Source organism: Cryptomeria japonica, chromosome 7, assembly GCF_030272615.1.
Source record: "Cryptomeria japonica chromosome 7, Sugi_1.0, whole genome shotgun sequence".
Classification (NCBI taxonomy): Eukaryota; Viridiplantae; Streptophyta; class Pinopsida; order Cupressales; family Cupressaceae; genus Cryptomeria; species Cryptomeria japonica.
Window position 1 is genome coordinate 517446238 of NC_081411.1, and position 288358 is coordinate 517734595.

The window sequence follows — 288358 nt, forward strand, 5'->3', positions numbered from 1 at the left end:
AATACTGGAGGTATTAAACCTCTTACACAAACCCAATTCAATCACCTATGATTTACCAAAACCTCTACATATGATTACAACTTTATTTGCAAATAGATAATCCCATAATCCACGACCATGATCTACAAAAGAGATCTTACATCATATTTATACCAACCCGAGACCTAAACAATTAGGTCAACCACCTAAAAGATAATACAATAAATACATTACATAAACCCACAAACCAATGATAATCCAAGCTGGCCTAAGACTAAAACAACATTAACCAAACAATAAATCTAATCAGTAACGCATCGGGAGTATCCACCAACACGTTACATAAACCGGTCCATAACCTAGGAGAATAACACATAATAGCACCAGACCTAAAGTAGGTTTCCATAAGCCAAATGCAACACCATCAATCAACTGGAACACGGACGTGATAACCATCAGCATCCCAAAAACCTTCTAGAAGCCGCACCAACACCACTTGTCAAATCCATCAAAAGATCTTCAACAAAGATCTATCGGTAAAACCCTTACCGGTAACCAAAAGGCTTACTACAACATATGATAGCTTCTAGATTACCAAATCCCAAACCAACTGAATGTGACATGTACATGAATGACCGAACCAAACCAATTCCACCAATCTGAACGTACTGGAGAATACCGGAGATGATCTCCAAATCAACATCACAATCCAAGCCGAGGATATCATGAAAAGTATTTAGGTCTCTGTCTCTATTTCTGCAGGGGTTCTAGGTTTTGTCTTTTTGTTGTCGTTGTGTTGTCCTTTCGTTGTCTGTTTCTGGTTTTTTATGTTATGTAAGCTGATCCCTTTTTGTTCGGGTGGGATCTTTCTATTTATTGAAGTGATCAGGCACGTTTCTTTCATGTTCTTTTGATCTCCTGGCTTGTACAAGGTTCGGGTACCTTTCAAATACCTGCTTTTACTTAATCAAAACATCACAATCCAAGCACTCTATCGAAACTCGGTAGCCAGCCAAACAAGCTAGTGTTGACATCAATGCAACACATAATCAATTACTCCAATTTTCCATCACACTACACTTCAATTTAATTTAGATGATGACTTCATTAAGTCTTCGAAGTTCAAATTTTTTTTTCTACAATTAAATTGAAAGATTTTTCTAAAGAGGAAGTAGCAAATTTTGATGCAAAGCACATTAATATAATTCTCGACGAAGCCAAGAGGATGGTTAAAGAACATGTTATACTACTTGTCCCAGGATGGGACATAGAGAATTTTTTATGTTGGACCAAATAATAAAGCAAGAGGATCATTCCTTTGTCAAGGAATTTGACACTACGAAGGGTGTTAGGGGAACAAGGTATAATACTAGCATAAAAGGATTAGCTTAGTGGTAGAAGGCTCCCTGGACAAATAGGCCTAAATTATTGTTTGGGGTAGAAGAGAAAGTAGAGGGCGGAATTGTGAGGACATTGAGAGACACCTCTACATTGGTGGCAGCCACAATTGTAGCTCATTCAACCCTTTTTGCTAGAGGTGTCACAAAAGAAGAAGAGAAAAGCCATTAGGCCCTAAAGAGAAGGCATGTTGCCTTGAACGCAACTTATAATCAACTCTACGTGGAGAATATAAATGTAATGATCACCAAGAATACCCTAGAGAAACCAAACACTTAACTAGAAAACTTGAGTTATTTTTTTAAGTTATAACAACACATAAAACTTAAGAGAAATACATGCATTAAATTAATGTGATCACATAATCCTAAATGCACAAGTAGAAAATATTTATAACATTTATATTTCGTTCCCTAGGTTAACTTAGTGACATCACTTAGAAAAAATAATAGTTTAGACATGTGCAACATTAATAAGTATTGATACATGATCCTCCCATACTTAAACTAATGTTCATTTCATTACACTTACATATGAAAGTAATCATTTAAAACCATAGAACATTAATCATGAATTATGACACATATAACACTTCTAACACATTAAGTACATTTTAATACACCAATGCAAAATGTTCCTAAGTCAATATTTCTAACATACTAGTTAAGCCACACACTCCGAAAATATATTTGATAATATATCTATATAGAAGAAATCACATAAATTTTCATTACATTCCATATTGCATCTCATATAAGGTATACATTACAATTTGCATTATCTATTACATATAGAAGATCATATGATACACTAATCACATGAATATTATCTAAGTTGCATATTACAATGATATATCATGAACATAGGGAATAGATCACAATTGCTCCATAAATCCATAGTACAAGAATATGAAAGTAGTAACATCCTTCATGCATACGAACAACCAATGAATAAATACCAATGGAAGAAGGCATCAAACCACCCGACCATGTGGAACCAAAAAGGTCCACCCCCCATGTTCTAGAGAATGACATAAGGCCCCACACACACTCTAGACCTAGGCTGGCACCTAAACAACCATGGGAACAACAACAAATGCAATAATAACAACAAACTAAATAGTAGAACAATATAAGGCATAGGGTTAATCACAAGAATCACACACATTAGAGGCTTCTCACTTCATAAAGGATGAGGTCCTAGGACACACATTGGGGAAAGTGTCAGCATGTGCCATCAAAAGGATTATCCTAGAATTCTCTCACTAGACCTCGATGCCCAAGTGACACCCATGTCAAACCAACTCAACCCTTCATGAAGACAAGGGAGTAGAGTTATGCCAACAAGGCCTTCCCAAACTCACCCTGAGCCTGAACTAGCGCTCTAGGATGTGAGTAGGGCACACAATTATCTTGATAATATGAAAGCTACCCAAACCCCTAGATTAATTCATTAGGATTATCACTTGCTCAAAAAAACTTACAATGAGATCTCCTAGCAGCCACTTAGGGCCTCGACACCCACTTGAAAGCCACTCCCCCTATCATGCTCCTAAAACCTAGTAATTAAACATAAATATAAAAAACTCATGAAATTCACATGATACATCATCACATAGGTTCCACATCAAAAATATGAACCATATTAATATTTTTTATCCTTAACACATTATTCCAATCGAATAAGTCTTATACAACATCAAGAATGCAAAACCGACATCTCAAAATACATACATACAAGAAAGATAAATTAACATATAAAATTCCTCAAAATCAATTAACTTGCCTCTAGAAAAGCTACCACAGAAAAACACAAACCTTAAAAAAAGCCTCTAATCTTATGTCACCTAACTCGGACCTCAAAACTAATCCAAAAATATAAATAGAGTAAAGAATTGACATCTTTCACGTACATATTCTCAATGAGAAGCTTTGACTCTGCTACCTTCAAGATAATGGTCTATAACACTTGATCAATTGTGGATCCCACATCTACTCTCAACTTCTGAGCATTGACAAAATATTTCAAAGTTGTTTATATGGATTCAATAGCTATTTTTTTATTCTCCCAATATGAAGTATATAATTGTTGGAGCATTGGGAGGAAACTTGGTCATCGAGTAGGAGCTGCTAGTTTGTTTTGTAGATTTTGAATATGTGAATCCTTATCCTTGATGTCATCCCTTAGCCTAATTGCCTTTGTAGAGAGTGAGGTATTTTCTTGGATGGCTTCAACTAATTCTTTGCTTCTTATTTCGAGAGAAACTTCTACTCTCTGCCTACCCCATTCTGCCTCATTCATTTTAGACTAGCTAGTTTGCAACTCTTGTTTCAACATTGGCAACTTTTGGCTCAGTTCTTCTTTTTATTTTTTCTTGGAAGCAAAAATATTTTTACATTAACTAATTCAGTGTTTATCCTACCCTTTATACTCCCATCTCTCGCATGGATGCCACCATTTTCCTCAATTCATCATTTTCTCAATCTTTGGCTCTAAGCTCAGCCTCTTTCACTTTTCCAATCTACACGACATTGTTCAATTTTTCTTCTAATTTGGCATGATTTCTACTCAACTTGAGATAGTCAAAGTTGACTACCTTTTAGTTTTCCTTCATAAATTCAACTCTATCCTATGGGCGGGTTGAATGCATGCCAATTCAATCTGCCTAGACTGTATAATTTTCTGGGCGCATCTATGTCTCAGCCTTAATTACTTTGGGAATCTTAAATGCAATCAAGGCTAGACACAAGTCCTCATAAAATACAATTTTCATTTTTAAAGTGGCGAGCTTATTGATTTCTTGGTTCCTTCTTATTGTTGGTCTTGACAATAGTACCCTTTTGGTTGCACATAAATGATTATCCACCTTAGTTGATGAACTTATCAATTTTCCTATAAAAGGAGATTCATAGGGAAAGGAAAATGGAGCTTGGACTATTAGTGCTTTAGATTGAGCCTTAGAAGATGTATCTCTTGGCAAGCTTAGAGTCCTTGGGGAGAAAGTTAGGATATATGGTGATGTGGATATCAACATGGAAGAACTTGTTGCAACTAATGGGGTTGATGGGTAGATTTTCAAGATAAAGAGCTCAGACATTATGGGTGGTGCAACTATAGGGATTATTATAGGGGATTAGAGTTTGTAAATAGGGGCTTGTGGAAAAATTTCGGTCATAAACCCAATTGAATCAAACATTGGATTAACATTAGGTATTATGAGAGATTGTGTCTTGGGTTTAATAATCAAGAATGGTTGCATTCTCTTACTGACTAGAGGAGTAGGAGAACTATACATTGGAAACCAATTGGGAGTGGCTAGGATGGAAATTATGGGCACAAAAGACAAAGAAAGTGTCAATGGGAGACCAAAGATTGAGATGGAGAAAGAAGAGGGGGACAAAAATATACTTGCACTGTAGAAGATTAGGAAGCTTGTGGGGTCCCTACTGCTTGCTTCTAATTTTTAGGATGCCCAAGATTTTCACTCCTCTTTATTTTCTTTATTTTGAGGAGTATTTCTATCAAGGGGCGCTCAAATTGAAGAATTTCCTTCTTAACCCTCAGAGGATTTTGAATCACAACTACAGGACTACTCCAGGTTGTTGCAGGTGCTTCAACTATTTGTACTTGTTGCTCTCTGGCCTCTTATCTTGGTGCAGTCGCCTCTTATCTTGGTGCAGCCACCTCTTCTCTGACCCTCTGTTGGTATTCAAGAAAAATTTCTTCTATCTCTTGGTCCTCATATAAATCAGGGTACTCCTCATCCCACTTCTTATCAAATACATAATCTTCTTTAATGTCATCTACCCGAGAAATTGTATCCCCAATCTCCTGACAATAGATCTAGAAGTTTGCAATTTTATCATCATTACATCTATTATATTTTAATCTCATTTTTATTGTTGGAAGGATATTATAGGAAGGCCTAGCACTATCTATAATAGTATAAAAGCTATGCCAACAGGTTGTTTGCTATTTGCTCAAGAAGGACAAGTCTACAAGTGTTCACTCATTTAGCTCCATGGGATTCCTTCTCTCCTCCCAATATTTCCTTTGGTGATTAGGTGGGGCATAGTGTTTTCCTCTCAAATCATTATCAGGATCATATCCCCACATATCATAGATAACATCTAGTCTAAGAAAGGTTAATTTGGTAGCTAGCAGGGACACTACTTTTATTTTGTCCAAAGTAACAACCCCAAATGTGACTGGAGTTTTGTAAAGCATAGTCTTTTATATATCTACTCCAATATAGGTATCAACTATTGAAATTTCCCTAGATAAATTTAGGGCAGGGGTTCTATCTATTACATACACGAGGAACCTAAAGGGTTTATCAGATAACCCATGCATATGAATCATTGTAAAATTCATTCCATAGAACTAGTCAAAGGGTGGGAATATTCAGGTCATCCACTGCATTTCCAATCTGAAAGCCTAGAAGGGAGTTGTTGAAATTCTTGGAGGACAAAAATAAGAAAAAACTGAGAAGGTATAATAATATTTTTTAATTGATAGTATTGGGGTCCATATGGTCACAAGGCTACTTTCTCCACAAGTGTTCATAGTATCTAATTGGATGAGACCATATCTCTGAAAGAAAGCAATGTTTTGATAAAGTATCATTTGGGCCAATAAAGAGGATTACTTGAAGACAAACCATGTTCCCAATTCTTGTAATTGTTCTACCATGTTATTTGCCATAATTTTTGAAAAGTCCATCTAGAATCTAGCCTTGTAAGTTCAAAGCTTATACCCTAAGGCCACATAGGACTCTTCTACTTGTTCATCAATCTCCTTGTCATAGATGAATGCCATCTTAGAAGAGGAATCTTGTATTCCTATAGGAAAGACTCTCTCGGTATAGAAAATTCAATAATCTCCATCACATTGTTGTCCTTATGAAATTCTCTATTGAAGAAATTGAGCTTTTCATTTCTATGCTCAAAGAAGTACTCCAGATCATTTGGGTCATATTTATCAATTCCAACTATATTAGAGGGATTGCATAACATTTCTCTGATGAATTCTACATTAATGATGATATGGAGCTATCCTACTTGAATATTATTCATTTGTGGGACAAAATTTGCTACATAAGCTCATATCAATTTTGGGCAAGGATAGAAAAAGGGAACCATAAACTGCGAAAGGCTTAAAACCCATATCCATATCCCTGTTGAAATAGATTTCTCATCTCTTTCCCTCTTAAACCTTCTTTGTGGAGCACCTTCATAGAGATTCTTGGGATTACTTTGTAGTTTTGGGTCTACAAAGTGATCTATATAATCCTTGACTAGAGAAAAATTAACGGTGTCTTTATACTTCACATTACTTAAGGACTTAGTTCCCTCCAACTGGACCTTTGCAAGAGTAGGAACCACAGTGTATGAGGAGTCTATAAAAATGTTCACCTAAGGAGGTGAAACCATTTTAAAACTTAGAGCCTAAGATTGTGACGACAAGGAAAAGAGGAACCTCAAGGTGGCTATTGTGATGCTAAAAATGTGGTTAGTACAAGAGGCATACACATATAATGAGACAAATAGAAGCATAATTGAAAAGCTTAATTGAAAATTTAAACCAAAGATGCAAACCATAAGCCTTCCTTGAAATGTCCCATTTTCCTCTATTCTTGAGGACCTTGAAGGTGTTGGATTGATGGGCTCTCAGTGGAGCAATGACCTACAAAGTGACAACTCAAGAGTTGAGTAGCTAATTGATCATGATTGACTATGGAGATGATATGAAATACATGATTTAAGAACCTAGATGAACATACTATGATAAATCCAAAGCTAATTAGTAGATAATTGAAATGCAAATTGCCTATAGTAATGATGCCTAAATCGATATGAGATGGGATGCTTATTGCTCCAAAATGAGGGGCATTTATAGGAATTCCAAGGCCAAAGCTGAGGTGGCAGGAATCGACAGTCCAGATTTGATCTGAAGATATCAAGGGCCAAGATTGAAGAAGTTGGAGAAGAGGTTGGAGGAAGGGACACTTGTCATCTCTATGGTGACAAGTGTTAAGGAGCCTTGCTCATGAGAGGGCAAGTGTCCAAGGGAGGAGACATGTGGCAAAAGTGCCATGTGTCTCAAGGAGAGAATATCCACACCATGAGAGGTTAGGATAAGGAGGTTAGAATGTGCAAGATAGGATAGGTTTAGTTAGACCCAAGATTAGATAGAATGGGTTAAGTTAGGGGATGGTTAGGTTGGTTGGTTAAAGTTAGGAGCCATGTGCTCATTTGAATTTAGAAATTCAAATAATTGGAAAATGGTAATTAATCTCAACAAACTTGAGTTTGTTAACCTTAATTAGGGATTATAAGAATTGATTATTATGGGGAGACATTAATTAATTTAGAATTAATTAATCAAAGGGGGATGTGAGATGAACTATATAAATAAATCATTTAGATTTATTTACTAGTAGATGAATAGAGAAATTAATTAAATTGCTTGTGAATTCAATTAATTGGGAAGGGGAATTAATCAAATAATTGCGTATTTAATTAACTATCTTCAGACCATTTTTAGGTGTATACATTTTGCCCCTCTTTGAAGCGATGTGTGACGACGTGTTGGTTCAAAGAAAGCTCGATTGATGATGTTGTTGATTCGATAGAATGCAGATTTGATCTTGATTTGATGCAGATTTGGTTTTTGATGTGATACTGATTTGATTTGGAGATGATGAATCTCGATATGATGTCGATTCCATTTTGGAGATGATAAATCACGATATGATGCGGTTTCGATTTTGGAGATGATAAATCTCGATATGATGTTGATTCGATTTTGGAGATGATAAATCTCGATATGATGTCCCAGACTCTGATTGATAAAAATTGATGCGAGGATGCCCCCTCAGGAGATGAATCGGATAATTTTCGAATGTTTTTGAATTTTTCGTGATTTTTTTATTTTTTTGAAATTTTTGAAATTTTTGAAATTTTTAGATTTTTTATGATTTTCCGATGTTTAGAGAGTTGTAGAGTCAATCCGATTCATTTCCCGATAACAAATTTGAAAATGTCGTCCTGCCAAACTGATTAGTTGATTAGATGATTAACAATAAGTGGAATAAAAATCCCACTTAAATGCCCCATTATGAGTTTAAAAAGGTGAAATCCTTTTTTTTCACTCCTCATTTGTGCACTACAGTTGTTGGAGAAAAATTGCTCTGGAGGAAGGAAATGGCGATCCCGTATCACCAGCGTAGGTTCGAGCGAGTTCAATGATATGAGCATCCTCCGGCATATGGTCCACCAATACGTACTTCGAGAAAACCCAACTTTGTTGATTTTTAAAAAAAAATTTAGCTGTTAGCATAAAAAATCATTTTTTAGAATTTTCGTCAGATGGGTTGGAAAAAAAATGGCATTTTTGAGATGGGTTTTTCGAATAGTGAAATGGGTTTTTCGGATTTTTTTTTTTTTTAAAATCACTTGAAACCCCCCAAAAAAATTATTCATTCATTTTTTTTTTCAATTTTTGAAAATTGGGCGGGAGAAGGAAAAGGTGGGCAGTAGAGGCCGGACGATGGCCACCACCAGCGCCGTGGGCACCACCACGGGCACCACAGGCGCTGCGGGCGGCGCTGTCGGTGCCACTGTGGGCGCTGCGGGCGGTGCTGCCGGTGCCACTGCGGGCGCTGCGGGAGGCGCCGTCGGCGCCGCTTGCGCCAGCGCAGGGCTTAAAATTTTTTAATTTTTATTTTTGTTTTTCGATGAGTTTTTAGTTTTTTTTTTCGAGTTTTTCGATTGTTTGATTTTTGAGAGAATGATTTGGAAATTTTTTGATGATTTGTTGTGATTTTTCAAATTTGCTGTCAATTGGATTTGATTTTTGAAAGGGTAAGATTTGATTTGATTTTTCAATTTTTGATAGGGTAAGATTTGATTAGCCATCTAATTGATAAAATTTGACGCTCCTGATTGTTAAATTTGCTGATCAGTTCTTATTATCTCAATGCATGCATGAGATGAGATAAGATTGATAATGACCTCATGATAGATGAACGCCATTGATAGGGGCCCAATGAGATTTGATAAAAATCTCAATTGAGCAAAATAGCCTGATAGATAGATTGATTTGATAGATAGATAAATCAAGAAACTGATATGATGAAGTGATTTGATTGCAAGAGCACTTTAGCGTTCTTCAGTCTCAGGAGCATTTCCCGAAGACACGGATGCTAATACCCTGCCTTAGTCAGGCGGAGCGAGATCACATTAGCAGATATGGTCTATCTTCCCTTCTTGACATGCCCCGGCCTCTGATAAACCAGGGACTACTGACAGCTTTAGCAAAGTGCTAGCATAGTGAACATAACACGTTTCACTTACTGACTGGAGAGATGATGGTGACACCCGAGGATGTCTACCAAATTTTGCAGATCCCTCTGATGGGCGATTTAGTATATTATGATCTCAGCAAGTGGGGTGGGACAAAGGCACTTTGTCGTCTGTTTGAGGATGACGAGATCGGCGGGTATGATATTACGTGATAGGAGATGTTAGAGCTAGGGTATGCCACGTTACCGACTGTGCTTGCTGGATTCATTGGAGGCTTCCTTTGTCCTGATCATAGGTCAAAGGGATTATCCATTGGATGGGGTCATCTGGTTGAGTAGATGGTGACAGAGGGGACCAGATTTTCATGGGGATCATATATGTGAGTGCACTTGTATCATGACTTGCACTGAGTTGTATACCAGGGATCAGCTGCGTTATCAGCAGGGGTGACTTTGCTTCAGATATGGGCCTGGGAACATTTACCTATCACACGACCATTGGCAGACAGAGAGAGACCTGTAGGCAGACCTTATGCTGACGGGTATCCTGGTGTCATTGTCCAGTGGAAGCTAGGCAAATTAGAGTACTGGAGATGGACTTTGGATGACCTAGATACTGTGATATGGAGGCCATACAGGGACTGCGAGATTTGGCCCAAGGATGCAGCGGAGATGCCATATGTATTCATGACTCGATATCTGATTGGCTCGACAACTTACATCATCAAGCGATTCCCTTGTATGAGGGTGCTGAGACAGTATGGCAGGATACAGGGGATACCACAGGGTATAGCTCATTACGCTCATTGGAGATTGGATGTGGCTACTTGGGGGCCTTCTATTTCATATGACCATGCCTGCGTAGAGTATCAATCATTGGGGCCTATGGATTGGGATTATCTTCCAGGTGTGATGGATAGCAAGATGACACATGAGTATGCCATGTATTGTATTGCACACAAGTTTTCGAGGTTGACATGTCCGGATGAGCTAGAGCCAGTGTTAGATGAGGATGATGAGAGGCCATGATGCAGAGCTCCTAGATGACGGAGGGATGGTAGAGACAGAGATGATAGTGGAGATGGAGATGGATATGGAGGAGATGCAGGAGATCAGGGTGCTGGGGATGATGATGGAGGAGATGATGATGGGGGGATCGAGGAGATGATGATGAGGGACATGGTTGAGCAGTGATAGCGATAGACACACCAGGAGCGAGCAGTTCCAGATCGGCTAGGGATGTATATACAGATTGGATGGCCCGGGTGGTCAGACGCAGGAGATCAGGTCCAGGGGATCAAGGGCATCAAGTTCTAGAGCATGAGGTTCCCCCGGTTGAGCAGGTACCTATGACAGTATCACAGGCTGAGCAGCCACAAGCAGAGGCACCTCGACGGATCCTTATTAGGATGCCATCGCATCAGCAACAGGCTCAAATTACAGACTTATAGGCTCAGGTTCAGCAACTAGAGAGTCGACTAGCAGAGAGGGACTCTCAGATGGCCCAGCTAGAGACTCGGATGGCTTCTCTCCTAGTCGAGAGAGATGCAGCTATGGATAGGTGTCGATAGGCTGAGACATAGGTACAGTTGTCAGGATGGTCTACTTCAGGGAAGAATGCCCTGAAGATGATGCGCCAGGGGATCCAAGAGGCTAAGTGTTACAGGACATTATATTTTACTGTTGTTCCTCCTGAGCGGAGGGCTCCAAGATTTTCACAGCTGAGTAGGAGATCGGGAAAAAGCCAGACTGAGAGTCGAGGAGTGACAGGGCCACTTCAGAGAGCTCCCCCAGGTGGGGACTCAAGTACAGGGGTACTAGCTGGTGCTACTCTACCTGCCACATCAGGACAGAGTTCTGCTCCACGTCTGAGTGGTCACACTGATATGGGACATTGATCTATTTATGTACACACCTTTTTGTGATGAGATATTGATGATTCCTGCGATGTATATTTGTGATGTATCTCATATATTTTGTGATATCATTGTACCTTGGACATTGGTCTTGTTTTGATGATATAATATGCAGTCGATCCTATTCGCTCTACACGACCTATGAGATGATGGATGCATTCTATCTGGTATATTATTATGATGTGCAGTTACTTTCATGATGTATGCTTGATGTATGCTTTAATTTCTATATGCCTATGAATTCTAGATGATGGATATATGATGATGTAGTATTTACATGATGTATGCAAATGCAAATATGTATGGTGATGCTTATAATTTCTATGCGATGTTTGTGCGATTGCAATGCTTTCTATGTTTATATATATATATATATATATGATTTTCTCATGCATGTTAATATGAGATGGATGTAATGCAATGAAATGGTGTTATTTTATATGATTTGAGATTTGATGAATGTCATGCAATGATTCTATTAAATGAATGAATGATTTGATGCTTTATATGAATGATGCCTTGGTATGCAATGATTACATGAGATGAACTAACTTATCATGCAGGATGAATGAATTGATTATTTTTGTTATTGTCCAATGTACTTAATCACGTAATAAGAGAGATAACACCATGTTAGTTTTGACCTTGGAAAAGATGAGCATTGTGATCCCATGCAGAATGAAATACAAATCTATCTTAAAATGCAATGCAATGTAGTGATCGGACCGGTCATGGAGTCATTGCTTTGTTTCATCATTGAGCCTCTAAAATGTGGGAAGTGAGTGCAAACATCAATGGTATAATTGAACCGTGATGACCTGAGCACTACTTCCTAGGTTTTGATATTGCAAGTTAGCACAAGCATCGAGGTATAATTGAACCAAGATGACCAGAGTGTTGCTTGCGTAAAACAGGCAATATTAACCATTTCTATATGCAAGTCCGAAATGTCTTCCATGATATTCTGATGATCATTTCCTTAGACAACTTTGCACATATTAATGATTAATTTACAGACAGTAGACAAGAAAAATATCATGTTCCTTCCTTGTTCCTCTAGTCAAAGACATCTTGGAGTTACTCAGAAATCATGATAGCGAAAATCCAAATAAAATAGTTGAACCATCATTGCCAAAGTGTTAAAATCATGAGTCAAGATATATCATCCATTGATATGTGTTTTGTCATGTTTAGATTGATATGTGATAGTTAATGGTTGATAATGTGATCTTATGTTCAATGTTGGATGTGTCTTAGTTTTTTGCTTGACAAGCATTGTCTAACTGTTGTTCTACCTGCTTTGATTAAGCTCAAAAATGATCAAAACTTTTTGCCCCCAGCTAGGTTCAGGATTTTTCCCCCAGCCTAGAAACAAGCCTTATTATGATATAGTCAATGATCCAAACCATGATGAGAAATCACCTGGGATGCCTACGTATGTACAAAGGCTTTATGATGAGTATGAACAGTGCTGATGGAAAACAATGCAAGCGGAAGAAAGCGTGAACCAATAGATGGCAAAGCTAGCCGACAGATAGCGCCTGTTTGCCAGGTTTTCACCATCTGTTTTTATTGCACTTTTTCTCTTATTTGATTTTTTTTTTGTTTTTGCTTTTTCACTGTTTTTTGGATTTTTCTGCTTTTTCACTATTTTTGGATTTTTCTGCTTTTTCACTATTTTTGGATTTTTCTGCTTTTTCATTGTTTTCGGATTTTTCAGACATAAACTTCTTCAGATGCATGCTATTGATGGGTTCCTCGAGCTGATCTTTGTCTTGTGTTGATAGCTGATATGCCCTTGACCCAAATACTGCTGTGACCACAAATGGACCTAACCAATTGGGTTCAAATTTTCCTTTCTTTTCTTGATCTGACTGATTTCGTGGATTTTCCTTTAGTTCTAGTTCTCCCACTTGAAAAATTCATGGTTTGACCTTGTGATTATAACTTCGGCACATTCTTTGCTGATATACCTTTAAATGGTCAAAGGCATTTTGTCTTCATTCCTGGATCAGTTCTAACTCTTGTAGTCTAAACACTCTTTGTTCTTCATCTGGGATGAGCCCTTTTATTGATACACGTAGAGAGGGAATCTCTACTTCGATAGGTAATATGGCTTCTGATCCGTATACAAGAGAGAAACGTGTGGCACCTGTTGGTGTGCGGATACTGGTGTGATAGGCCCAGAGAGCAGGGTTTAGTTGAATATGCCAATCTTTCCCAGCATTGTTCACTGTCTTTTTGAGGATTTTCAGAATAGTTTTGTTAGATGCTTGTGCCTGCCCATTCCCTTGTGGATAATAGGGTGTGGAGAATCTGTGTTGGATCTTAAACTTCTCACATAGCTCTTGTACATCCTGATTCTTGAATGGTCGACCATTATCAGTGATAATGGTCATTAGTATTCCATAGCGACAGATGATGTAATTCAAGATGAATGCAGCAATTTGTTTTCCTATGATATTTGTGAGAGGTACTACCTCGATCCATTTTGTAAAATATTCTGTAGCTACAAGGATGAATTTGTGACCATTTGATGAAGAAGGATTTATTTTTCCTACTAGATCAAGACCCCATTAACAGAAAGGCCAAGATGTTGCCAATTTATGAAGTTCTTGTGCTAGTGCATGGATCAAGTTTCCATGGATCTGACATTGTTTGCACGTTCTGGCTACCTGAAAAGACTCTCATTCCATAGTCGGCCAATAATAGCCCAAGCGTATGAGTTTTTTCGAAAGGGTAAGACCACTTGAATGAGTGCCACAAATGTCGTTATGGACTTCCTTTAAGGCCTTCTTAGATTCTTCTTGTTCGAGACATCTTAAAAGAGTACCGTCTAGACCTCATTTAAATAGGGTATCTGCAACAAGAGTATAATGGGAGGATTGGTGAATAAAGTTTTTCTTTTGATTTTTCAATAACTTAGGAGGTAAGATGGTATCTTTTAGGTATGTATAAGTTTGGCCAAAATGGGAGGAATCATGTCCTATAAGTTGACAAATGGTTTGGGAATCAGGACAATTATGAGACAGGTAAAACAACTCTTCAACCAGGAATTCATAACGCTCTTGATTTTCTTGTGTTTGTCATAGAGAAGCAAGTGTTGCCATCGCATCTGCTGCTTTGTTATCATTTCTTGGAATTTGTTCAAAAGTGATTTCAATAATTTGAAGTCATCCACCATCTTTTTGTAAGGTATGAGTTTGTCGTCTTTTGTTTGATAGTCATCATTGATTTGATTGATGATGAGCTGAGAGTCTCCAAAGACCTCAAGTTGTGTAATGTTCCATTCTACAACCATTTTGATTCCTGTAACCAAAGCTTCATACTCTGTAGTGTTGTTGGTGCATGGAAAGCTTAATTTGTATGCTTTCGGGATGGTATGACCTTGTGGTGTGATAAATAAAATTCTGGCTCCTGATCCGTGTTGTGTATATGAACCATCAAAGTATAGTTGCCATGCTTTTGTTGTGACTATTAGGATATCAGCGTCAAGAAACTCAATTTGTAGAGGATGATCATCTTGAAGTGGTGCCTCTGCTAGTTGGTCTGCGATGACTTGTCCCTTGATAGCTTTTCTATCTACATACTCAATATCAAACTCACTTAGGATCATGATCCATTTTGTTAGTCATCCTATCAATGTTGCCTTACTGAGCAAATATTTCAATGGATCGATTTTAGCTATCAACTTGATGGAGTGAGAGAGTAGATAGTGTCTTAATTTTTGAGAAGCAAAAACTACCACCAAGCATGCTTTTTCTATTGGGGAATAGTTGAGCTCGTATCCCACTAGTGTTCTGTTGATGTAGTAGATGGCTTGCTCTTTTCCTTCATTATTTTGTTGTGCAAGCGAAAATCCTAATGATACTTCAGTGGTCGATACATAGAGCAATAACAGCTTATCTGGAATTGGTGACATTAGAACGGGTGGTTGCATGAGATATGCCTTGATCTTGTTGAATGCATCCTCACATTGATGGTCCCATTTGAAATGAACATTTTTATGTAATAGAGAATGGTTGACATTTATCTGCTAGTTGAGCCACAAATCTTCTGATTGACTGCAATCTTCCTTGTAGTGATTTGAGTTGACTTATATTCTTGGGAGATGCCATTTCCATGATTTCTTTGACCTTAGCTGGATCTACTTCGATACCTCTAGTTGAAACAATGTATCCCAATAGCTTTCCTAAAGTGACACCAAAGACACATTTCTTAGGATTTAGTCGTAGCTTGTACTATTCTAACCGATCAAAGATCTTTTCCAGTATTTCAATATGTTCTTCTCTGTTGTATGATTTTGCCAAGATGCCATCCACATAGTCTTCCATGAATGTATGCATCATGTCATGGAATATCATTGTCATAGCTCTCTGATATGTGGCACCTGCGTTCTTTAATCCAAAAGGCATGACATTCCAGCAGAAAGTACCCCACGGACATGTGAAAGCTGTCTTTTCTTGGTCTTCAGGTGCTATTTTAATCTGATTGTATCCAGAGAAACCATCCATTAGAGAAAACATGGAGTGTCCAGCTGTTAAATCTACAATGATGTCAATGTTAGGCAAAGGAAAGTCATCCTTTGGACATGCATTATTAAGATCTTTGAAGTCTGTGCATACTCTGATACTTTTATCTAGCTTTGAAACAGGTTCAATGTTTGATACCCATTGAGGATATGCTATAGGTCTGATGAATTCGACATCTAGTTATTTTTTTAGTTCTGCTTTAACCAAGAGAGCAATATGTGGATGCATCTTTCTTAATTTTTGTTTGACTAGTTTGGCTCCTAGATTGACATTCAAGTGATGCATAATAAGCTCTGGATCCAACCCTGGCATGTCTACATATGACCAGGTGAAATTGATTTGTCTTCGTGTAAACAATTCCATATATTCTTTCCTTTCCTTTTCTATCAGAGAAGTTGTTGGATGTAGGATCTTGGGTTGCTCTGATGTCCCAATGTTAACTGCTTCTGTTGGTTCAATCAAAATTGATGACCTTTCTTGATAGTACTCACGTAAAGTATCAAATCTCCCATCTTTCGGCACCTCAAGGAGGTTTTCACCGTTAGATATGTCCTTTCTTTTCACTTTTTCCTGATCTAATGTTGCCAAGAAATGGTTTTCAACATTAGACCTGATATTGTTTTCTTTATTTTCGCTTTTTTGACTAGGAGATTTGGCACCCACTTGACTAGAAGATGCATTGCTGAAATTCCTAGTTGAAGTTGTTGCGGGTTCGATTGCATTAAGATATACGGATATGGCATAGTCATTTGGAAAGGTATCAATGGCAACATGTCCTTCATTTTCCCATTCAATAAGTTTGGGGTGGAGTAGAGGTAAAGGATCATCTAGTTGAGATGTTTCGAGAGTATTTAGGGTCATGATTGAGTTATCAAAGTTTTTGATATGTATGTCAATGTCTAGAATGGTACCCTCATCAGAATGACCTTGCCTAGGAAGTTCTTGATCGTCCTCAATTAATTCCAAGTCAGCCGAATGTGATTCTAATTCAAGTGAACTAGTTCCTAACGTTTGTCCTGCATACATGTGAACTACATCAATTCCTACATCTTCTTTAAAGCAATTTTCTTCAGCTGATTCTTCAGAATGATAGGAATCCCATTCCCATTTGTCAGAATCTGTCTCACTTGCAGCTTGCAATCTACAAATTTGTTCATATAGCTTTTGATGTGTTTCTTCTATTTGTCTTGCTATATCTTTCCTTCTCTCATATTCAACTTCTTCTGGACTAAGATTGAGTTATGTCAACTTTACTATCAGTTCTCCTTGATTAGTACTAGGTTCATGCTTGTTTTGATTGAGAGTTAATGCTGCTTAGGAGGTATTATTGGTTTGTTTCTCTTGTTGATTTGAGGATTGTTTCTTTTTCCATTTCATGTTTGGTTGTGATTGTTGCTTTGCAGATGCTTCTTCCCTTTCAATTGCAAGTTGTTCTTGTCTATTTTCATATTCTTCTTTTTGTTGGTTAGAAGATGTGTCTTCTGGTAGAGTAACTTGTCCATACCCTAAGCCTGCTTTGTATGTAGCTTTCTGATTATGAGGTTGGATAGGTTCTGAGATACCTTCTTTTCTTTTTCCTATAGGACCTGTTCTAGTGTATCCCATCTTTTGAAGAATGTTGAATCCTTTTCCATATTTTTCTGTAGGTATTCTGACATTGTTGACCTTTTGTTAAATTTCTTCATCTTTGTATAGCCACTATAGCACATCTTTGTCTTTTGTCTCCTCTGACAAGGTTACAACACTAATGAATGCTCCATCAAATATCGAAAGATGTTTCACAATTGGTTGTTTTCTAGAGTTTGATGGTTTTCCAAAGGATTTAGGAGAGAGTGGTAATTGTGATATTGAATATTCTCCATTTCCTCGATCTCTTAACTGCATTTGTTTTTCCATACTTGATAAAATAGAGGCAAAGGATTGTTCTTTCGATTGTGTGTTCAAAGATGATGCCTCCCTGTTATGAGGAACAATGACTTCTTGAGCCATTTTTAGATTGCTACAATACTGGAATGGATTTGAATCTGCAGATATTGTGATTTCTTGTCCATCATAGGGAAATTTGACACATTGATGATAAGTTGATGGGACAGCTTGCAAGTCATGTATCCATGGTCTCCCCAGGAGTATATTATATGATAAGTCCAAGTCCAGAACTTGGCATGCTGTGTTTTTCTATAAAGGTCCCACTCTGATGGGTAGTATCACAATTCCCTTGGAGGAACATTCTTCTTCATCATAGGCTGTTATGGTGATCTTTTTGCAGGGATCAACTGCATCTTCTGAATATCCTAAGGCACAAACAAGACTCAATGAACAAATATTTAGGCTAGCTCCACCATCTATTAGAACACGTTTAACTCGCGTTTTGTGAATGAGGACTTCAATATGCAAAGGAGCATTGTGGGGGTGTTGCAAGGACATGTCGTCTTCTTCGATAAATGGTAAGTAGTGAGGAGTTGTGAGGTGTCCCACCATGGTTTGGAATTGATCTATATCAAGATCTTTGGACACTGTGGTATCTACTAATGCTCGTTCAAGAATTTCTTTGTGTGCAGGTGAAAGCTTTAATAGTTCTCAGATGGATATTTGTGCGGGTGTTATCTGTAATTGATCTACTAGATTGTATTGTTTGGTAGTGGATGATGTGTTTGTTGTAGGACCCGAAAAAACCACTTTGGCTTTACTTCGTGTGATAACATGAGCAGGTTCATGATGTTGTTGCTCTTTAACCATGATTACATTTACCACATTGTCATATGCATGAGCATAGTTTACCTTTGCTTTACCTTTGCCATTTTGCCCTATTGATGATTCACCCTTCTCATAATTAGGAAGTGGAGTTTTGAAATCTGTGTGAGATTCGTTTGTTGTATGTCCATCCACAGTTATTATTCCATTATCAATCAAATCTTGGATGACATGTTTTAATCATTGACAAGCATCTGTTTGGTGTCCTTTGTTTTGATGGAAATCACAGTAATGGTTGTCATTCCACCAAGCAGGTTTTACCTTGGATTCAAAGTTTCTTTCTTCTAGTAACGTAATCAATTTGTTTGCGATGAGTGTTTTTAATGTGGACCCAAGGGGTTCACCAATGTTTGTAAATTGTCTTTGAAAGAAATTTTTGATAGTTTCTTTTTGGTGATTGTTGTTTTGTTGAGTTGCTGCTGAGTGATTGGATAAGTTGAAAACTGATTGCTTTGGTTTTACATTGTTGTTATCCACTATCCCATCATTGACGACATTACGATTCTATTCCAAAATTTTGGTTTATCATTGTGATTATTGTTGTTAGTGTTGTTAGGAGTTTGAACTCCTTCTTTGAATATTTTCAACTCACCTTTCTTTATCATGGCTTCTTCCATTCTGATTCCATTATCAATCATTTTTGCAAAACTTTGATTTCCTTGCATTTTCAAGTAATAACTCATTTGATCGTTTAAGTTGTCTATGAAAATGTCCATTTTTTCATACTCTGGCACTGTACGAGGATACCTCGAAGCTAACCGCCTCCATCGTTGTAAGAATGTCATGAAGGGTTCTCCGCTTTTTTGTTTTGTGTTACACAAGTCTAGCATGGTTATTTCGTGTTGAATGCTATAAGCGTATTGGGATACAAACTTATCCACCAACTCTGAAAGTGATCTGATTCCTGGTGGAAGTTTTGAGAACCATTCCATGGCTAATCCAGTAAAAATTTTTGGAAATAGTCTCATTAAGTATGTATCTTCATGTGCAAACTCCATGCTCATTGTGCAAAATTCTCTTATGTGATCTTGAGGGTCAGTGCTTCCGTCATATTTTTCATACCTCGGAGTCTCAAAACCTATAGGAAAAGGTATCATGTTGAGGTCTCTATCAAACGGATAAGGACATATTTCTTGAAGCGAGTATCGCCTAACATTTACTCTTTGCATATCTTGGATCTGTGTTTGCAATGTTTGTAGTTGTTGTGTGAGAGTCATGATAGGATTATCAACATGATTTGTTCTTGTATGACCATGATTTTGCATTCTAGGAATATATTGATCTCTTCTTGTATCTTCATTGGATTGAGCGTTATTTAGAATTTCTACTTCCTCCCTTGTGGGAATGTAAGTTTCCTCATTGTTTCTGGTGTTGCTAGGAATTGACGTGTTATTCATTTTGAGACCAAAGATGTCCTCATATTGTTTGTCATTAGGAGGAGAACCACTTTTCTTTTGTTTCAATTTGTTTACATCAAAATCTTGGGGGAGTGTAGCACCAAATTTGGCTAACATTAGGAAATATTTTTCTTTTTCTCCCTCTAATAATGTCTTCATAAATTTGTCGAATTAAGGATCTTTCTTGATGTCTCTAATATTTTGTTCTATTATTTCCTCTTCAACTTGTATTTCATCTTCAATTTATATTTCATCTTCGTGTTCCATGGTTATATAGTCTTTAGTTATCTCAAACGTTTCTATTTCTGTTTCCGCAATTTTCCGTCTCTGAGCCCTAGTTAGAACGAGCATACACGTGTTTTGAATGTTTTTTGGGGTTTAAATCTTGAGTAATGTGTTGTTATAAGTGATAAATTGTTGAGGTGAAAGTTGTAGATGTATAGACACGAAATGATCTTTTCAAGTATTTTCTTGTTTACAAGTTTTTCGGTCTTAGTTTTTGGAGTGCAAATTTTGTGATTTTTGATATGACCAAGTTGAAATAGGAACGATATATCCTATGATAAAGAATGAGGTTATTTTGATCAAGCGTTGTAGTTTCATGATTAAAGGATGATAGATCCTGAAGAGAAACTATGTTTGAACAATCAGTTTATCAAAGACAATGTGTTGTTGCACTTTAAGGTGTTTGATCTTTAACTTGTTTGAGGTGAATACTTGAGACTTTTTGTGTGTCTTGTTCTTGAATCTGTTTTTGATAGAAGATAACTTGATTAAATGACCCAACAAGATGACCTATTCTCTATGTTTGATTGTTTGAGAAATGGGTTGTTTTTGTTTTCTGATTTTGATGTATTTTACCAAAAACACTGACAAAATGACCATGAACTCTATTGTTTAGACTTGAAACACTACTGTTTAGACCAGGAACTCTATTGTTTAGACCATAAACGCTATAGTTTAGACTAGAAACGTTGTTGTTTGGACCAAAAACTCTGACAGACTTACCAAAAATGCTACTATACGTACCAAAAATGCTGACATACAGACCAGAAACGCTGATTGACAAACCAGGAACTTTGTTTTGCTATACAGTGACTCTAAAGTTCAAATAATGATATGTAGGTTTAGCAAATTGAGTGTTTGAACTTAAGAGATTGCAATTTTGACCCAACTCTGTAATATGCTCAACCTTTGAGAGTTAATGTTGAAATATGAGAAATTTGACATTAACACCAAGAGAGCTAACCTTTGGATTGAAAATGCAACTGTTTGGACTAAAAGAGATAATGGTTGAACTGTAAATGCTAATGTTTGGACTGAAAGAGAAACTGTTTGGACTAAAAACGCTAGTGTTTGGATTGTCAATGCGACCGTTTGGACTGAAAACGCTAGTGTTTGGACTGTTAATGCGACTGTTTGGACTGCAGATGCGACTGTTTGGTCTGTAGGTGCGACTATTTGGATTGAAAGAGCTAATTTGCTGCAAAACTTGTGAATTTGACAGTTTGAAGTTTGAGTTTTCAATGTTTGTTGTATTTTAATGGATGATATCTTGACTTGACTTACAAACACAGAAATCAGATTATATTTTTGTTTCAAAGGTTTTTAATTGTTAAAAAGACATCAATCAGTCTATCCTAAGGAGATTGGCTGAGAATGAAAACCTTTGCTTGGTGACTTAGGTACACACCCAATAGCTAATCAGAATACGGCCACTGAGTCTCACGTAATGGATTCTCAATGCCGTATTATCCAACTCCAAACGCTAATGGGGGCACGATATGGCAAGTGTCTTGGGAGAGTTACTATCTCTCTTGCACAAATATTATCACCCTTTCGGAGGTGAATTGGGTAGCTTCTATTTTTAAAGTTCTTAGTTAGGAATTCCCTTTGAAATTACCCCTTGAAGTCACACAAGCATGATTGAGGCCTATAGCCCAACAAGGTACCGAAACAAGCTGTAGTCACGTAAATGTGATTGAGACTGTGAGGCCCTACAAAATGCCCGATATGAGAGATCTCAAAGAGAAAACTCAAATAATCCCATTCTCTGAGACTTTAATCATCAGAGACCTATTTATTATAGTGAGTTGGAATGCTCAGGTCCAGTTGTACTCACTTGGGTCGTTCTCATAGGGTGATTACTTTTTCCCACTATGACAAGCCCTCTAAAGATATGCAATTGAAAGCAAAGGATGAGTCTAGCTTTTTGATCACCTAAGAAAGGTGAGAGCATACTCGCCTATCATCAAGACACGTAAGACATGTTTGTTCATTTCCATTGTAATTAGTCCATGTGCCTAATTTAACAAATATAAGTGCAAAATCCCACAACTGCAAACAAAGTTAGTAGTTTATATTGCATTATTTGGCGGTGAAATAGTTTATGACTCTAGTCTTTCACAGCGAAATAAGTACCTACAAAACCAACAATCTGCCAATTAGGTTCGGAAAAATGACAGTCCAGAAGAAGAAATGAGGAATGCAACATACAATATTTGCAAAATTAATAAAAAACTGAAAACGCCATCAAATTGACCAAGAACGCCATCATATGTGCCAAGAACGCTGCTCTGCACACTAAAAACATTGTTCTACAAACCAGAAATGTTGTTAAATAGACTGAAAACGCTGATAAATTTGCCAAAAATGCCACCATACATACCAAAAATGCTAAAGTACAGACTAAAAGCGCTAAAGTACAAAAAAACTTAAAAACAGAGTTGAGGAATCTCCCATAAATGTCATTTGAGGTGTCGGAATGCCACAAAAGATGCCAAAAACGCGATTTGGGAGCCCAAGAGAGCTAATCTACACTCCGAAAGAGCTAATCAACCTGTCAATGAAATTTCCTACAAGCAAACTTGTTAAAGATCAAAGGGGCTAGGCCCCACAGTGGGCGCCAATTAATGTGATGCTAAAAATGTGGTTAGTATAAGAGGCATACACATATAATGAGACAAATAGAAGCATAATTGAAAAGCTTAATTGAAAATTTAAACCAAAGATGCAAACCAGAAGCCTTCCTTGAAATGTCCCATTTTCCTCTATTCTTGAGGACCTTGAAGGTGTTGGATTGATGGGCTCTCAGCGGAGCAATGACCTCCAAAGTGACAACTCAAGAGTTGAGTAGCTAATTGATCATGATTGACTATGAAGATGATATGAAATGCATGATTTAAGAACCTAGATGAACATACTATGATAAATCCAAAGCTAATTAGTAGATAATTGAAATGCAAATTTCCTATAGTAATGATGCCTAAATCGATATGAGATGGGATGCTTATTGCTCCAAAATGAGGGGTATTTATAGGAATTCCAAGGCCAAAGCTGAGGTGGCAGGAATCGACAATCCAAATTTGATCTGAAGATATCAAGGGCCAAGATTGAAGAAGTTGGAGAAGAGGTTGGAGGAAGGGACACTTGTCATCTCTGTGGTGACAAGTGTCAAGGAGCCTTGCTCATGAGAGGGCAAGTGTCCAAGGGAGGAGACATGTGGCAAAAGTGCCATGTGTCTCAAGGAGAGAATATCCACACCATGAGAGGTTAGGATAAGGAGGTTAGAATGTGCAAGATAGGATAGGTTTAGTTAGACCCAAGATTAGATAGAATGGGTTAAGTTAGGGGATGGTTAGGTTGGTTGGTTAAAGTTAGGAGCCATGTGCTCATTTGAATTTAGAAATTCAAATAATTGGAAAATGGTAATTAATCTCAACAAACTTGAGTTTGTTAACCTTAATTAGGGATTAGAAGAATTGATTAGTATGGGGAGACATTAATTAATTTAGAATTAATTAATCAAAGGGGGATGTGAGATGAACTATATAAATAAATCATTTAGATTTGTTTACTAGTAGATGAATAGAGAAATTAATTAGATTGCTTGTGAATTCAATTAATTGGGAAGGGGAATTAATCAAATAACTGCATATTTAATTAACTATCTTCATACCATTTTTAGGTGTATACAACTATTATTTAGTTGTGATATTTTGATGCACTCTGCTTCTTCAATCTGCAATTTTGGGTACTAGTGTATTTATCAACTTTGTGCATGCAAGAGATAAAAGGCAAGATATAATATTGCCTCTTGTGTGAATAATTCTAAGTAGCCACCACCTTTTTGGGAAAACACCTCAATTAAATACGTTTATACAACCAACCCACTACTCCACCAAATAAGAAAGTGGAATGCCTTGGGAAATGGTATGAGAACCTAAAAAGAATGAGAAACTAAAACTTGATTCAAAGACAACTTATAACGGTCACTTCACTTAATCATGTGAATAAAGGGGATGAGTTTTGGGCAAAATTTCAGACAAACACCTAGCAAGATGTACCATTTGGTACTTACTGAAAAGGTAAACAAACACAACCTAAAGCAACCCTAAATAATATTTACAAACACAATCGGATGGAGCCTTTAATGAAAATGATTGAGGTGGATTCCATTGATGGGAATATTGAGGGTGTTACCCTCCATGTCTTCTAATTCAAAATAATTAGTTTATTTGCATTTAATAAAGTAGAAAGGACCCCCCCCCCCATAATGCACTTAGAGTGTTGACCTATCTTGGCAACATGCTCATCATATTTTAATATTAGGTCTCCCTCCTTGTAACCTGGGTCTGATGATTTTTTATCAAAACAGGATTTGACAACTTGTTGGTGGTTTACCAAGGCATCAAATGCCTTTTATTTTTTTTCTTAAACATTCATCAACTCAACAAGTCTAACTCTAATACCATCATCTTCTTTTATTTCCGGAGATTTTAACTATAATGTGGGGACCTAAATTGAAATAGGCATTACCGCTTTCTTTCTGTATACAAGCTCATATGGAGATATTTTCAATACATGCTTGGGAGTAACTTGATCAACACATAGGGTTGTTCTTAGAACCCATCCTTATGATGATCTGAGCACATCCTTTTGATAAATCTTATCAATTTTTTGTTTGTTGATTTGACCAATTTGTTTCCCTATGGCTAATGATTTGAAGAAGTTTTGAGAAATATCCCATGTGACATCCCAAATTTTGTCACCTTAGAGCCCACAAATTCTCTTGCATTATTTGAAATAATTGTTTTGAGTGTGCCAAATCTTGTCACAAACTCTTCAAGGAAGTTTGTGATCTCATATTATATAGCATTCTTTAGTTGGACAACCTCTGACCATCTGGTGAAATAATCAGTCACAATTGATATCCATATTTTTCCTAAGCTAGATGCAGGATTGATCATTCTAATTAAGTCCAATCCCTATTGGGTGAAAGGTTCATCTATCAAAATTAGATTTAGAGGCATGACAAAATTCTTTCGTTTTCCTATAAAATATTGAAATTTCTGACAAGTCCTAACTAACTGGTGGTAATCAGTGAACATGGTAGGCCAAAAATACCCAGATCACATGATTTTAAAGATGAATTTGTAGAATTATTGTCATGAAGGATTGTGCCATGTTACTAATTCAAGAGCTCGACAATCTCGTACATGGTAACACCTTAGAGCTTATGGGTTGCTTGTAATGAAGGTGAATCTCTAGAGAAAGTTGGTTCTCCTGACGGACCTCCTGCAAAATATTTTTTTTATGGGAAAAAGGATTGAAGGAAAATTTGAAATGAAACCTATCCTACTATGAGGTGATGCACCAAATTCTTGAGAAACCTAATCAGCTACACTAACTCACAATATACTCCATCAAAAGAAACCTTGTTTATCACAACTCAATTCAAATCAAGTAATACATAAATATTTCACAAGAAGGTCCTGAATACTATGATTGTTTGAAGGAAAATGAGAATATTCACAACTTCAATCCATTAAGATTTAACAAAATCAATGTATGACTTGTACTAATCATAAAATTTCCCTCTCTAACTTTGCTTGAATGAGATAGAATCAAGGATTTAAAAAATAAAAATAAAAAATTGCATCAAATATCATCCTTTCATTGTATAAGACAATAAAGATTTGAGAAGGAAAAGTTGTTATCTTTTATTGAAAATAAAGGAGTTGCATACAAACTGAAAATGCTTCTAATGAGCTACAATACAAGCTGAAAGAAAGAAACAACTCTAAGAAAAGAGAAGAAAATGAAGCTTTATAGAAAAGAAGCTTCTTTCCTCACTGAAAGAAGAGGTTGGTGTTGAACTCCCGCTTTAATCTTTGAACTTAACTCCATTTAGTATTCTCCAACCTTAATTCCATCTCCGATTCTAATATTTGAAGTTTCTTGGGTCGAAATTGGTGAAGAAGCGCGTAAAAAGGCTTGCAGAATTGTTGCAAGCTGAGGTTGAACTGCTCTAAACCTTATCGCAACTTATATTGTACTTGTGTGGGGCCTTAAACTGATGTGGAGCTTTTGATTGACCTCTAAAAAACCTTCTCTTGAATTGTAAGAACTCCTAAAAATCTGAAAGATGTGATTGTCCTTATCCTTATAATCATCTCCAACTTGCATGACAAAGCTTTCCTTGATTGTACATCTTATAAAATCCTCCAAAAAAGGGGTCAAAAATGAAGTAATCCAACTGACTAGTCTCTTAAAAATATCCATGATTGATACTTAACCCATTTGGAGTCTCTAAGTGCAGTCTAACCACCACATCTGTCTCTAAAATTTCTCAACTAGGCTTCAAAGTATTGCATGAATTAAAATTGACTCTTTGCCTCTAAATGCTACATCTCTTCTTTCTCAAAAGGAGTAAAAAGCATATTGTATAACCTATTTTTCTTTCTACTATATTTGCAAATGATGTCATTGTCTTCTATGATTGCATTCACTATCTCAAGGGTTTGAAAGGAAATCTTACACCTTGCAACTATCACAAACTATCCAATTGTCAGCCTTTCCATGGACTAGATATAAAATTAAAAACGAACAAGACTGTTGTTGCTAACCATGTTGAAGGGTTTATTTACTTTTATTTGTCCTCTCATGAAATTTTACCTTAGGCCATCAACTCACTGGTTCATTATGCTTTTGACCAGATCATGTTCCTTTATCACAAGGATTGGCATATTGATGAATAAACCCTCATTTTTTGCGAGTCCATTCAAATTTTGAATCAATGATAAAGATAGTATCCAATTATTGAATCACTTTTTTTTCCTATGATATAATTGTACTTTTCTGATCCTCGAAGTTTACCATACTTCTTGCTTTTGTCATCCTCACTGCTTACAAAAATTATGACTGTTTTTTTTACTACATTAAGGCTCTATGTTGCTTGTCGTTTAGCTCAGTATGAGACTAACATTGTTAAGGCAACTTTGGTCTGTACTTTACTAGGTCACATATTTTGATCATACCTCTATCTTCATTATTTAATATGCATCTATCACTATTATGGTGGCAATGTCCAACCCTTCATACATTCGATGACACTATTATTCTCATAATTTTATGTTGCTCTTCATCTTTTTGAAGGATAGTCATTCTCTCTGCATTTATTGATAGGGGTTTCCTTTCCATGGTCACTATCATTAATCCCTTTAACTGTTGCATGCTAATTGTATTTGTTATCCTCTATTGCTTGACCATACTGTCTTTTTTTTAAGGCTTTCATTGTTTCTCAGCTCCTTGAACTGTTCGTGTTCACTATCTTTAATGACTTCATAACCATATCACAAAAAACTAATTGTGTTTATGTCTTGTTCTCATATCTATCTGGTCTAACAATACCCATGACAATACTTTGATTGATGCTCATGACCATCACTAGTTAAGTTTATAATATGTGCTCTAAGTGCTTTGTGACTTGCAACTTTTGTTTTCCCCTTGATTTTGAGTTACCATCTTCATGACTTCTATAACACATTCCTCAAGGTGATCTAACCATGTTAGGCCAGCAACAATATTGATCATTTCCATCAAAACAGTGCTTACTGTTCCTTAAATGTGCACTAGTGAATTCTTGAATGTTTATTCCCGTCATTATCTATTATTCATTATCTTTGTGATTAGAAGATATGACAATAAGACCTTTTGTGCATGTATTGTTTAAGATGGCTGCCCATTGAGTCTCATGTTTTTTTGTCTTTGATGACCTTGTTTAATACCTAACCCCTCAAGACTATTACCATTTCATTATTTTACTATTAGTAAAGCCTTTCTCAATGGTGACTATCTTGATGTTTTCAACAATGCCATCATTCACTGTCATTATTTTAATTGTCCATCATTGTTGCAGCGTTAACGATCTTTGCCATTGCATCTTTGTGCTTCACTGTTATATGGGCTAATGGATGATCTTGTGTAAATGACAATCTTTCCTTTAATGTATAGGTTGGAACTAGAGATTACTTTAGTGGCGAATATTCGGCAATAGCAAATTTTTCACATCGGCGACCTGGGAAATGACGAATATTTTGTACCGACTGGGGGTGGCCATGTCGCCAGAACATTATCAATTTCCATCAACTTCATGGCCTAATCGCCATATGTTTTATGTAATTAAATATTTTTATACGAAGATTCCACCAATACATTATACAGTGGACACACGATAAATTTAATTTTTTCGCCTACACTCTCCGCAGTTGCCTTAATAGATGACCATAATTCGCCTATAGGCATGTAAAGATTTGTTAGCTAGGAGGACCCCATTCGCTCAGCATTTTTTTGACACGTGTCTCCATTCACCCCAACTTTCACCAACTATATTGTATTTGCCAATTATTTGGATGACCCATAATCGCCTCAAAAATTACGTAAGTCGTGTTATAGTTACGTGGGATTTGCCAAATATTTGTATACCATATAAAATTCCCATGGAATCCGCGATATAAGGATTGGTATAAATACATGCAAAGATCAGATCTATCTCTACACAATATGGTGGGTTCTAGGCTCTGAATTTTGATCAATAGCGAAGTTTTAGACTAAGGAAAATCATTGTTGTTGACTGCATTGGTAACTGCTAGTGACCTAAAGGTGAGCCATCATATTTTTGAATTGTTATAATGTTATTTTGAATTTATCTATATTTGTTTGCACTGTTGAGTTCATTTTTATTCAGTGGCGACCCATCAGTGCCAAGTGGTCAGTCGGGACATTTAGACCTTAGACATCTAGATTGTAGGTCGTAGGGCCAATGAAATATATATTATACTTTATAGTCTATTATTGCTTCTTCAACAAACTGATATTTTTCTGGCAGTCTTTATTTCATTGGAGATGTCGAATAGGAAGAAGGGTAGGAAACCTGAATGTGGGGAAGGCCATGAGAGGCCAACAAAAAGCAGAACGTTGTCTTCGTACTTTGGCTTTGGAAAAGATTGTGGTGAAAATCAGGAAGGTACATCATCACAAGTACAAGTACAAAATTCACAACCTACACCTCATGTTGAAGATGACGATGAACCTGATATCTCAGATTAGGATGATCTTGAAGAAGATTATCTGGTAGATGGCCAAGTTAGTCAGAATGATATAATCGACTTGGGTGATAATGCCATTGAAGATAATGCACGAAAGGGGAAAAGAAAAGCTAGATCAAAAAAGGATGAGAACCACAATCCAAAAAGGATCAGGAGTGGGATATGTTAGTGGGGAATTTTCAAATTAATTGGGCATCAAAGTATCCATTCATTAAACCAGTGGAGAATCCAATTGAAGGTGAGCCTCCAATAGAGTGCAGGTGTAAGATTTGCACTTGGAAACATAACAAGGAAATTAGGTTGCAGCTAAAATTTGACACCATAGAAAAGCATATGGGTAAAGTTTTTGAAAAACAAATGATAGACGGGGTTGAAAAATCAGTGATAAGATGGAAAACAAAGGAGGAATGTAAGCATGTGAGGAATGCCGAAGAGTATTATTTTCAAGAGAAAATACAGACGAAACTTGTTGAAGTTAAAGGTTCTATTGAAGCTAGTTTTGGAAAAGCAATACAAATAGAATAACTGGGAAAAGTTGTTCAGTTAACCGTTGTTTTTTATATTTTGAGCAGAGGGCGTGCTATGACAAATTTCCCATCAATTAGTGGTTTATTACACTTTTTTAAAGTTCCTAACTATCCTAATAGATACTGGTCAATAAACAGTGGATGGGAATGGGCAAGTTGTCTTACTGAGGTTGAAAAAGAAGATGTAAAGGAAAAAATAAGAGAGTCAAACTTTATTGCATTTTATTTAGACGAAGTTATGACAGTAGACAATACTTCATGGGTATGCATGCATGTTTATACTGTAGAGAATCATACCCGCCAACCTCATCTACTATCTGTTGCTAAAATGAAGGAAAGTGCAACAACGGAAAATTTATTTCAACTAGTAAAGAGAAGTTCAATTGAATATGGAGGTATGGATGGCATGACGGTAGCCAAAAAATTTGTTTGTGTTCGAGCAGATGGAGCTTTAGTAATGCAAGGTCACAGGAATGGTCTTTATACAAAGATTGAAACTTCATTTGCACCGTACATTACTAAAATTCACTGCATCACCCACATAATGAATCTAGCTTTTGAAATTGTGAGCAAGTTTGCTTCAGTAAAAAAAATTGAACTTTTAATCAGAGAGCTCTACTCACACTTTTGTCAAAGTCCCAAGTGATTGATGGAATTTCAACACTTTGTTGATGGAATAACTAATGGGAACAAGCTTCTCAAGGATAATGATACCAGATGGATCTCTTTGGATGGTCCAGTGCATCAAGTTTTTTCAGAATATCCATCCTTGATTGGACTATTTCACACAACTCGCAATGAATCAAATCAACCAAAATTTCCTGACCTTCTTCGGAGGTTAAGTAATATAGAGACACTCTTAACTTTAGCAGCTCTCCTGCCCATGCTAGAGGAAATGCAGAATATTATGAAGGTTGACCAAAAAAGAGCTATGTATATTGTAGAATATGCTACGCTGTGTAAGATGACATGCATGACCCTCGACAATCTCTATCGAAATCAACCAACACTATCTAATGAAAAATTTGTTAAGTGGCAGACACTCACAGATTTGAACAATCCTGATAAATTTTTACAAGTTGGTGCAAATGGGGAGGTATGTGCCAGTGTACGGGGAGTTGAGATACCAATGCACTTCTATACCATGGTCGACCCCGAGGAACCAGGAAAGCGCCCCAGGAAGCAACTAGCAAGAGTTACAAGGGAAGATTTTGACAATATTGTTGAGACTATAACTACTTCTATGAAGAAAACTATGTATGATCTTTCCTCACAAATTAGAAGTAGATCTCCTCCTGACAACCTACTCGAAGCCATGTCTATTGTGTTTGCTCATTATTGGATCTTCAACAGTGCAACTAATTTTCAAAGTAACCTACTGACTTTGATAAAACAATTTTGCATGTCCAGAGAATTGAATGGAGTAACTATAAATTGAATATTAGATGAAACTCATCTTCAAGAGAAATCATCTCATTTTTCATACACTATGAGAAAACAACATGGAAAATTGAGAACCCCTACGAAGAGGGATCAATAACAAGGCTTTGGAAATATATAGCTGAGAAGGCAACGTTGCATGATTCAATGCCAGAATATTTGAAGCTTGTTGATTTATGTTTTACCATGATATTGGGTTCGGTGGAAGATGAGAGAGTTTTTAGTGCTTTGGGGTTCCTAAAATCAAAGCTAAGAAACAAACTAGACAAAAATTTGGAAAATTGATTGAGGCTCTATACATCTAGGTATGATGTCCACACTTTTCCTTACGATAGGGCACTGTAAATATGGAGGTCCAAATGTGAAAGAAGAGGTTTGGGCAACACTTCAAACCAAAGTGCCAGTGGGACTATTGACTCATGTCCTGGACCTACCGGTAGCATTGAGATGTAGTTCAATGAAGGTATGCAGACTCAAAGTGAAGAAACCACAAACAAGAATCATGAAAGCTCTGAATTTGATGAGGATGAATGGTAACTGTAAGAGATTGGTATTTATTAATCTTATTACTATATCTCATCATTCATATTACAAAAGCATATTACTTTTTGCAATTAGAATTTAATATTAATTTGTAATTATATTTTTCAACTTTCTATTTCCAGATTTAAAATAGCATAATAAAAGACCATAATGTGTTTATTGATACAAAGATGTTTATTGTTTATTTAGACATGTTTGAGAACTTAGATTTTTATGAATTCTTTCAAAATATAGCCATATGATACAATTCATTCAATAGTAATACACCAATCTATGTGATTCTCCATGCAAAAGTCAATACAAAGTTTCAGAACCCTTTGCAAGTGACCTTGAATTCCCTTTTATAGAAACAAGGGAGCAACAACAGCTTCAAGTCAAATTGCAACATGTGAAGACTCAACATCAAAATCACAAACTCAGCACAGATTTACATGGCCATCACAAGCCAAATTAGCAAGTTAACAACTACTACATGTCTGATGTCTCCTATTCAAAAAATAGAGTTCAAAATTAAATATCAATTCATGCCATGACAAATTAAATATAGATAATAGAAGTGCCCAAAACCTAGTAATTAGAAATAGAGAAATGCAGAAATGTTAAATCTTGGGAGAATTTGAGAATACAAATTTACAGGCTGAAGTCTTGCATTGTGCATCATAGATTCATAGGCTGGATTATCAATTTAGCAATAGTAAGTGCTAGTTTTTTCCTATTCATAAAATAGAGTTATTTCAAGCGATGCCAAATTCCAAACAGAAAAAATGTATAAAACCTTGAAACTAAGAGTAAAAGAAGAAAAGTGTGCAATACATACTATGATTCTTAAGATTTTTATGCCATTTTTTGTAGGGTGCTCCACTCTTCGTTTGATGGAAGGTCAATATTTTGTAAACTATGGAAAGTCAACTGCAACTTCATCAACATTCCATATTTAGAAGAGTGACTTGACATCACTGTTTCAACCAATACCGAATTGAGAGTTGTAAATGGTTGGATGAATTCCAGAAAGCTTTATGGAGTTGTGTCCTTAGGAAGCAAGTCTAAATCATACTTCATTTTTATCTCCATGCTTTTTTTGTAAGCTTCTTTTCCAATGAATTTATTTGATGGGTCAACGGTCTTAGGCAAACCAATTTTAATCAAATTAGTTTTCTTTTCTTGTAGCTTCAATATCTTTTTGCCAAATTTATCCATAACTTCTGATGTTTCCCTTAGTTTCTAGCATTTTTGAATGATAGATGATGTCTTAACTGTGACATCAATGCGTCTCTTAATTCTCTTGGATTCCAAGTAGTTGTCACTGGTACTCTAGACTACTTGCAGAATCTGTTTTGCCATATCCTCTTTTGAATAAACATGTACGCTCTTCTCAAAGTGCCCTTTGATTTTCATATAAATTACTCTCAAACTTTCATTAAATTCAAACCATTCACACAACTTGTCACTCCTCTGCATTATTTGCCGCCAAATGTTTTCTTGTATATACTTCATTGTATTTTTCATATTATCTTTCAATCTATCCTCCAAAGTTTTAATTTTATCATTTGCATTGTGCAGGTCTTCTTTTATTTGTGCACGTTTTTTTCTTTCTTCCTCTACTTCCTCTTGCAAATGTGTTTCTTTTTCCTTCTCATGATCCAATAGGTCCTGTGTTTTTCTTATTTTGGCAGCAGCAGACTCATAACTTTTGTATAATTTTTGAAAACTGGCTCTTTCCTCATCAATTTATTTACTGCTTTTAGCCAGTTTTTCTCTCAGGTCCTTCAATTTTGAATCCATCTTCTCCTTCTCTGCAATTTCTACTGCAGAGCCCTAATTTTTTATCCTTTTCTGTAAATCATTGCACTTGTTATCTGTTGCTTTCCTCTTTGATTTTTTTTTTGCCCGGTCTGCCTATAACTTTTCTATTTGTTTCTCCAGTTTATTTTTTTCTCTCTCCACCTTTAGCAGTGAAGTGTAGACCACTTCATTAGTCCTTTTTGACACACTAATTTTTTCCACATTATGTACTTTGGAAAAATCCATTTGGAGGGTGCTAACTTGAAATTCAGAGGGATCTATCTGACTCTGTGGTGGATTTTTATCTTTAGTTGGGGGCATAACAACCATAAACTCCATCATATCTTTGTGTGGGTCAAATGTTGGAAATACCCTGTTCCTTGCAGGTTGTTCATCTAAAACTTCAATCAGGGCAACCCTATGAAATGCTCTCTTTTTTTCTTTATTTGCATTTGTTGTGTGTTCAAGTTTTTCATAGTAATCACGAAATTGAAAATCTGGGCTTGTTGAAGCAATTGAATGTTTGAAAGGTGACATAGGAATAACAGAGGCTCCAGTTCCACTTATGCATGTGGTTCTAACTATTGCATTACGAGGATTACCAACGACCTTTCCTGATCCTATCCCACTGACACTTTCATGTGTAGTTTTCATAATCTTTAGAGGTTTGTGATTTGAAGCTACAAATGATTGATTTGTAGTGTCAGTGGCACTTGATATAGGATTCTCAATAGTATGAGATTGAGTATCTACCACTAGTGGCCTCTTGCGAGAGATATTTTGGTGTAGCCCTTGTCCAACACCAATACAACTAGTATCAGTAGTAGTACCCATGCCAACCCCACCAATCACAATGGAACTTGATTGAACAATAATAGGAATACTATCCCTAGATTCCCCACCAGTGGCAATGGCACTTGATTCACCACCAATGATAATACCATGATGTGGTGGTGGTTGTGGATTTGAACCTGAAACAAATGTAGGTGGACCTTGAGGGTAATGAGTAGTACCTTTCCATGATGAATCTGAAGAATCAAGTCCAATGACTGGTTTAACAGGAGCTTTTGATTTTAAATCTAATGGAAGTTGTACCTCAAGTGGATACCAAATGCCTTCTCCTCTGGGACCTAGACCACCACCTTCAAAACCCATTTTTTTCCACAATGTTTGCCCCTTTGCTATATTTTTCTTTCATGGACTCATTGACTCCACCTAATATTTTAGGGACTGTAGTAGTTGTTGGAGTGGGATACTCATCATCATCTTCACTCTTTTCATATTATGTTGTGGGATGCTCCATATTCCACAATTTGCTAAACTCTTCATCCTCGTCAATGGTCTCAAATTCTGCACTGGTCTTTGGTTCACCGAGATTCTTCCTCATAGTCCAAAAGTCATTTATTTTGGTTTGAGTCCAATAACTCTCTTTACATTCTTGCAAAATTGATTTGGGAATAGATTTATTAGATGGATTAGCAGATTTTTGGTAGAAATTGTAGGACCTCCTATTTTGGATGCCTTGGCCCTCCTCTGTTGTCCTCTATGTGTGCAATGCCATAATTTGTGATGACATTTCTACTGTTGAAATGTTATTGTTAGTGGAAATTTTCTCCATCTCTTTTTTACCTCATCCCAAGAGTCCATGTTTCTAAGCTTTTCTAGCAATGGTTTACTTTCATGTTGGCATAACGTTGAAGAGTTCCCATTTTTCTTAAGCCTTGCTTGAACTACACCGATTGGATCATACTGCAAGGAAGGAAATGTGCTCTTCTTTTGCTGACCATGGAAGTGCCTAAATGTGCTCTCCAACTGTCATACATATTCCAATGCAAATACCCTCTCTGTCACATGTATTGGAAGTCTGTATGGTTTTACTGCTGATCCATAAAACCTTAACACAGTGAATTCTTCCATGAAGAACCAATCAGCCAATTGTATTTGACTTCTGAATTGAATGCAATCTCTACAAGACATAGGCAATCTAGGCATTGGAGTGCTTGTATTTTCATTATACATTGGTGCCAAAAAGAAGTCTACAAAATGGTTGTAGTTCTTTCTGTTATCATGCATCCTTATCTTTGGTGTCCATTCATATATTGGACACTCTATTCTGTTTCGAGTCTTCTCATCAATCTTATAGTTCAAAATTTGAAGATTGTTGGTCTCGAATATTGCACGATACTTGGATAGAAGGAGATAACACAAGTAGGATGAGAACCTAAATGTTTTACAGGAACCTTTTTTGATCATTAGTAATTGTTTTTGCATGGATTGAACAATGTGCTCAATAAAATTATATCTTATTGGCTGACCTACACAATGGATCCTAAAAATCATTTCAAGAAGGCTTGCACCCACTTCCCTATGATTTTCCAATCCCAGGCAAAACGACAGCAAGGAAATAGTATCCCCAGCCCATGGAACAAAAATGTTAGAATCATAAGGAGGCTTATGATTCTGATCCAACTGAGTACCACTCTTTATTAGAGCTTTGATAAATGAATCTCTGCGACTTGGATCGAGACTCTCATAATTATCTCCCCGCTTTCCTAGGTTAATTTGGACATTTGAGTTTTGTGCTTCAAACCCTAGGTTCAACAAACGAGCAAATTCTCCCACGTTTATGGATATAATTTCCTCTTTTGTATTTTTATTGAACATTGCTTTTTTATTTTCATCATAATTTTTGGCACAAAGCATGACAAAATCAGGGCAAGGGAATACTTTAGGTAACACCATGCTTCCCAATCCAGCATCCCACGATGCGATTTTATTTGTTCTTAGTTTTAACATTGCATTGAAAATAGTAAATTTTGCCCTGGATGGATCTGCCGCCTTATTAGACAATGCATATCTAATATCTATGATATGCTTTTCACCATGGATAGAAGGGTCATAAATATCATGGTATTCATCAGTGAAACCTGATGTTTTAACCAGTTTGGTTAGGTACATTTTTTTTCACTTGGCTTCCTGTTGAACTACTACTTCCCGTTTTCCCCATTGCTGTTATTGTTAATAATTCAAAATAATGCTAGATACAAACCTGAAAATGCTAACCCTCAAATTGGACCATGAGAATAAAAAAATTTAAAAAAGGTGGGATGTGTTCTAGATTTTACCCAAATTTCTATTTCACTAGATTGGTGCAGACAATCTCTGTTGCAACTTGCATTCCTCAATCTAGTAGTTGTCTCAGAATCTCCCTCGATTTATTGGTTTGTCCATGAAATGAAATACGATTATGATTTATGAGTCACTTATTTTGAAAACTCTGAAAAGTAAAAAAGTAATACTTAGGGAGAAATATCTAGAATCATGTTGTAATTTTATTAATTATTATTAATATCTATTCACCACCGAAGGAAAAAACATTCATTACTTCATTCTAAACTCTGAGGATATTAAATGTAAAACATTTAATTCTGAGTGAAGTTCTCACAAATGTGTTCACTTCCCACATTCGGGCTGAAATCCACCCTAAGCCATTGATCTTTGCTCATCCAACAGACAATGGTACCTATTGTCAGCTATCGTGGGTCCCATGACTTCTGCCATATTTTGGGCACGTCACCACACTCGAGTCACTTTTTGGGACTATTTTTTAAGTCTGTTTAATCATTTTAAACTTCTGCCCAAAAAAGAGCTTTATAGACTTAATTATATTTAATTAAATTTAAAATGTTCAATTCTTGGCGAAGTTCTCACAAATGTGTTCACTTCCCACATTCGGGCTGAAATCCACCCTAAGCCGTTGATCTTTGCTCATCCAATGGATGATGTTGTCAGATGTCATGGGTCCCATGACTTCTGCCCTTTTTTGGGCACGTCACCACACTCGAGTCACTTTTCGGGAGTCAAGACTATTTTTTAAGTCTGTTTAATCATTTTAAACTTCCACCCGAAAAAGAGCTTTATAGACTTAATTATATTTAATTAAATTTAAAACATTCAATTCCAGGTGAAGTTATCACAAATGTGTTCACTTCCCACATTCGGGCTGAAATCCACTTTAAGCCGTTGATCTTTTCTCATCCAACGGACGATGGTACATGTTGTCAGATGTCGTGGGTCCCACGACTTCTGCCATTTTTCGGGCACGTCACCATACTCGTGTCACTTTTTGTGACTGCTTTTAATTTTTTTTAATCATTTTAAACTTCCGCCCAAAAAACAGCTTTATAGACTTAATTATATTTAATTAAATTTAAAACGTTTAATTTTGAGCGAAGTTCTCACAAATGTGTTCACTTCCCACATTCGGGCTGAAATCCACCCTAAGCCATTGATCTTTGCTCATCCAATGGATGATGGTAACTGTTGTCAGATGCCATGGGTCTCATAATAACAGACATTTAAAGATGTGCAATAGTTTGAGATAACTATTAAATATAGTGTTGATATTATTTGTAAAAATATGAAATTCAAAAATAGTATAGAACATGAAACTTAGTTTCTAGAATAAAAAAAATAACTAAATAAAAATATAAATTTTGATATACAATTTGAAAGGTAAAAGTTTAATATAAAAAAGAAAACATTCAATATTCAATCTAAAATATTAATTTAAAGTTTAACAAAATTCTTTAAAAATATGTTTACGATATATAATTTTAAAAAATAGTTTAAAAATATATATAAAAGTTCAACATAAATTTAGTGTAATATAAATTTTAATTTAATTTAATTTAATAAATAAATAAAGACTAAAAATATATATAAAAGTTCAACATAAATTTAGTTTAATATAAATTTTAATTTAATATAATTTTATTGATAAATAATGCGGTGAATCTTATTGATAAACCTGCACCTCCTAAGGACCTATGCAATATGGATTACCTTTGATCCTAGATTCCTAGTGAAACTATTGAAATTTGAAACACCTAATGGCCCACTATAAGTCTATATATCACCTGCAAAGATCAAAGACATACTCTCATGAGGGGTTCTCATTGATGATTGATCCAACATGTATGGTGAATGTAATAAGTTAAGAATATCTTTATACTTTACAATTGCATGAAGTAACATATTGATATGATAAATTTGATTTAGTGGTTAAGATCTTAGATGGTTTCTCTTGTCCTACTATAGGTTCTATTACTCTTCCCGTTAAGGTAGGTACTAAGTGCTTAGATGTCATTTTTGGTATCATTCCTAAATCCTACTTCAGATCAATTTTGTGTGAAGTTGGGACATCCTTGCCCTTGGTTCTTTTCCATGAAAGCGATCCCATCTACCCTTCATAAATGTCTCAAATTTCTTCATTATGACAAAATCTTAACTATAAATCATAGCATGTGCCCAGTACCAACCCACGCATGCACTAGTTCAAAACTTCAACAACAAGTAAGTTGGACTTTTAGTTTTAATTCACTTGTTTTTTGCGAGATAAACTTCTTTTTTATATATATTTATAAAATTATAATCTACCTAATCAATGTACAAATAATTAATGGAACGAACTGAATTTTTTTTATATATATTAAATATAGAGGAAGAAGCATTACATAAAAAAGATCACAGTATTAAATTTATTTCCATTATTTAACAAAATATTGAAATAACGTAGCTCATAGACAAAAAGCATTTGAAAAACTTTCATTAATAAAAATGAAATAGAATTATAGAAAGCATTTTTATATCCATAAGACTCTAAGAGGCAAACTGACACAAACTGGAATTTGAAAAATTATCATTAATATTTATGCTTTGGAAATTTATAATTTTTACGTCTGAGACTTGAGTCCCTCAAAAACTTAAAAGCCAAAATGAGTGAGTCACTAAGCCTATAAGGTTTCAAGGACATAGGCAAAAAAAAACTACTAGGGGGTCAGGGCTAGGGCACAGGTAGTGGATGGTTTACAACTTTTCCCTAAGAATCTGGCTCTCCTTCCATGTAGAGTTCTCCAGACAGTATAAGCTGAGAGAATTCTTCAGGCCACATGTAGTTTGGAAAGTCATTTAGGAGCAACCATTTGTGGAGGAAGTCCCTGCCAATCCGCGCCCATTTCCTATGACGTGTCAAGTACTCTGCATTCAGGTTCAGAAGAAACAGTTGCCTAACCACTGGCACTGTTTGGTCAGGGAGGAGAATCTTGGATAATTCACTCGCCCAAGGGATCCCCACCCCTACTTCTGCAAGGATGACAACAGTAATGTCGTCTCCAAGGAAGTCTTCCTTAAAAAGCTTCCTCAATAGCATCGACATATCCACCTTGTCTCCTCCGAGGTCTAGAAGAGACGCCAAGAATCAGGATGTAATGTTCGTGTTAACACCGTATCTATTTTTTGTTTTGTAGAAACTCTCTGCCCAACACCATCCGCACAGCCTCATTGGTGAATGACCCAACCTCCTTGCAGACTGATTGGAGGGTTGGGTCTGTAACGAAGCCCAGAAAGGCTCTCTGGACCTCTGCAGAAATCCTTCTCAAGCGGATGGGAGTGTCCATCTTGAGAAATCAGATTAACAAATTAAACAACCTGATCCTATAAACCTAAACTAGAGGAAGAATTTAAATATTGTGAGCTCCGACGATTTATCTACCAAATGGCAAAGGCTAATTGAAGATGAAAGAAGCAGAGATCGTATATAAATAGTTGAAGCTCTTGATTGTAATAATTAATTCTCTAACCATATTAATTGCTTTAATTTTTTTAAAATATTTTGTATCTCTACAAATCTTTCCCATAAATGCACTAGTGTGCGAAATGGGAAACAACTATAAACCAGTACCAAGTTGGCAAGTACCACATTAGAAGTCATGGGGATAGAGTGGATTGTAGTTAGTGAATAGATATATATTAAATGACCAAAATTATTGATCGTGATTCATGACATTTGATACATGTCTATTGAATCCAATTCCATTCCGGGCACTTCTAGTGAACAATGTTCTCTTCAGAAAATTGGGCCAGAATAAAACTTCAGCCATTGATCTACGATCATTGAACGGTTTAAAATCATTGATGGATTTTAGGTATGTGTCACCCTTCACGTGTCAAAGAGGCCACGCTTATTGATACATCGTGTAGAGTCCGGACTCAATGTGATGTGATGTGCCTTGTCTATTAATGGCAATGAATTCATGAAATCGCCAATAAATTATATATTTTTCCATAAATAACAAAATATTCACCAAAACAAATTAAATAGTTTTCAAGCGGTGGATAAAAATCACCAATACTTTTAAATAATTTTTCCTTTGGAGTAAAATTTTTCGCCTATACAATTATATATTTGTTCCTTTTAAGAAAAATTATTTGCCTCCTACAATATATATTTTCCCCATAGAAAAAGGTACTATTTGCCAGAAATTTATGGAATTTTTGTACCCTAGAAAAAAATTGCCAATACAAAATAATTTTTTTTCCTATTTTGAAAAAAATAAATCGCCATCAATATGAAAATTTGCCCCCGAAAATAATGTCTGATTCACCAGGATTTTACAAAGTTGCCCGAGGGGTGGTTTCTTAAAGTTATCCTTGCTTGGAACCTCTTCTATATGTTCCTTTGGTTCTATTGACTACATTCTTTTGTGTAGCTTTTAGGGTATGTCTCCAAGGGTTTTAGGCTGTCTTTTTCTTTTTACTCACTACAAACTAATTGCCTTCTTGGCACATGACTGTGTCTTTTTGAATTTGGATGAGGACCTCCTTTTATGAATTTAAGTAATAGGGTTTTGTTTTGATGACTACTATATTCAAAGGAATCTCTACAAGAAAATAATGGGATCTCTTCATGAAAGAAGATCTTTGCACACTATATACATGGCTCATGCCCTAAGGACATCTCTTCATTACTGAGATCTATCATATTGATTGGTGCCTTTGAAGACTGTTGCTTTGAATTTTTCTTAAGGGTTGTCATTACTATTTTCTTTGTTCTACACCATTATGTTCACAATGTTGGCTTGATGATGATTGTAATGAATGACTTCACGTGTTGTCATTGATGGAACATGTACACACATGTATGTTCACATTGTCATTGTAATCTTAGACAAACTGGTATTGCTTCTAATAGTTACTTGTAATGCAACCGATATTTGATGCTTAGTTTATGATGGTTTAGAGAGTGTCAACCGGTACATGTAGACAACCGATATATGCAAGAATGACTTGACACCAATTGAAGATTCAACAGAGACCATCAAAGAAGCAAATGGAGGACAATCAATTTACATGTTGACAGTGGTTAACTCTAATCGGTATTCATTGATTTTGTGATGAGTTACCCTAACCAAAAAAATTTGGCAGTAATTTATGATGAGTTATGTTTGATTGTCTAGATACACTGCACCTAGGAAATTGTGATATAATTTCTAATCCGACATGAAATCTAAATGTCTATATAATGACATTATGATGATCTATTTCATATGAGATGATTTGATGCGAAGATAGTAGTGTTAAGTTGTTGAAGGCATTACAGAATATGTTGGTGATGCAATTTTGAGTGCGCAGAAGAGGATCTATTCAAGCAAGCTGTGCTACTTCTAGATCACAACACCTGTTGTTTTCTAATCACTACAATAGTCAAATCCCCTAAGTGGGTAAGCTCTAACAAGCTTCATTGTATAAATCCTTTAACAAGGTGATCCATTAGTTTGGATTTTGAAATCCTCTACTGAGATTACTCCTAACAGGGTACTACCTTTAACAAGGTATAGCTCCTAACAAAGCTTTGGGATCTTTAACAACATTCATTCCTAGCAGAACACTTTTGTAGACCTTAACCGGTCAGTTACCTATTACTGCAGATAATTAACTTGTGAGTCCCATCTCACCATGGTTTTTCCAATTTGGGTTTTCCACATATAAACACTTGTGTTATGGTGGATGTTTTACTTATTGTGGATGCTTTAATATCATTTTGGATTGCATGCATAGTATTGAGTAAACTTATTAATTATATCTATTGGTCAGTGTTTATAGTAGTATCATTTTTGGTGTCACTGATTCACCCCCCCCCCCTCTCAGTGCCTTATAAGTCTATCAATTGGTATCAGAGCCTAACTTCTTTAAAGCTTAATCACTTGGAAGGAAACCCTAAAGCCACTAGGGGGGATATGAGATACTTTGAGATGGCCAGAGTGCTTGAAGCTACCAAGGAAGAGCTTGAAACCCTAAGGGTTAGATTTAAAGCTTCAGAAGTCAAAAGGAGAGAGCTGGCTGAACAACTATTGGAAATATCTGATAATAGTTCTTCAGATGAAGCTAACATTGATGCATTAGATGAAGAAGTTGAAAAACTAAATGGTGAAAAGTTAAATTTGAGAAGAGAGTGAGAAGCCCTAACTATCTACATGAGTCAAGAGCTCGAAGCTAGGAGTGTAGCTGAAGACCTTGTTAAAGAAAGAGATCGTGATATTGCTAAGATCAAACAAGAGAATGCAACCTTGCATTAACATTGGCATGAAGAGAAAGAAGAAAAAGAGGCTTTGCAGCTAGATCTTGAAATGGCATCATCCCTAGAAGAGACTCTTACAAAACACAATGAAGATCTTACAAGAGAGCTCACTAAGGCTAATGGAAAGCTAGAAAAGTTCAATAAAAGTTCTTCTATGTTGGATGAGCAAATCCAATCATAGAGGATGAAAGGTGATACATCTGGACTAGGCTTTAACACATCTAAGAAAGGAGAGTCTTCTGGAACAAAGAGCAACATTCACAAGGACAAAACTACTCCTAAGGCTAACAAGCCTACCAGTAAGAAACTTTTTAAACCTGTTCGCTTTGTCTGTCATAAACCTGGACATACTGCAAATGTGTGTAGAAACATACCCAATGAGAATATAGGCTACAATGCAAATACTAGGTATGTATCTAGGAGATTTGAAGGTCATTGTTTTACATGCAACATGTATGGACATAGATTAGTTGAATGCAGAGATGTTGCAAATAATCTAGTACCTCACATGAATCCAAGACCTAATGGTAACTAGAGGAGAACCTATGACAACCGAGGTGACATGAACTGGCAGAAACCCTATGTCAACCGATTTAGTCCATTTGAGATGGAAAAGGTAACTGTAGACGTATAAATCTAACCACTTTCCTAAGTGAATATTTAATATTCATTTTAAACCTCATTCCCCTTATTAATTAGATTCTATTTAATTAATTTCTCCGCATTCATCTATTTGATTAAATAAGTTACTCAATTTATTTCATTAAGTTCACCTAAGCATTTTCTAACCTTTAATTAAATAAATCACTTTATTTAATTAATTCCCCATTCTCCCTTTTTAATTAAATTTACATTTAATTAAATTGATCCTTGCAAATAAATAAATCTAATTTATTTATTTAAATACCCCACTTGTATTTATGCAAGTTGCATCTTTTTGATTGAAATAAAGTAATTTTATTTTAATTAAATTCCTTTTCCCTCCACTTGCATTCTCCTACATCTCACACTTGCCTCCTTAACCCCCTTCTAGATTCTTCTAATCAATTCTAATTTAGACTAATCCATCTCCTAAATATTGTCACATCCCTAAGCAAAGAGAAGTCACTTCTCAAAGCCTTCAAAGTCTTTGAAAACCATTATAGGCTTTATATCATCAACAAGTTAACCCTCAAAGTCTTCCAAACCATTAAAGGCTCTTACATAACCATTAATGGTTAACTCAACCTTATTGCATGATTAGATACTTTCTCCCTAACTCAACCCTCATCTAATACAAGGGTCTCATCAAGCATTCATGGCTTTAACCTTGGTTATCCCTTTAACCCTTGCACAAGAGTTTACCCCTTGGGTAAAAGCTTTATCCAATGGATAACCCTAGTCTAACCTTAACCCTTACCTTCTAAGGTAACCATCATGTCTTCTCAAGCATTTAATGCTTCTTTCATCTCCTCTCAAGTAACCTTTTGTTGACAATTGTCACCATTTCATTGGTGAGAATTGTGAACATGGATTGATAACTTTCAATCTTGTCCCTTGTTGAGATTATTCAATCTTGACCATCCATTGCCCTATTTTTCCTATAAATAGAGCTCTCATCCTTTCATTTCAAATCCAATTCTTTGTGCATCAAACCTATAGTCATTTTACTAAGCATCTAGCCTCTCTTTGATAAATCATCTTAATAGAATTTAGAAGCATTTTCAATATTATAACATATCCATGTTAGATTAGTATATCATTGCTAGGATAATTAGCTAATCTTATCATCATCTTTATGCTAGATTAATCATCATAGCTTCAATATCATACATGTTAGGAATTCATTCATGTTTATAATAAAAGATCACTCATTCTTGGAGTTGTCATTCCAAAGTCACTTTGCTCAGTGATTTGAAAGCAAAGGCATTGACTTCAGGGATCCTGTGAGATAGAGAACAATGGGACACCCCTTGGGAAGTTGAGATATTCAATATAGCTCCTATAACTTGCACCAAGAGTCTCATTGGTGTGTGGACACTTTGAAACTAGACTTTTACGTTTATGTTGCCCACATTTCCCGCACACAGTAACTAATGTCATTTGCACCATTTGCAACAATTATGGTGATGTGGCTATGAATTGTAGAAGGAGAACTAGAAGAGGCAATGTAGGACCTTGGAGATCATCTGGAATGGCCTGCTATCATTATCATAAACTGGGACACATGGTGAAGTTATGTAGAACTAGAAAGAACAAACCAGTTAATCATTATGTAGATTACAAACGTAGACAAAAGGTAAATATTGAGGAAACTAGAGAAGAAATGAAATGAAATGAATATAGAAAAATAAGAGGGATGATATACCTACAGAAGAACCTAATCCTTCACCCAGTATGGAGAATCTTGCATCGGTGAATTGAGCCTTTCAACAAGGCAAAGGGGAGCATAGCGGTAAATCTACTTCTGGACCCCTTGAAAGATGAGTGGTAAGAAAGCTTGCATTTTTGAGTTATTATGTGTGAAATCTTGATATATTTGTCAATCAGTTTTTTGAAAGTTTATCAACCGGTTTTACACCTATTAATATTGAATGTATCATCAAGCGGTGTATTAGGGTTTGTAACCCTAGCATTCGAGAAATTAATGCAGTAGGTAAAAAGGATAAAGCAAGATTTACTATGTTGTTTTTACCCTAAATGCATTCGAAAGAGAATTATTGAACACTTGCAGAGCGAAGAGAGATTTGCTAGTTGATCTTAGATGAATTTGTGTCATAAACTACGTGATTGAAGTTGATTAGTGAAGGTGGAACTGGTGTGCATTTGAGTAAACAACTAGTAATCATGGCAATGCGCAAGAATTAAGGTATTTCCTTGTAAATCCCTTTTCAAATCATTTTTATCTAAATGGCTTCGTCATCTAAGCAAGTAGAGAGATTAATGATCAAATCAAAATCTATGGAGGTTGTGGAATCAGAACGAATAGTGTCTTACAATTCTTTATCTCAAGTTCCTGACGGTGTCATTGTAAAAGGTGATTTGTCTAGCTATATTGATTGTAAAATCAAAGATTTAGGATCACTATCAATTTATTCTAAATTGAAATCCCTTTGCGATAAGAGCAGACAGATTCAACCCAAGTATATTAGGGTTTATGAGAAGGGTTTTCATAATGCAACTTATTTTCTTGAGGATTTTGAAGAGGAACACATCAGAATCATTCTAATTTGTGTTCATGGCAAAAACATGTATCTGGAAAGGACACACACTATAACCAAGGAAGCTATCCATTTTGTGACTGGTTTTTGATCAACCGGTGAAGTTCCCAAGCCGAGGCAAATTTCTAAAGAGACTGTAACCACTTTAACCTCGTCTACCTCTGATGGGTTTGCGTTTTCTATTAACAACATTAAGGACCCATCGGTTAAACTGGCTACTATGGTTATAGGCTATAGGAGATTCTATTCCAGTAGATTGAACAGTGTGCCATCTGCAGCAGTGCATACAACCTATAAAATGATTGTTGAGAATGTAGATTATGACCTATGTGAGGCCATAAGAATTCAATTGATGTTGAATCTATAGTCAATTAAGCAGGACAACAGTCAAAAGTTCAAATTTGGTCAGTTATTGATTGGCTTATTCTTTTACTTTCAGAATTTCCTACCAGGAATTGGTGATATTGAATGGTCTAAAGACCTACCGGTGCTTAGATCAAGAATAGCATTAAGGCTATTAAGAACACTTTCTCTACTACAATGAACAAGTACTTCAATGAATTTTAGAAGAAAATGAGAATGAGGGTGAGGCTACCTGAAGATGTGGTGAAAAACTTTGCTAAGAAAATCATTTTCACAGTCACCAATGATTTTTGTCTGATGGAAGCTATTGAACCAAGAGAAGATGAAATGGAAGACATGAGATATGAAGTCAGTTATGACTTATTGATTGGTTATGCCAATAACCTGTTGGCATCTCCAGTGGACAAGAAGAAGAAAAGACTGGATATTGTTGAGGAGAAAACTACAAAAGATGAAACCAGTAGTGCTCCACTCAGTGGTGGTAAAGGGAAAAAGAAAAAGGTTGAGAAATTGCCTTCGGTGTCAACAAGTACTAGAGTGACATGAAGTGTCCAAGTTAAAGAGGAACTGACACCTAAGGTATACATAAAGAAGCAGACTGCAACAAAGAAAAGAGGCTGACAATTTATTCTTCAAGAAGAATCTGATGATACCGACACTAAGGAGGAGCCAAAGAAGGTAAAGGCAAGTGGCAAGAAGGCCAAACTAGTTGAAGCCACCTCTCAGCAGAGTATTCCCATTAAATCTTTGTCTTACAAGCCTATGACTGATTTTGAGTGAATGGTAAAGACATTGGGAAGGAATAGATTTGATAATGTTAAAGAATATTTTGATTCATTCAATGAAGATTAGAAGGAACAAATTCTTCAACAGGTAATCAGCTATTTGCGTCATTACAATTGATTACCTCATGATCTTAAGAAGGATATTTTTGATTCTTTATTCTATTCTTTTGAATAAATGGGAAGAAGCTGTGAAGAAAGAAAAAGAAATTATTGATAATGTGTTTATTCAATATTTTCTTGATTTGTCTAAAGATGAGTTAATTGCATTGCTTGATAAACATAAAACATAATTTCCTTTTAATTCAAGGAGATTAAAGCTAATAAGTGGAAAGATGCAATCTGTTGAAGTTGAGACTCATCAGATAGAAAGGGACATTCAGACAATGCATAAACTGATAAAGTCCCAACGGGCTAATGAGAAAGATACTGTGGAAGGACCTGAAATGGATGAGGAAGAAATATTACAAGCCGATATTGTCTATTTTATCAAGAAGAAGGATGACACTGCTTCCCAACCAGTAAATTTTGTTGATGACATACATGATACCATTGACCTATCTGGGAATATTATTGAACTAGATAAGCAGCCACCTGTTATTACTGATTCACATGTTAATGCAGTGGATATACTAGCAACTCAACCAAGTGTGGATATTCCACCCCCACCGGTAAAATATCAACCAGTGAAATCACAACTCCCACCGGTTTCGCAGGCACCCAGGAGAAACCTACAGAAAAAGTTGCAGAGGAGTCCTCTGAACAGGAAAAGGAGAAAGAACAAGAGGAAGAGAAAACTGAGAAGGATAAATCTACTGAACTAGAAAAGACATTAGTCAAGCAACAAAATAATGATGATGATCACGACTCATTTGGCATCAAAGGGCCTATAGATGTTGATAATATAAGTGCGTCGGAATTATTGGAGATTGCAATTGTGATGCAATCCAGATCACAGAAGAAGAGGCTTAAGGAACAGAGAAAGGAAGTAGAAACCATCCAAATTGCTATAAAATTTTTGTCAAGTCTTCTACCAAAGACTGTTATAGGGAACTTGTCAACTCCTATTGACAAGCTTGGCCAATTGGTTGTTGATGCTTCTAACCAACTCAAGTCCCTTAAGGAAGCAGATCAGACTATGGCTGATAAAAACTACAAGAAGAAAAGAGGAGAACAAATAATGAAAGATATTAATACAGGGAAGATTTCTTTATCCTTGAACAAAGATCTTTTGAGAAAAGCTATTGAGTTAGGAGGCAGAATTCTAGCCTACACATCTAATGTTTCATTTTTCTTTGCTGATTTAGTTAAGAAGTAGACAAAGATAGAAGTGGAATGGCAAAAGATATGTAATGCCTACATACCTTTACAGGATTCAATCTTAGCTTTTGGAAAATCTGTTGATGATTTGCAAACTCAGTTAGATTCGTATGATTTTGAACAGGCCAAGAGACTCCGATCCTTGAAAGAACTAAAGAACTAGTTAAGACCTGAAGTAGACATCTTACAATGAGTATACAAGGATGCAGAAGCGGTTTTGGTGACTCCGGAGATGAGTACAATTGATGCAATGGAAAAAATCTATGCACAGATTATGACAACTATTGAGATCACTAAAACTTTACTGGAAACATGGGAAATAGATTTTTCTCAAATGAAGATTACTTTCAGTGACATTTTCTTGCAAATTGAAGTGAACACTCCTTAATACAGACTTTTAAGTTTTTGTATATGTAAACTTTTGATGCATATTTTTCTATATATATATGTATTTTACTTTTCAATTTGGCATTGTTGTCAAAGGGGGAGTAGAAATATGTATGTGTTGTGAAAATTTTGTATGTATTATTAAGGGGGATTAGAAATATGTTTGTACAATTTTTGTAAGCACACTTAGTTGTAACATTGTAAAATTTTCTAAGTGTTGCCATCAATACCAAAGAGGGAGATTGTTGGCTTGATGATGATTGTAATGAATGACTTCATGTGTTTTCATTGAAGGAACATGTACACACACATATGTTCAAATTTTCATTGTAATCTTAGACAAACCGGTATTGCTTTTAAGAGTTAATTGTATTGCAACCGGTATTTGATGCTTAGTTTATGATGGTTTAGAGAGTGTCAACCGGTACATGTAGACAATCGGTATATGCAGGAATGACTTGACACCAACTTGAAGATTCAACGGAGAACATCAAAGAAGCAAATGAAGGACAATCAATTTACATGTTGACAATGGTTAACTCTAACCGGTATCGGTGTTCCAACCAATATTCATTGATTGTGTGATGACTTATCACCAGTCATGATAAGTTACCCTAACCAAAAAAAATTGGCGATAATTTATGATGAGTTATGTTTGATTGTCCAGATACACTGCACCTAGGAAATTGTGATATAATTTCTAAGCCGACATGAAATCTAAATGTCTATATAATGACATTATGATGATCTATTTCATATGAGATGATTTGATGTGAAGATAGTAGTGTTAAGTTGTTGAAGGCATTGCAGAATATGTTGGTGATGCATTTTTGAGTGCACAGAAGAGGATCTATTCAAGCAAGTTGTGATACTTCTAGATCACACCACCTGTTGTTTTCCAATCACTACAACAGTCAAATCCCCTAACCGGGTAAGCTCTAACAAGCTTCATTGTATAAATCCTTTAACAAGGTGATCCATTAGTTTGGATTCTAAAATCCTCTACTGAGGCTACTCCTAACAGGGTACTACCTTTAACAGGGTATAGCTCCTAATAGAGCTTTGGGATCTTTCACAGGATTCGCTCCTAGCAGAGCACTTTTGCAGACATTAACCGGTCAGTTACCTATTACTGCAGATAGTTAACTTGTGAGTCCCATCTCACTATGGTTTTTTCCATTTGGGTTTTCCACGTATAAACACTTGTGTTTGGTGGATGTTTTACTTATTGTGGATGCTTTAATATCATTTTGGATTGCATGCATAGTATTGAGTAAACTTATTAAGTATATCTACCGGTCAGTGTTTATAGTAGTATTATTTTTAGTGTCATTGATTCACCCCCCCCACCCCTGGCCTCTCAGTGCTTTATAAGTATATCACACAAAAGACTGTCATTTTTGTATTGTCATTATTTTGCTCAAGGGTTTTCAAAGAACTAATCAATATTCATTCATATTTATTGCATTTTAGACATCTGACTATAGTTCATCATCTTTCTTGAATCTTCCCTATACCCTATGCCATTCTTGTTAATTATGGATACCTCTCCTATGCCTTAAAACAAATTTTCTTTCTTGTATAACACCATCTTTATGATGGTTTTGGAAAAGGTCTCCTATGAAGAAATAAACAAAATTGTTCTCCCTATTGTTGATTACCATAAATTTAAAACTTGAGAAAGAATAACAAAATATATTCCACATTGTATGATATTCTTTCAAGCTATAGGAACAAAATAAAATGAGAGAAACAAACCCTTTCACATATGTGTAAACATGACTTTATCTTGTAAATGACAATAAGAGGTGGTTTCATTGAAATAAGGCAGACATGCCCTTGCATGGCTTTGTTACGATGATCTCTTGTATATGTAGAACTAGTAATAATGCTAAAGGATGCCTTGATATATGTTTCTTAAGTTGTCATTTCAGGGAAAACTACCATCAGGAGCTTGTAGAAAGAGATGAATGCAACAAAACTAAAAGTATTTTTCCATTCGTTTAAGTACTAAATCTCCTCAAAAACCCTAAGTTTCTTCCTTTACTACATGGATAATTGTCTTGACCTTCATATGTAACTATTAATCCTATGAGGATCCAATTAATACTAAGAGGGGGGTAATTCAGTATTAATACCAATTTACAAGATTAAGCCAAAATCAAACTTATATCAGATCTGAAATCATTTATCAAATATCTCAACTTCTTTTATCAGATCTAACAACCTCTTTATTAGATTTGCTAACACATTAATTAGATCATTTACCACATCTATCAATTCTTTCACCACTTAAGCAATCATATAAATTTGATCATTTACCAACTCATTATCCTCATCTAGTAGATCAAACAATTTTTCTACCAACTTTTGTCGGTACCGGTAACCTTTGATAAACCTCTAATAAAACATCATAACCGATGTACTCAGAAATAGTGCATGAAATGTAACATAAACAAGAACATCACATGAAAAGCATTCCACACATGAACACCATAATTTTTTGACGTGGAAACCCAAATACGGAAAAACCACGGTGGGAGTTGGTATGCACAAATATTTGTACTCTTTTGAAGTATTCCCCGTTAGGAGCTTAGCCATGTTAGGAGCTTACAATATGCCCTGTTAGGAGCAGATCATGTTAGGAGTCACCCGATTAATAGATTTGCCTAGAAACCCGGTTAGGAGCTTGATGATCTATTAGGATCAACCTTGTGAGAGGATTTAAGACTCTTTTTGAGAGCTTCCCTGTTAGAGGACTTAAATGTTTAAGGCTTGTTAGGACATACCCGGTTAAGGGATTTAACCTATTGCAATTGTTAGGGAACAACAGTGAAAAACTGATTCGTTAATTGCACTTCTCAGCTTGCTAGATCAGATCTAGTTATGCTCAACACTCTACAACTCCCGGGAAGATCTCACACTACTCTTGGATGGCTCAACACATTCTCTTAAGACCACCGGCATAATAAATATCAACTGTACCATCCTAAATAGCCATCTCAACTAGGTCGATCACTAAACCCTAATTACATCATGAAATTACAATAAAAATTATAAGAGATCATCTCATATCAATATACCGATCATTACATCAAATTACAATGCAATATCAACCATTAGTTGATCGAAACCCATCACACAAATCTGATCTATATCAAAGTCAAAACCTCAAAACACTCCACTAAGCGTTTCATTGTTTCCCAAGAAATTCTTCCTTGAATCACGCCAAAAGAGCAATCAAACATTTCACGTAGGTTGTGTCATGTTACCACCTTCATGTAGACTTGTTGTCGATCACCACCATAACAAAAATCATTACCGATTTGATGATTTCTTCACCGGTCCTTAAACCCTAGCAAAACTTCATCAGAAATTTGAAACAAGCCTTCTGGTAGTCATCACAAGTTCCAGTTCTGGTCAGATACTCCTTTCCATGATACAAGCTCACATTCCAAACTGCAAAACACCAATCATTGTTGATCGTCCAATTCAACCAAAGCATCTCTGCTTTATCGGTTAAAGTCCTAATTCACAATCTTTTGTTCTTTGCTAGTAAACCCCATCTTTCGATAGACCAAATCACTTAGATGACAAAACAAAACATCGGGAACATCAGTAATCATCATTTGGCATCAATTCCCATCAATGACAATACAAATAACAAATCAAGTCATCTAATCACAAAATATCAGTCTTCTATCCTCTACTAGTTTAGTCATCCATCTTCAACTGCATCACCTACATCATCTCATTCTGCATCAGTTATGTCAAATGCCAACATTCTCCCTCTTTGAAATTAATGGAAACACCAATCAGATATATAATTAGAGTAACATCATCATTTGCAACTTGCTTGTCGGTAGGACATCATCTATCAGTTCTCCTCCTTTTGTCTTCTCCCCCTTAACCAATACTTCTCTCAATCTAATCTTCAACTTCTCCCATATCTGATTTCTTTTCTTCTCCCCCTTTGACAACAATGAGAAAGGTATAAATGCACCACTTGTCTTCAATTGTGCTGCTGCCTCTTCCATAATCTCTGCTAATCAAATCAGAAAATTATATCAGAGCATTAAATCAGAGCTTTACATTAGACTTGCTCCCCCAAAGGAGTAGCTTGCACCTTCATCAATCCTTAGTGAAAGATAAACATGAAATCCACAAGATTGATGCATCTCCATCATTCTAGTTCTTCTGGTGTAGGGGTCTAACCCCTAGTTTACCTCTAAGAAATTCAAAGGTAGCTTTCGGTAAGGACTTAGTAAAGATATCAGGTAACTGATCTTTACTCTTCACATATTCCATTTTCATTTTTTTTTCTTGAACTCTTTCCCTTAGGAAATGATACTTCAATTCACTGTGCTTGGTTCTAGCATGAAGTACATGATTCTTAGAAATATTTATTGCAGTTGTATTGTCACAATTGATAGTAACCAGTTTAGACATATCTATCTTGAATCCTTCTAGCACATGTCTCATACATATTGCCTATGTGCAATTCGTGGATGCAGCTACATACTTTTCTTCAAATATAGATTGAGAAACACATGTTTTTTTCTTTCTCATCCATGTCACTAATCTTCCACCAAGTAGAAAATCTCCACCGATTGTGATTTTCCCATCATCCACATTACCTGCCCAATCAATATCAGTAAAGACATCCAAAGTAAAATCTCCTTTATAGGGATACCATAAACCATAGTCTATTGTGCCTTTGAGATACTGAAAAATTATCTTCATAGCCACCATGTGACTCTCCTTAGGATCTTTTTGAAATCTAGCCACTAATCCAACAACATGAGCAATGTCTGGTCTGCTATAAACAACATAGTGTAGCTTTCCAATCATAGATTTGTACTCTTTTTCACTAACAGCAGGGGAATCATCTTGCTTTGATTACTTGTAGCCTATTACCATCAGTGTTCCTATTAGTTTGCAGTCTTCCATATTGAAAGTCTTCAACACCTTTTTGATATACTTGGTCTGACAAATAAAAATACCACCATCCAGTTGTTGGACCTGTAAGCCAATAAAGAACTTTATTTTACTGATTAGAGACATTTCAAATTCCTTTTTCATTATATCAACAAAATCCATACACATATCATCATTTCCACCAAAAAATTATGTCATCTACAAACACTTCTACTATCAACATCTTGTCTCCATTAGTCTTCAAATAAATGTTGTTGTCCTCACTGGTACGTTGGAATCGAATTTTGATAAAATTTTCATGTAATCTCTCATACCATGCTCTCGGTGCCTGCTTTAGACCATAAAGGCTTTATGCAATTTACACACCATGTCCTTATCACCAATCAAGGAAAATCCATCTGGTTGTTCAATGTATACTTCTTCTTCTAGATTTCCATTCAAAAAGGTTGGTTTGACATTCATTTGATAAACTTTGTATCTCTTATATGCAAAAAATGCCAACAACATCCTTACTCCTAATCTAGCAATCGGTGCAAATGTTTCACCATAATCCTCACCTTCTTCTTGAGCATAGCCTTTGCATAATAACCTCGCTTTGTTTCTTGAGCATACCCATTTTGTTCCAATTACATTCTTATCCTCCGGTCTAGGAACAAGTGACCAGGTCTGATTCTTCTCAATTTGATCTAATTCTTCATTCATTGCATTCACCCAATCATCATCCTTTAGTGCTTCCTTAACTGTCTTGGATTTTATTGTAGAAATCAAACAAAAGTTCTCTCGGATCTTTCTCTTGGTTTGCACACCTGCATTCTTATCACCAATTATCTTCTCTTGTGAATGGTTCAATCTGACATATCTAGGTATTTCCTATGCTGGTTGTGCATCTTCTGCACCAGGTTCTTCATTTTCTTCCTCACTATCATTTCTTACCGGTTCAATGATCACAAGTCTTTCCTCATTATAATCCTTTTTAGGTTCTGATCTGCTTGTACCTTCAGACTTATCAAATAGATCATCAACTTTTACATTAGCACTTTCAACAATTTTCTTAGTTCTCTTATTGTAACATTTATATGCCTTACTCTTAGAAGAGTAACCAAGAAAAATTCCTTCATTAGATTTTGCATCAAATTTCTCAGTGTAGTTATCTCTCTTAATAAAACATTGACTCCCAAAACTTTTGAAATAACTTACACAAGGATTTTTCCATACCATAGCTCATAGGGTGTCTTATTGTTACCTCTCTTCACTAGTACCCGGTTTAAAGTGTATACAGTAGTACTGCTCGCTTCTCTCCAAAACATTTTGGATACATCACCCTGTAATAACATGGTTCTAGCCGCATCAATTATAATTTTGTTCATCCTTTCTGCTATGCCATTCTATTATGGTGTCCTCAGGGCATACATCTGTCTCTTGATACCCTGTTCATCACAATACCTAACAAATTCATCAGATGTGAATTCACCTCCCTGGTCTGATCTTAAACACTTCAGGTTCTTACTAGTCTCATTCTCAACTAGAACTTTAAATGATTTAAATTTACTAAATTCTTCTGATTTCTCCTTCAAAAATGACACCCAAATTATTCTAGAATAGTCATCAGTGAAAATCATGAAATACCTATCACCGTAATAACTCTTTATTCTCATAGAAACACAGAGATCAATATGTACCAAATCTAAAATATTCTTAGAAGTACAATTCTTGCTCTTGAAAGAAATAAGGTCATCTTACCGATTTAACAATATTTACATATCACATTATTCGGTTTGACAATTTGTGGCAATCCTCTTACAACACTTGAGTTACTTTAACTAGATTATCAAAAGTAAAATGACAACATCTTTTATGCCACAACCATCTATCTTCCATTCTTGCAACTAAACAACTATTAATATTACTATTCAAATGGAATAAGTTACCTCTAGTTTGCTTCCCGGTAGCAATCAGTTCACCATTACCTCCAAGAATTTTGCAGACTTCACTTTTAAACTCAAGCAAATAACCTTTATCATTGAGCTGAACAACACTTAAAAGATTATGCTTTAGACCATCAACCCAAAAGACATCATCAACATTACTCTTCCCATTTAGAGAAATTGAACCTTTACCTTTCACCATGCAAGGAGAGTTATTTCCAAATCTAACAACACCTCCATCAAATTCATCAAGGGTTATGAACTTAATTTTGTCTCCGATCATGTGGTGTGAGCAGCCACTGTCTATAATTCATTCATCACTATTCTCCATATGAGATACCAATGCCTTTTCATCTGTCAGTTCCTCCTTCACGGATACAAACATAATTTCCTCATTGTCATGTTCATCTTCAGACTTCATTGGTCACACCTTCATCTACTGCAACATAACAATGTTTCTTGCCCTTTCCTTTGAATCTCCTAAGCTTCTCTTTCTTATCAGTGTTAGGGTAGTTAGTAGCAATATTACCAATTTTACTACAAGAGAAACACTTCAAAGGTAGCTTTCCTTTATACTTACCGGTGCCTCTTGGAAATATTTTTGCTAACAGTGCCTCAAATTCCTTCACTTGATCTTCATTGTCTTCATTTCCCTAGTTACTTCCATGACTTGACTTGCACTCATGATTTTGACATATATCTTTTCCTTTTCTAGCAGATGAACTAGTAACAGAAGCTTTAAAGGCAGATTCAGTAGATTTTGTCACACTATTGTCAAAACTATTTAACTCAAAAGTTGTAAGCTTACCAATCAATGAATCAACAATTACCTTATCCTTTGAAATAGATCTAAGTTCTTGGATTTCAAATACTGTTAGGATAATCGGTGAACAACCAAGAGGGGGGGGGGGTGAATCAGTTGTTAGCAAATTATAACTTTTAATCTACAATATAACCTTAAACAAATCAAGTACCGATAAAGGACATATAGATGTTGGTAGGTACAGATACCGGTAAACAATACAACTTAACAATTAACCAGATAATCAATGCAAAGCAACCATACCACATAACACCATGATTTGTATGTGGAAAACCCAGAAAGGGAAAAACCACAGTGGGAAGCCTACCCAAAGTCAGATGATACTTCTACAGAAAGTATGTGTTACAATGAGGGCCTTGCACTTGCAAGAAGGCACACTACCTAGAGTGTACTGTTCATTACAAAAGAGTCTCACTCACTACAGAGAGACTCCAACCATCTCAAGATAAATGGACAACAATCCAATAGAGTGAACTGTCAGAAATAGCATCTACCATGCCTGATTACAGTCCCAATTAAGCTCAATATCGAAGGACTAAATCCTCTTCTGAATCCAATTCAATCACCAATAATCAATCAACTCCTCTGCCTGAATGATATTACAATATTCTCACATTACATTCATTTACCATGACCTTTCCAATAACCATGTTTCTTTACAAAGATTTTCTACCTCTTATTTATACAAACACTAAGGCCTAAACCAATTAGGTCGGCAACCTAAAAGATATTACAATAAGATCATTACAAAAATCCTTATTACAATTATATGCCATGTCGTCTTAAGACCAAAACAATAATAAAAAATCCATAAATCCTCTCGAAACATCCCGGTAACGTGTAGAGTACATGTTAGTATGATACCGGTTCATAACCTAGATAGGTACCAAACTTATTTTGGTTCCACCACACCAAATCAATGTCTTCAAGCGGTTGAAGCATGATCAAAGAACATCTTCAACATCTTGAAATCCATGAAGAAGCTGCACCAACACCAATTATGCATCATGTCATGATTCTTTAATGAAAGCTCTTCCGGTAAAGCCGTAAACCAGTGTCGGTAAGGGTTTACCAGAGTGTATGATAGCATCTGATTACCAAGCCAATACCAACTGACCAAAACATGCTCATGGAGCATATAATAATGAAATCACATATACTTCATTGATCCAAACATGTCGGAAGTGTCCAACAGATAGTCTCTTCTACCGATAACACTAGATCTTCTACTGGTAACCAAAACTTGTCTGCCGGTAACCAACCATAACAGCTGGTGCTAACATCAATGACAAAATATCAATGCAACACATAATCAATTCATCCATTATGCCAACAATCTCCCCCTTTGGCATTGATAGAAACACTAGATGTGAAAAACATCTAAGTACGAAGAAATGCCAAACAAGTCTCCCCTTGTGGAAGACAGCCAATAGCTCACCCCCTATGAATGATATCTCTATAAGGTTTTGAATGATTTTTCACATTACTATCACTCCCCCTTTGACATCAATGCCAAAAATATGACAAAAATATGAAAGGAAAAATGTAAACCTCTAAATCTCAAAGCTGACTACTCCCCCTGAGTAGTAGCACCACTCATCAGTGCCAGAATGAATAATGTCTTTGATAATGCATGTTGGACTGATGATAAAATTCATCAATCAATTTTCTGTCAAAGGGGCAGAAACCCCTAATCTATCTCTCAAATACTCAAATGATTCCTTAGACAATGGTTTAGGAAATATGTCTGCAATATGTTCTTTATTTTTCACATAAACCAATTTGACTTCCTTTGCTTCTACCTTGTCCTTTAGAAAGTTATACTTTATTGAAATATGTTTAGTCTTAGAGTGAAATACTAGATTCTTAGACATGTCAATAGTTGCAGAGTTATCACAGTAGATAACCTCCAGTTCACTACAATTTACCCTGATATCCTCCAACATTTGCTTCATCCACAAGACTTGAGTGCAATTAGTTGTTGTTGCAACATACTCAGCTTCTGCAATAGATAAATAAATGCATGATTGTTTTTTGCTAATCCATGAAACCAGTTTCTTTCCAAGAAAGAAAGCTCCACCAGAAGTGCTCTTCCTATCATCAGTATCTCCTGCCCAATCTGAGTTAGTATATGCACATAAAATGAAATCATCATTTCTGGAATACCATAAACCATATTCTGTTGTTCCTTGCAAATAGCAAAATATCCTCTTTACTGCACATTCATGATTTTCTTTAGGATTACTTTGATATCTTGAAATAATACTTACTGCATTCATAATATCAGGTCTAGTCTGAGTTAGATATAACAGACCACAAATCATAGACTTATACCTTGTCGGATTTACTGGTGAAGAAGTATCTTTGATAGATAATTTCTCACTTGTTGCCATAGGAGTACTTACCGGTTTGGAATTTTCCATACCAAACTTCTTCAACAATTCCCTCAGATACTTAGTTTGATAGATAAAAATGCCTTTGTCAGTTTGAGTAATTGGCAAACCTAAGAAAAAATTCATCTCACCAATCATGGACATTTCAAATTTATTCTTCATGTTGTTAACAAAATCCATGCACAATTTATCTTCACCTCCAAAAATGATATCATCAACAAATACTCCAATAATTAAAATATCATTATCATTGATCTTATAATATAAATTACTATTAGCCCTGCCTTTAGTAAAACCAAGCTTCAGAAGATATTTATCCATCCTTGCATACCAAGCTCTAGAAGCCTATTTCAAACCATATAAAGCTTTGTTCAATCTGCAAACCATATCTTTATCATCTTTTAGTGAAAATCCATGAGCTTTCTCAATGTAAACTTCTTCCTCGAGTTCACCATTCAAAAATGCACATTTAACATTCATTTGATAAACCTTATAGTTCTTATAAGCTGCATAGGCAAGAAATAGTCTAACAGCTTCAATTCTAGCCACAGGTGCAAATGTCTCATGATTATCAATTCCTTCCATTTGAGAATATCCGTTACAAACCAATATAGCCTTGTTCCTTACAAATTGACCATCCTCATTCAGTTTATTCCTAAAAACTCATTTAGTTCCAATAACATTCTTATTTTTAGGCTAGGGAACTAAAGACCAAGTTTCATTCTTCTCTATTTGATCTAATTCATCTTCCATAGCCTTTAACCAATGTTTATCCTTACAAGCTTCAATAATAGTTGCCGGTTAAACTTGAGAAATAAGACATACCTCTTCATTTGCTAGTTTTCTTCTTGTCATAACTCCCTTGTTTCTATCTCCAATAATTTGATCTTCAGAATAATTTAATCTTACATACCTTGGTGTCTTGTGAGCTTCAAGTTCACTACTCTGATCATCAGTCACAGTTGAATTTTATGATTGTGCCGGTGTAACTATCTTAGCTTCTTGTACCGGTTGAGGCATTGTCGGTTCAGTAATGATCATTTCCACTATGGTTCCTTGTCATATGATCTAGAATGATTTATGTATTGTTCATCCCCTTTCACATTGGCACTCTCCACAATTTTTTGCAATCTTTTGTTATAACATCTATATGCTTTTCTCTTAATTGAATAACCAAGAAATATCTCTTCATCACATCTAGGATCAAACTTTCCAATTGAATCATCTCTTTTGATATAGCATTTACTTCCAAATATTCTAAAATTTTTAATAGTAGGTGTATGTCCAAACCATAGTTCATACCTTTGATGTGAACCTTATTGAATGTGTAGACTATTGTACTCACTGCTTCTCTCCAATAGATATGAGGAAATTTGGCTTCCATCATCATAGATCTTGTTACATCCAAAATGGTTTTGTTCTTCCTTTCCACTACTCCATTTTGCTGAGGAGTTCTAGGTGCAGATAGTTGTCTCCTGATTCCATTTGCCTCACAATAACTGTTAAATTCATGAGAAGTGAACTCACTGCCATGATCTGATCTTAGACATGTGATTTTCAATCCAGTTTCAGTTTCAACCTTCGCTTTAAAGATCTTGAATTTCTCAAAAGCTTTAGACTTCTCCCTTAGAAAAGTCACCCACATCATTCTAGAATAGTCATCAATAATCAACATGAAATACCTATCACCTTGAAAGCTTCTAGTCCTTGCAAGACCACATAAGTTAGTATGAATCAAATCAAGTACATAATTAGATTTATCATGTATTCTCTTAAAACAACTTTTGACTTGCTTACCCAATTGACATTCCTTACCTACCAGATTATGAGGCTTCATAATCTTAGGTATATCTCTAACTGCCTTAGTTGAACTAATCTTAACAATACAGTCAAAATTAACATGACACAACCTCTTATGCGATATCCAACTCTCATCAACATGAGCAATCAAGCATGTCTTATTACCAGTGTTCAAGTGAAAGATATTACTTCCTGCCTGAATACCGGTTGCAATCCCCAAACTAGTCTTGTTAATGATTTTGAATTTTCTATCTTTAAACTGAAGTTGAAAACCCTTATCAACCAATTGACCAACACTCAAAAGATTATTCTTTAAACCTTCTACATAATAGACATTATCAGTATTATGTTTTCCATCCAAAGAAATAATACCTCTACCTTTGATCATACATGCCTTGTCATCTCCAAATCTAACTTGACCACCATTGTATTCTTGCAGGGATAGAAATTTCCCTTTATCTCTAGTCATATGATGTGAGCATCCACAACCAATTACCCATTCATCCTTAACTTCAACTTTTGGTGCCAGGGCCTTTTCTTCATTTTTAATAACAGGTTCTAGTTCATCTTATTTTAAAGCATAGAACACCCATTCTTTTCCATTTCTAGATCCACTAGCAGAGTCTTCTGCTAGTTCATCTCTAGTGTCATCAGTTACTCCTTCCTCATCTTCTATGTAGCATTGTTTACTTTTCTTGAATCTATATATGTCATGGTTAGGCTTAAAAGATTTATTGACTCTTTCCTCAAACCTTGCATTCCTTTTAGGACATCTAGATACAAAATGACCAATATTATTACATGCAAAACATTTAAAAGGTGCTTTTCCTTCATACTTACTTCCAGTTGGTCCTTTAGTTATTCTTCTAGCAAACAAGGCTTCAAGTTGCTCAAGTTCTTCATCGTCTTTCCTCATGTCTTCCAATTATTTTGAATATGGGGCTTTCCAATCACTTTTGTTAGTAGATGATGATGATGATGCATGAAAGGCATGTTCAGATTTTACAGCACCAGAAGATCCAAATTCTTCTAGCTCAAAAGCAGATAATTTCCCAATCAGAATGTCTTTGTTAACTGAAGTGTTTGCCATTGTTCTTAACTCATTAATTGTAGTTGCCTTCATCTTGTAAGCCAGTGGAAGGGCTCTCAAGACTTTGAAAATTATTTCAACTTCACTTGGAAATCCCCCACAACATTAAATTCCCATAACAATATCATTTACTCTTTCCATAAACACAACAATTCTTTTATTATCTTCCATTTTCAAGTTTTCATATCTTACCTGGTAAACATCAAGTTTAGCAATTTTGACAGTAGGATCACCTTCATTCAAATTTTGCAATTTGTCTGACATAACCTTAGCTGATGATTTATCAGTCAATCCCATGATCTGTTGATCAGTAAGTGCACACAAGAGGGCTTCTCTAGCTCTGCAATCATTTTCAATATTCTTATCCAAGTCTGCAGGAGAAGGATTGCTAGATGCCGGATCATAAGGTGTGTATCCTTTTTCAATTATCTCCCAAATATCTTTTCCAAGACATCTAAGATGAGTCTCCATTCAAATTTTCCATATCCCATAATTTGTTCCATCAGGCTTAGGGATTTCTCTTCTGAAAATATTTGTCGGTGGATTAGAAGTGTTAGTTGCCATAGGATCTACCTCAAGTGGTTAAGCTTCTGCAAAAGAGGACCAAAGATTTGATACCAATTGTTAGGATAACCAGTGAACAACTGAGAGGGGGGGTGAACCAGTTGTTAACAGATTATAACTTTTAATCTACAATATAACCTTAAACAAATCAAGTACCGGTAAAGCACATACAGATGCTAGTAGGTACAGATACTGGTAAACAATACAACTTAACAATTAACTAGATAATCAATGCAAAGCAACCATACCACATAACACCATGATTTGTACGTGGAAAACCCAAAAAGGGAAAAACCACGGTGGGAAGCCTGCCCACAGTCAGATGATACTTCTGCAGAAAGTATGTGTTACAATGAGGGGCCTGCACTTGCAATAAGGCACACTTCTTAGAGTGTATTGCTCATTACAAAAGAATCTTACTGACTACATAGAGGCTACAACCATCTTAAGATAAATGGACAACAGTCCAATAGAGTGAACTGCCAAAAATAGCATCTACCATGCCTGATTATAGTCCCAGTTAAGCTCAGTGTCAGAGGACTAAATCCTCTTTTGAATCCAATTCGATCACCAATGATCGATCGACTCCTCTGCTTGAATGATATTACAATATTTGCACATTATATTCCTTGACTTGACCATGACCTTTCCAATAACCATGATTCTTTACAAAGAGTTTCTACCTCTTATTTATACAAACCCTAAGGCCTAAACCGATTAGATTGGCCACGTAAAAGATATTAAAATAATATCATTACATAATTCCTTATTACAATGATATGCCATGTCAGTTTAAGACCAAAACAATAATAACAAATCATTAAATCATTTCAAAACATCTCGGTAACGTGTAGAGTACATGTTAGCATGATACCGATCCATAACCTAGATAGGTACCGGACCTATTCTAGGTCCACCACACCAAAGCAATGTCTTGAATTAGTTGAAGCACAACCAAAGAACATCTTCAACATCCTAAAATCCATGAAGAAGCTGCACCAACACCAATTATGCATCCTGTCATGATTCCTTAATGAAAGCTCTACTAGTGAAGCCTTAAACGAGTGTCGGTTAGGGTTTACTAGAGTGTATGATAGCATCTGATTACCAAGCCAATACCAACTGACCAAAACATGATCATGGAGCATATGACACATGAAATAAAATATACTTCACTGATCCAAACATGCCAGAAGTGTCCAACAGATAGTCTACCGGTCTTCTACCGGTAACCAAAACTTGTCTATCAGTAACCAACCATAACAGCTAGTGTTGACATCAATGCAACACATAATCAATTCATCCATTATGCCAACAGATACTCTTATAGCATACTGAGGTTGAAGAGTTCTAAGCATTTTACTTACTATTGCATCATCATCCATTTTACCTCCAGCACTCTTTATGTCATCAATAACTTCTTTGATTCTCTAACCATGCTGTGCAATATTTTCTCCTTCAAGCATTCTCATGTCATCGAACTTTCCTCTCAAGCTTTCCTCTTTGGCTCTTTGAACATGCTCATCTCCTCCATAGATTATATCTAACTTTTCCCAAAGCTCTCTTGCAGTTTCCAATCCTTGAACATCGATATATTTTGAATCAGAAAAAGTACTAACAATAGCTTCTAAGTCTTGCATGTTATCTTGTTTCTCTTTGATTTCATCCAGTGTCAAGGGAGTAGTAGTAGGAGTAACATATTTTGTTTCAAATTTCTTCCAATATTGTGCACCAAGACCTTTGATGTAGATATTCATTCTATCTTTCTAGATCTTGTAGTTATCCTTGTTGAACTTAGGACCCTCTTTCTTCATCATCTTGACTTCCTCAGAATCTTTCCCTTAAGTGGTTAGGCTTTCTGCACACAGAGGACCAAAGCTCTAATACGAATTGTTAATCCTATGAGAATCTGGTTAATACTGAGAGGGAGGGTGAATCAATATTAATACCAATTTACAAGATTAAGCCAAAATCAAACTTATATTAGATCTGGAATCATTTATCAAATTTCTCAACTTCTTTTATCAGATCTAACAACCTCTTTATCAAATTTGCTAACACATTAATCAAATCATTTACAACATCTATCAATTATTTCACCACTTAAGTAGTCATATAAATTTGATCATTTACCAACTCATTATTCTCATATAACAGATCAAACACTTTCTCTACCAACCCTTATTAGTACTGGTAAACTTTGATAAACCTCTGAGAAAACATCATAACCGGTGTACTCAATAATAGTGCATGAAATGTAACATAAACAAGAACATCACATGAAAAGCATTCCACACATAAACACCATAACATTTTGACGTGGAAACCCAAATAGGGAAAAACCACGGTGGGAGTTGGTACCCACAAATATTTGTACTCTTTTGAAGTACACCCTGTTAGGAGCTTAGCCCTATTAGGAGCTTAAAATACGCCCTGTTAGGAGTCACCCGGTTAAGGGATTTTCCTAGCAACCCAGTTAGGAGCTTGATGATCTATTACGATCAACCTCATGAGAGGATTTACCACTCTTTTTGAGAGCTTCCCTATTAGGGGAATTAAATTTTTAAGGCATGTTAGGACCTACATGGTTAAGGGATTTAACCTACTACAACTGTTAGGGAACAATAATGAAAAAGTGATATGTTACTTGCACTTCTCAGCTTGCTAGATCAGATCCAGTTATTCTCAACACTTTGCAACTCTCATGAAGATCTCATACTACTCTTGGATGACTCAACACATTCTCTCAAGACCACTGACACAATAAACATCAACTGTGCCATCCTAAATAGCCATTTTAACTAGGTTGGCTACAAAACCCTAATTACATCATGAAATTACAATATAAATCATAAGAGATTATCTCATATCAATATAAAGATCATTACATCAAATTACAATGCAATATCAACCATTGGTTGATTGAAACCCATCACACAAATCCAATCTATATCAAAGTCGAAACCAAAACACTCTACTAACCATTTCGTTGTTTCCTAAGAAATTCTTCCTTGAATCGCACCAAAATAGCAATCAAACATTTCATGTGGGTTGTGTTGTGTTACCAAATTCATGTAGACATGTCGTCAATCATCGTCATAATAAAAATCATTATCGGTTTGATGATTTCTTCACCGGTTCTTAAACCCTACTAAAACCCTAGCAAAACTTCATCAGAAATTTGAAACAAGCCTTTTGGTAGTCATCACAAGTTTTGGTTCTGGTTAGGTACTCCTTTCCATGATACAATCTCACATTCCAAACTACAAAACACTAATCATTATCAATCGTCCAATTGAACCAAAACATCTCTACTTTACCAATTAAAGTCCTAATTCATAATCTCTTGTTCTTTGCCAATAAACCCAATCTTCCAGTAGACCAAATCACTTATATGGAAAAACAAAACATCAGGAACATCAGTAATGATTATTTGACATCAGTTGCCATCAATGACAATGCAAATAACTGATCAAGTCATCTAATCACAAAATCTCAGTCTTCTATCCTCTACCGATTCAATCATCCATCTTCAACTGCATCATCTCATTCTGCATTAGTTATGATGCCAACAGTAACGTGGATAAATCTTTGTTTTAAATGACTTTGGTTGATCCACGTGGAATGGGGTTTGAAAAATATTCCCTCCAAAAGATCTTATAATGCACCAACAAGTAACCTTCAGAATTTGAAATACAAAACCAACCCATCTTGAAATCTAAAATAATATAAACAAACCTTAAATGAATATTTATGACTGGAATTAAAAAATGTATAACATTCTAGAGACCTCTCAAGGGTTTTCTCTTACTAAACATGTGCATGAACACTTAGAGGAAAGGAAAGAACTAAATTGAAAAAAACTTTGTGCCAAAGCACTTGGAAGGATGTGTAATGCCCCGCCAGGAAACCCCGAAGGGATAAAGCTAAAAACACTCAAATGGAGTGTAAATATTTTATTTTGTAATATTAATATAATAATAATAAGAGTGTTAATAATAAGACACAACATTAAGATACATTGGAGTTATCTAATGCTTAGATAACACAGCGGAAGACTAAATGAACCTAAGGAGTTTCCCAACGTGATTACGTAACCTTACACCTAACTCGACTCGGGACATTTGAACCATTTAAGCTAGATTTCATTATTAAAAGTTAATACTTAAGACATGGATATGGTATGTTCGATGAATAGGCATTTTAGGATTTAGGAAGCGTTCATCTATTATGATTGGAGATGAGGCTAACATGAGGATATTTACTTAATGAATTTTAAACATAGGCAACTTAAGAATTCACCCATTAAGGTTTAAGTATGGTTAACTTGGCGAGTCCATCCATTTTTGATACAATGAAACTAATATAACGAAGTTTGCTCATTTAGGTTTAAAAGAAACCAACCAAATGAGATCATCCTTTATAGTTAAAATGTGACTATTAAGTTGAAATTTATTCATTAGGGATAAAAATGTAAACAATAAAACGAGGTTCCTTCATTTGGGTCTTAAACATATCCAACTAATAAATTGTAGTTCATTTATAGAGGATAAAATGTAAATAGTCAAATGAAGATTATCCATTAGGGTTAAGATATAGGTAGCTTAACGAATTCACTCATTTTAGTTTAAATAAAGTTAATATGAAGAAATACATTTGCTAAGATTAAGATATAAACAACTAAATGAGTTCTCCCATTTTAGTTCAATTACAGCTATTATGATGAAGTTCATTTATAGAGGTTAAAATGTGGGTAACCAATTGAGTTCATCCAATTATTCAACTAATTTGGTGAGGATTATTTGTTTAGAATAAAACGTAAATAACTAAATGAATTCATCCAATTTATAGAAATATAGCTAACATGACGATGATCATTTACTAAGTAAAAAGGTAAATACCCAAATGAGGTTCTTCCATTAGAATTCAATTTAGATGTTGTGACAGTTAATCCAGTATTTGTTATATATTTATTACGTACTAATTACAAGCTTTTTGACAAGTTAATTCATTAATTGTAACCTAGTGAGTTTCTTTCCATATTTACTTCTTTTCATTAACATTAACAAAATACTTTTCCATAATCATATTTTCAATCTTTTATGACCCTAAATTCTACATTTAACAAGACGACTAGATTCATGCATTTGAAAATTAACTTCATTAAATCCCCATTATACAATTACAAAATGCATCCATACATGCTAGCACTACGAATAAAACGGGTGGAACAAAAGCATCGCAAAACACAGATATGATCTCGGAGTTCACCCTAAAGGGCTACATCTCCGAGTCTGCTCAACTGCAAGACCCCTCTGGCATTTAATATAGTTAGGATTACATAAGTTTCATGACTTTTACATCTTTGCCATTTCGGCGAACTCATCCACTATACAACAACCACCTCGGTCAATAATTACATAGTGATCCCTTTTTAGAAGCGGATCCAATTGAACACATCGAAAAAAAAACAAATATAGATTCTCTTGTCTGACAGTACCCTAACTAGGGACTTGACCGACCTATGACCAAACACAAGCAACCAGTCGACAGGATCCTAACAACCTATCGGGGTCATGTTCCTAATTTAAACATTGTGATTACAACAATTTTAAACCATGCACAAGCATTAACCGGAAATTACATTATCTTCTCATGTTGATTTAAGCATCTAAATAGGTTATTTAGTCCTCAAATAAAATTATTGACATGCTGGTTTGGAAAACATACTCTAGTCCCCTTTCTAGCAACACAAACATTTACCCTTTTAAAAGAGGCACTAATTACATCAAAAAATAAGGATGTGGAAAAACATCTCCCAACGAATTAAAAGATTCTTTAACATCCATTTTAAAATAATTTCACCATTCGATTTTATCAATTGGCATTTATATATGAGTCCCAGTATTTACTAACTTAAATAAATCAATAAAAGAAAATACCACATTAACAATTGTTAAATCCATAGAAATCTTTACTTTATTGATTCCAATGATTAATATATAATTATTAAAATATGCTAAATAGATATTATCTAATTTAACATATATTTTAATAAATATATTAATTTCCTCTTCTTCTTTTTTAATTTAATACTTGCTTTGTTATTTAAATCCCAGCCCAACTTAAATAGTAACAAAATATATTACTTATAATATATTCATATTATTACTATTTCTTTATTTTAAAATATGCTAGAAAAATCATTTTTAAATTTTATTTAAAAAAAAAGTATCAACATTAGGGCGGCCCAAACCCTAGGGCAGGCGTGCCCTAGCCAAAGGGAACTGTGGCCTCCACGGAGGATGCAGGCCCTCGGCCTACACCCACAGTGGAGTCGGGGTTACCGCGGCCACCGTGGGGGTCGTAGCCCCTTCGGCCTCCACATAGTGGAACCGGGTGTTGCTACAGCCTCCACGGAGGACGCAGTCCCCTTTGGCCCCCACTGTGTGGAACTAGGGGTGGTGCGGATGGTGCCATGGAGAGGGGCGGGTTGAGCTTCGGCTCCCCCCCCGGAAAACCCCCAAATATTATAGTATTTTTTTTTTTTTTTAAATTTTTTATTTACTGTGTTATCATTTTCCAGTTTCAACAGTATTTGTTTTTTTTTTGTTTTTGAAATAAGCATAAATGATGCAACCAAAAGCAAAACGTAAAACCCCCATTATCCATTTATCACAGTCACAGACATTTTTTTTTTTTTTTCCAGAATTTTCAAAACAATATAATGGGAAAATATTCTCAACTAGATCATGATTCTCAAATACCCAAATGGATTTAATCCCATTTATCTACTCTCTTTTTTTTCTCTTTCAATCTTGACCTGAAACAAGCAATCTTCCCAAAACCAAAACTTAAATCTAAGAGTATTCCTCGGTATATAAAAAAAACCAGCATTTCATGAAGATCCCCCAAATACCATTTTTATTTTGATTTAGCAAAGAAACAAAAGGGAAAAACCGAGATCCTACCTCTTTAGCATTCCTGGTAAGATTCGAAGAAGAGCCCCCCAAACCTGTAGCTGTAGAAATTCATCCTTGCCAAAATCCCCAAATCTCCATCCCAATATTTTTCTTTTCCAAAAATTCAACAACCCCCCAAAAATATTTTTCAACCTAGGTTAAATGGGCACCAATTTTGACCTAATTTCTAATTTCGAAATTTAAGCCCTTTTAAAATAAAAAGAAATAATAATTCTTTTCAAGTATTAAATTAATTCAACTTGATTTTCTAATTAATATACTTCTTTCTTATTTAATCTTAATTTTAATTTCTCAATATTAAATAAGCCAACATTTATATTTCGAACTATTGACAAGGGTAAAGTATTTAAATTAAATTAATTTCCAAAATCAATCTTTTACGCTATATCAAACTTTACAAATTAAAAATGATTTTCTTTAAATAATAAAATTTACCCTTTCTTTTCCAAAATGCAAAAGTGGTTAAATTAATTATATTTCAAATAACTTTAAATATTTCCTTTTTTTTAAAAAACGCATAAACTAATTAAATTCATTATTTAAAACTAACCATTAAATTAAATTCGCTACAACATAAATAAAGCGATCCTTTTAATTAATGATTAATCACCTAAAAGAAACCTTTTTTATTTTATTTCTCAACTACTAATGCGTAAATGAACACATTAATTCAAATTACATACTTAAGCTTGCTACAAATATAAATAAAGTGATCTCTTAAATTAATGATTAATCATATAAAAGAAAACTATATATTTTAAATTTCTCAATTAATAATGCGTACATCCACACATTAATTGGAATTAAATAATTAGGATAACACACTCCATTTACCACACGCAAGGCACACAAACCAAGAAAGTCCACCAATCACACGACACGCAACCCAAACAACAAAGGAACCCTACAGACCACACACGACGCTCACCTGATCATGGCTAAGGCAAGACGAGAGTTTTATGACCACCTAATCCAAATCCTAAGGATGAAGAAGGTATACTCAACCCTGCGAATCCTGATAGAGACGAACCTCGCACCTAGGCGATATAGTACCTGCAACCTCCTGCAACCATGAGTTACGCAAGCATACATATATATACATATTCAATGAAGGTGTTAGCTCGAGATTTATAACAAGAATTAGGGAAACAATTACATTTACACAAGAATAGATGCAAAAGCACAATAATAGGTATGCACAATTATTTATATTATCTAATCTACAACATTTCATCACAGCTAATCAACCATTCAAGAATGCCACATAGGAAGTCTACCAAGGTCAAACGGATTTTCCAAGGTTGACTAGGGTAGGGGCATTACAGGATGAGAGGCTGATCTACTCCTAAACTAAAGACAAGATGACACTTGCTCAAACAAAACCATTCACTAGTTTATAAAAATATATTCCTTTTCTTCCCAACTTGAAATGGTTAAAAATATTATGGACAACTGAGAAGAGATGAAGAATTAAGAGATGTTTTACAAGCAATTGCACTACTACTTCAAGAATGAAAATACAGTCGCATACCTCTTTGTGTTGACTATTCATGCAAACTTCTTGTGGATAGGTGAGTGAAGGTTCATGTTCTTCATCTACTTATTGATATTCAGGTGAATCTATGATAGGTACTACCTTGTTGACTTTTTTTGGCAACAATGCAACAAACTGAGAGGGGGGGGGGGGGGGGGGGAATCAATTTGCACAAAAATTTTACTTAACACAAACTCAAATTCAGATCTAATAATTAACAATGAAATCATAAATCAACACCACATCAATAACATACATAACACCAATATTTTTGACATGGAAAACTTGGTTAAGGAAAAAACCACGATGGGAACCTACCCACAATGAGATGATACCTTGTTAGAAATATATGAAATATTACAATGGGGAATGTGCATGCATTCAGGAACACTACCTAGAGCTCATTTCTCAAACACAATAACAAAGAGGGATACAACCCTTAGGAAGACTCATTGTCTTACAAAAAGATTTGGATAACATCCAGAAGATCATGAACTGATAGAATAGCATCTCTTCATGCCTGGTTACAGTTCTTGTTAAGCTCAAATACTGCTTTTCTACACTTCTACATACTTCTCTACTACCAAAAGATTAAAGCTCATTATTCGCTCATTACACACACTCTTTGATATCACAGATACAATGGATACATCCACAAAAATATATTACATCAATTTATACATATCATCAACCTATATTTCAAGGTTGGCTCAAACCATACCACAAATTATAAAATATAACCACAAACGATACAATAACACATGCAGACCAAAACAATGTTGGCTAAGACATAGTCTGGACCCAAATCAACTCCTCGAACATGCAACATCTCCAATAATTATGCCTCAAATATCCGCAACACGCTAGAATCAACAAGTAAGCCAAGAACATGAAGAACACCACTAGAATAAGGAAACTCATCAATAATGCACATAACGATCAATGCAAACCAACAACACAAATAGGACACGATCTAGAAACATCCACAAGCAATGTGAATTACTACAAAAACAAACATAACATCACCACTTACTAGAATCAACATCACCATTATACCAAACCTTAACAACACTAACTGAATTGACTTTCAAACTGAAAGATTCACTTAGGGACCTCCAAATCATGAACCACCTGAATTGAGGGCACACCAAAATATCCCAAACATTCTGCCAAATCCAAAAACTAAGATATTGTAATTCTACAGCAATGCTAAGAAAAATCCAGAACACTGAACAACTGAAAACCAACCTCAATATCGGACCTCATAACTCAACCAAATTACCATGCAGACCATAAAAAATTATGTTGAATCAACTAGAGATACTTATCACAAAACCCTTTAATCTGCAACAACTCATTTACAACACACTGGCCAAACCAACTTACTTAATCTGACTACATCATTGTAACACATAGAGGAATATGTTGACATCAATAACAAAACATTGTTCCAGCAAACTTCTTGGCAATATCCAACAATCTCCCCCCTTGGCATTGATGGCAACATATGAATGTGAAAAACAATCAATGCAAAGAAAGAAAACAACAACCAAAAATCTTCACATATAAATACATATATACTCTCTCCCCCCTTGAGATCAGCACATGATATGACATCTTTTCACATGACTCTCTCCCCCTTTGACATCAATACTAAAGGCACATACTTCATAAAACTCTCAACAACTTTGAACCTCTGAACCACAACACTAACTACTCCCCCTAAGTAGCAGCCACCACATCAATCCGAAGCACAAGATATCTCTGTGAAATCCACCAGACCAATGTAACTTAATGCATCTTAGTTCTCATTGGGACGGACAATGACCCCTAGCTTCTCTCTAAGATACTCAAAGATATCTTTATTCAAAGGCTTCACAAAGATATCTACAATTTGTTCCTTTGTAGACACATACTCCAATCTGACTTCCTTCGCATTCACCTTCTCTCTTAAGAAATGAAACTTGATTGATATACTAGTCTTGGAATGCCATACCAGATTCTTAGAAATATTGATAGCACCTAAATTATCATAATATACAACAATAGGTAAATCATAAATAAATCTGATATCCTTAAACATCTGCATCACCCAAATTACCTGAGCATAATTTCTAGTAGCAACAATGTATTCAACCTCTATAGTAGGTAAAGAAATGACATTTTGCTTCTTACTCATCCATGAAACCAATCTCTTTCCCAAGAAAAATGCACCACCACTAGTACTCTTTTGATCATCAACATCATTTGCCTAATCAGCATCAGTAAAAGAACTCAAACTAAATTCATCATCTTTAGGATACCACAAACCAAAATCAAATGTCCCTTTCAAATATCCAAATATCCTCTTCATAGCTACAACATTAGATTCCTTAGGATCGACTTCAAATCTAGCAACAAGGTACACAACATTCATTATTTCCTACCTAGTCTGAGTTAAATATAGAAATCCCCCAATCATAGACCTGTATCTAGTCTGATTTTCTTTTGGAGAATCAACATCCTTAGTCAACTTACATCCAGTCACCATAGGAGTAACAACAGGCTTAGCATCATCCAAACCAAACTTCTTCAACAATTCCTTCATATACTTAGATGGAGATATAAAAATACCTTTACCTGACTGAGTAATTTGGAATCCCAAAAAAAATTCATCTCACCAATCATGGACATCTCAAACTCATTTTGCATATCATCAGCAAAATTCTTGCACAAACTATCATTTCCACTGAAAATAATATCATCAACATATACTTCAACAATTAAAATGTTATCATGATCAATCTTGAAATACAAATTATCATCATCAGTACCTTAATTGAATTCAAGCTTCATCAAATACCTATATAATCTGGCATACCAAGCTCTTGGGGATTTCTTGAGTCGCTATAGAGCTTTCTTCAATCTACAAACCATGTCTTTTTCATCTATCAACTAAAATCCATTTGGTTGCTCAATATAAACTTCTTCTTTTAATCTCACCATTAAGAAAGGATAACTTGACATCCATCTAATAAACTTTGAAATCTATGTAAGCAACATAAGCAAGAAGTAATCTAACAACTTCAATTCTAGCTACTGGAGCAAAAGTCTCCTCAAAATAAATACCTTCCATATGAGAGTATCCCTTACAAACAAGTCTAGCTTTATTCCTAACCATTTCACCTTGTTCATTCAATTTATTCTGGAAGACCCATTTAGTTCCAATTAGATTCTTATCCTTAGGTCTAGGAACAAGAATCCATGCATTATTTTTTTCAATCTGATTCAATTCTTCTTCCATTGCTTTAACTCAATTTTCATCTTTACAAGCTTCATCAACATCCTTAGGTTCAATCTCATAAATCAAATAATACTCTTCAGAAATTCTTCTTCTAGTCATCACACCTTTATTCTTATCACCTATGATCTGATTCTCTGAATGATTCAATCTTACATACCTGGGAATCTTAGGATTTTCTTGAATATAGGACTCTTGCACTCTTTCATCTCCACTACCACTTGCACCTTCTCCTTCATTTAAAAGATTTTCTGGAACACTCTGAGTTTGATTTTAGGTCTGCACTTTCTTTCCTTTATTTGAACTGGCATCTTGATCATCTGAATCATATTTGCAAGATCTGATATGTCTTTCATTGCATTCATCAACTTTCACATTAGCACTCTCAACTGTCTTCCTCAATCTCTTGTTATTTTTAGACAACTTAGATAACCTGTGGACAACTAAGAGGGGGGGTGAATCAGTTGTCAACGGATTATAGAACTTTAAGCATTAAAACCTTATTACTGGAATACAGATATAACAGTTAAGCACAAATATAAACCACAAAATATTTACCAACCATCCATAAAAGATAACACCAAGATTTGTACGTGGAAAACCTGGTAAAGGGAAAAACCATTGTGGGAAGCCTACCCATAGCCAGATAATACTTTTGTAGTAAGTATGTAATTAAAAAAAGAGGGGCTTTCACATGCAGGAAGGCCAACAGCCTAGAGTGCACTGCTCATCACAAAAGGAGCCTCACTATCTACAAAATAAATCCAGACTACAATCCAGAAAGAAGAGTGAACTGCAAGAATAGAATCTCCTATGCCTAAATACAGTTCTAGTTAATCTCAATACTGGAGGTCTTAAACCTCTTCCACCAACCCAATTCATTCACCTATGATTGACCAAAACCTCTGCATATGATTACAACTTTGTTCGCACACAGATAATCCTATGTCCCATAAACCCGCGATCTACAAAAAGATCTTACATCATATTTATACCAACCCAGGACCTAAAAAATTAGGTTGGCCACCTAAAAGATAATACAATAAATTCATAACATAAACCCGCAATCCAATGATCAACCAAGTCGGCCTAAGACCAAAACAACATAATCCAATCAATAGATCCAACCAGAAATGCATTAGGTGTTAATCTTAGAGGATCTAATTAATATTGAGAGGGGGGTGAATCAGTATTAACAATAATTTGAAATCGGAAACTTAGAAACATAAAACTTTCACCAAATCAAATTTAGATCAACTCTAGAGTCATTTATCAGTATCGGTATCTATTGATAGATATCTGGTAAACTGATATATCAATGTTGCACTTTAAGTTTTCATTAACCATGCATAAACTGAAAGTAAAGCATACCATCACATCAAAAAGATTCAAAATATGAACACCATGATTTTCACATGGAAACCCAAATAGGGAAAAACCATGGTCACAATTATTTTGTACTCTTTCAGAATGCGCCCTGTTAGGAGCCAAGCCCAGTTAGAAGCTTACAATGATGCCCTGCTAGGAGCAGACCCTATTAGGAGTCACCCAGTTAAGGGATTTACGTAAGCCCTAATAAGAGCTTTGATCTGTTAGGATCAACCTCGCAAGAGGATTTAGAACTCAAATATTGAGTCACCCTATTAGGGGATTTTACAATGTGAGGCATGTTAGGACCTACCCGGTTAAGGGATTTCAGTTGTTGTAATTGTTAGAGAACAACAATGAATGATCTGTGTATAGCACTCAACTGATTGCTTGATCATATCAAATTAAATTCTATGTTTGCATCACTCTGGCAACCCAATGAAAAATTTAATTTCACCAATAAGAGACATCTCAAATTCCTTTTTCATCTCCTCAGAAAAATCCATGCATAAGTCATCATTACCACCAAAAATGATGTCATCCACAAATACTTCAGCTATCAATACTTTATCTCCATCAGTCTTTAGATATATGTTACAGTCCTCATTGGTATGCTAGAATGCTATCTTGATCAGGTGTGCATGCAACCTTTGAAACCATGCTCTCGGTGCCTGCTTCAATCCATACAAAGTCTTGTGTAGTTTGCAAACCATATCTTTGTCTTCAAATAAAGAAAATACATCCAGTTGTTCTATGTATAATTCTTCTTCAAGGATTCCATTAAGAAAAGTAGATTTAACATCCATCTGATAGACTTTAAATCCTTTAAATGCAGCATAAGCAAGTAGCATTCTTACTCCTTCCAATCTTGCAACAAGTGCAAAGGTTTCACCATAGTCTTCTCCTTATTCTTGTGCATAGCCTTTGCATTCTTGTGCATAGCCTTTGCATTCTTGTGCATAGCCTTTGCAACCCAATCTTGTTTTATTTCTCACAAGCTTACCTTCTTCACTTAACTTGTTTCTAAAGACCCATTTAGTGCCAATCACATTCTTGTCTTTTGTTCTGGGAACAAGTGTCCACGTCTTGTTCTTCTAAGTGATTTAGCCTAACATACCTTGGAATAACTAGTTTTGTTGTTGTGCTTCCTACTTCATGTTCTTCATCTTCTTCATCGCTCTTTACATTTACTGGTTGAGCACCTATTTCTACAACATTTTTCTCATCAGTCTTCTACACTTTTGGTTCTATAAATGCAAGTCTTACTTCATCTTTCTCAGGCTTAGATCTACTAGTCTCTCTAGATTTCTCAGAGAGTTTATCTATCTTCACATTAGCACTCTCAATGATCTTCTTAGTTCTCTTGTTATAACATTTTTATTGCCTTACTCTTTGTAGAGTAACCAATAAAAATGCCTTCATCATACTTAGCATCAAACTTTTCAATGTGATCATCTCTCTTAATATAACATTTACTCCCAAAATTTTTGAAATAACTTACACTAGGAGTCTTTCCATGCCATAATTCATAAGGTGTTTTGTTATTACCTTTTTTTACAAGTACCCGGTTCAAAGTATAAACAAAAGTGCTAACTGCTTCTCTCCAAAACATCTTTGGTACTTCACCTTAAATCATCATGGTTCTAGCAACTTCAACAATTGTTCTTCTCATTCTCTCAGCTATCCCATTCTATTGTGGGGTTCTAGGAGCTAAAATATGCCTCTTAATTCCCTATTCATCATAGAACTTCATAAATTCATCTGAAGTAAATTCACCTCCCCGGTTAGATCTCAAACATTTTAGATTCTTCTCGATATCTTTCTCAACAAGTTATTTAAATGTTTTAAACTTACATAATGCCCCAAAATTTTCTCTCAAAAAAGTTACCCACATCATTTTGGAATAATAATCAATAAAGATCATAAAATACTTATCACCAAAATAGCTCTTAGTCCTCATAGGACCACAAAGATCAATATGCACCAAATCAAGAATATTCTCTGAAGAGAAAGACTTACTCTTAAAAGACACAAAGGTCATCTTACCCATCTGACAATCCTTGCATAACACATTGTCCAATTTCACAACTTGGGGCAAACCTCTCACAATACTTGACTTACTAACTTTAATCAAATTGTAAAAATTGACATGACAAAATCTCTTATGCCACAACCAGTTGTCTTCAATCTTCACCACCAAACAATCATTTACATTAGTATTCAGATGAAATATATTACCTCTAGTCTGCTTCCTAGTAGAAATCAATTCTCCATTATTTCCAAGAATCCTGCACACTCCACTTTTGAATTCAAATAGATATCCCTTATCATTAAGATGTCTAACACTCAAGAGGTTATGTTTTAGTCCTTGAACCCAAAAGACATCATCTGCATTACTCTTCCCATTTAATGAAATAAATCCTTTACCTTTAACCATGCACGGAGAGTTATTACCAAATCTTACAACACCTCCATCAAACTCTTCAAGGGATAAGAACTTACTTTTGTTACCGGTCATGTGGTGTGAGCAACCACTATCTATTATCCATTCATCATTGTTATCCATGTGAGACATTAATGTCTTCTCATCAATAAGATCCTCCTTCATAACAACAAAGAGTATTTCCTCATTGTCATCTTCTTCTGATTCATCATCGCTCACACCTTTATCCACTACAACATAACAATGTTTCTTTCCTTTTCCTTTGAATTTCCTAAACTTCTCTTTCTTATATGTGTTAGGGAAGTTAGCAGCAATCTGTCCAATTTTACTACAAGAAAAACACTTCAAGGATAATTTACCTTTATATTTGCCTATTCCTATAAGGAATATTCTAGCCAATAATGCCTCAAGTTGCATCAAATGATCTTCATCATCGCCATCACCTCTTCTACCACCATGACTAGACCTGCAGTCATGATTATAAAAAACATATTTTCCTTTCCTTACTGATGTACCGGTTACAGAAGCCTTGAATGCAGATTCAGAAGGTCTTAGAAACAATATTATCAAAAAAAATTAGCTCAAATGGAGTTATCTTTCCAATTAGAGAGTCAACAGTGACTTTATCTTTTGAAATGGATCTTAGTTCTTGAATAGAAGACACTCTCATAGAATACTATGGCAAAAGAGTTCTAAGCATTTTACTAACAACAGTATCAGCTTCAATCTTACCTCCAACACTCTTTATACCACCTACAACTTCCTTGATCCTTTGACCATATTGAGCTATTTTCTCACCATCAATCATTTTCATATCATCATATTTTCCTCTCAAGCTCTCTTCCTTTTCCCTTTGTACATGCTCATCTCCTATATAAATTAAATTTAATATCTCCCATACCTCACTTGTAGTCTCTAATCCATGAACATCAATATACTCAGAGCCAGACAAAGTACTTACAATTGCTTCAAGAGCCTGAATGTTTTCTTGTTGTTCTTTGAGTTCATCTGGTGTCAAGGGACTGGTAATCGGAGCAACATAATTGGTTATCACATGGATCCAATATTGTGAACCCATTCTTTTAATGTAGATCTTCATCTGATCACTTCATATTCGGTAGTTGTCCTTGGTAAACTTAGGACCCTCCTTCTTCATAATCTTTCACAGAATCTTTCCCTCATGTTGTTAGGCTTTCTGCACATAGAGGACCAATGCTCTGATACCAATTATTAATCTTAGAGGATCTGATTAATAGTGAGAGGGGGGGTGAATCGGTATTAACAATAATTTGAAAGCAGAAACTTAGACTCATAAAACTTTCACCCAATCAAATATAGATCAACACTAGAGTCATTTACCAATACCACTATCTGTTGATAAATATCTGGTAAACTGATATATCAATGTTGCACTTTAAGTGTTCATTAACCATGCATAAAATGAAAGTAAAGCATACCATCACATCAAAAAGATTCACAATATATACACCAATATTTTCACGTAGAAACCCAAATAGGGAAAAACCATGGTGGAAATTGGTACCCACAAATATTTTGCACTCTTTCAGAATGCGCCCTGTTAGGAGCCAAGCCTGGTTAGAAGCTTACAATGATGCCCTCTTAGGAGCGAACCCTATTAGGAGTCACCTGGTTAAGGGATTTACCTCAGTCCTGTTAGGAGCTTTGATCTATTAGGATCAACCTCGCAAGAGGATTTAGAACTCAGATATTGAGTCACCCTATTAGGGGATTTTACAATGTGAGGCCTGTTAGGACCTACCCGGTTAAGGGATTTTAGTTGTTGTAATTGTTAGGGAACTATAGTGAACGGTCTATGTATAGCACTCAACTGCTTGCTTGATCAGATCCAATTAAGTTCTAATTCTACATCACTCTAGCAAATCTCTCACACCCTGGTTTGGCTTCACACACTTCTCAAATTCACCGACACTTCAAAATGTCAACTATATCGACATAAATAACCTTTACAACTAGGTCAGCATCAAAACCCTAATAATTACTACATAGATCATCACAGATCTTTACAACTCATTACAGATCCACATATGGATCATTACAATCAAGTACAAATTAATATCAACTATTGAATGATCATAAGTCGTCACGACAAGTTGATCCCATACAAAGTCAAACCCTTAGCTCACTCCGCCAAGCACTTTGCACATTCCCAATTAATTTTCTCTCAAAATGTGCCAAAAAATCTTTCAAACACTTCACATGGTTTGTGAAATGTTATCATAAACATGTGAACTTGATGTAGATTACCACCAAACCAAAAATCATTAACGATCAAGAGAATCCTTTACCGGTCCTTAAACTAATCTTAAACCTTGGCAAAAACTCAACAAAAATTATAAACATAACTTTCAGTTGTCACAACATGATGCGGTTCCGATTAGATACATGTTACAATGATAGGAACTCACATTCCAAACCACAAAGCCTCAATCATCACCAATTTCTAAATACAATCAGAATATTTCCTCATTTACCGGTTAAGGTCCTAAAACCCAGTTTCTTGATTCTATATCGATAAGCTCTTTCCGGTAGACCAAAAGATTTAGATGACACAATAAAAAACAAGGAAACATCAGTAGACCTGAATAAACATTAGTTACTAGCAATGATAACACAAATAACTAATCAGAGTCATCCATCATTCAATCTCAATCTCTTCATCACAATGTCATCTCAAATAGTCTTGTACCAGCTCAATGATCATTCTCCATCTGTATCAGTTATGCCAAACTTGCCAACATTGGGATCATCCACCAACAAGTTACATAAGCCAGTCCATAACCTAGCAGAATAACATAACATTAGGTTTGGTCCTAATTGCAACACCACTGATCAACAAGAACATGAACAAGATAACTAATAGCATCTCGAAAGCCATCTAGAAGTCGCACAAATATCACTTATCAAGTGCATCAAAAGATCTTCAACAAAGCTCTTCTAGTAAAACCCTTATCGGTGACCAAAAGTCTTACTAGGACAAATGATAACTCTTGAGTCATCAAATCCCAAACCAACTGATCGTGATACACATCTGAATAGAATGAGATCCAAACCAATTCCACAAACCGAAGCTTACTGGAGCATACCGGATCAATATCATAATCCAACCACTCTACCGGAACCTACCAGAAACCGATAAACAACCAAAATAGTTGGTGTTTCCATCAATGACAAAACATCAATGCAACACATAATCAATTCCTCCAATTTGCCAACAATCTCCCCCTTTGACATTGATGGCAACACTAGATGTGAAAAACATCCAAGTGCCAAGAAATGCCAAACAAGTCTCCCCCAAAGGAAGACAACCAACAATCTCCCATAAAGTGATATTACAATGAACCTAACAAACTACCCCTGTGAATGATATCCATGTTAAGCTCTATTCTCCCTTTGACTGATATTTTGTTAAGCTTTATTTTTCACATATATCTCTCCCCCTTTGACATCAATGCCAAAAATATGACATAAACATCAAAGAAAAATCATAAATCCATTGAACCAAACAATTGAGTACTCCCCTTGAGTAGTATCACCAACACAATCCAGAATGAATAGTAGTTATGTAAATGCATACCGAACTGATGCCAATAAGCATCACTCAGGTCTCTTTCGAAGAGGCAGAAACCCCCAATATGTCTCTAAAGTACTCAAATGATTCCTTAGGCAAAGGTTTAGTGAAGATATCTGCAATCTTCTCTTTAGTGTTCACATAAACTAGTCTTACTTCATTTGCTTACACCTTCTCCTTCAAAAAGTTGTACTTCATAGATATGTGCTTTGTCTTAGAATGAAATACCAGATTCTTTGATATACCAATAGCAGCAGAGTTATCACAGTGAGTAACTATCAGATCGTTACAATCCACCCTTATATCCTTCAACATTTTCTTCATCCATAAACCTTGTGTACAGTTAGTAGCAGTAGCAAGATACTCAGCTTCAACAATAGATAAAGAGGTACATGACTGCTTCTTGCTGATCCATGAAACAAGTTTCTTTCCAAGAAAGAAAGCTCCACCGGATATGCTCTTCCGGTCATCAACATCTCCAGCCCAATCTACATTTGTATATGCATATAGTGTTAATTCATCATCTTTAGGATACCACAAACCATATTCAGTGGTTCCTTGCAAATAAGTGAAAATCCTTTTTACCGCACTCTCATGATTCTCTCTCGAATCACTCTGATATCTTGCTACAATACAAATTTCATTCAATATATCTGGTCTAGTCTGAGTCAGATATAACAAACCTCCAATCATAGACTTGTACCTTGTAGGATTTACTGGTGTTGATGCATCTTTCTTTGTCAATTTCTCACTTGTAACCATAGGAGTACCAATCGGTTTAGAATTTTCCATACCAAATTTCGTCAACAACTCCCTAGCATACTTAGTTTGACACATGAAAATTCCTTTATCAGTCTAAGTAATCTGCAAACCTAAGAAAAATTTCATCTCCCCAATCATAGACATCTCAAATTCATTCTTCATGTTATAAGAGAATTCCATACATAACTTATCCTCACCTCCAAAAATGATATCATTAACAAAGACTTCTACAATAAATATGTCATCATTAGTGATCTTATAATATAAATTACTATCAGCATTACGTTTAGTGAAACCAAGCTTCAAAAGATATTTATCCAGTTTTGCATACCAAGCTCTAGGGGATTGTTTTAATCCATATAAAGTTTTCCTTAACCTGCAACCCATGTTTTTGTCATCTGAAAGTGAAAATCCATCAGGATGCTCAATTTAAACTTCCTCTTCAAGATCTCCTTTTAGAAATGCACACTTAACATCCATCATATAAACCTTGTAGTTCTTATGGGCAGCATAAGCAAGAAAGAATCTCACAACTACAATCCTAGCTACTGGAGCAAAAGTTTCATCATAATCAGTTCCTTCCTTCTGAGAATATCCTTTAAAAACCAATGTAACCTTATTCCTCACAACTTGTCCATCTTCATTCAATTTATTCCTAAAAACCCATTTAGTCCCAATAACTTTCTTATTTTTAGGTCAGGGAACTAAAGTCCATGTATTATTCTTTTCTATCCGATCTAATTCCTCTTCCATAGCAATCATCCAATATTCATCTTTACATGCTTCAATTACTGATGTTGGTTCAATTTCAGAAATTAAACATACCTCATCATTTGTCAACCTTCTTCTTTCCATCACTCCTTTATTCTTGTCTCCAATGATTTGATCTTTTGAATGATTTGACCTAACATACCTAGGAATGTTCTAATTTTCTATTCCTTTGTCCTGACCTTCAGTCACTGTTGAATTTTTTGATATTGTCAGAGTAAATGGTTCAACATTATATTCCAGTGTAGGTACTACCGGTTCAGTTATGATCATTTCCATTGCCAGTTCTCTCTCATAGGTTCTGATTTGACTTTTGTTCTGCTCATCCACTTTGACATTTGTCCTCTCCACAATTCTCTCCAATCTTTTGTTATAACATCTATATGCTTTTCTTTTATTAGAATAACGAGGAAATATTCCTTCATCACATCTAGGATCAAACTTTCCAATGGAATCATCTCTTTTGATATAGCATTTACTACCAAATATTATGAAATACTTACCTGTTGGTGTATGATCAAACCATAACTCATAAGGTATCTTACTAGTATCTCCTTTGATATGAACTCTATTGAATGTGTATACTTGTGTGCTTATAACTTCTCTCCAGTAGATATGAAACATATTATCTTCCATCATCATAGTTCTAGTTGCATCCAAGATAGTTTTGTTCTTCTTTTCCACAACTCTATTCTGTTGAATTGTCCAGGGTGCAGACAATTGTCTCCTTATCCCATTATTCTCACAAAAGCTATTAAATTCACCGGATGTGAATTCTCCACCCTGATCTGACCTTAAAAATTTAATCTTCAATCTTGTCTCTATCTCAACTTTAGCTTTAAATATTTTAAACTTTTCAAATGCTTCAAACTTCTCCCTTAGAAAAGTAACCCACATCATTGTTGAATAGTCATGAATCATTAGCATGAAATATCTATCACCCTAAAAAATTTTGATACTAGCAAGACCACACAAATCAGTATGAATAAGATCAAGAACATCATTAGATTTGTCTTGTATACTCTTAAAAGAAAATCTGATTTGATTTCCCATTTGACATTCCTTACATACCTTATTATATGGCTTTACAATCTTAGGTATATCTCTAACTGCCTTAGTAGAACTGATCTTCACAATGCAATCAAAATTCTCATGACACAACCTCTTATGCCATAGCCAACTCTCATTGATTTGTGCAATCAAACATGTCTTCTCATTCGAGTTCAAATGAAAGATATTACCTTTAGTTTGTGTATCGGTTGCAATTTCCAATCCAAATCTGTTGATAATCTTGCATTTTCCACCCTTGAACTGTAACTGAAATCCCTTATCCAAAAACTATCCTACACTCAAAAGATTATGCCTTAAACCTTCAACATAATAAATATTATGAGTATCATGCTTAGCATCCAATTATATTGTTCCTCTTCCCTTGATCATGCATGCTTTGTCATCTCCAAATCTAACCAGACCATCATCAAATTCTTGCATAGATAAGAACTTCCTTTTATCTCCAGTCATATGGTGTGAACATCCACTATCAATTACCCATTCATCCTTGTCTTCAATTTTAGTAGCAAGGGTATTCTCTTTAGGTACTGGATCATCTTCCTTGATAGCCAAAACTACCCATTCCTTTCCATTGCCGGATCCACTAGCTAAATCTTGTATCGGTTAATCATCAAAATCAGTCACACCTTCCTCATCCACAAATTAACATGATTTGTCTTTGTTTCTCTTGTACTTATGCTTGTTCTAATAATCATGGTTAGGCCTAAAACATCTTCTAGCTCTTTCTTCAAATCTTGAATTCCTTTCAGGACATCTAGATGCAAAACGACCTATCTTATTACATGCAAAACATTTAAAAGGTGACGTTCCTTCATACTTACTTCCTGTCGGACCTTTAGGTACTCTTCTAGAAAATAAGGCTTCAAGTTGCTCAAATTCTTCATCTTCATTTTTCATTTCCTCCAGTTCCTTAACATATAAGAATTTCCAATCCCTCTTACTGGTAGATGATGTAGATGCATGAAAATAAGGTTTATATTTTGCAACTCCGGAAGGACCAAATTCCTCAAGCTCAAAAGAAGATAACTTCCCAACCAAAGTATCCCTATTTATAGAGGTGTTTGCCATTGTTCTCAACTCATTGATTCCAGTAGCCTTCATCTTAGAAGCCGGTGGCAAAGATCTCAATACTTTAGAAACTATTTTATCTTCGCTCAGAGATCCACCACAACACTAAATTCCCAAAACAATTTCATTAACTCTTTCCATAAAAGCAGTAATCCTTTCATCTTCTTCCATTTTTAGGTTCTCATATCTCACTTGATAACCATCAAGTTTAGCAATTTTAATAGTAGGGTCACCTTCATTCAAAGTCTCCAATTTATTCCATATAGCCTTTGCAGTTGATTTGTCAGTTAGTCCCATAACTTGCTGATCAGAAAGTGCACGCAAAAGGGCTTCTCTAGCTCTACAATCATTCTCAATGTCCTTATCCAAGACTGCCAGAGGAGGATTTCTAGATACCAGATTATGAGGTGTATATCCTTTCTCAGTGATCTCCCAAATCTCCTTACCAAGAAATCTCAGATGAGTCTCCATCCTAATCTTCCATACTCTATAATTTGTTCCATCAAGCCTAGGAATTTCTCTCCGAAAAACAACTGCGGATGAACCTGGTGAACTTGAACTATTAAATTCCATAGGATCTTCCTCAAGTAGTTAAGCTTCTACAGAGAGGACCAGGCTCTGATACCAATTGTTAGACAACTTAGATAACTGGTGGACAACTAAGAGGAAGGGGTGAATCAGTTGTCAACAGATTATAGAACTTTAAGCATTAAAACCTTATTACTAAAATATATATATAGCAGTTAAACACAAATATAAACCACAGAAAATTTACGAACCATCCACAAAAGACAACACCAAGATTTGTACGTGGAAATCCTGGTAAAGTTAAAAACCATAGTGGGAAGCCTACTCACAGTCAGATAATACTTCTGCAGTAAGTATGAGATTACAAAAAGAGGTTCCTGCACATGCAAGAAGGCCAACAACCTAGAGCACACTGCTCATCACAAAAAGAGCCTCACTGACTACAGACTACAATCTGGAGAGAAGAGTGAACTATGAGAATAGCATCTCCTATGCCTAAATACAGTTCCAGATAAGCTCAATACCAAAAGTCTTAAACCTCTTCCGCCAACCCAATTAAATCACCTATGATCGACCAAAACCTCTGCATATGATTACAACCTTATTCACACACAGATAATCTTATGTCCCATAAACCCATGATCTACAAAGAGATCTTACATCATATTTATACCAACCCAGGACCTAAACAATTAGGTCGACCAACTTAAAGATAATGCAACAAATTCATAACATAAACCTGCAGTCTAATGATCAACCAAGTCGGCCTAAGACTAAAACAACATAATCCAATCAATAGATCCAACCATAAATGCATCAGGATCATCCACCAACACGTTACATAAACCGGTCCATAACCTAGCAGAATAAGATAGCATTAGGTTTAGTCCTAAATGCAACACCGTCGATCAAAAAGTACACGAACAAGATAACTAACAACATCCTGAAAACCATCTAGAAGTCGCACCAACACCACTTATCAAGTGCATCAAAAGATCTTCAACAAAGCTCTGCTGGTAAAACCTTTATCAGTGACCAAAAAGCTTACTAGGACAAATGATAACTCCTGAGTCATCAAATCCTAAACCAACTGATTGTGATACACATCTAAATAGAATGAATGACAAATCCAAACCAATTCCACAAACCAAATCATACCAAAGCATACCAGATCAATATCATAATCCAACCGCTCTATCGAAAACCGATAAACAACCAAAACAGTCGGTGTTGCCATCAATGACAAAACATCAATGCAACAGATAATCATTTCCTCCAATTTACCAATAGTTATAATATTAGTAGGCTTTTCTTTTGGTATAATAACTAAGAAATATTCCTTCATCACATCTAGCATCAAATTTCCCTAAATCTTCATCTCTTCTGATATAGCATTTACTTCCAAAAATTCTGAAATATCTAACTATAGGAGCATTACCAAACCATAACTCATAAGGAGTCTTACCGGTATCACCTTTGATATGCACTTGATTGAGAGTATATAAAACAATGCTCACAACTTCTCTCTAATAGATATGTAGAACATTTCCTTCAATCATCATGGTTCTAGAAGCTTCCTTAATTGTCTTGTTCTTCCTCTCCACAACACCATTCTGCTGACGGGTCCGCAGAGTAGATAATTGTATCTTCACCCCATGCTCTTCACAAAATGCATTAAACTCATCAGAAGTGAATTAACCACCTCTGTTAGATCTCAAACACTTCAGCTTCAGTCCAGTCTGAGTCTCTACCATAGCTTTGAAAATCTTTAACTTCTCCAACGCTTCAGATTTCTCCCATAAGAAACTAACCCACATCACCCTTGAATAGTCATCAATCAGCAACATGAAGTACCTGCCACCTTGCAAAATTATCACTCTAGAAGGACCACATAAATCAATATGCACAAGATCTAATAATCCATTAGAACTATACTATTTTCTTTTGAAGGTAACTCTTGTATGCTTCCCTAACTAATATTCCTTACATACTAGATTAGTAGGCTTTACCAACTTAGGTAGATCTCTTACTTCTTGAGTAGAACTTATCTTAACCATGCAATCAAAATTCACATGACACATCCTTCTGTGCCATAACCAACTTTCATCAACCTGAGCAATCAAACAACTTTTATCACTAGCATTCAAGTGAAGATATTACCTTTAGTCTTGTTACCTGATACAATCTCAATTCTAGAACCACTTGAGATTTTACACTTGTCATTCTTGAATTGCAAATCATATCCCTTGTCAACCATTTGTCCAACACTCAAAAGATTATTCTTTAGACCTTCAATATATAAGACATCATGAATATTATGCTTACCATCAAGAGAAATAAAACCTCTACCACAGATTATACTAGCTTTATCATCACCAAATCTTACCACACCACCATCATACTTTTCCATACTCACAAACTTACTCTTATTACCTGTCATATGTTGACAACAATCATTGTCAATAACCCATTCATCTTTCTCTTCAACTTTATCAACTAATGCTTTCTCCTCATTAATACAACTAGTAGAATCAGTAGTCACTGAATCATCTTCCTTGATAGAAATGAACACCCATTCATCACCTAAATTACCTTTCTTAGACTAATCATTTGTCACACCTTCATCAATAGTATAATAACACTTCTTCTAATACTTAGGATTGTAAGGCTTAAATAGCTTCTAAGGAACTCTTTTCCTACACCTTGAAGCAAAATGTCTTATCTTACTCCATGAAAACCATTTAAGAGGCAATTTACCTTCATAGTTACCGACACCTTTAGGTAATATTTTGGCAATCAGGGCGTCAATCTCCTCAATCTCTTTTTAATCTTCTTCTAGTTCTCTCATCTCCTTCTCATATCTAGACACCCTTGTATAACTTTATCCCTGATCATATTTCTACTTCCCAGAAGTAGTATCTTTGAATGCAGGTTCAAATTTAGGAAGAGATTCACCAAATACACTCAACTCAAAGGCAACAAGCTTTCCAATTAGCATATCTCTAGTCACATCAATCATTGTCTAGATCTCCTCAATAGTAGAAACTTTATGTTTGTATGAAGGAGGCAAGGATCTCAATACCTTAGCTACAATCTCTGCTTCTTCCAACACTCCACCGACACATCTGATATTCAACACAAGATCTTTCACTTTCTACATAAAGGAGGTGATATTTTCATCTTCGTCCATCCTTAGCATCTCATACTTTCCCTTCAAGCTCTGCAACTTCGCAACTTTCACATAACTATCACCTTCATACAAAGTCTCAAGCTTCTTCTAGATCTCATGAGCGGTCTGCAAATCCATCACATTAGTCATCTCAAAATCAGTCAATGCACTCAACAATGCTTCCTTTGCCCTAATATTGTATTCAGCCTCCTTAATCTCATCCAAAGATGATGGACCATTGTGAGGAACATTATACACATTCTCAGTAATCTTCCAATAATATTAACCGATGCATCTCAAGTGACACTCCATCTAGTTCTTGCAAAGAGAGTAGTCTGTTCCATCAAATCTCAGACTATACTTCTTGTAAGTATAGGTTGCCATCCCGAATCAACCCAAGTGGCCAAGGTTCTTCCAGAGGATCTCACTCTAATACCAATTATTGGCAACAATGCAACAAATTGAGAAGGGGGTGAATCAGTTTGCACAAAAAATTTACTTAACACAAACTCAAATTCAAATCTAATAATTAACAATGAAAGCATAAATCAACACCACATCAATAACATACATAACACTGAGATTTTTTATGTTGAAAACCTAGTTAAGGGAAAAACCATGGCGGGAACCTAGACACAATAAGATGATACCCTATTAGAAGTACAAATATTGCAATGGAGAATGCACATGCATCCAGGCACAATGCCTAGAGCTCACTGCTCAAACACAATAACAAAGAGGGATACAACCCTTATGAAGACTCATTGTCTTCAAAAAGATTCAGATTACAACCAAAAGATCATGAACTAATATAATAACATCTCCTCATGCTTTCTTACAATTTCGGTTAAGCTCAAATACTGCTTTGATACGCTTCTGCATACTTCTTCTTTGTTACCTATAGACTAAAGCATTATTTTCTCATTACACACACACTCTGATATCACAGATACAACAGATACATCCACAACAAGATATTGCATCAATTTATACATATCATCAACCTATATTTCAAGGTTGGCTCAACCCATAACACAAATTACAAAATATAACCACGCACGCTACAATAACACATGCAGACCAAAACAATGTTTGCTAAGACATAGTTCGGAGCCAAATCATCTCCTCGAACATCTGCAACATGCTACAATCAACATGTTGGCCAAGAACATGAAGAACACCACCAGAATAAGGAAAATCATCAATATTATGCACAAGGATCAATGCAGACCAACAACACAAATAGAATACAATATAGAAACATCCACAAGCAATGTGAATTGCCACAAAATAAAATGAAACATCACCACTTACTATAATCGTCATCACCATTGTATTGAACCTCAAGAACACTAATTGAACTAACTGTCAAACTGAAAGATTCACTTGCAGACCTCCAAATCACAAACCACCTAAATTGAGGGTACACCAGAATGTCCCAAACACTCTGTCAAATCTACAAACCAAGATATTGCAATTACGGAGCAATGCCGAGAAAAATCAAGAACATTGAACAACTGAAAACTAACCTCAATACCAGACCTCATAATGTGACCAAATCACCATGCGAACCATCAAAAAAATTTCTGAATCAAATAGAGATACTTATCACAAAACCCTTTAGTCTGCAACAACTGATTTGCAACACAGTGGCCGAACCAACTTACTTAATCTGACTGCAACGCTGAAATACACATAGGAATATGTTGATATCAATGACAAAACATTAATCCAGCAAACTTCTCAGTAATATCCAACATGTTCAACTCTTGATTTGAATTTCATTGGGAAGCCTCTTGAGATGCTAAACTTGCTTCTTTTAGAGTGGTTCTTTGATGTCAACTTGCTTGGAAATAACCTCTTCATCTATTTCAAGTAGAATGGTGGCCGTTGTCTTTGCTTCTAATTTCTGATTGGAAAGAATTGGTTCATGTGGTTCATGTCAAACCATGGCCCCTTATACATCTTGCTTCTCTTGTTCATGGTTTACCCCTTCAAAATTTGTTGCTTTTTTCTCCATATTTGAACAAAATGACTCCAAATCCTCCCAAAACAAGTCTTCCTCCATGTCTTCTTTAGTTTTATGTATAAGAGGATTGCTCTTGACTTCATTACAACATCCTTCAAGGCTTATTGAATCATCAACAATGTCCTCTTGAAGTATAGGCTCTAATTTAAGGATTTGGTCAAGTTGAACAACAACCTCTTACACATGAGCATTATCATTTTCTCTATCATATTGCTTATGTTCTTGATTTTCCATTGATATGGGCATGCTTTCTTCATCCTAGTCACTAAAACAAGGAAGTTCATTAATTAAGAAATTGAAAACTTCAACATATTACCTTCCTTTACACCCTTATCGCGTTGTAATAATTGATTTGTTAGTATTGGACATGGTACAATATCCTCTTCAACAAAAAAGTGGAAGTTTATTGAACAAATTAGAAAAAACTTCATGTTGATCATCATTTTTTTTCTCTATACCTTGTTGTTCCAACTTGCTATGCTAAATATAACAACTCACTTAGGTTACAATAGGACCCACTATATCAATTTGAGGAGTTTTTTGTGTTGTTAGATGATAAATTGGCTCTTCAAGAAGCTTCTCTTGGGGAATTGTAGGTTGAACTTGTTCAAGAATGGGTTCATCTTGCATAAAGCATATGGTGTCAAACATAGGAATCTCTTTACCAAAGAATGGGTTTGGAAAGGTAATAAGTGGATGAATTGCTTGCTATAGTATGGATTCTTTCAATGAAAGAGGAGAAATTGATCGTGCCTCTAACTTTGCAAGCTTCTCCTCATATCTCTTTTTTTATGCAATTAACTCTCTTGCAGAAAGTTTTGCAAACTGCCTATCTCCTGCCTCCAATTCTTGCCTATGAAGTTGGGCTTGAAAATCTAACTCCTATTATTCATGAAGATAGGCTTGATAAGCCCACTCATCTTATTGTTAAATTAAACTCTTGTTGATCTCATCCATCCACTCATTGTAGTCTTGCAATATATTTTTGATGTCAATAATCCCAAAAATCATCCTTTTGCAATTGCTTGGGAATGTGATTATGCTGATTTGGGATAAGATGGTCTTCTTAAGATTGGCTATAAGATTTGTTAGGCTGCCAAGAAGACTGGGCAGGGGTGGGTGGGTGGCAAACATGATGAGCATGTTGGTTACTTGTAACAACATTATTTGGACTAAAAAAACATTGTAGTTGCTTGGATAAGGTTTATAAAAGGGTGTAGGAGCAACAATCTCATGATATGGGGGGGTATACATATTGTCTATGAAAACTTGACATTTTTAATCATTTAAAGATCTAGAAATTGGAATAAATGATTGTTTTGAAACATACCAGGACTTAATCTTCTTGGAACTAGTGGATCTAAACTTAGAGTCACCATGTGTATATGGATTTTGCATCCAAAGGCTGAAATAACTGATTTACACACCAAAAATAAAAAATGTATGTAAGAATTTTGAACTAAAATAGTCCAAATTATCCCACTAGGCATGCCAAAAATTGTTGTCATGAAGGATTGTGCCATGTTGCTAAGTCTAGAGCTCAAGAATCTCATGAAACATGGAACCACCTTTGAGCCTATGGGTTGCTCATAACAAAGGTGAATCTCTAAAGAGAGTTGGTTCTCTAGATGGACCTCCCGCAAACTTATTTTTTGATAGGAAAAAGGATAGAAGGAAACTTTGAAATGAAACCTATCCTACTAGAAGGTGATGCACCAATTGCTTGAGAAACCTAATTAGCTGCACTAACTCACAATCTGCTCCAACAAAAGAAACCTTGTTTATAACAACTCAATTCAAATCAAGTAATACATCAATGTTTCACAAGAAGGTCTTGAATCCTATGACTGCTTGAAGGAAAATGAGAATCTTCACAACCTCAGTCCATTGATATTCAACAAACACAACTTATGACCTATACTAATAATGAAATTTCATACTCTAACTTTGATTGAATGAGACAAAATTTAGGATTTAAAAAAGAAATCACAAAATTTCATCAAATACCATCCATTCATTATATAAGACGAGAAAGATTTGAGAAGGAAAAGTTGTCTTTATTGAAAATTAGGTGGTTGCATACAAACTAAAAAATGCTTCTAATGAGCTAAAATATTATTCTTAAGCTTGAAAGATCTTATAAAAGCTACAATACAAGCTAAAAGAAAGAAATAACTCTGAGAAAAGAGAGAAGAAAAGAAGCTTCTTTCCTAACTAAAAGAAGAGGTCAATGTTGAAATACCTCTTTGATCTTTGAACTCAACTCCATTTAGTAGCCGCCAACCTTGATTCCATCTCCAATTCTAATATTTAAAGTTTCTTGGGTAAAAATTGGTGAAGAAGCATGCAAAAAGGCCTTTAGAACTACTAAAAACTGAAGTTGAACTACTCTAAACCTTATCCCAATTGATACAATACTTGTGTGGGCCTTTAAACTGATGTGGAACTCATGATTCACCTTTAAAAATCCTTCTCTTGAATTGTAAGAACTCCTAAAAATCTACAAGAAGTGATTGTCCTTATCTTTGTAATCTTCTCCAACTTGCATGGCAAAGCTTTCCTTTGTCGTGCATCTTAGAAAAGCCTCCAAAAAAGGTGTCAAAAATGAAGTAATCCTACTGGATAAGCTCTTAAATCTATCCTTGATTGATACTTAACCCATTTGGAGTCTCTAAGTATAGTCTAACTGGCACATCTATCTCTGAAACTACTCAACTAGGCCTCAAAGTATTGCATGAATTAAAACTCACCCTTTGCCTCTGCCTACTACATCTATTCTCTGTCATGAGTATAAAGCATCTTGTATAACCCATTTCTCTTTCTACTATCTCCACAAATGATGTCATTGTCTTCTATGACTAATTTAACTATCCTGAGGGTTTGAAAATAAATCGTACACCTTCCAACTAACATAAACCATCCCACTATCAACCTTTCCATGTCCTAGCTATCAAACTATAAAGGAGAAGATTGTTACTACTAACCATGTTGAAGGGTTTATTTAATTTCATTTTTCCTCTCATGAAATTTAACCTTAGGCCATCAACTCACCGGTTCATTATGCTTTTGACTTGGTCATGTTCCTTTATCACAAGGATTGGCATACTGATGAATAAACCCTCATTTTCTACAAGAAGGATCCCTTTCAAGTTTTGAATGAATAATATAGACTGTGTCCAATCACGAATCAGTATTTTTTCCTATGATGTAACTGCACTTTTTCTGATTCTTGAAGTTTACCATACTTCTTTCTTCTGTCATCCTCATTGCTTACAAAAATATGATTATTCCTTTTTTACTACATTAAGTCTTTGTGCTGGTTGTGATTTAGCTTAGTATCAAACTATCATTGTTATAGCCACTTTGGTCTGCACTTTACTAGATCACCTGTTTTGATCATACCTCTATCTTTATTCTTTAATATGAATCTATCATTGTTATGGTAGCAATGTCCAACTTTGGAGATATTATTTTTTAATCCCTTCATACATTCGATGCAACTATTATTCTCATAGTTGTAGGTTGCTCTTCATATTTTTTAATGAGTAACATTCTCTTTACATTTCTTGGCAAGGACTACCTTTTCATGGTCAATATCATTAATCCCTTTGATTGTTGTGTGCTCACTGTATTTGTTGTCCTCTGTTGCTTGATCATGTTGTCTTTTTTTTTTTTTAGGCTTTCATTGTTTCTCAGCTCATTCAAATGTTCATGTCCACTATCTTTAATTGTTTCACAACCATCTCACTAAAACATAATTTTCTATATGCCTTGTGTTGGAATCAATGAACACTGAGAGGGGGGATGAATCAATATTCTAGTATTTATAAATTTATTATACTGATTCTTCAACCACCGGATGTAAATGACTGAAAGAAAAGTGCAGAAACAAAAACAAATAAGCATACAACCATAAAACCAAGATTTTTACATGGAAACCCAAAAGGGGTCTTTTTTGCAGTGGAATCTCATGGCCACTTGGAAAATGCAAGTTAGGGGAGTGTATAGTAAGAGACTAAAGGCTTAGGATTGGAGGAGTTTATTTGTTGGCTCAACCACCAAGTCCTAGGCTAAATATCTCTATGTAATTAGCCTAAGCGATGAGACCATCATGTGGACAGTCAACCAAACAAGCAAGGTGACTGGTTCGATAGTGGATTTTGTTCATTTGGAGGCTGGAGAACCTAACCAAAGTGTTGCATTGGTTCTATGCACCCATTCCTTGATACTTACTTTGTTAACCAAGCCTAAATAGGCCTTTTAGGTCTGTGAACATAGTAAGGGTTGGGGTATGCTGGAGTAGGCTCAATTCCTACAACTTTGGGATCTTTTGTAAGTCCAAAAAGGGTATCCAAAATAGTGATTTTTTTGTCTAGTCCTTTGGAAGTTTTGCAAGTTGTTGCCCATAAACCGGCTAAAGAGACCTATTAGGATCCTCTAGCCCTATAAGGGTTCTTAGCCTTGTGGAAGTCCCACAACCCCATTTGTGGTTCATTGTCCTTATATTAGACATAAGTAAGCTATCCCAATCATCAGATAGAGAATTTGTAAACTGGAGGTCAAGTTTCCATATTTTGGTCAAATTTAGGGAAAGTGTCCCTAAAACCCAATCTTGGTTGGAGTTGTGTAAGGTCCCTAGAACCTATGGAAGAAGTGCGGGGTGTGAAACACACTTAAGAGATCATTCCTTCCATCTAGGAAGCCATTGGACCACCTAGGAGTGAGAAATCAATCTTTGGGTGTATAAACCAAGAAGTAGGCCCATTAGTACATTTCTTGTTGTGTACTTTGCATCAGGTGGTATTAGAGCATCAGAAGAACCTTGGGAAAGATAAATAAATGGAAGACACAATAGAGAATAGTGAGGAGATTCCCACTAGACCCATGACAAACATGGAGTTGGCCAAAATAGTGAGAGAGTAGGCGGCCAAGAATAAAAAGATGGAGGAAGAAAATAGAGAAGTTGAAGAAAGAACAAGCAGGCAAAGAAGTTGCATCAGCCTCTGATGGAGAAGGAGAAGAGGAAGTAGAGATAAAAGAGATGTCGGCAGACCAAAGACAATTTGGTGAAGCCGTTAATAGAGTGGGAAGAAGAGACAAAAGAGCAGAATTACCTACATTCTTTGGGAAAATGAATCCAAAAGAATGTATGGATTGGATAGTGGAAATGGTGAATTATTTTGAATCTGAGGATGTACCTAATAACCAAAGGGTGAAGGTATCTAAATCCAAAATGAAGGGTCCAGATCTTAGTTGGTGGAACTTCCTGCAAAATGAAAGAGATGAAGAAGGAAAGAAGCCTACAACTTCATGGAAAAAGATGGTGGTAGAGATCAAAAGACAATTTGTGCCTGAGGACTATGAGATCATCTTACACAAGAGATTAAAAAACATAAGGCAAAGGAATTTGGATGTCAGTACCTACACTGAGGAGTTTCAGTAGATGACACTCAAGGCAAAGATACCAGAAAGTGAGACACAGAAGCTAGTAAGGTACATGAATGCCCTTAAGTTCAACATTCAAGATGAACTAAGTTTGTTTAATCCAGAATCAATGCACAAGTGTTATCAAATGGCACTTAGAATTGAGGAGAAGCAAAAGAGGAGAGGAGAACACAATAATAGAGGAAGGGGTGCAAATTTTAGAGGTAAGGGAAGATTCAAGTGTAGGGGACCATCTCCTAAACCCCAAGGAGAGTCCAATCATCAGGAACATGAAGGAGAATTAGGAAACAAAGGTAACTTTAGAGGAAGAAGTGGGAATGGTAGAGGAAGATTTGGTGGAAGAGGACCTAGTGTCTTCACCAATAGGTGTTTTTCATGCAACCAAGTTGGGCATCAGTCATTTAGGTGTCCAAAGAAGCTAAGCAATAGCATCCAAGGAGGTGATAGAAGAGAGCATCTAATACAAGAAGAATATAGTCAAAATATGACCTCCTACCACACATTTACCTCAAAGTCTGCAGACCTAGAGCAAGGAAATATCTTTTCAGAACCTCTTGCAAGATACAAGGAAAGGTATGTAAAGTCATTGTGGATTCAGGGTCCACAAATAACATACCTTCTATTGAAATGGTTACTAAACTTAACCTGGAAAGATTACCTCATACCCATCCCTATAAGGTGTCTTGGTTGAAAAAAGGTCAACAAGCCTTGATTAGTGAACATGTTTGGATAGAGTTTTGTGTGATGTGGTATAAATGGATTCTTGTCATTTGTTACTTGGAAGGCCTTGGCAATATGATGTAGATGCTAGGCATGAAGGTAGGAAGAATGTCTATACCATCACCAAAAATGGAGAGAACTTCACCATGACCCCTCTCCCGGATGACGGTAAGGATAAGCATATTGTGACTAGTGTCATGCTAGTAGATGAGAAGGAGTTAATGAAGGTCTTGAAGGAGGAAGATACCCCTTGCTTTGGAATAGTTTTCAAGCCTAAGGATGAACCTAAGAAGCAGCCTAAGAGTCAACATGAAAGGAGAAAAGTAGGCCCTAAGGAGGTTCAAGATCTGCTAGATAAGTATAAGGGAATAGTTTCAAACAGTACCACAAATACTTAACATCCTCAAAGGGAAATCAGTCATTGTGTTGATCTTATACTAGGTGCTACATTGCCTAATAAGGCAGCCTACAAACTGGCCCTTGAGCAAAATGCAGAAGTTGCAAGACAGATCTAAGAATTGCTAGAGAAAGGGTTCATTAAGAAGAGTATAAGTCCATGTGCAGTCCCGACAGTGCTAGCTCCTAAGAAAGAAGGAACATGGAGGTTGTGTACAGATTCTAGGGCTATTAACAGGATAACAATAAGATATAGATTCCCAATGCCAAGAATAGAGGATTTCATGGATTGTCTAGGAAAGGCCAAGTACTATTCCAAGATAGACTTGAAAAGTGGTTATCACCAAATTAGGATCAAAGATGGAGACCAATGGAAGACAACATTTAAAACCAATGAAGGTTTATTTGAGTGGATGGTAATGCCATTTGGCCTTTCCAATGCTCCTAGTACATTTATGAGGTTAATAAATGAGGTTCTTAAACCTTTTATCAATCATTTTGTGGTAGTATACTTGGATGATATACTGATTTTAAGTAAAGATAAAAATCAACATCTAATGCACTTGGATTTGGTGTTGAAGAGGTTGCATGAGGATCAGCTGAAGATCAACTTGGACAAATGAGTTTTCTTGCAGAAAGAACTAGTATTTCTTGGATTTGTTATGTCCAAAGGTAATCTAAGAATGGATCCATCTAAGGTGGAGGCCATCCTCAATTGGCAAACACCTAGGTCTACAAGTGAGGTAAAAAATTTCCATGGCTTAGAAAGCTTTTATAGAAAGTTTTTTAAGAATTTCAGAGGGGTTAGTGCACCTATGATGGATACCATCAAAGGAGGGAGGAAGTGTCAATTTGCTTAGAATGACAAAGCTAATGAGTCTTTTAAGTTCTTGAAAACAAAAATTGCAAAGCAGCCCATCTTAATCCTCCTTGATTTTCATAAAGTCTTCACTATTGAGTGTGATGCATCTAAGAAGGCTATAGGAGGAGTCTTGAGTCAGGAGGGTAGACCTATGGCTTTTTTCAGTAAAAATTTAAATGAGGCAAAACAAAAATATTCAATCTATGATCTAGAGATGTATGATTTGGTACAATCTCTTAGGAAGTGGAGACATTATTTATTGCCTATGGAATTTGTTGTATATACTGACAACCATGCTCTAAGATTTCTAAATAGGTAGGAGAAACTAAATCATAGGCACATGAAGTGGATGGAGTACCTTCAAGCTTTCATATTCACTATCAAGCATAAGAAAGGAGTGACCAATAAAGTTGCAAATGCTCTTAGTAGGAGAAAATTTGTTCATCCAAGAAGTTAAATTGGATAGAATGGGGATTCACTCCATGAAGGACATGTATGATGGTGATGAAGATTTCAAACAAGCATATCAAGTTTACAGGGAAATGAGAAAAAAGTATCACGCTAAGTTTTCTGAATTTATTTTGCAAGAAGGTCTTTTGGTTAAGGGGAGTCAACTTTGTGTTCCAAAGGGATCTATAAGGGAAAAAAACATAAAGTAAAATCATTATGGAAGTTTGGTTGGGCACTTTGGGGTTGATAAGACCCTTGAACTAGTTAGGAGGTTCTACGTTTGGCCACGGATGCAAATAGAGGTAAGGAGGTATGTAGAGGATTGTTTGATTCGTCAAAAGGCTAAAGGCAAAACATATAATGCAGGATTCTGTACACCTCTCCCAATCCCTACTAAACCATGGGATTCAGTGAGTATGGATTTTCTAATGGCACTCCTAAAGACTAAAGTAGGATATGACAGTATATATGTTGTTGTAGACAGATTTTCCAAAATGGCACATTTTTTGCCTTGCAAAATCACAAATGATGCCTCTCACATTGCAGGTATATTATTTAAGGAGATTGTCTGACTTCATGGGCTACCACTATCCATTATCTCAGAAAGGGATTCTAAATTCATAAGGCATTTTTTGAGAACTCTGTGGAAAAGGCTAGGTACAAACCTGTCAGTCACATTTGCCTACCATCCTCAGTCAAATGGTCAAATAGAGGTAGTTAATAGGTCCCTTGGTAATATTTTAAGGTGTTTGACAAAAGAGCATAGAGCCACTTGGGATTTCATCTTTCCTCAAGCAGAGTTTACATATAATGACTCAGTCAATAGGAGTATTGGTCTAACTGCTTTTCAGATTGTCTATGGAACACACCCAAGCAATGTCTTGGAATTAAGAGATGTTAGAGATTTGGAAAAGACGAGCACCCAAGTAGAGGACTTTGCAGAGGTCATGAAAGATATCCATGAGTAGGTTAGAGAAAAACTACAACATACCACTAAGAAGTACAAATAAAATGCAGTCAAGAAAAGAAGAGAGTTGCAATATCAAGTGGGAGATATGGTCATGATTCATCTTAAAAAAGAGAGATTGCCTAAGGAGAAGTATAATAAACTAATGATGAAAAAAATTGGTCCTTTCAAGATCCTCAAGAAATGTGGCAACAATACTTATCAAATTGACTTGCCCTTTGATATAGGTTTATCTCCTATGTTTAAGGTTTATCTCCTATCTTTAATGTTGGTGATGCAGGTCCTGTTGATCCACCCCCCCTGATATGATGGAAAATGTCCTTTCTCAGCCTACACCTGAGATTAAATGCACTGTAGATAAAAGAGTTAGCAAACAAACAAGGAGACAAACATATTATGAATTCCTTGTCAAATGGAAGGGCAAACATTTGGAAGATGCCACATGGATGACCGAGGAGGCCATTAAGTTGACCGGAGCTACACTTTCTAAAATACTAACTCAAGGGACTTGAGTTTTTTTTTACATGGGGAGTATGGTGTAGGATACCCAAGACATATCTCAGAACCTTTAAGATCACTAGGTTGTAGTAAGAAGTTAAAATGGTGTAATCATGGTGTTGATCCTTTGGATCCACCTAATAATGTTTTTTGGTCCAACTCGTAAGGCTAAGAGTCCCAAAGGTACCTTAAGACAACCTTGGGTCTCATTAGACCAATAGGTCCTTAGAATAGGATGTCATAGGTTTTTTGGTGTTATTTTAATAAATAAATGACTTTAGGATAGATCCTAAACATGTTTGAATCCTGGAGGATGCAAATTGCCAAAAGTTGCAAAATTGTCAAAATGTTGTCAACAACTTTTGCAATATTGCTCCGAGAAGTTGCATTTTGGTTCCAACGGTCATAACCATTCAAAAAGGTGGTTAGAGACATTGTAAATGGTCTATTTAATCATTTGAAGCCTTCCATGTGAAGGATAGAGTGATTGGATGATACTTTTGGTGGAAAATTGAATGAGAAGCACTGAATTTCCTGAGCAATTTTCTTTTTTCTGAGATAGTACGGTCCAGTACGAGTTGCTAGACCAAAACTCTGGGAATGGAATGTTAGTAAATTTAATCACCTCTTACTTTCATGTGTTTTTAGTTCACTTAGTGACGGGAGTAGATATTTTTTCTTCATTTTGTTAAGACTGGTCTAAAAACCCTTAATTTTAGGGTTAGTGCAGAGATGGAGCCCTAATTTGTCTTTTCTCCACTAGAATCTCATGGCCACTTGGAAAATGCAATTTATGGGAGTGTATAGTAAGACCCTAAAGGCTTAGTACTAGAGGAGTTTTTTTTTTGCCTCAACCACCAAGTCCTAGGCTAAATATCTCTCTGTGTTTAGCCTAAGCGATGAGACCATCGTGTGGACAGTCAGCCAAACAAGCAAGGTGACCAGTTTGATAGTGGATTCTATTCATTTGGAGGGTAGAGAACCTAACCAAAGTGTTTCATTGGTTCTATGCACCCATTCCTTGATACTTACTTTATTAACCAAGCCTAAATAGGCATATTAGGTCTGTGAACATAGTAAGGGTTGGGGTATGCTAGAGTAGGCTCATTACCTGCAACTTTGGGATCTTTTGTAAGTCCAAAAAGGGTATCTAAAATAATGATTTTTTTGTCTATTCCTTTGGAATTTTTGCAAGTTGTTGCCCATAAACCAGCTAAAGAGACCTACTAGGATCCTCTAGCCCTATAAGGGTTCTTATCCTTGTGGAACTCCCAGAACCCCATTTGTGGTTGTTTGTCCTTACATTAGACATAAGTAAGTTATACCAATAATTAGACAGAGGATTTGTAGACCGAAGGTCAAGTTTATATATTTTGGTCAAATTTAGGGAAAGTGTCCCTAAAACACAATCTTGGTTGTAGTTGTGTAAGGTCCCTAGAACCTATGGAAGAAGTGTGGGATGTGAAACATACTTAGGAGATCAGTCCTTCCATATAGGAAGCCATTGGACCACCTTGGAGTGAGAAATCAATCTTTGGGTGTATAAACAAAGAAGTAGGCCCATTAGTAAATTTCTTGATTTGTACTCTACATTAGTATGTCTCCAAGGGTTTTAAGTTGTCTTTTAATTTGTAATGAATACAAAATCATTGCCATCTTGGTGCATGACTTTGTTTTTTGTGTTTGGATAAGGACCTACTTTTTATGAATTTAAGCATTTAGGTTTTGTTTATATAACTACTATATTCAAAGGAATCTCTAAAATAAAACAATGGGATCTCTATAAGAAAGAAGGTCTTTGCACATTATATACATGGCTAATTCCCTAAGGAGTGTTCTTCATTACTCAGATGTGTCATACTGATTGGTGCCTTTGAAGACTACTACTTTGAATCTTTCTTAAGGGCTATCGTTACTATTTTCTTTGTTCCACCTTATTATGTTTGCAAAAGACTATCATTTTTGTATTGTCATTGTTCTCCTCAGGGGTTTTCAAAGAACCAATTAACATTCTTTCATCTCTATTGCATTTTAGACATTTGACTATTGTTCATCATATTTTTTGAATCCACCCTACACCCTATGTCATTCATGTAAATTATGGCTACCTCTCATCTACCTAAAAACAAACTATCTTTCTTGTATAACATCAGCTTTGTGAAGGTTTCTGAAAAGGGATCCTATGAAGGCATAAACAAAAAAATTCACCCTATTCCACATGTTGTGATATTCTTTCATGTTATGGGAACAAAATAAAATAGGAGAAACAAAATGATTCTCTGCAAAAATGATTAGAAAAATCTGTAGTATGGCAACACACACAAGAAACAAGGGTTAGTGTTAACAACCAAATATTATTCTAATCAGGCATATCAAAAGAGACACTATAAGCAAAATAGAGCATTTAACAATGAAAACAAATGCAACAAGGCATCTCCAAATGCCTTCCATAATCCTTGTTGCTCCTCCTCCCTTGTTCCTCTCCTCTCCAAGTTTCCAAATGAGTGTAGCTCTCAGCAGCTTTTTGCACTATGGATGTCTTATGGAGATTTAAGATTGAAATGCTTTAAACTATGTTATGCAAGTGTAAAACAAGCTAAATATGAGATATTATGAAATGAACTAAGATTAATTTTAGTCTAAAATGACAATATAGGTGATTATGCTAAAATTCTCTCTAAAATTGACTATAGCTTAAATGCATACAAGTTTTCAGGATCTAGATTGTGAAGAAATGAGCTCTATTTATAGGTAAAATGGAGCAATGGATGGTTAAGATTGAGTAATCTCAACAAGGGTCATGATTGAAGGGCTTATGATCCATGTGAGGGCTTTCAACCCAATCCCAAGATGACAAATGTCAACAAGAGATGGGTTGAGAGGAGAGGGAATAAGCATTAAATGCTTGACATGACTTGGGGGTTAACTTGAGAGGTAAGGTTAATGTTGAGTTTGAAAGAATAAAGTCATTATCCAATATATAATGCCTTTATCGAATGGATAAACTCTTGTGCAAGAGTTAGTGAGGATAACCATGGTCAAAGCAATAAATGTTTGAGGAGACACAAGGGTTACATGAGGGTTGAGTTTAGAGGTAAAGTCTCTAACCATGGGAGCAAGTGGAATTAACCATAAATGGTTATGTAAGAGCCATAAGTGGTTTGGAAGACTTTAGAGGTTAGCTTGTTGGGCACATAAAGAATTAAATGATTTTCAAAGACTTTGGAGTCTTTTAGAAGTGACTCCAAGTTTCTTAGGAATGTGACAATATTTAGGGGATTGATTAGGCTAATTAGGAATGGTTAGAAAGTGATTAGAAGAGTCTAGAAGGGGATTCTGGATTGCAAGTGGATTTGGTGGGTGAGGGAAAATATAATTTTATATTAAAATAAAATTAATTTATTTCACCTTGTGGTTGCAACTTGCATTTGTAGGAGAATGCAAGTGGGGGGGAGTTTAATGATTTAAATAAATATTTTATTTATTTATTTAAAAGAGGAAAGGGGATTAAATTAAATAAATAGGATTTATTCAATTAATTGATTGTGAATTTGGTTTAATGAATTAATTGAAATAAATTGGATAATTTATTTAATTAATAGGAGAATGTTTGAGAATGAATTAATTAAATGTTAATTTAATTAACTATTTGGCTAGTGGGTTTATTAATCAAATAAATAGTAAATATTCATTTGATTAAAATGGACAGATTTATGTGACTACATTTGCCCCTCTTTGAGACGGTGCGGTTTATCGCGTCGTTTCAAAGAAAGATAAATAGGTGTGAAGAAATATGCCCCATAAATGTTAATTTAATGGTTGGTATGCCCCCTCGAGAGATGGGCCGAAAATTTTTGAAAAATCGAGCGATCTCTCGAAAAAGAACGAGAATTAGCGGGGAGGTAGAAGAGAATAATTTAGCAATACTAGTGAAAGCATAAAAGAAATCGGAGTGAATATGGAGAAACAAAAATCCAATGAGTACCCTTAGGTCATGCAGGAGATACGGTGCAAATATGGTGTGTGCTTTTGATTGATGCTATACAATTGACTAAAATTGGTTGAACAATCTGGTGCAATTGGTTTAATTGCCCTAGTTGAGTCAAAGCATGATAGTTGATGTCAATTGTTTTCTTGGACAAGATAAAGCCTGAGTAAGTGAATCAAAGTGACCTGTTGGTGACTTAGATAATTGATGTAATTGTTCGATGAATCCAAGGTATCTGATGCAAAATAATCATTGAGACTTAGACAATTGATGTAATTGTCCATTATGATTGTGTTGGATTGATTGAGCAATTGATAGTGTTTGCATTATAGGTTGTGTGTGTGATGGATGGTTGTAGTGAATCATAGCAACCCCGTTGAGACTAAGTCATTATGAGAAATGTCTGATGTAGTCTAGTTTTGCCATGATCGATTACCTGTTGAGACTCGAAGATACTTGATCAGAGTATATGTTGATAGTCTAGGTGTGTGTGAGTCGATGTGCCTGTGTAGACAGAGTAACTGGCTTGATTGTGTGGATGACAGAGGATGGGAAGCATATCCCCTCCTGTTAGAGATGGATGGTGATGAACGTAGGTTGATTGAGTTGAGGGGAAATGATGAAGGCATCTATGATGATGTTGATGGGGAGAGTGAGGGGGGGATTCAATGTTAGATAGAAGATATGGAGGACCTATTCCTATGGAAGAAGAGCGAAATAGAGTATGCACTCATTGTTATTACTATGTATGAATGATATGTAGCTATTATGAATGTATGGATGGATGGAATGCAACAGGATGCAAAATATATATATATATATATATGAGATGGAATGACGATCCATAGTGCTTTATTTTTCATCATTGAGCAATGGTAGTATCAATCGTGGAAGAGGCAGTAGGAACCAAGTTTGGAGCATTGTACCTGTAAGCAAGCAGCATAGATAAAGAATATGGACCCTCCATAATGGTTCATGCTCATATTTTCAAGGTATACGTTGTATTCAGCAAGTCATAGTGATCCATGACTATATTTTGCATAAGATCACGTAACTTAGTGAACTTCCCACGTAGACACCATTTGTACATGCCCCAAAACTTCATTGGAATAATTCATAGAAGATACACAAACAATGCTTAGGAACCATCTTGGCTACTCTAATCACTTGTGGATATCCCAGAGTAGCATAGAAACCTAATATAAATGAATAAATAACGTATCAAACTGACCAAGTACTTGATAGCTTAAACCAAATTTTCTTGTCAAAGAAAATGTTATCATTTCTTTGGTTTTGTAAGGAAGGATGCATCCTTGTTAAGACAGTTGTGCGTACCTGTGCTGATTGGTTGGTTGATTTGATAAGTGATCATCATTTGAGTAGTGCAAAATGTTTGTTTGATGTCCGTGTCGATGTGTATGTACAATGCGCTGCAATATTTTTGGTTGATTTTTGTTGTTTTATGATGTTTTTGGATTTTGTGATTTGTTATGAATGTTTTTGCATTTTGTGAGATAGTTTTGAATGAAGAATTAAATGAATCATAGGTAATATAGAAATCCACTTCCATCAATAGGTTAAGGGAATTGCCCCCAGTTTAAACATGACTGTGAAAAAGAGGGATGCAAGACACATGAAGTACTATCCTTGATTACATATCAATAACAAGTCATGGTTGTACTGATTGATGAATGGATATAATGAATGTGATCGCAACAATTTTGAAAGACAATGGAGCCATAGCCTTTATGAGTGGCGCCTGTTTGCCAGGTTTTCACCATCATACTTACCCAAGGTGCCACCGGAGTGGTTGTTCATCGTTTGGATGCATGATTTTTCTTTACTATTTTGATTTTTTTTGTATTTTCTTCATGACATTTATCTAAATGTTTTTGGTGTTTTCTAGTATGTATGGGAGTCTGATGCTTTGTACAGCTTATGTATGGAACCCTTTGAGGTACATGCTATTTATCAGATCTTCTAGCGGTTCTCCTTCTGAAGTAGCCAACTGATATGCCCTGGACCCAAATACAGCAGTGATAACATATGGACCCAACCAGTTTGATTTAAACTTTCCCTAATGTTCTCTCTTTGGTTGGTTTCAAGGATTCACTCTAAGAACAAGATAACCTACCTCAAATGTACGAGGTTTAACTCGATGATTATAGCTTCTACTCATGCGCTACTGATAGGCTTTGAGGTGATTGTATGCAACTTGTTGTCTTTCATCAAGTAGTTCCAAGTCTTGAAGACGGGAGACTTGGTATGCTTCATCATCTATCAAATTATGCAAGGAAACCCGCAGAGATGGTATCTCGACCTCAATAGGAAGGATGCCTTCTGTGCCATAGACCAATGAGTAGGGAGTTGCGCCTGTAGGGGTTCGAATGCTAGTTCAATATTCCCATAGTGTTGGATTTAGTTGAACGTTCCAATCACGACCGGCATCATTGACTGTCTTCTTGAGGATTCTCAATATGTTCTTGTTCGATGCTTCGGCCTGACCATTTTGTTGTGGGTAATAGGGAGTGGAAAAGCGGTGTTCGATGTGAAACTTCTCACAGATCTCATAGACATCTTGATTTTTGAAAAGAAGTCTGTTATCTATGATGATGGACATGGGTACACCATACCAACAGATGATGTAATTAAGGATGAATGAGGCGATCTGCTTGTCGGTGACTTGGGTAAGTGGAACAGCTTCGATCCACTTTGTGAAGTATTCGGTGGCGGTAATAATGAATTTGTGGTTGTTGGATGAAGATGGATGAATTTTACCCACAAGGTCAAGTCCCCATTGACAAAAGGGCCATGGTGTTGTGATTGGTTGCAATTCTTGTGTTGGTGCATGTATCAGGTCTCCATGAACTTGGCATTTCTTGCATTTTCTGACAAAATAGTAGGAGTCTTTTTCCATGGACTGCCAATAGTATCCAGCGTGCATGATCTTCTTTGCTAGTGAAGGACCACTTGAGTGAGTGCCAAAAATTCCTTCATGTACCTCTTCCAAGGCCTTTGTTGTCTCATCCTGTTCCAAACATCGTAGGAGAGTACCATCAAGACTGCGTCGGTATAGGGTTTCAGTAATGATGGTGTATCGAGCGGTTTGGCAAATGAAGGTTTTACGTTGGTTATTCAATTGGTTAGGAGGAAGTGTGTGATCACAAAGGTAGGTGTAGAACTCACCGTACCATGGGGATTCGGAACCGACAAGGCAACATATCATCTCGAATTCATGGATATCATAAGCGGGAATCCAAAGTTGTTCTACCAAGAACTCGTAGCGTGTTTAATTATATGGAAGATCTAGGATTTATACAATGGTAGCCATAGCGTCAGCAGCTCAATTCTGATTTCTAGGTATCTGCTCAAAGGTGATAGTCGTAAATGATGTCTTTAAACTATCCACCATTTGCTTGTATGGCATGATTTTATCATCCTTGGTTTGATATTCATCTGTGACTTGTCAGATGACTAGTTGGGAGTCGCCATATACTTGTAGCTCTTTTAAATTCCACTGTATGGCTAGTTGGAGTCTTGCGATCAAGGCCTCATACTCAGCTATGTTGTTTGTGCATGAAAAAGTTAGCCTGTAAGACTTCGGGATGTTGTCACCTTGAGGTGTGATAAATAGAATGTCTGCCCTCGAGCCATGCCTGGTATATGAACCATCAAAGTATAGTTTACATGGTTGTGCTACTGTGATCATGAATATCTCTTCATCCATAAAATTGGAAATGAGAGGATGATCGCCTATGAGAGGTGCATTGGCCAACTGATCTGCAATAACTTGGCCCTTGATAGCCTTATGATCCACATAATCGATGTCAAATTCACTTAGAATCATCACCCATTTGGCCAAGTGGCCTATCAATGTGGCTTTGTTGAGTAAGTACTTTAGTGGATCGATCTTTGCAATGATTTGTACTTTATGTGTTAATAGGCAGTGCCTCAGTTTAGTGGTTGCTAAGATTACTGCTAGGCAAGCTCGCTCAATAGGTGTGTAATTGAGTTCATAGCCGACCAGTGTGTGAGAGATGTAGTAAATAGCACATTGTTTCCCTTATGCATTGTGTTGTGCCAGTAGTACTCCTAATGTTGTATTAGCTGCTGAAATATAGAGCAATAGAGGCCTGCTTGGATCTGGTGAGATCAACAATGGTGTATTCATGAGATAATCCTTAAGCATCTGGAATGATTGTTGACATCTAGCATCCCATTGAAAGTAGATGTTTTTGTGTAACAGGTGTGTAAAAGGGTGACACTTATCTGCCAGTTGTGCAATGAATCTTCATATGGATTGAAGCCGCCCTTGTAGTGTCCTTAGCTGACTGATGTTCTTTGGAGGTGGCATGCCCATGATTGCTTTAACCTTTGCTGGGTCGACCTCAATGCCTTTTCTTGAGACAATGTATCCTAGAAGCTTTCTGAAGGTTACTCCAAAGACACATTTTTTTGGGTTGAGTCGAACATGACATTGTTCTAGCCTATCAAATATTTTATCTAATATTTCTGGATGACCTTCTCTTGTTAAGGATTTTTCCAATTAGTCATCAACATAATTTTCCATTATGGGATGCATCATATGATGAAATATGGTGGCCATTGCTCTTTGATAGGTTGCCCCTGCATTCTTTAGACCAAAAGGCATTACATTCCAACAGTATGTTCCCCATGGACATGTGAAGGTTGTCTTATGTTGATTCTCTAGTGCGCTCTTTATCTAATTATACCCTGAAAAGCCATCCATAAGAGAAAGCATGGCATGTCCTATTGTTAGGTCTATGATCATGTCAATGTTTGGTAGGGGGAATTCATCCTCAGGAAATGCCTTGTTTAGATCTTTGAAGTCAATACAGATACAGATGCCCCCATTTGGTTTGCCAATAGGTACAATAATGGATATCAATATGCATAATCAATTAGTCTAATAAAACCAACATCCAGGAGTTTCTTGAGTTCTGTTTTGATGAGTACCGTAATTTGAGGGTGCATCTTGAGAAGCTTCTGTTTGATAGGATTATCTCCTTCTGCTATGGTGAGGTGATGCATGACTAAATTAGGATCTAGACCAGGCATGTCTGCATATGACCATGTAAAATTGATCTGACGCTTCTAGAAGAACTCTACAAACTTAGGTTGTTCCTCTAGAGTTAAAAGAGATGGCAGATGTATGTGGTGAGGATTCTCAGGGGTGCCCACATTGAACTCTTTTGTCTCCTCGATGAGGATTGTTGATCTTTCCTAATTTGTGCTGGAGGGGAGGATGTCAAACCTTTCATCCTCAAGTACCTTAGAGAGGTTTTCACCATTGCATACACTCTTTCTTTTTACTTTTTTGGGATCAAACAGTGCCACAGTGTGGTTTTCACTGGAAGATCCATGTTTTATTGTAATATTTTTGTAGTTGAAAGGTTTGGCATCCGCCCCAAAGTATGTTGCACTATTAAGCTCAATGGCAAATCTAGCTTTGTGATCCCCGCTTGGTATGTTATCCCATAGTTCCAAAAAGTCAATGATCGCCTCATCGTTTTGGAAGTGGTCAAGGCATATGGGATTTAGTTGGTTCCATTCGATGAATTCAGGATGGATAATGGGCATTACCACATATATCAGGTTAAGTTCATAAGATGTGTCGGTGAGGGTTAAGACGTTGTGTTGAAGTTCGTTGATGGTACTCTCCCTGTCATAATCAGGCATAGGATGTGACGTAGGGATTTATTTGTAAGGTTTTTATTTGTGCTTCTCCATAAATAGGGATTTCTTTGCGAGGTGGAGGTAGTGATGTGTCTTCCTCATCTGAAGTATAGAGACAGATGGAATAGAATTCCCACTCATGTGAGTTAGTTTTTGAGTCACTTTCCAATATCCGATTACTATACCAGACCGGGATATCCTTTCAGTTAAACATTGCAGGTGTAATCGATTGATGTACCTTTGGAGATAGAATGGTTAGTGCCGTGGGGAGGATTATTGGGATCAATGACTCCGATACTAGGAGCATCGGCATTGTTGAATCTATTGCTTCTGATGGAATTGTCTATGTTGTCGATACTGTTGGGGGTTCTGATACCGCTCATGGTGCTATTGATGCGATTGTTGTTGTTGATGGGGTTGCTGGTTTGATTGGTGGGATGATTGGTGTTGTGGATGATATTGCTAGGATTTTCAACCTTATTGGGGTAGTTGGTGCAGTTCTTGGTGCTACTGATATAATCAAAGGTGGCCTCTTTAGAGTTTTAGGCCGATATAGAGGTTTGTTGGGTTTCACTTTGAATCAGAGCTTAGGAAGAGTCTCTTTTTGAAAACCTAATCGAGTGTTATCTTTAGGATCTAATTTAGGTTGCAATAGCTTGTATCATCCTTGCTTGCAAGGTCCCAAAGCACTCTGACCATCATAGCCCATTCTTTGCATAATGAGATGGCCTTTGCCATATTGATCTGTGGAAAGCTTAGCTTGTGGGATTTCCGTGGTGATAGGTTCTTTATAGATCCAATCTGCTAAGTCCTCATCTTTGGTCTCCTCTTCCTGACTCTTTCCAAGGATAAAAGGAATCAAAGTGCATGCCAGTTTGACCAATGGCATTTGAAGTAACCTTTGAGGTTTACCATCAGTTCTAGGGAAAGTGGGTAGTTTCCCAACACAAAAGAGTTGGCTTAGATTGTACTCCCCAGGACCTTCCTCTGCCATTTTCATCTTTAGCTTCTCTTTCTTTGGTATAGTGGTGCTTGAACTGGAAAGAGAGTTTGGACTTACATATGATGTGGATGGATGGGATAGCTTCTTTGTTGTTGAAATGGTGATCTCTGGTTGATGGTTGATATTATTTCAATATGCAAATGGATTTGCATCATCGAGGATCATAATTTCTACACCGTTATGAGGGAACTTGATACACTGGTGATAGGTAGATGGAATGGCTTGCATGGCATGTATCCAAGGTCTTCCTAACAACAAATTATATGGTAGAGGAAGGTCCAGAACTTGACATATGATGTGCTTCACCACTGGGCCCACTTGGATTGGTAACACAACTACTCCTTTTGACAAACGCTCTACATCATCATAAGCTCTTATTGTTATCTTTTTGTAGGGATCCACTGATTCAACTGCATAGCCCAATGCTATGACCAATTGTAATGTACAGATATTTAGGTTGGCTCTATTGTCGATCAAGACTTGCTTGATCCTGTGTTGGTTGATAAATCCTTCAATATGGAGTGAGGCATTATGAGGTTGTTGGAAGGATGTATTGTCACTTTATGAGAAAGTGAGACATGGGAATGACCTCAGACTACCAACCATAGCTTGAAATTGATCTATGTTTATATTGGCAGGGACTGACGCCTCTTGGCTCACTTGATCCAAGATTGTTTTATGAGATGGGGATAGGCGCAATAGCTCTAAGATAGATATAAGTGTGGGCATTTTATCTAATTGTTCCACAAAGTTATACTGCTTTGGGATGGAGGTGGTGCCTTGTGGAGCTTCTTTAATGGCGATCTTGCTACATCGTGTAACAACATTGCAAGTATGTTTTGGATCTTTGATGGTAATGGTTGCAATTTGTTCATTGGCATCATATAGATGATTCATAGTGTAATTATAACTGGCTCGCGTATAATCATTGGTATCTGTGTTTCATCCTGAAGTGGAAGGACCCCTTTGATCTTGTGATGGAAGTGGATTTTTAAACATAAGATGATCACTATTCATGGTTTTTGGGTCATGTTCTTTAATTTCAATCTCTCCTCGGTCAATAAGATCCTGAACAAGATCTTTCAATCTATGAAAATTACTTGTTTTATGACCTTTCCCTTGATGGAATTGTTAGTAGTTTAAAATTGGTTGCTTTGGATTCGCATCGGGTTCGCCAAATGATTCTCTGCAAAAGGGATTAGAAAAATCTGTCGTATGGCAACACACACAAGAAACACAAGAAACAAGGGTTAGTGTTAACAACCAAAGATTATTCTAAACAGGCATATCAAGAGAGACACTATAAGAAAAATAGAGCATTTAACAATGAAAACAAATGCAACAAGGCATCTCCAAATGCCTTCCATCATGCTTGTAGCTCCTCCTCCCTTGTTCCTCTCCTCTCCAAGTTTCCAAATGAGTGTATCTCTCAGTAGCTTTTTGCACTATGGATGTCTTATGGAGATTTAAGATTGAAATGCTTTAAACTATGCTATGCAAGTGTAAAACAAGATAAATATGAGATATTATGAAATAAACTAAGATTAATTTTAGTCTAAAATGACAATATAAGTGATTATGCTAAAATGCTCTCTAAAATTGACTATAGGTTAAATGCATACAAGTTTTCAGGATCTAGATTGTGAAGAAATAAGCTCTATTTATAGGTAAAATGGAGCAATGGATGGTTGAGATTGAGTAATCTCAACAAGGGTCATGATTGAAGGGCTTATGATCCATGTGAGGGCTTTCAACCCAATCCCAAGATGACAAATGTCAACAAGAGATGGGTTGAGAGGAGAGGGAATAAGCATTAAATGCTTGACATGACTTGGGGGTTAACTTGGGAGGTAAGGTTAATGTTGAATTTGAAAGAATAAAGTCATTATCCAATAAATAATGCCTTTATCCAATGGGTAAACTCTTGTGCAAGAGTTAGTGAGGATAACCATGGTCAAAGCAATAAATGCTTGAGGAGACACATGGGCTACATGAGGGTTGAGTTTAGAGGTAAAGTCTCTAACCATGGGAGCAAGTGGAATTAAACATAAATGGTTATGTAAGAGCCATAAGTGGTTTGGAAGACTTTAGAGGTTAGCTTGTTAGGCACATAAAGAATTAAATGATTTTCAAAGACTTTGGAGTCTCTGAGAAGTGACTCCAAGTTGCTTAGGAATGTGACAATATTTAGGGGATGGATTAGGTTAATTAGGAATGGTTAGAAAGTGATTAGAAGAGTCTAGAAGGGGATTTTGGATTGCAAGTGGATTTGGTGGGTGAGGGAAAATAGGATTTTAAATTAAAATAAAATTAATTTATTTCAATTTGTGGTTGCAACTTGCATTTGTAGGAGAATGTAAGTGGGGGGAGTTTAATTATTTAAATAAATGTTTTATTTATTTATTTAAAAGAGGAAAGGGGATTAAATTAAATAAATAGCATTTATTCGTTTAATTGATTGTGAATTTGGTTTAATGAATTAATTGAAATAAATTGGATAATTTATTTAATTAATAGGAGAATGTTTGAGGATGAATTAATTAAATGTTAATTTAATTAATTGTTTGGCTAGTGGGTTTATTAATCAAATAAATAGTAAATATTCATTTAATTAAAATGGACAGATTTACATGACTACACAAACCATTTCACATATGTATAAATGTGACTTTATCTTATAAATGACAATAACAGGGGGTTTCATTGAAATAAGGCAACTTGTCCTTGCATGGCTTTGTTATAATGATCTCCTATCTTATTTGAGTCTTACTACGCTTTCCCCCATCATGGATGAGTATTTCATGTTCAACCCTCTGAAACAAATTTTTAACTCTTGTAATCTGAAAGATCATGTTAATGAAAAACCTTTACAACTAATGAGCTAGAGATAACGCTAAAGGATAGCTTGATGTGTTGATTAAGTCTTTGTTTGAGGGAAAACTTCCACAAGGAGTACTATGCCCTACATACTCACCCCCTTCAGTCTCTACCTAAGAAATGTGGATCCCCCTTCTTTTGTTCTCCCTCTTTGTTTGATTTTTTTTTTCCTTTATCTTTCTTCCCTTTTTTCCCCTTTGGATTTTTGAGATCTCGAAACCCTAAGGTGTTTTGTTCTCCCTTTGTTCTTTTCATTTGCACCTTCGAGTCTTTGGAATCCCAAACCCTAAGGTGTCTTCCTTTTGTCTTGTGTCTTTTGTTTCCACTTCTAAAACCCCAAGATATCTTCCCTTCCCTCCATTTCCTTTTTCATGCATCTTTGGGTCTTTGGAATCCTCAAACCCTGAAGTCTGTAAGATTTCGATCTCCAAGACTTCGAGATCCTAGGATCCCAAATTCCTGAAGTTTTTCAACTTCGTTTGCATGTTGTGGACCTCGAAGTCCCAGAATCATAGGACTATGAAGTCCTCTATTCTTTTTTTTACTTTTGAGGGTATCTTTGAAGTCTCGGGTTTCTAAGATCGCGAACCCTTTTGTTGGTTTTACTTGTCGGAGCCTCGGAATCCCAAAACCCCAGAATCTTGGGTTCTCTTTGTGGTGTTTTTGTCATCCCTTCAGAGTCTCGAAACTCTGAAGTCTCGAGGTCTGTTAACTTCACACCTCAAAACTCTGAGATCCCAAAACTCTAAGGCATGTTTCTTGGTTCAGGTGATCATCGAGGGGTATAAATACCCTTCATATGGCCCATTTTGTTCATTCGTGCATCCATCCATCTGTGAGCACTATTCACCATCTAGCGAGTTCATGTGTGTGTCATTTGTCTCTCCCCACTCCTTTTTCAGGGTAAGGAGGGTTTTCTCTCTCTCCCTTTTTTTCTTTTCTTTAGGCTAGGGTTTCCTTGTTTGGTTCCTTTTCTTTCTTTTTCCTTGCTTTCAGTTTTTGTCTAGGGTTAGGTTTTGAATAAGTCATCTTGACAGTAGTTTAGCTTTTTTGGCCTTCATGTCATTTCTGGATCTTGGGTTCCCAAGATCCCCGCCCTTGTCTCTATTTTGAATGTTGCCTCTTTGGAACCTTGGGTTCCTAGGATTAGGAAAAGGCATTTTGCCTCATGTCTTCTATTCTTCAAAACCATAGGATCCCGAAGAACATTCGTTAGGGTTGGATCTTTTAATTTACACTCTAGGACCCTAGGTTCTCAAGATCTTGGAGTACATTTTTGTGTGAACTTGTTGCACTTTGGAACCCTGGGTTCCCAGGATCCTGAATTACCTTCAGAGCTACCCCTATTCAAGTCTTCGGAACCTTGAGATCTCAAGATTCCAAAGATTGACCATGAATAACTGTTTGCAATCTCCCTTTTAGCATTTTGAGATCTCAAGATCCTGAAACTGTGAGCTTGTGGTTCTTTCCACTTTGGGACCTTGATATTTTGGGATCTCAAAGTAATTAGATTCATATTGGAATTATCATGACTCTGTAATCGTGGGATCCTGGGACCATGAAGTCACACTCAATATTTGTAAGTCCTCTAGAACCCAAAACCCCAGAACCCTGGGATTTTAGAATTCATTGCTTTTGTATTCTTATTGTGAGGCTCTTATGGAAGTAGCATCGACTACCCAAGGAAGAGGACCAGGAACAAGATCAAGCTCGAGAAAAATATCATCACAATGAAGTACCAGTATAAGGGACAAACATTATTTTCAAAGTTTTAAAATTAGGTGCAATGGGTCAAAGACGTGGAGATAGGACACATTGAATTGGAGACAATTAAGAGGGAATTATCTAGCCAAAATCCAAATGCTACATATAGGAGAATCAAGTGATCTAGACTTGTAGAAGCTATTGTTTTTCCACAAGCAGTCCAATCTGTAGAATTGATATTGGTAGTTGCGTAACATTACAACAAAGACACCAAGAAATGTGTAGACACCAAGGGGAATGTGGTGATAGATATTTCACCCAACATGCTTTCTATGACCCTCAATATCCCAGAATATGATAGTCTTGTAGACAACCAAGGAACAAGTTATCCAAATCTTCAACAAGGATGTAGAAAATATCAGGGGCACCACATAAATGAAGTATGGCTCAATGAACCAAGAAAATCAGGGTTCAAGGCGACAGATAATATACTAACGGCAGATTTCAGAGACATGTTGTGTGACCCGATTATCATGCTTAGCAGAGCCTTAAGAAAGGAGGATGTTAAGAATTGCCATTTGTGGATGTTTCATTACATCTACACCATCCTTAAAGGGAAATAATATTTTGATTGGGCACAAATTATATCAAATAATATTCATGAATCGATGTGCAATGTATTTCAAACTAAAAGATTACTTATAACTTCATATGTGATATGGATGGTTGCCAGAAGCAGAATTTATCCAAGGTTGAACACTAAAGGTAGATTAGGAGAAGGACCTAAAGAATAGAGAAAGTGGGAGTATTACACTCATTTTCTTATATATATGTAGTTATCTATAGGTTGATAGGTGATGTAGGATACCTTTTTTCTACTGAGGCAATGAAATTGATAGAGGAATGGGGAACATCGCTCATTCATAACCAATGGTCTACCTACATCCAATTGAGGGGATTCATGGGTAATCCTTTCTTTCTCCCTCGCTATTGTAGAAACCAAATTCTTCTTCTTGAGTATTTGTGACAAATAGTAGGGGTTCAAGCCCTCATGACTCAGAAACATAAAATAGGAGTAACATTTCCACTTGTCCTCGAGTATTATAAATGGCTCAAAGAGTTTTCTTAGGCACAACAACACTATGATCCATTTGGTAAGTTGAAGGGAATGGTGTGAGTTTCTTAGGAGGGGAAAGTACCTACATTAGAGGACTTTTGGACAATACTGCAAGATAGTTTTTAAGGCAAGAAAAATAGATTATGTGGGCTAACAGCATACCAAACAAGAGAATTTGACCCAGAGACAAATATTCCTAAAGATTTTAGGGATGAAGGAGAATTATTAGACCCGCTTATGATGAAATGAAAGTGGACCAAAGACCTCTCTCCCCAATAAGATGGTCTGAGAAGAAAAATGTAAAGATTAATGATATTTCTAAACAAGTGGTGGAAAGAAGTAGGCAATGGCCAAGCCTTAAGATCCAAAAAAACACCTCAAAATAGAAGAGGAAAGGTAAAGCCACTAGTAATCTATAGTCTAAAGCTACACAAGAATATGTAAGGAGAAAGAGACCGGATTCAAGGAAACCCACCCTGATAGATGAAGAAGCTCCTACACCTTCCATTGATAAGGAAGAGTTGATGAAACAATTAGATGCAAAAAAGAAGGAGTCTCAACTCCTAAAAATAACAATTGAACATGGAATGACCAATGGATTACTCATTGTGACTCAAGCATCAATCACCCCAATTGTACCTATTATTGGCATAACTCTAGGAGAAGGCACATCACAAGGATTGGAATCACAACTCACCTCTTTTCAAAACCCTACAACAAACATTTAGTGAACTCATGAACTTGTAAGTATTCATAACATTAAGTCAAAATTAGATGAGGATAATGAACCCATTTTAGTAGTAGCCCGCAAGAAAAAGAAGAATCCAATGAACAGGAAGGCTACCTCCAAGCAAGTCTTAGAAGAATTAGTGTTAATATAGGTGCCTACTATTCCCCTAGATGAGCAACCCATTCAATCTTTTACTAATGAACTCAACGATCAAACAATTGAGACTACTAAGAGACAAGTATACGAAGTGCAAGTGGAGGCCATGGAGGTTGATGATCAAGATGACCACCTAGTGCTCACTCCTCAAGATCAAGAGAAACTCCTCAAGCAAATGGAGGGAGGCCAAGAGAAACAACCAAATGATGCAAGTAAAGAAGCCTTCAGATAAGAGGTGGGGGAGGAGTTAGAAGAATTGGCAAAACAAAAATGAGACTCTGAGGTAGTGTAGCAAGAATGTTCTTCCTAAGCTCCACCACAAAATGAGGATTTTGTGAGACAACAACAACATCAAGACATGAATAAAGAGAAACAAGAAGAAGAGGAAGAATAAGAACAACAATCAATAACTCATATAGTAATTGCTCAAGTCACCACACAAGGTGAGAAACAAAATGATAGCATGCCACAGTGGCTTAGCTTTAGTTTCCAAAAGAAGAAAAATGTTATATTACCAAGAATATCCTTGCAAGATGCAAATGTTGAATCACCAAAAAGGACAAAGAAATTTAAGACTCTCCATCACCTCACAAGAAGTGATTTAGGAGATCTTGTAGCTAATATAGTAGCTCCAATACCAATTCAAGAGGGTGAAGAGCATGTCCCTCCAAAGTACTAGGTCTCATAGGTGAACCTTAGTAAACAAACCAAATGGGTAGAGATAGCATCCTTAGATGCTACCATTGCCATTATAAAGACAAGGATAGAAAAGGGGCATAAATCCAAGAAAGAGGGTAAGGCTCAGCTACAACAATATAAACAACTGCTCATGGAAATAGAAAGCCCATTGGACTCGAGATAGGGTGATGCTAAACCTTCTACCTTAGTGCTTCCACAAGAAGAAGTAAATTCACTATATGCAATGAGGAAGGTAGCGGCTACTATTAAAACATATGCAGAAGATCAGCTAAGGTAAAAATATTCCTACAAGAGACCATGCAGATATATGGGAAACTCAATCCAACAGGTTCTCAAAACAAGTCAAGGTGCTCAAGAAAATCAAGGGATTGGAAGTAGATGTGATCAAAAGAGAATACTTGTTGGGAGGGGAGAATCTCAGTGGTTTTCAGTCTTGTATTGATATTTTGGAGCTAAAAATAGATATTTTGAACCAATGCAGAACTAAGGTACTCAAAGAACATCCAACTTTCTTAAGTCTGCTTGAAGAATATGATTGATATGTAGCAAAGGTGTTGGGGACATATGGATAGGACAACATGTAGTCAATATCACTTTGATAAGAGGATGTACTTAAGAAATGGGAGGCATATGCATCATAATAATTCTCCTCAACTGTTGAATTTGATATCATTGTCATGGATAGGTATATGCATCTGTTTCTCCAGTCCTACCAAGCTACACAAACAATGGACAACCTTGTTGATAAAATGGATGAACAAAGAGAGAATCTTAGAGATGCAAAATTTTGAGTTGAGTATGTGCCTGACCCACCACAAGTCTCAGTTCATTGATACTTGGGGAACTATTAGAATTACAAGCAAAATAAGCAAAAAGAAAGAAGATCACTCCAAATGCACCCCTAGTTCTTATGAGTAGAAAGGTGCAGACACATAGTTTTGACAGTAGTTCAATGATGCATGTGTTTAGCATGCACAATGTCACCAAGCCTAGGCTCTGCTCCAAATGGATGAGACTGTCACTACAGTTAGTGAAGACTTGTTTTTTAGTACTAGTTGAGTGACGTTCAACAGCAGTGACATGCAAGTCAAACTGCAACCTCCACCATTTTGTGACTAAGTCATAGGCAGTAGTTACTCTAGAATTATAGGGTCCAAGACCTATAAATGTATTGAATCAAACCATTTAGAGGGTACAAAAATTGAATATTGGAGGCCATAGTTTAGGAATTTCTTTGCAGTATTTTCTATTCTTAGTTTTAAGTTTAGACATCATTGAGCTTACATAGTATTATTGCATGTTGATAATCATTACATCCATAATTAATCAATGCAAGTTACTTCATGGATCGTGTATTTCATGATCTTTGTTGACTAAAATTGGTATTTCATTAATCTGATATCTTCTTTAATTTTGGATAGCATAGTTGTTCTAAGTAATGTGGGTTTCATGATTCATGTTATGCAAAATTGATTCATTGATATTTATCTCTTTTTGTATGTAAGATCGTAGACCTTGCATGTAGATGGAAGGTCCCACCTGTTGCTATCTAGTTTGTCATTGATAATATTCATTCATTTGGAATATTTCTTTCAAGTTTGACAATCTTGCATGGTTATGTTTTTTCCTTCTATGTAACCTTCTCTTTTGTATTCTGTTTTAAGTTAATATGTGTAAGTTCTTTCTACTACCAACATACCACTTTGATTAAACAAGTTATAGGCCCTGAACTATCCTTGCATAGTTGTGACCCAATGAACGAGACCTTGGAGAGTGAAGATCTCACAATCCTTACTCTTTTTAGGAGAAGTTCTGCTTTATGAAGCTTGTATGTTAGGAGTGTACAAAAGGCCCATCAACAAGGAGCCTGTAGAAAGAGATGCATGCAAAAAAACTAATATTCCATTCGTATAAGGATTGAAGCTCCTCAAAAAACCTAAGTTTCTTTGTTTACTAGACAGATAACTATCTTGACCTTCATCTATAACATGGATAACTCTTTGTTTTAATTGACTTTGGATGATCCACATGTAATGATCTTTGAAAAAGCTTCCCTCTAAAATATCTTATAATGCACCAACAAGTAACCTTTACAATTTGACATACAAACCCAACCCATCCTAAAATCTAAAATCATATAAGGAGACCTTAAATGAATATTTATAACTTGAAGTCAAAAATGTATAACAAGAATAATGCCCTCTAGTAGGACTATTATGCATTTCATCTTAAAAAAATTTGGCTTGATTATTTCCAACACAAATGATAAAGACTTCATTTAAATGTCTTTTAAATGAAACTCTCTCAATGAGGGCATAACCACATCCTTACAGCCTATAAAATATTCTCTTAAAAATTAGAAGGGTGGAGGGATATTTATCTATTTGCATGAAAGTTATTCGATCAGCTACCCACTCATCCATTGGCTCCACTCAGTTAACTAGTATTACTTCTTGAGGTTCATCTCAAATTTCCTTTGTGTCACTTTTTGAAGCCAAGTATTCACAGAGCCCTTTTATAAGGATGATATTTGTTGGTGAAACTTCCATATCATACTCCATTATCTTCATGATCCAATAAGCTCTTTTTTTCTGTGATTTCTCCTTCCATGATGTATTCTTAGACACTTGGATGTGCCACATATATCAATATATTACTTCTGACAACCAAGTGGCGAAACATTTTGAGCCCTTTGACAATGGAAAAAGATTGCTTCTCCAAGAAATTATACTTCTTTTCATAAACATTTAAAGTTCTTTAATGAAAAGCGATAGGGTGTTCACCTTTCTTATCTTCATCCTTCTGAGATAGCACGACAATAATATTGTGGTCACTACCATAAACATAAATAATGAATTCCTTTGAAACGTTGGGTTTAGATAGCACAGGAGCTGAGGCAATGACATCTTTGATTTTATCAAAAGTGGACCTGGCTTCCGTAGTCCATTTGAATGCTTGATCTTTTTCCAACATTAAAGTGATTGGCCTAACCAAACCACCAAAATTAGAGATGAATCTACTCACAAAATTTATTTTCCCAAGGAAATATTGTAACCCTTTTTCATTAAGGGGTGGGAAGAGTTCTTTGATAGCCTTTACTCAATTAGGATCATTGGAAATTCATTCCTTTGATACTACATGTCCTAGGAGTTTCTCCTACGGGACTCCAAAGATATATTTTATAGGGTTCAAAGACACCCCAAATTCTTGATACCTTTTCAAAATTTCCTCCAAGTGATCTTTCTTTGAAAATACAGTGAGATGATCTAAATAAATCAAAACTATCATATTAATAAGACCTTTGAAAGCAATATCTATTGCACGTTCAAAAGTAGATCCGCAATTTGAGATATTGAAATTCATCTTTGCATAAGTGAAGGTTCTCCACTTAGTGGTAAACATTGTCTTATGTTGATCTTCTTTTATGATGAGCACTTGATTGTACCCTGAAAAACTATCCAATAATGAGAACATTTCTGACACTGCGACTATCTATAGAATATGCTCCATGGAGGGCAAGGGATAATGATCTTTTAGAGAGGCCTTATTCAGGTCTCATAAATCTACACTTAAGCAAATATCCGGATTTTTATTTCATATTGGCACAAGGTTTGTAGTACCCCTCCTCGATCAGCCTCTTTTGTATGTTTTGAGTTACTTCAGTGATTGTTCTATGGAACATTATTGTATTTTGATTCGGATATTATGCGATGTTATTTCATGCTTTATCTGGATTTATGGTGTATGATTTTATGTAGTATTTCAGTTCTTATGATTAATGTTTTTTTATGGATCATTATCACGGACTGACACTTTTCCCTTATATTGCGATGCGTTATTTATATGTTGTGTGTTTGCAAGCGTATTGGGATGCGAGGGGATGATTTTCCTTCACTCACTCCAGTGCGATAGAGAACATCACAATTCTCCTTCATCAGTGTGTTTACCATCAATGTATATGTATTGGTCTATATGCACATGTGGTTCTTTGGTGCAAGACATTGCAAGTACTAGTAGCGGGTACGTACGAGGTATTGACTCCACCTGGTTTTGCAGGTCTGATCATGCCTTATATATCCGATTGGAGTGGAGGAGATAGTTGTTGTACCCTAGCTTGACCACAGTTACACTCGTGTGAGTGTTGTCAGTCGGTTGTGTTTCCCCGTCTAGCTATTATGCGTGTCATGGTGCTTGGGTTTGGTCATTTGAGAGTCGTCATTTGATCTGTCTTGGTTTTGTGAGTTTTTATTTATTTAAATGGTCATTTAATTTAAATGGATGATGATATCTTGGGTAGGCGTAATCATTTAATTAATATGCTCTGTGATTATTTATTTATTTAAATGAATGATTGATAGATTAAATGGTTAAATGGCTTAATTTATTGTGTAAAGTTGCAATGATATTTTTGTGAAATAAATAAATTGCCTAGCCATTTAAAAAGGTTAAATACTTATGTTGAAGGGAGTATTTATGGAAAAAGAAATAAATAAAAGCTTCCCTTTTTATTTTTCCATTTTGGCCTTTTTAATTTAATCATTGGAAAGAATTATTATTTTTGGGGAAAGAAATAAATCTAATTGCTTTTAGTTTTAAAATATTTAATTTGGATTGGATGAAAAACTTTAACCTAGCAGCTTGGGTTAAAAGATATTTTTGGGCATCCATTCTGGGCATTCACGGCAGGAGAAGAAGAGAATTTTTGGAGAGAAATTCTGGAAAAACTTCCTAAAGGAGCTGGAAGTTTGACCTGGCTACAAGACTCGAGTTTCTTCATCCCTTTTACTTGCTAATATCTTCAAGGTTGGAGGTTCCCTTCTTGTTTTGAATTTGTTTTTTTGCAATTTTCAGTTTGCATCATGTGTATGGAAATTTATGTATGCTACCTGTAGGTTCTTTTGGAATGTTGCAATGGAAGAAAGATTGCCTGATATAGTTGATTGTGTGATGCTATAAGCATATGCTTGCATTCAGTAAAGGAATTTGTTCATTTCTTCTTTGCTGTGTGTTTTTTAAATTCATAGCAAACAATTTCTTGATTTACCTCTTCTTTGGAAAGAAAGAATTTTAGATTGGGCTTGTTGGGTGCATTCTTGTTTCTATTCTCTCATGATTTGGCTAGCTATTCTTTCCAGTGTGTTTATTTCACCATTTACCTTGCTGGTAAACTCTTCCTTAAAATTTTGGAAATTGGCACTGTATGTGTCTGCCCGTGAAATATTTCTGGAAATAGAATGTTCCTTGTGGTAAGTGTTACTAGTTTGAAGTGGTAAGAGTTACCAATTTGAAGTGGTAAATGTTACCGGTTCGAAGTGGTAAGTGTTACCGGTTTGAAGTCGTAAGTGTCACCAGTTGGAAGTAGTAAGTGTTACCAATTCGAAGTGGTAAGTGTTACTAGTTCGAAGTGGTAAGTGTTACTAGTTCAAAGTGGTAAGTTTGAAGTAGTAAGTGTTACCAGTTTGAAGTGGTAAGTGTTACTGGTTCAAAGTGGTAAGTGTTACCGGTTCGAAGTGGTAAGTGTTACCAGTTTGAAGTGGTAAGTGTTACCAGTTCAAATTGGTAAGTGTTATCAGTTTGAAGTGGTAAGTGTTACCAGTTCGAAGTGGTAAGTGTTACCAATTCGAAGTGGTAAGTGTCACCAGTTGGAAGTGGTAAGTGTTACCAGTTGGAAGTGCTTAGTGTTACCAATGGTAGCAGCACTACCGGTAAGTGGTGTATGTTGCCCTGGCAGCAGCCCAACCACGGGTTGGTTTGACCCCCGCTTGGCTTTGAGCCCTCACAGGTCTCCAAACCCCTTTGTGTTAAGAACTTAAATTTTATAAATGGAATGTTTAAAGTGGTATTGCGTAATGCAATGTGAGTTTCATGTGATTTTTATTATGTGGTTAATAAATTTATCAATGAAAATTAAGGCATGAATTAGAGATTCAAATGGGTAGATTTGGAATATTGATTTGGAAATTGATTAGATGTGACTGCTGGAAAGGAATGTTTTATTTAATTTTCAATCAATGATGTTGCAAGTGTTTATGATGCTGATATTTTCAAAAATTATCTGAGTGCAGATTTGATATATTTAGTTGTCCTTGCAAGTCTTTATTGTGATATTTTGTTCTATGGTTCAGTCATCCTATGGTGGTGTAATTGGTACCTTTGACCGAGTGATATATGTCGGCTTCATTGTCTTAACCATGTAGTGTATTTGCCTTATGGTTAGTCAACAGTTAGTATGTCCTTGTTTCACCACTTGTTTCTGATAGTGGTGTTATGGCTGTCTACTTCGCCATAGGGTCCTCGGGGAGTGACCATGCTTGTGTAGTGTCCTTTGAGAGAGTGGCTTTCACTTGGGGGTTGCCCCCAAAGTGGTAGGCATTACAACCCAGCGAAAGTCAGATAATAACTGGTAATCTAATGAATTGATTAGGTGAGTAGTATCATATCATTAATAAAGATAATTGTACCTCGTGCGTAGGTAAGTGCTAGTACAGGGCTCATAATGTTCCGAGAAGGCCTGGAATGGCTTCTTGTGATCATTGAGTTAATGATGCATATGTGGATTTATGATGTTGTGAAATTTATTCTTGAAGTTAATTCTTCGTTGGTAACCCTTAAGGAATTCTGGTGTAAGTCTTTCACTTGAGTTATCGTGCATTTTGTGAAAATGCACTTATGATGTTTATACTTTTAAAAAAAAATAGTTTCACCCTTATTGTGGGTTTTCCTTTGAGGTTCATGGCGGTTCATTACATTTGGTATCAGAGCCCATGTTTCAACACTGGGTACATTGGGTTTGTAGTGAGCCCATTTGCCTACCGCTACCAGCTATCTCCGGGGGTAATGTTTCCGGGGCTTGACCTTTTTGTGTAGGTCTTGTGGTGTGACTTCCTTGTGTCTTTCTTTACCTTTGATCTGAACTTTTTTCTCTCTTGTCCAGTGTTAGTTCATGGCTAGGAAAACCAAGGGAGGTGGTCATATTGGTGGCCACACAAGAGGTAGAGGAGGAGGAAGGGGTCGAGGTTTCGATCGTCGTAGTCCTTCGCCACCACCCACTCATGCGAGTGTGGATAGGGATCTCTTGATTCATTAGGAGGAACTGCCTTCAGTAGAGAAGGTTCTCGAAAGGGAGGAGTTGTGTCAGATGTTTCATGAGGTGCTAGCTAGACTAGGCCCCAGACCCGAGGTGGATCAGCCCATCCATGGCTGGGTAGAGGAGTCACTTCAGGGGATTCCAGAGAGAGAGAGAGATCTCCTAGAAGGAGAGAGGTCCCAGTGGACCCGGATCCTGCTATCTTAGGGCACATGAAGGGCTTGATGAGGTCCAATCCTCCCTTCTTTGATGGAAAAGGTACCGGTCTCGAGGCAGAGACTTGGCTTATCAGTTTAGACCGATGTTTTGCTATGTATCCTTACAATAGCAACACCAAGGTGAGATACGCAAACATCCATCTTGAGACCTTTGCATCTATCTGGTGGAGATTAGAGGAGGAGAGGATCGGTGTGAGCATTAACACCACATCTTGGGAGATCTTTTTGGAGAGGTTCAGGGCATGATGCCTCTCACCCCAGTGGAGGAAATCGCGAGTAGATGAGTTCTATGCTATGCGCCAGTTTGGATTGTCAGTGGATCAGTTTGAGCACAAGTTCTATAAGCTCAAACAGTATGTCGGGATCCGCAATGATGAGGCTATGCTTCTACAACACTTCTTGAGGGGTCTTAATGACCGCATCAGTGGAGGAGTGAGAGTTTTTGAGCCTACTTCAGTGGAGATAGTCGTGGCAAAATCTAGGTTGGTAGAGAAGAACCTTAGCCGTGCTCATGGCGGCCAGTCTGGAGTTCAGATTGGGAGTGATCCTTTCAGTGGATCTAGAGCTAGAGGGAATCAATCCCAGACTGCTACACATTTTAGGGTCCTCAGACACCCGCCAAGGGTGGATAGCAGTAGCCGCCAAGACCGAAGTAGACTCAAGGCCAACAGGGTGGCATCTCTCAATCCTGGAAGAGCAAGAGATGGTTGAGGGGTAGGAAGACCTTTCCAGGGCAGTCTTCTCAAGGAGCATCTTAGGACCCTAGTGGGGAGAGCTTTCAATATTCTAGTGGACCATCTGGAAGTAGAGGACCTGGCAGTGGAGCTTTCTTTACTTGTGGTCAGTTTGGCCACAAGGCCACTCAATGTCCTCAACATTCACATCAGTCAGTTAGTTAGAGGCCAACCACATCAAAGCTGACAGTGAGGGATGCAGGTAGATCCCATAGAGTATTTGCAATGGTGGATGACCGCCAGGTTGAGCATCAGAGTACTGTGATTGAGACCACAGGTGTGTTGCGTGGTACCCCTATCTGTGTACTTTTTTATTCCAGTGCTTCAGATTCTTTTGTTTCTTCATCCATTGTGGAGCGGTGCTGGCTCGTGTGTGCTGAGTAGGCAGATAGGTGGCAAGTATAGTTGGCTACCGGTGTGCGAGTGTTTGTCGATGCCTTCGTTCCCAGTTGTGAGTTGAACCTAGGACCCTTTGTCACTTTAGTGGACCTTCAAGTCATTCCTTTGGGGTCCTATGGATTTGTATTCGGGATGGATTGGATATCATCTCATAGCGCTCGTGTAGACTGTCATTAGAAGATAGTAAAGTGTGTAGATGACTATGGCCGGAGAGTGGGGATCGTTGGAGTTCAGCGATCAATATCCTTACGTATGATTTCAGCTATGCAACTTAGGTGGTGCATGCATCAAGGGTGTTAGCTTTTTGAAGTTGCTCTTGAGGATGTGGAAGAGGGAGAGAGTTGAGAAATCACTCTTGATGGTCACCCTATTCTTTGAGAGTATGCAGATGTGTTTCCTTTAGATATTCCCGGTATGCCTCCGAAACGAGACATAGATTTTCATATTGACTTGGTTCCTAGTGTGGAACCTATTTCGAGAGCACCATATCGGATGACTACTCAGGAATTGAGTGAGTTGAAGTTGCAAGTTGAGGAGTTGTTGGCCAAGGTATTTATTTGTCCTAGTGTTTCTCCTTGGGGTGCGCTAGTTATCTTCATCAAGAAGAAGGATGGTTCTCTTTGATTATGTATTGATTATCGATAGTTGAATAAGGTAACCATCCGGAACCGATATCCATTGCCTCAGATTGATGACCTATTTGATCAGGTGAAGGGAGCCAACGTGCTCTCTAAAATTGACCTAAAGTTTGGGTATCATCAATTGCGCATTCATGATGTAGACATTCATAAGACGGTGTTTCATACTCATTATGGTCACTATGAGTTCATAGTGGTGCCATTTGGGTTGATGAAAGTGCCTTCTGTGTTCATGAGTCTTATGAATGGGGTTTTTCGTACCTACCTTGACCACTTTGTTCTTTTGTTCTTGGATGACATATTTATTTATTCTAGATCCATGGTAGAGTATGAGGGGCACTTGTGTCAGGTATTGCAGTGCTTGAGGGAGAATCAACTTTTTGCAAATTTGGCAAAGTGTGATTTCCTCCATTCGGAGGTGACCTATCTTGGTCATATAGTTTCAGGAGAAGGTGTATCCATGGATCCTTCTAAGATCCAAGCCATTGTTGATTGGTCAGCACCAACCAATGTTTCTAAAGTTTGAAGTTTCATAGGTTTGGCCGGATATTACCATCGCTTTATTCAGAGCTTTTCTTGGATAGGCCATCCGATTACTTCTCTTCAGAGGAAAGGGAAGAAGTTTGTTTGGTCAAAGCAGTGTGAATTGGCTTTTCATACCTTGAAGGAACTCCTTGTTAGTGCTCTGATTTTGGCAGTTCCTGACCCATCTAGAGATTTCATAGTATGCATAGATGCCTCTTTGGAAGGTATAAGTGTGGTGCTTATGCAGGATGGACTTATGGTTGCCTACGAGTCTCGCAAACTCAAGGATCACGAGTTGAACTATCCAGTTCATAACTTGGAGTTGGCAGTTGTAGTGCATGCGTTGGTTCATTGGAGACATTTCCTGTTGGGGCATCGGTTTGAGCTGAATAGTGATCACCGCAGTTTGCAGTATATTTTCACGCAGCTGAACTTGAATGCTCGACAGCAAAGATGGATGGAATTCCTCTGCGAGTATGATTTTGAGGTTCGTTATATTCAGGGGAAAGAGAATGTAGTGGTCGATGCTTTGAGCCATAGGTAGCATGGGGTTGCAGCATTGACCCTTGGTGTGGACTTCAGTGAGAGAATTCTTGGAGCTCTTCCTCAGGACACCTAGTATCAGGATGTTAAAGCCATGGCGGAGTCTGGAAGACCATTGGAGGGTAGATATTCTGGATATACTCTTGAGTCAGACGGTCTTCTTAGACATCTTGGATGGATCTATGTACCTCCTTTGGAGGGTCTTCGTGTTTTGATCATGACTGAGGCCCATCGTGCACCTTATTCGACACACCCTAGTGTCAAGAAGATGCACGCAGATCTTAGATAGATATATCATTGGGCTGGTATGAAATGTGACATTGCTGATTTTGTGACCAAGTGCTTGGAATGTCAGCGGGTGAAGGCGAAGCATCAGCACCCTGCAAGGATTTTACAGTCAAATTTGATACCGGATTAGAAATGGGATATCATTTCCATAGATTTCATAGTAGGGTTGCCTGTTTGTTCATGGTGTCATGATGCCATCATGGTCATTGTTGATAGATTGACCAAAGTTGTTTATTTTGTTCCTATTTGATCTTCTTATACTACAGCAATGGTGGCACAAGTCTTCTTGGAAGATGTGGTGAGGTTGCATGGGATCCCAAGGCGGATCATTTTTGATAGAGACCCTGTCTTTACGTCGGCCTTGTGGACCTCACTTCAGCATGCTTTGGGGACCCAGCTGAACTTTAGTTCAGCTTATCACCCAAAAACCAATGGTCAAACTGAGCATCTGAATCAGGTCTTGGAGGACATGCTTCGCATGTATGTTATGGATTAGCAGTCGTGTTGGGAAGAATATCTTTACCTCATGGAGTTTCCTTATAATAACGGATATCACAACTCTATAGGCATGTCGCCCTTCCAGGCATTGTATGGTTGTCCTTTCCGTACTCCTTTCAGTTGGGATCGGTTGGAGGATAGGGTGTGTTTAGGCATGGATTTGCTTTGTGAGATGGAGCAGCAGGTTGAGTAGATTTGTGGGTATTTGGTTGCTACCCAGGATAGGCAGAAGAAGTATGTCGATGCTCATAGAGTCAATCATGAGATTTTTGTTGGCGACCATGTGTTCTTGAGACTACGTCCGCGCAAGAGTCCGATCTGTTATGGAAAGGGTTCTCAGTTGGCACCTCATTTTGTAGGTCCTTTTGAGATCCTTGAGAGGATAGGACCTGTTGCCTACCATCTTGCCTTGCCGCCAAGTCTATCCTACATCCATGATGTCTTTCATGTTTCTGTTCTTCGTCCTTATCATTGTGATGTGACCCGTGTTCTTGATTGGAATGCTTTGCAAGTCAAGGATGGGCAGCTTTCCATGGATCCCGTGTGCATCCTTCAGCATCGGGATTTGACCCTCAAGAGTCACACCATTGAGTAGGTAAGGGCCCTATGGGACCCCAGTGATGAGTTCTCTATGACTTGGGAAGATGCAGCGAAGATGAGAGAGATTTATTCTTATTTGTTTTAGGCTTCCAGCATTAAGCCTAGGCTTGGGGGGGAGGATGTAGTACCCCTCCTTGATCAGCCTCTTTTATATGTTTTGAGTTACTTCAATGACTGTTTTGTGGAACATTATTGTATTTTGATTTGGATATTATGCAATGTTATTTCATGCTTTATCTGGATTTATGGTGTATGCTTTTATGAGGTATTTTAGTGCTTATGATTAATGTTATTTTTATGGATCATTATCATGGACTGACACTTTTCCCTTATATTGCGATGCGTTATTTATATGTTGTGTGTTCGCAAGTGTATTGGGATGCGAGGGGATGATTTTCCTTCACTCACTCTGGTGAGATAGGGAACATCACGATTCTCCTTCATCGGTGTGTTTACCCTGGTTGTATATATATTGGTCTATATGCATGTGTGGTTCTTTGGTGCAGGACATTGTAGATACTAGTACCGGGTAGGTACGGGGTATTGACTCCACCTGGTTTTGCAGATCTGAGCATGCCTTATATATCTTATGGGAGTGGAGGAGATAGTTGTTGTACCCTATCTTGACCGTAGTTACACTCATGTGAGTGTTGTCAGTCGGTTGTGTTTCCCCGTTTGGTTGTTATCTGTGTCATGGTGCCTGGGTTTGGTCATTTGAGAGTTGTCATTTGATCTGTCTTGCTTTTGCAAGTTTTTGTTTATTTAAATGGTTATTTAGTTTAAATGGATGATCCTATCTTGGGTAGGCGTAATCATTTAATTAATATGCTTTGTGATTATTTATTTATTTAAATTAATGATTGCTAGATTAAATGGTTAAATAGCTTAATTTATTGTGAAAGTTGCAATGATATTTTTGTGAAATAAATAAATTGCCTAGCCATTTAAAAAGGTTAAATACTTATGTTGAAGGGAGTATTTATGGAGAAATAAATAAATAAAAGCTTCCCTTTTTATTTTTCCATTTTGGCCTTTTTAATTTAATCATTGGAATGAATTATTGTTTTTGGGGAAAGAAATAAATCTAATTGCTTTTATTTTTAAAATATTTAAATTTGGATTGGATGAAAAACTTTAACCTAGAAGCTTGGGTTAAAAGATATTTTTGGGCATCCATTCTGGGCATTCACGGCAGGAGAAGAAGAGAATTTTTGGAGAGAAATTCTGGAAAAACTTCCTGAAGGAGCTGGAAGTTTGACCTGGCTGCAAGACTCGAGTTTCTTCATCCCTTTTACTTGCTAATAGCTTCAAGGTTGGAGGTTCCCTTCTTGTTTTGAATTTGTTTTTTCGCAATTTTTAGTTTGCATCCTGTGTATGGAAATTTATGTATGTTGCCTATAGGTTCTTTTGGAATGTTGCAATGGAAGAAAGATTGCCTGATATAGTTGATTGTGTGATTCTATAAGCATATGCTTGCATTCAATAAAGGAATTTGTTCATTTCTTCTTTGTTGTGTGTTTTTTTATTCATAGCAAACAATTTCTTGATTTACCTCTTCTTTGGAAAGAAAGAATTTTAGATTGGGCTTGTTGGGTGCATTCTTGTTTCTATTCTCTCATGATTTGGCTAGCTATTCTTTCTAGTGTGTTTATTTCACCATTTACCTTGCTGGTAAACTCTTCCTTAAAATTTTGGAAATTGGCACTGTATGTGTGTGCCTGTGAAATAATTCTGGAAATAGAATGTTCCATGTGGTAAGTGTTACCAGTTTGAAGTGGTAAGAGTTACCAGTTCGAAGTGGTAAGAGTTGCCAGTTCAAAGTGGTAAGTGTTACCGGTTCGAAGTGGTAAGTGTTACCGGTTTGAAGTGGTAAGTGTTACCAGTTCAAAGTGGTAAGTGTTACTAGTTCAAAGTGGTAAGTTTGAAGTAGTAAGTGTTACCAGTTCAAAGTGGTAAGTGTTACCGGTTTGAAGTGGTAAGTGTCATCGGTTGGAAGTGGTAAGTGTTACCAGTTCAAAGTGGTAAGTGTTACCAGTTTGAAGTGGTAAGTTCGAAGTGGTAAGTTTTACCAGTTCAAAGTGGTAAGTGTTATCAGTTTGTAGTGGTTAGTCTTCCCAGTTCGAAGTGGTAATTGTTACCGGTTTGAAGTGGTAAGTGTCACTGGTTGGAAGTCATAAGTGTTTCCGATTGGAAGTGGTAAGTGTTACCAGTTCGAAGTGGTAAGTGTTACCAATTCGAAGTGGTAAGTGTCACCAGGTGGAAGTGGTAAGTGTTACCGGTTGGAAGTGCTTAGTGTTACCAATGGTAGCAGCACTACCGGTAAGTGGTGTATGTTGCCCTGGCAGTAGCACAACCATGGGTTGGTTTGACCCCCGCTTGGCTTTAAGCCCTCACATGTCTCTAAACCGGTCTGTGTTAAGAACTTAAATTTTATAAATGGAATGTTTAAAGTGGTATTGTGTGATTCAATGTGAGTTTCATCTGAGTTTTATTATGTGGTTAATAAATTTATCAATGAAAATTAAGGCATGAATTAGATATTCAAATGGGTAGATTTGGAATATTGATTTGGAAATTGATTAGATGTTACTGCTGGAAAGGAATATTTTATTTAATTTTCAATCATTGATGTTACAAGTGTTGATGATGTTGATATTTTTAAAGATTGTCTGAGTGTGGATTTGATGTATTTAGTTGTCCTTGCAAGTGTTTATTGTGATATTTTGGTATGTGGTTTAGTCATCCTGTGGTGGTGTAATTGGTACCTTTGATCGAGTGATATATGTTGGCTCCATTGTCTTAACCATGTAGTGTCTTTGCCTTATGGTTAGTCAAGATTCAGTATGTCCTTGTTTGACCACTTGTTTTTGATAGTGGTGTTATGGTTGTCTGCTTCACCATAGGGTCCTCGGGGAGTGACCATGCTTGTGTAGTGTCCTTTGAGAGAGTGGCTTTCGCTTGGGGTTGCACCCAAAGTGGTAGGCATTACAACCCAGTGAAAGTTAGATAATAACTGGCAATCTAATGAATTGATTTGGTGGGTAGTATCATATCATTAATAAAGCTAATTATACCTCATGCATAGGTGAGTGCTAGTATAGGGCTCATAATGTTCCAAGAAGGCCTGGAATGGCAAATCAACCACCTTATCTTCACGAAAGGCTGGTAGGGTCTGCATGAGACTTAGTTGGAACCAGATGGTCGGGAGAGGTTACCAGGACAGTGAGCTGGGACATATGGAGGTTGTACCAGGGTAACCATCTTAAGCTATGCGATGACACTCTCTCATTTGGTTCACTTGTGTTTTTTGATGTCATTTCACTGTGTTCATGAAGTTGAGTCACCTGGATTCTTGTGGAGTCTTATTGTGATGTCATGGAGTCGTATAGTTTTGTTGATCATGTCATGCTTATGCTTGTTTGAGGGTCCTCAACTATCTCCTAGAAAAGTGGGGTGATTCCTTTTGGGAATTATATGGTTGGGTGGTAGTGCCACTTCCCATCAGATGTTTGGATTTGTGCCCTCATGCAAGGATTCATTTGCGGGTGTTCTTGTGGTTCGTGACTCATGCTTCATATCATGTTTTGAAGATTATTGGTATTTGTAGACCTATGTATTTGTAGAACTATGTGGTCATTTTATCATTATAATATTGATCTTATGTAACCTTGTAATTGAATTAGATCTATCCTTTATGTTTATTGAGAAAATATGTATTGGAAGAGTAATGGAATCCTATGTTTGGATGTTTTTATCAAGTTTACCTGATGTTGTTAGTAAATGCTTATTGAAGTGGAAATTATGTTGTATCCTTTCAATCTTTCTATGATGAATCTTTATTTGCTTATGGCTTCTTGTGATCATTGAGTTAATGATGCATATGTGGATTTATGATGTTGTGAAATTTATTCTTGAATTTAATTCTTTTTTGGTAACCCTTAAGGAATTCAGGTGTAAGTCTTCCGCTTGTGTTATCGTGCATGTTATGAAAATGCACTTATGATGTTTATACTTTTTTAAAAAAAATGTTTCACCCTTGTTGTGGGTTTTCCTTTGGGGTTCCTGGTAAGGCATTACAAATACCCACTTGGTTTATTTGATTGAATAGATAATCAAAGAATCAATGAGTTTATTCAATTCTTGTGGCATTAGGGACTAAATCTTTAGGTTAACAGGTCTCAATCTTTGGCAAATTGATTTAGCTCTTTTAATCAGTTTTATGGTGTGCTAGAGTACATCACAATTGTATCCTTTAAGATCATCATTATTACATGCTATGACCCCTTTATATTTATAACACCATGATATCAACCCCTCATTATATTTCTGAGGGATTTCCTTCTAAACTTTGAACTTTTTGCCATCTCCAATCTCTGGATCAACATAGTCCCCCTTATCAATGATAAACTTTCGTTTGTCATTCCTTGCATCATCATAATCTAAAAGATATTCCATTGTTATTAATCCTCTTGGAAGCTTATTTCTTTTTAGTTGAATCACTTGATCTTAATAGGCTTCTTCAATCTTAGGTTGCAACCATTCTGCAAACTTGCCTGATTGCTGAATAAATAGAGCAATTTGATCATCACTCTCAAACACTTTCTATTTTTGACCATTATTTGGAATTGTGGGTCTCACAATCCTCCGCACAGAGTGTTTGTTTGTTATCAATTCTATTATCAGATCATATTGTGACCCAATCAAGGCTAACTGATCTACTTTAGTATTTAACTTTCTTGGAATCGCCTAAATATTGAAAGATGACCCAAACTATTGGTGTAAATAATGTCTCATAATTACACTTTACTTAAGTTGGCACAGGATAATGTATTTCATGGTAGTTTGGATATGAGACACTTAGGAAAGTGTGCACATAGGGATGCTGTATGTAGGAGAAATTCAACCTTTGTAGCCTTATCTTGTTTTTACATTCCACTTTCGGTGGGTGATCCACCTCTTGTGGAATATTTTATTATTTCTACTACCTACTCCTACCTACCCCTACCTACCCTTGTTTCTCATTGAACCACATGTCATGATTGCATGCTCACACATCTATATGACCTTGCCTTTATAAGAAAGCTAATCATACATTGTGTGTAAAGATCCAGTTGATCTTATTTGGCTCTTGATTATAACCATGGTATCAGAGCCATTGGGGCTTCATTGAGTAGTCTATTTCGAGACATTTTGGAGCATTTTATTTTCACATCTGGATATTTGCATATTTTGGAGGCATCCTATGGATATTTCAACCTTTCCATTGCATCCGGGAGGCTGTTTCCATGGATTTCAAGTATAAATTCACCTATATTTGGTGAAAATCAATTTCGGTGCGTTAGAGAAATTTTGCAAAAAAAAATTATTTTTTTGTGAAATGTTTTTTAACTCCTATATTATTATTTTCACACTTTTTGAATTATTTGTAAAAAACTTATTATTAAAAAAAGGAAAAATTTAAAAAAAATTTAAAAAGTATTTGTTTTACAGGAGCCCCCACCATTGTACAGTACCTGCATGTCTACAGGTTCTAACAACCAAACGGGCCTCTCGACACCTTCACTCCACCACTGGCCACTATTGAACTGCCTTTCCCGACTGCCACTTCAAATTTGTTAGCTTCTCCATCCATCCCGCTAGTCGTCTCCCACTGCGGCGGTGTCGAGAAGCCACTATCGCCACTGCTCCCACTAGCCACCCGTCATCCTCATCTTTTTGTCTGACGTAGCTTCCATCTCCTGACACCCCCTCCAGCTTCGTCAGTGGGCTTCCATCTCATCTCCTACAACTTTGTCAATCTCCTCCATCAGGCGCCCCTCCACCTGCATTGCCCGAGCTCATCCACTAGCTCCTCTGCTTCATCCGGACCACAAAGACACGTGTCATTCAGTGACTGTCACCATGCAGTTGTACATAAGACATACATGGTCATTTTCTATTTATTGAAAAAGGATATAGTTGGTGCCACACAGACAATACTCTGCGACACGTGGTGGATCCCAGTCAAATTGCCACCTCAGTGATTGTATCGTGCCATGTCACCAGACGTATAGTCCATTCAACACACACGTGTTGGATCCCTAATTGCCATGCATAATGCCACATCGACAGATCATGCACTCAGTCATATGCCATGTCGTTTACCTTATAGACACATGTTAGTTGTTGGTTGGTCCACGGTGTTACTTCATATTGTATGTACATTCCATGTAGGCAGATGATGAAGTTTTTTGATGGTCAGACAAAATGTCAAATTTAAGCCCGTCAAATACTAACATCAGCATTGTGTCGACATTTCTGAAAAAATTTCAGCCCGCTCTCATTGAGCTTTTTGCTTTTGAGGGTGAACTTTGCAAGCCCATAACTTGCTTATTTTAGCTCTTTTTTTGGTGCAATTTTTTTTATTTCGGCGAATTTTTCGTGCTCTTCATAGTGGTGGTGGATTTATGATTTTGGTGGACAAATTTTTTAGAATTTTCAATTTTTTCATGACTATACCTATCCAATCCTCAATTTTGCAGCTTCAAAGGCTTCGTTCAGGCTCATATTACCTTCTTTTCAGTTGCCAGTTTTTTTTTAAGTGCATAATTTTTTGTCTACATTCACGTGGTGCTATCATATTTTCACCATTTTGAGTAGAAATTGTACTTTCAGTATTTGGTCATTTTTGGACTATTTGGTACTTGTATTTTGCTTGGATCTTAGTTTAGATCACTTGTAGTATTTGTTGGGGTCTCTTACAGCCTATTTCGGGCAATTGTAAAGTTGAAATCGGAAGTACACCTTGCCTTGTTTTACAAGTGGCCATTGTTATTGCACTAAGTATAAATTACCAAATCATCATTTTAGGGGGGGTTATTTGATTGAGTGATTTGGGGGTGTCTTGTGTGATTGTGCCTCTATTTTATTAGTGCTCTTTCATTATGTTTCTATGGGTTTTCCTAAATTTCTACTTTTAACTCCACATAACTATGCTTCAGGGAAAATTGATGTATGGAGTAAGCGTATGGAAAAGGGATTAACTCACTATATTGATGGAACTATCACTGCACCAGCTGATCCTAATACTCACATGGAATGGATCACTAAAAACATTACGGTTATTAGAACATTGAGGAAATATATATCAATGGATCTCATCTTTCTCATTGACAAATGTAAAATAGTTAAAGATGCATGGGATGTCTTGAGAAAATTGTATGGTCATATTGATGAGATTAGAGGCTATCAACTTGATAATGATCTCGCCATGTTGTATCCCAAGAACTTTGATACAATCCAAGATTATGTTACCAAAAACAAATAAGCTTAAAGTGTAGTTGAAGGATTGTGACATTGATAACAAGGATGCACGGTTGGTCTACAACGTTTTGGGAAAGCTTCCACCAGAGTATGCAGCATTTGTTTCTACCTTCCAAACCCATCGCTTGATAGTGGGTAGTTCCTTCGCTATTCCCACATTCGATGCATTCATAGAGATGTTGATGTTGGAGCAGTCAAAGTTGTTGAGCATGGGGATTATCAAGTCTTCAAAGTCCATGGCTTTGGTGGTTAATCAAGAGAATCAAGGTAGGGATTCCAATAAGAAGCAGAAGTAGTCTAAGCCTAAGACACAACAAGATAGAGCACAATCTTCCTCTCCATAGCAAAAGGATTCTACATCCTCACCTAAGAGGAAAACATATAAGGATAATGTTTCTTGTTCATATTGCAAGAAAATTGGTCATAATGAGTGCAGCATTGCTACACCAAGCAGATCAATGAGTTGACCAACATCATCAAAAAGAACAACATTGATTTACCATCCACTTATAAGAAGAGGGATTCATCTCCTTCCCCTTCCTCGTAGTCAAAAGGAAAGGGACAAGCTCTTTGTGCTACTATAATTCATGATTCAAGGAGATGGCTTCTAGATTCAATAGCTTCTCATCATATGGCATCTTCATAATCTATGTTCTCTTCATTTGAGCCTTGCCACATGCCACTAATTTTGATGGGCAATCATACATACATGAATGTGATTGGGAAAGGATCTATTGTCATTGGGGATAACTCCTTCAATGATGTGTTGTGTGTACCTCATTTGACAAACAATATTTTTTCCATATATAAAATCACTCATGGGGCAATAAGGAAAACTGTAGAGTTCACACCTAATTAAGTTATCATTAGAGACTTGGAGACTAGAGCTATTAGTGCTATAGGGGTGGTGGATCATGCATCTCAGTTCAAGTTTTTGGTTAATGAAATGTTGCCAAGAAGCAGGGATGCTCTTGCATCAACAAGACAACCCATGTCCTCACTATGATACTCTTAGACAAGAAAGAATGGCAATAGAAAGATAAAATGAACAAACATAGTTATGAAATCCCAAGTGGATACAAGTGGATAAGGTGAAGGAATAAGATAGTGGATGAAGAGAGTAAAGATCTAACTGAAGAGTAGCATGGGTAGAACACATGTGTGAGAGTCACAATATGATACAAAACATAATTCACATATATAAAGGGAAAGATAAGGTTTGTGTTTGATATCAACATAAATACGAAGGCACCGTAAATGAATTAACTTATGTGGAAAAAGCATGTCCTAAATGTTCTCCCACACCTAGGAATATTTTTTTATCAACTTGAACTATTTATCATATGTCCTATAAGTATGAAAGGGAGTTGTTAGGGTTGGAAGAGGTAAAGATCAATTATGAATAGGTGGAGTATATCTAGGAGGTAGTTTGAGAATATATAGGAGTTGATAGAGGCATAAAATTCAAGGTCATCCTCATCCTAATGCCAGTTAGGAGTATCTTCAATAACTATCATCATGAAGTGTTTAGCAAAAAACAAAGCAAGGAGCAAACAATTGGGTGATGAAAAAAAGTTTGAACAAGCTAACTAAAAGGAGACACATGTCCTTTAGACATGTTCCACATGTTACAAAGTCATAGTGAATCAAATCTAGGCCATTTTCTAGGCCTAACCGTAATTGGAAATTGAGTTTTGTCTTTTCCCAACTAGGCATTATGATGCTTTGTAGTTCTTTTCTAGCAGAAAACAACATTGTAACTGAACATAACATTGCAAAAACTCAACTTTCTAAGGATATGGAAGAAAACACACTTGTACTTAGTTTTGTACCTTTCAAGCAACAAGATAAGCAGTCTTATACCTTCAAATAAGTTGTATATTGTGTACGATTTAATGAATATTGATGTTATCTTGTGATATATTATTTTATCCTTGACTTTAGTCTTGTTTATATTACATTTATGCAAAAGTACATGTGTTTGTAGTTCATAATTTGTGTTTATTCATTAGAACAATAGTTTAGCTGTGAGAAATCATTCATGGACATTTTTATCTCCTTCTAGTTCTTTCTCTAAATGTTAAATTTGGTTATGGAATATTTATGCAAGGGCATGTCATTTTCTAAGTTATGTACATTGCAATTTAACTTCTAGTCATATCATGTGCTAAAAGAACAGTACAAGTCTAATTTTTTTGGCACATCGCATTAGTGGAATGTAAACTTTATTTCAAGATCTTATTTCCCTTTTATTAACAATTATAGTAGAGGTGAAGTACTAAAAGAGGATATAGCCTAGTTTAGAGATTCACTCCATTCCATGGGAAACCTATAGGCCCAAGAATGTTTAAACATTTCACTAGATAGTTGAGTGGATAACTCATTAAGTGTGCATATCTATGTGATAATATTTCTACTACCTCGGACCATTTTTATGCAAAGTTGGGTAATTAACCTTAGAAACATTACCCTTGATTACTTTTAGCCTCAAAAACCTCAACCACTCAAACTTCATGAAGATATATTATTCTTATCCTATCAAAAGTTTAAATCCAATAGTATATATAACTTATCCTAAATTAATCCTTTGGTAACTTCTTTGACTGCCACCCTAGGATCCTTTGCTATCTATGAATATAGAAGTAGCTCTTCATGCTCCACAGGTAATGAATGAACCATATCATAGATCAAGAATCCTCCCTAATCATAACCTTCCTAGATTATATGCTACGGTCTCACCTACACAATCCTATAAAGGACAAAGAGGGAAAAAATTGACACCATCTAAAACTCCTCACAATCTATCAACCTTTAGTGGTTCCTTTTGTTCAACCTTTTATTCATAAACCAAAGAATGAAAATGAATTGATGTTGTGTGATAGAAAACTTCCTTCTACCCAAGCTTCAAGGCACAACTAATAAAATCATAGTATGAGAGAACAACAATGAATATGGCATGCCAAGGCTCATGAGCTTTCCACAAAAAGTGAATCTTATCCTAAGACATCGAATACCGATTTGATCCTACCTTATTATCCTTCCTTACCATCACCCAATCCTAGAGAGGAGTTACCTTAACTTATCTAACCTCGTTGAATGTTGTAGTTGTGTATTCCAATTTATTCTTCTCCTCCTAATATTAAATATCCTATTGTGATCAATTTGGATGAACATTTTGACAATGTTGAAACTATTAAAAATGCTAATGATAATTTGTATTTGATTTTTTTTGAAGTGATTACTTTAGCTCCTAGTGACACACATAGTCACCCATCATTAGAGAATGATCCATGTTTGGCACTAGACATAGCTTCATTTACCATACTAGTCATAGATCCTTTAGCATCTTGTCCACCATTTTATATTTTAGATGTATTTATTCTACTTTAAAGCAATTAATTTTGGTTGGTGTACACAATCACTTAAATGTGGGAGCACACACTCTACTTTGCATTTCACTTTGTGCACATACCACAAGGTTGATTTGTAAAATTTAACTACACACCATGATGTGCTTGGTGCCACTACAACACCCATTTTGTAGTCTCATATAAAAAAAATTTGATTGGTGTCACTAGAAAACCCATCGTACAATCTCATTTTTGGATCACCTAGCAGAGGTTTTGTTTTATAATATTTGTTAGTGTGAAACTCGGCTAAAATAATGAACCTTGATAGACTTGTGTGAGACCTTTATCTTAGCATGAGTCAACTAGCATAACAAACCTTGCTAGACCTATTTGACTCCCTTCTCTAACATGAATTCGCGTAAGTATCCTTTGGTGTTCTTACTAGCCCTATGATGCAATGCCCTTATCTATTCTTCCATGTTCCATGCATATGTGTTACCTATGCTAATCATGTTGATCCTTTTATCTTGATATTTTAGACTGATAAGATCCTAGGGGCTTGCCATTTTATTGTATTTTTAATGTCTTGATGAAATTCCATACTTACCAAGAGTATGAGCATAAGGTCATATTCCTACTAAATGGGGGCTAAATATAGTGTCATAAAATATATCCATATATAATTTTACACTCATTTTGGGCTCACTTTGGTGGTTGTGCCTCATGCCCCTAATTTATACCTAATTGTGTTCATCACATGGCCATTTCTAGAAGCTCAACATAGTCCTCTTTATAGTGACCTTTATTTCAGCCCAAAATATCAAGACTATGATGCCTAGTGATATATACCTCCTAGACTATGGCTCCTAGCACCCTAGTCCAACCATTTTAGCTCCAAATTTGAAATTCAAATGGTAGAATTTATAACTACCAATAAAGTTCTCTCTAATGTTGTTCTTTGGAAATCAAACCCAAAAATATGTAAGTTGTGTATAAGTACAACTCTTCCCCTCATTTGAACATCTGTCTCTAACTAGTCAGATTTTTATCACTTCCAATTGAGCATTCAATAAAGCATCTTCAAGGCAATTAAGAAGAAATATGCAAGCTTAGCATTCAAGTCTTGTAATCATGGTAAATTTGTGTGTTCCTCCATGATGAAGGCATGCATTAATAACCATCAAGCAATAAAAATCTTTGTGTGAGGCTTCAAGGCAAGGATTTTTGCACAATAGGTATCATTTGTCAATTCAAGCATTTCCTTTAAGGTTTTTAGCTTCTATTGTACCAAGGGTAATCTCTCTTTTGTCCAACGTTGTTGTAGTGGAGGTGGAAAAACCAACACCAGGTTTGGCCTAGGTAAGCCCCTATACAACACAACATTTTCCTCTCTTCTATGTGTGCAGGTTATAGATATGACATTCAAAAGTTGCAAAATTGCATAGAGAAGACTGAGACACCTAGTTCTAAAATTTGAATAGAAAAAAAACCCTAGGTTTATGCTAATTTACACACTTGACCGATACTTTTAGGATGAATTTTGGAGGGAACAATATACAAAGCATCTTGATCCAAAATATGAAATTTTAGTTGACAAAAGCACCTCCAATTCTAGGGTGCACCTTAACACACTTGACCAATACTTTCAACTCCAAGATTTCAATAATATGTTCTTCTCTACATCTCATTTTTGGATTTATATTTGTGTTACATTTTTGTTCTATATTAGTCTATTTATGCTACAAGTCTTATCAATTTTGCAAAATTTTACTTAGTTCTTGCATCTTCATATCAAATCATATCAAACAAAAGGAACAATTAATCATAATGTTTAGTTCTCTTAGAAGACTAAAGTTGGGCCTAACTAATTATTCCTTTAATGAAATGATATCATCAAATCTTGGAAATGTTGAATTTCTAAGCTAAGGATCCATTTCCAAGCATTTCAAATGTAAATCTCAAAACTACAATTTATCGTTACTTAAATATCCAAGCTCAACTATAAAGGTCCCTAAACCATAAATGATTTTACTATAAACCTTTAATTAGTGAATTGTAACTTTTCTAAACCCCAAATTATACATAATAGACTATAGACCATAAGCCTCAGAAACTCCAAACCTTAAACAAGAAACTTTAAAGCCCATATCTTAAAACACACGTTATAAATATAGATGTAAGTTTCATTAATCTTAGACTTCGAATAATAAATTCCAAACTCTAGAAATGATAAAATAAAAAACATTAAATTATAATTTTTCAAAACCCTAAAACATTTACTATGAATCCTAAATTATGAATCCTAAATTATAATTTTTCAAAACCGTAAAACATTTAGTATCACTTCTAATATCGTAAATTAAAAATCATAAACACTTGAATCTTGTATTATAAACCCCACCTTATATCATAAATCCTAAAAATATAAACCCTTAATTGCAAACACTAAACCCTAAACATAGAAATTATAAATTTAAAAATATATTTCTTTATCACCTCAAAATAAATCCTTCTTACTCTAAATACGTGTGCATGCATAGACACCTTAAACACTAGAAATGGTTTACCCTACATTTTAGAAACCTTAAACCTTATACTTCAACATATCACTCCCACCTTTTGATATACCTTTACCTTTGGTATTAAACGACGTGGTATTAAAAGGTCTCACTAGACCCTTAAGGCTGGAGTTTTGGTTTTATTTAGCTAAAAAAATATATCACCAAAAGAAAAAGAGGTGAGAAAGATAGAATGTGAATACAAAATAACTATAATCTCTACTTCATTTTACCATCCATTTGTTCTTTGAGAAACGTTCCGTTAGGCTATCACGTAGCCACGAGAATCTGGCCAGTTAAGTTGAGTCTTCCCTAGCACCAGTTGGTGTTGAACTGCTTTCTCATTTCACCGTTTAATACACTCTATTTTCCTTGCCCTCACCCTCAAAGATAATATATATTTTAGACATCATTCCCCTCACCCTCAAAGATAATATATATTTTAGACATCATTCCTCATGATATGAGAGGGAGATATTTTTTAATGCTATGTTTAGTGTATTATAAAGGGGAATTCATAAGATATGACAATTAATAACCAGAACCATATATTAATGATCAAAATATATTTTTAAAAATACATATAAAAAACTAACTAAACTTTAATTAGATAAACTATTTATATAAAATATAAACCATCATTTATATAATGTAGATTAGATTGGATTTAAATTAAATCCATGGTATATGCATAAAATCAGGCCATTTTAATTAAAAATCCTATCTAGTTTACACAAATAATCAGCAATATATTTTTCTATTATAATAATGAAATTATGTAAAATAAATAAACTATTGAGTTTGAAATTAGAAATACAATATTATCCATCTCACATTTATTTGCATATTTAATTTAATTTAATTTAATTTTCTATAAGTCAAATAATTTGGTTTTATTTCATATATTCCTTTCATTCCTCATCAGTCTTAGTAATAATGATAAAATTTACATTACATTTCACACAAATGTTTTTAATAATGAAAAAGGTAATTTAAAAAAACATATAATGAAAATGTGATGATAAAATCAAGGTCTAAATTTTAGCTAGAATTACACTAGGGGTTTGATTGATATGTAATATAATTTTGTTAATAATATTTTTCTATTATAATAATGAAATTATGTAAAATAACTAAATTATTGAGTTTGAATTTTAGAGGCATACCTTTAGTTATCACATATTTCTTTTCATATTTTATTTTATTTTATTTTGTATAAGGTCGGATAATTTGGTTTTACTTCATCTATTCCTTTTATTCCTCATCGTCTTGGTTTAAAGATGATATGTAATTTTGGTGCAAGGGTAAATGAGCTAGTATTTGTATTTTTATAGAATTACACTAGGGATTTGAGTGAAGGGCCTTTGAACTAAGACATTAGTAGGTCTAATTGAAACCTCCTTAGGTCAAGGGTGCTTCAATTGAACTTAGTTATGTGACAACCTCATGATAGACTTTTCTTCTCTTATTATCATAATATAATTTTGAAGGTCAAAACAATTAACTTTGTGTTGTGCATGATGGTCAAATGAAATCACCCATAGACAATGTTTTATGTGTACATAGCCCTTAACATTATCTTTTTGAAAAATATAATATAATTCTGTTGATAACATATATATTTATTTATTTTATAAACAATATAGGTTCATTTAAAAAATAAATAGCTCTATTGAAAAATAACAAATTAGGTCAAGTTTAAAAATAAAAAATATTATTTAGCAGAAGATAAAGCGAAAATGCAAAAGCAAAATATAGAAGATGGAGGGTGTGAAACAATTATTTGAATAATGGTAATTGCAAAACCCAATATACTAGGGAATGTATGCAATCATAATATCAGAGGTATCAAACCATAGACCTGTCAATGGAGACTTCAGTTGATTTAGGGTTTCTAGAGAACCTAGTGATCATATTTAGGTTCATTGAACCAAAAGTTGACCAAGCAAAAACTAGGGTTCGATCAAAAAATCATGGGAGACAGAGGTGATAACGAAATTCATGCCAAAAGGGTTTTTTTTGTTGTTCTCTTTGCAAATTAGAAGGAAAGGGAGAAGATTTTGCAAGGAGGATTGTGGATGATGGAAGATGCCCCATTATACATACACAAATGGTTCTTGAATTTTAATCCACTCACTCTAGATCTATATGATTCTCCAGTATGGATTTTTCTATACAATATGCCTATTGATTATTGGTCACAAGATTATCGAGAAAAGATAGGTAGATCTCTCAGAATGATAATTGGCATTGACGCAGATCTAATGAATGGTGATTCCTATTTATATGCAAGGATCAAGGTGGTTGCAGTCAAGAGAATTCTGAAAGAAGTCAAGTTTGTGTGAACGAAATACATTAGATCTAGAAAATTAAGATTGAAGAAGCTTTTTTTCCCTTCAATGCCATTGAAGAGATCATATGTTAAGTGATTGTAGGGCTGCCCCTAAAATGACAAAAAATGTGTACCAAAAGTTGGAAAACTAAGAATGAATTTGAATGTGAATTCTAGAGAAAAAGAGTAATTCAAAAGGAAATAGAAATGCATAATATGTATTTTAAAGAAAATGGCACAATTGAGCCAGTTTTTTAAGGGGATAATAGTGGAGAGACACATGGAAATGATGCATGTGAGGCTAGAGGATCAAGGAGTAAATAAAAACTCAACAATCTGGGGACAAAGGAATCAAAGCCAGACAAGATAAACACACAAATTTAGGATGATAAGGATGACTCTAGCGAGTATACATGGGAAATAAATAACGAAGAAGTAGATTGTGATGAGTTATCTATTGTGGATCCAAGATCATAAGTCAAATGACTACAAAATTGTTGGGGAAATCCAAAAAGGGCAAAGGAAGAAAATCTAATAGGAAGAAAAGAGAAGATGAAGATGTGGAGAAAGGGTTGGTTAGCATTAAAGCATTTTTTAAAAAACCCAAGGGAGAAAAGACCTCCCTTAAAGAGAAATGAAGATCCTCATGTGGAATGTCAAGGGCCTCTCAGCCCCTGACAAATGGCGCCTAGTGCAGTGCCACTTGGACAAAACAACGATGGATATTGCAATTCTCAAAGAAACTAAAATTTGTTTTAATTAGGAATAAAATTTCTTAAGTTCTACAAATGATGGGAAGGATCCTTTGTTAGTATTTGTGGCAACACAAGAGGGCTTGGTGTAACATGGAATCCAGATACTATTGTCGTTTCCATGGAGATGGCTGAAGACCACTAGAAGTTATGTAGAATTAGATGTCAATTTTTTTAATATGGAATTCCTTTTTCTTTAACATATATGGTCCCACCAAATCAAAGGATAAAGAAAGGGTGTGGGAATCCATTTTAAAATCTATTGGCAAACTATATAAAGATAAAAATTATTAGTGGGGACTTAAATGTGATCCTAGATTTAAGTGAGAAGAATGGTGGGTTAAATAAAGTAAATGGAGTTATGGTGGATTTTAGAAACTTTTTTGAAAATGCAAAAGGAGTAGATTGCATTCCAAAAAATGGGAATTACACATGGACGAATAGAAGAGCAGGTTTCACTAATATCTCTGAAAGACTAGATAGGTTTTTTATTGGGAATCACTAGTTAAGGAACGAAATGGCATGGTCTTCTTCCATCCTCCCCTACTCTATTTCTAATCATACCTAGTATTAGCACCTCACAAAACTAGAAGATATTTCTATACAGATTTTTAAATTTAAATAATCTTCCCACTATTATCCTTGTAAAATCCATAATTTTCCCAAAACTGTCCATCTTGATTTCATAATCTTCCCACAATTGTCTTATTATCCTATTATTTTCCCACTATTATCCATATGTAAATAACTTTCCCATTATTTTCCACAAAATGATTAATTATAGCATGACCATTACCCCTTGACCATTACCCCTTGATAATCTCTTCCTTGTGACAATATTATAATTCAATGTGTTTTCTAGCCTAAGACAATCTGGATCAAACAAACAAAAGCCATAACAATACCCTTAAGTATCACAAATAAAGAGGATAAAAAAAATTTTATCAAACCATGTTTGAAATATTTATGTTTCCATAAAAGACAAGATAAAATCCTTTCGTTATTAAAGAACCTAGCAGTATTTCACCAAGACTCCATACATGTTATAATGAAAGAAAAAATCATATCAGTATAGCACCAAAGGCTGACAAGATGTAAATTATGCTTTGCCGAAAAGAAAGGTCGACACACCAAAAATGGACTCATCAAAGTGACATATTTTTCCTCTCATCGAAATGTAAACATCAGCATGACACTAATGATCGATTAAGATAGAATAGAGGTCTCACCAAAAGGTGAGGTCACATTGAAAAGGCTTATCGAGGAAACACATCTCCCATATCATAGAAAATATAAATATCGGTGTGACATCGAATATCTACCAAGATCAAAAGGAGTCTTGCCAAAGGACGATGTCACACCAAAAGAGGTAGTGTCAAGGAACCATATTGAGGTCTCACTATTGGAATTTGGTATGACAGTGAATACCAATCAAAAGAGAGAAGGGTCTCATCAAAAGGGTATCTCACATCAAAAATACGGATGACTAAGAACACCGATAAGAAAAGTTGTCGAGTCTTCCCGACATACAATAACTAATGTCGCACCAAATAGATGTGATGTCCACATGAGTTTTCAAATTAGAGCAATAAATGATCGTTCTGAGATGGTTTTAGAGCTACACGAACTTCCCAATTTGTATTTAAATGTTAACTCTATAGGTAATTGATTGTTGTAAGTAACTTCAAAGGCTACACAGGAAAAGGCGAGGATAATTAAGGGTCGGACATTAACAGGGAATTCAAAACTGTTCATACAAGTCCAAGTAAGTATCTAATTTGGTGAAGCATTGTGCTTGCTTGATTGTTTTCCTTCTTTTGAAAACAATGGAAAAGGTCATTGAGAGAACCTAGGGCTACGAAACAAAAAGAAAAGGCAACACAAGAAGAGACCCAAGGAGAAGTAAAAACCAAAAAACATAAGAAAGAAGGAAGCCATCTTAACAAGGATTTAATGGATCAATTCCCAGAATCTAGTCCTCAATCCAAAAGGGTATTCCAGTCGAAGCCCGATGTAGAGAGATTAGGAGATAAGTTTGCGAACCTAGGAGATGTGTGCACTTTGCAAAGGGGATATGAATTATTCTCATATCATTTCAGAAGAATAAATAGACCACACAGTTCCTGCCGATCTAAACATAAATGTTGCAAAATTCAATAAAGTCCGGATAGAATAGTTGATTAGAGAAAGAGATACTTATAAAGCCAAGTATGAGAGGTTACAATTGGAAGATAGATTAAAATTAATCACTAAGAAAGGAAATCCCTCATTTGACAGTGATCAATGAGTTATTTTTGCGCTACAAGATACTACTTATAGAAGGATAAGAGCACAAAAGTTTGACAAGAAGCTGAAGGAAAAGGGGGAACAAGCAAATAAATTTGTTTATAATATGATGCTAGAAATTGTTATACATAGATTCAACGAGATGATGCTCTATTCTAATAGTTATTCAAACACATATGCAAGCACCTTCAAAGCTCTTAAAGAACATAACAAGCTTAGTGACAGAATGAAGAGAAAATGGAAGAATCAAAGCCGAAAGATCTAGCCTCTTCAGATAACTCCAAGAGGATCAAAAAGTTGTTTACAAAACACCAAGAATTTCATGAAGAGATTTTTGAGGATATGGAGTGCATGGATAAAGAAGATACAAAGAGCTTCCAAGCTATTTTACATGGTGATGATGGTGTGTTAATCCCAACGGACCAATGGAAAGATATGTTGGCAAAAGAGCTACCTCAAGCCTTGGAAAAAATCCATGAAGAGGTACATACAATAAACAACATGAAGGTCATCATGGATGAGTGTGTTGGAATCAAGGAACACTAAGAGGGGGGGGGAGGGGGGGAGGGTTGAATCAATGTTCCACCGGTTATTAAATTTCTTGACTTAACTTTAAACCACTGGAAGCATAAGCATGAAACTGAAATGTAGAAACACAAACAATCAACCACAAAATCATAACACTGGTATTTGTACGTGGAAACCCAAATGGGAAAAACTACGGTGGGATTTGAAACCACAATATTATTCCACTATGGCTAGTAGCAAAACAATATTATAAAATGGGGAATGCACATGCATTCAGGCACATTGCCTAGAGATTACAGCTCAATTACAATAAGGGCTACAACCCTACAAGGCTCACTGCCTTACATATCAATTGAAGTGATGGATTAAAATGAATGAACTCCAAAATAGCATCTAACAATGCCTAGATGAGTTTTGATTAAGTGTCAAATCTCTAATTGTATCTGCTCTGCAACTCTTCTCTGTTTCTTATCTCAGTCAGCTACCTGATCAAGAATGCGCACATGAATTTGTGCCAAAAGGGATTCTCGATCTCCACTTGCTCGCATAACAATCATGTCACACACCAAAAAGATCTTTGACATTGGTCTTATATATCCACAATTACAAAATAATCATTTCTCAAGTCGGCCTATTGATGTAACGTGTAATCATAAGTCAGCTTGACCGAATCACAAAAAACAAAAGTGGATCACCAAAAAGATGATAAAATGATGTCTTTATGTCAGCCCTATCATCCCATGCACAATTCATAACACCGGAATCATCGGAAAGCTTCTAGACCAAAATGAATCTGCTCAACCTGAAATATCAGTTAATTGCTTACCGATTCACATCCACTTTCGGATATCAAGATCCATGATTATCGGATAGGAATATCGAGAAGAGTTGGCATTAATGATAACCCTAAACAACTAATCAAACATTGATATCCACTGGATGAGTGTCAATTGCCAACAATCTCCCCCTTTGGCATTGATGGTAACACTCTTGAAAAATGACTAAGTGTTGAAACTTGTACACCGGATCAAAATTGCTATCAAAATCTATAAGGCTCCCCCTTAGACAAATAATTCTGAAACCTGTAACATGCTTTGTACAATGCACTCTTCTACTGTACATTTTTCACCTTTACTCTCCCCCTTTGATAGCAATGCCAAAGATGGGGTGCTGACCAAAACTTATATACAGAGATATCTACCAAATGACTTTACAAGTATTTGAAGATATCAGCAAAAATGGTCTTCAAAAATCCTAAGTGAGTGTCCCACCCACTCTTCAAATTATCCAAAACTATGATGAATGCACTAAAAACATATGAATGAATCTCCACATCCTTCAATTTAGATGGAACAAGTTGTCCCATATCCTTCATACAATCAACCTTATTGCTCAACATGGTGTCCAGTTGAGGGCCAATCAAATTCTGGAGTTCACCAACTCTCCTCAAAATTATATCCTTATCTGCATTAAGGCTCAAGATCTAATCATTGAGATCCATTATCTGCCCTTCCATATTGCTGGTTAAGGCTACATTAGAGTCAAAAGATTGTGAGATACCAGCAAGTTTACCCTAGAAAACACTTATTTGCTTGTCTATGTCTACTGCAAACTATGGAAAAATAAGACAAGACATATATTTTACCACCTTCTATCAATGCATCTGAAATAGTCTGCAAACCTTTATTCAATTTGACTCTATCATCTTCTATCATTTTTCAGAATGTCTGCATTCTTACCTCCTTGAATATATCTAATACTCGCTTAGTAGTAGACTTCTCCAAAGAATCAAATTTGGTATTTATATTATTAATCAATTGTAATAATTTACCGAAGGGACTAGAATTCGGATCTAGTTGCACATTCGGAACCACTTTCAGCAACACATCAACAAATATCAAAATAAGCTTTTTATCTTCTTTTTTTGATTTGACCATATCCTGACTGGCCTGAGCTTGTACAGTTGCTGCAAGCATCACCTTTTCAGTAGGAAACATTTGTCCAAGATCAAAAGGACCATCAACATTTATTGAGATTTGGGGTAGGGTCCTTGTGCCTTTGATTGGAGGAGTGTCAATTGTTGGATCAACAACACCCTTCCCTTTATCTACCTCTACATCTCGCACCTCTATCTTCTTAGGCTCCTTCACCTCAAAATCAGTCCCTTTATCCTGTGCACCAGAGTTGCCACTTGGTGCAGTATCATCCTTTTGAATCTCAGGAACTTCTCCAGTACTATCTACCATCAGAGGATTTACATTAATCTCAGCATCAAGTGATCTATGGCCTTGGTCTTCCATATGCTCCTCAATCTGAGTTTCATCCTTTCGATCGTTGGAGACACCTTCCTTTACTTCCGAATGGGAAGTCTGAACTGCATCCTTGTATAAAGGATTGTTCTTCATGATTCTTATCCATATATCCTCAATCTCCTTCCTCCCCTCTTCAACCATGCCAATCATCAACCTATTCACCTTGTTTCTTCTTCTGAATTATTTCTTGTTTGTTTCCTCAATGAGCCTTTTAGCTTCATCTTGGGAGATACATGTACAAACATTGATCAATTCTATCTCTTTCATTTCCTTATCTATCTTACTAGCAGCCAGCCTCCTCACATCAATAATGTTATTTAGATATTTAAGGATGCTCTGCTCCAGCGCAATTAAAGTTTTACTAAAGTTGTGTAAATACAAAACAACAACTTCCTCAACTTTTCTTTGATCTGCCTCAACAAGATTTTCATAATATGCTCCAATATTCTTCAAATTTCCATCAACAATTATCTCATCAATCAATTGATTTGTTGTCATTAGAGGAAAAAATGTGTATTTACCTTGCAGGTTGTCGGTTTCAAGATCATAATCTAGTTGATTTCTTATCTTCCTTCCCCTCTTGGGCCTTCCGGTAAGGGTAGGTTCAGATTTATCTTTCTTACTTTGTTCCACACCACCGAATTGTGGTTTCCTCACCACCCTTAAAATTTCTTCGTTCTTCTCAGCCTTATCTACATCTTCATCTGATTCAGTCTCAGAGGCCACCAAAGATACAACAACATAGTTTCATTTCTCTTTTTCCTTCAAAACTCCCTTTCCAGGTGAGCTTTGTCCTGATGATGGAAATTTCGGAGTAGGGGCAGACTTGGTCTCTTTTGGTTTAGCTTTAGAGGAAACTGGTTCAGCCTTAGGCTTCTTGGATTCCTCCTTAGCCTCCATCTAAGCATGCTTCTCCCTTGCTTTCTTCACAGCCTCCTGAGTAAATCCCATTTGCACAGCTACTTCCTCATCCATCTTAGATACTTGTCTCTTCCTTGTAGGTGCGGTGAACTGCTTGTGCAATTCCATATCCTTTTCCTTGAAGGTTCCAAACCTGGGTTCTTTAGGGTCCACCATTTTTTTTAGGAGGTGTTGAGCATAAACTTCAAGTCTCTGACCTTCCACCTCATAACCCATCGGTAAAACCCAAATTGTCCTTGTCTCCACAGCTTCCATCTAACATTGGTCTTTGTCATCCATGAAGCAGATAGTCTTCTCATACTTCTTGACAACCTCTTTGGGAATCCTTTCGCTTTCTTTCATCTGGCCTCAGAAAGCTTTAAAGAAACTCCAGAAGGTTGTTTTCTGATTTTCTTTGTTTCCAAATCTTTGCAAACCTTTTTTGATTTGTGTAGCCACGGGTAAATCAAATGCCCAATGCACTCTGCCTGTATCAAGAATTTGGTTCATCAAGTACAGTGCCAGATAGATAATCAGAGAACCAAACTTAAATACATTCTTCTTATCTAATTTTACCTTTTTCAAGTTGTTGAGAAGCTTCTCAAGAAGGACTGAACAAAGATCATAGTGAGTGTCTTCCTTCATGATCTGATATGTTACATAAATGGTTGTATCGGAGACAGAATTTAGTCTGCTAGACTGATAGACCTTGTAGCCAATGATCATGGATGCAAATCTTACATCATGTTGGTGCAGGGGAACTTAGAAGACCAAAGGACTCAATGAAGCCATTAAAGACCTTTGAAGGTCATGGGAGTGAAGAAACAATCAGTTATGATATATTGAGGCCCATTATGGCCTTTCATGATGAAAAATGTAATAAGCTTGTAATTTATCCTAAAGGGCCTGGTAAGGACCTTAGGACCAGCAAAAAGATGTAATAGGAATTTATGGTTTAGAGAGTCTAGAAAGGTTTAGACAAGTTTAATAATACATTTCAAGACATTTCATGTTAGTAGTTAGGAGTTTTGATCAAATTATGTCATTTTCCCATAGTTGACAAATTTGAATATTTGAAAGGCAACGGCTAGGTAGTTTTGGGGGGAAATTAGTTTTTAGGAGTTAAATGCCTTAACTACAAAATATAACCAATAAAAGGTAGTTGGTATAGTTAGGGGGAAGTTATAAATAGTTTATGTAATGCTTTGTACGACATAGAATGCTGGTGTATGAACTGAGAATCAAGAATAACAGTAAAACATCTTATTCCCTGCAATTTTGATGTTTGGTGTATTATAGTATTGTTATAGTTGAAGGTGTTGGATCTCAAATGTTTTGAAAATTTATAAGAACCTTTTATACACCATTTGGATGCACTAAGAATTCATTTTTGGTTTCATTTTTGTACGTTTGGGCTGACTGTTTTCATAGTTTTGCTTGCATTTTCATAACAGTTGGTAGTTTTCAATGAAAGAAGTCATTCCATGAATTCTCTGGGCCTGAAATTCATGGGATGATATTTTTCTAAAATTTATTATAGAAATATAATAGGGTATGTGCAGATAAGGATGAGAGAAGGGTGATCACCATAAAACAGTGAGTGAAAATGGCATTGAAATTGCTTGCTAAGGAGCAGCAGTAGCAAAACCACCTTAAGGAGGGGTATATTTTATGATTGAAAGTGTCAATAAATGTCCTATTGAAGGTGAATCCATCATCAATTGGGTGGTATAGTGTTTGGAAGAGGGGCATGTGTGAAACCCTACTTTTAAGGGTTTGAGGAAGGCTAAACTTGGGATCTTGCACTTAGGGAAGTTAAACCTTGAAACCAATTGCATATTCCTTATTTTTACACCATATTGGATGACTTTTGAAATTTTTGGAGTCAAGGAGTTAAGAAATCATAGACATCCTTTGTAAATTCACCATTTTTGGAGTCTCAAAACAATGCACAGTTGCAAGACAACATCTACTTTCCAAAGTAACCTCATGTAATCTTTTGGTATGTCAAAGTAGAGCCAAAAGGGTGTCAGAATATGTGATTTTTTTGTTTATTTGTTCAGAAAATTTGAGTGGAAACAATTGATCTTCTTCGTTGGAGGGCTAATTAGGCAACTAGGCCTAGAAGACTAAAAATAGGGTTTTGCATAGAGACAAGTTCTTAGAAACACAAAACCAGTTGAAACACCTTATTTGGGAGTTTTATAAACATTTCATACCTTTGGAATCATTTGGATAAGTGTTTGTTTGCATTTGACCTATCTAAGCCATTTGGGTGCTAGTAGGCCTAGGAGTTTGAACCTTGTATTTACCTTATAAATATTAAGGCTCATTTATCACACCCTTCCTCTGCATCACATGCTCCCAGATATCATCAATAGTCATGGACCTATTATCAAACTATGCACTGGTTTCGTTTGTCACCATTGTGTTTGCTACTTTCCTCAGATTAGGCTTGTCACTGGTTTAATGCAAACATGTGACTGCATGAATGGCCTACTTGGTGATCTTGTACATCTTGTTTAACCGAATAATTTCATCATGCACATGACTCAAGATATATCTTACACATTCATCCTCATAAAACACAAGGAAATGCACAAACTGCATGAAACCCTTCCTCTACAATTGCTTGTATTTCGACTTAAGATTTCCATTCTTGTCTCGGAGATGTTGGTTGTAAAGTACTAGGATTGTCTCATTACCAGTTTCTTCAATATTGCAATGGATATAATCTATTACATCATCGACATGCAAAACATCATAGGGCACAAATGAGAATGCATCATTTGGATCATCCTTGACTGATTGAAATGGGTGCTTCTTGAATTGTGGCCTTGCTCTCTCTAAAACTTCAACTTGTTGGAATTTGATCATTTGATCTTAACCGGTAATTGTTTGATTACTTAAAGCCACCAGTACATGTTTGATTATATTGTTGTATGTTGTCATTGATGGCAGCTATGTTCTTAGAGTTATCTAAGTACTATAGGTCAACTGACAAGGCTTAACCAGTAAGCAGAGATAGTTTTATCAGAACTCGTAATTAGGACTTTAACCGGTAAAAGACAGATAATATTATATTCTGATAACCGATACAGGAAATCTATAAAGAATGAGATGATGTGGTTTGACAAAAGTAATGAAGATTAGTAGATGAAGTTATGTTCATGACCACACATGCTGATTCGATCAAATGAACGTGATTTAATTGATAGAGCAAGTATTCTGATTAAGACTTAACCGGTAGTGTTGAAAATTACTCAGATCAGTAAAACGACACAGAATTGGATTTGTTATGTCAGTGGCTGACATAACTAAAGCATAAAATGCAATATTGTCTAGATGCATTGAACCTAGGGAATTGTAACAAGGTTCTAGCCAGCCTAATGATGATTTTAAATGTGTGATGAGGTATGAAAAGATATATGTGTATGAGCTTGAAAGTGTGAAAGATCATTAGTGAATTTTGTATTTCTGATAGTGTGATGATCAGAGGAGTTCAGAGATGAAGTATATGTGATGCTATAATATTTTGAAGTGGATCTTATCAGACACTGAAGGTGTTATATCGAGATCATTTGTACTTGTTGTCTCCCTAACAGTTGCAGCAAGAAAATCCTCTTACAAGGTCACTCCTAACAAGGTGCGGTCAGATCCTAACAGTTCTGATCATTAAATCCTCTAACCAAGTGACACATTAACTTGTGTTTGAAAATCCTAGTAACTTGGGTAGCTCCTAACAAGGTTGGTCCTCATAGGCCTTTTTGTAAATCTCTTAACTGGGCTTAGACACTTCTAACAGGGTGTGCCCCTAATCGGGTGTTGTAGACCTTAACCGATCAGATCTCTATACTGCAGATAGTGGATCTTTTTGGGTACCTACTCCCACCATGGTTTTTCCCATTTGGGTTTTCCATGTATAAACTCTTGTGTCATGTGGTTTATGCTTTATGTGGTGATTGCATACTTGGTCTTATTTCTTACATGCCTATTAAGTTTTAAGTTGGTAAAATTGATAATCAAATTTGTATTGTTTTTACTTTCATTGATTCACCCCCCCTCACAGTGCCTTAAAAGTTAATCAATTAGTATCACATCCTAACTTCCTTCAAGCTTAACCTCTTGGAAGGGATCTCTAATCCTAAGGTAAATATGGGGGAAGGAATGAGTTATCAAGAGATGGCTAAGGAACTTGCAGAAACCAAGGAAGAGGTAGAAACCCTAAGAGGCAAGTAAAAGACATCACTAGCTAAAAGGAAGGAATTGGCCAAACAATTGTTGGAGATCAATGAAAGCAGCTCTTTTGATGAAAAAAATATAGATGCATTGGTTGAGGAAGTGGACAAACTAAATGGTGAGAAACTTAACCTGAGGAGAGAGCTTGAAGCCCTTACAATCCGTATGAGTCAAGAACTTGAAGCTAAGAGGGCAGTTGAAGAGAAGATCAAAGAGAAAGATCATGAGATCCTTAAGATAATCAAGAGAATGGCACTCTTAATGAACACTAGCATGACGAGAAAGAAGAGAAAGAAGAAATCAAAGAAAATCTTGATATGGAAATGTCTCTTAGAGAGACTCTTATGAAGCAAAATGAAGATCTTACTAAAGAGCTTACAGAAGCTAATGAGAAGCTTGCAAAATTCAATAAGAGTTATACCATGTTGGATGAACAAATCCAATCTCAGAGGATGAAAGTTGATACATCTGGGTTAGGATACAATACATTCGAGAAGGGAGAAATTTCTGGTACCAAGAGCAACATGCATGAAGGTAAAACAGCTCCTAAGGCTCAGAAGCCTACCAGTAAGAAAGCTTACAAACTTGTTTGTTTTAATTATCATAAACCAGAACATACTACTAATGTTTGTAGAAGCGGATCTGATGCTAATACTGGTTATAGACCTAATACTAGATATGTGCCTAGAAAATTTGAAGGTTACTTTTATAGATGCAACATGTATGGGCATAGATCTATTGAATGTAGGTATGGAGCTAATTATCCAACACCTCATATGAATCCAATAACTGATCATGATTGCAGAAGGAATTTCATTGACTAGAGAAGCTCTAATTGGCAAAGACCTCATGTTAACTGGTCTAGTCCTTATGAGATGGAGAAAAGAATCAATGTGATTTGTGCAATCTACAACAACTTTGGACATGTGGCAATGTATTATCGAAGAAGGACAGGTAGAGGCAATGCAGGACTATGGAAAGCATCTGGAATGGCATGTTATCATTGTATCAAACCGGGACACATTGCTAAGTTTTGCAAAACACAAAAGAACCAACCGGTGAATCATCCTACAGAATGGAAAGGAAAGCACAAAGTTGATATTGAAGAAACCAAATCTGAGATGAATAGAACCACGAAGAAGAAGAGTGATGATAATCCAGATGAGGAATCAAATTATTCACCTAGTATGGAGAATCCATCACCGACAAACCAAGTTGTTTCTACAACTTGGGGTGAGCTTATTGTCAAATCTTGAGATGAACCCCTGGATGAAGTACTGTAAGTTAAATCTGCATATTCTGATGCATTTTGATGTTTATAAGTCTTTTTGAATCATAATCGGTAAATATCATTGAGTTTTTGCAACCGATAATATGCTTAAGAATGTTTTAAGGCATTTTAGGGTTTTGTCAGTTAAAGCATTTAATGCAGTAGTTTGAAAGCAAATAAAAAGAACATTTTGAATTTCATTTGAAACATTACAATCTTGAGACCATTTGGTGAGCAAGCAGAGAAGAGGAAAGTTTGTGATTGCAGCATTCAGCATGTCTAGCAGAGATCTAAGGTGATCAGAAGTGCATTGTGAATCGGTGAATGGTTTTGATGGTGTGAAACCCTAGCTCAGAAGCAAGAAAAGTATTTATCAGTTAATATTACTCTTTGCTTCAAAATTTTGCATATTATACTATGAATACTCTGCATCTAGTTGATGTGACCGAGAGGCCACGACCGGAGTTTAAACAATATCCTTACAAATCAAAGGAAATAGACCCTATCGGTGCCCTATCTAGTGTACTGTATGGATTTTTACATGTCGAGGATGTTAGATCTTTTTATCATTGCAAACTAGAGGATATGGGTGCTTCAGTTATTTATGAACAGTGTAGATCATTGTGTGATAACAAGGGAATATTAAAAGAATAGTTTAAAAGTGTCATAGAGAAAGGGTTCAATCATGCAGTTAACTTCTCTAATGATTTTGATGATGAGCTAGTTATATTTGTTTTGAGTCAAATTCATGATCAATTTATGTGTTTGGATCGACCGCATTAAATAACCAAGGAAGTCATTCATGCAATAACCGGATCCTACTCAACCGGTGAAGTACCTTTACTTAGATCAAAACCTGACAATGATGTTGAGAAGCTAACAGGATCAAGATGGGATGGTAGAGCCATGACAATAAATAACATCAATGATCCAGCTGTGAAATATGCCTCCATGGTGACCGGATACAAGATTCACTATTCTAGCAGAATGAATAGTATATCGACAAAATCTATTCATACTGCCTATCAGATGGTAAAGGATAATGTTGACTATGACTTGGCAAAGGCACTAAGAAGTCAATTAATGGTAAATCTAGAAGTTGTGAAGAAAGATAAGAAGTTGAGATTCAAATTTGGACAATTGATTTTGGGATTGTTCTTTTATTTCCAAAACCATTTCCCCAGTATTGGAGATGTTCAATGGATTCAAGGTACCCCTGCACTACTTCAGATGAACAAAAATATTAGGATACTGAAGGACAAGTTTGATAACATTTCATGGGGCTACTTCAAGGAATTTCAAAAGAAAATTCATGCTAGAGAGCATATACCTGCAGAAGTAGTCAATCGTTTATTTTATGGTGGATATTGACACCTGTATAATGGAAGCTGGGTATTACCTATGGTATTTGAGGTAGACAAGGATCTACTAATTTCTTATGCTAATCATCTGTTAGAGCAACCGACTGATATTACTGCAGAGAGATTTGGGACTTACAAAGAAAAATCTCTACAAGTCCATTCTGAGCTGCAGAAATAGGTGATTGCTAAGAAGGTAAGGAAGGAGGTTGAAGAATTTGTTGAGCAGACAGGTTTCAAAAAAGAGCAGATAGCAGCAGCAAGGGCTAAGTATGCAACAGAGCAAGGTGAAGTATCAAGTGCACCTACTAGTACCCCTACCAATTCCCCTACCTGTAAGACTAGAGCTACAAAATCCAAAGCAGCAGAGAAGAAGGTGGAAGGAGACAAAATGGCTAAATCACAAACAGGGAAACCATCTAAAATTTAGTTCTGGAGGAAGTGGAAAATTATTGATCCACCTTCTGAACCAGTTCAAACTAGAAAGAGGAAGAAGCAACAAGCCCACAAACCAGCAAATGATGGAGAGAAGGATAAAAGAACACTTAGATCAAGTGTTAAGAAGCCTAAGGCAACCAGTAAGGGCAAGTTACCTAAGAAAACATTTACATTAGAAGATTCTTTCAATAGAATGGTTTAAATAATCAAACATTATGGGATATATAAAGGTTTAAATACATTGTTAGTTCTTTAACAAGTCAACAAAGGGAGATTGAAGATGCGGTCATCTTCAGTATGAATAAATATAGTAAAGACCTTATTGAGCTGCAAGGGAAGATTCCTGATTCTTTGTATAATCTTATTGATGCAAAGTGGTAGGCAGTCATTAACCAAGACAAAGAATTCATTGATTATATCTTTAAGCACCTACAACTTGAAGCAAGTGAAGAAGAAATTGAACAAATAAAGGTGAAAGTGAAGGCATCATTCAGATCTAGCAAGAGATTAATAAGAATGTTAATAGGAGAGATCGAATCAGTCCAGAAGGAGACTGAGATTTTGATCAGGAAGGCTTTAGGTCTCATCCTGGATGAAAATGAAGAAAAAGATGAATAAGTTGAGGAGGATAGTTATCCAAATCCAAAGTTAAAAGAACTTCCTAAAGGTATTAAGATCACAGATTTTGAACCGGATAACAAGTATATGTATGATGATCCGATTGATACTGAACTGATATTTATTCTTGATGATAACACCGTAGATAATGTTGATTAAACTGTTGATCATATAGATGTACATGATGTTGATGATCAAATGTTTGAACAATATGAGCAACAAGAAGAACAAGTGGAGAAGAAAACTGAAGAAAAGAGCTCTGATGAGCCACTGGTGAACACAGAGCCTACTGATAGTCAAATTCCATTGGTAAGTGTAAATGTTGATGACAGGCAAAAGGAAAAGACTACTAAAAAAACTGATGAGGAAGTACCGGTGAATGAACAAAATGTGGAGACACATCCACCACCGGTCAAGGACACCACAGAGAAAGACAAGGTAGAGAAAAAGGAGTCAAAGGAGAAGAAAATAATTGATGGTGATGATGATGATGATGACTCAGTGAGATTTAAAGGACCTATTGATGGAGATCACTCGGTGAGCATTATGATTGTCTTCTCAATTGATGGAGATTGCAACAACCATGCAATCTAGAGCTCAAAAGAAAAGAATGAAGGAACAACAAAGAGAGGCAGAGACAATCAAGGTAGTAGTTGATATTTTGTCTAGTCTCCTACCGGAGACTAATACTAACAGTTTTGTCACTCCCATTGACAAACTTGGACAGTTGGTTACCAATGTTGGAGATCAACTCAAGACCTTTGAAGATGCAACATATATATTAGTTGAAAAGGATTACAAGAAGAAAAGGATAGAAGTCCTTATGTCTAAGATAGATTAAGGTAAAGTAGCACTTACAGTTAATAAAGACTTGGTGAAGAATGCATTAGGAACCGGAGGAAAGATTTTGGCTACTATTTCTAAATTTTCACTGTTTTGTGCTGACTTGAAGGAGAAAAGGGAAGATGTTGAGAAAGAACTTGAAATATTGAGTGGAACATTTAGGCCACTAAATGACTCAGCTATTCTTTTTGGTAGATCCATTGTAGACTTACATCACAAAGTCGAGATGTATGAACATGAGCAGGTAAAATGGATTAGATCACTGAAGGAGCTCCAGACTCAACTGATTCCTAAAGTTGAAATTTTATAGCATGCATACAAGGAGTCAGAGGCTACTTTGGCTACACCTGAGATGAGCATAGTTGATGCAATGGAGGAATTAGTCGGGCAAGTAAAGACACATGTTGAGATTACCAACACACTATTAGAGACATGGGATAATGATCTCAAACAGTTGAAGTTTCATTTCAGTGATGCTTTTTCTAAAATTGATTTGTAAAAAATTTATGACTCTTATATTTATGTATGCTCTAATGCAAATTTTCATGTAAAATGTATATATCTTTCATGTATTTTACTTTTTCATTTGGCATTGTTGTCAAAGGGGGAATAATAGTTAAGAGTCAGTCAAAATTTTGTATGTAATGTAAAGATGGAGTAATAGGAGTAATTGCTAAGGGGGAGTACATGTCATATAGTCAATTTTTGTATTGCACACTTAGTCGACAAATTTTTTTCCTAAATATTGCCATCAATGCCAAAGGGGGAGATTGTTGGCATTTGATCATTTGATCTTAACCAGTAATTTTTTGATTACTTAAAGCAACTGGTACATGTTTGATTAGATTGTTGTATGATGACTATGTTGTATGTTGTAATTGATGGCAACTATGTTTTTACAGTCATCTAAGTCCTATAGGTCAACTGGCAAGGCTTAACTGGTAAGTAGAGACAATTTTATCAAAACCGGTAATTAGGACTTTAACCGGTAAAAGACAGATAGTATAATATTCTGACAACCGGTATAGGAAATCTATGAAGAATGAGATGATGCGGTTTGACAGCAACAATGAAGATTGATAGATGAAGTTATGTTCATGACTGCACATGTTTATTCGATTAGATGAATGAGATTTGCTTGACAAAGCAGGTATTCTGACTGAGACTTAAGCAGTAGTGATGAAAATCACTCAAATCGGTAAATCAACATAGAATTGGATTTGTTATGTCGATGGCCGACATAACTAGAGCATACAAATTAAGATTGTCTAGATGCATTGAACCTAGGGAATTATAACAAGGTTCTAGCGAACCTAATGATGATTTTAAATGTGTGATGAGGTATGAAAGGATATATGTGTATGAGCTTGAAAGTGTGAAAGATCATTAGCGAATTTTTTATTTTTGATAGTGCGATGATCAGAGGAGCTAAGAGATGAAGTATATGTGATGTTGTGATGTTCTGAAGTAGATCTTATTAGACACTGAAGGTATTATACGTAGATCATTTGTACTTGTTGTCTCCCTATTAGTTGCAGTAAGAAAATCCTCTTACAAGGTCACTCCTAATAGGGTGCAGTCAGATCCTAACAATTCTGATCATTAAATCCTCTAACCAGGTGACACATTAACTTATGTTTGCAAATCCCAATAACTTGGGTAGCTCCTAATAGGGTTGGTCCTCATAGGCCTTTTTGTAAAGCTCTTAATCGGGCTTAGACAATTCTAACAAGGTGTGCCCCTAACTGAGTGTTGTAGACCTTAACCGGTCAGATCTATATACTACAGATAGTGGATCTTTGTGGGTACCTACTCCCACCGTGGTTTCTCCCATTTGGGTTTTCCACGTATAAACTCTTGTGTCATGTGGTTTATGTTTTAAGAGGTGATTGGTGTTATTTCTTACATGCCTATTAAGTTTTAAGTTGGTGAAATTGATAATCAGATTTGTATTGTTTTTACTTTCACCTATTCACCCCCCTCTCAGTGCCTTATAATTTCATCACAACTACCAAAGGAGTATTGATAGAAGATGATGCCATTTCAAAAGATTTAGGGTTCACAAAAATCTTTTGAAAATACCTCGTGTCGGATGCACATAAACTCTTATCGAGTTTTCTTTAAGCTCTTATATCACCTTGATGACTTGTTCGCCTTGGTCTTCTGCTTCAACTCTTTCTCACAATGTGAGAAATGATTTGCATTTTAACTATTTAACTTCACAAACCCTAATTTCAAGTTCACATAAATGCACTGATAAGGTTCAACCAGATCCCCTGTTCAACATCAATCAACTTACCGGATTCAAAGATCAACATGAAGACTTCCATATAATCATCTACAATCAACCATGCTCGATCACATATCTCCTAGAGGGGGTTCTACAGAATTTTGCATGAAAATGCTTCCCCCTAAGGCCAAAAGCCTTAGTTACTAAATGAAGATCCTGCACCAAATTCAGGTGCACATCCATTATCTGCTTTGGATTCATCTTATCTGACCCAAATCTTTACATGCTTGTCTTTGATCTCTTCTACCTTTACCTTGCCTTTATCATCAAATTTGTTCTTGTCTACCGGAGCACTCTTGTTCACATTTTTGCATCTGCAATATTTTGCAATGTGACCAGTTTTATTGCATACACGATAAACAACATTCTGCATAGGTTTGAAGTTCATCTGATTTGGTCTCATCTTGTACTGGTTAGAAATATGTCCAAACATCCCACAAACATAGCATCTCTTGTTTTAAAAATTTATCATTACTGCTCTACACATGTTTGACTTGTGACCAAAATTATTGCATATGAAACACTGATTGGTAAAGGTAGGACCATTGTTCACATTATTCGATCCATTATTTATCCTACTTTTACATTGATTCACCATATGGCCAAATTTATTGCATCTAAATAATCTACCATTAAATTTATGAGCATTAGATTGTCTTACCGGAGGATTCTTATTCTTTTTTTTATTAGGTTTCACATTGCTTTGTCCAGATCCGAAGGATTCTCCTTTCTCAAATCCAAGTCCTCTCATGTCCTTTCCATGTCTCTAACTTTCCAGCATCTCATCAAGCCTTGCTGAGCTAGCATTGAATTTGTCTTTGTATTCATTTGCAATGGCAAGTTCATCTCTTAGGGCAACAATCTATCTTTCAAGTTCTTGACCATTATTCCTTTATTGTGTCAACTCAAGCTTCAATTGAGAATTCTTATAAGTAAGCCTGAAGCATTCATCTGCTCTTTCCTTTAGTGATTGAGTTAATCTTTCTTCATTCTTCTTTCAGTCCTCAATCTCTTTAGTCAGCCTCATCACAATGGATTGCATCTCATTCTTCAAATCTGCATACTCTCTCTCAAGCTTGTCACATTCATTAGTTTTTTTAATGCATTGATCTTCTTTCTCCTTCAGCTTGTCCATCAATTCCTTCCTCTTGTCTCTTGTATATCTCACTTGATCCTTCAAATCATTAATGAAGTCTTCAGCTGCATTCAAGGGTCTCTTTAAGGTACCGATTTCATTTCTTGTTATATCAAGATCCTCAAGTGCCACACTAAGTTGTCTCTAGAAACCGGAATCCATTGATTCAATCTCCCAGACCTTCCTCAAGCGGTTAGGCTTCCTCAGAGGAACTAGGCTCTAATACCAATTGTTGGAATCAAGGAACACTAAGAGGGGGGGATGAATCAGTGTTCTATCAGTTATTAGATTTTCTGACTTAACTTTAAATCACCGAAAGCATAAGAATGAAACTGAAATGCAGAAACACAAAACAACCAACCACAAAATCATAACACCGGGCTTTTTACGTGGAAACCCAAATGAGAAAAACCACAGTCGAATTTGAACCCACAATATTATTCCACTATGGCCAATAGCAAAACAATATTACAAAATGGGGAATGCACATGCATTCAGGCACACTACCTAGAGCTTACAACTCAATTACAATAAGGGCTACCACCCCGGAAGGCTCACTACCTTACAGATCAATTACAATGATGGATTACAATGAATAAAATCCAAAATAGCATCTAACAATGCCTGGATGAGTTTTGATTAAGTGCCAAATCTCTGGCTATATCTGCTCTCTTTCTTGTCTCAGTTAGCTACCGAATCAAGAATGCCCACGTGAAACTATGCCAAAAGGGATTATAAATCTCCACTCACTCGCATACCAATCATGTCACACACAAAAAAGATCTTCTGCACTGGTATTATGTATCCACAATTATAAAATAATCATTTATCAAGTTGGCCTATTGATGTAATGTGTAATCATAAGTGGGCTTGACCGAATCACCAAAAAATAAAAGTGGATCACCAAAAACATGATAAAATGATGTCTCTATGTCGGCCCTATAATCCCATGCATGATTCATAACATTTCAATCATCAGAAAGCTTCTGGACCAAAACTAATTTGCTCAACCTGAAATACCGGTTAACTGGTTACCAGTTCACATCCACTTCTAGATATCAAGTTCTGTGATTACCAGATAGGAATATCAAGAAGAGTTGTCATCAATGACAACCCTAAACCACTAATCAAGCATTGATATCCATCAAATGAGTGTCAATTGCCAACAGAGTGGCACCAAAAGTAGTATATCATGAGGCATTACATCACCAATGTTGATACCTACAAAAAGAAAGATTACATTGAGCATTTAGGAGTTGTTAACCTTTTCTTATTAGATGGATGAGGACATTGTTATTATTTAATAAGTTTTGTAATTAAGGCATGTTGTTTCATCTTAGGACGTGTTTCAAAATAAGTGATCATTCCTTATAAATGGAAGATCGTTTGTTTTTAAAGATTATTATGGGAAAAAAATTCTAAAATACACCAATATATATAAAATTGTATCTTCTCTTTATATTGTGCAATAAGTGTTATTAAGTTCCTTTAATATTCAGTTTAGCTTATTATTTTCATTATAGTAATCAAAGACTACTCAAATATCTTCTCTGCATTGTGGTTATCTTATTATTTTAGTTTGTTATATCAAGGATCATATTTTGGACTGATCAAGTAATTATTTATCTTTGAATGATTGGTGTGTTTGGTTCTTTCAAGGAAAGATTAAATACAAGCAAAATAGCCATTGTAATAAACTAAATCATCAAGTATAAGAAGCAGAATAGTTGACAGACTCACATTAGGTGTGAGATTAAAAATTGGCTAATAAGGACAACATAAAGGATATCATTAGAAACCTAATTGACTCTGTACTTGTACACACCTAAAAATTGTCTGAAGATAGTTAATTAAATACACAGTTATTTGATTAATTCCCCTTCCCAATTAATTGAATTCACAAGCAATTTAATTAATTTCTCTATTCATCTACTAGTAAATAAATCTACATGATTTATTTATATAGTTCATTTCATATCCCCCTTTTATTAATTAATGTCTCCCCAGATTAATCAATTCTTCTAATCCCTAATTAAGATTAACAAACTCAAGTTTGTTGAGATTAATTACCATTTTCCAATTATTTGAATTTCTAAATTCAAATGAGCACATGGCTCCTAACTTTTAACCACCTAACCTAACCATCCCCTAACCTAACCCATTCCAACTAATCCTAGGTCTAACTAACCCTATCCTATCTTGCACATTCTAACCTCCTTATCCTAACCTCCCAGGGTGTGGATATTCTCTCCTTGAGACACATGGAACTTTTTCCACATGTCTCCTCCCTTGGACACTTGCCCTCTCATGAGCAAGGATCCTTAACACTTGTCACTACATAGATGACAAGTGTCCCTTCCTCCAACCTCTTCTCCAACTTCCTCAATCTTGGCCCTTAATATCTTCAGATCAGATCTGAACTGTCGATTCCTACCACCTCAACTTTGGCCTTGGAATTCCTATAAATATCCCCCATTTTGGAGCAATAAGGATCCCATCTCATATCAATTTAGGCATTGCTACTATAGGAATATACATCCCTTGCATTCATAGCTTTAGCATCATTACTATAGGCAATTTGCATTTCAATTATATAGTAATTAACATTTTGGATTAATCATAGCATGTTAATCTAGTTTCTTGAATCATGCTAGATGTAGGATTCATCAGACCTATAGCATATCCTCAATGGGTATCAAACATCGTTCCTGTTTCAAAACCAGACAAAAGTATCAGAGTATGCACAAACTTTAGAGATCTTAATAATGCATGTCCAAAGGATGAATTTCCTTTGCCTAACATTGACATCATTGTAGATTTAACAGTTGGACACTCCATGTTCTCTCTCATGGATGGTTTCTCCGGATACAATCAGATTAAAATAGCACCTGAAGATCAAGAAAAGATAGCTTTCACATGTCCATGGGGTACTTTCTATTGGAACGTCATGCCTTTTGGACTAAAGAACGCAAGTGCCACATATCAGAGAGTTATGACAACAATATTCCATGACATGATGCATACATTCATGGAAGACTATGTGGATGACATCTTGGCCAAATCATACAATAGAGAAGAACATATAGAGATACTGGAAAATATCTTTGACCGGTTAGAACAGTACAAGCTACGGCTAAATCCTAAGAAATGTGCCTTTGGTGTCACTTCAGGCAATCTATTGGGATAAATTGTTTCAGCTAGAGGTATCAAAGTAGATCCAGCTAAGGTCAAAGAAATCATGGAAATGGCATCTCCCAAGAATATAAGTCAACTCAGATCACTACAAGGAAGACTCCAGTCAATCAGAAGATTTGTTGCTCAACTAACAAATAAATGTCAACCATTTACTCATCTATTGCATAAAAATGTTCATTTCAAGTGGGACCATCAATGTGAGGACGCATTCAACAAGATCAAGGAATATCTCATGCAACCACTCGTTCTAATGTCACCAATTCCAGAAAAGTCATTATTGCTCTATGTATCGACCACTGAAGTATCATTAGGAGGTCTGCTCACATAACAAGATGATGAAGGAAAAGAGTGGGCCATCTACTACATCAACAGAACACTAGTAGGATATGAGCTCAACTATTCCCCAACAGAAAAAGCATGCTTGGCGGTAGTATTTGCTTCTCAAAAATTAAGACACTATTTACTATCTCACCCCATCAAGTTGATAGCTAAAATCGATCCATTGAAGCATTTGCTCAGCAATGCAACATTAACAGGACGAATAGCAAAATGGATCATGATTCTAAGTGAGTTTGATATTGAGTACGTAGACAGAAAACCTATCAAGGGACAAGTCATTGCAGACCAACTAGCTGAGGCACCACTTCAAGATGATCATCCTTTGCAAATTGAATTTCCTAATGTTGATATCCTAACAGTCACCACAAAAACATGGCAATTATACTTTGATGGTTCATATACACAACATGGATCAGGAGTAGGCATTCTATTCATCACACCACAAGGTCATACAATTCCAAAAGTATACAAATTAAGCTTCCCATGCACCAACAACACAGTAGAATATGAAGCTTTGGTTACATGTATCAAAATGGTTGTAGAATGGAACATTACACAACTTCAAGTCTTTGGAGACTCAGCTTGTCATCAATCAAATTAATGATAATTACCAAACAAAGGATGACAAATTAATGCCTTACAAAAAAATGGTAGATTATTTCAAGAAGTATTTTGTAGAAATAGCTATTGAGCAAATTCCAAGGAATGACAACAAAGTAGCAGATGCCATGGCAACACTTGCTTCTTTGCTTCAGACACAAGAAAATCAAGAGCATTATGAATTCTTGGTGGAAGAGTTGTTTTACCCTACTCATAATTGTCTCGATTCCCAAAATATCTATCACCTTGTTGGGCATGATTCCTCCCGCTATGGCCAAACTTACACCTACTTGAAAGATAACACCCTACCTCTCGATTTATCAAAGAATCAAAAGAGGAACTTTATTCGCCAATCATCCCATTTTACTCGTGTTGCGGATACCTTATTTAAACGAGGTCTGGACGGTACTCTTTTAAGATGTCTTGAACAAGAAGAATCTGAGAAGGCCTTGAATGAAGTTCATAACGACATTTGTGGCACTCATTCAAGTGGTCTTACCCTTTCAAAAAAACTCATACGCTTGGGCTATTATTGGCAAAATATGGAACGAGATTCTTTTCAGATAGCTAGAACATGCAAACAATGTCAGATCCATGGGAATTTGATTCATGCACCAGCACAAGAACTTCATGCTTTGGCAACATCTTGGCCTTTCTACCAATGGGGTCCTTATCTAGTAGGAAAAATAAATCCTTCTTCATCTAACGGTTACAAATTCATCCTTGTAGCTACAAAATATTTCACAAAATGGATTGAAGCAGTACCTCTCACAAATATCACAGGGAAACAAATTGATGCATTTATCTTGAATTACATCATATGTCGCTACGGAATACCCATGACCATTATCACTGATAATAGGCAACCATTCAAGAATCAGGATGTACAAGAGCTATGTGAGATATTCAAGATCCAACACAGATTTTCCACACCCTACTATCCACAAGGGAATGGGCAAGCAGAAGCATCAAACAAAACTATTCTGAAAATCCTCAAAAAGACAGTGAATGATGCTGGAAGAGATTGGCATATTCAATTAAACCCTGCTCTATGGGCCTACCATACCAATATTTGCACGCCAACAGGTGCCACACCTTTCTCTCTTGTTTATGGATCAAAAGCAATACTACCAATAGAAGTAGAGATACCTTCTCTATGAGTATCATTAAAAGGTCTTATCCCAGATGAAGAAAAACGAGTATGTAGACTGTAGGAGTTAGAATTGATCTATGAACGAAGACAAAATTCTTTTGATCATTTAAAGGTATATCAAAAAAGAATGTGCCAAAGTTATAATCACAAGGTCAAACCATGAATCTTTCAAGTTGGGGAACTAGTACTAAAGGAAAATCCACGTAACCAATCAGATTGGGAAAAGAATTGAAAATTTGAACCAAACTGGTTAGGTCCATTTGTGGTCACAACAATATTTGGGTCAGGAGCATATCAGCTATCAACACAAGACGGGGATCAGCTCGAGGAACCCATCAATAGCATGCATCTGAAGAAGTTTATGTCTGAAAAATCCAAAAACAGTGAAAAAGCATAAAAATCCAAAAACAGTGAAAAAGCAGAAAATCCAAAAACAGTGAAAAAGCAGAAAAATACAAAAACAGTGAAAAACAAGAAAAAAAAATCAAATATGAGAAAAAGTGCAATAAAAACAGATGGTAAAAACCTGGCAAATAGACGCTATCTGTCAACTAGCTCTTCCACCTATTGGTTCATGCATCGTTTTGCTTGCATTCTTTTCCTTCAGTGTTGTTCATATCCATCATAAAGCCTTTGTACACATGCAGGCATCCCAGGTGATGTATCGACATGGTTTGGATCATTTACTATATCATAATAAGGTTTGTTTCTAGGCTGGGGGCAAAATTCTGAACCTGGCTGTGGGAAAAAAGTTTTGATTGTGTTAAGCTTAATCAAACAGGTAGAACAACAGTTAGACAACACTGGTCAAGCAAAAAAATTGAGACACATCCAACATTGAATATAAGATCACATTGTCAACCATTAATTATCACATATCAATCTAAACATGACAAAACACATATCAATGGATGATATATCTTGACTCATGACTTTAACACTTTGGCAATAATGATTCAACTATTTTATTTTTATTTTTGCTATCATGATTTCTAAGTAACTCCAGGATGTCTTTGACTAGAGGAACGAGGAAGGAACATGATATTTTTATTGTCTACTGTCTATAAATTAATCATTCATCTGTGCAAAGTTGTCTCAAGACATGATCATTGAAGTATCATGGAAGACATTTCAGACTTGCATATAGAAATGGTTAATACTGCCCGTTTTACGCAAGAAACACTCAGGTCATCTTGGTTCAATTATACCTCGATGCTTGTGCTAACTTGCAATATCAAAACCCAAGAAAGTAGTGCTCAAGTCATCATGGTTCAATTATACCATTGATGTTTGCACTCACTTCCCACATTTTAAAGGCTCAATGATGAAACAAAGCAATGACTCCATGATCGGTCCGATCACTCATTGCATTTCATTTTTGCATTTGCATTTCATTCTGCATGGGATCACCATGTTCATCTTTTCCAAGGCCAAGACTAACATTTTTCCAAGGCCAAAGACTAACATGGTGTTATCTCTCTTATTACATGATTGAGTACATTGGACAATAACAAAAATAATCAATTCATTCATCCTGCATGATAAGTTAGTTCATCTCATGTAACCATTGCATACTAAGGCATCATTCATATAAAGCATCAAATCATTCATTCATTTAGTAAGATCATTGCATGGCATTCCTCTAATCTCAAATCATATAAAGTAACACCATTGCATTGCATTTCATCCATCTCATATTAACATGCATGAGAAAATCATAAAAGTACCATAAACATAGAAAGCATTGCATTGCACATACATCACATAGCAATTATAAACATCACCATACATATTTTCATTTGCATACATCATGTAAATACTGCATCATCATGTATCCATCATCTAGAATTCATAAGCATATAGAAATTAAAGCATACATCATGAAAGTAACTGCACAGCATAATCATATATCAAATAGAATGCATCCATCATCTCATAGGTCATGTAGAGCGAATAGGATCGACTACATATCATATCATCAAAAAAAGATCAATGTCCAAGGTACAATGATATCACAAAATATTTGAGATACATCACAAATATATATCGCAGGAATCATCAATATCTCATCACAAAAAGGTGTGTGCATGAATGGATCAAAGTCCAATATCAGTGTGACCACTAGGACGCGGAGCGGAACTCTGTCTTGATGCGGCAGGTATAGTAGCACCAATTGCTACCCCTGTACCTAAATCCCCACCTGGGGGAGCTCTCTGAAGTGGCCCTGTCACTCCTTGACTCTCAGTCTGGCTCTGTCCCGATCTCCTGCTCAGCTGTGAAAATCCGGGAGCCCTCCGATCAGGAGAAATGACAGTAAAGTATAAGATCCTGTAATACTTAGCCTCTCGGATCTCCTGGCGCATCATCTTCAGGGAAGTCTTCCCTGAAATAGACTCTCCAAACAACTGTACCTGTGCCTTGGCCTGCTGACACCTATCCCTAGTTGTGTCTCTCTTGACTAGGAGAGAAGCCATCTAAGTCTCTAGCTAGGCCATCTGAGAGTCCCTCTCTGCTAGTCGACTCTCTAGCTACTAAAGCTGAGCCTATAAGTCCATAATCTGAGTCTGTTGTTGATGAGACGGCATCCCAATAAGGATCCATCGAGGTGCCTTTGCCTTTGGCTGCTCAGCCCGTGATACTATCATAGGTACCGTCTCAACCGGGGGAGCCTCCTGCTCTAGAACCTGATGCCCCTAATCTCCTGCGTTTGACCACCGGGGCCATCCAATCTGTATATACATCTCTAGTAGATCTAGAACTGCTAGCTCTTGGTGTGCTTGTCGTGGCCACTGCCACTGCTCGACCATCTCCCCCATCATCATCTCCCCCATCCCCCCATCATAATCTCCTCCATCATCATCTCTAGCACCATGATCTCTTGCATCTCCTCCATATCCATCTCCATCTCTGCTATCATTGCTGCCTCCACCTCCTCCCCCCCACCATCCCTCCATTATCTAGGAGCTCTGCATCATAGCATCTCATCATCCTCATCTAAGACTGGCTCTGGCTCATCCGGACGTGTCAGCCTCAAAAACCTGTGTACAGTACAATGCACAATGTACTCATGTGTCATCCCACTATCCATCACACCTGGAAGATAATCCCAATCAAGTGGCCCTGATGATTGATACTCTGCACAGGCCTGATCATATGAAATAGAAGGCCCACAAGTAGCCACATCCAAGCATAATGAGTTGTACCTTGTGGTATCCCCTGTATCCTGCCATACTTTCTCAACACCCTCGTACAAAGGAATCGCTCGATGACATAGGGTGTCAATCCAATTAGATATCGCGTCATGAATACATACGGTATCTCCACTGCATCCTCGGGCCAAATCTTGCAATCCCTATATGGCCTCCATATCACAGTATCCAGATCATCCAAGGTTTGTCACCAGTACTCCAATTTGCCCAGCTTTCGATGGATAATGATACCTTGATACCCATCAGCATAAGGCATGCCTACATGTCTCTCTCTGTCAGCCAATGGTCGTGTGATAGTTAAATGCTCCTAGGCCCATATCTGAAGTATGGTCACCCCTGCTGATAACATAGCTGATCCCTAGTACACAACTCAGTGTAGGTCATGATACAAGTGCGCTAACATGCATGACCCCCATGCAAATCAGGTCCCCTCTGTCACCATTTGCTCAAGCAGACGACCCCATCTAGCAAATAATCCCTTTGACCTGTGATCAAGACAAAGGAAGCCTCCAATAAATCCAGCAAGCATGGTTGGTAATGTGGCATATCCTAGCTCTAGCATCTCCTACCACGCAATATTGTATCCACCTATCTCATCATCCTCAAACACTCAACAAAGTGCATCTGTCCCACCCCGCTCGCTGAGATCATAATATAATAGATCGCCCATCATAGGGATGTGCAAAATCTAGTAGACATCCTCGGGTGTCACCGTCATCTCACCCGTCGGCAAATGAAAAGTAGTATGCTCGCTATGCCAGCGCTATGCTAAGGCTATCAGTAATCCTCGGTTTATCAAAGGCCAGGGCATGTCAAGAAGGGAAGATAAACCACACCTGCCAATGTGGTCTCACTCTGCCTGGCTAAGGCGGGGTATCAACATCCATGTCTTCGGGAAACACTCCTAAGACTGAAGAACGGTACAGTGCTCCTGCAATCAAATCATCTCATCATATCAGTTTCTTGATTTATCTATCTATCAAATCAATCTATCTATCGGTCTATTTTGCTCAATTGAGATTTTTATCAAATCTCGTTGGGCCCCTATCAATGATGCTCATCTATCATGAGGTCATTATCAATCTATCTCATCTCGCATGTACATCGAGATAATCAGAAGTGATCATCAAATTTATCAATCAGGAGCGTCTAATTTTATCAATTAGATAGCTAATCAAATCTTACCCTATCAAAATCAAAAATCAAATCAAATCGAAAAAAAAAATCATCAAAGCCTCATTGCCAAATCTCAAAAATCAAAAAATTGAAAAATCGGAAAATCAAAAAAATCATCAAAGCCTCATTGGAAAATCAAAAAAATCAAAAAACTGAAAAATCAAAAAAAATCAAAAAATCAAAAAAAAACAAAAAACAAAAACAAAAACAAATTACCCTGCGGTGCCTCCCGCGGCACCGACGGTGGCCGCCACCAGGGCACCACCGCCCCTCCCCCCGAAAATGCCAAAAACACACAAATAAAAAAAAAAACGAAGGCATAAAATAAAAAATAAAAATTTGTATTTTTTTTTTAAATGCATGCATAAATAAATAAAAAATTGAGATGCGAATTGAAAATCCGGAAAAACCCATCTCAAAAATACAATATTTTTCCCAACCCATCTGACAAAAGCGTTAAAAAATGATTTTTTATGCAAACAGCTAAATTTTTCAAAAATCAACTAAAAAATTAACAAAGTTGGGTTTTCTCAAAGTACGTACCGATGGATCGTATGCCGGAAGACACTCATATCATTGAACTCACTCGAACCTATGCTGGTGATACGGGATCGTCATTTCCTTCCTCCAAAGCAAATTTTCTCAAACAACTGCAGTGCACAAATGAGGAGTGGTAAAAGGAATTCACCTTTTTAAACTCATAATGGGGCATTTAAGTGGGATTTTTATTCCACTGATTTTTAATCATCTAATCAACTAATCAACCTGGCAGGGTAGTGTTTTCAAATTTATTATCGGGAAATGAATCGGATTGACTCTGAAAATCAAAAAATCAAAAAAAAATAAATAAATAATCGAAAAATCGAAAAAATTTCAAAATTTTCAAAAAAATCAAAAAATCGCGAAAAATTCAAAAACATTCGAAAAATTATCTGATTCATCTCCTGAGGGGGCATCCTTGCATTGATATCTATCAATCAACATCTAGGGCATCATATCGAGATTTATCATCTCCAAGATCGAAACCGCATCATATCGAGATTTATCATCTCAAAATCAAATCAGTACCATATCGAAACCAAATCCACATCAAATCAAGATCGACTCTATTTCCTATCGAAATCAATATCAGCAACATCATCAATCGGGTTTTCTTTGAACCAACACGTTGTCACACATCGATTCAAAGAGGGGCAAAATGTATACACTTAAAAATGGTCTGAAGATAGTTAATTAAATACACAGTTATTTGATTAATTCCCCTTCCCAATTAATTGAATTCACAAGCAATTTAATTAATTTCTCTATTCATATACTAGTAAATAAATCTACATGATTTATTTATATAGCTCATTTCATATCCCCCTTTGATTAATTAATTCTAAATTAATTAATGTCTCCTCATATTAATCAATTCTTCTAATCCCTAATTAAGATTAACAAACTCATGTTTGTTGAGATTAATTACCATTTTCCAGTTATTTGAATTTCTAAATTCAAATGAGCACATGGCTCCTAACTTTTAACCACCTAACCTAACCATCCCCTAACCTAATCCATTCCATCTAATCCTGGGTCTAACTAACCCTATCCTATCTTGCACATTCTAACCTCCTTATCCTAACCTCCCAGGGTGTGGATATTCTCTCCTTGAGACACATGGCACTTTTGACACATGTCTCCTCCCTTGGACACTTTCCCTCTCATGAGCAAGGCTCCTTGACACTTGTCACCATAGAGATGACAAGTGTCCCTTCCTCCAACCTCTTCTCCAACTTCCTCAATCTTGGCCCTTGATATCTTCAGATCAGATCTGGACCGTCGATTCCTACCACCTCAGCTTTACCCTTGGAATTCCTATAAATATCCCCCATTTTGGAGAAATAAGGATCCCATCTCATATCAATTTAGGCATTATTACTATAGGCATATCCATCCTTTTCATTCATAGCTTTATCATCATTGCTATAGGCAATTTGCATTTCAATTATATAGTAATTAACATTTTGGATTAATCATAGCATGTTAATCTAGTTTCTTAAATCATGCATTTCATATCATCTCCATAGTCAATCATGATCAAATAGCTACTCAACTCTTGAGTTGCCACTTTGGAGGTCATTGCTCCGCTGAGACCCCATCAATCCAACACCTTCAAGGTCCTCAAGAATAGAGAAAAATGGGACATTTCAAGGAAGGCTTATGGTTTGCATTTCTAATCTAGTTTTTAATTAAGCTTTTCAATTACATTTTATTGTCTCATTATATGTGTATGCCTTTTATATACCATATTTTTAGCATCACAATACCCAATAGAGGCAAGGCACTGATCTTATTTTAGAACCTTAAAACTCATTACATTTTTGTAAATGTTTTATGTTTGTGTACATTTTACGTAGAAGGCCGAAGAACATATCATACCATTTAATAAATATGCTCTACTTCATGCAAGGTAAACCCGCCTAGTATTAGCAGAACCTAAAGAGTAGGGATTTAGTAACCAAGTCTGGTTCATTAACTTCATTGACATTCCATTAGTTGGCCTAAACTAACTGTTGAAATTAATTATAGAATTTGGCATATTCTTAGACTCCAACAAAACCTACAGTTTTGAGCTCCAACAGCTAGTTCTATTGGAGTTGAAAAGCATCAAAAGACCAAAAAGAGGACAAATTTGAAAACATGTGGTGGCAAGATACGACTTTGAAGGGAAAATTTGAGATTTGGTGGAAGGAGAGCGATATCTTTAGGAAAAAATTTATATTTTTATTTTTGAAGCAAATAGGGTTTAATCAAGAACAAGCTAAGATAGTGGAATCTAGAATGCTTCAAAATCATTTTTCAAGAAAAGGAAGTGATGGAAATGGAATTGGCAGGCCTAAATGAGAAATTCATAAGAGATGGGATGTTCATTGGAGATTATACAAAGTAAAAATAGCTTAAGGAGAGGCATGCAAAATTGTTAACATGAGAGAAAAATTATTAGAGAGAAAAGGCACAAGAGAATTAACTCTCTGCTGGTGAAAAAATACTAAACTTTTCAATGCATCTCTCAAAGCTCAACGAGAAAAGAATAGAAGAGAAGAGATTAAAATAGAAAATAGCATAAGTAGTAAACACATTATAATTTGAAGGTGAAGTGGCCATATACTTTCAAATGCTATTAGTTTTTAAGGATGTGGGCATCTTCAATGAAAACGAGAAAAAAAAATTCATCATCCCCAAATGCATCACTGAAAAAGATAATAAAATGTTGGTTGGAGATTTTACAAAAGATGAAATTAATGTTGTTGCATTCCAAATACACCAGAAAAGATGCCTTGGCCAAAAGGTATGCCTGCAAAAATTTTCCATGTTTGTTGGGATTTTATTGTTCGGGATGAGTGGGAATCAACAAAGGATTTAAGGAAGAGTTACAACTTTGTCAAAGACATTAATAACATGGTAATTGTCCTCATCCTCAAAAATAAACAATGCTCCATGATGGTAGAATACAAACCAATCTCCTTATTGTTATGCCTTGCATACCTAACCCCATTAGTTTCCTTGTGTTGAAAATATGGGTCCCTCTTTTTCCTTTCTGTCGCTTTGTTTTTGTACTTTTGCCTGGCAACCCCCGGAGTTCTGTGGTCTCCTTTCTTTGTTTTTGCTTCTTCCTACCCCGGAGTCCCGATGTAGGTGTTTGTTTGTTTCTGCACAACCTCAGAACCTTGAATCCCCGGAGTCCCAAAGTCATACCTTGTCCTTTTCCTTAGCTTTTAAGCCTCGAAACTTCAGAGTTTTGAAGTCCCAAGTTCTTTGTGTATTGTTTTGTTTGCAACCCCAGAACTCCGGAACCTCGGAGTCCCAAGGTCTTTTGTGTTTGTTTTTTTACCTCAAAACCTCGGAGTCCCGAGGTCTTTTGCTTGTTTTGCATGTTTTTGAGATTCACCTCAGAACCCCAGAGTCCCGAGGTGGATTTTGGTTTTTGTTTTGTTTGCCACCTCGAAACCTCGGAGTTTCGAGGTCTTGTTTAAGGCGATTGTACAGACAAAGTTTGGGGGGGTATAAATAAGAAGAATGAACTTTTCTAAGTTCATTTGTTCATTCAACTTTCTCAAAACTCTTGGCTGCAACCTCTCGACTTCGCGCCTCTGTCTTGCCAAGTGTCTTGCATGGTTTTCTCACCACATCAGTGAATTTATTTCTCCTTCCTTGTGATTCCTTGTTTAGATTTTATCATTTTGTTAGTTTTCTTATTTTTCTTTTAGGGTTTTTTCATCTTGTTTTTATGTTTTCGCGTGCCCTAGTTTTCCACCCTGAACCCCTGGAGTTCCGAGCTAGGTGGTTCTTCCCCTCAACCTCGGAACACCGAAATCTTGGAGTCCCGAGGTTGATTTCGTTCCTTGTTCCTATCTATCCTGGAACCCTGGAACCCCGAAGTTCTGGATCAGCTTACTTTTGAAGAGAAATACCCTAGACCTCGGAACCCTATGTTTAAACCCCGGAACCCCAAAGTTCTGGAATATCTTTTGGGTGTCTTGTTGATCTACCCCAGGACCCCGGGACCCTGAGGTCCCAAAGTTAACCTTTTTTATCTACCCAGAAACCCCAAAGTTCCAGAGTTTGTTTTTCAAATCCATCTATCCTGGAACCCCGGAGTCCCGAGGTGGATGATGTTATTAATGTTTTATGCAATGAATTAATTCTTGGTTCTTTATTGAATATTAAAGTGTTTAGATGGACCCAACTTCCAGCAAGAGAGGCAAAGAGATAGACAAACTTCCCATGACAATGAAGTACCAATATTAGGGACAGGTGTATGTGTCGAAGCTGGATGATTAGATCAAATTGGTGATAGACACAAGTATAGAACATATCAAGATTGAGGATATTAGAACACAATTGGAGAGATCAAGGCCAGAGGCCCTGTTGAGAAGAATCAAGAGATCAGGCCTAGTGGAGGTGACTATATTCCCGTAGTTAGTCCAGGCTCCCGTATTCATCATGACTATTGCACAAGTCTATGATGCACATACAAGGAAATGTACAGATGCACAAGGGAAGAAGGTGATCGAATTGTCTCCAAACATGCTAGGATTTGTGTTTGGCATCCCTACAAGGGATGAAGTACTCCTTACCAATGAAGAAGAAGCCATAGGAATGTGGAATAATAATGTTACCTCAAATAAGAGGCACATGAATGAAAACTGGTTAGAGGAAGAAAGAAAAATAGGGTTGAAGGCCACAAATGTATTGAGGGCAAATTTTAGGGAGCCACAGAGGAATTTAATCATCATGTTGAGCAAATATTTTGGCAACCCCTATTGTAAGCATTTCCATCCCTGGATGTTCCAGTTCATCATCACCATCCTCATAGGGAAGCAGTACTTCGACTGGGCCAAAATAAATGCCTCTAAAATTAGATGATTTTTGCAAAATACTATGAAGGAGTACAAGGAGGCAGTACAGGCCGGAGGAGCATTAGCTTCTTTCTCTCAGAAGTGGGAGCGGATGCTCAACATGTTCAATAAACAATTTCGGATATTAAGTAAAGTTTTACACCTAGGTGAGGAAGTAATAATAGAAGAGGACCTCTTGGGTGGGGATAGTTGTAATAATTTGTAGTCTTACACATACATATTGGAACTTAAAGGCGATGCTTCAGTAGTATGTGAAGGATGTGGTAGATATTCGGGTTCCCCTCCTCAAGGTAGTTTTAAAATATGAGGATTTTGTAAAACTTTTACGTGGAGTTTTTGGATTAGGGATAACTGATACAAGGGTTATGGAGGAAGAGAAAGTACTCAGCCAGTGGGATGCATATGAGGCCCAGTATTTGGGACCTCTGGCTCTGTTCATTGTGGCATTAATGGATAGATATACTTATTTAATTACACAATGTCAAGAGGCAGCAAAAACAATATAGGAGTTAGAGAAGAAGAAAAAGAATGCAGAGGAAATTTTGAAAAAGGTATAAATTCAAAATCAAGTATGTTGTTGATCCTCCTACTAAGGTAGTTGCATGCATCATTAATAATTATATCCTATAAAAAGAAGTAGAAGATAAACACATAGTTACTAAAAATAGCAGGACTTTTGAGGAGAGATTTTGCATGACTTCTCCACTAGTACTCTGTCTGCATCTCCAATTCATGTTCCAGTTTTGAACAAAATTATGCATGACTATGAAAGCCAAGTTCATACAGCATGCTCTTCGTAGTGCTCACCTAACCTCCGTTTTGTAGTAGTTAACTGGAGTCTAGAGGTAGAAACTTGCAAGTTAATTGCGACTCCTAGCTTTTGAGTTCTTAATTTAGATTAGGTTTATTTCCTAGAAAGTAGGGTAGAAAACTCTATAAATTGAGAAGTTTGATTCATTTTTAAGGGTCCACAAATTGATGATTTGAGGCCCACTTAAAAAATTTAGATTATTTTGCAGATTGTTATGAACTTGAGTTATTTTTGTTATACATTCTTTAAAAATTAATACAAGAAGCAGCTTATAGATTGCCTAATATATGCATATGTTCTACGAGTTTGTTCTTTGTAATCCATTAATGTCTACTGTCTAAAATTAGCAACGTGTTTTGATCTTTCATTTATTTCTTTATGATCCATGCTATGCACATAAGTGGTGTATGGGAATTACAGTGATAGGCAATATTGTGGTGATATTCTTTCCATAAGTCTGTAAGGTTGCTGACTTTGTAGGTTTACTGGAGGTCTGTTGTTGAATGTTGATTTGGATAATAAATGTTGATATTTGGATTGCAGGTTATTAATGAAGTAATTTGTTAAGTTGTCATTGAATTAGTTTCATTGTTATTTTCATGTTTCCCTATCTCTTGCAATTTATTTCTAGAAGAATCTTAAAATCATAAAAATACAAAAAAAGAAGTTAAGTTATTAACGATTAGTGAGATTTAGTTTCAACCAACAGGCCCCTTAACAGGTAAAACTACATCAACCATTGGGTTGCCCATCACCGTCGAGACCCGACTATAGAGACCCTGGAGTGATTAGTTCCCCAGAACTTATTGCTTTTTAGGAGAGGTGGTGAGTGTTCACCTTGGCTACCTGACTGTTGGCGAGTGTGTCAAAACAGTGATCAACAGAAACTGGCACTAGAAGGAGGACCACATACTAGTCCCCTCATTTATTAACCACATATGGTGCTTCCAGGAGACAAACTTTTACCATTCACGCAACCCAACCTTAACTACGAGAAATACGACATTGTTACCCAACTATATGATCTTTCTTGGCACAGTACAAGGAATTATAGTGATTGGTTACGAGAAAGACCAGTCCTTGACAATGAAAGATAAAAGACTATGCGAATAGTAGTGAAGGCACAAAGGCAACTTCTTCCACAAGAAAACCCACAACCACCTCCACAACCAGAAAATTGAGGTACTAAGCTAGAACGTATATCATCTTTCTCTCTCAAGAAATTCCACAAAGTCCTTAGGAGCAGTTCTTCACCATCCAACTTAATAGAGTTAGGACCTACCACTAGGAAAAAGAGAAACAGAGCTAAGAGAAAACCCTCAACAGCCTCACCAGTGCAGTCATCCATACTCAACGTAGAAGATCAACTAATCCCTAGTCCTCAGCCTATTGCTGCACCTTTTGTGACTCAATGTCCATCGTCACCACCTTCAATGGCCTACTTTAACCAAGACCACACACCACTAGGAACTATACCACGGGGTATACATGACCTACCAAGAAACCCAGATAAATTTTGCAGCAAATTCTATTATTTGGGGTGCAGGACGGCTGATGAGCATATTGAAGCATTCAAAGATGTAGTCGTTTGTAATAACATTGAACACTAAGATGTAGTATGTAGACTCTTCGCATATTCACTTGGGGAGAATTATTATAATTGGTATTTGACTCTACCAGCAAATTCTATCACTGGTTGGGATGTTTTAGAGAAATCTTTCATTGATCAATTCCAAGTGCATGTAGACCCCAGAACATTGTACCATCAATTCGCCTCTCTTAAAAAGTCATCAAATGAACCTTTAACAAATGTTAATACTATCTTTCAAAGGGCATTCAAGAGGTTACAAGATCCTTACTAGGTAGCACCTAACATAGCGATTGACTCGTATCTAAGAGCTATTGACCCATGGACCGCTATGTTTATCAAAAAGAGTGTTCCCCAAGATCAAAGAGACACCTTGGCAAATGTCTATGCATTGGCGATCAGCATGAATCATGAGTTGAACCAAACACTAGGGGGGATTAGATACAATTTACCCATAGGAGTGAATCAAGGGAACTATAATCAACTCCCCGGGGTTCCCTCACCTTTACCTATAGGAGCCCCAACAATAAACCCGGTGCCAATCTATGCTTCCAACCTCAGGCTAATCAACAGTTTGATGCCCAAGCTTTGACTTGGAAGACCAATACCAATGCCGCTCCCACTCAAACACAATATGTTGGTCAAGTGCAAGGGGCGAATCAACAATTTGGTAATACTCACACAATAATCCAGCCTCCAATTATGACGCTTGAGAGTCAAGGGTCTCATATATCCACTGAAGTGGAAGCATTAAAGAAAATGATCTCACAAGTTACTTCAGATTTGAGTCAGTTGAAGATGAATCCCCCGGGAGGGCATAACCAATCCCAACCATACAATAATCAGCAAAACTACAACAACCAGAACCAAAACCAAAGGTATAACAACAAACCATACAATAGGCAATGGAACACGGGTCCAAACAATGGTGGGGTGAACCATGATCACCCTGATGCACGAGATAACCCAAATAACACTCAAAGTGTTAACCTTGCTGATATGAATTTACTGACGAATTGGTGTAGGTTGCATGATACACCAATGCATTTTGACGTTAATTGTGCCCAGTTCAAAAAGATCATAAGGATCACTCAAGTCGATTCTCAACCAAATGATTGCTCTAATGACAAACTAGAGAAAGTTAATACTGCATTGTTGGTTGACATGTTCCTATGCAAGGAGTTTCAAGTTGAAGTTGAAGGTGAACCATGTGTCTATGATGCTTAGGTCTTTCAAACCTAAATTAATTACAATCTTAGGAATCAAGGCAAGGCTCCATTAATAGAGCCACCTCCCTCAAAGGGTGGATTTGTACCTCCCGATGCGAACGCAAGCAACAATCCTCACCCTCCTCAAGCTTTTCAAGGAGCATGCCCTAGACAAACTCAAGGGCAAGAATATGTTTTGAAAGAATCTTTTGATGTTACTAAGGAGATGGAGAGGAGTGCCACCACTATGTCCCTAATGGAGGTACTAAGATATTGCCCTCAACAAAAGAAGGCTCTCCTTAGAAATTTGGAATTGTTAGAGTCGCAGAGCAACGAGGTTAAGATGGCTAACCTGAATGAAGTCAATGCCAACGTCAGTAGCGATGCAATTGAGAACCCACCATTTTTACTTAGTTTGAGGATACGTGGATAGAATCTGCATAATTTTTTGGTATATTTAGGTGCTTTCGGAAATGTAATGCCCTACTCTATATGTCAAAAGCTTGACCTCAACCAAGTGTGTGCAAACAGTAAGGTTGCACAACTAGACAAGACTGAGGTTAATATAATTAAAGAATTAAACTATGTATACATCCAGTTGGGCGCTAATCCTCGCATATCTCATTACATCGATATTCAAGTGGTGGATATTCCAGAGGTATATGGGATGCTCCTCAGTAGGGATTGGTCAAAAACTTTGGGAGGTTATTTCTCAACCTGTTTTACATACTTATGGCTTCCATGGAAGGGGGTGAGCAACCAAATCTGAATTGATAGTGAACCCAAGTTGAAAAACTTGGTCACAGATTATGGAGCTCCCAATGAGGTGGCATATGTTGAAGTGAGTCCAGGATTCTATAGAGTAAATGAAATCCTCACTTTCTTCGCACCTGCCACTCCCCAGTTACATCAAGCTGATATGATTGCATATAGAGGGTGGGTTAAAGGTTTCATTACAATAGTAAAATAAGGGATGAATTTGTTGGGGGATAATATGAAAATACAAGATTTGTTGCTTCCAAAATGGTGTCGAATACATAATGAGGAGCACTCATAGATATCATGTATCCCATGCCAAAATGTGGTTATGAATTTGATGAGCCCAGTCCCATGAGAGGACGTTGATCATGTCATCAATATGGAAGAAATTCAAATTCCAAGTCACGAGGGAGTAACACCCCAAACAATGGATCTTATGAATGAAACTTCCCAGTCGGGACAATGCAACAAGGATATCTTCATGGTTGGGATTTCCAAACAAGATAATGAGGATATCCCACCTAAACAGGAGAATGAAGAAACCCAATCTCAAGTGCAGCCTCTAGCGGAACAGACCACTCCTAACACCCTTGAAGTACTCTTACAACCGGTAATTGAAAAACCTCAGCTGTTGCAAGACCTTGAACCCGAGAGATAGCAATCACCTCCAAAAGCTAATCTAATCACTGACCCTAAGATGAAGAATGTAAAGAAACCAAAAGATGAAATGTGGTTTTTAAATTTTGATGGGTCTAGATCTAAGCAAGGCAGTGGAGTAGGCGTAGAGTTAACAATTCCAAAAGGGAAAACCTTTCTAGCCTCCTACCGACTCCAATTCCCTTGCACTAATAATATGACGGAGTATGAGGCCATAATTAGAGGACTACTCTCCACTCATAAGAAGGGAGCTAAATGCTTAAGTGTGCAGGGAGATTCTGAATTGATGGTTAAACAAGTAAGAAGCCAATATGCATGTCACGACAAAAGGCTAGCAACATATAGGAATAGAGTATGGGGGTTGGTTGAGGATTTTTATGCTTTCAATATTCAACTGGTACCCAGGAAAGTAAATGGGATATCAGATGCATTAATTATAGCAGCAAGTACACTAGAACCAGTGAGCCAATCTTCTTTGAAGAAGTTTTCCATAGAGTTAGTCTCGACACCTCTTGTGCCCAATAACATCAAACACTTGCAGGTTTTTGAGGATGATACCCACATTCTAGCCTTTCTTGCCAATTCAGGGGCTTTTGAATAACAAATCATTGATGAGAAGGATAGATCAGATGATCTTGATGAAGGGGATGATGAAGAAATTATGAATTTACCTACAAACATTATTCCCAAAGGTATGGTCACCCTAGAGAGGCTTTTTGATTCTGATCCCAGCATAAAAGAGAGATTAACAATGGATTCAAATGCCGAGAAATACAAACCACATAATATTGGTCAAAAAGGCCAAGAGAACATAGTGTATATTGGGAAGATTTGTACTCAAAGTGAAAGAGAGAAAATTTTGTAAATCTTAAAAGAGTTCATTGATGTGATAGCATGGGGATACAAAGATCTGAAAACTTTCGATACATCAATAATCACTCATGTTATACCCATGAAACCCAATATAAATTCATTCAAGTAGAAGCAAAAATTGGTTAATTCACTGATAGAACCCTTGATTTTCAAGGAATTTCAAAAGCTACTCTCTGCTAGGATTATTTTCCCGGTACATCACTCTACTTGGGTTGCCAATTTAGTGCCAGTAAGGGAAAAGAGTGGGGAAATTTGACTTTGTGTCAATTTTTGCAACCTCAATAAGGCATCTAAAAAGGATAATTACTCGCTTCCTTCCTTAGATGAGGTATTACAGATTGTTAATGGTTCACAAATGATGTCATTCTTAGATGGTTATTCTGGATATAACCAAGTTTTGGTGAACTATGAAGATCGCATGAAAATAGCGTTTACAACGAAGTGGGGAACATATGCATACCAAAGGATTCTATTTGGGTTAATTAATGCTGGAGTGACATTCCAAACAGCAATGGATATGGCTTTCAAAGATCTCATTGGAAAATGTATTATTATATATATGGATGACTTGACTATATTTTCCAAAGCTAGAGAAGATCACCCAAACCACCTCTGAAAAGTTCTGGAGAGATGCCGAAGATATGGGATTTCCCTTAACCCCAAGAAGTGTGTATTTAGAGTGGTTGAAGGAAACCTCCTTAGACATGTAATCTTTGAAAGGGGGATATCTATAGACCCAGATTGAGTAGAAGCGTTGCTGAAACTACAAATGCCTGGCAGTAAAAAGGAGATGAGATCTTTCTTTGGGAAGATTAATTTTGTCAGAAAATTTATCATCGGGTTTGAAGAGATAGTCAAGCCATTAAATAAAATGATGAAGAAGGATGCTAATATAAAATGGACTAATGAAGCAAAAGAGGCCCAAATCAAGAAATCCATCTCTGAAGCCCTCATATTAACTAGTCATGACTATACTCTGTCATTTTATATATACTCTTTTGCTTCGTTACACTCAAGAGCAATTGTTTTGACACAAAGGAAAGCAGGGGATGAGAAACCCATTGCATTTATGAGTTCCCCTTTCAAGAGTGCTGAGGTGAGATATTTTTCTCTTGAAAAATAGGCTTTTGCTTTGGTAAGAGTAGTCAAGAAATTCAGGCATTACATCCTAAGGAGTAAGATCTACATGATTGTACCTGACCAAGCAATTAAGTCACTTCTTATGCAATCCAAGTTGGGATAACATCGAGGGAAATGGATGGCAATTTTACAATAGTTTGATCTAGAGATGCATCCAATGATGTTAGTCAAAGGCCAAGGTTTGTCTCAAGCTATGGCAACTAACATCCCTCAAATCCAATGCCAACAGTATACATTGCAATCATTCACTCAGGACCCATGGTACATGGATTTAGTTTTTATATTGTTGAATAATAAGTGTCCTAGGGCGTTGACAGCCACGCAAAGACAAGCTTTAAGGCTCAAAAGTGCCAATTATATGATCAATGATTCGGCACTTTATAGAAAAAAGTACAAAGGTATTTACCTTCGATGTATTGATCATCAAGAAGCTCATAAAATGATCGAGGAGTTCCGCAGGAAATATGGAACAAGTCATGGGTCGGTGGATTCCACTGCACATCAAATTTTGAAGGCCAGATATTACTAGCCTAGTATTTTTAAGGATACTCATGAGCATTCTCATCATTGTCATACATGCCAAACCGCAGCTTCTAGAGAGAGGAATCCTCCCATGCCTCTCCAACCAGTGTTCAAGGTAAGACCTTTCTCCCAATGGGCACTGGATTTTGTAGGTGTCATTAATCCTAATTCATCTGCAGGACATAAGTTCATTATTACAGCAACAAATTACTGCACTCAATGGACGAAGGCCACTATGTGTTGAAATGCTACTGTGGAGGTGATCTTGAAATTCATTGAAGAACACATCGTCACCAGGTTTGGTATGCCATTCACTCTGGTATGTGACAATGGCCCTACTTTTACTTCTAAATAGTTGATGCAATGGTCGTACGAATATAAGGTAATACTGAAATTCTCATCCAATTACTATCCGCAAGGTAATGGAGTAGCTGAATCCGCGAACAAGAACATCCTAGATGTCATTAAAAAGCTACTCCAGAAGAATCCTAGGGACTGGCACAATCAGTTGAGATACACCTTATGGGTTGATCGAACCAGAGTAAAAGTCGCCTTGGGAACTTCTTCATATTACCTTGTTTATGGTCAAGCTCCTATCTTCCCAATCAATTTACAAATACCTATCCTCCAGTTAATGAAACAACTTGAAATTGAGGACCAAGTAGAGGTTCACCTCCTAAATCTGTTAAAACTTGATGAGAAGAGGATTAATACCCTACAACACTTCACCAAGCACCAAGTTGTCATTTAGCGATGGTTTGACAAAAGAGCCAAGGTGAAAGACTTTCAGATCTTTGACCTAGGTCTGTTATGGGATAAGGTCAAGGAGAAGAGAGGTGATCACCATAAGTTTCAAAGGTTGTGGTTAGGTCCTTACCAGATAGCCAAAATTTTAGGAGAGAACACCTTTAGGTTAAGCTCTTTGACTGGAGAACTTGTACCATTGTCCGTCAATGGTCAGTTCCTCAAGCACTATTTTGATTAATCCCCAGTAAAGCTTGACCTATTATATATAGTAGATTAGTTGTTTTTGTTTTGTTTGGTTTGTTGCTTGTTTAGTTTTTCATGTTTGTTGTGTTTTCGCTTTGTTGCATGCCTATTTCCCTTTTCTTTTCTTTTTTGTCTTGTTTCGTTTTGTTCGTTTCCGTTTTGTTGTGTTGAGATATATATTTATTCTCAAAGATTCTAAAAGGAAGGTGTCCTTTGCATAACAAGTTGCCAAATTTTGAGAGACTTTGACTCTTTTCTATTTACAACTTCATTGTTATTTGGTTAATTTTGAAACCTTTGTCTACACTCGTTCAAGGTGGTATATAACGGTTTAAATATGGTTTTAGTTTTTGACCCTCAATTGGAAAAGGCTAGCTTGATAACACAACACTACCATCACACTAAGATATATTAGAAAGTTTTGTAAGATATCAAATGAACATGTTTCCAAGTGAAAAATCAGAAGTCAGGGTGTTTCATGTTATTCACCTTGGTTCCCAACCCAATAATCAGACTTCAATGTTTGAAAGTTGCTTAAAAGGTTACTAAAGAAATAATTCCTTCTATATTCCATGATGTTTTCAAAAAAATAAAAAGGAAAAGAAAAGAAATGATCCTCTTAAAGCAACTAAACTTGGGTGTTTCTTGGATCTCGGATCTCCTAAAGAGGGATCACAATCTGGATGCTGAAGCCCAATCCTCTTTTCTTCAGAACATTCCTTGTCTCATTGATGCTCAAATTAATGCCTCCCTCTCTTCCATTCCCACTATCTTAGAAATTAAAAATGTTGTTTTCTCCTTTGATGGTAACAAAGCACCTGGACCTAACGGTTTCCCAATGTTCTTTTTCCAAGATTTTTGGGATATTATTGGTACTGATGTTGCCAATGGGGTTAAGGAATTCTTTGGGGCTAGAAAACTCTTGAAAGAAATCAATGGTACTTTTATTGCTCTTATCCCCAAGATTCAAGGTGCTGACTCTTTGGACAAATTCAGACCTATTAGCCTCTGCAACTCCTTTTACAAGATTATTTCTAAGGTCCTGACTACTAGAGTTTTGTTATCCTTCCTGCCTTAATTAAACACTAGCAAAATGGGTTTGTTCCTGGAAGACAAATTCTTGATTCCATTATTACAGTTCATGAGAATATTCATTCTCTTGTTAGAGCTAAGAAGTAGGGTCTCATCCTTAAGCTTGACCTCTCCAAAGCCTATGACAGGGTTGACTGGTCTCTTCCTCAGAAAGTTCTCACTTCTTTTGGGTTTGCCCCTAGAGTTGTGGATCTTTTCTCCCAACTTACTACCTCTGTGTCTTTTGCTATTCTTGTCAATGGTTCTCCTTCTACTTTTTTCCAAGCCTCGAGAGGTCTTAGGCAAGGAGATCCTATCTCCCCCATCCTTTTCATAATTTTGGCAGAATGCTTTGGTCGGACCATGGAAAATTTGGTGTAGCAAGGGTCCTTTAAGGGCCTCCAACCTTCTTCTGTTGACCTTATCTGTTCCCACCAGCAGTTTGTTGATGACACAATTATTATGGGGGAATCAAGTATCTCAGAAGCTAAAGTACTGAAGAGAACCCTGTGTAAATTTGCCTCTGCCATGGAGCAGCTTATTAACTGGGCCAAAAGTGATGTCTTTTTCATTAATACTCCAGAGAGAAGACAACAGAGGATCAACAGAATTTTGGAGTGTAAGATTGCTGACCTTCCTGCTACCTACCTTGGACTCCCCATGGGGATTGCCCCTCCTGATTCCTTCTAGAGTTCGCTAGTTGACAAATTTCACAAAAAACTTGCAGGTTGGAAAGGGGCCCTCTTAAGTCAAGTTGGTAAGCTCCTACTCCTTAAGGCTACTCTTCAAAGTATTCCTATTTATGCTCTTAGTCTCTTCAAAATTCTAGTCAAGTATGCTAAAGCAATTGAGAAAATTCAAAGAAGATTCCTATGGTCTGGGGTTGAGGAAAAGCAAAGATTGTCCTTTGTGGCTTGGGATCAAGTCTGTAGGCCAAAAAGTAAAGGTGGTCTGGGTCTCAGGAGGATTTGCACTTTAAATGAAGCTCTCTTGTCTAAACAAGCTTGGAGATGGTTTCATTCTGATTCTGAATGGTGCAAAATTTGGAGAAGTAAGTACTTTCTTCTGTCTTCTTCTCTCTCTTCTTTTCTTAATTCGGATTTCAGCATAAATGGATTCCATATTTGGAACCATGTTTCTAAATGTAAAGATGTGATTGCTAAAGGAGTGATATAGAAACTTGGAAATGGCAGAAAAGTTAGATTCTGGGAGGATCCCTAGATTTTTGATAAACCCCTAATGGACTCCCATGAATGGGCCTCCCATGCCCCTTCCTGTATTGTCTCTTTTGGCTCCTTAGTGGCAGATTACTGGAATGGGAACAATTGGCAGAACATTGATAGTATCCACCCTAGCCTTTCTAAGCTCAAGACCCATATGTCTGCTACATGGCTAAATAATGAAGAGGACTCCCTAATTTGGAAACATGATCCCAAAGGTACTTTAACTATGTCTTCAATGTATTGTGTCCTTTCCCCCCCCCTCCTATAAATCCTTTCTGGTCTAAAGCATGGATAAAAGGTCTCACTCCCAAAATCATTTTTTTCTTCTGGACTATCCTCCAAAATAAGATCCTTACTGTTGACAACCTAAAAGGCAGAGGTTTTGCCCTTCCAAAGGGCTATGTGTTGTGCTTTCAAGAGGAAGAGTCTGTGGACCACCTTGCCCTCCACTGTTCCTTCTCAGCTTCTGTTTGGGAATGTTTCCTCAAGAGCTTTATTTTAGCTTGGGTGTTTCCTAGTAACATCAGAGATTTGTTCTCCTCCTAGCAAATTCAATGGACTAATTCTTTTTTGAGATGTATGTGGCAGCTCTCTCTTCCTCACATTTTGTGGGGTCTTTGGAAAGAAAGAAACAACTGAATCTTCAGGGATGTCTCCCTAAATCAAGAAACTGTTTTCCAAAAAATTCAAAGGGCTATCCAGGAAAATATGGGAATCATGGAGGGTTCCTGTTACTCAAATAACTCCTTGGAGTCAAATATCTTAAGGGCTTGGAATATGAAGATCACCGATGGTCCTAATCTCAGCTACAATAAAAGGCTTGAAGCTAAATGGCAAACCCCTCCCCAAGGCTGGCTCAAAATCAATTTTGATGGTGTAGCCAAAGGTAACCCAAGTCCTTCAAGCTGTGGAGCTATTCTTAGAGATCATAGAGGAATCTACAAAGAGATGATTGTTGTCCCTATTGGAACCCAAACAAATCATAAAGCGGAAGCTATGGCAGCTCTTCAAGGCATTATCCTAGCCAAAAAATGGAATTGCCCCTATCTATGGATAGAAGGGGACTCAAATAATATAATAAAGTGCCTCAATGGGACTTCAAAACCCTCATGGTCAATTCACAACATAATCAATTCTGCTATTGACATCATTAGAACCTTTAAAAAATGCCATATCTCCCATATCTATCGGGAGGCCAACTATTCTGTTGATTGGGCTACCAATGTGGCAGTTAAAAATGAGACAATTACCACGTGGATGGGTGAGAGCGGACTCCCCGAAGATGTCAGACAAATCATAAGTGATGAACGATATAGAAGTACCCCAAAGACTCTTGATTGACAGGGTAATAATGAAAAGTACTGATGTAAGAACTTCGACTTATTTCTATAATGAGAAAATCACTCATTATAACATCAATGCCATCAATACCTATTTTTTAACCAATCAGATCATTAAGGCCAACAACTCACATGCTTTTTGGGTATTTGTTTTAGCTCTGAAAAGCTCTTTGTTTTACCAGCTCTGCAAGCTTCAAAATTTGGCTGTGAGAAGCGACATCATGGGTGGAAATAGGAGACGATATGAGCCAAGTAGTTGCAAGGAGTGGAAACAGAAGGAAGAGGTGTGGGGTATTTTGCAGAAGGGTGGTCTCTCGAACTTCATAGAGAGACTCCATGGCCGTGATGGAATGGTAACTAGCCTCTTTTGCAAAAACTGGAAGAAGGGCATGCTAAAAATGGGTGATCAAATGGTGGAAATTGATGAATATTTAATTGCTAAAGTTACGGGTCTCAACAGGGAAGGTTGCAACTTCTACAGAGACAAGAAGGTCAACAGGGAAGCCATTGAAAGATACCCAGTTACTGAGAAAGAGAAAAAATGACTGGTAAAGTTGAGCAAAACCTATTACTCGCCTAGGGCTTTTGCCAAACCCTGGCAGGAAATTCTCTTTGTTTTAATGTGGTATATTATCCTAGATGGTAGGTTTACGAAAGTCTATGGGTATCATTTTGTTCTGTTAAACCACTTTAGGCATAATGATAAGGTGAATTTTCCTTATTTCTTGCTTTTCTCAATGAATGCCTCCCTAAAAGCCTACAAAGAGAATCCTCTGGGCGATACCGCAATGCACCAAGGCCTTATGGTCCTCATTTATGACCATTTAAAGGCCAGTCAAATTAACCGGATGTAGCCCTCTGTGGACTCTGAGGAAGATATGTCTGATTCTGCTTTTTTGGAGGAGAAGAAATCCGATAATGATTCCTCATCTGATAATGAGGATAGCTCTGATGATTCAGAGTATGAGAGTAATAAGAAGAGGAAATCAAGACCCTCATCTTCTAAGGGCAAAAAACCTCAAAGCAAACCCTTGATCAACATCTCTTCGGAAGAAGAGGATTCAGATTATTCTGAGGAGAAGAAGAACCCTAAAGGGTTGCTGAAGAAGAAAAGTAAAAACCAAGCTCAGACCCGGAAAAAGCATACGAAAAAAGAGGAGACTGGCAAGGAACTGGATGCTGACAAGCAAGCTAGGACCCTGGAAGCCGAGCACAGCCTGGAAAAGGAGACATTGGAAGAGACTCTTAGGGCTTCCGACACTATCTCTGCCCTCCATATCCCTAAAGATGAACAGGTAACCCCTGGAAAAGCAACTCCCCCCTATGGCCCTCCTCCCGAGGGCTTGAATGGTTTTATGAAAACTATGGAATGGCTCATTCATGGTTACAAGAAAGCTGTGGATGAGTATTAAAAACTATGCAACAGAGTCCTGATTCTAGAGACCATTAATATAGGAGAGGGGAATACAATGGTTGACTATATCAAGGATCTGAAAAACACTATTGCTAAAGCGGAAGACATCAGAGATGCTTTTAACCCCAGGTTTGAGAAGATTGAAAAGGAGATGTTGGACAGAAAAAGCCTTGCGGAAACTAGTGAAAAAACACTCACAAATACAGTCACCAAAGTGGAAAAAATTGAGGAGTGCCTTAAGAATATCATGGAGCAGAGCCTTAGTATTCTAAAAATCTCGGCCAATAATACTCATACCCTCATCAGTAAGCTTGATGATGACAAGGAAATCCAGGAAATTGACCTGGATGCTAAAGGTACAGGGGAAGCTCAAGGTCCCAGAACCCGCACCAGAGGCAAGAGGAAGGAAAAGAAAATGAACAAGGATCTGAAAGAGCTAAAAGCTGTCAGGGCTACCTATGATGAGTTGGTGATAAAGGCAGAGGACCTGCTAAAGAAAATTGCAATGTAGCATCTCCCCAGTTTCTTTGTTGTGTTTTGTTGTTTTGTTGTTCTTTCTGTTTGTTGGTCTTTTGGCCAGTCGTTATGTATGCGGACTTATAATCCTTTTGCTGCTCTTTTTCTTTCCATGATGTAATGGTTTCGGGTCCTTAAAACCTATTTTTTAATCAATCAGAACTAAACTTGGGTGTTTCAAGTAACCTCCACTGGGGCTATGGACGCCTGGCTGGCAGTGGCGCATTGCTTAACGGGAACCAGAGGTATCTCTGTCGAGGCTATGAATGCCTGGCTGGCAGTAGAGCTATGCCTAGGATGACCTTACATGAAACACATTGGTTGACTTCATCTATGTAGCTTGGGCCTAGTTCCCTCTATTTATCTTCATTATTGAGAACGATGGAGTAATAAATCTTGCGCACACACCTAAGAGTTAATCTTGTTCAGTTCTAGACTTGGTTCTTTATTCATTGACTCACTCATCTTGTTTCTTTTATACATCCTTTTGAATGATAGTAGCCTTAGGCGTTAGGTTAACCAGAGATTCTGAAGTTCTAAATTGCCTAGAGTCATTTTTCCTAGATAGTCGCCATTTGTTATGTCCTACATACCTAACCCCATTAGTTTCCTTGTGTTGAAAATATGGGTCCCTATTTTTGCTTTATGTCGCTTTGTTTTTGTAGTTTTGCCTGGCAACCTCGGAACCCCGAAGTTATGAGGTCTCCTTTCTTTGTTTTTGCTTCGTCCTACCCTAGAACCCCAGAACCCCAGAGTCCTAATGTAGGTGTTTGTTTGTTGGTGCACAACCTCAGAACCCCAGATCCCCGGAGTCCCAAAGTCATGCCTTGTCCCTTTCCTATTTGTTTAAGCCTCGGAACTTCAAATTCCCGAAGTCCCGAGTTCTTTGTGTGTTGTTTTGTTTGTAACCTCGGATTCCTGAGGTAGTCTTGTCATTTTTACCTCAGAACTCTGAAACCCTGGAGTCCCGAGGTCTTTTGTGTTTTGTTTTTTTTACCTCGGAACCCTGGAGTCCCAAGGTCTTTTTCTGGTTTTGCGTGTTTTTGTGATTCACCTCAGAACCCCAGAGTCCCGAGGTGGATTGTTCTTTTTGTTTTGTTTGCCACCTCGGAACCCCAGAGTCCCGAGGTTTTGTTTAAGGCGATCGTATGGACGAAGTTTGGTGGGGTATAAATAAGAAGAATGAACTTTTCTAAGTTCATTTGTGCATTCAACTTTCTCAGAACTCTTGGCTGCAACCTCCCGACTTCGCACCTCTTTCTTGCCGAGTGTATTGCATGGATTTCTCACCACGTCGGTGAATTTATTGCTCCTTCCTTGTGATTTCTTGTTTAGATTTTATCATTTTGTTAGTTTTCTTGTTTTTCTTTTAGGGTTTTTCCGTCTCATTTTTATGTTTTCACATGCCCTAATTTTCCACCCCGGACCCTCGGAGTTCCAAGCTGGGTGGTTCTTCCCCTGAACCTTAGAACTCTAGGACCCTGGAGTCTCAAGGTTGATTTTGTTCCTTGTGCCTATCTATCCCAGAACCCCGAAACCTCGGAGTTCCGGATCAGCTTACTTTTGAAGAGAAATACCCTAGACCTCGGAACCCTGGAACCTCGAAGTCTCGAGGTCCTTTCTTTTTGGGTCACTGTGTTTAAACCTCGAATCCCCAGAGTTCCGCAATATCTTTTGGGTGTCTTGTTGATAGACCCCGGGATCCCGGAACCCCGAGGTCCTGAAGTTAACCTTTTTTATCTACCCCGAAACCACGGAGTTCCGGAGTTTCTTTTTCAAATCCATCTATCCTAGAACCCCAGAGTTCTGAGGTCATTTGTCTAATAGGGGATTTATCCACCCCGGAGTCCCGAGGTGGATGATGTTATTAATGTTTTATGCAATGAATTAATTCTTGGTTCTTTCTTGCAGATTAAAGTGTTTAGATGGACCCAACTTCCAGCAAGAGAGGCAAAGAGATAGACAAACTTCCTATGACAATGAAGTACCAATATCAGGGACAAGTGTATGTGTCGAAGCTGGATGATTAGATCAAGTGGGTGGTAGACATAGAGATAAGACATATCAAAATTGAGGATATTAGAACACAATTGGAGAGATCAAGGCCAGAGGCCCCGTTGAGAAGAATCAAGAGATTAGGCCTAGTGAAGGCAACTATCTTCCCGCAGTTAGTCCAGGCTCCCGAATTCATCATGACTATTGCACAATTTTATGATGTATATACAAGGAAATGTACAGATGCACAAGGGAGGACGATCATCGACTTGTCTACAGACATGCTAGGATTTGTGTTTGGCATCCCTGCAAGGGATGAAGTACTCCTTACCATTGAAGAAGAAGCCTTGGGAATGTGGAATAATAATGTTACCTCAAATAATAGGCACATGAATGAAAATTGGTTAGAGGAAGAAAGAAAAATAGGGTTGAAGGCCACAAATGTATTGAGGGAAGATTTTAGGGAGCCACAAAGGGATTTAATCATCATGTTGAGCAAGGTTTTTGGCAAGCTAGATTGTAAGCATTTCCATCCCTGAATGTTCCAGTTCATGACCACCATCCTCATAGGGAAGCAGTACTTCGGCTGGGCCCAAATAAATACCTCAAAAATTATATTATTTTTCTAAAATACTATGAAGGAGTACAAGGAGGTAGTACAGGTGGGAGGAGAATTATCTTCTTTCTCTCAGAAGTGGGAGCGGAAGCTCAACATGTTCAGTAAACAATTCCAGATATTAAGTAAAGTTTTGCACCTAGGTGAGGAAGTAATAATAGAAGAGGACCTCTTGGGTGGGGATAGTTGTAAGAATTTGCAGTCTTACACATACATTTTGGAATTGAAGGTGGAGATGCTTCAGCAGTATGTGAAGGATGTGGCAGATATTTGGGTTCCCCTCCTCAAGGTAGTTTTAAAATATGAGGATTTTGTAAAACATTTACTCTGAGTTTTTGGATTAGGGATAACTGATACAAGGGTTATGGAGGAAGAGAAAGTACTCAGCAGTGGGACGCATATGAGGCCTAGCATTTGGGACCTCTGGCTCAGTTCATTGTGACATTAATGGATACATATACTTATTTAATTACACAATGTCAAGAGGTAGCAAAAACAATAGAGGAGCTAGAGAAAAAGAGAAAGAATGTAGAGGAAATTTTGAAAAAGTATAAATTTAGAATCAAGCATGTCGTTGATCCTCCTACTAAGGTAGTTGCATGCATTATTTATAATTATAAGTCCTATAAAAACAAGTAGAATATAAACACATAGTTACTAAAAATAGCAGGACTTTTGAGGAGAGATTTTGGATGACTTCTCCACTAGTACTTCGACTGCATCTCCAACTCATGTTCCAGTTTTGAACAAAATTTTGCATGACTACGAAAGCCCAGTTCATACAAAATTCTCTTCGTAGTGCTCACCTAACCTTTGTTTTGTAGTAGTTAACTGGAGTCTAGAGGCATAAACTTGCAAGTTAATCGTGACTCCTAGCTTTTGAGTTCTTAATTTAGATTAGGTTTATTTCCTAGAAAGTAGGGTAGAAAAATCTATAAATTGAGAAGTTTGATTCATTTATAAGGGTCCATAAATTGATGATTTGAGGCCCACTTATAAATTTTAGATTATTTTGCAAATTGTTATGAACTTGAGTTATTTTTGTTATACATTCTTTGAAAATTAATACAAGAAGCAGCTTATAGATTGCCTGATCTATGCATATTTTCTACGAGTTTGATCTTTGTAATCCATTAATGTCTATTGTCTAAAATTAGCAATGTGTTTTGATCTTCCATTTATTGCTTTATGATTCATGCTACACATGTAAGTGGTGTATAAGAATTACTGTGATAGGCAATATTGTGGTGATATTCTTTCCATAAGTCTGTAAGGTTGTTGACTTTGCAGGTTTAGTGGAGGTTCATTGTTGAATGTTGATTTGGATAATATTTGATGATATTTGGATTGCGGGGTATTAATTAAGTAGTTCATTAAGTTGTCATTGAATTAGTTTCATTGTTATTTTCTTGTTTCCCTATCTCTTGCAGTTTATTTCCAGAAGAATCTTAAAATCATAAAAATACAAAAAAGGAAGTTAAGTTATTAACAATTAGTGGGATTTAGTTTCAACTAGCAGGCCCCTTAACATGTACAACCACATCAACCATTGGGCTACCCATCACCATCGAGACCTGACTATAGAGACCTTGGAGTGATTAGTTCCCCAGAAATTATTGCTTTTTAGGAGAGGTGGTGAGTGTTCACATTAACTACCTGACTATTGGCAAGTGTGTCAAAATAGTCGTCAACACTTATGTAATACTATCTATAAAATTATCTCAGAGTCCTTGGCCAACCGATTGAAGTTATTATTAGGGAAATTAATTGCAATATAATAGAATGGCTTCACCATTGGAAGGAACATAACAAATAGTATCATTATGATGATTGAGACTAGCCACACCATGTTAGTAGAAAAAATCAAACCTAAATGTTAATCAAATTGGATGTCAATAAGCCTTATGATAGGGTACAATGGGAGTTTTTGTTGGAAGTAATGAAGAGGTTCAAGTTCTACCTAAAGTGGATAGAATTTATTAAAACATGCACCATATCTCTCTGATTCTCCATTCTTGTGAATGGTTGAATGTGTAGATTATTTGCTCCCTCCAATGGATTGAGACAAGGGGATCCTAACTCCCTATTCTTATTTATCATCATGGTTGAGGTTATGGGAATATTGATAGGCAGATTGTGAGAAAGTAGAATATGGAAAGGGATTATGGTATCCAAAGAACTTGAGCCAGTATCTCATGCTCAATTTGCAAATGATATTGTACTCTTTAGAGAAGCTATTGTTCGTGAAGCGGAGGTCATAAGGGAAACATTAGAAATATGCTCAAAAAATTTGGGTTAGATCTTGAACAAGGAGAAAATGGAAGTCTTATTCTATAATACAAAGAGGTTGATGTAGAATAGGATTAGTCAGATTCTAGGTTATACAATTGCCACATTCCCTATCAAGCATCTTGGTGCTCCCTTGTTTATTGATATGGGTAGAGCTGCATATTAGGAAGACTTGATCAATAAATGTTAGATAAAGATGTGTTAAAAAATTAAATTTTAGTATATTTTAATTTTTAACAAAATAATTTCTTTAATAATTTCTCTTCAATAAATATATGTAATAATTTAACTTCAATAAATGTAATATTAATAAATTTAACCTTAAAAAATTAGCATTGACATTTTTATCTTAATTATGTTGAATTTAATTAGGGGTGATCCTATAATACTGGAATACACTTTTTGGCCAAACTTGACACTGAAATTAGCATTTTGCACCAAATCTTTATTTTCTAACACTTATAGCAGCTAAAACATTAAGAATTTCAAGATGAAGTAAACTATTGATTTGTGAGATTTTTCGAATAGATTATAAATATTATATTTTAAAAATAATTAGAAATGAATTCTCCATATTGTTATGTAACTTTTAATAACTTGATATTTACAGTAATCAACATTTTTCAGAAGTGACATTTATTTGGTAATGCATAACATTTTTTATAGAAAGAAGGAAATTTAATTTTTAAAATATAGATTTGTCACACCAATATCTAGTGGATGGATATTTTTCCATAATTTTTGGTCACGTATATTATTTTTAGTTAATTTTTGAAGTTAGAGTAATTGTAATTTGGATAGAGGTGTATTCTGTAATGCATAAGTTTTTGTGTATGCATTTGAATTAACTTCTTCTTTTTGTGTTGAAATGAGGATATCAATACCTAGGGAGAAGATTATTTTTACAATTTTTATTCTTTATTTTTCAAATTTTCCCCATGTGTGAAACACAATTCTTAATGTTCGATGAAAAACCTACATTCATAAGAAACAAAACATAAATATGTTAACGAGATAAAATATATTAAAAATTATACTATTTGGAAATCTTATAATAAGGACTTACTTACTTAAAAAACAAAACTTTTAAATGAACTCATTTGACCCCCCAAAAGCTAATGTAAAAGTGGTTTTTTATCAACATTTTGATAGGTGCGAAGGAGACTTCATTGCAAGTATGATTTAAGAGTAGATAGGCTATATCCAAGGGATTTTGATCTAACTCTATTTAATTAGTTACTTCAAATGGGACCTCTCAATGCTTCAATCATTATGTTTTCTAAAAAATGTATGATTTCAGCAAAAAATCAAGATGTGCCAAAAAGTGTAACCCGACATTGTGGGATCACCCTTAGAATATATTTTACTATATAAATAATTTTTATTCTTATTCTTAATAAATAAAGGACTAGAAGCATGATGCCTTAGTCATGGGAAGGATGACAAGTTAGTAGGATGATGCCTGGAAGAACAAATGACTATCATTGGAGAGTAGGATCATGACGAATAAAGTCATCCTTTATGTAGTCTCGATCTATGTAGTATCATGTTTTACACTTCCGAACAAGACAAGATCAGGATTGGAAGGTTAAACGAAGAATTTTATGTGGGAAGGAGCTAAAGATGAGAAGTTAATTCCATTGATCAAATGAAACATTACCTATTTGACAAAACCTAATGGAGGTGTTGGACTTAGACAGCTTGGGTGGCAAAAATAATGATTTAGGTACCAAATGTTGGCAACAACAATGCAGGAAAATTGAGAGGGGGAGGGGGTGTGAATCAGTTTGTTTGCATTAAAGTTGTCATTGATGTCAACATGTGTGTGTGTGTGTGCAAGGATGATCTGATGAAGTTGCAAAAGAGTGTCATTGATGCCATTGGTGTCAACTTGGCAGGTCAACCTGTAGGTTGCAGGTTAAGTAGAAGAGTTGATGGATCAGATTGTTGAAGACAGAGATCACAGTGATCAAGTTGATGGATCAGGTGGATAAAGGTGGCAGTGTTGTTGCAGACTCCCATAATACCTATAAAGTCTATCAAGTTAAATCATGTATATCGACAAGACTCCACTGTGTTATACCAATCACAGTATGGTCGAACACATAAGTATCACAAGCAATATCAGGATAGCTATATCGATCAAGTGTTATGCAGGTGAAGTGATCTTATCGAGATAACTATATCGATACTGAGTCGAGTGGAGGAAAGTGATATTGGCGTAAGTCTGGCCGATGTCGGGTCTTTTTGAGTTTCTATCATGTTTTGTCGGATCAAGATAGCAATGTCGAATGCCAAGGCAAAGCCACTTATCAAAATTGCATGACAAAGGCAGAGTAACATTTTTGAGTAATACCAATAGAGTAAACTACTTCGATATCAATATATCATAATAGCTATTCCAACAAGGAGATCAAGGGTATTTTTTAGAATAGCTATTGAAGGCAAAATGACTAATTCTCACTATGTCGATAGACCAAACTATTTCGACAGTTGCTCATTAGAATACCTTATGCCAATATGGACACCATTGGATCACATACAAGGTCGGGACAGTTATTCTAACAAAGGAGAATGAGTAGAGGACCCCTTGGTAAGGTTATCGGTATAACATATGTTGATTTGTTAAAGGACAGTGGATATACATTTTCAAAGTAATTATGTCAATGCAGGTTCAAGTTGAGTCATCAGAATAAGGTTATTTTGATGGGTTAGTATCCAAATGTTAATCCGATAGTGTTAACTATTCTGATGGTAATGCATTTTGGGATAACCAATGTCGATGAAGTTTGTCACCGTGGAGTTTGAATTTCGGGATACCTATGCTGATGAAGCTTGTCATCGTGGAGTTTGTTCTTCGGAATATCTATGTCGATAAAGGTGAGTTGACAGTGTGGCATCAGAATAAGTTGTTCGATCGTTCTAACAAGTTTTTCCTATGTTGATTGTGTTAACTATTCCGATGAGTGGTGGTTCGGCTTATAGTCTTCCAGTTCAGGGTAACCTATGTGGATAAGGTGTGTCAACCTGGAGATTTTTCTTCGGGATAGCCTATGGCGATAAGTGGAATCAAGGTGAGTTTTTCCATCGGTGTAACCAATGCCAATGAAAGGAATCAAAGGCATAAAATGACCATTGGGATAGGTTGTGAAGACGGAGTAAGTGCTAGAAGTCTACCCGACAGTGATTATTATGCTGATGAGGGGACAAGGTGTTACATCGGGGTAAGTCACGTCGATAAGAATAGAAAGTTGAGATGAACAATAGGAGTAACCAATAACTATCGGGATAACACCTCAAGGTCCAACTGACTATTAAAACTATACCGATAGAAATTTGAGAAATCGACATCAGGATATCTCTAGCGATGAACATGAGAAAAGAGAGATCCAGATGACAGAGAAAGGTCAAGATAAGTGTTTATTATAAACCCGATAAGTGTGATATGTCTGCATAACATGAAGGTTAGTCAGAGGATTAAGTTCAACTAGTCTGAGCATGCCATGACTACAGTCCGACTATTACAGAGTCTTACGTGGCTAATGACCAACCTTGACCAGATGATCTGAACGAAGAATATGATGACATTTGTACCCCAAATGATCAAGCAGATATACTAGGATGTTGAATGAGGCAGTTGGTCGATCCAATTCATACAGAGATCGACAAACGATGAAGAATGGATTAATGGCATATTGAAGTAGAAGGTGATTGCAGGGCTCGAGATGATTGACTGAAGCAGAACCAAATCTGTGAGACAGATTGAGTTTGCTAAATATAAAATACTAAGTACAAAGAATGGTTGGAGAACTCAGTACAGTCATTTAATGCAGGTGTTCTTTTCAAGAAGGGAGATCAAATCTTATTCATGCCGGATCTCTTAGGACAAGAATGAATTGATTTTTAAATTCCAATTAGAGGGAAAAACATTCATGTGTGCAGAGATGGTTGTGCAATATAGTAAATGCAGTTTGGACTGAGATGGTTAGTGGGAGAGGACATAGAGATGATGTGGCATGTGAAACCGCCACGATGCCAACAGTTGAATCTTGCAGATCAACAGTCCTGAATAAAAGTCAATGAAATAAACAGATTGGTGGTGTCTTGTGTGTATGGGAACTTGAATTGCTGATTGGAAAAATGCAAACTGATTGAATGAACGATCGACATGCTGCATAGGAAATTGTACAAATCATGTGGCATGACAATGAAGCAAACCAATCTTATCTGATGTGTGATAAGTTATGATCTAACCGACCTCCTGGAGGTGTATGTTGAATACAAAAAACTTGTTGTTAAAGGAAGTAGTGATGAGAGTTGGATAAGTATGTGTGCAGTTGTGGACAAAAAAAGATGTTGAGGAGAGAACGGTGAATGGTGTGGTATGGTTGCAGAGTGAAAACGAATAGAAACTAGCAGTGACTAGAGATCAACGGTGCAGAGCTAGAGAAGATAGAATAGTAAAAGAGAGAAAGAAGTAGGGACCAAGTGGGAGAGCAATAGAAACTAAAATGAGTAGAAGCCAAGGCATAAAGTCAGAGAGGGAGAAGTGATCCTAGCTGAAGACAGAAAGCAGAGAGTAGAGAACAAGAATAGAGACAGATAGAGAACTGAAAGCTGATATTGAAGTCTAAGATCAGAGAGCATAAATGAGTTAGTTCAATCTCCAGAGAAGAATATTTGTGAGTTGAAAAACCTCATTTGCAACAAGGTATCTAATTTTGTAATTGAATATATCTTCATTGTAATCTTTGAGTGGGTGCTCATAGCTAGGGGTTGGTGCTTCTTTGGGTTGTAACCCATAAACTGTAGGGGTTGGTGCTCCTTTAGTTGGTTCCCTAAATGTTGTAATTGGTGCTCCTTTAGTTGGTTCCCTAAATGTTGTAATCAATTTTACCTGTGAGGCTGGGTTGGAGTAGTAGACTCCAACAACATTTCTCACTGAGGTTTTTCCCCATCGTGGCTTTTCCTCATACATTATGGTGTTATGGATATGTTTCTCATGTGTGTGTGCTTATTTGTTTAATATCTCTACTAATGGTTTAATTATTAAAGTGATTGTTGCTTGGATCCTTTATAAGGTAAAAGTTTTTATTGATCACCACTAATTCACCCCCCTCTCAGTGGTCCATTGTGTTCCAACACAGTTTTCACCAAAATTAAACAAATTAACCTCAATTTTAGATCTGATCAAGGACAACAATAACAAAGATAAACAACACACATAACATAAATTTTTGACATGGAAAACCCGGTTAAGGGAAAAACCACGGTGGGAAGCTACCCATAATAGGCTGATAATATGTAGTAGTATGTGAAAATATTACAATGGAGAATGCACATGCATTTAGGTAGACTTTCTAGAGATCACTACTTAAAAATAACAAAAGGCTACAACCCTGGGAAGGCTCACTATCTTGGGAAGGCTCACTGCCTTACAAATATCAGACAATAATTTGGATTACATGAACTGAAAGAGTAGCATCTCCAAATGCCTGATCATAGTTTTGGTTAAGCACATTGTCTGCACTACAACACTTCTCTTCTCTTCTCCACTACCGAAAGATCAATTCGCTTGTTTGCACATACAACTCTCACAAATCATACACACAACTGCAAACATACATCTTACATGATTACAACACTTATTTATACAAATCATCAACCTTAACCTCAAGGTCCGGTCAACACATAAGACCTAATTACAAAATTACATCACACGATACATAAATCCATATGAGAACCAATATAATATCGGCAAGGACATAGCATGGACCCAAAACAAATCCTCAAACATGTAACACAACCAAATATCTTGCCAAGGACATCTGCAACACGCAACAACCATCGAGTCGGCCAGAAAGTTGTATAACACAAAGAATACCACCAGACAAATAAAATCTTCAATAACGCATACCAAGATCAACGCGGACCACCAAAATGCATAGAACATGATTGAAGAACATCAACAAGAAACGTGAATTCCTCTACAACAACCGCAACAACTTGGATAACAAAAATCATCATTATTTCATCACCGAAGCTCAAGAACACCAACAACAAACTAAAAGATACACTTGTGAAGTTCCAAATCATGAACCATCTGAACTGAGGACACACATGAACATCCCAAATATTATCAGTGTTTAAGAAATGGGTTTTCTTTTCCCATGATTGGCTAGGTTTTTGAAATTTTGAGTCAGGTATGCTATTAACTGACTCAAATCTATTTTAGGTCTTTAAGGGTTAAGGGTTTTAGTTTTAAATAGCTCAAATGTTTGATCAAAACCCTCTAGTTTCTATTCCTGCGTTACTTTATTCACTTAAGTAATGGGTCTTGGGGTCCTGTGAAGCGTCCCCCCTTGTTATTTACCTAGGCGGTCGTTAAATAATTGTGAAAAATCTATGCCTTATGCCTTTTTCCTTCTAATGTTGTTGGGTCCAGTGAGTGTCGTGCAACTTCCAGATGAATCTATGACTTTCACCATTTCATTAGGCAAAGTTGTGGGTGTGTTAAGCTTTGTGAAATAGCGAAAGGAAAAGCATGTTTGGCTATGTGCATTGGATCTGGTTTAACGAGACTCCATCTCGCTCAAGATCTAACAGCTGGCGTTGATTTGTAGCCGAAACGAGCAAGTAAGTTACCTTTCGCGAAATGGCGAGAGGGTTTGGCGGGACCCAATGGTGAAGACTTTTCCATGGCTAAAAGGCGATCAAGTTCAAAAGAAATCAACGGCTCGCGTTGTTTCATGGCTGATAGATGCTCACATGTTATGCTCTGCGAAACAACGAAAGGTTTTTTGGCCCAGGCAAAAGAGGTTTATAAGAAGCGTAACAGATGCGCAGGTTCTCAAAGATCTAACGGCTAGCGTAGTTTCGCTGGAGAAAGATGCTCGAAAGATAATTTCGCGAAATAGCGAAATGACATGGCGTTCCAAGCACGTAGTCCAGCTGGTTGAGATGGCAAATAAGATAATGACACGTGGCCAAAAATCAAAGTGGTCAATGGATTGGATTTAAGGACTAATGGGTGGGTCCAAGAAGATGAGTCATGTTGCAGGATAAGAAGTGACCTGGCAGATACAGGTGGCAAGGATGAGGTGGATCCTGATGTTTTCTCTTAGCGAATAAAAGTTGACATGTCAGTTCGGGAATGACTAGACACCAGGTGGATAAAGCTGAGTCAAACAACCCACATTTGTCGGATTCAAGTAGGTTGTTAAGCATCAAAGAAGTTTGATATAATCTAATGGTCTGTGTGTGTTTGCGAAGGTAAGATGCTTGTGTTTTAAAGCCTGGGAAATGGTGAAAGAGCTAGTGGGCCCGAAGAACAAGTAAAGCATAAAGGTAAAAGAAGATAAACTCTATTTTGATCCAAGGGTTCTCATCGTTTTGTGGCTGCAAATCAAACGAGGATTAAGGCCTGCGAAATGGCGAAAGAGAAAAAGAGGTTCTTCTCGGCATGATGTGGAGTGACAGTTGTTACTTCTTGTAAAGCTTGATGGTGATGTGTCGATTGACACATAATTCAAAAGGCGATTAAGGGCCCGCCAAGGTGTAGTCGGCGGTTATGCAGGAAGTAAGACACATGGTCGACTCTGAACTAAACCTGAAGAGTTTTCTAGGGCTAATGGTCGAGTGCCACGTGGCATTTGTTAACCGGTAAATAAGTGGGGTAAACAATGTCTGGATAAAGGTATCACTTAAAAGATGGTCATCTCAAGATTGATCCAACGCTTCTAATTGTTTTGTGGCCCGAAGATGTGAGTGGATTAACCTCTACAAAATAGTGAAACCGTTAGCCATCAGGATGAGGCGCAATTAGTGAAAAAGTTGACGGTCCCGGTAGGGGTTGAAGGTCGGGTTGTTAGAGTTCCATCTAACGCTTGGCATAGCTTCACGAAAGGAAAGTGCTCATGGGATAAATCTTGCGAAATGGCAAAAAGGAGGTAGGGCCCGATGCAAAGGCAAAGAGGTTAAAACAGTGTAAAGATCGATCAAGTCTCATCTGATCGGACGACTGGCATGATTTTGTTTGGCAAAATTGCTAGGATGTTATGCTTTGCAAAATGGCGAAAGAGTGAAAAGAAAATATACAGGCATGTTATGACCCGTTGGAGCAAAAAATTTGAATTCTTCTATGAATTCAATTATGAAAGGACGGCCGAAGCATGTGGTATCAATGTTGCAGTTAAGAGCATGACTACCGTATATGATCTCGGATCAATTGAATGAAGGCATCATTTTGAAAAGTTGTTGCAGAGAAGCAGTTGCAGAGAAAATTTCTTCACTTGTAGAGAAAATTTCTTCACTTGCAGAGCAGATTTCTTCAAGCAAAAAATAGGTTCTCTTGTACTCCTGTTTGGCAATTACTTGACAGTGTGTTTTAATTGAGGTTTTGATTTATTACAGAATAGTTGGGGCTAGTAATTAAATTGCTTGCATAGTTTTTAAGATGGCACCTAAAAGAGAATTCTCAGAAAAGGTTAATTTCTAGGAGAGGGCTATCTGTGATGATTTCCTAGAACAATTGACAATGTCAACTAATGTGGCAGCAAAGGTAAAAGAACTAGTGCCAAGAGCTCCTCGCCTAAAAATAGGAGAGGGATTGTATGACAAAGGCAACTGGCTAAGAGACCCTCAAATTGGGTTGTCTGGGTTGGGATTATTTCAAGTTGGATTTGGTATGAGAAACTCCCCAGCCCCAATGAATAGTATCTGGGAGCTGGATGTAGGCAAATTAGTGGTCCCTGGAGTATTCATGGATGTGGATCTCCTAACTCAGGTTGCACACAACTATGACCCAATCACAAGAAGTGTTAAGGATATAAGTGGGAAAACCCTCATTGAAATAAATAATGAGGAGTTCATAAATGCTTTTGGGCTTAGTGAGTTTACCAATTTTTTAGAGCCTATTAACTTTAAATCACTAGCTTAGGTTTACAGTGTGCAGAGGAATCACCTTAGAAATGGACCTCTCAAAGAATTCTTTGTGAAGATAGGTGGGTTAACAGTTGTAGGACCTAACACTGAGGAGCCTTTTTCTTTAAATCTATTTACCCTTAGGGCCAAAGGATTGTACTAGTCACTCTGCCAAATTTTAGGAGAAGATGTTGAGGCAAATATGCCAAATTATTATATGTTAATGATTGCTCAAATTTTGAACCCTTCTTTGGCAGTGACTTTTGACTATGCTTCCTATATCACTGATGCCATCCATGAAGGATTGATAGGAATAAAGAATGGGAAAGTGGATAGGCCTTTTGGATGGTACTCCCTCCTTATGCATTTATTTTTGTTCAAGGGTGGTGACTATTTTGCAAGTGGAATGGATATTGTGAAAGAGAAAGATGGAGAGAAGATGCTAGTGCAGTTATGGAGTACAGTTCTGTCAAGGGACAGAGAAGATGCAAGCTTCTTAAAGTTTGATAAATGTTTTGCATCTAAGATTAGGACTCTTATCTATTCAAATAATCCAAGAGTCCCTAAGGTTCTTTTGGAATTTATTAGGCCAAAAGAGTTTGTTGAGAATGTTAAAATTGTCCACAATTGGGGTGATATTTACTTATACCCTATCTCCATAGTTTTCAGAGTATATGGTTTCAAAGGTACTCCATTTTTGTTGCCCTATCAGGTCCCTCTTAAAGTGGGAATTGCAGAGATTCTGAGACATATTAGTAGTGTGCAAGAGGCAAAGTTAACAGGTAGAGGTAAAGGGACCATTTTCCCTACAGTTACCATAGCACATCAATTTATGATAATTAAAGGAGGTTGGAAGTTTTTTGAAGATTTCCTTCAACCGTATCATTTGTCAACTGCAGTATCCCAATGTGTTGACCCTGAAGATTTCTTCAACAGCATGTTCAGAAAGAGGGCAATATGCAGAGGTAGACCCCACCAATTCCAGTTTCCTGAAGACCTTATGAGGAATGAGTTTGATTTAGATGAGCAAGAGCTGAGGAAGGAAAATTAGGTGGCCTACAAGAAGGCTTTAGACTTTGTGCACCAATTTGACACTAGCTATGACCCTTTGTCTAGCTTTCACCCCTTTCAAGAGAAGATAAAGTTCTTAATTCTTTGTTTTGAGGATGTGATGTAAACATTGAAAGAAAAGAGGGAGGTTGTAATTAAGAACAACCCTGAGAAAGTAAGACTAGTTCTAAATAGGTTTGCATCTACCAGAGTAATCCCTCTTGGTGATTACATGTTGCATAAGAAGTCCAACTATAGTGTGTTGATCCCTACAACAGGGGAGCCCTCTACCTCAAAAGGGAAGAGGAAGATACAGGATGTCATTGACATTCAAGATAGCCCAAAGAAACAAAGAGTGGGAAAGGAAGTATAATCTGATGAACCTTTATACTCCCCATCTCAATCCCCTATTCATATAGGAGATGAACAGGCAGCAGCTGAGCAACTGTTACAGCTAGGTAGTCTTGGAGGGATAGCATACACATATGATGAAGTAGAAAAGGGAATGCCTGAAGAGCCCCTTACTATTGAGATGAACATTACTACTCATGAGTTCAAAGGCCAGGAGTGGGATCCTGAGATCAAGCAAGCTAGTGATGATTTCTTGGCTGACAATAATTTTGTCACATCAGGAGCTTTCATGCAATTTGTGTGGAAGCAGAATATTGATAAATTTAATGCTAGGTGTGAAAAGAGGAAAGGTGAGTAGCCCCACAAAGATCCAACTGTGGTGGAGGAAGAGATAAAGCAAGAAATGGTTGATGAGTTTAAGACCATCACTCCCGAACAGGGAAGAGACATGGTAGCACAGGCTAGGGTACTCATTCTCCCCAAATGGGACATAGCAGATGCCTTGGTTTTAGAGGCAGTAAGAAAAGAGACCAAACCTATGGAGGGAGTCACTTTCAGCAAAGATAATGCTGCACTGGTCATGTGGTCTCTTAAAAGAGATGAAAATAAGAAGAATAAGGACACCCCAAGGTCAAGTTACCTTGGAGGAATGATAGTGAAAAGAGTGTAGAGCACTGGGGTAGTGGAAGCTGCTAGCACTGTGCTAGAGACTGCAAAGTTTAGTGTTGCAGTAGCAGAAAGAGAGGCTAAGGAAAAGGCAGATCTCCAGGTTAAGTTGGAGACAATTTTGAAAGCTTACAATAGTGCCAAGGAAGAGGTAAGGGGTAAAGATAGCATCATCGCCAAGCTACAAAGCCAGTTGGCAGGACAATACCATCAAGGTGAGTCCTTAACATTGATGATCTCCTCTTCTCCTACAAGACCTCCACCTACCAGCCCCATTATTGAGTGCCCACCATCTCTAGCACCTTCTAGTTCTTAGTTGATTGAGATCACTCCCCATGAGTTGGAGAATTTAAAACAGGCTCAAGCCTTATATGCAAAGAAATATGAAGAGAGGGTAAAGGCTACAATTTTAAGTTTTGCTGACACTATAGGGTCTTCGCTAATGTATAACAACATGAGTAAGATTTTGGAAATGTGGAATGAGTTAAATGGGGACAAGGCTATATTAATGCCTATTTTTTATAAATGGAGACCCAGAGAGCAGGATATAGAACTGATTTGTGTATCCTATGATGAGGCAGGGGTTGACCCTATTATTAAATCTACAAATGATATGACAAAGGATTTAGTAAAATTGGCAGAAGGAGTAGATAATGCAGATAGAAAGATCAACTTGTACAAGAAAGAGTACACTGATCAAGTTTTTAAATTACTCCCAGGAGGTTTTGTTAGCCCAACCCAATTAAAGGACAAACAAATATGGCTTAAGGAATTGGAAGCCAAATTGTCACTGAGAATAAAAGGAATTGTTAAATCAGAGGATGCCTCCATATTTGTCAAAACAATTGAAGAGACTGAGAAAATCAAATCTCATTATGGTTTCCTGAATTCAGAAGTCAATAAAATGAGGAATTCTTGGAAAAGATTAGCCAAGACAAAAGCAAGAGTAATTAACTTCTCATGGCATGCTGATGAGGTGTATCAGGAATGGACAAGAAAGTATGCAGTGCTTGATGTGTAGCAGTTAGAAAATGTTGCAATAGAACAACAAGAGGAAGAAGCTGTGAATGTTGAAAGAGACTTGTAACCGCATTTATAAAAGGTTTTGTAACTTCTTCTTAAGAAGTAATGATTGTAACAAACTCACCTAGGAAAGTCCAAAGCTATGTGTGCATCCATATTGTTATAAATAGATACCAGGACTAGTAGAAAGAAGGATTGCAAGGAATTGTAAGAAAACATTGCAGAAATTTGTCTGAGCTTTTCCAAGTTTAATAGAGAATATTCGAAGGTTTTTGTAATACTTTTTAAAGAAAATATCAATATACAGACCATTGGTTTTGAGTTTAAACTTTGTGTTGTCTTCAAGTATGTTTGTAAGTGTTTACTGTTTCATTCTGAGTAATCTAGGGTTATTTCGTTTGAATATGGGTTGTAAGGCAACTTTCAGTAGATATGTTTCTTAGCTTTTCTCTTCAGGAGGGGAATTAAATACACAGGAATCATTTCTACTAGTAAATTCTTTGCGGGACACTTTAAATTTTGATGAACACAGTTTAATTTTGATATGAATAAATTCTTATGTGTGTCAGGCATGTATAAGGATCTGCTAAAGCCAAACTGATGGAATATGTAGAGATATTTGATTGTGGAAGTATTGTTTGAACTTAGATGACTCTGTGGCCTTGGATAAGGCACTGGTGTAGATCAAGGTTGTCTATTACATGTCTTGTAGGTCAATACTGAACATGAGTATAATTTTCATTCCTTTGTTTCAGTTAGTTTTAAGGTGATTAGATCCACTAGTTTTTGGACTGGTTTGTTGTGGATTTATCTTTTAAAAGTGTGAATTTAGTTCACAAAGGTATACCTGCCTGAACTTTGAATAAGTTTGAAGTGTAGAAGGTTAATCAAACCTTGTCATATGTTATCCTGAAGGTTTCCTTCTCTTTAATCTCTCTTCTACATACAGAGTTATCATACCATTATAAGGATTTTAAAGTGAATCAGATTTTGAGAACAACACCAAACATTCTACAAAATCCACACAACATAACGAATCAATTCCAGAGTAATACAATCCAGAAATCACAACTCTGCAATGATGGACTTGAAAAGCACTGAGAGGGGGTGTGAATCAGTGACACCAAATTAAACACTACTTCAAACACTAACCGGTAGATGAACTTAACAAAGCTTTTAAACACAATGTATGCAATCCAAAATGATATAACAGCATCCACAAAAAGTAAAGCATCCACCATAACATAATTGTTTATACGTGGAAAACCCAAATAGGTAAAAACCACGGTGAGATGGAACTCACAAGTTAACTATCTACAATAATAGATAACTGGCCGATTAAGGTCTACAAAGTGCTCTACTAGGAGCGAATCTTGTTAGAGATCCCAAAGCTTGATTAGAAGCTTATAACCTGTTAAGAGTAGTACCCTGTTAGGACTAACCTCGCTAGAGGATTTAAGAATCCAAACTGATGGATCACCTTGTTAGAGGATTTATACATTGAAGTTTGTTAGAGCTTACCCGGTTAAGGGATTTGATTTTGTTGTAATGGTTAGAAAACAACAAGAATGGTTTGATCTGTCCTGAGGAGCACAATACTTAATTGATCAGATCCTTCTAAGTATATTCAACACTGCTCTTCAACACACTCTTCATCTTAAAACTTATCACTTTTCAACTAAAACTTTCGCTCTTCATGCATACCATCATCATGAAAAAGATTTACTGAGATATCGATATATATAGACATTTAGATCTTATGTCGGCCTAAGCAAATCATGACACAATTTCCTAGGTGCAGTGTATCTAGACAAGTGACCATAACTCATCACAAAAATTACCGCCAAGTATTTGGTGCTGGTAACTCATCACAAAAATTAACAAATACCGGTTGGAACAATTAATACCCGTTTGAATAAAACATATGAACTATTGTCCTTGAGTCTCTGCTTGATCTCCATCTTGATCTTCATCTTAATACCGACTTAGTATAACCATAGGTTGTCTCTTATGCACATACCAGTTGACACAAAGTATCGGTTAGAGATAAACCTCTAACATACCGGTTGATAGTGTAAACAATTGAAGTTACACCGGTAGTCAATATAATCATATGTGTGTGTGAGAGTGTTTCATCAATGACAACAAGTGATGAATTCATTACAATTGTCATCAAGCCAACATGCAATATAGAACCAATAGAAAAACCAATCGTCACACTGGATCACATAACTCAGTCAGATAGTCTTCTAGAACACTAAAACTCATACTAAATCAACTAGAGATAAGTATCTCAAAACCCATTAATCCACATCATCACATCTGCAACCAACCCAACTCTATGAAACATCGAAGCACAAGAAATACAGGAATATGTTGACACCAATGACAACAACACATTCCAACAACTCTAATATCCAACAATATCCTCCTTTGGCATTGATGAAAGCATATGAATGTGAAAAACAATCAATTCAAAAAAAGAAAATAGCTCCAGCAATCTCCCCCTGAGATCATGCACACATAGCTCTCTACCTCAGAAAGATAAGACAATATTTCACATGCATCTCTCCCCCTTTGATAGCAATGCCAAAGACACATACAAATCATCAATCTCTCCCTCTTAGAATAAACTAACAAATCTGAATAACTGAATCACACACTAACTACTCCCCCAGAGCAGCAACACCCACTCATCAATCTGGATATCAGAATAAGACTATGAAGTCCACCAGATCGATGCAACTCAATGCATCTAGTTCACACCAGGGGGGAAATCACCCCTAACTTCTCTCTCAAATATACAAATGTATCTACAAGCAAAGGCTTTGTGAAGATATCTACAATCTGTTCCTTTGTAGATACATACTCTAATCTGACTTCTTTCTCATTCACCTTCTCTCACAAGAAATAAAACTTGATTGATATATGTTTTGTCTTAGAATGTAACACCAGATTATTAGAAATATTGATAGCACTTGAATTGTCACAATATATAATAGTAGGCTCATTATAAACAACTCTAATATCCTTCAACATCTACTTCATCCAAATTACCTAAGTACAGTTGCTAGCAGTAGCAATGTATTTAACTTCTATAGTAGATAAAGAAATAGAATCTTACTTTTTACTTGCCCAAGAAATCAACTTATTTCCCAAAAGAATACTCCTCCAGTAGTTCTCTTCTAGTCATCAACATCACCTACCCAATCAGCATCTGTATAAGCACTCAAAATGAAATCATCATTCTTCATATACCACAAACCATAATCAACTATTCCCTTCAAATATCTTAATATCCTCTTTATAACAGTAACATGACTTTCCTTAGGATCATCCTAGAATCTTGCAACAAGACATACATCATTCATAATGTCAGGTCTAGTCTGAGTCAAATATAGTGGTCCACCAATCATAGATCTATACAAGGTCATATTAGCCTTCAAAGATTCATCATCTTTTGACATCTTGCATCTAGTCACTATAGGAGTTCCAACAAGTTTGGAATCATCTAACCCAAACTTCTTCATCAATTCCTTCACATACTTTGATTGAGATATGAAAATACTTTTATCATTCTGCGTAATTTGCAATCCTAGAATTTCATCTTACCTATCATAGACATCTGAAACTCTTTTTGCAAATCATCAGCAAACTTCTTACTCAAATCATCATCTCCTACAAAAATAATATCATCAACAAAAACTTTAACAATCAAAATATTATCAAAAATGGCGGACTTTGCGGGAGGAGGTGAGCGGCGAGTAGGAAATTCAAAATTCAAACAGGGTGATGGCGGACTTTCTACGCCTGGTGCTAGTGATCATGCAAGTTCCCAGGCCTCCCAGGGTCCTGTGGGGGACAAGGCAACAAACAAATCAGTTGAAGATAAAGATTCCAAAGTAGGGGACCCACATGATAGAGGTAAAGTAAAGAAATGGACGGCTCTATTTGGAGTTTGGACTTCTAGAAGTTAAAAATCTTTCTGATCTGGCGACGGGTTTTTGCTATATCTATGCTGGATAAGCTGGTTGATTTCTCTGTCTCTGGTCTGGCTATGACTTTAGTTGGGAGATTTGTTGGTTTTAGACCTAACATTGATGTTGTTAGGAACTTTCTAAGGAGAAAATGGTTTCTCAAAGGCCAAGTGGATGTGGCAGCTTTGCCTAGGGAGTTTTTCTCCTTTGCTTTTAATAATGAAGAAGATTTGAATAAAGCGCTCTGTGAAGGTCTATGGATGTTCGGCAAGTCAACTTTGGCTTTATAGAAATGGGCTCCTAACTTATCGTTGGATGATTCCTTCTTCATGTCGGCTCTTGTATGGACGCGTCTTCCTGGCCTTCCATTGGAGTTTTGGAATGAGGAGGTTTTTAAAGGGATTGCGGGCTCCTTTGGGGAACTCCTGTCGATCGACCCGATGGCTGCAGCCAAATCTAGGTTGGTTTTTGCTCGTATTTGTGTTAATGTTAATCAAATGATGGATATGCCTCAATCCATTGAGATTTTGTCTAAACTGGGGAAATGGACCCAAGTGATTGAACATGAATCTCTCTCATTTGTGTGTTTTCCTTGTAAAAAGTTGGGTCATTGTGTGAAATCCTATCCTTCCAAGAAGGGTAAGAATAGTAAAACTGATAGTAATCTGAAGCAAAATGGCAAATGAAAGGGAATAATGATGCTCCACCTTCAGAGTTAATCCCTAAGAAGGAAGCGACCGAGTTGGAAAATGAGGAAAATAAAGGTATGAATAACTACAAGGAAAACTCTGATTGCACCTATTCTAATAGTCAAAAAGAGAGTAATGAGGAGGGAGAGGATGGTACTGAATACCTGGTTCAAAATACTAAATCTACGGATTTGACGGTTAATCTTATCATCCAGGGTAAAGTTGTTGGTTTATCCAGTAATGATGTTTTAGCTTCATCTAGTAACAAGGAAAATGAGGAAGACTTTAATGAAGCTCAGGACTATAATATCTTGGAAATGGTGCCTTTGTTGTTATTAACCAATGGAATTCCTAAGAAGATTGGAAATATGAACCTGAACCCCCAATATAAAACTCCTCTCAGAAGCATGGAGACAGTGGGTCTTGAGGGAAATCCTAGGATTTCCGATAATAAAGAAGGCAAGTAAAATAAGGGAGGGCCCAATGGAGGTATTTCAACCAGAAGAAAGAATAAGAAGGTTGCAGATGTTGGAAATCAAAACAAAAATAGGGGAGACCCTCTCTAAAGAATCAGAGGGAATAGGAAAGTTGGAAGAACTGTGCTTATGGAACACAGATTTCCATCGAGTCAGCCTTATCTCTAGTTAAATTATGAAGATAATTTCATGGAATATCAAAGAGTTGAACACCCCCCACAAGCAGGATGTGTTGCGTAATATTGTTAGAGATCATAAACCAAATGTAGTTCTTATTCAGAAAACTAAGATGTGTAAGGATAAAGTGGAAAAAATTAGAATTTTCAAAAATAATGGGGTGATTGGTAGTAGCTCGGAGGGTGCCTCAAGAGGCACAGCTATCTTTTGGAATCAGAATTCCATTAAAGGTAAGGAAATTGCTTTAGGGGTTAACAAGACCTTAGTTTTGCTTGAGCATATTAGGGATAACTTTTCCTGGGTTATCTCTAATATCTATGCGCCTAATACTAAAGCTGAAAGAGCTAAATTTTGGAGGAGTCTGGCAGAAGAGAGAGAAAGGTTTTCAGATAAAAGCTAGATGATTATGGGAGATTTCAATACTCCCTTAAAAGAGGATGAAAAGATGGGAGGCCTTCCTTTGCAGTTAGATGGAAGACAAGATCTCATGGACTTTATAAATGATCAAGCTTTGATGGATGTGGATCTCAGAGGGATTAATTATACCTGGACCAATAGAAGAACTGGCCCTTATCTCATTCAAGTTAGGTTGGATAGATCCCTAATCTCCCCGAATTGACTCTCTAAATATAATTGCTCTTTGGCATCTATCATTAAGATTGGTTATGATTATTATCCTATCTCTTTCATTGCCAATCCTACTTCCTCAAAACGTAATTTTCTGTTTAGATTTGAAAAAACCTAGTTATCCCACCCCTCTCTAGAAAACTTTGTTTCTGAGTGGTGGAATTCGGAGGTTGAGGGTACTGCTTTATTCAGAGTGGCCAAAAAGCTTAATATTATCAAAGCTAAAGTCAAAATCTAGAATAAAGAGACTTTTGGAGATATCTTCAAAATGAAAGCCAATATTAAGATAGATATTAAAGAAGTTTAGGATAAAATTCAAGTGGAAGGCCTTTCTGAGGATTTGAGGAATTCTGAAAACGGGATGCTTTCCAAATACCATGAAATTATCTCTAATGAAGAAACCTTTTGGAGACAAAGATCAAGAGCGTTATATTTGAAGGAAGGTGATAAAAATACCCGGTTTTTCCATGTGACTGCTCTTAAGCATAGGGCGGCTAACAGAATCTCTAGTTTATCTAGTAATAGGGGTATTTTGTCAGATGAAGATGAAATTAGAAAGGAAGTTCTGGATTTCTTTAGTAATCTTTTGGGTGGTGAGGATTCTCTGGATATCAAAAATCAAGACCTTCTTGCTCAAGCTATCCCTACCATTTTAAATGACAATGACAACAAAAATCTATCTAGGATCCCTTCAAATCAGGAGATCAAAAAGGCATTTTTTTCCTTTCTTGGAGACAAGTCTCTTGGTCCGGATGGATTCCCTATGTTCTTCTTTCAAAAAATTTGGAATATTGTGGAGATTGACATCTGTAATGGTGTTAAAGAATTCTTTGGGTCTAGACGGCTTCTCAAAGAACTCAATGCTACCTTTATTGTCCTCATCCCTAAGATCCCTGGAGCTGATTCTCTCAATAAGTTTAGACCTATTAGTCTTTGTAATTCTTTTTACAAGATAATATCTAAGGTGCTCACTTCTATAATTCTGGATATCCTTCCTCGCATAATTTATGCCCAACAAAATGTTGGTATTATGTGAACCGGTATGTGGACATAATGACATTGTATGTTGTCATTGATGTCAATATGTTGAAGAGGTATGAACCGGCATATGTGAGAACCAGTATAACACTGTGAACTAAAATTTGTGCCAAAGTGAAGTGGTGTGCTTGTTCAAGATGAACCGGCATATGGTTATGGGAACCGGCACATGGAAGCATTGTATGACTACCGGTTGGTAGTCTCAACTTTAGGGTTTCCAGTTGAAGTGCTTCAAGCCTATATGGCTCAACCGGTGATCTTTGTGTAATGAGTAAGTAGTATAACAAAGAACAGATCGTGTTTCCATGTCAACCTTGCGCGCATGAAGGATCTTGCATGAAGAAGACTATCCCTATCTACCTCAGGAATGTGCGAAGTTTGTAAACGGTGAAAATGCGTGATGGATTATCAGCCGCCATGAAATCGGTGGATAATGAATGATGGAGAATGTCTTGAGATTTATTCAAGATCTGTTGCATTTAATACAATATGATCAACGATCAGGATTGAACTGTTTGAATTCCTTAACCTAACAGGTCTAGGGTTTAGAGTTTATGCTACTGACCTATCTGTTGTCCTATAAGGTCGATGTTGTGATTCTTTCAGAGGTTGTTGGCAAAAGCTGTGTGTGAGTATCCAAGAGAAGGGATACGAGATCCTTGCCAGACCAGAGGAGAGAAGTGATACCTGCAGAGTGTAAGTGCAGAAGGTGAAGAGGAGCTTAAGGGGATCTGCATTAGCATTGAGTGTTGTTACCAGATCATTGTAATGCCTATTGATCTCTAACCACCTCAACAGTTGGAAAATCCCCTAACAAGGTAGCCTTAACCGGCTTGTTGTAAATCCCTTAATAGGGTAACTCAAAGTTATTGAGATCTGGAAAGCTAGTGAGCTCTGGAAATCCTTTAGCTATTGAATTCTTGAAATCCTCTAACAAGGTACCCTTAACAGGGTTTAACCCTTAACCAGGTATTGTAGCCATCCCTTAACCGGGTGATCTCTAACAGGATCGGTTCCTAGCAAAACCTTTTGTAATGTCTTTAAGCGGACAAGGCTTCTAACAGAGCGGACTTCCAAAGAGTTCAACAACAAGCTTGTAGGTATTCATCCCCACCGTGGTTTTTCCCAGTTGGGTTTCCACGTGAAAAATATGTGTGTCATGTGTGATGCTTTTATCTTGTGATGCTTTGTTATTACTTGTTAAGCATATGATGGTTCTGTGTTTTATGCCTGTCAATAAAACATGTTGAACTAGCTGTTGTGAAGATATGATGATAGATTACCTGTTCATACATAAGGGTGAAATGGTAGTGTAGTTTTGAGTTGAGTGGAAAGCTCAGTGAGTAACCAGTTTATGATTGTTTTAGTTGTTCTGAGTTTTACCGGTTGCACTCTGTTTCAAACCGGTGTCACTGTTTGCTAGTCATTTGGAGTGATTGCAGCTGAACTGGTTTAGGTCTGTATTTTGTCTGTACTGATTCACCCCCCCTCTTAGTACCGATTTGGTACTATTCGTTCATCATTGAGTTATCACAAAATGGTTTTGTCCCTGGTAGACAAATTCTGGATTCCATCATTTCAGTTCATGAGAACATTCATTCTCTAACTGTCACTAAAAAATAGGGCTTTTTTCTGAAGTTGGATATGTCCAAGGCCTATGACAGAGTGAATTGGCAATTCCTTTTTAGAATTATGAAAGCTTTTGGGTTTGGTGAAAAGGTGATTCAGCTATGTTCTCAGCTGACTAGTACTACCTCTTCTGCTGTTATTATTAACGAATCTCCCTCCAGTTTCTTCAAAAGTTCTAGAGGCCTAAGACAGGGGGATCCTATCTCTCCTATCTTGTTTACTATCTTGGCAAAAAGTTTGGGCAGATTTATTATGAGAAGTGTGGAGGAAGGGAAACTCAAAGGCCTTAAGCCTTCCTCGTCCAACTTAACCTGTACTCATGAATAGTTTGTAGATGACTCTATTACCATGGGAGAAGCTATAAATATGAAGATTGTCATGGATTCCTATGAAGCTGCTTCTGGGCAAAAAATAAATTGGGATAACAGTTATTTGTTCTTCATCAACACTCTTGTGGATAGACAAAGAAGGATTAAAATGATCCTTGGATGTAAATTGCAAAGTTTCCTTCTACTTATTTGGGTCTCCCTCTGTGCTTAAAGCCTTCGGAGATTTTCTGGATGAAGCTGGTTGATAGATTTAATTCGAAACTGGTTGGGTGGAAGGGAGCCCTCCTTAGCCAAGCGGGTAAGGTGATGATGCTTAAGGCTACTCTTCAAAATCTGCCTATCTATGACCTTAGTCTGTTTAAGATCCCCAAGAAGTTTGTTGAGGCTATTGAAAGAATACAAAAAAAATTCTTATGGTCAGGAGTGGAAGATAAAAATAGAATCCCCCTTATTGCCTGGAATAATATCTGCACTCCTAAGGCTTTTGGGGGCCTAGGAATAAGGAACATAATGACTATAAACAATGCCATGTTAGCTAAACAAATTTGGAGAATGAAAGGGGAGGAAAGGGAATGGAATTCCATTTTGAAAAAGAAATACCTTCATATGCAACCATCTGATGAAGAATTTATGGATAATTCCTTCCTTGTGGATGGCTCTGCTATTTGGAATGTTGTTCAAACGGCTAAAGTCTGGGCTGCTGCTGGAAGAAAGTGGAAACTGGGTAATGGGAGAATTATCAGATTCTAGGAGGACAGATGGCTAATGGATAGACCGCTAGAGGAAATCCCCATTCTTAATGAATGGAAAGACTGGTTTAAAAGTAAGTATGGAGACCTTGTTAGGGACTACTGGAGAAATGGTAAGTGGATTGAGTTTAGCCAGGTTTTTCTGGGCCTAATATTTTTTGGAGACCTTGCTCTCTTCCAAAATCTTCATGGAGCATTCTGAGGATTGTATGATTTGGAAGGAAACTTCTGATGGGCGATATTTTGTTTCTTCAGTTGTCTCTATACATTAAAGAGTTACGGTTGAGATTCCTCTATGGGTGAAAGTGTGGATAAAGAATTTGAATCCCAAAATTAATATCTTCTTTTAGATCTTTAACCAAAATAAGGTGCTAACCCTTGATAATATCCATAAGCATGGATTTTTTTTTCCTAACAGGTGCTCTCTTTGCTGCAAGGAGGAGGAGTTTTCCTGCCATATCCTCTACCAATGCACTTTCAGTCAGGATATTTGGAATATAATTCTTAATAAGTGGAAGTTGAGTTGGGTTTTCCCGAACTCACTGGAAGAGTTCTCGCAACAATGGTTTTCCCCTAGCTCTAATTCTAAGAATGTTGAGCTTTGGAAACTTATTCTCCCCATAGTCACCTGGAACATCTGGAAGGAGCGTAACAACGGGATTTTTAGGGAAAAAAGTGTGAACCCTGAAGTGGTGGTGGATAAAATTTATAGAGGGGTCCATGATTGCTTATATGGCATTTATACTGGATTATCTGCTAAGGAAGATTTTAATGAAAGATGGAACCTTTCAAATAGCAGAAATAGCAAGTATAAAGGTAGAGATGGTCTTTTCTAGAGCTTTCCTCCCTAGGGATGGATCAAGGCCAATTTCGATGGGGCATCTAAGGGAAATCTTGGCAATGCTGGATATGGGGGTATTGTTAGGAATTTTGCTGGAGGTTGTCTTGTGGCTGTTGGTGGTCCTTTGGGTAACCAAACGAGCCATTATGTTGAAGCTTCGGTAGCCCTTAATACTCTGATTATTGCTAAAAATCTCAATCATGACAAATTATGGTTGGAGGGAGATTCTCTTAATATTATTAAATGCCTAAAGGACCTGAGCCTTCGTGGTCTATCGAAAATATCATTTTTAAGGCCAAAGAAATTATTACTAGTTTTAAATCTGTTATTATTGAGCATGCCTTAAGGGAAAAGAATGTCGTAGCGGACGGTCTTGCAAATCTTGGCATTATATCCGAAAAACAAAGCATATGGAATGGTGAAGATAACATTGATTTCAATATTAAAGACCTCATTAGAAAGGACATAATTATGGGGAAAGAAAGATTGCATTTTAATCATGGTTGTATTGATGATTAAACATCAAAACTTTAAAAAGGAGATGATAGCTTGTCAGAAGGGAAGATTTTTAAATAAGAATATTAAAAATTCGCATGCTTTGTGGGTGCTTATTTTCAAGTATTTGAGTGTCATCTGCAAGCTCGCTTCGAATTTGCTAAAGCAGAAAAATTGTAGAACGAATTCAAGAATGGGAGGTGACCCTAGAAGAGAGGAACCCAATAACCTTTCTAGATGGCGGGAGATGCCCAAGGTCTGGATGAAGTTGGAGAAGGGTTTTATGATGTCATTCATGGAAAAACTGGTGGATTATGACAAAAGAAGAGTTAACTTGGCGGTTACTAGAGTGATTGAAAACTGGAAAAATGGCACATTCAAAATCCATGGTGTCAAATTCAAGCTGGACACGGACCTCATCTCTACGGTCATAGGTATGCCCCTTGCTGGCCTCAATTTCTTTAGGGACCTAAAAGTCTCCAATAATGTTCTGAAGATCTTTCCACACAAAGATAAGGAGAGAGATAAATTAGGCAAAGCGTCCGGGGGGTATTATGAAGCATCTAACATTAAAAAAATTTGGGGTTTTGTGCTTAATGCCATTATGGAGTATATCACTATCGAGGGTCGCTTCACTAGGGTCCATACCTATCACTTTGTGCTTCTGAACAACTTTAGGCATGAGAAAAGGGTGTCTCTTCCTTATTACCTTTTTAGGTCCCTGTAGCGCTCATTGAACAAGCACAGTAAGAAGTCGTCTTCTCCTGTGCTACATTTTGATCTTATTTTTCTCATTTATGAGCATTGTAAGATTTTGGCAATTCAGGAAAACAAAAGGTTGTCGGTGTCCCCGGGAAAAGGAAAGAGGAAAAGTGAGGATTATGGGCCCAGCAAGGATGAGCAAAAACAGAGTAAAAAGGCTAAAAAAGGCTCTGTAGAGAAAAATGTGGAGAACACAGATTTGAGCCATAAACATAAGGATGTGGAGGTTGATCTTGAGTATATAGGAAAAGAAGGTAGTGATATGGACACTGATGATACTAACAGGGTGGAGAGCTAGAAAGATGAGGAAGTGGGGGAAGAGGAAGGAGGAGAAGAGGAAGATTCTGATAAGAAAAGCTTGATCAAGAAAACATCCAGAATGGACAGTGGTAATGAGAAGGAAAAATATGAGGGTAATAAAAAGGAACCTACCCACAGTGCAAGCCGTGGTGATTGCAACAACCACCCCATGGAGGAGTCGGATAACCAAAAAAATTAGGAGGACAAGGAAATGGAAACAGAGTTGAACAAGGATAAGGAGGATACGAGCATGGAAAAGGATAGAGCTGGTGATGAGATGAATACGGGTATGCTTATCCTGGATAAGCTTAAGAACTAGTTTGATGCTCGTTTGGGTTTCGATAGATGGGTTTATGAAAGAATTAATAAATTGGAAAAAAAGGCTAAACATCAGGAAGAGCAGGGATAGAAAGGTGAAAGTTGTAGGTCCCGGGGACAACTAAGAGGGGGGGGGGGGTGAATCAGTTGTACAATAAATTCAAACCAAAATCTTATTAACCAACTAATTGCTTAATACCGGTAAGACAGTTAATTGTGTCGGTAAACAGTGTTAACAGGAAATGTTGTACCGGTAAGAATTAATGCATGAAACATAAGCACAAAGTCAACCACAACACATGACACAAATATTTGTACGTGGAAATCCTGTAAGGGGAAAAACCATGGTGGGAAACCTTACCCACAATCAGATGATACTACTGTAGATAGTAAGTGTACAAGAGGGGTCTGCACGTGCAGAAAGGCCAACAGCCTAGAGCTCACTGCTCAAACACAAATGGGAGTCACACTGACTATAGATGGATGGTTAAATCCAATGAGAATGTATTGCACAAAATAGCATCTTCATATGCTAGATTCAGTACTGATGTAATGCTGATATGCTTCTACAAAAACCTAGCCTCACCTTCAAATGATGTCTTCATGTATATCTCTGCTTAATCTCACATATACCTTCTTGTAATTCTTTTTCGCATTCCACACTTGATCTTACAAATAAGATCTTACATTTATACCATACCCTAAGACCAATTTTAGTAGGTCGGCTCTACAAGATATTACAATAAAACATTTTACAAATAATACAATAACCGATTGAGCATGTCGGCTTAATGCATTTACAACAATAATAAATCATCTCCATAGCGTGCCATGTTGATCTGGAAAAGATAAACCTGTCGGTGTAACCCTAGATAACCTGGACCTATTTGCCGGTGAAAGCAAATATGCAAATAAGAATATACCAATGATATTATTTCAAGGAAAAGTGTCCACATGATGTCTTCAACATTACCAAGTGTCTTCCATGTCATTGCAGGTACTGGTGAACATTATATCCTGTCGGTTAACCATATACCGGTGATTGTTGAACAGTTTACTAATTGCCGGTGAATGTTGATGGATCTCCAAAGTAGGTGTGTTAGCAGGTGTTGACATCAATGACAAAACCATACCAAAATACCAACAATCTCCCCCTTTGGCATTGATGGCAACACAAGATGGAAAAACCATCAACGTGTCAAAATAGAAATGCCAAATACAAAAACCAATTCTCCCCCTGGGAGTAATATGTGTTTATTAATATCAATCTCTCATACCAATCTCTCCTCAAAAAGATAATGCACTCTCCCCAATGTTTTTCCATATATCTCTCCCCCTTTGACATCAAATGCCAAAGTCACAAAAAGGTCAAGTTCATACAAAATACCAATCAATTCAATATACCAACTACTCCCCTTGAGAAGTAGCTTCCTCATCAAATACCGGAATAAAAGATTTGTCCATTTAATTCTGTTGGTTGATGATAATCATCAACTGTCTAAGTCTCTACCGGTGGAGGTAGGACTCTGAGCTGATCTCTGAGATACTCAAAAGTTTCCTTAGGCAAAGGTTTTGTAAAAATATCTGCAAGCTGTTCTTTAGTATTCACAGAAACCAGTTTTATTTCTTTTTCTTCAACTTTTTCCCTTAGAAAATTCAGTTTGATAGAAACATGTTTTGTTTTAGAATGTAATACTGGATTCTTAGATATATCAATTGCTGCAGTGTTATCACAATATATAGTAATAGGTTCCTTGCATTTTACCTTTATGTCTTTCAACATTTTCTTAAGCCAAAGTACCTGTGTACAGTTTGTTGTTGCTGCAACATATTCTGATTCTGCTATTGATAAAGATGTACAACTCTGTTTCTTAATTAACCAAGAAACTAATCTCTTTCCAAGAAAGAATGCTCCTCCAGTGGTGCTCTTTCTATCATCCACATCTCCTACCCAATTTGCATCTGTGTATGCATATAGATCAAAATTTTCATTTTTAGGATACCATAATCCAAGATTTGTTGTGTCTTGTAAGTACCGGAAAATCCTTTTTACTATTGATTCATGATTTTCCTTAGGATTACTTTGAAATCTAGAAACTATACATACTGCATTCATAATATCAGGTCTGGTTTGTGTCAAATACAGTAAACCTCCTATCATAGATTTGTATCTGGTTGGATTAACAGGTGTAGATTCATCCCTTTGAGATAATTTGTCATTTGTAGTCATAGGTGTGCTTACTGGTTTAGACTTCTCCATCCCAAATTTCTTGAGTAGTTCTTTCAAGTACTTAGATTGACTCAAAAATATGCCTTTATCAGTCTGTAAAATCTGCAACCCTAAAAAGAATTTTATTTCTCCAATCATAGACATTTCAAATTCATGCTGCATTTTAAGAGAAAATTCTTTGCATAATCCATCTTCTCCTCCAAAGATTATATCATCAACAAATACTTCCATAATCAAAATGTCATCATTAGTTACTTTGTAATATAAATTGCTATCTACATTTCCTTTAGTAAAACCAATTTTTAAGAGATACTTATCCAATCTTGCATACCAGGCTCTTAGAGCTTGTTTTAGTCCATACAGAGCTTTTCTTAATCTACAAACCATATCATTGTTATCTGTCAAAGAAAATCCATCAGGTTGTTCAATATAAACTTCTTCTTCAAGATCTCCATTCAAAAATGCACATTTAATATCCATTTGATAAACTTTGTAATCCTTGTGAGCTGCAAAGGCTAAGAATAACCTAACTGCTTCAATTCTGGCTACCGGTGCAAAGGTTTCATTGTAATCAACTCCTTCTTTCTGACAATATCCCTTACACACTATTCTTGCTTTATTCCTGACAACCTTACCATCTTCATTGAGTTTGTTTCTAAATACCCATTTGGTTCCAATTACATTTTTATTTTCAGGCTGGGGAACTAATGTCCAAGTATTATTTTTCTCAATTTGTCCTAATTCTTCTTCCATAGCTTTAATCCAAAATTTATCTTCACATGCCTCATTGATAGATAATGGTTCAATTTGAGAAATAAGACATACCTCTTCATTTGCCAATCTTCCTCTTGTCATGACTCATTTAAATTTGCTTCCAATTATCTGATCTTAAGAATGATTCAGTCTTACATACTAGGGTTTCTTAGTCTGTTGTTGTTCTTCAATTACTGTGGTAACCTCTGATGATACCGGAGTAACTGGGTCATCATTCTGTACTGGTGGATTTACTGTTGGTTCATTTGTCATAATTTTTGTTACCGGTTCAGAGTCTACATACCTTGAAGCTCCTCTGAATTGTTCATCAATCTTTACATTTGTACTCTCAACAATTTCCTGTAATCTTTTATTAAAACATCTATAAGCTTTACTCTTAGATGAATAACCAAGAAATATTCCTTCATCACTTCTAGGATCAAACTTGCCAATATACTCATCTCTTCTAATATAACATTTACTTCCAAAAATTCTGAAATACTTAAGAGTAGGAGTATTACCAAACCATAGTTCATGAGGGGTCTTATCGGTTTCACCTTTGATGTGAACTTTGTTGAATGTATAGACAGTAGTGCTTACTGCCTCTCTCCAGTACACATGTGGTAGATTTGCTTCTGATAACATACTTCTTGCTGCATCCAAAATAGTTCTATTTTTCCTTTCAACAACTCCATTCTGTTGTGGTGTTCGAGGTGTTGATAACTGTCTTTTGATTCCATTCACTTCACAGAATGTATTAAAATCTCTAGATGTGAATTCACCTCCTTGATCAGATCTTAAACATTTAATTTTCTTACCGGTTTCATTTTCAACCATTGCTTTGAATAGTTTGAACTTCCCAAGTGCTTCTAATTTTTCCTTAAGAAAAGTAACCCAACACATTCTAGAATAATCATCAATAATTAGCATGAAATATCTATCACCTTGTAAGCTTTTAGTTCTAGCCGGACCACATAAATCAGTGTGAATTAAATCAAGAGCATTATTGGATTTTTCTGGACTACTTTTGAAACTAGCTCTAACTTGTTTTCCAAATTGACATTCCTTGCAAATTGTATTATGAGGTTTCACATTTTAGGTAGATCTCTAACTGCCTTAGAAGTACTGATTTTTACCATGCAATCAAAATTTACATGACATAGTCTTTTATGCCATAGCCAACTTTCATCTATATGAGCAATTAAGCGTGCCTTTTCACTGTTATTCAAATGAAAGATATTTCCTCTAGTTTGATTACCAGTTGCAATTTCCAAACCAGTTCTATTCATGATTTTGCATTTTCCATTTTTAAATTGTAACTGAAAACCTTTCTCAACTAATTGACCAACACTTAAAAGATTATGTTTTAATCCTTCAACATAGTAAACATTGTCAGTGTTATGTTTACCATCAAGAGATATTGAACCCTTACCTTTGATTGAACAGGCTTTGTCATCTCCGAATCTTACTAAACCTCCATTGTATTCTTGAAAGTTCAAGTTTTTACCTTTGTCTCCAGTCATGTGATGTGAGCATCCGCAGTCAATAATCCATTCATCCTTTGATTCAACTTTAGCTACTAGGGCTTGTTCTACCAGTGGAGCAATAGGTACCGGTTGATCTTCTGTTATAGCAACAAAGACCCATCCATTGTCTATTGGATCCTCATCAGAATCATCAGTCACACCTTCATCAGCAATGTAACAGGATTTATCTTTGTTTTTCTTAAATCTGTATCTCTGATATTCAGGATTAGGTTTGTATGTTCTTCTAGCTTCTTCTCTTAGTCTAGCATGTCTATCAAGGCATCTTGAAGCCATATGACCAATCTTATTGCAATTGAAACATTTAAAGGGTGCTTTACCTTCATACTTACTTCCAATTGGACCTTTTGGCATTTTTCTTGCAAATAGTGCTTCAAGTTCTTCAAGCTCTTCATTCTCCTTTTTGGTTTCTTCAAGTTCTCTTGCATAAATGGCTCTCCAATCTGATTTGTCAAAAGATGGAGCAGATGATGTTGATGCTTTGAAGGCCAAATCAGTTTTTATAGCAACAAGACCAAATTCCTCTATTTCAAAAGCTGAAAGTTTTCCAATTAATGTATCCCTAGTTACTGATGTATTAGGCATTGTTCTCAACTCATTAATAGCAGTAACCTTCATTTTATATGTTGGTGGCAAACCTCTTAATATTTTTGAAACAATCTCATCTTCACTCAAGGTTCCTCCACAACATTTGATACCTAAAACAGTTTCATTTACTCTTTCCATAAAAGCATAAATTCTTTCATCTTCTTCCATTTTCAAATGTTCATACCTGCTCGGAAGCTTTCAAGTTTTGCAATTTTGACTATGGAATCACCTTCATTCAGTGTTTCCAAATGATCCCAAATAGCTTTTGCAGTAGATCTATCTGATAATCCCATAATTTGTTGATCTGATAATGCGCTCAAAAGTGCTTCTCTTGATTTGCAATCATTTTCTTCATCTTTACCTAGAGTAATAGGAGCAGGCTGACCAGCTACAGGAGCAATATAACCATTCTTAGTAACTTCCTAGATGTCTTTACCAATGCAATTCAGATGTGTCTACATTCTAATTTTTCATATTCCATAGTTGGTTCCATCAAGTTTAGGACTATCCTTCTTGAAATAATTAGTAGACATTGGATCTCCTCAAGTTGTTAAACTTCTGCAAAAGAGGACCAAGGCTCTGATACCAATTGTAGGTCTCGGGGACAACTGAGAGGGGGGGGGTGAATCAGTTGTATAATAAATTCAAACCAAAATCTTATTAACCAACTAATTGCTTAATACCGGTAAGACAATTAATTGTGTCGGTAAATAGTGTTAACAGGAAATGTTGTACCGATAAGAATTAATGCATGAAACATAAGCACAAAGTCAACCACAACACATGACACAAATATTTGTATGTGGAAACCCTGTAAGGGTAAAAACCATGGTGGGAAACCTTACCCACAATCAGATGATACTACTACAGATAGTAAGTGTACAAGAGGGGTCTGCACGTGCAGAAAGGCCAACAGCCTAGAGCTCACTGCTCAAACACAAATGGGAGTCACACTGACTACAGATGGATGGTTAAATCCAATGAGAATGTACTGCACAAAATAGCATCTTCATATGCTGGATTCAGTACCGATGTAATGTTGATATGCTTCTACAAAAACCTAGCCTCACCTTCAAATGATGTCTTTGTGTATATCTCTGCTTAATCTCACATATACCTTCTTGTAATTCTTTTTCGCATTCCACACTTGATCTTACAAATAAGATCTTACATTTATACCATACCCTAAGACCAATTTTAGTAGGTCGGCTCTACAAGATATTACAATAAAACATTTTACAAATAATACAATATCCGATGTAATAACCGATTGAGCATGTCAGCTTAATGCATTTACAACAATAATAAATCATCTCCATAGTGTGCCATGCTGATCTGGAAAAGATAAACCTGTCAGTGTAACCCTAGATAACCTGGACCTATTTACCGATGAAAGCAAGTATGCAAATAAGAATATACCAATGTATTACTTCAAGGAAAAGTGTCCACATGATGTCTTCGACATTACCAAGTGTCTTCCATGTCATTGCAGGTACCGGTGAACATTATATCCTGCTGGTTAACCATATACCGGTGATTGTTGAATAGTTTACTGATTGCCGGTGAATGTTGTTGGATCTTCAAAGTAGGTGTGTTAGCAGGTGTTGACATCAATGACAAAACCATACCAAAATACCAACAAAAGCAACCTGGAGCAATGGAAAAAGGAAATGGACAAAAAGGTGGAGAAGCTGGAAGTTTAGATCAGCAAGCTGGAGGAAGGGAAGGCTGCCATGAAGAACTTCCTGATTTTGATTCCAGATATCCTCAACTCTACGACCAGGAACATGGAGGAAATAGCCAAATACCTTGATGGTCCCAGCCCTACCAAGTCTATTGTGGACCTTGATGCTGAAGAGGTTGCTAATGAGGCTGGGAATGTGGATAGTGCTCCTGGAGGTGCGGCTAAAAGAACTAGGGAGAGATTGAAAAAGGCTGCCTTGGCTTCTTCAAAGGAAATCCCAATTCTTAGGGAGAATATCAAAGAAATGCAAGGGATTAACGAGAAATTGGCTAATGCCCTTAAAAACATAATGTAATTTATCTTTTTTCTATTTTTGCTGGTCGTTGTTGGTAGTGGTGGACTTTTGCGTTGGATTTTGTTCAGTACTTTGTTGTTTTTTTCATTGTCTATTTCGTTTAGTTTCTTAATGCTTTTATCTTTTATGGTTCCTTTGTAAAGGGTTTCGGGATCCCTTCAAAACCTGATTTTCCCGTAGTCAAAAACAATCAAAATATTATCATTATCAATCTTGAAGTATAGATTACTATTAATAGTACCTTTACAAAATCCCAACTTCATCAAATACTTGTCCAATCTGGCGTACCAAGCTCTAGGGGATTGTTTAAGTCCATACAATGCTTTCTTCAATCTGCATACCATGTCTTATTAATCTGTCAATGAAAATCCATCTAGTTGCTCAATGTAGACTTTCTCTTCCAATTCACCATTCAAAAAGGAGGACTTTACATCCATCTGATATACCTTGAAATTCTTATAAGCAACATATGCAAGAAATAATCTAACAACTTCAATTCTAGCTACCAGAGAAAAAGTCTCCTCAAAATCAATACCTTCCATTTGTGAATATCCTTTACATACCAGTCTTTCTTTTTTTCTAACAACTTCTCCATCTTCATTCAGTTTATTCTAGAATACCCATTTACTACCAATTACATTCTTATCTTTAGGTCTAGGGACAAGTTCCCATGTATTGTTCTTCTCAATATGATTTAACTCTTCTTCCATAACTTTTACCCAATTTTCATCTTTACAAGCTTCAACAACATCTTTAGGTTCAATCTTGGAAATTAGACAAGTCTCTTCAGCAATAATTCTTCTCCTAGTTGTCACACCTTTATTTTTATCACTAATAATTTGATTCTCTGAATTATTTAATCTTACATACCTAGGGGTCTTCTGATTGTTCTGGTTTTCTGTCTATTGAACTTCTTCACCTTTAGCAGCATCTTGATTTAGTATCTCTTCCGGATCACTCTGTTTCATGCTCAAAGTCTGCACTTTCTTTGAAGTAACATCATGATCATCAAATTCATATCCGCATGCTCTGATTTGCTTCTCATGATTCTCATCAACCTTCATATTCAAACTTTCCACTATTTTCTCAATCTTTTCTTGTAACACCAGTAGGCTTTTCTATTTTTTGAATATCCTAAAAACATTCCTTCATCATATCTTGCATCAAATTTTTCTATATCCTCATCTCTTTTAATATAACATTTGCTTCCAAAGATTCTAAAATATCTAACTCTAGGAACATGACCAAATGATAACTCATAAGGAGTCTTATCGGAATCACCTTTTATATGCACCTGGTTGAATGTGTACATAGTAGTGCTAATAAATTCTCTCCAATAGATATGCAGAACATTTCCTTCAATCATCATAGTTCTAGCAGCATCCAAAATAGTTTTTTTCTTCCTTTCAACAACTCTATTCTACCGAGGGGTTTGTGAAGCAAATTACTATCTTCTGATTCCATGCTCTTCACAAAGGAATTAAACTCATCGGAAGTAAATTCTCCTCCCCTATCAAACCTTACACACTTTAACTTCAATCCTGTCTTTGTCTCCACTCTAGCTTTTAATATTTTGAATTTCTCCAGTGCTTCAGATTTCTCCCTTAGAAAAGTGACCCACATCATTCTAGAATAATCATCAATCAATAGAATAAAGTATATGTCACCTTGAAAGCTTCTCACCCTAGATGGACCACATAAATCAATAAGCAAAAAGATCTAATAATCCATTAGATGTATACAGTTTACTCTTGAATGAAATTCTTGTTTATTTTCCCAATTGACATTCTTTACACACCGGATTAGTAGGCTTCACTATCTTAGGCAGATCTCTAATAGCTTGAGTAGAGCTTATCTTAATCATGCAGTCAAAGTTAACATGGCACATTCTTCTATGCCACAACCAACTCTCATCAATTTGAGCAATCAAACAACTTTTCTCACTAGAATTTAGATGAAAGATATTACCTTTAGTTTTAGTTCCTGATGCAATTTGTATACTGGAGCTATTCAAGATCTTACATTTCCCATTCTTGAATTGTAAATCATACCCCTTATCAGCCATTTGTCCAACACTCAAAAGATTATGCTTCAAACCTTCAACATATAAAACATCATCAGTATTATGCTTACCATCAAGAGAAATAGAACCCCTACCATGGATTACACAACCTTTGTTGTCTCCAAATCTTACTACACCGCTATCATACTTCTCCATATTCACAAATTTACCTTTTTCACCTATCATGTGAAGTGAACAACCATTGTTAATGACCCATTCATCTTTCTCTTTAATCTTAGTAGCCAAGACTTTCTCTTTAACTATGTTGTCTATAGAATCAACAAGTACCAGATCATCTTCCTTGATAGAATTAAACACAAATTCATCTTCTGAATTCCCTTTCTCGGACTCATCATCTGTCACACCTTCATCAGCAGCATAATAACACTTATTCTGATATCTATACTTATGAATAGGCTTGTAAGGCTTATCATACTTAGACATTATTTTTTCTCTTTCAAGACACCTAGAAGCAAAATGGCCAATCTTATTGCATAAAAACATTTCAAAGGTTGTTAGGATAACCGGTGAACAACTGAGAGGGGGGGGTGAATTAGTTGTTAATAGATTATATTAATAAAACCACTTATAACCTTTAACCGGAGCACATAAACATTGAATACCAGAATAGCAAAAACAGATACCGCTAAGCAATAAAACTTAAGAATGAAATAGAGAATTAACACAATGCAACCATACCACATAACACCATTATTTGTAGATGGAAAAATTGATAAATGGAAAACCACAGTGGGAAGCCTACCCATAGTCAGATGATACTTCTGCAGAAAGTATGTGATACAATAAGGGGCTTGCACATGTAGGAAGGCACGCTTCCTAAAGCGTACTTCTCATTACAAAAGAGTCTCACTAACTATAGAGAGGTTATAACTACCTCAATATAATTGGACAACAATCTAGAAGAATGAACTACCAGAGATAGAATCTACCATGCCTGATTACAGTCCCAGTTAAACTCAATACCGGAGGCCTTTGACCTCTTACTTAAACCCAATTCGATCACCTATGATCAACCAAATCTCCTTCGCATATGATATTATATTCCATGACCACGACACACGATCTACAATAAGATCTTACATCAATTTATACAAACCCTAAGGCCTAAACCAATTACGTCGACCACCTAAAATATATTAGAATAAGATCATTACATATATCCATATTACAATGATATGCCATGTCGGCTTTAGACAAAAACAACAATAACCAATCGATAGAACATCTCGGTAATGTGTAGAGAACACGTTAAGATGATACTGGTCCATAACCTAGATAGGTACCAGACCTAATCTGGGTCCACCATGCCAAAGCAATGTCTCCAATCAGTTGAGGAATGATCAAGGATCACCTTCTGCATCATGAATTCCATCTAGAAGCTGCACCAATACCACTTGCACATCTTGTCAAGGTTTCTCAGTTAAATCTCTGCCAGTTAAACCTTAAACCCTTACCAGTAACACAAGATCTTCTATCGGTAACCAAAACCTATCTACCGATAACCAACCAAAATAGCTAGTGTTGACATCAATGCAACACATAATCAATTCATCCATATTGCCAACAATCTCCCCCTTTGGCATTGATGGCAACACTAGATGTGAAAAACATCTAAGTACCAAGAAATGCCAAACAAGTCTCTCCCTATGGAAGACAACCAACAATCTCCTGAATATCAATAACTCTCCCCCTGTGAATAATATCTCTATAAAGTTTTGAATTTATTTTTCACATCACTATCTCTCCCCCTTTGACATCAATGCCATAAATATGACAAAAATATCAAAGCAAGAATATAAGCCTCTGAATCTCCAAGGTGACTACTCCCACTGAGCAGTAGCGCCACTACATCAACCCGGAGCAAAGGATAAAGTTGATAATGCATACCAGACTGATGGTCTACTCCATCAATTAAGTTTCTATCGGAGGGGTAGATACCCCTAACCCGTCTCTCAAATACTCAAATGATTCCTTAGACAATGGTTTAGTGAATATATCTACAATCTGCTCTTTAGTGCTCACATAAACCAATTTGACTTCCTTTTCTTCCACCTTGTTCTTCAGAAAGTTATATTTTATTGATATGTGTTTAGTCTTAGAGTGAAATATCGGATTCTTAGACATGTCAATAGCCGCAGAGTTATCACAATAGATAACTACCTGTTCACTACAATTTAGCTTGATATCCTTCAACATTTGCTTCATCCACAAGACTTGAGTGCAATTAGTTGTTGCTGCAACATATTCAGCTTCTGTAGTAGATAAAAAAATGCATGACAGTTTTTTGTTGATCCATGAAACCAATTTCTTTCCAAGATAGAAATCTCTACCGGAAGTGCACTTCCTGTCATCAATATCTCATGCCCAATCTGAATCTGTATATGCACATAAAGTGAAGTTATCATCTCTAGAATACCATAAGCCATATTATGTTGTTCCTTGCAAGTATCGGAATATCCTCTTTACTGCCCATTCATGATTTTATTTAGGATTACTTTGATATCTTGAAACAATATTTACTGCATTCATAATATCTGGTCTAGTCTGAGTTAGATATAACAAGCCACCAATCATAGATTTATACCTTGTTGAATTTATTGGTGTAGATGTGTCTTTGATAGATAATTTCTCAATTGTCACCATAGGAGTACTTACCGGTTTGGAATTATCCATACCAAACTTCTTCAACAATTCCCTCAGATACTTAGTTTGACAGATAAAAATCCCTTTATCAGTTTGAGTAATCTACAAACCTAAGAAAAATCTCATCTCACCAATCATGGACATTTCAAATTCATTCTTCATATTATTAGAGAATTCCATGCATAATTTATCTTCACCTCCAAAAATGATATCATCAACAAATACTTCAATAATCAAAATATCATCATCAGTGATCTTATAATATAAATTACTGTTAGCAGTGCCTTTAGTAAAACCAAACTTCAAAGGATATTTATCCAACCTTGCATACCAAGCTCTAGGAGCTTGTTTCAATCCATATAATGTTTTCCTTAACCTGCAAACCATATCTTTATCATCTGTCAGTGAAAATCCATCAGGCTGCTCAATTTATACCTCTTCCTCAAGTTCACCATTCAAGAATGCACATTTAACATCCATTTGATAAACCTTATAGTTCTTATAAGCTGCATAGACAAGAAATAGTCTAACAGCTTCACTTCTAGCTACAGGTGCAAATGTCTCACCATAATCAATTCCTTCCATTTGAGAATATCCTTTACAAACCAATCTAGCCTTGTTTCTTACAACTTGACCGTCCTCATTTAATTTATTCCTAAAAACCCATTCAGTTCCAATAACATTCTTATTTTTAGGCTAGGGAACTAAAGTCTAAGTCTCATTCTTCTCTATGTGATCTAATTCATCTTCCATAGCCTTTAACCAATGTTTATCTTTACAAGCTTTAGTAACAGATGTTGGTTCAATTTGAGAAATAAGACATACCTCTTCATTTGCCAGTCTTCTTCTCGTCATAACTCTCTTGTTCCTATCTCCAATGATTTAATCTTCAGAATGATTTAACCTTACATACCTTGGTGTCTTTTGAACTTCAGGTTCACTAATTTGATCATCAGTCACAGTTGAATTTTCTGATTGTACTGGTGTAACTATCTCAGTGTCTTGTACTGGTTGAGGCATTGTCGGTTCAGTTATGATCATTTCCACTGTCGGTTCCCTGTCATATGATATAGATTGATTTATGTATTGTCCATCCACTTTCACATTAGTGCTCTCCACAATTTTCTGCAATCTTTTCTTATAACATCTATATGCTTTTCTTTGAATCGAATATCCAAGAAATATCCCTTCATCACATCTAGGATCAAACTTCCCAATCGAGTAATCCTTTTGATATAATATTTACTTCCAAAAATTATGAAATATTTAAAAGTAGGTGTATGTCCAAACCATAATTCATAAGGCGTCTTACCAGTTTCACCTTTGATGTGAACTTTGTTGAATGTGTAGATTGTTGTACTCACTGCTTCTCTCTAGTAAATGTGAGGCAATTTGGCTTCCATCATCATAGTTCTTGTTGCATCCAAGATGGTTCTATTCTTCCTTTCCACTACTCCATTCTACTGAGGAGTCTGAGGTTCAAATAATTGTCTCCTAATTCCATTTGTCTCACAATAACTATTAAATTCATGAGAAATGAACTCACCGCCTTGATCTGATCTTAGACATTTGATTTTCAATCTAGTTTTTGTTTCCACCTTTGCTTTAAAGATCTTGAATTTCTCAAAGGCTTCAGACTTCTCCCTAATAAAATTCACCCACATCATTCTAGAATAGTCATCAACTATCAACATGAAATAACTATCACCTTGAAAGCTTCTAGTCCTTGATGGACCACATAAGTTAGTGTGAATCAAATCAAGCACACTATTCTATCTATCATGCTCTTAAAAGAAGTTCTAACTTGCTTTCCCAATTGACATTCCTTACATACCAGACTATGAGGCTTTATAATCTTAGGTATATCTCTAACTGTCTTTGTTGAACTGATCTTAACAATACAATCAAAATTAACATGACACAACCTCTTATGCCATAACCAACTCTCATCAATATGAGCAATCAAACATGTCTTATTACCAGTGTTCAAGTGAAAGATATTACCTCCAGTCTGAGTACTGGTTGCAATCTCCAAACTAGTTTTGTTAATGATTTTGTATTTTCTATCTTTAAACTGAAGTTGGAAACCCTTGTCCACCAATTGACCAACACTTAAAAGATTATTCTTTAAACCTTCAACATAATAGACATTATCAGTATTATGCTTGCCATCAAGAGAAATAATACTTCTACCTTTGATCGTACATGCTTTGTCATCTCCAAATCTGACTTGACCACCATTGTATTCTTGCAGGGATAAAAAATTTCTTTTATCTCCAGTCATATGATGTGAGCATCCACTTTCAATTACCCATTCATCCTTGTCTTCAACTTTTGCTGCCAGGGCCTTTTCTTCATTCATGATAGCCGGTTCTGGTTCATCTTCCTTTAAAGCATATAACACCCATTCCTTTCCATTGTCGGATACACTAGCAAAGTCTGTTGTCGGTTCATCCTCAGAGTCATCACTTACTCCTTCCTCATCTGCTATGTAGCATTTTTTACTTTTCTTGAATCTATATCTATTTTGATTAGGCTTAAATGATTTCTTAACTCTTTCTTCAAATCTTGCATTCCTTTCAGGACATCTAGATGCAAAATGACCAATCTTATTACATGAAAAACATTTAAAAGGTTCTTTTCCTTCATACTTACTTCCTATTGGTCCTTTAGGTACTCTTCTAGTAAATAAGGCTTCAAGTTGCTCAAATTCTTCATCATCTTTCCTCATATCTTCCAATTCTTTTGCATATAAGGCTTTCCAATCACTTTTTCCAGTAGATGATAATGAATAAAAAGCAGGTTCAGATTTTGCAGCTCCAGAAGGTCCAAATTCTTCAATCTCAAAAGCAGATAATTTCCCAATCAAAATGTCTCTGTTAAATCAAGTGTTTGCCATTATTCTCAGTTCATTAATTGCAGTTGCCTTCATCTTGTAAGCTGGTGGAAGGGCTCTCAAGAGTTTGGAAACTATTTCATCTTCACTCAGAGATCCTCCACAACATTGAATTCCCATGACAATCTCATTTACTCTTTCCATAAATGTATCAATTCTTTCATTATCTTCTATCTTCAAGTTCTCATACCTTACCCAGTAACCATCAAGTTTAGCAATTTTGATAGTAGGATCACCTTCTTTCCTAGTTTGGAATTTATCCCATATAACCTTTGTAGATGATTTATTAGTCAATCCCATGATTTGTTGATTAGTAAGTGCACACAAGAGGGCTTCTCTAGCTCTGCAATCATTTTCAATATTCTTGTCCAAGTCTGCAAGAGCGGGATTGCCAGATGTCAGATCATAAGGTGTATATCCTTTCTCAGTGATCTCCCAAATATCCTTGCCAAGACATCTAAGATGAGTCTCCATTTGGATTTTCCATATCCCATAATTTGTTCCATCAAGCTTAGGGATTTCTCTTCTGAAAATAGTTGCCAGTGGATTTGAAGTATAAGCTGCCATAGGATCTACCTCAAGTGGTTAAGCTTCTACAAAAGAGGACCAAATCTCTGATACCAATTGTTAGGATAACCATTGAACAACTGAGAGGGGGGGTGAATCAGTTGTTAATAGAGTATATTAATCAAACCACTTATAACCTTTAACTGGAGCACATAAACATTGAATACTAGAATGAAATAGAGAATTAACACAATGCAACCATACCACATAACACCATGATTTGTACGTGGAAAACCCGATAAAGGGAAAAACCACGGTGGGAAGCCTACCACAGTCAGATGATACTCCTACAGAAAGTATGTGATACAATAAGGGGCCTGCACATGCAGGAAGGCACACTGCCTAGAGCGTACCTCTCATTACAAAAGAGTCTCACTGACTACAGAGAGGTTATAACCACCTCAAGATAATTGGACAACAATCTAGAAGAATGAACTACCAGAGATAGAATCTACCAAGCCTGATTACAATCCCGGTTAAGCTCTATACCGGAGGCCTTTGACCTCTTACTTAAACCCAATTCGATCACCTATGATCGACCAAATATCCTTCGCATATGATATTACATTCCACAACCACGACACATGATCTACAATGAGATCTTACATTAATTTATACAAACCCTATGGCCTAAACCAATTAGGTCGGCCACCTAAAAGATATTACAATAATATCATTATATATATCCATATTACAATGATATGCCATGTCGGCTTTAGACCAATACAACAATAAGAAATCCATAGAACATCCCGGTAATGTGTAGAGAACATGTTAACATGATACCAGTCCATAACCTAGATAGGTACCAGACCTAGTCTAGGTCCACCACATCAAAGAAATGTCTCCGATTAGTTGAGGCATGATCAAGTATCACCTTCTACATCCTGAATTCCATCTAGAAGCCGCACCAACACCACTCGCACATCCTATCAAGGTTTGTTAGTGAAAGCTCTGCTGGTTAAACCTTAAACCCTTACCAGTAACACAAGATCTTCTACCGGTAACAAAAACCTGTCTGTCGGTAACCAACCAAAACAACAAGTGTTGACATCAATGACAAAACATTAATGCAACACATAATCAATTCATCCATATTGCCAACAAAGGTAACTTCCCTTCATACTTGTTGGCTCCCTTAGGCAATCTTCCAACAATGAGTGCTTCAAGCTCTTCCAATTCTCTTTCTTGTTCTTCCATCTCTCTCATTTCTCTTTCATATTTGGAAACCCTAGTTGAACTCTCTCTCGGATCATACTTTTGCTTCCTGGATATAGTAATTTTAAATGCAATCTCAGCTTTTCCATGTGATTCACCAAGTTCTCTCAATTAAAAAGCAGCAAGCTACAACCCGAAGGAAGCCTCACTTCCTTACAGGCTATCAAAAATGATTAAAATAATGAATGAACTGAGTATAGCATCTATATATGCCAAAATGTTGTTCTGGTTAGGCTCAGATTGTCTCCTACACCTGATTTGTCACTCTGCTTTGTTTTCCTGCTCTGTCACTTACCGGACCACCAAACCTTCAATCGCATTCATCAAACTTGCAAATTTGCTCATACAGACTCTCTCCGCTCATAATATGCATCAAAATGACCAACCAAATCAATCTTATATATCTGCACCAACAAAAATAATCATTAATCGTGTCAGCTTCCAAACACCGCATAACACATAGCATGAAATGTGTATCACCAAGTCAGCTCAACCCATCCACAGATCTAAATGCAGACCAAAAAAAGATGACAATAAGGTTTCCATAAGTCGGCCCATTCACCTCAAACATGAAACTGATCATCAAAATCAATCCTAAGATTCCAAAACACGCGTTACACCAAATAAGCTCTGCTCTAATGGAATTACTAGATATAAGACTTCAAAACTTGCTCATGAATCAACACTAGATATTAGGATCACAAGATAAGCTTCCTCAAACCTTGAATCATTTGCCTTAAGCACCGCAACCAAAATTATCCAATCAAAATCAAGGTATGCACAATCCATCAGTTACTATGTCCCACCTTCTAGACTTAGGCCTATGAACAAAATGACTTTTGGTAAACCAAATTTATGTACACTGGATGTGATTATTGAACTGAGTTACCATCAATGATAACCCCTAAGCATCTTCCATGCATCAGTATTCACTGAAACAGTGTCTCTTGCCAACAATCTCCCCCTTTGGCATTGATGACAACACTGTTAAAAATGAATTGTACATTCAAGACTGCAAAACTTCAAAATTTTGAACTCGCAAAGAATATACAGGCTCCCCCTAAGTATTAGCACCATTTTTCACTCATCTCTCTCCCCCTTTGACAACAATGCCAAAGATAGGAATCTGCCAAAATTGATATACAAAGATATGTACAGTGGATCACAAAAATTTGAATGTGTCTGCAAAAATTGTCCTAAGGGACGACAAATGTTTATTCCATGCTTTCTTCAGAGTCTCCAAAATGCTTAGCATCCCACTAAAAATATAAGCAAGTGTTTCATCTCCTCTTCTGTCTATTGGAACATTGGAATCTAGAGCATCTTTACCATCCTACATACTTCTCATCAAAGAATCTATCCAACGAGTGATAAGACTCTTCAATTATGCTACTCTACCTAAAACTCTTTCCTTTTCATGATTTAAACTCTTGATCTTATCTAGTATACTCAAAACTTGGGGTTCAAAACTACTAGTCGGGACTGATTGAGGTGTGTATGACTGAGATATGCTAGCTAGATGGCCTTCATATTCTTTAATTTTCTTATCAATGTCCATATTAAACTTTGGCAAAATTAGACATGACTTGTATATCCTACCACCTTCATCCAAAGTATCTTGAATACTTTTCATAGCAGTAACTAAGGTTACCCTATCATCCTCAATCATCTTCAAAAATGTTTTCAACCTCATACCATCAAACTGATTCAAAATTGTATTATTTGCTACCTTCTCCAAAGATTCAAAATGAGAACCTACAACATTCAACAAACCCTTAATCTTACCGGAGGGATCGTATGAGTCTGGTTTGAAAGGGCATAATTTTCTCCAACATGTCTCCTACCAATGATATCAACTCTTTGTCAATAGAGTGGGACTTAAGCAAGTCCTCACTGGCTTTGGCTTGAGTGAGAGTTGCCAACTTTAGTGCTTGAATGGGAGATAAGGAGCTTAGGTAAATAGGTCATTGACCAAAGTCATCTGAATCTATAGAAATTTGTTTCCCTTTGTCATCAACAGTGTCTCTTGCCACAGTTGTTAGAGCTTGATATGCCTTCTCCTCTCCTTTCTCCTTTTCGGCCACCTCTCCACTTGCATCAATTTCACCTTTCTCTCCATCATCTTCTTCCTTTTCTGAATCATCTTTCTTCTCATCTACCTTTTCTTTAATTTTTGGAGGATCATGTACATCATCACCGAAGATATCAACATTGTCATTATCATCATTGATTGAGGTATGCACCCTGGGATGCTCTTCTGGAATAGTTTTCTTTGATGATAGATCCTTTTGCTTGTCAAGAATAGTAGCATGTACTTTTGGATTCACATAAATTCTTTGATCTATCAAAAACTATTTCAAAATTGTCTTTGTCTCTTTGGTTACCTCATCTATCTTGCCAAGCATAAGCTTGTTTACCCTCTTCTTACTTCAGAATCTTTCCTCTGAAAATTTCAATAATCTAATAACTTCATGTTTAGAAATGACTAAGGATAGATTTACTAGTACATACTCCTTTATTCTCTCATCCTCTAGATTTGTTGTATGCCTCCTTGCATCCAAAATGCCATACAAACTTTTAGGAATCATGGATGATAGTTCTATCAATGCCTTACTATAGACATCCATGTATTCAACAATTGCTTCCTCAATTGCCTTTCGATCTTTATCATCAAAATTCTCATAATATATAGGCACATTTTTCAAATTCCCATCCTTAATAATTTAATCAATTAAATCTTTCAAGGTCAATGGGTGCACAACTTCAAATGTACCTTCAATTTTACTAGATTTGAGAGTTGAATCCAATTCTGACTTCTGTCTCTTGCTTGCTCTAGCTATTTCGGATGTCCCAGGTTCAACTCTTGGCTTCTTTAATTGATGGGCTCCATTGTATTGTGGTTTCTTCACCACTCTAGCATGGGTGGTTATCTTCTTCACCTCTTTTACTGCTTCATTAGATTCAGTCTCTATGTCCTCGGCAGTGGCAACAACATACACCCTTTAGGCTTTCTCCTTCTTTCACTTCTCCACCCCACCGAATGATGTTGTTGTTTGAGGCTTGGATGGAGGAATGGGCTTCTACACATCGAAGGTAGGTGCAGACTGAGACTGTCTAGGCTTGGTTTGCTTGGGAGGAATGGGAATAGTTTTTGATTTCTTAGGCTTTGCCATGTCCTCCTCCTTCAGTACATTTTGTTCTCTTTCCCTTTGCACAGCCTCCTTAGATATACTCATTTTCTTTGTTAGCTCCTCAACTTCCTTCCTTACTTTCCTCTTCCTTGTTGGCTCAGTGAATTTCTTATGCAAGTCTAAATATTTTTCTTTGAATGTACTGAACCTTTCTTCCTTATCATCCATCGACTAACTCAACAGATGTTAAGCATATGCATCAAGAGTTTTTGCACCCACCTCATACCCCATGGGCATGATCTAAACAATTCTCGGCTCAACTACCTCCATGTGACATTGAACTTTATCAACTATGAAGTAAATGGTTTTCTCATATTTCTCAACAATCTCTTTTGGGATCCTTTCTCTACTTTGCATTGTTGCTTGAAATGATTTAAAATAGCCCCACAAAGCAGATTTTTGTGCAATTGTGTCACCCAAACCCTGCAAACTTTCCTTTATTTGAACTATCATCAGTCTATCATGCCCATTGAATCTTCCCAATACCACGGATTTCATTCAGAAAGTACAGTGATAAGAAAACAATCAAGGAACCAATTTTGAATACATGTTTCTTTTCTTTCTTTATCTTCTTCAGATTTCTCAATAATTCACTGAGAAGTACTACACATAGATCATACCTCTTGTTTTCCTTAAGCATCTCATAGGCTACAAATATAGCAGTACCGGATACAAAGTTATGCCTTTTGGATTGATATATCTTGTATATCGTTACCATTGAGGAAAATCTTACATCATGCTCTATGATATCACTGATTGTCATTGACTGGCTATCATGTTGGGATCCAATAACTTTTGTTACCGTTGTATTCTAAACTTTCCTCAATCTGGGGATCTCACCGGTTGTATTTAAACATCTAACTACTTGAATGGCTTGCTTGGTAATCTTGTGAGGTCAGTCCAGCCATATGAACTCATCATGGATTCGGTTCAAAATGTATCTTACCCATTCAGGCTCATCAAACACCGGGAAATGAATGAATTGGATGAAACCCTTATTCTTCAACGACTTAAATTTTGTCTTCAAATTTCCCATACCATCCATCATGTGTTTGGTATACAGTGAGAGCATATCCACATTTCCAAGATCTTCAATGTTGTAGTGGATATATGCCATAATCTCTTCATTGTGTAGCATGCAATATGGAACAAAGGAAAAAGAACCTTTTGGATCATCTTCAATAGATTTAAATGGATGCCTCTTGAATACGGCCCTTGCTCTCTCAATAATCTCTACCACCAATGGGGTCACAACACTAGATGCAGATGCCATTCCAAAGTTAGGGTATGAAAAGATAGCTCACAAACAGATAAATACCTTTTGATTCTGAACTGAATGCAAGGGATCTCTGTCAAATTGCTACAAGCTCAGATTTTGCTACTATATCTCTTTTGCTCTGCTACACTACTCTTACTTTTTGTTCGTAATGTGAAGAATCAATGATTGAAATGCAATTTTATCTTTCAAAAGCCTAACTTTAAAGTTGTAATAAATGCACAACTCTAAAAGCTTCTAGAAACCCTTCATCTACAAGAATTCATCACCGGATACTTAAATCGCCATGAAATCTTCCAGATATCGATTGCACAATTAATCTTCATCATCTGCAACCATCCTTGACTGGTTATAGATCTCTAAAAGGGGGTCTTGAATATTTTGCATAAAATACTCCCCCTAAGGCCAAAATGCCTTAGTTACCGGCTGAGGTTCCAACACCGAAATTAGGTGTGGAGCCATTCTACACATTTGAATCTTCCTTTTTAACCCACATCTTCTTATGTTGATATTTGATCTCTTCCACCTTAGCTTTACCCTTTTCATTTAATTTACTCTTGTTTACCGGAGCATTCTTGCTTCTTCAATATCTTGCAATATGATCAGTTTTGTTACATGCATGACAAACAACATTTCTTTGCACAGGCTTGAAGTTCATCTGATTTGGTCTCATCGTGCATTGATTAGGAATGTACCCAAACATTCCAAGAGCATATCATCTCTTATTCTAAAATTTATCTATCATAATTCTGCACATGTTTGACTTAAGACTAAAGTTGTTGCATATTAAACATTGACCGATATAGGTAGGACCAATACTCATCATGTTATTCATCATCCCATTATTCATCCTACTTCTGCATTGACTTGCCATATGACCAAATTTACCACAAACAAAACATTTACAATTGAATTTATAGGCATTAGGTTGTCTTACCAGAGGTTTCTTGTTCTTCTGATGATTTCTCTAAACAGAACTGGAGGATTCCCCTATCTCAAATCCAAGTTCTCGCATATCTTTCCCATGTCTCTGACTTTCCAACATCTCATCCAACCGAGATGAACTAGCTTTGAATTTTTATTTGTACTCATTAGAAGTAGAAATCTCATCTCTCAGAATTATGATCTATCTTTCAAGTTCTTCTCCATCAGTCTTGCATTGTACCAATTCAAGCTTCAGCTGATCATTCTCATATGTCAATCTGCAACATTCATCAGATCTATCATTCCTTCAATGACGGAGTTAAGGTTTCTTCATTCTTCTTCCAATTTTCTATATCCTTTGTCAACTTCATTTTAATGGATTGCATTTAATTCTTCAAGACTGCATTCTCCCTAGCCAGCTTCTCACATTCATTTGTCTTGTCTTGTAGGGCTTGATTTTCAACACTTTGTTCATTCTCCTTCAATTTGTCCATTATCTCTTTTCTCTTCTCTCTTGATGTCCTCACTTGATCTTTCAGGGTTTCAATGAAGTATTCACTTGCATTCAGATTTATTTTCAGAGAACTTACTTCATGTCTTGTTGCATTTGTCTCTGCAAACCAGAGTCCATTGATTATATCTCCCAAATATTCTTCAAGTTGTCAGGCTTCCTCCGAGGAACCAAGCTCTGATACCAATTGTTGGAATCAATGAACACTGAGAGGGGGGGTGGATCAATATTTTGAAATTTGCAATCTTATTAATCTGATTCTTAATCCATCGAATGCACAAGAAAGAAAGAGAAATGCAGAAACTCAAAGAAAATAACCAAACAACCATAACATCAATATTTTTATGTGGAAACCCAAAAAGGGAAAAACCATGGTGGGATTTGAACCCACAATATTATTATACTATGGCCAAAAGTATAATAATATTACATAACGAGAACACTTGCATTCAGGCACACTGCCTAGAGCTCAATGCTCAGTTACAAAAGGGCTACAACCCGAAGCAAGGCTCACTGCCTTACAAGCTATCAAAAATGATTACAATAATAAATGAATTAAAGTATAGCATCTACATATGACAAAATGCAGTTCTAGTTAGGCTCAGATTATCTCCTACCCTTGATCTATCACTCTGCTTTGTTTTCCTGCTCTGTCACTCACTGGACCACCAAACTTTCAATTGTGTTCACCAAACTCACAAATTCGCTCATATAGACTCTCTCTTCTCATTACATACAACAAAATTATCAACCAAATAAATCTTATATATCTGCACTAACCAAAAGAATCATTAATCATGTCGGCTTTTAAACACCGCATAACATGCAACATGAAACATGTATCACCAAGTCAGCTCAACTCGTCCATAAATCCAAATGCAGACCAAAACAAAATGATAATAAGCTTTCCATAAGTCGATCCAATCACCCCGAACACAAAATTGATCACCAAAATCAATCCTCAGATTTCGCAACACACGTTACACCAAAATAGCTCTTCTCTAACTGAATTACCAAATACCGAACTTCAAAACATGCTCATGAATCAACACCAGATATCAAGATCACAAGATAAGCTGACACAAACCTCGAATCATTTGCCTTAATCACCGCAACCAAAATTATCCAATCAAAATAAAGGTATGCAAAATCCATCGGTTATTGTGTTCCACCTTCCAAACTTATACCTATGAACAAAATGACTTCCGGTAAACCAAATCTATGTATACCGGATGTGATTACTGAACTGAGTTGTCATCAATGACAACCCCTAAGGATCTTCCATGCATCAATCTTCACTAGAACAATGTCTCTTACCAACAATTAGTTCCATCAAATCTTGGACTATCCTTCTTGAAAACAACAGTTGTCATCCCGAATCTTCACAAGCGGTCAAGCTCCTTCTAGAGGATCTAGCTCTTATACCAATTGTTGGAAACAATAATGCAGGAAAATTGAGAGGGGGGGGTAAATTAGTTTTCACCAAACTTAAACAAATTAACCTCAATTTCATATCTAATCAAGAACAACAATAGCAAAGATAAACACCACATCAAAAATATACATAACACACAAATTTGTGACATGGAAAACCCGGTTAAGGGAAAAACCACGATGGGACCCTACCCACAATAGGATGATACTCTACAATAGTATATGAAAATATTACAATGAGGAATGCACATGCATTCAGGCACACTGCCTAGAGCTCACTTCTCAAAAACAACAAAGGGATACAACCCTAGGAAGGCTCACTACCTTACAAAGATCAAACAACAATCCAGATTACATGAACTGAAAGAGTAGCATCTCCAAATGTCTGATCATAGTTCTAGCTAAGCACACTTTCTATACTACAACACTTCTATGCTCTTCTCCACTACCGAAAGATCAATTCACTTGTTCACACATACAATACTCTCATAGATCATAGACACAATTGTAGACATACATCTTACATGATTACAACACTTATTTATACAAATCATCAACCTTAACCTCAAGGTCGGGTCAACACATAAGACCTAATTAAAAAACTACATCGAACAATACATAAATCCATATGCGGACTGATATAATGTCGGCAAGGACATAGCATGGACCCAAATCAAATCATCAAACATGCAACACCACCGAATATCTCACCAAGAACATCCGCAACATGCAACAACCTTCGGGTCAACCAGAAAGTCATATAAGACAAAGAATACCACCATACCAATAAAATATTCAATAATGCACACCAAGATCAACACAGACCACAAAAACACATAGTAAATGATCGAAGAACATCAACAAGCAACATGAATTCCTCCAAAAAAACCACAATAACTTGGATAACGAGAATTGTCATTATTTCATCACCAGAGCTCAAGAACACCAACAACAAACTGAAAGATGCACTTTTAAACTTCCAAATCATGAACCATCCGAACTGAGGACACACATGAACGTCCCAAACATTCTCCAAAATCTGCATAACATAAAGATTCAATTCCAGAGCAATACAATCCATAAATCATAACTCTACAATATAGAACCAATAGAAAAACCAATCATCACACCAAATCAAATAGCTCGATCAGATCATCTTTCGGAATATTGAAACTCATACTGAATCAACTAGAGATAAGTATCTCAAAACCCATTAATATGCATCAGCACATCTACAACAAAACCAACTCTCTGCAAAACCATTGAAGCACAAGACATACATGAATATGTTGACATCAATGACAACAACACATTCCAACAACTCTAATATCCAACACCAAACTCATATGGAAGATGTACAAGGGCCTACATAAGCAATGGTGCTAGATAATGCAAAAGAAGTATCTTGATTGTGATAATTTGAAACATATCCTTATAATTGCTAATTAAGGGGGTGGTTCTGCTACCTGGAGATTCATATAGGAAAGCAAGAAACTACTTGTGGACCATCTGAGATGGAAGGTTGGGAACGACACCCAAGCCAAGTTTGGGTATGACTCACGGAATGAGAAGATTCTTATTGGTCGGGTTACGAACACCTTGGATTGGAGTGTAGGTGTATCCCAAGAAAATGGAGAATTTGTTGTAAACTATGTTATTTGAAAGTAAGACAGTAGTGTATATGATTAGGATTGGTGTCTAGTAAATAGATTGAATATTTTGGATGCAGCAAAAGTAATACTAAGGGCTACCCTACAACAAAGGAAGATAATGCTTACTACAGAGGAAGATGAAATAATATAGAGTGCATCTAAAACAAGAGAGTGCTACTTTCAACTAGGATATGCACTACAGGTTGTATAGAAAGGAAAACCAAATTTCTTGGCTAAGCTATGTTGGAATAATAGTGTGTTACCCAAAGGCGAGGCCTTTCTTTAGATGAATTTACATGGGAAAATATTGAAAGGAGACAAATTGAGGGTGGTTGGGATTCAAGGGCCTAGTTGTTCCCCCCTGTGTTTTAGGAATGGGAAAGGGTGGATCATTTGCTTTTAAGGTGCCCTTATGTTGAAAGGTGTTAGGATTGGTTTCTTTCATCCTTGCATTGTAAATTTGCAAGGAAATATTTACTATTGAGCTTTTTCCTAAGTTGGAATATTCAAAGTAAGGATTTGATGTGAAGGGACATATGGATTTGTGGTGTCATAAATTACACCCTGTGTAATTCTACACTACATAAGCACCTCTTATTTATGCTAATTAGATAACTCCTTAACCGCCTTGACTTTTTTTCCACCTCACTTGCCCCATAAGCCTCATCTTTGTCCTTTTCTCGATCATATTGACTATTTGACTCAGACACTAGTGTACCACAAAGACATACATGCCCCCTGCAAATTTGATAGTCTAAAGGTGGCCATTTGAGCTTTACACCTGCGCTTGGAAGATGTTTGTAACACCTCTGTAAACATCCATCAACATTCACCTTCATCCCAACATGCATATCTTCCCCTTTGAGGTTCATTTTCACTCTCTAGTCACTCATTCAATCTCTCCAGTTGTGAATTTGATCACTCTACTGGTTTCTTCCATCTATGCTTATTTAGAAGCTCTCTTTCTTTGCATACTTGGCTCTCTCAAATTTTTTTCATTATCATGCTCTGAGGAAGACCAACTTCTTCTTCTTCTTCTTCTTCCTCTTCTTCTTCTGGAAAGCTTCTCGCTTTGGGTGTGGGAGGGGATTTTTCTTCTTTCTCTTTCTTTTACTATCTCCATAACATATTATCAATTATCTCTATTGTATTATTTATCTATTTACTTTCCATTATCTTTTTATCTATCTATGTTGGTTGTTTGAAGAGGTAGAAACACCAAAATGGGGGTCTGACTATGGTAGGCCTCTAAAACACAACCATAAGCTTTCATCTTCGTTTCCTTTGTGTACAGCTTGTTGAATTGATTCAAGGAGCAAGCTGGAGGCTTCAAGCATGGACTGGTTGTAAGAATTCTTCTCTCTTCTCTCTTATTATTTCATAGTTAGTCTTACTTATATTTTTCTCTATTGTTTCACTTAATTTTTATCATTTAGACATGTTTCCATCAAAGTTCATCCTTTGTACGGACTTTGTGACTCTGTCCATATGGGATGCTAGTGTGTCGTGTTCTTTTCTAAGACATGTGCATGTTTCCTTAGATATAGTGTCATATAGTTGAGTCAGAAGACCTCTATGACACATTTAATATCATCTAAAGGGTACTAGATAGCCATATAATTTGTACTGCATCCCAAGTGGAGAGGTTGAATAGTGAGTCCTTGACTGGTGTTCATTTGCTTATCAAAGTTGCTCACTTTTTTCCCTCTACATTTTGGTGAACCCAACATGAATCTGAAAGTTAACGCTTCTTCTTCACTCCTTTCAACCTATCGATGTGAGGCTTGCCTATGAGCTGCATGATCTAGATAGCTATCAGAGTTGTTGTAAGAAGAACTCTTATATCTCTAGAGCATCACTTTGAATCATTATGGTCTAACTCATCCTGGGGTGATGTTCATGGACTCACGAAACCTAAGTGATTTATTTTCTTCTCAACCTCTTAAGGGAATCATGATCAGGGGTTCCTCTACACACAATTCATGAAATATTACTCCTATGAGTAGTCCCCCTCTATCTCCACCTATTGTTGATCATGATGCTCTTGAGGTTCCTTTCAACCAGGTTCATTCTCTAGAGAGAAACTTGGAGGACTTCAAAGGTTTCCTTGAGAGATAAAATGTCCTTCCTCAGGACAGTTTTTCCATTCATCATTTGAGAGATATGTTAATCTTAGATAAGAAGGGCCTGGAAGTGTTAAGGGCTATTTCTATGATTGTTAAAAATTATGTACCACTCACTGAGACCATTGTTCAGGGTGATCAATCCAACACCATTGACCCACAAATTGGTGCCAACGTTCCTCAAGTGATGATCCATATGGTGAATACTGAACCTTCTATTAATCTATATGCATGTGCATATACAATACCTAAGGTCAATGTCTCACACATGCCCTTTGGGTATACGGGGATTGCAATGACCTCTAATATTTCTGGACCTACTATTAGTGTCAGTGGTAGCGGTGGTCGTCAATTTAGTGGTGGTGGTGGAGGTGGCACTGCTCCACCTCTGCCTCTAACTCTACCTCCTCTACCATATAATCCTATGCTCAACACCATATTGCAAAATATGGGACAATTGCAGCAGCAACTTACTAACCTGGCATTTGCTTCTAATTAATCATCTCTTCTCGCTTATTATCGTCATATCCCCATTGATGTAAACATTCTAAATATAATCACCCCTAAAGGAGTTGTATCTTTTAAATTCAATTGATATAGAAAAGAAGGAGATCCAAATGCACACATAAACGCTTTCATGACCATTTGTAGCAATTACCATAATTTGGACTTTGTGTTACTTAAGCTATTCTCTCGGTCCCTTAAAGGAACCATGCTAGAGTGGTATAGTTCACTGCCTGATTATTCCGGTCATTCGTTTGATTATCGATTATTTTTTCGTACAAGGTTTTAAGAAAACATTGGAAGCCAAGTCACCATAGCGGACCTGGTTCATTGTAAGCAAAAGCCCAATGAAAAAGTAATGAAGTTTATCTCTTGATTTAAATTCATCTCCCCAAGATCCCTTTTGCCCTACCAGATAGTGATTTACAGAAAATGTTTATTGGGAACCTACAGTTGACATTAAGGGAGAAATTGGCTTTAAATTGCTATTCAAATTTCATAAATTTATGCACTACACTTACTAATTATCAGCACACAATAACTTAGTTTGGGGAATCTTTCTCAAGCTCCCATGGAGACTCTTTTTGAGGAGGGTCTAAAAAGAACAAGGCAGTGGCGAATGTGTTCTTGGTCCCTCAAGTAACTAAGAAATCCACACAGGAGCTACTGTGAAATCAAAATTTTACAAAGTTGATCAACTCCTACTTGAGCATCATGCATAAGTTGTTGAAAGATAACCTCACAACTCTCCCTATGATTCGACCATTGTCTCATAGTAGACCATATCCTAGATGGTATGATGGCTCTAAATTATATCAGTATCATCGTGTTCCTGGACATGATATTGAGCATTGTATCCACCTTAGATATTTGGTCCAAAACCATATAAATTGTTGGAATACAAGAACACTGAGAGGGGGGGGGGGGTGAATCAGTGTTTTGTCGGATACAACATTTTTTACCTTATTAACAAATCCACTTTATAGCCGGTATGCATAAAAGAAAGTAACAACAAGTAATATCAATGCAACCAAATGAATCAACAATATAACACAAATATTTATACGTGGATCACCTCAAAGAGGAAAAACCATGATGGGATTGGAGACCCACAATATCTATCCACTAGCCAACTGAATAAATATTACAAGAGGGGCCTGCACATGCAGAAAGGCACACAGCCTAGAGCATACTGCTCATCACAAAAGGAGCCTCATTGACTACAGATCCAAAGTACTGAATTACAAACAAAAACTGAACTCAGAATGAGCATCTTCTATGCTGGATGAGTTCTAGTTAAATCACTATCTGTACCGGTTATACTGTATCCTCCCTTACCGGTAGCTTATATCAATTCCCAAACCTCTAGACAAATAATCAAGACCGATTGCAAATCATTACATTCGCATTCTATCTATCAATATCTCTCATATACCATCACATAACCTATCGCATCTCTTATCTGTCGTATCCTCAAAATATCCTAACCCAGACTGACTTATATACCCAATTACATGAATAAACGCAAATGCCTTATGTCGGCTTACAACCATATTACAAATGATAAGACACATGTCGACCCAAACAAAATATAAACATGAAACAATATGATATTTAAACATGAAACAATATGATTGTTGCCACTTCCACGCTTGTCGAATCAATCTCCTATGTCGGCCTTAGAATATTGGTTCCATGTTTGTCAGTTACATGCATGTTGTTTCCTTGAATGCCAGTGAAGTGAATGTTGGCTACCTTGATTGCCGGATATCCCATGAAGTGTGTTGCTAGCAATGACAACACCTATAACCCAAATGAGTATCAATTTCCAACAATCTCCCCCTTTGGCATTGATGGCAACACTCATGTGAAAAATGGATCATTGAAGTGTTGTACCGGTTCCTATCCAAAAAACTAATCTCTGAAGACTGCTCCCCCTGAGCTATACATTACTTCTTATGTCCCTTGACATTTTTCACATCCACCTCTACCCCTTTAACAACAATGCCAAATATCGGGGCAAAAAATAAGAAATGAAATTTTGTACAAAGCAAAATTGTGAATACCGGATCTAAATGTACTTAAAAATATCTAGATAAGCACCCTTCAAAAATACCAAATAAGTATCCTAGCCGGATTTTAGAGTTCCCAAAATTGATACAAACCCGTTTAGAATGTAAGCATGCAGTTTTTCTGTGGGCATATTCATTTGGTCCATACATTCTTGCTTATTAAGTAACAAAGTATTAAGTCGAGGACTTACCAAACCTCTCAATTCTCTATCCCACTGGATTAATTTGTCCTTTTCCCTCTCCAGGGCTTAAATTTCAGACTCTAAAAGAAACATTTGACCATCAACAGAGCTACTCAATGATTTAGTACCATCAAAAGTGACTACAAGTTATTCCAACTTGTCCTTATCTGCCTTAACTTTATTATCCAAGTCTGTTGTTAGTTTTGTTGTGTTAGTGCAAGACCGGTATATGCGACTACATTGATGAAGATCTTCATCAATCCTTGTTATTTTTTTGTCAGCGTAGCTTTGTCGGATGTGATCATATTATCACAGGTGACCTTTCTATCTGTATTATACCTTTCCACCAGTTGTTGGTTTGATACTTGTTGAAGAGTTTTATACTCTTTTGCAATATGCTCAGTCAAACCTTTCAACTTACTGAATGGACTAGTTACCTGATCAATCTTCCATTCCAGTGCAAGCTACTGTAAAATTGGAATAGCCTACTTAATAACTTGCTTATCTTCTAATCCTTCCTTCTTTAATTTCTAAGCTGCAACAAACATCAATTTAAAACTGCTCAGCTGCTCAATATTCTTATTCCCAAAATGACCAAAATCTTCTTGACTAGATGAGTCAAGTGCCAACAATGAGGGACCAACAGCTGGTGACGGTTCCAATACCCTAACCTCAGTCTGATCATCCTCTTTTGCCTTCTGATCTATTTTATCTTTTATCTCCTCAGCACTAGTGGCTTCGCCACTTGGTGCAGTTATTTCTACAACCTCTACCTCATGAATTTCATTTGTATCAACATCAATTACCGGAGGAGGATTGTCTTCTATCTGTATGTTGATCTCTACATTTTGTATAAGTGTTACTGTCGGAGGAATATCCTCAGTTGTTTTCTGTTCCAAAACTGATGGATCTCCACCTAGTATACCTTTACCCTTAGCATCAACCCAGATGTCTGGAATGTCAAACTTAGGCAAAATATCGGTGATGTAAAGAAACCTGGTTTATCCACAAAGAATTTAACCCAAGCCTCATGTGTTTCCTTCACAATTTAATTTACTCTCCCTATTATAAGACTTACGTGTTAGTGTCTACTCCGAAAAATTGTTTTGTTTGCAAACTCTAGACATTGTCGCATCTCTTCATCAGTTATAGCACCACAAACAATTAACAATTCCTGAACCTTAATATGCTTATCCTCCTCAATAGCTGATAACCTCCTAGCATCTAACTTGTTATATAAATATGTCGGTATTTGTTTTTCAACCTTAAGTAAGGATTTCTTATATATGTCTAAGTATAACAAAACTGATTATTCAATCTCCTTTTGTTCCTTATCATCCATATCAATATAATAGTGTTGTATGTTACTCAAAATACCATCTTTCGTGATCTAATCAATTAGTTCAGCAATAGAAATAGGAGCAATAACCTTAACATGTTTTCTAGATTCAAGAGCAATATCTAAATCTGATTTCTTCTTCTTATCAGGGGTGGCAGCAGACTCCTCGGCCAGTTTCCTTTTCCCAGTAGCCTTCCTCTCCTTCAAAATTTTCTTCTGCACTGTCAGAGGAGTGATTTTGGTTTTCTGCAGCTTCTCTTCCTCGAGCTTCTTCCTCTAAATCCTCATGTAGATCTTAGGAATCTTCAAGGTTTCTTCCTCTGTCTCAGAACAAGATTCAATAGGAGCAATAAAGGTCTTTGATTTCTTCCTCTTCGATATACCCTTTCCGGAACCTGCTTCTGGAGAAGCTTGTATAGCTGTCGGAGGAGATGTCTCTGCCAAACCAATGATTTGTTTGATCTCAGAGGACATCTTCTAGACAACCTATCCAACCTTCTTTATTTGTCCTTCTCTTTTCTTATTACTGAAACCTATCTTTACTTCAGATTCCTTCTTCTTTGCAATACCAAAAAATTTATCTTTCTCATCAACCAGAGCATCTATAAGCATCTTGTCATAGAGATCCAAGATTTGTGCATCAACCTCATAGCCCATTTCAGTAACCTAGATAGTTCTAGGCTGCACTCCCTCCATTAAAGTTTCATCCTTTTTCACCATGAAGCATATGTCGGTAGAGTATTTGTCAACTATATGCCTAGGTATCCTTTCCCTCTTCTTCATTGCTTTCTGAAATGCTTTGAAATAACCCCACATATTGGATTCTCTGTCATGTCCCAAATTCCTCAAGATATCCTTAATCTGTTTTCCTACTGGTATATCAAAGGCCCATTGCCTCTTACCAGATCACGGTATCTCATTCAAAAAGAAAAAGCATTAAACAAACAATGAGATTCCCATACTAGAATGCACCTTTCACTTTTCCCTTAATCTTTCCCAAATTAGAAATCAATTCATCACACATCCACTGACAAAGATCATATTTCACATTTTCCTTTACCATCTTGTGTGCACAATAGATACAGGAACTAGAAACAGAGTTCAACCAATTTGATTGAGTTACTTTGTATCCAATTACCATGCTCGCAAATTGAACATCTTTATCCTCGATGGTGCTAATCTGCATCAATCGGTTGTCAAAGGTGGCACCGGTTAGCTTGTTCACTTCATTCTTATGAATCTTCCTCTTTCCTAGTGTTTGTTCGACCAGAGGTAACTCAATGATAGCACGAATTGCCTCCTTGGTGATTTTGTAGGGTCATTCAAGTCATATGAACTCGCCATGGACTCGGCTCAACACATACCAGATCATCTCATCCTCAAACTCAAGCATCTCCAGAATATCGGTGAAACCCTGATCCTTCAGAATTTGAAATTTTGGTTTGATCAATCCATCCTTATTCAGTAAAGTGGACAAGTACATTGATTTAATCTCCGATGATCCCAGATCCTCTAGACTGCAGTGAGTATATGCTCTCACATCTTTCATATAAAGAACTTCGTCAAGAACCCTAGAAAATGCGTCGATTGAGTCATCGACCTTTGCAATTTGAGGGCATTACTTAAATTTTGGACGTGGATGACCCTTAATGTCCACCACAATAGGGGTAGCTACATCTGTTGGAGCGGGAGTAGATCTAGAAGCCATCACGATTCAAAAAAGTAGTGTGAAAAATAGAGAAAATACCTCTCAACCTAAGCCGGTGAAAATCTTTGAAAATCCGCTCAGAAAATACTGGAAATCGCTGGAAAATGCTCTTAATTGCCTTGATCACCTTAAACTTGCTTTGCTTTTCTCTGAGTGTTGTGTGATTAGAAATGAAGAAATTTATCCTTTTTTATCTTGCAAAACCCTAATTCCTTACTGACATTAATGCATGTCAGCATATCATACCGGATTCAAAATGCATTATCTCAGTGTCGATTGTCCTCCAAACTAACTTCACCGAGATGTAAAACAAGCTTTCAAACCACTACCGGGGGTAATGTAGAATCTGTCAATCATTTGCCTCCCGCTAAGACTAATGCCTTAGTTACCGAATGTGTTTCCTACCAGTGCAGGAACATTCTGCTCTGTCGGTTGAGTAACTGTTGAATTTACCTCTGTCGGTTGATCATCAAATTTCCTAACCCATTGTTTAGCATGAGCTTGTTGGATTTCATCAACCTTTTTCTTTCCCTTCTCATTAGATGTGCCATTCCCTTTCGGTGTATTCTTGCTTCTACAATATTTAGCAATGTGCCTTATTTTGTTGCATGCATAGCAAGTCACATTGCTCTTCTGAATTACCTTGTTGAGTCCTTGACCATTCTTTGACCTACATTTATTAGCCATATGTCCAAACTTTCCACATGTATGACATATCACATTCATTCTAAAATCTTTTGTCCTACAACCATACTTCTTACAATTTGAACAATGACCAGGAACTGCATTATGGTTCTGATTTTCTCTATTCCTGCATTGACTTGCTCTATGACCAAACTTATTACAAACAAAGCATCTACCATTAAATTTGTGTGCATTGGGTTGCCTTACTGGTGATTTCATATTTTGATCGTCTGGTAGATTCCCCTAATTTGCACTACCAGATCTTTCTCCATGCTCAAATCCAAGATCTCTAGTGTCTCCAGTGTCTCTTTGATCCTTCAGTAATTCATCAAGCCTTACAAAACTAACCCTAAAATTTTCTTTGTATTCATTTGCAGCATCCAAATCACTTCTTAGGACTATCACCATTATTTCCATCTCTTGCTCATTGTTTTGTGATTGCACCTACTTAGTTCTCAACACATCATTCTCATGCGCCAGCCTAATGCATTCCTCATATCTATCTTTCAGAGATATAGAAATATTTTCTTCATTCTTCTTCTGATCTTCAATTTCCTTGGACATCCTCATGGTCATAGATTACATCTCATTCTTCATGACATTATTCTCTTGGCTCAGCTTCTGACATAATTCCTTGATGGCATTCTTATCTTCATCATCCGAATTTTGTAAAAGTTTCTTTCTTTTAGCTTGAGCAGATGATAACCTCTCCTACAGGGTAAAGATGAATTCCTTTGCAGAATTCAACTCATCTTGTAGCATCAAGTTCTTCAACCTTTCAATAACATAGTCTTCAAGTGCTGCTTCAAGTTCCTTCTGTAGACTCATCTCCATGGATTTCGGATACAGGATCTTCCTGAAGTTGTTAGACTTATTTCGAGGCACCAAGATCTTATACCAATTGTTGGAATCCAAGAACACTGAGAGGGGGTATGAATCAGTGTTCTACCGGATACAACATTTTTAACCTTATTAACAAATCCACTTACTAACCAGTAAGCATAAAAGAAAGTAACAAAAAGTAATATCAATGCAACCACATGAATCAACACCATAACACAGAGATTTATACGTGGAAAACCTCAAAGAGGAAAAAGCACGGTGGGATTGGAGACCCACAATATCTATCCACTGGCTAGCTAAATAAATATTACAAGAGGGGCATGCGCATGCAAGAAGGCACACTACCGAGAGAATACTGCTCATCACAAAAGGAGCCTCACTGACTACAGATCCAAAGTACTAGATTACAAACAAAAACTGAACTCAAAATGAGCATCTTCTATGCTAGATGAGTTCCAGTTAAAGCACTGTTTGTACCGGTTATACTACAGCCTCCCTTACCGGTAGCTTATATCGATTCCCAAACCTCTAGACAAATAATCAAGATTGATTGCAGATCATTACATTTGCATTCTATCAATCAAGATCTCACTCATATACCATCACATAACCTATCGCATCTCTTATCTGTCGTATCCTCAAAATTTCCTAACCCAGACTGACTTATATACCCAATTACATGAATAAACACAAATGCCTTATGTCAGCTTACAACCATATTACAAATTATAAGATACATGTCAGCCCAAAAAAAAATATAAACATGAAGCAATATGATTGTTTTTGCTTCCACGCTTGTCATATCAATCTCCTATGTTCTCCTTAGAATACCGGTTCCAAGTTTGTCAGTTACATGCCTACCAGTTCCCTGAATGTCGATGAAGTGAATGTTGGTTACCTTGATTGGTGGATCTCCCATGAAGTGTGTTGCCAGCAATGATAACACCTATAACCCGGATGAGTGTCAATTGCCAACAATAAACATATGCGTCATCCAATTTAATGAGTGAAAACAAAAATCTAACAAGTTTGTGGATAAGCTGAACAATGAATTGCAAATTCACACTGATCATTTTCCACCTCATTCGTCTAACTTCATTTCTACATCATCAAACCCCATGTCAGGTGATGGCCCCTTTGTCAACATGGTCACTATCACTCATATCTTGTCCTGTGGCCAAAAAATACAAAACAAGGAATTATCATTCACACCTTTGGACGCTCCCTCTAGCAGGGAACCTACTCCGTTATACAACCTGACCAAGATCGACAATTACATTGTCACAAGTGTGATACTAGATCTCACCAGCTGTGTTAATGCCATTGCTAAGGAAGCCTTGTTCATTAATGATTGGCATAGGGTGAGGTATAGTGTGTGTTGTGCCTTTGTCTAAACCAGAGTTCCCAAACTCGCCGCGAGTCAGGCGAGTTCGCCGAGTTGGCGAGTCGAGCCAAGCTCGGCGAGTTTTGCTGACTCGGGACTCGGACTCGGCAAGTTTTGACCATAACTCGCCTAACTCGCGAGTCAGGCGAGTTATGGCAAAACTCGCCGAGTCCAAGCTCCAAAACTCGGCCACCACAGGTCAATGTTTTGACTTGTTTGACAAGTTAGTATCTTCGTCAGGATTCATATATGGAATATAACATTTAAGTATAAGTGACATTTCCTTATGTCTTTTCTCTTTCTTATACTTTAAGTTATATTCCATATATATTGTCAGGATGTTTGAGAGTGGTTTCGGACCTCCATGAGTTATAATGCAAAATCTAGTTTTTGGAGGATCCTTCAAATTTCCAGACTTAGTCAAATTTCAGGCCATTTCAGGATCAGGATGACATTCCAGATTTTTAAGGCGAGTTCACTCTGACCATGATGTAAGGGATGGGACCTAGGAGGACACTATGCATTCAACCAAGGTTTGATTTAGCAACTTGAAGCGTGACTAGATAGTACACAAAAACCCTAGGAATGATCTAAATAACCCCTAATCACTCAACTGACCTAACCTCCTTCACTCCACCTTGAGGAGATCCACCTGATTTGATGACCTTTGAGAAACTCAATCCCTTCAATGCAAAGGCTAAGACACTAAAACGACCAACAACAAAACTAAAAGAGCTAACCCTAGAAAGCAAAAAGTGGGGGTCTTCATTTGCAATGGGGCGATGTGTGAGTACCTCACAACAGGGATGTTTCTTAAAATTTTGAAAAAAGGGGGTGAGTTGGGGATATGTCCTACCTATCCCCACATACCAAAAAATCCCCCCATGGGGCACAAGGTTATTTTTGGCAAGGGACATGTCTCTGAGGAGCATATTTCAAACCCTTCTGGCCTCACAATTCCCCCTTCCATCCAGCATATATATAGCCTAAAAACTAAGAGGTCCAAGAAAGACCAAGGTCAACTATAGTCCCAAGGTAAAACCTAAGTTCAAAAAGCACACTATTTAATGCTACCATACACAAGCATTCCTTACAGTTTCCAAGTGAAGATGTTCATGATGTCTCATGTTGGTGCTCCCAAAATTTCAATTTGGCCAAAGAAAATACTAAACAGAAGCCCCAAACAAGTAGATACTCTACCAACATGCCTTTCATGGCATAACAAGCTAGCACACATTATAATTGGGCTTTATTCAATAATGGGTGCATGAAACAAGTTTTAAATTGTTAAAAATCTCTTAATTTCAAGGTTTTTTTAATTTTGCCGAGTCATTGCCGAGTCGTTGCCGAGTCATAGCCGAGTCACGAGTCGAGTCGGCCTTGCCGAGTCCGAGCCGAGTCCGAGTCTGGGAACTTTGGTCTAAACACATGATGGGATTTCCATACTGATGAGCTAAAATAATAGCTCTTTTATTTCTATGACTGATAAGTTTTTTCTATGTTTTTTTTTTTATCAATAACATATAATAATATATTGCTTTGAAAGAGAAGTATTGCATTCAAGGGGCAGAAAGACAATCTACGAGTCCAAGGGGTCACGCCCCTACTACAAAAGAACCCAAGCATCTACCTACTAGGACCCATAGTCACAAAAAGGGTCACTTACGAATACAAAAAGGACCACACCACTAACCCCTGCTAGCCCAGCCTAACTATGAAACCATCCCAAAGCTTCCTCTCTTGAGAAATTGGGAATGCCCCTGCTGGAACCAGCCACCTGCTGCTCACTCCCACCACCTGGCACCGTTCTAGGCCTTCCTCCACACAACGACCCATGCTCCACCACCTTATTTGGTTTCTTTGGGAGCTGATGTCAAACCAGAGGCCTCCCATTCTCATCCAGGGGGGCCTCAGACCAAATGGGAGTCACCTTCCCACGGATTTTGAAATGCTCAGTCGGCCCCAACTGGTGAACAAAGTTCACAATCTCCGCCCAACCATTTCTTGTATCCTCCACCTGTGCAGCAACTGGCTGAGAAGCAGACCAAACTACAAAAGGCTGCAAATCCCCGACATCCACCCCAATCCTCCTGCTTGGGCCCTCCACCATCCTCAACCCCACACCAATGTCAGAATAGGCCACCACATCCTGCAAGCCTCCTGACCATTTGGGTCGTAAAACCAGTGAAGAGATCCGTTGCACTTCCTCCTTCGACTTTCCCACCTACAAGGCCAAAGCAGTAAACAGAGACAAGATGTCCAGATTTGTTCTGGGCCGACAGTCCTGAGAAAGAAATTCCTCTCCCAACAGGAGTTGAATTGCCCTCCAAAAGACATCTCCATCTACTCTGAAAATGTTCGAAAGCCTGATGCTCGAAATCAGCCCTCGAAAAGCAGGCAGTTGTCCGTCCGACTCCAGCGAAAAATTCGCCTCCATTTTATCTCTCCGCTACACAGAAAACAACCCTGAGCACTCCGTCAAAAACCAAGCTTTCCCACAAAATGCCAGGAATCAACACACAAGGGACTTAAAGGCCCCCTCCATCTCTTGTAATGAAAGCTTCACATGCTTCACATTAATCCCAACATCATCGCAATCACTCCCTCCGCACACCTCCATCATCAACCAACACTTCGAGGCCACTTGCAACAAGATTGAAGAACACACACCACGAGGGACTTAAATTCCCACAGTGTTAAGGTTGCGAGTGGTCACAACAATTAGAACTTGGGTTCAATTTTCCAAAGCCTTCCACTTGAGTCTTGCTCAAGAAGACTACAATCTCTAAAGTCCTCAAACATGCTAAACAAATTTTCCAAGGAACCATTTGCTCCCACATTAGAAAGTTTGTCAGCTTCCAAATTAGCCTCCCTTAGGACATGGGTAATTTTAAAATCTTCAAAATTGTTCAGCAGCAATTGCATCCTACGCACCTGCTTATCTAGAAACCACGCTTCCAATCGCCCTCGCGCAATCCCATTCACCACTACCTGAGAATCACCTTCTAAATGAAGTTTTTTGACTCCCAACTTCCCAGCCATAAGTATAGCTTCCACTACAGCTTGACATTCGACCACATTGTTCGACCCATCCACCAATCACTTGGCTGCAATGGCTAGAATGTTACCATGATCATCTCGAGCAATCACCCCAGCACCTAAGGGCCCTAGATTGCCCCTCGATGCTCTGTCAAAATTAATCTTAATCCACCCCTTCTCAGGTGGAGTCCACTCCGGGGTTGGATTGCCCTTACTCTAAAGATTAGCCCTCAGCAGCCCACTAACAGGCCTGAATTTGACAAGAGGCCAATTCAACAAAAATTTAGCATCCGCTTGTGAGAAAGGAGTCTTAGCTAGATTCACATTAGAGGCAGCATTCGTAACAATTCCAAGATGGCCCTCTCCAGTCTAGTCAAAAACCGCTCACCATTTTCTGCTCTACCATCAAACACTCTCTGGTTTCTCTCCTTCCAAAGTTCCCATAACACGGTAGAGGGCAAGATCTTCCAAATAGCAGCCAAGATGGAATTTTTACCCAAACTCGCCCAAGATTCCAGCCATTCACACAATTTCCAGGCCATGGGGCCCATCCAATTCAATCTCTGCAACCCGAAAAGCCACGCCCTCTAAACAAATTCTCAATTTAGCAAAAGATGATCCACATCCTCCTCAGCCTTTTCACATAGAACACGGCGAAAAGGACCTGCAAACCCCATTTTCTTCAGGCGATCTCCAGAAAGGATCCACTTATTTCTAGCCAGCCACGCAAAGGCTCCAGCTTTCGGAAGGCACACATTGTTCCAACAAATCTTAGATTCCCATTCCTTCGTCTTGGCATCTCTTTCCAAAAGAGTGATTCCCACTTTCACCGAGTAACAACCATTCTTCGACCCGCACCAAATAATTTCATCCTCCTCCTTTGAGAACGAAACCTCACGGTTACCCATGATCTTGCGCAGATGCCTTTCCTTCGCTTCCCCCAAATTTAAGTCCTGAGGGTCTTTCTAGCTCCATCTCTGCCCCAGCAGGGGCATATCATTCGACAAAAAATCGCACACCTTAGAGCCCCAAACCTATCCAGTCTTTAAAATTGTCTGCTGAAGAGCCTAGGATTCTAGAGATGAATGTCCATCCCAGGAATCCTGCCAAAAGTTCGCCTTACGCCCATCACCAATACGCCAAGAAATGTGATTTGTAATCAGGCTTCTTCAACTCACCAAAAAATTCCACAAAGCTGACCCTCTTGGGGGATCTCTCACTATTAGGATCCTTTCCTTTTCCCTGTACTTAGCTTGTAAAATTCTGACCCATCTCTGTTCCAGTTTACTATACATTTGCCAAACCAACTTAGCCCCCATGGCCTCATTAATAATCTTCCAATCACGGAGTCCCACCCCTCCCCCGCCCTTGGGTTTACAAACTCTATCCCAAGCCATGAGAGGAACTTTATCCTGATCTTGACTACCATTCCACAAAAACTTCCTCATCTTCTGCTGCATATTCTTGATGATAGAGGCTGGTAGTTTGAAGCAAGCCATTGGGAAAATAGGCATAGCCGAAACAACTGTCTTCAGCATTAGGATACGCCCAACCAAAGAAAGCCACTTACTCTTCCAGCCCTCCATCTTAGCTTTACAACCATCAAGCAACCCTTTCCACATTTCCGACTTTCCTGCTCCAACAAAGAGCGACATGCCAAGGAACTTACCAGGGAGTTGACCAATCTTTATCCCGAATACTCTAGCAATAGCTCTCTGTGACCAACCTTCCGTATGAAAGAAAAAAACCTCTGATTTGAGCCATTTTATCTCTTGACCCGTCGCCCCTGTGAATCTGTCTAAGACTTTCTTCATGACCGAGGCCTCGCGCATAGAAGCAACACCAAACAGACAGGTGTCATCCACAAACTAAGAATGAGTTGTGGGGACAACCCCTTGAGAAATCTCAATACCCTTCAACAACCCTTGATCTCTCTTACCAGCAATCGATCGTCCAAGAACTTCAGCCATCAAAATGAAGAGAAAGGGGGATATTGGATCCCCTTACCGAATACCCCTAGATGTTGAAAAGAAGCCATGAGGGCTGCCATTAACTAAAACCAACACTGAGAACTGCATAATCATACTGCAAATCCACTTAATCCAGGACTTACCAAAACCAAATCTTTCCAACACAACCATAAGAAAAGACCTATCCACCCTATCATAGGCTTTCCAGATATCAAGCTTTAAAATCATTCTCCTCTGACTACCCTTCGTCACCGTATGAATAGCTTCATGGGCCACAATCACCCCATCCACAATATTCCTTCCAGGGGTAAAACCACTTTGCTCACAGGAGATCAACTTATCAAGAATTAACTTAAGCCTATTGGCAGCAACTTTTGAAATGATTTTGTAGATGGTGTTGCATAATGAAATAGGATGAAACTCCTTCATCCCAGCCGGCTTGGCCTTTTTAGGAATGAGCGCCACCATTATACAGTTGAATTCCTTCAAAACAAAGCCTCTGGATCTAGACTCTTCAACCACAGCAAGCAGCTCCTCTCCAAGCACCTCCCAGAAGGATTGGAAAAAGAACGCTTGAAACCCATCTGGGCCTGGTGCCTTCTCCCCACCCAACCCAAACACCACAGCTTTAACTTCCTTCAGTGAAACAGGCTCCTCCAGCATGGAGTTGTCCTCCCTGGAAACTAGAGGAGGGATCAGCTCCAGAAGCTCCACCTGAACCCCTGACTGGGCTATCCCATTCTTCTTCCACAAATTTTCAAAGAAACTCATAGCCTCTTTACCTATACTATCTGGGTCTTCAATAACCAAACCATCCTCAAGCCTCAAAGAAAGAATTCTATTAAGACTTCGCCTCGCTTTCACCGAACTATGAAAGAATTTCGTATTTCTCTCACCCTCTTTCAGCCATTTAACATGTGACTTATGTTTCCAATAGATCTCCTCTCTTTGCAAAACTTCTCCGTACCTACTAAGAAGGTCTTTCTCCGTCAGGAAATCCACTTCATCCATTCCATCTGCCATGACTTTAGCATTCAAGGCCCCCAGATCACCTTCGAGTCTTCTCTTCTCATCAAAAATATTACCAAACACCTCCCCATTCCAAGATTTTAATTTCTACTTCACATAGCTAAGCTTTTTGAAAAATTGATAGGCCAGAAACCCTTCCACCACTGGGGCTTCCTTCCACCACCCCACTACCAACTCTTTAAAACTTGGTTCCCTAAACCACATCTTTTCCATTTTGAAGGGACATTGAATTGGGACAACATCATTCTGCACAACCAAGGAGACCGGAAAATGGTCTGACCCTGAGATGGCAAGTACCTCAGCCTCAAAAACAACAGGGGCAACACTCCAATCTCCTGCAAGGAAGAATCTATCCAATTTCTTAGCAATATTGGAAAAACCTCTACGCCTATTAGTCCAAGTGAAATTCCCTCCTTTAGCAACCACTTCTAGAAGAGCGTTGTCATTAACAAAGGATTGGAAATCCAAATGAGACCAGCTCAATCTCCTCACCCCTCCACGCTTCTCAGAGGAAGAGAGAGTGGCATTGAAATCTCCAGCCACGATGGCTAAAAGGGGCCTCACTTCCTCAAGGCGCCTAGAGACATCCACCCATAATTTACACTTCTCTATAGCCAAAGTCGGCCCATAGACATTAACAAGAAAACAAGAGAAATTCATAGTCTTCAAAATAACCTTAACCATCTGCCAATACTTAGAGCTTGACACAACTTCCACATGAACGGCCAATGAATTCCACAGAATGCCCAAACCACCTGACGCCCCATCTAAATCCACAAAGTGACCCGACCATTTCTGCCTAACCCCAAAAATGCAAGCAATAGCATCATGACCCAACTTAGTTTCCTGAATACAAATTACTTCCAGCTTGGCCTGGTCAAAACCTCTTTTGACCAGATGACGCTTGTCAGGGGCATTGTAGCCCCTGACATTCCAGGTTAGGAATTTCATTGCTTCCCAAGAGAGAATAAGTCTCTCCTGGATCTTAGAAGCCTTGTCTGGCCCTTCATGTTGCCTGCTTCCTCAAGCAATCTCTGTCTATTCTTTCTTCCTCTCAAATTTCCTTTAGACTTAGGGGGATTTAAATTAGACTGTTTGATGGTCCTAACTTTTGTCTCCCCTACTTCCGCCGACAGTCCCAAAGAATCGTCACTTAAACCTTCCTCCTCCTCAGACTCCAACTCTCCTGAAACTCCATTACCCTTGCTCGGGGACATGTGAATGTCCTTGTATCTGATTATATTTCCTTTAGCACTTTCACCCATCTCTTGGTACTTCAACCCATCCACCGAGGTGTTGTAGAATCTATGCTGAGATGGATACCCTCCCCCTATATCGCTTTCCTTTTCAATAGGCCCAGCACCAATCTCCAACTGCTTCCCTTCAATTCAAGAGTCACCATCCCAGCCACTGCCCTTACACACTTGATCCTCTTTCTCTTCTCCCAAACTACATCCTTGCCTGTGAGAGAACTCAACAACCTGTTCAAGAAATCCACCCGACACCAGCACAATGGACTTATCTCCATCCAACACAGAGGCTTGATGTAGCTTCTCCTGACCTGGGTTGAAGTCAGAAAGTTCTTCCACCCCTACTTGCATATCTGAGCCAAGGCGAATGACCTCATCACTTGCGGCCTCCGATACAAAGCTTGGATTGATATTTCCCAAGCTCTGATCTGCAATCGCACCAACTAACAGCTTCTCCTCCAAAGCACGATCTGCCTTTCCTTTACCCTTTTGACCCGACAAATAGTCTCGATTCTCATGGCCCCATTCTTTACAAATCTTGCATTTGACTATGATTTCTTCGATTTCTATATCTTGTCTCCATACTCCTTCTGGAGACCTCATTTCAACAACCTTTGGTATCCCAAGATGCGGCTTCCACATAACACAGATCCGTGCATACATGCATGAACTGAGCTTATCAACCGCTTCATCTAACTTGATAAATCTCCCTATTTTCTCCCCTACACTCTTAAATATTTCCTCCGTCCAATACTCATGAGGGAGATTGTACAGTCTTATCCACACAGGGATTTCCTCAATAGTAGCTTATCTTGGGTCAAAATTAGGGGTCCATTCCCTTATATAAAAACCAACTCCCGACATCAAAAATGGCCCCGACTCCATTAGAGCAGTCTTCTCCTCAGCCAAACTAGCAATGATAAGAAAAAAACCCATTAGTAAGAGTTTTAATCTCAAAGTGGTTACCCCATTCTTCATTGACCCAATTTCTCACTCTGGGAAAAGCTAGCCATTCGCCTCCCCATTTCATGAAGAAGGCTCTTTCGCGCAGAAAAAGTACTGATTCCTTCTAGGCCTCTGATTCAATGCAGATACTTACTGACCTATTCTCATTCGTTGTCGGTATCCCACCCAGAGAGGGGTCTTTCTGGGGGTGCTGGAATTTCTTCTTTATCCTTTCCTCTGACTGCTATTTGGTCCATTTCAGGAAGTTCAAATACCTTGAATGGCCCCATTTGGCTTTATCATGCTCAAAAGGAAATCAATTGGTCCCCCTACTGTGAGCCTCCCTCCGACTCCTTCCTGACTCTTGCCAATGCCACTGGTTTGAACGCAGAGGACACCATGGCTATCAATACACCCTCTGTCCAAAGTCCTGATCCCATCCCCGCAATCGAGCCGCACCTCCGCCTGGAAACCCTAATGTCCTCCTGCGTTCCTCCATACCATATGTAATATCGAAACAACTATATAGTTTTTTCTATGTTTTAAGTTGCATATTGGGACAGTGTTTAAGTCATGTGATGTATTAGAGTTTTGATTATGTGCATTCTAAATGATAGCCAAACCTGTTGAACCCTATATTTTTTTGACTTAATATTCCTGTAGCTATGTGAATTATTATAGGTAATATCATGTGTGGATGTATAAATGTTATGATTAATCAAAATAGATATATATATATGCTTGTATGTTCTAACCTTTAATGCAGGAGTAAATAAGTTGTTGCAGAAGCGGTCGTTTTAAGCCAGATGGAGAGTCACATCATGAAAATAGTTGGAGACATTTCGGAGTGGTTGAACGTTTAAAACAACAGAGAGGATGGCATGTAAAAGAATTGGAAAAGGAATAGCAAGGTGATACCAGATTCATTTATGTTTGTCTCCAGCAAGCATCAATCTAGTAAACACATATTCTTGGTTGTGGTTTAGTTAAGCTCCACGTTTTCTGTGTATTAACTTATTCTCCTTGCAGTCATAAATATTTCCACCTAATTTCATGGGCATGATCTAAGTAGTAGGAATTTTTTTATAACTTACTTATAAATAAAGACCTGCACCTCTTCTCAGAGGTTAGACAATGTTTTCCAGAATTAGAAGCATTTCTCTTATCTCATGTATTGTATCGACTTTTGGAAATAATGAATAAAAGCTATGTTATTTTGGGTATATAGAATCATTTTGAAGTCTGGATACACTCATCCAAGGGGGCTCACTTGGTGAGTATTCCTATTTAATTGTTAGATTAAGTTTCCTTTTTGTTGCAGTAGATGTTCTAGCAACTGAGTATTCCTACAGCCACTGGAACTAGATCCTGTGACTGTTCCTGCAGCCAAAGCGGACAGAGTAATTCTTGTTTGTCAGCTCTGAACTTAGTTAATAGTTATTTAGTTAGAATCTTTTGTTAATGTTAATATTTGCTATAGCCATTCAGTTGTCATATTTATGCTTGTTTATTTTGGATAGACTTAGTCACTGTAGTAGTACAAAATGACTATTGCGGGAACTTAGTGCATATACAATGCAGACCAATTTCAAGTAATGTGTCCCTGGGTTGACAAGTAAATGAACTTCAGTCATGGAGATGATAGCTACTTAGAATGGAAGACCAATATTTGGGTTAATACTTTAGCTCTAGTTATTGTTCTTAATGGCTAGGCAAACATTTTTGGCGTTGTTGTCAGGGATGGTGTCAAACTAAGAACCTGTCATAGTTATGAATTTTTAAGTTTTCAGTATAGTTGGTTTTGATAGCTTGATTTGTTTTAAGTAATTCTCATGAATCTTCATGCATAGATGAAGAAGAGATTCTCAAGGTAGATTCCTTCCTAACCGTCCTGATCATAAAAGACTCTTTCGATATGAAGCACCAGATGTAAATCCTTTTGCTGCACTTTACCAAGCCACATATAGTTTGAACCCGCTTGAATTTGAACTTTCTGAGAACAACCTTTATTTCCTATTTGGACCTCTTGAAGAGGACCCTTGTCCAGTAACTCCTCCTCAAAGGCAAATTAAAATAAATCCACGCTCGATGGGAATAACCCACCTCCACCTATGAACCCAACATTTGAATTCCCCATTTCTGATTTGCATGATAATGCTAATCTCAAAAACATTCCAGCTTCTTCTCTTCCTAAATTTTATGGACTTGTGAAGAGGACCCCAATACTTTCTTGTTTGAATTTGATGTCCTCTGTAGGAGTTATGATTACACTACAGATGCCCGTAGACTCAAAATATTTTCTACCACTTTAAAAGAATCAGCTTTGAGATGGTTTGTGAGTCTAGGGAGTAGTACAATCACTACATGGGATGAGATGAAACGGGTGTTTCTTGTGAAATATAAAGATTATTATAAAGGGACTGACCGCCATGGGGATGATATCTTTAGAATGACACAAAGGTAGGATGAGAATCTAAAATATTATCTGGAGAGATTTCTTCAGTGTCAAGAAGTCCAAGCATAGTACTTTAAATGAAGATTCTCTTAAGTTGGTATTTCTGAGGGGAATTAATGACGAATGCATGGATTCTTTAGACCTTATGGGAGGTGGTCATATAACTCAAGCAACATGGAATGACATTGGTCAAATTTGTTATAAGTATTCCAAATATTCTTCTAATAAGAATAGGCATTTCAAGCTGGAAATATCTTCATCAACGTCCAGTAATGGAGTTTTGCAAATGGAGCTCAGTCAACTTTTGAAGGATTTTAAAGAGGATATCATAAACAATATGGCTACTCAATTAGACACACTTCAAGCTAAGAAAAAACATGAGGAAGTTGATGCAATGCTCATATAATTCTATCCACATTGTAGACATAAGAAAAGAGACTGTAGATGTAAGATGGTTGCAAATCTTGACGTTCCTGATTTCAAGACAGTACAAGGAGACGATGAACAAATCTTTTATGTTGCTCAAAGAAGGCCAAATTTTCCAAGACAAGGTATGCCTCCTGATCCACTTTCTTTTTCTGGTTATAGTGGAAATTCCTATGCACAAAATAATCAATGCCAACCTCCATATGCTCAAAATTTTAAAAATGATCAAAATTGGTATAATCCTCAAGGGCAAGGGCAAAATTTTGCCAATCAAAATCCACAATGGAAACAACCATAAGGAAATCATTCTCAATCTCAAGGACCATGGAAACCATTCCAAGGGAATTGGAAACCTACTCCTTAATGGAGAGGAGGTCAACAATGAAGGAATCAATCTTCTGGTTATCAGCAACCTCAGCAACAGCCTCAGTAGTCTCAGTATCCTGCTATAATGCCCCCTCTTGCTACTAACACCATTCCACCTAAACCCACTCAGCTACCCACTCAACCCATGCCAAATCCTAATAGAAAGCCTCAGCAACAACAACAAGTTTATTCAGTTGATCCTAATCAATACCCAACTTATTCTCTTTCTATAAGTGATATTCACCTTAGATCCGGGACAACTTTGCCTAACCTTTCCCCTCCAGTTATAACTGAAATACAAAAGGAAAATGAAATATCTAGCCTAGCAACCCAAATTCCTTAGAGTCAACAAATACCCCCATTTCCTCAAAGGTTGCAAGCTGAAGATATTCCTCAGCAAGAGGATATAAATTTTGATATCATTGATCAGCTGAAACACATATGTGTTAAGATTCCATTATTTTAGGCTATTAAGGATGTCCCTATCTATGGTAAGGCAATTAAAGAGGCATGTTTAAGGAAACCTGGTAAGAAGAAAAAGGATCTACAAATAGTGCATGTAATGGATCAACTGGTTGATATTATGTTGGGAAAAGTTTCAATTCCTAAATATTCTGACCTTGGTAGTCCTATTGTGAAAATAGTCATCAATGGCACTCAGAGAAAGAATGCCCTAATAGATTTGGGAGTAGCCATCAACGTAATGACAAGAGACATTATGCAAAAACTTAACATAACCAGTCTCAGGCCTACTCCTACGGTCTTGCAACTTGCCGACAATTCCACAGTTCGGCCTAATGGTATGATTGAAGATGTTGTTGTTACTTTAGACTCCTGGGAATATCTGGTGGATTTTATGATCTTATCTCCTAAGGCTACATTGAGGGGATATCTAGTTATCTTAGGGAGACATTGGCTTGCTACAACCGATGCATATATTGGATGTCGATTAGGAGACATGAATATTTCTAATGGAAATACTACAAAAACTCTAGCTCTGTATTCACCTTCTCAGACCCAACTTGATCAAGAACAAGTTGTTTGGCCTAACATGGGGGAAGAATTAGAAGAGGAAGTAAACTCTATCAATCATCTTATGATGATTAATAGAGAATCATTCATACAACTCCAAGATGACGATTCTATCCTTTCTAAAATTCTGGCAAAACAGTATAATCTGGAGCAACAGTCGCAAGAGTTAACATCAAGTATTACAACATCGGATTTTCTTGCAGCCACTGACATATTGCATACCTTTTTGCCGGAGGAAGTCTACATTTCTTATCTTTCTGAGGCATCTCAGGTCAATCTTACTGTCAAGGTGGAAGTTGATCCAAATAAATGTTTTAATATCAATAATCAACTCATAGAGACTCAAAGGCTAACACTGGTTGAATTGCTCAAATATCATCAACATGTTTTTTCGTGGGATTACAAAGATATGCAATAAATTGATCCTATGATTTGTTCACACCATATTTATATCAAAGAAGACTGTAGACCTCTCAGACAACCACGATGAAGAATCAATCCTGCATTGAGGGAGATAGTTAAAGAGGAACTACATAAATTGTTAAATGTTGGATTTATCTATCCTATATCAGATAGTCAATGGGCATCGCCTCTAGTCATAGTTCCAAAGAAAGGAGGTAAATGGCGGTATGTGTAGATTGCAGAGCTTTGAACTCAGCAACTAGGAAGGATCATTTTCCATTACCATTTGTGGATCAACTATTAGATTTCTTGGCAGGGAAACGATACTTTTCATTCTTGGATGGATTTAGTGGTTACAACTAGATTCAAATTTCTCCCGAGGATCAGGAAAAGACTACATTTACTTGCCCTTGGGGAATGTATGCATATTTTGTTCTTCCCTTTGGGTTGTGTAATGCTCTAGCTACTTTTCAAAGAGCAGTGATAAGCATATTTTCAGATATTTACCAGGATGGCATGGAGATATATATGGATGATTTTACCACTTATGGTTCAGAATTTGAAGAGGCATTAGAGAATTTAAAGAAAGTTTTACAGAGGTGTGAAGATTACAATTTATCATTGAATAGTGAAAATTGCTTTATGATGATGCAGGAAGGCATAGTTCTTGGTCGTCATATTTCTATAACTAGAATACAGGTTGACCTAGCCAAAATTGAAGTCATTCAAAACCATCCTGCCCCCACAAAGCAAAAGGATGTCTGAAGTTTCCTTGGTCATGCTGGATATTATCGAAGATTTATTAAGGATTTTAGTAAAATTACAGGACCTTTATATTGTCTTTTGACTAAAGATATGGAGTTTGATTGGACTCCCGCATGCCATGAAGCTTTCTTGAAGCTCAAACATGCCTTGACTCAAGCACCAGTGCTCAAGGGTCTGAACTAGTCATTGGTTTTTCATACTCATACAAATGTATCAGATTATGCTATAGGAGCAGTTTTGGGATAGAAGATGGACAATTTAGAGAATGCAATTTACTTCATCAACAAAAACATGCAGGGACCTGAGCTTAATTATACTGTCATAGAAAAGGAGATGTTGGCAGTAATATATGCACTTAATAAGTTAAGACATTATATCACAGGATATCAAATATATGTGCATATTGGTGATACATCAATTAGATATCTCATGAACAAGCCTTCAATTACAAGGAGATTGGCTTGATGGTTATTATTGATGCAGGAATTTGATATTATAGGCGTTGATAAACCAGGTAAAGCTAATGTAGTTGTAGATTATCTTTCTAGGCTTCAATTGCAGGATAATCCTGAAGCTATAGATGATGCTTTCCCAGATAAACATTTGTTCTTGATAAAAGCTCACACTCCCTGGTATGATGACATTGCAAATTAGTTGGCTGCTAATAAGGCGCCTTCTCATTTTTCTCCTAAAGAAAGAAGGTTGCTAGTTAAGAAATTTTTTAATTTCTCTTGGATTGTTGATTGCTTATTTTATACTAGACCTGACCAAGTCTTAAGAAGGTGTGTCAGAGAGGATGAAACATATGATATTCTTCATGCATGTCATGATGAGCCATATGGAGGACATTTTACTGCTAAAAGAACAACACTTAAGATCCTTAACACGAGATATTATTGGCCAGATTTGTATAAAGATGCAGCTCAATATAGTAGAAAATGTGATAGATGCCAATCAATGGGTAGGCCTACCAGATCTGATGAAATGCCCTTGTATACCCAAATATTGGTTGCACCATTTGACAAATGGGGATTGGATTTTGTTGGACCAATTGATCCTCCTTCCAATGAGAAATCCTATATTCTAGTATGCATTGATTATGTTACAAAATGGGTGGAAGCAAGATCAATGACACATGCAAGAGATAGGAAATATTTACCAGATATGGAGTACCAAGAGAGATTGTTTTAGATGAAGGACCACAATTTACTTCCACATTAATTGCAGCATTGGTTAATGAATATAATATCAGACACAAGAAGTCTACTCCATGCCATCCTCAAGATAATGGTTAGGTAGAGGTTACAAACAGGGATTTAGAAGCCATTCTTACCAAGACGAGAGTTCTTCATAAGAAATATTGGTCAAATAGACTTCCTGAAGCCATTTGGGCAAACAAAACAACATGGAAGACAACAACTGGTTTTACACCTTTTAAAATGGTGTATGGAAAAACAACCATGATGCCCATTGAGTTTGAGTATAAAACTCTTAGGACAGCTCTACAATTGAATATGTCTCTCTCAGAAGCAAAAAAAGATTGCATCATGCAATTAAATGCTCTACATGAGCTGAGAAAAATGGATGTTCGGCATACAAAAATTATTCAACATCAACGAGCTAAATGACATGATAAATATATCAAGGAGAGAAAATTTAAATCTTGAGATTAGGCATTGTTATATGATTCCAGATAAAAGGATACAATGGGGAAGTTACAGACATGCTGGTTGGGACCATATGAGATTGATGAAGTTTTTAAAAATGGAGCAGTTCGATTGACAACAATAGATCTAGTCAGATTCAAATTTGTGGTCAATGGTCATCGACTACGCCTTTATCATACGCCTGCAACAAAAGAAGAGTTCATGTAGCAATTCGACAACCAAGTGCATACCATAGTTCCTGCAGCTTCTGTAGAGGGCCTTCTTGGCACAGTTCCTACAGCTTCTGTGGGGGACCTTCTTGGCACAGTTCCCGAAGCCTCTGCAGGGGGCCTTCTTGGTCTCAAGTCTTAAAATTCCTCTTGCATGCATTCATAATAACCATTTCCATACTTAATGGAAATGTCGTTCTTTCCTAATAATTTTCTCATCCACCTCATCTCATTTCATTTCTATTTATGTCACATCATTCACTTCACGTCACCTCATCTCATATTGTGAATAGATAATTGTTTGATTGCAACATTAATTAGTACAACTATACGTATGTATATTATTTATTTTTCTTTTAATTATGCACTTATTATTTCATTATGATTATTACCTGATATGATTCACATAATCTGCATACCCTTCCCTTTGTCCTTTTTCACATGTGTGGACACATGTCATCTTAAGTTGGGGGGGGGGGGGGGTGTGTTTTATGGTTCTATTTATGAGTTGCATAATTATGTGTCCTTCTCAATGATGTGTTTTAATTTTCTTGACATTATTTTTGAAAGTGAAAGCCTATAGCACGAGTGAGTATATATTTCTTGTTGTCATAGTTGATGAAAGGTACTGAAGAATAAATAAAAGATAACGGGGCATGAATTTTCAATTTTGCAAGATATTTTAGTGTTTCATTTTATTGTGGTGATTGTTTTTGAATGCCAAGTTATCCATGGGAGGTGCCCCTATCCATCATGAGCCTGTGGTTCATGACACTTTGTTGCAGGGAAACCAATGTGAACACTATTTCCAGACCTATGGGTGGATCAACTATATTTTAAAATTGATAAATTTTAATGAGAAGATTGCACAATAATTTATGCGCACATTCAGTGAAGGGGAAGATTCTATCAAAGGGTTATGGATCATAGCCACAGAGCAGCCAATAGCTGAAGTCATCGGGTTGTCGCAGGATGGAGAACTATTTCCTGAGGCAAAAGATGCAAGAAGTGCAAGGGCAGAGTTTACTCACCCAGCTAATGGACCTCTGAGCGTGGACAAGCAAGGAACTAAATGAACATCTCTTCCAGGAGAATGGCCATAGGTTGCATTTTATATAATGAAATATATAACTTTTGATGGTAGGTACTCCAACCTGCATTCTATTCATTTTAAATTATTGAGTCATCTGAGGCATGGCTAAAGGATGAATATTTTGAATGTCTTGTATCATCTCATCTCTATTAGTGTGAAGGAGACATAGAGGGGTGGTAACCATTTAGTTAGTCATCATGGATTAATCAAGCTATTGGTAGAATGTTCTCTTAGAGATGTCTCACAGATGTCATGGGTAGAGTTCGAGGATATCAAGCAATTTGGGGAAGAAGACGCTCCTGCTGCAGAAGAAATGGCATTTCAAGAGGAAAATATGGGAGAACCCTCATCTCCTAAGGTTTCTGCAGTAGTCAAACCTCCTATTGCCAAAGAAGCTTTGCATGATGCAGAAGGAACAGTAGTTGAGCCAAGTATTGAGTAGCCCTCCACTCAAACTCAAAGTGGGACTGCATTTTCTATAAGGAAAGGTAAAGAAAAAGAAAAAAATGATGCAGAGGAAGAAACTGTGAAACGGCCTCAAGAAGAGCAGGTTCCTCCTATAGCTAAAAAGAAAAAATGAAGGAGGATTTTCCTGTTGCAGAACCTCTTGTAGCCACTTAGGAAATGCCATTAAGAAGGAGTCATGGGGTTAAATGAAGAACTCAAGCAATCAGAGATGTGAGTGAGGTTATTTATGTGGAAACATCAGAATTAGGGCATGAAAGTCAGAAAGAGGGTCGACCGCAGGAAGGGCATGGAGCAGAAAGACTATCAAATTTGGCACAAGTAGTAGAGCAATTTGAAGAACCAGGTGATAAGATCTTGAGCCCTCAAGTAACTACTCATAGGCTCCCTTCATGTCTCACTAGCTTATCCATTGCACTCACATTTTATAGACAAAGGGAGATAGAAAAGGCTAGGCTACAAGGGATAATTGATAAGCAACATAAATAAATTGAAAAGAGGGACAACCAAATTGTTGAGTTACAAACCAAAGTAGATATTGTAGCAAACATAGTTCCTGAGTTAATCCAGTGCAAGGCTCCACCTAGAGTTTATGCTTTATATTTGAAGGAACAATATCTATGTTTTAAAAATCGCATTGTTAGGGATCTTAGCCCTTCTTTGAATACTCCACAGGAGTTTTATAGTGTTTACCAAAACTCTCCTATTGCCGTTAAGAATTTTCTATGTGAGTTTTATTTGCATAATTATGATGTCTCTTCTGACAATGAATGGAATCCCTTGCTATATATTGGTGATATTTAGTTAAAAGAATTAATGTCTTGGATACAAAATGAAATTAGTATGGGAATCCAGGCTAGAATGCACAGGAACTTGGAGCTTTATTGCCCACTGCCACTCAGAGCTGAGGCTAAAAACCCATGGCATATGTACTATGACTGGCAAAAGTTGTTGACTAGACTTGATGTCAAAAGCCAAGTTTTACCATTGAGAGAGGAAGTATTTCAGGAGTATGAAAATTTGGTTGGAACTGAGAAGCAAGCTGCAATTGAATGTTTGGCTCAGTGTTGGAACAATATTCCAGAGGACCTAAAGTAGGGTGAACACCATTCGTTGCCCAATTATCATGCAACCACACAAAGAGCTCCCAAGTATATTCACCTGGGCAGGACAAAAAGAAATAATTAGCTACCTTTGATATTTTAGCCACCTATCCTTATGTGGCCATTGATGGGATGCAGGGCTACAAATAAACTGTACGATGAGGATGCAGAGGAAGCCAAGTGAGCTAGGCTAGAAAAGATGAAAGGATTTTATTGGAACCTAGCTACAAGAGGCACAAGACAAGGTACCATAGGTGATTTACGAGTCAGTGCCCGCATAAGGAATTTTCCTCCTGTTGGAGGACCAGCAAGGCATTAAGTTGGGGGCAAATGATGAGCTAAAATAATAGCTCTTTTATTTCTATGACTGATAATTTTTTCCTATGTTTTAAGTTTCATATTGGGACAGTGTTTAATTCATGTGATGTATTAGGGTTTTGATTATGTGCATTTTGAATGATAGCCAAACCCGTTGAACCCTGTATTGTTTTGACTTAATACTCTTGTAGCTATGCAGATTATTATAGGTAATATCATGTGTGGATATATAAATATTATGATTAATGGAAATAGATATATATGTATGCTTGTATGTTCTAACCTTTAATGCAGGAATAAATAAGTTGTTGCAGAAGCGGTTGTTTTAAGCCAGATGGAGAGTCACGTCATGAAAATAATTGGAGACATTTCGGGGTGGTTGAACATTTAAAACAACAGAGAGAATGGCATGCAAAATAATCGGCAAAGGAATAGTTAGGCAATACAAGATTCATTTATGTTTATCTCCAGCAAGCATCAATTTAGTAAACACCGCCATGCTATATTCTTGGTTGCGGTTTAGTTAAGTTCCACATTTTTTGTGGATTAACTTCTTCTCCTTGCAGTCATAAATGTTTCCACCTAATTTCATGGGCATGATCTAAGTAGTAGGAATTTTTATATAACTTTCTTATAAATAAAGACCTGCACCTCTTCTCAGAGGTTAGACAATTTTTTCCAGAATTAGAAGCATTTATCTTATCTCATGTATTGTATCGACTTTTGGAAATAATGAATAAAAGCTATGTTATTATGAGTATATAGAATCATTTTGAAGTATGGATACACTCATCCAAGGGGGCCCACTTGGTGAGTATTTATGTTTGATTGTTAGATTAAGTTTCCTTTTTGTTGCAGTAGATGTTCTAGCAACTGATTGTTCCTACAGCCACTAGAACCAAATCGTGTGACTGTTCTTGCAGCCAAAGCAGACAGAGTAATTCCTATTTGTCATCTTTGAACTTAGTTCATAGTTATTTAGTTATAAACTTCTATTAATGTTAATATTTCCTGTAGCCATTCAGTTGTCATATTTTTGTTTGTTTATTTTGGATAGACTTAGTTTTTGCAGTAGTGCAGAATGACTATCACAGGAACTTAGTGCATATACAATGCAGACCCATTTCAAGTAATATGTCCCTGGGTTGACAAGTAAATGAACTTCAGCCATGGGGATGATATCTACTCAGAATGGATGACCAATCTTTGGGTTAAGACTTTAGCTCTAGTTATTGTTCTTATTGGCTAGGCAAACACATACCCCCCTATTGAATACCACTTTGATGGTCCTTGTGGGACCCAAAGTGGTTTACACCACCTTTGTTCTCATTCCTAAATCAAACTTGTTCTGGGTTAAGCTAGGTATCCCCTAGCTATTCTCCATGGAAATAATTCCTTCAGTAGTTCACAAAAGTTTGAAGTTTCCTCATGAGGGCATAGTGCACATAGTCTAAGGCAGTGGATTTCAACCATTGATTGCCTATGGATGTTTTACCTTAAACCATTTTTGGCCCACTCTAGTTGGGTCGATGATTCCCTGTGGAGATTTATTATACGAGGCATATTATAAATACAAGATGGGAAAGTTGGCTTCTTCATCATCTCAGCCTATAGTTTCCTTGCCACCTCCTACACCCATCACTGCCTCGTCTATTCCTATGCTTGAGTGGGTATTACCTTATGCTCCTTCTTCATCGGGATTGAGGTTAAAACTATTCCTCAAGGTAGACCTCCTCTCTCACCTAGGACCATGTAGTCCCTAATGGTGCCTCTTCTTCCTATGTTTGTACCTAGTATAGACAAAGGAAAGGCATTTGTGTTATCACCGTCTACATCTTACCCTCCCTTTGAACTTCCTATCCTTGCAGACAACCCTCATCCTACCAAATATGATAAAGGTAGACGTTAACCTCATTCTTACTCATCTGCTCTGGTTCCCACTATAGTGTCGTAAAGTGTACACCCTTAATTAGGGTTGTCCAATTCCATGCTTAGGTTAAAACCCGCCTTAGTGTGTACCATTGCATATTGCATTTATAGGACTTCTTTAGGCATTTAATTATTATTTTAATTAAATCTAAATTTCTCTTTCAACAATTCACATATCATAAAATTGGGCCCTTAACCCTAAGCGCACCCCTTTTATTTCATTTTAATTAATCCTAATAAAGTCCTAATTTCAAGCTTCAAGGCACATTTTCAAATATCTAAACATCTTGTATTGACCTACCATATCGGATTTGACTTTATAATCACGATATCTTGCATCCCTAAAAGATTGGAAAAAACTCGGCCAGACCAAAATGCTACCATTATGGTCTTGTACTTTTTCCCTTGAATTTAGGAACCTTAATCTGGCAGTGTTATAATGTTCAAATCTCGCTTTGTGTCAATTTTTATTAATTCTAAGTTGGCCTATTATCAAAATTAAAGTTAGGGTTTCATATATAAAAGCCTTTTCTTTCCCTCATTTGAGGATCCTAATCAAGCAATTGAAGGAGATCCTTGTGAAGTGAAAGTGTAGGTTTTTATGTGAAGGCTACAATCACCAAATTCATTCATCAATCAATTCTTCATCAAACCTTTTATCATTCATGTGAGCTTTAGGAGATATTGAAGAATAACAAGGAGATCACTAACTGTTGATTGGCTTGTAATATCTCTATTTGAGTTTTAGACGTACACATCATTGGTTTTTCAAATTTACATTATTGCTTTAGATCTACATTGTATTTGTGGTTTGAATCATTTACATTACATTCATTTTATGTTTTTTACTCAAAACATAGGGTAGAACTCTAGTTTGCATTTGAGCTCATAATAATCTTACAAACACATGAGATACTAGGGAACACACACATTTTCAATACAATATTGGCTATTTGTGGAGGTGGAAATCAACAAAACAAGGGAAATGACTAAGGCAAAACTCTATATAGCCACAAACAGACCTTTTTCCAGCTTGCAGGTGTAGTTATAGGTTTTTGTCAGAGAGGGCAATTTCTAGAAGATCTCAACAATTTGTCATAGACCCATTTCCAGAATCGGGACTTGGATCCCAAGGACCAAAGCACCAAGCATCCTAGTCCTACAAGACCAGGGTGTGATGAAAATAGCTTTGATACCAATGGTAGACAACTGAGAGGGGGGGGATGAATCAGTTGTCTCAGAAACTCAGACAACTTAAACTTATTCTCAAATCTAATAATTAAGCATGAAACCATAAATCAGCAACACATCATAACCACACATAACACCAAGATTTTTGACGTGCAAAACCCAATCAAGGGAAAAACCGTGGTGGGGATGAACCCACAAAATAGGTATACTCTGTTATAAGTATTACAATGAGGAATGCACATACATTTAGGCACACTTCCTAGAGCTCACTGCTCAAAACAACAAGAGGAAGGCTCACTGCCTATACAAACAAAATCGGATCACATTCGGAAACCATGAACTGATAAATAACATCTCATTAATGTCTGGTTCAGTCCCATTGAAGCACAAAACAACTTTCTTCTTCACACTTCTACTCTATCTTTGAAAGATGCATACATTCAGCGCACATACATACTCATCCACTCATATCCACAACATACTCAATTACAAAGATATTACATTTATTTATACATGACATCAACCTTGGATAAATCAACAAGGTCAGCTCAATGCTTATCACCTAATTACAAAAATACAACCACACTCAACACAATATAACACGCGGACCAAGCAATGACGGTCAAGACATAGCACAAACCCAAATCTTTTGCCTCAAATACGTTACACCTTCAAAAATTACACCTCAAACATCCGTAACATGGTACAAGCATTCGGTCGACCAAAAACAAGAAGAACACCAACGCGCCAAAGAAAACATCAATTATGAGATCAACAATAAATGCATACCACCAACACAAAAAGCAGATGATCCAGAAACATCCACAAGCATCATGAATTACCATAGCAACATCTGCACCAACACAAATTAATAGAATCACCAACATCTTCATACTAAACCTTGGGAATACTAAATGCAATGACTATCACCTTGAAAAATCACTTGTAGAGCTCCAAACCATGAACCACTTGAATTGAGGATACATAACAACATCCTAAACATATCTCCAAATCCGCATATCAAGATATTACAATGCATAGCAATGCAAATCAAAATACTGACACTTTGTCACCACTAAACAACTGAAAAACCAGCCACAACACAGGTACCCATAACTCAATCAAATCTTCATCTATAGACAACCCTCTACAAACCCTTTAATCCACAAACTTTAATCTTCATCATGCTGACTATGCTAAACAAACTAATTCACTGAACTTCACTACATCATTGTCTCAGACATAGAAATATATTGACATCAATGACAACACATCTCTCAAACATCTCTCAAGAACATATTTGCAACATACTTCCAACAATCTCCCAATAGGGTTCCAATGCCCTGGTCCTCCCTAGTCAGCTTCAAATTTGGTAGACAAGACCTAGACAATCTCAATTTGCGGTTCTGTATAGTTATTGAGACCAGAGCACCCAACACCCTGGTCCAACCAATTCAAGCTCAACTTTTTATATCGGGTGCACATCAAAATTTCATTCTCAGATTTGTACTTTTTGTCTTAGTTTGGTTCAATTATCAGTGATTTATTACCATCATTCTAGTTGTTTTGATTCATCTCATTAGCATAGCTTTACATCCCCCTACATTTAGCATATTCCCTTTCATATAAGGGAAGGAATAGAAACCCTAAAATTTTCCCTTGACTCTCTTCCACAAGATTTATCTATAGAGGATCACTCCTTTAGGTAATTTTGTATTGCAATGTTTGGATGAAAGTGGGATTAGGTCCTAAACTACCCGATTCCATTTTAACCCTACACATTTTTTGTGAGCCCCAACATTCTTACAATTGCATTAATTCTAATTTTATTCTTTATATTTGACTTATATACACTGAGTCATTCATTTTGCAAACATTTCTTACACATATAGCTTATGCACTTTCATTAATTGTATCGGTTAGTTCATATTCTTACACTTAGTTAATCACATAAATGCTTCATTCATTAGACATTTATTTTAATTTCTTTACTTTCATTGTTGCTTTCATTGCATTGTATAAACAACAAAAGAAAAAAAGACATTTTCAAATCTTTTCATGTTGCCAAAAAAAATAATTCGGGGCACTTCCTCGAACCCCAATCCATGCCATCAATCTTAGGATGACACATCGACCTTCAGCTGACTTGTCTTTGCATCATAATAGTTCCTTCAACCTTATTCTAACACTTCACCCCATTCCTAACGATCCTTCTAAGGACATTTTTAGGAAAGAAGATGATTTAAATAACACCTTTATTAATGCTCTCCCTTCTAAAGATGAAGCATTAATAAATAGTGTTATTCCCTCTCCCAAAATTGGCCCTACCCATGAGGACATCATAGTGAAAGAAGATATTTTTAACACTTCCCTCAATGATCTCCCTATTTGGGATGAACCATTGGAGAATGATGTCAATTATTTTCTTAATTTACTCCTCTCCCATGATAGTGCCTCGGTGAAAGAGGATGATACTATGGTAAAAGAGGGTGATATGATTACAATTCTCTTAATAACATCTCACCTTCTATTCATTTCAATAACCTTCCCTCTAAGGATGAATCATTAATGACTAGTGTTATTCCCTCTCCCCAAATTGGCTCTACTCATGAGGACACCCTAGTTCAAGAAGAGATTGTTCATATTTCTTCCAAAGATCTCCCTCTCAAGGATGAATCTTTGAAGAGTAATTGTGATCCTTCTCCCAGAGTGTACCTCCCCCATGTGGATCATTTGGTGATAGAGGATGATATAATGGCCACCTTTCCTAGTCACACTATACCTTCTTTCAATACCCTTTCTTCTAGGGATGAAGTATTACTGACTAGTGTTAGTCCCTTTCCCAAAATTGATCCTATCCATGGTAACATTTTGGTGCAAGAAGAGACTATCAACACTTCTTTTAATAATCCCCATCATATAAATGGTGTTGATAATTCTCCTAAAATGTACTCCCCTTGTAAGGCTACTTTGGAACAAGACAATGATCTTCAGTTACAAGGGTTTAATATCATTAATAATTTCCTTGTATGAGGAATTCCCTTTCATTCAATATGAAGACAAGACTATTCATGAAGAAATTTTTAAGTTTGATAATCCTTTTTACGAACCACTTAATGATTTTATCTCTACTAGACCTTCCTCACATGTTCCCAAATAATCTTTGACTAATATGATACATGTGAATGGTAATGAAATACCCAATAAACCCCTCTTCACAGTTCAAGGTATCCAAATTATCAACCTCTTAACAAGCCTCTCTATGTGGTTCAAGGTGGTTATACTAATTATACCTTTTGCACTCCTAACAAACTAGTTATTACTATGGAAGGGGGTTATCCCACTAAGAGTCCTTATGAATATGCCAAACAAATCACTCAAGAGAGTTCCAATTTAGTTGCCCACACATATAAAACACAAAACAAGAGGCAATCAAATCCTTCTCTGGTTACTCCTTCTTTACTTCCTACTTCTCAACCTATTCTTCCACTAGCACCTCGTGTATCACAACATCTTGGTAAAGAGTATGATTTTATTGAACAACTTAAAGCCACTCCTACTAAGATATATCTTTAGGATTTAATTCAAACTTCATCCACACATCACGAAATATTACAAAATGCTTTAAATAACTTATATGTCCCACATACAATGACACCTAATAATATGGTTGCTTTGATTGATCCTATGAAAGAACCTAAAGCTCAAATTGTGTTTTCACAAGATGAGTTACCTTCAAAGGAAGTTCAAAATAAATATGACCCTCTTATGATTGTTGATCTTATAAATGGTAATTCTATAAGAAGAACCTTAGTGGGCAATGGATCTAGCCTTAATGTTTGTAGCATTGATTTATTGCATAAGATTAATATGGATCCTTCTCTTATTCAACCTGACTCTCTATTTGTGGCTATGTATAACGTTGCTAGAGAATATTTAGGTACTATAACTTTTCCTATTAAGGTAGGACCTGTTATTTTAACTACACCTATCCAAGTCATGCCTGATAGTCTTACTTATAATCTTCTATTAGGAAGACCTTGGCTTCATATTATGAAAGTTGTCCCTTCTACTCTTCATCGTAGTGTCAATTATTTTTTATAACAATAAGATGTATACTTTGCACACCGATACTAATTTACAAGATTGTTTGAAAAAATCATCCTATTTTAAATCTTCTTCACCTTCTTCTAATTCTTCTACTACTCGAGTTGAATCACCATCTTCTCCTAAAGATACTTCCTCATTTGAAGAGGTACTATTAGAAGATGATTTAAGATCCTTAGATTTTACATCTACCTTTATAGGAGAATATAAAATCCCCCCAATAGAGCCTAAGACTAAAAAAGGAAGATGATATGGTGGAAACCAAGAAGCAACCTACTTTGTCTAAACAACTTTGTAGCAATTTTGTGGTTTCTTCTAATTCAAACAATTCTTCAAAATCATCTTCTAATTCATCTAATTATGACATTGAAACCTATGAGGCCCCACCACCTCTTTCTGATATGGCATCCCTTATGGTCCAAGTTTTCACATTTTAGCTAAAAGTAGATATAATGGCAATTGTTGTGGCACAAATGAACAAGAGATTAAGGTTCCTTTAGAAAACAACATACATGAAGCTTTATTTGGACTTGAATATAATCCTTCAAATCCCACCAAAACATCTTGAAGACCATCTCTCAATGTGAATTCTATATTTAGTAGTGATGATGACTTCATCTCAATTAGATCATCCTCTATATCTCTCAACACTCATCCCACTCATAAGGAAATTATGATGATTGATAGGTGTCGTTATGAATCTCCCCAAGAGATTGGCAATCCCATTTACGAGGCTTTACCTTTTATTTATACCCCCCTCTTATCAATGAGGCCCTAATGAATTATACTTTTCCCTCTCCTAAGGTTTCTTTTATGTATGAGGAAGTTTGTGTGCAAGAGGAACATGACTTGGTGGCCTATTCTTCTCCTAGAGACTACTTTCTTGATCAAGACATTTCAATATTTATCATCTTATGCATGATTTTACCTTCATTGATTGTAGAGCCTTTAACATGTCATATTCAATTTCTTCATCCAATCTCGATCATATAATTAAATAACATTAGTGGCTTTTGTGTTTCTCTTTACCATGTGGCATTGGTAGATTACCTATTGGGGGCTTATTGTCATTCATGATAGTACAGTTTCACATGCAATCATACTTTGGAAGAAACATAATGGCCTATTTTTGGTACCATCTCTTGTCTCTATGTAAGAATGCAAGAATGATTTCAAACATCTCTACTTCTTAAAATTGAAACTTTCCCTTTTGTGAAGTAGTATCTTCTATAAGGATCTCTCAGTGATTGTGGAGGTGTATATCCCTGTTGGGGATCTCCTTCCTCTTATAAAAACAAGTATCCCTAATGAGGATCTTAAGTACATATCTTAATTAGGACTTCTTCCTTAGTGTTCAAAGTCTATAATTATTCATTGAATCCTTTTTTATTGAGTGATATCTTTTATAATGAACCTTCTATATTGTGGATGTGCTTATTCCTGTTGAGGATCCCATCCCTCTTGCAAGAAAATGAATCCTTGATGAGGATCTCTTTCCTTCTCTTAGAAGAGTGTTTCTTTTAATAAATGATCTCTCTTTGGTGTCCTTGTCTCCATAGTTGGGGGGAAAGAATGCTATATAAATCTTCTATCTTTTTCCAAATATTTACCTTTCCTTTATTGAGTTGCATCTTTCAGTTGATGTCATAGAATATGTGTGTTCCTTGTTTAGGACCTATTCTCTATATGAATTAATACATCTTTCATGAAAAATATCTTCTTAGTGAAAGTGTGCAATTATTCACTAAGAATCAACTTTTTCCTAAATATTGCAGAAGGTGTGTATTCTTATTTTTCTTATCCTCTTTTTATAGATGTTATCTTTATCAAAGATCCCCTCTATTCTCAAAGGTGGATGTCTTTGGATAATGGTCTCTTCCTCTTTTTATCCATCAAAAGGATCCCTTTATACTTAAAAGGTAATTCATTTTCCAAACCCTAATTCTACATTTTGCACTTAATCTTTCACAACTTGGGATAGAGAGCTCTGATTCCTACATCGTCTATTACGTTGGAATCATGATTCAAATATATTTCTTACCAAATGATCCTCGATTATTTTTTATCTTGTATTAGACCTTGTTGTGAGCATTTATCGTAAAATTACTTCACAATTCGATGTGGTAAACATGATACTCTTTTCAACTCACTAATTAGCAAGCCGAAATAGGGGGCATATGGCTACCCTCGAATTTCATCGCTCTTAGTAAGAATTTTAGGTATTTTGTGATTTCAACTAACAATGTGCTTTTGTAGGATGCAGTCCCTAACGTTGTACTATAGATATTGTTGGGGTATTTGTTTGAAATTTTATGGACATATCCCTTTTCCCATGGATGTTTACTTTTCTATACTTTAGCTTGCATATGCATTTAGTGGCATATGACTGCTAAAGTGGGGGATAATTGTAGCGTCATAAATTGTACACCCCTAATTAGGGTTGTGCAATTCCATGCTTAGGTTAGCACCCGCCTTAGTGTGTCCCATTGCATCTTGTATTTATAGGACTTCTTTAGGTATTTAATTATTAATTTAATTAAATCTAAAGTTCTCTTTTAACAATTCACATATCATAAAAATTGGGCCCTTAACCCTAAGCGCGCCCCTTTTTATTTTATTTTAATTAATCCTAATAAAGTCCCAATTTCAAGCTTCAAGGCACATTTTCACATATCTAACACCTTTGATTGACCTACTTTGTTGGATTTGACTTTATAATCATGATATCTCACATCCTTATAAAATTGGAAAAAAGTCGATTGGACCAAAATGCTACCAT

General features: G+C 36.8%; 1 protein-coding gene across 1 annotated transcript; it reads right to left on the reverse strand.

Moving 5' to 3' along the window:
• Positions 1-265943: 265943 nt before the first annotated feature.
• On the reverse strand, positions 265944-266807 carry LOC131061676 (uncharacterized). The gene has a single exon (XM_057995494.2). It carries the CDS (start codon positions 266805-266807, stop codon positions 265944-265946), a length of 864 nt encoding a protein of 287 aa, XP_057851477.2.
• Between the last annotated feature and the right edge of the window lie 21551 nt (positions 266808-288358).

Coding starts and splice junctions, on each gene's coding strand:
- LOC131061676 (XM_057995494.2), bottom strand. CDS start 266,807: ATGAAATTCCTAACCTGGAATGTCAGGGGCTACAATGCCCCTGACAAG.